This window comes from Meles meles, chromosome 16, assembly GCF_922984935.1.
Source record: "Meles meles chromosome 16, mMelMel3.1 paternal haplotype, whole genome shotgun sequence".
In the NCBI taxonomy this organism is placed as follows: Eukaryota; Metazoa; Chordata; class Mammalia; order Carnivora; family Mustelidae; genus Meles; species Meles meles.
The window spans coordinates 27,675,494-27,919,286 of NC_060081.1; the positions used below are offsets into that span (position 1 = coordinate 27,675,494).

The 243,793-nt window shown below is 44.4% G+C and overlaps 2 protein-coding genes and 1 pseudogene across 9 annotated transcripts in view; all 3 read right to left on the bottom strand.

Annotated features, from left to right (window-relative positions):
- The window catches only part of MGAT4A (alpha-1,3-mannosyl-glycoprotein 4-beta-N-acetylglucosaminyltransferase A), a 164,502-nt gene extending 95,316 nt beyond the window's left edge, over positions 1-69,186 (bottom strand). The window contains exons 1-2 of one of the 4 annotated variants that reach the window (XM_045980144.1): positions 68,938-69,186; positions 25,479-25,807 (exon numbers count right to left, since the gene is read on the bottom strand). In XM_045980144.1, coding sequence (XP_045836100.1) covers positions 25,479-25,572 — 94 coding nt within the window. In that variant the 5' untranslated portion in view covers positions 25,573-25,807; positions 68,938-69,186. Of the gene's footprint in view, positions 1-25,478; positions 25,808-30,251; positions 30,387-68,937 lie in introns of those variants that run through there. The other 3 variants (XM_045980141.1, XM_045980142.1, XM_045980143.1) reach the window with 3 other exon arrangements.
- A 22,014-nt stretch (positions 69,187-91,200) lies between these two features.
- On the bottom strand, positions 91,201-225,165 carry CRACDL (CRACD like). Of its 5 annotated transcripts, none has more exons than XM_045980116.1 (10): positions 225,051-225,165; positions 148,709-148,788; positions 137,055-137,223; positions 129,711-129,846; positions 129,016-129,180; positions 123,010-123,237; positions 116,129-117,755; positions 94,047-94,219; positions 92,907-93,051; positions 91,201-92,039 (listed from the first exon to the last, which is right to left on the bottom strand). In XM_045980116.1, exons 2-10 carry the CDS (start codon positions 148,776-148,778, stop codon positions 91,897-91,899), a joined length of 2,856 nt encoding a protein of 951 aa, XP_045836072.1. In that variant the 5' UTR covers positions 148,779-148,788; positions 225,051-225,165; the 3' UTR covers positions 91,201-91,896. The 5 variants fall into 5 exon arrangements, with proteins under 5 accessions (XP_045836072.1, XP_045836076.1, XP_045836071.1 ...); XM_045980120.1 differs by lacking the exon at positions 225,051-225,165 and adding an exon at positions 224,475-224,737 and having other exon boundaries at positions 91,201-92,036; XM_045980115.1 differs by lacking the exon at positions 225,051-225,165 and adding an exon at positions 224,475-224,737.
- Positions 157,645-158,282, bottom strand: LOC123926548 (annotated as a pseudogene).
- Positions 225,166-243,793: the final 18,628 nt, after the last annotated feature.

Consider the following 243,793-nt stretch of genomic DNA (forward strand, 5'->3'; position numbering starts at 1 on the left):
GGATAAAATTTTAAAAGAATCTATGTTGCATCAATATATTACCTAAAATATACAGTAGTCAACAAATATTTACAAGATGTACAAAGAAAAAAGAAAGTGTGACCTGTACTCAGGGGGAAAAAAATTAAAAGCAGTCCACAGAAATGTTCTCTGAGTGTTCCCAGATGTTGGATTTAATAGTTGAAGACTTCAAAACAGCTACTAGAAAAGAACTAAATAAAACCACACTTACAGAATTAAAGGCAAGTGTGATAAAACTGATGTAATGAGTAGAGAAAATAAAGGGGTAGAAATTATAAAACAAAACGGAAATTCTGGAGTTGAGGCTCAACCCCACATTTCTGATGACAGAAGAATCCGTGACCTTGAAGTTAGATCATTAGAAATTATCCAGTCTGAAGAAGAGAGAAAGAAGACTAAAGAAAGCTGAGCTATCACTCAGGAGAGCACACTCAGGAAAGGAGAGAGAAAATGTGATAGAAAAAATATATGGAAAAAGTAATGGCTTTCCACAAACTAGAAATAGAGGGGAACTTCCTTAACGTGAGAAAGAATATCAACAAAAATCTCCAGCTAATACCACACTTAATGAGAAAACTAGATGCTCTCCTACTTAGAACAGAAGCAAGGCAAGGATGTCTGCTCGTACCACTCCTATTCAACATCATATGGGAAGTCCTGAATGATGCAATAAAGCAAGACAAGGAAATAAAAAGTATATAGTTTGGGAAGAAAAACAAAACTTTGTTTGCAAAGGACATTGTCTACACGGCACATCCCAAAGGTTGACCAAAAAACCCTCCTGGAACTAATAAGCAATTATAGCAAGGTTTCAAGATACAAGGTTAATATACAAAACCCAAGTGCCTTCTTATACACCGGTAATAAACAACAGACTTGAAATTAAAGACAATATCATTTACATTAGAATCCCCCCAAATTAAATACTAGGCTATACATCTAACAGAATATGTATAGGATCTACGTGCAGAAAACCACAAAACTCTGCTGAAAGAAATTAAAGAAGATCTGAGTAGATATTTCATGAGGTCTTTTCCTCCCAATTTAATCTAGAGGGGGAAAAAAATCAATAAAGCCAACAGTTAGTTCTTTGTAAAAACCTTCCTCCTCCAAAACAAGCAAACAAACAAAAAACCCAGGTTCAGATGGTAGTATCCATGGTTGGTCCATCAGAAATTAGCATTATTCCAGGAGCTCCTGGCTGGCTCAGTCAGTAGAGAATGCAACTCTTGATCTCAGGGGTGTGAATTTAAGCCCCATCTTGGCCATAGAGATTACTTATAAAAAAATAAATAAAATCTTTAAAAAATTAATTAATACACCATGTTAGCAGAATAAAAGGCAAAAAAACATAAATATTAACAGATGCATTAAAAGCATTTGACAAATCCAGCACTTGTTTATGATTAGAAAAAAACCTGTAATTCACACCGTATCTAATAGGAACAGGGCAAGGACGTCCATTCATATCACCCTTTTATTTTTAATAAGCTCCATGGCCAACATGGAGTCCAACGCAAGGCTTGAACTTGCAACCTCCACGATTAAGACCTGAACTAAAATCAAGAGTCAGATGCCTAACCAACTGAAACACCTAGGCAACCCCATTCATATCACTTTTATTCAATGTTGCCCTGGAGTTCCTAGCCAGTACAATAAAGAAAAGGGGAAGAGGATGGAGGGAAGTGGGGAAAGGAGACAGAAGAAGGAATATAAATTTTTCAAGTTTCTAAAGGGGAAGGGCAAACAGGTATACCAAAAACAGGAGAACTTATCTCAACCACACTGACTGTGACAATACAATACAGGCCTGTCTTAAAAATTCAAAGAAAACATTTTTCAAATTAAATTCCTTTACCCAGCCATCAATTTAGTGTGAAACTAGAACTTTAAAATATTCAAAAGCATGTAACTAGTCAGGAAGCTACTAGCAAAGGTGTTCCAGCAAAGGAAAAAGTCAAGAAAGAGAAAAAACTCAGGATCTGAACATGGAAGCTCAAAAGGGAGGCAAAGGGAACTCCCAGGATAATAAAGGACAGAGTTTCAGGAAGAAACTAACTGGAAAGAAAATAAAACAAAATGACAATCAAAACAGACGATCAAAATTGACATGCAGAAAATTATACAAAAGAAGAATGAGACAACTATTAACACCAGGAAAAACAGAAAGTTGTACAATGAAGGAAAGGTCCAATACCTGCTCAAAAGTAAGATATGTTTACTTGATCCCAATAATGTAAACATGGAGTAATGATTTAGTTAAAAATTGCCATGTAACCACACTGGAAGAATGAGAATGAAAAGGGGAGTAAGAGCTAAACATTCACCTGTAATAGGAAGTCCACAAATGGTATCTAAAAAAAAAAAAAAATCAGAAATAACAGATATATATAATTTATAAATCTGGAAGTATCAAAAAGAACAGCCAAAAGTACCAAAAATAGCTCCTTCTAGGAACGGAGACTGGAAGAGTACAGAGAAATGAAGCTGGACCCCATCCTTTCAATACACCCTTTTAGTGGTATCTGATATTTAACTATAAGCATATCACATTTTCATAAAAATGATACTTAATTTAAATGCACAAAACACACAAACAGATAGTAATATCATGGTTTTAACTGAAGATCCTAGAAAACAGAACCAGACAATCCACCCTGTTTAATAAGAATACAATGAGAGAGATGCCTGGGTGGCTCAGTTGGTTAAGCAGCTGCCTTCGGCTCGGGTCATGATCCCAGCGTCCTGGGATAGAGTCCCACATCAGGCTCCGTGCTCCGCAGGGAGCCTGCTTCTCTCTCTGCCTCTGCCTGCCACTCTGCCTGTGCTTGCTCTTGCTCTCCCTCTCTCTGACAAATAAATAAATAAAAATCTTTAAAAAAAAAAAAAAAAAAGAATACAATGAGAAACAACCACAGAAGAGTCACGATCACAGAACTCAGCGAACAGGGAATGGACCTGGAAAGAGAGTGGAGAGGAAATACTGGCAGGAGGCTGAGGGTATTTCTGTCCTGACTTCCAAGACCAGTTCGTGGCCATCACGGAGCACAGGAGAAATGCTGGAAAGGAGGTGCCAGGAAGGGTCAAAAGGACAGCTGAAGCTCATGGGAGTGCTAAGGCATTTAAGCCAGAATCTGTGGGATAGGCAAGGCTGTGGCAAAGAGGGTGAGGAGAGGAACATTTGCAAAAGTAAAAAAAAAAAAAAGGCAACACTTTTGGGTTCACATCAGGTGCTCAGGATGGTGATAACGTAGGAGATGAAGACGAGCTAAATCCTGGAGAGCACAGAGACGCCAGGATTAGAAATGAGAGCTGTACATAAAATTGGTCTGTCCTCATCTCACACAACCTCTCAGCAGCATTCTACATGACTGACCGCTTTTCTCCTTCTTGAAACACTTCCCTCCTTTGATTTCTTTGGTATCACGATTTTCTAAAATTCCTCCTACTTCACCAACCGCTTCTCCTCCTCTACTTGACCTCAGAGATGGAGTCTGACAGGGCTCAATCCTGTAAGTTCTCTCATGCATTCCTGTGACTTTAAATTTCACCTGCATGCCAATAATACCAAAATGCATATCTCCAGCTCCAGCATCTCAAATTAATCACAGAATTCTTGATGCCCATCTCTGCCCCGCACTCCCTCTTACTGGGCTTTACCTACACTGACTTTGTGTTCTCTCGAAATGCCAAGCTTTCTTCTTCTTCTTCTTTTTTTAATTCTTCTTTTTAAAAAGACGTTATTTATTTATTTGACAGAGAGAGAGCACAAGTAGGGGGAGCAGCAGGTAGAGGGAGAGGGAGAAGTAGGCTCCCCACCGAGCAGAGTCCAATGTGGGGCTCCATCCCAGGACCCTGGGATCATGACCTGAGCTGAAGGCAGATGTTTAACTGACTGAGCCACTCAGGTGCCCCAATGCTAAGCTCCTTCCTTCTTTAGGACTTTCATACCTGCTATTCCTACTGCCTAGACTTCTCTTCACTCTACTTCTCTGGTCTCAATTAAACTGTCACCCCTCAGAAAGGCCCTCATTCCCACCTCTGGTATTCTCACATTAGCCTGTCTTACTGTCAGTATTCATTGCTATTCAAAATAATCTAGCCTGTTCAGTTGCTCAGTTGTTACTGGGTAACTCCCTCCCCACACCCCTAGCATCTCTAAATAGGCGAAATCCTTGCTGTCACAGAGCCTATCTCATTCACAACTATATCGCAGGTGCCCAGTGAAACAGGACCTTATATATGCTCAATAAACACTCAGTAAATGAATGATTTGATAAAGCTAAAGAGAGTGAAAGGACCCAGTATGAAGAAAGCTACTTACAAATCCACTAGCATTATGCCCATAAACTCCTATTAGCCTATAACTAAAAAGATTAGTGTTTTTCCCTCAAGTGTATTTACATCTAATTCATTACTATAGCAGCTGAAGCACTGAGAGTTTAGCATATTAACTTCTAGACAGTCCACCAAAAAGAGCAGGGAAATACAACACACATGCGAGGAGAAATTTTCTTCAAGGAAGGTGAACGGAGGACATCTTAGAGTGTCTTATTTCTACTTTGTCTCTAATCTTAGTTTTCTGATAAGGAAGCCCAGGTTATCTTACCTCCTTGCATCCAGCTGGTTCAGAAAGGGCAAAACTCATTTCCCCTGAGAAGAGGGTTTATTAACCTTCTAGATTTTAATCAGCACCCTCAGAGATAACTTCCTTCCATGACCGCTTCAGCAAATGCTTGTTACCACCTCAGGAAATGCTTCCCTTCTCCTCACGGTTTATACTCCCTTCTTAAGGCATTCATTGCAATCCTGTGCGGGTTCCACGTGTTTGACTAATACAACAGAACGTGCATTCCCTCTCAGGCAGGCAGGCTCACAATGATTCTGAATGATGCTTCTAGATCACGGAACTTCACTTCCCAGCACTACTGAATCACTTTCCCTGTTTTGCCCAAACACGGCCAGTCACTTATCACAGTCTTTCACTTCACTAATAGGGTGACTACATATTTATTTACCTTTGCTCGGGGCTGTTGAAATTTACAGCTATTACCCCAGCATAACTGTTAATTGCACTTGCTTTACTCTCAAGTGGCTCACATTGGACACAGTATCACTCTAACTGCAGAGGAAATAAATAATGTCCAATGAACTTATCTACAGTCACGCAATGATGATGTGATCATAGAACAGTCTGAATTTAATGAAAATCAACTAACATTCCCATTAGTAGATATCAAGAACCAAGTGCACCCAAACATTGAAAATGAGAACTACAATGTGGATGTTGAAGAGACTGATCATAACACAGAGGTTTTGAAGTTATGTCCTAACCATTATCTACCATGTATATAGGGACAAAAAAGTCACATCTGCTGTGCCATGACCTGAACTCTAAAAGGCAAACTTCTGAAGGAACAAGGACAAAAATGTTATATATCTAGTTTAGAAGAACTTGGACCAGAATCTTGCTGGGAGCTACAGAACAGAAAGGTATAAGAAGCTGCTATAGTGTGACATCAGTGAAAATGATGGAGTAGGGCTTTCCAGGGTGCCCTCCCGCCCCCCCGGCAACAGTAAATTAATGTGAGTAAAAAAAAATCCAAAATGTCTTTATGCATACAGAATAATGCCTGCATAATACTATTTCATATATAGCATAATGGTATCTGTGTAAACTTTTTTTTTTAAAGATTTTATTTATTTATTTGACAGAGAGAGATCACAAGTAGACAGGCAGGCAGAGAGAGAGAGAGAGAGAGAGGGAAGCAGGCTCGCCGCTGAGCAGAGAGCCCGATGCGGGACTCGATCCCAGGACCCTGAGATCATGACCCGAGCCGAAGGCTGCGGCTTAACCCACTGAGCCACCCAGGCGCCCCTGTGTAAACATTCTAAAACACACACATATACATATATGCATACACAATTATGGGGTTGGCAAATATAAATCCATGTATTAAAAAATGGATTAGAAGAATACAAAAACAGGGGCACTTGGGGTGGCTCAGTAGACCAAGCATCTGACTCTTGGTTTCCGCTCAGGTCATGATCTCAGGGTCATGAGACTGAGCCCACATCATGCTCCACAGGGAGTCTGCCTGAGATTTTCTCCCTCTCCCTCTGCCCTTCCCCCAACTCAGGCATGCACCTGTGTTTGTTCTCTCTCTCTATAAATAAATAGATCTTAAAAAAAAAAAAAAAAAAGAAGAAGTTCATGATCTAGGCTAAATCCTAGTTCATTTTTGCTGGCTACTAGCAATCACTGCTTCTTCTTACAAGTATTCACGGTGGAGAGCCTGGGTGGCTCAGACAGTTGGGAGGCCGACTCTTGATTCTCTCTCAAGACATGATCTCAGGGTCCTGGGATTGAGACCCCCTTTGGGCTCTGCACTCAGTAGGGAGTCTGCTTCAGGATTCTCCCTTCTCTCTGACCCTCCTCCCCCACTCACTCATGCTCTCTCTCTCTAAAATAAATAAATCTTTAAGAAAACAAAAGGAACCGAAAATAAATAAATAAATAAGTAAGCAAGCAAGCAAGCATTCATGGTCATGAAGCATACTGCCACAAATGCCAACCTCTGTAATTAGCAATACCCACCTTCTTTTCCTTTAAAATAAAAAAAGAAAGAAAGAAAAGAAACAAACAACCCTGTTGGCCTATACTTTGCCTTGTAGCATTTTTCCCAATCTTTAAAATTGCCCCGTGATCATTACCAGTAGAATGAAAATTAAAATTAAAAACATAAACAAAAAAAGCCTCCACAGAGCTCAAGTGACTCTTCCAAGATTAAGAAGGAAGCTACAAGGGAACCAAGGAAGGTCTCTAGACTCATTTCTCCCAAACGATAACACTGTCATTATTCCTCAGGAAAAGAAAACCATGAGCAGCATCTTTTTAATAACCTCTACACCCACACTGTCTTTCACTTCTGGAAAGAGATCAAATCCTATTAATTCCTGAGTAACACTGGTCATTTACAATCACTGGAGTTCTTACTGGATCTTCTCTATGACTTCCCAATAGTTAAAACATCTGCTACAAGTCAAAAATTCTACACATTTGATGTTGTATCTGACCCGCAATAGAACCCACTCCTAGAAAATGGTTTCAAAGTAACTTAAGTTTCATACTACAAAACTACATTTTCTGACTACCAATAAAAATGTTGCCTTAGGTTTACCTTAATCGTTAACTCTATTATAGATCAAAATATATAGTAGTCAAGCCTATCTCTTCTTCTATGATTTACTCAATGTCAAGGTTATTTCAGTGAGCACAACTGACAATGGTCTGATTTTTCATTCATAATATACCAAATTTGTGATAGTCATTGATAGTGTGTTTTATTTTAACCAAAGCCACCAGATTTATAACTATCTTTCTCTACATCAAAGCAATAAACCTAAATTCCTAAAGACTAATATTCTACATATTTCTGAGCCCCCCCAAAAAGATTATGCCATTCTAAACTATTACACACATTTAGGAAGACACTTTAACAGCTGTACTCAACAACAAAACAAAAATCCATCATGACTCAAGTTAACCCAGACTTCTTCCAGAAATACTAGCAACCAATAATATAGACATTTCAATTTCAAGGTAACTTTGCTAGCGTATACAACAGATCATTTGATGACTTAAGCATCCTCTAACTAATGGCAGGGTGAACTAACTTTTTAACCTAGAAACAATCGAGGTAAAATAGATTTCTGCTAACTTTACTGAAAACTGAAACCTCATACTTAAAAAAATAAAAAGGTAATATCAACAGATAGGGCTAGAATATGATTAAATCCTAGCAAAGGAAATATTGTTTTAGAAAAAGCACATGAAAACGTCACATTTAGGTGACCAACAACACAAGACTTGCCAAAGCTCCTATGGAGACTCCATTTGGGTAAGACACTCTACTGCGCAGGAGGAGCAGTGTGTCTCTGAGATCTGCTTCCAACAGTACCAGCCCTGGGACCAGATACACCTGCGCTCACATCCTTTATCCTATCATTCTCCAGTCATGTAACAGGGTGGGATTAAATAATTCACTGGTTGCCTAAGTGTCTCCATGTCAAACAGGGATTTTTTTAAAAAGATTTTTAAAAATTTGTCGGAGAGCGAGCGAGCACAACCGGGGGAGCGGCAGGTAGAAGGAGAAGCAGGCTTCCTGCTGAGGAAGGAGCCTGATGCAAGACTCGATCCCAGAACTCTGGGATCATGAACTAAGCCAAAGGCAAATGCTTAACTGACTGAGCCACCCAGGTGTCCCTCAAATAGGGATTTAATAGTCACCTACTTCCCTCAAGCTGTTGTGAGAACTAAATGAAACCACGGATGCAAACATAGCCAACAATGGTATTCTTCATTGTTCCCAAGTACCAACCCTATGCTTATGTTCGGTCATGAAACTACATGCTTATTTCTCTTGAAATGACACCAGTATACAGCAGTAACAGAGTTCTAATCAGTCTTATTATTTTTTTGCAAAATCATTTGCAAATAAATAGGACCTTACCAATGATTAAAAGTAAAAAGGGGGGAATATGAATGGATAAGACATTTGGGGAAATGGTACAGAGCTACAAAAGAGACAACTTGAGATAAATTCAAATTATTACAGGACGCAACAAATAGGAAACAAGTCTTGAAGGTCAACTTTTTAAGCTCAACTTCCACTGACATAATGAAAGAACAAGGTACCAGGGGAAAAGTCCATCATGACAGCAAGCCACCAGACATACAGTTTAGGATTATGATAGTTCCTGGAACATTTACCTCTTTTTTTCCATAATTCACACACAGGATTTGTGAAGAATTTTTTAAATTTTTGGTACTCTGAAATAGCAATCCAGGTGCCAACAGAAATTTCTGTGCACAGAGGCTTGCCAGGACTCAGAAAAAGTAAATTAAGAAACAACTGATTGTTTGCCACAGAGAAGAAAGAGATAAACTAGCTGGCAAGCTCTTATCCTGTGTAACTTTCCACATTCTAAGCAACAAGTCCAAGACTGCTGAGTTTCCCTGCAAAACTCCAATCCCATTGGAAATTTCTCTTTATAGAGAGCTGGAGTTCATTGATATACAACAAAATTGTAGTGATTGATGAAACCTCACCCAGAAGGGAAAGTAGAACACGACAATGTGGTTAGTTAAATCAGAAAAACTAACCAATGACCATTTCCTACAAACAAGAGCAACACTTTGGTCCATCATTAAGTCTTATGGACATTCAAATTTTGGTCTCTAATACAATTCCTTCTGAAAGGAACTAGGACTCTTCAGGCATAGCTAACTCCACATCTACTGATGGAGGGGAAAAATTAGGATGTGTCTGGGAGTGTGGAATAGGACAGCAAAGCAAGGACGCTTTCAGAGATGTCAGGGAGAGTTCTTAAGAGATAAAGAAACAGCCTAAAAGGATCTTCAGTAGGCAAGTGGTGACTACCTGGACATTTCAAGAAAAAAATTACATTAAGTGGATACAAACTTACTCTGTAAATAGAAAAAAAAAAATCAAAAATAGGCTGAAATGTGAAAAAGATAAAGAACAGAAAATGGTTAATTTTCTATTAATTTAAACAAAGAGAAGACTGGTCAATATACTTGAGTATTTTTTTCCTCTAATAAGCATGTCTGCTTATAAAGTGTAGACATAAATTTTTATCTCTGTCTACCAAGATGTGGGGGGTGGGAAGATTCTATGCAAGCTCAAAACTTTGGAAAAAAATAAGAAAGGTAACAAGAACAAGGGGGTGGAGAAAATGATCAGAGTAATGGTCACACAAAGAAATTTGGTTTAAAAAAAAGAAAGAAGGAAAATAGTCCATGATCTGTCCTAAAATGATCAAACTCCTAGACTAATCCTTTATCTTAGAAGAAGAAAACTCAGGTGGCCTTCTAATCACAAGATTCTAATAAGGCATGCTTAAGTTTGCAATATCTCTATCAGGTCAGGGTAATGATAAGAGGACAATTAAAAATCAGATTCCAGAGGGAAAATGCCAGCAGGGAAATACCAGCATGGAAAAAACCAAAAATCTAAATCAGCAATAGGAGCTTAAATGCCCTTATTAACCTAACAATTAGGTTTAATTGCAGAAAAGGAGGCAACTAGATAATAAAAGATTTAAATCATCTTGGGAAAAGCAACCGGGTCCCCTCCCCAACTCAAGACTCCGTCAATAACCCAGGGCATGTTTAGCATGTGCCCGTCTCAGTAGACATTCACTTCTTCTCCCCCCAGGCTGGTGAGATTCCTAAAACCTCAGAAAGGTATAAAAATAAGAATTCCATAACCTTACGAAGGTTCGGAAATAAGGAAATGAATGAAGCCCATGCTATTGATAGTTTTTAAAAGTTTAAATATAAATATGGGTGTAAGTTTTGCAATATTTGTACTTGTCTGCTGACTGAGGTGTTTGAAATTCAAATCCAACAGCTGTACTGGGACGCCTGGGTGGCTCAGACGGTTAAGTGTGTGCCTTGGGCTCAGTTAATGATTCCAGGATCCTGGGATCCAGTCCTGCGCTGGGCTCCCTGCTCAGAGGGGAGTCTGCTTCTCCCTTTGCCTTTCACCTGTTCATGCATGTTCATGCAAACATCTCTCTCTCTCATTCCCTCATGACAGAGAGAGATCACAAGTAGGCAGAGAGGCAGGCAGAGAGAGAGGAGGAAGCAGAGAGCCCAATGCGGGGCTCCATCCCAGGACCCTGAGACCATGACCTGAGCCGAAGGCAGAGGCTTTAACCTACTGAGCCACCCAGGCGCCCCTAGCTGTACTTTAAAACAAAACTATGAGAAAAAAGATGTGTACTCACCCATGCTAAGTGCCATGTCGTCACCTACTCAAAAACGTACCCAAGTCTAAAGAAATAAGGTATCTTATTGGAAGGACAAGTCACAAGACAAACCCTCTTCATCATGACCTCTTGCCTTGCTCTTCAGATCTCTCACCTCCTCCAGAGCCATCATATGTGCTTCTGATCGAACAGAAGCTGCCAGTCCCTAGACCCTTCTGATTCCCCCAGTCTCTTCCCACTTTCCTGCCACCCTTTATGCGTGAAGTCAACACTTCTGGTCACTCAGGTCAAATGCTTCTGCCATTCAAGTGTTCTGCCACTTGGACGCACCGTGGTTCAAGCCAACATCTACCCTCTCCGTTATCCCAGGGAGCACCTTTCTCCTATCAAATCCCGCTAATCCTTCAGACCAACTCACGTGTCCCTTCTTATAAGGAGCTTCTCTAGGACCCCTTAATCAGAATGAACTGTTTTTACCTTGATGCTAATCACAGCACTGTGTCCACAGCTCTGGGAGAGCAGAAAGAACAATGGTTACTTGGAGTGCTGGTAGGGCCACTAAAGTAACATCCCCCCTACCACAGGTCTTGCGTCTCAATCACCCCTGCGTTCCCACAGCTTAGTACAAGATGGGCAAACAGAGCATTCGGTAAATCCTGGGCAAGCAGAAAGGCTAAATGCAAACAGCAGCATAGAGATGAAATCCAAGACTTGGTTCCTTCAGAGAAGTACCATGAGAGATGCTGCATGGGCACCTTCTAGGTCAAACACCAACAAAATCAGGTGCCAACACACAAAGACACATAGTGCCACAATGTTCTCTTTCCAGGGTTTGTCACACAGATGGTGCCCACTTGGTGACAGCTCACAGAGCTAAACTCCTACAATTGTACACTGATTATATATGTTACACTTCAATTAAAACATCTACTTGAAGAAATAAAATTGCTCTGAAGATAGTAAGTATCGAAACCTGTTGAAATGAAGAGGCACAGGCCAACTCAGCGTCCCCCTGTCCAGAAAATTGTATCACCTCAACTGTGAGGAGAGTAAAAAGCCTGGCATGTGAATATTTACTACTTTTTAAATTGGAAAAGTAAGAATACTGACTGTAATCTGCTTTAAGTTACTTTCTAGCTTCCCGTCAAAAAGGTATAAATAGGGGAACCTGGGTGGCTCAGTCAGTTAAGCGTCTGAACCTCGACTTGATGTCGGTCATGATGTCAGGGTTGTGAGATCAAGCCCTATGTCCGGCTCTGCACAGAGCATGGAGCCTGCCGAAGATTCTCTCTCTCACTCTCCCTCTACTTCTCTCCGTTTTGTACACATATATAAATACATGTGTACATACACATATATAAATACATGTGTACATACACATATATATACACATACATACCTATAAAAATAAAATAGAAATTAAAGCTTCTTAAAAATTGGCCTACCTTTTATCCTTAGGTTTTGAAAATTATATACTAAGTTTAGGATGCAAACAAAAATATACTTCAACAAGAGAGACAAAATCTCCTTTTCCTGAATAAGTTATTTAAATCTAAATGGTAATCAAATCAACTTGACCTCCAGACTTGCCACATAGGTGGCAACTACAGTTTTCTTCCAAAACATTAAGTCCTTGATTTCCCATGGTATGAAAAAAAAAAAAATTAAGGCTAAAATTAAACTTAAAAAAAAAAAAACACGTATAAACTAGATTTCCATTATTCAAGACCCAGCACAATGCCAGACAGAAAATATGTACTTAACATACTGAATACATGCATTAAAAACCTAAATGCCCCTAAAGAGGAGAGTGGTTGGATGAATTACGGTACATTCAACACAATGGAGTATGAAGTTGTTAAAAAGAAAAAAAAATCGAGGAAGACCTCCATGAACTGCTAAGAAGCAGTTTCCAGGCCATACTGCTGAGTGGGAAGAGCAAAGCACAGAGAAGTATCTGTAGTTTGCCACCTATCACTTAAGAAACGGAGAGAAGGAAATGTTCGTGCCTCTGCTCAATTTGTGCAACAAGAAATACAGAAAGAATAGAACAGGAAGCGAGACTGAATACCTACAAGGGAGAGATAGAAACTGGGTAGAAAGAAGGGAGAAATGAAAATGGCATAGAAGGAATGAGGAGGGGCATTTCTCTTAGGCTATCTTTTCTTACAGTTGAGTCTCAGAACCAAGATAATGTTTCACATATCCAAAATGTAAATGAAGGCAGTAAACAGGACATGGAGGGGAGCCCAAAAATAGAGTGCAAGCATTAATAAATGAGCTTATGTATGGGCTTACGTGTATTATAACTGAATGGGAAAGCCACACTGAAAAGGAAGTGGATAAGAAATAAGCTAAGTAACTTTGGGAGACAGCATTTCACTACATAATTTTAAGACAAAAAGACCTGTACACAGATATTATACCCTAAGAAATTTATTTTTCACCTAGATACTGGTTAACAAGTCTGAAACTATTTTCTGTACATACAGTAATTGAGTAAATAAATAACAATATTGGGATACTAACAGCCTTTTTATTTTTTAAACTGCGGATACAAGAAAAAAGTTACAAAAAAAAAAAAAAAAAGAAAGGCAGAAACCAGAATGAACTCAGCTATACTGGATTAAAATGAGAGGGATCAGTATGAACTTTTGTTTTTTTTAATATATGTGTTTAATATACTTTCTTGCACTATCTACTGAGAAGCTAAGTGGTGATGCCATGGTAGGAATGAGCACACCAAGACTCCATTCTTTAAAGGAACTGGAGGGGGGCGCCTGGGTGGCTCAGTGGGTTGAACTGCTGCCTTCGGCTCAGGTCATGATCTCTGGGTCCTGGGATCGAGTCCCGCATCGGGCTCTCTGCTCAGCAGGGTGCCTGCTTCCCTCTCTCTCCCTTTGCCTGCCTCTCTATCTACTTGTGATCTCTCTCTGTCAAATAAACAAGTAAAATCTTAAAAAAAAAAAAAAAAAAAATTTAAAGGAACTGGAGGGTCCCTGAAGAGAGGACTACTTCCAGGACTGAGCCAGAGAAAATGCAAGATGAACCTGGAGCATGTTACAGCACCAGAAAATAAAAAACAGCTCAAGAAATGAGTGATAACTAGATCGAGGCGCTGGTTGTACAACACTGTGAAGGTACCAAATGCCAATGAACTGTTCACTTTAATAGACTTTCCATTTTGTTCTGTGAATTTCCACCTCAATAAATTTGAAAAATATGAGAGGGGCATGTGGAAGGCACAGAAGCCAAGGTGAAGAAGCTCCCAATGGCTACCTCTGGGACAATGCAAACACCAAAATCATTAAGGGTAATAGAGGATTATAAACCACAGAACAATATAAATACCCTTGAGTCCATACTCCTATCAAGACATGAGAAAAACAGAAGGAAGAAGAGACACCTCTTCCTTTCAGCAGAGTTCCAACTACTAAATGTAGAAGAAATGGCAGAAATGGAAAATCACATTGGGCAAACACCACAGTAATAAATTGTTGCAGACAAAAATAATCGATAAATGTTAAAATTTATAGGCAAGAGTATGATAAGAAACAAGATATCCACTTAATTTTCAAGAAGCCTCCACAAAATGCTTATTACTTACAAAGAAGAACATAGTAGCTTTACAGTGGAGAAGCTAGGCAGATACCGGTTTAAGCAAGTGATCCGTGTTCTCATAACCAACGGTGACACACTTCAATATCACGAAGCTGGTGAGACGGTGTACTGAGAAGGACACAATGTCATGTCCGTGGTATTCTTGCCAAAATGCATTACCTCAATCTAATCATGAGAAGTCATCAGACAAATGCAAATTAAGGGACGTTCTACAAATTAACTGGCCAAAGGCTTTAAAAGTGCCAAGAACATAAGGGAAAATATTAAGGAAATTTCCCATAATGGAAGAGACTAGAAAACATAACTAAATGCAATGTGGGATCCTGGACTGGATCCTAGAACAGAAGGACATTAGTGGAACAACTGGTGAAATTCAAATAAGGTTTGAAGATGAGTGAATAGTACTGGATCAAAGGCAATGTGAGGGTTTAGAATATTATATTCTGTGGTACTGTCAGTTGTTCATATTAGGGGGCATAGGGGAATTCTGTGTACTGTGCCTCAGATTTGTTGTAAACCTAAAATTATTTCAAAATAAAAAGCTTAAAAAAACACATTCATTATTCATCAGCTTACTAATTGTTTTTTTATTTTGTTTTATTTTTTTTGGCTATCTCCTTTCTTTCTCCCCCACATTAACATAGGGATTTTTCTGACACATTCAGTAATATAACCCAAACTTCACAGTGCCTGGCACACACAGTGCCTCGACAAACACAATGATACAACTTTGGTTAGCCAGAACTATGACGGTATACCCCAAACCCTAGATTTAGTATTAATTTCCCTTACATCCTGTTTGAAGGGAGCATTCCTATTTTATAAAGAAAAACTTAAAAAAATCTAAAAGCTTTTTATTTACTGTTTTTATTTGTAAATAAGTGGTTTATTTGGCTTCCACATTTCTTATATCTAACAGGTTATGATATCAATCTCTTCATGCACCCAAGGCTCCATCTCGGTTGCAGCATACTGAAAAGTCATTCTACTGGCCAGTGAGGCGGTGGTTCCACACCAGGAGAGGCAGAGCCAAGACCTCCTCATGCTACTGGCCCCCTCCACTCACCCAGTGCTCAGCTCCTCAAGTGGGAGTACCACGCAAAGAGAAGCTAGCCACTGTCCTCACCCCAAACTCCAGAGCCCTGGCTCAGAAATTCTGCTTGGTGGAAAAGCAGGCCATAAAACCCATAAAACAGACAGCTCCTAATCTCTTCCCAAAGGAACTAGCCTCACTGCAACAGAGTTTAACAGCAGAAGTCACAGTGAAGGGAACTGGGAGAATTGTAGATCGACTGAAGATACAATCTAGATTGGAGGAGTTGGTGACTAGTTTGCAAGAAAAAAAACGAGGAAAAGGGACAGCTAGGAGGAGCCTTCCTGTGGTCAGAACAAATAGCAAAAACACCAAACACAGAAACATTTCTTCAAAGGGACCACAATTTAATTAGATTCATTTGTAGCAGAGTTTATGCTCCCGTGCACTGTTGTAAACAACAGAACAATCAGCCAGCAATTAGTGTAGTGGTCACTGAAAGAGTGGAAGAGAGTCCTACCAGTACTAATAGTCACCCTAGGAAGATTGTGGGCAAACCCAAAACTGTGTCTCCCTGAGGACCAATACTCAACCTTGTGGAGGGGAGAGGGAAAACAGACTAAAATAATCCAGCCAGTCACTAAACAAATAAATAAGCAAATAAACAAGCAAAGATAACAAGCCCTGGGGGTAGCAGTGGGAGAGTATCCAGAGTTACTAAATTATATTATCTAAGATGTCCAGTTTTCAACCAAAAATTATAGGCATACAAAGAAATAAGTAAATATGACCCATACACCAGGAAAAAAGCAGGCAGCATAAAACACTCCCTGTAAATATGACTAGATGTAGGATTAGCAGGTAAATATTTCAAGGAAGCCACTATAAATACATTCACAAAAGTAAAGAAAACTCCCCTGTAAAAGTAAAGGAAATCATAACAACAAAAGAGAGTATCAATAAAGAGACAGAAATTTTGAGAAAGAACCAAATGCCAATTCTGGAGTTGAAAAGTACGATAATAGAAATTAAAAATACACTAGAGGACCTCAACAGTAGATATGAACTGGCAAAAGAAAGAATCAGCCAACATGAAGACAGATCAGTAGAGATTATATAAACTGAAAAAAGAAAGAAAAAGATGAAGAAAAATGAATAGAATCTCATAGAAATTTGGGATACCATTAAGAATAACATCATAAATGTACAGGGAATACAAGAAGAAGAGAGAAAGGTAAAAACAACAACAACCACAAAAGCAATACAAAAAAAAAAATTAAAAAAAAAAAAGACTGAACACTTCCCAAAGTTACTGAAAACCAGTAACCTACACATCTAGGAAGCAAAGCCCATCAACAGACACATCACGATAAAAATGATAAAAGCCAAATACAAAACAATCTTGAAAACCACAAAAGAAAAATGACACATCACTGACAAGGGAACCCTAACCCAAGGAGAACAACAGCTAACTTTCCAGAAGAAATACTGGAGGCCAGAGGTGGTAAGATAACACAAAGTCCTTCAAAACAAAACAAAAACCCTGTCAACCAGGAATCCTAAGTCCAGCGGAGCTGTATTTCAAAAATGAAGGTTAAAATACACATATCGCAAGACAAACAAAAATCGAAAGGATTCATTGCTTAGCAGACGTTTGTTCCTTACAAGAAATACTTAAGGAAATCATTAAGCTGAAAGCAAGTAATCCTAGACAGCAATTTAAATCCACACAACGAGCACCAGTGATTATGTAACTATAATAGACACTATTAATGCACACTTTTTCTTTCTCTTCAATTATTTAAAAATAGTATAAAACTATATGCATATAAGTATCACCGAGTCTGTAACACATGGAAATGTAATATATATGCCAATAACAGAACAAAGGAGGTAGGTGAGACTAAAGCTGCAATGTGCTAAGGAAGTAACAGATGGTAAAATAATAACAATGTATTATTGGGTTTATAATATTGACAGACGTAAAGCATAAAACAATAACAACACAAAAAGAGGGCGGGACAGCACTAAACAGAGGTAACATTTCTATATCTTATTGCAATTAATGTAGCATAAATCTGAAGCTGATTCTGATAGGCTGCGATGTAAATGATAAACCCTGGAACAACCACTAAAATATGCTCCAAAAAATAGTGAAAAAAGTCATTAATGAAATTAAAATGCTACATTAGAAAATATTCAATCAATGCAAAAAAAAGTATAGAAGAGAAGAAAAAAGATATGAGACATAGGAAAAACAAAATGATGGCAGATATTAATCAAACTATATCAGTAACAGGAAGAATGGATGGCTAACAGTCTGAGCAAAAGGTAGACATCTTCAGACTAGATCCAGAAAATCATGATCAAACTATAGATTGTTGACAGGAGTCAAACTGTAGATTTAAAGACAAACAGATTGAAATCAAAGAACAGAATAAAGCATAAGATACAAGTAGAAGCCACAGAAAAGCTGGAACGGCTATATACTGATACACTAACAACAGACAAAACAGATGTTTAAACAAAAATGTTACTAGAAATAAACAGGGAATATTCAATAATAATTAACAGAAAATAAAAATAAAAATATTTTAAAATAAAAAATACAGGTACCCAATAACAGAACACCAAAATACATGAAGCAAAAAAGACCAAAAGGAAGACAGAAATAGATAATTCTATAGCAATAGTTGAAGTCTTCAATTCTCTACTTTCAATAATGGATAGAACAACTAGAGAGAAGGTCAACAAGGAACAGAAGGCTTGAAGAGCACTATTACTCCAGCAGGACCTGACAGACATCTACAGGACACTCCACTCTACAACAACAGCATATGGAGACTCAAGTGCACATGCAACATTCTAGAGGATAGAACATATGCTAGATTATTTTTAAAAATCTAAATAAATTTAAAAGGATAGAAATAATATAAAGTATGTCTTCTGACCACAATGAAATGGAATTAGGAACGAATAACAGAAAATCTCACAAATCTGAGAAAATTAACACTCTCCTAAACAACCAACCAGTAAAAGAAAAAAGTAAGAAATCAGAATACACTTTGAAATGCTTGAAAATCAAGACAGAACATACTAAAATATGGGATGCAACTAAAGCAGTGCCTAGAGGGAAGTTTACAGCTGTAAATACCCGTATTATGAAAGAAAAGAGATCTCGAATCAATGACTTTGCCTTCTAGAGAAATCTTACCTGCACCAAAAAAAGAAGAGCAAACTAAGCCTAAAAGAAAGAGAAGTAAGGAAAGGATCAAGATTAGAGTAGAAAGTAATGAAATATATGATCTCTCTGATGTGAGAAATTTGAGAGGCAGGGTGGAGGGTTGTGGGGGTAGGGAAGGAAAAAATGAAAAAAGATGGCATCAGAGGGAGACAAACCAAAAGAGACTCTTAATCTCACCAAACAAACTGAGAGTTGCTGGGGGGTAGAGGGATGGAGATAGGGTGGCTGGATTGTGGACATTGGGGAGGGTGTGTGCTATGGCGAGTGCTGTGAAGTGTGTAACCCTGACGACTCACAGACCTGTACCCCGGGGGCAAATAATACAATATATGTTAATAAAAATATTTTTTAAAAAGCAATGAAATAGAGAGTAGAGGGAGAAAATCAAGAAAACAAAAGCTGGTTCTTTGAAAGGTCAACAAAATCAACAAACTTCTAGCTAGTCTGACCAAGGGGAAAAAAACCCCTAAAACTATGAGAATACTAAAAGAGGCAGCATTGCTACGGATCTCACAATAGGAAGGACTACAAAGAAACATGATGAACAACTATACACCAGTACACTACATACCTTAAATGAAATGGACAAATTAGTAGAATACAACCTACAGAAATTCACTGGAGAAGAAATAGAGAATCTGAAAAGAACCATAACAAGAAATAAGATTCTATCAGTCATCAAAAAACTGACAGAATCTTATTACTTGTTACGGGTCTTTTCACAAAGAAAAGCCCAGGCCCAGATGATGTCAGCGCTGATTCCACCAAACATTTAAAGAACAATTATTTTCCACAAATTCTTCCAAATAGAAAAGAACACTTCCCAAATCTTTCTATGAAATGAGTATCACCCTAATATCAAAAACTGACAAACACAAAATAAGAAAACTACAGGCCAATAACCCTTCGGACTATGGATCCAAAATCCCCAACAAATACTAGCAAACCAAATCCAGCAACATCTAAAAAGAATTATACACCATGCCAAGTGTTACTTTTCCTAAGGATGCAAGGTTAGTTGAACACCTACAAATCATTTAATGTAATATATTTTATCAACAGAATACAGAACAACAACAACAAAATCACTCAATAGACACAGGAAATTCATTTGACAAAATTCAACATATTTTCATGATAAAAACACTCAGCAAGCCAGAACTAAAAGGCAACTTCCTTTACCTGAAAAAAAGACATCTACTTAAAAACCACAAATAATATTCCACTTAAATAAATGTAAAGATTGGCTGCTTTCCCCTTAAGATCAAGACAAGGAGGTAAGCTCTCACATTACTTCTATTTAACACTGAAATGAAGGTTCTAGCCAGAAAAATTAAAGAAAAAGAATTCAGACTAGAAAGGAAGAAATAAAATTATTTGTATTCACAGATGGCATGATCTGGTACACAGAAGATCCTAAGGAATCCACTATAAGAATAAATAAACTCAGAAAGGTTGTAGGATACAAAATCAATATACAGAAATCAATTGTGTTTCTATATACTTGCAATGAAAACTGACAAAGTTAAGAAAACAACTCCATTCAAAATTATCAGAAAGTATAAAATACTTGGGTATAAATTTTTAAAAAGAAGCATAAATCTTAAACTCTGTGTAAATGTATGCAAAAATTGTTGAAAAAAAGTAAAGACCTAAATAAATGAAATCCTGTGTTTTATGGATATGAAGACCGAACACTATTAAGATGGTAATGGTACTTAATCTGATCTACAGGTTCAAAGCAATCCCTATCATAATCCCAATTGACTTCTTTATACACATTGACAAGCTGTTAAAATTCACATGGAACTGCAAGGGGCCCAAAATAACCAAACAATCCTGAAAAAGTATAAACTAACAGAATTTATACTTCCAAATTTCAGAAGTCACTACAATGTAATAATCAAGATGGTGCTGTACTAGAAGGAAAGAATATCAATGGACTAGAATTGAGTCCAGAAATAAATCCATACATTTATGATCAACTGATTTTCAATAACAGTGTCTAGACCATTCAATGGGGGAAAAACAAATGGCTAGGACCACTGGATAGCCAGATGCAAAAGAATTAAGTTGGACCTTTACTTCATACCACACACAAAAGCTGACCTAAAAATGGATTAAAGGGGGGCGCCTGGGTGGCTCAGTGGGTTAAAGCCTCTGCCTTCGGCTCGGGTCATGATCCTGGGGTCCTGGGATCAAGTCCCACATCAGGCTCTCTGCTCCGCGGGGAGCCTGCTTCCTCCTCTCTCTCTGCCTGCCTCCTTGCCTAGTTGTGATTTCTCTCTGTCAAATAAATAAAATATTTAAAAAAAAAATTGGATTAAAGGCCAAGACTCTTAGAAGCAAACACAGAATTTTCATTATTTCAGGTTTGACAATGAACTCTTGGATATGATACCAAAAGCACAAGCAACAACAAAAACAACAAAAATTGACTGAACTTCACCAAAATTAAAACTCTTGTGCTTCATAGGGCATGATCCAAGAATGTGAAAGGCAACCCACAGAATGGGAGAAAATATTTGCCAATCATGTATCTGCTAAGTAAATTATATCCAGAATATATAAAGAACTCTTACGACTTAATAAACAGACTTTAAAAAAAATTTTTTTTAAAATAAGCAAAGGATCCAAATTGACAATTTCCCAAAGAATATATGCAAATTGCTTAAAGTATATAAAAAGATGCTAGATATCATTAGTCATCAGAGAAATTCCACTCAAAATCACAATAAAACACTATATCACAATAAAACACTATATTCCGACCACTAGAATGAGAATTGAAAGCTTGATAATACGGGTTGTCAAGAATGTGAAGAAACTGGAACTCTCATATGCTACTATGCGTAATAGTCCAGCTGCTATGAAAAACAGTCTGGGGGCGCCTGGGTGGCTCAGTGGGTTAAAAAGTCTCTCCCTTCGGCTCAGGTCATGATCCTAGGGCCCCCATATTGGGCGGGCTCTCTGCTCAGCAGGGAGCCTGCTTCCTCCTCTCTCTTTGCCTGCCTCTCTGCCTACTCGTGATATCTGTCTGTCAAATAAATATATAAAATCTTAAAAAAAAAAAAAAAGAAAGAAAGAAAACCAGTCTGGGGCTCTTCAAATGATTAAATATAGAGTGACTAAATGATCCGGCAATTCCACTCCTAGGCAAATACCCAAGAGAAATGAAAAGACATGTCCACACACAAACATGTACATGAATGTTGTATGTTCCTATGAACAGACGGATTGTTTGCTCGGTCTTCCCCAATTTCTAGATTGTGCCTGAGCAAAGTAGGAAGTTCTTTAGAAGAACCCCATCTACAACTGAGACATGTAACGAATGACTCCTCCCACTCTCACAATGTCCGCGTACAACTTTCCCAACCTATCTATTCCACATAATTGGAATTCTGCCTCTTTAATTCTGCATGCCCTGCTAAAACTGGTATCCCCAACCCCAAACTCCATCTTCCCTGGCTGGGCTCCTAACATCCTCCCAAACTTATGCCAATCCCATGGGCCAGCTCATGTATTCTTCCAAGTGTTAGATGAAGACCTATGAAGAAAAACAGGTTAAGAACTGCACTGTGATTACCAACTAAATGAACCTTGAGAGTCTAGGAGTCTTACATGCCTATGAAACTGAGTGTCTCCTAATTCCAAGGCACAAATATGCTACACCATTTCAGAGCTTTGTGGCTGCACAAGGACCTCTCTACCTGACACGCCCCGTATCTACTGCTCTGCATCACCTCCCTATTTATTCTTCCACTGTGAAGTGATTCAAGAATTAGTAGCTTCAGTCTCTGCTCTTCTGGGAAGTAGACCAATAGCTAAGAGCATATCTGGAACCAGCATGACTGAGCTCAAACTTCGCTTTACCACTTAAATGTATCACCTTGTCAAGTTTCTCAACCACTCTGCCTCAGTTTTCTCATCTAGTGAAAGGGGGTAATTCTTCTTCCCAGCGTTGTTACAAGGATTAAACGAAATCATATATAACATGTAATATGCTTCCCCAGCACTGGGTTATTACTTCTACCTCAGTCTATTGATGGTATCATATTTGTTTACCTGAATCTTCCCCTACCAGTCCCTGAGCCTCTCAAAAGTGTTAAGTTTATTATTTCTTTCATATTCATAGCATTTAATGCAATGCTAGGCAGTACATTAAGGGGTCAATGAGTGAATGAAAAATAAAATCTACTAGCCCAGCAAAGTCAATGATTATGGAAACCATGCTTTCAATATAAAAATCAGACCACATGGTTGATGAGTGTACTAGACCTGACTATCTAAGAGCAGCCCTGCTCTGGGAAATCCAGACTATCTGACTGCCAGAATGATCTAGAAAGAATCCAAATGCTCAGCAGTTAAATCAGTTACATAAATGATAGCATTAAAACACAGAGGACTGGGGCGCCTGAGTGGCTCAGTCCATCAAGCATCCGCCTTTGACTCAGGTCATGATCCCAGGGGTCCTGGGACTGAGCCCCACATCAGGTTTCCTGCTCAGCAGAGAGCCTGCTTCTCCCTCTCCTTCTCTCTCTCTCTCAAATAAATAAAATCTAAAAAACAAAACAAACAAACAAACAAAAAAACAAACAACAAGAAAACCAACCAGGATCTTATATAACCATAGTCATCTGCTGACACCTGAAAAAGTCTGGACAAAACACTAAGCAGAGAAACAGAGCAGAAGAATATGCATGAAAGGATTACAGAGCTGGTCAAAGAACGATAATCAAAGAGAACACACTTTATGTGTATCTAATATCACAGAAAGAAAGAATATTTCTATGTTTTAAATTTTGATTCTAAAGACAACTTTTTTAAAGATTTTATTTGTGGGGCGCCTGGGTGGCTCAGTGGGTTAAGCCTCTGCCTTCAGCTGAGGTCATGATCTCAGGGTCCTGGGATGGAGTCCCGCATCGGGCTCTCTGCTTGGCAAGGAGCCTGCTTCCTGCTCTCTCGCTCGCTCTCTCTCTCTGCCTGCCTCTCTGCCTGCTTGTGATCTCTGTCTGTCAAATGGATAATAAAATCTTTAAAAAAAAATTTTTTTTTGTTTATTTGACAGAGAGAAAGCACGTGCCCACAAGCAGGTGGAGCAGCAGGCAGAGGGAGAGGGACAGGGAGAAGCAGGCTCCCCACTGAGCAGAGTGACATGGGGCTCAATCCCAGGACACTGGGATCACGACCAGAGCCCAAGACAGGTGATCAGCGGACTGAGCCACCCAGGGGCCCCTAAAGACAACTTAATCCTAAAAGAAAATAATGCTTATAATGCCTTTACACAAGAAACAAGGTAAGTGGAATAGAGATTACAAAAGTTTTAATCCCTTACATAAGACTCAGTGAAAAGGATCACATTTCTCCATTACTATAACTCTGAATAGATAAGTTTCCTGATAAGAAAAAAAATCCAGATATGTCCCTTATTGTAATTCTCTTATTTCATAAGTAAACTTTTAAGGCCAGGCATCTGTTTTGGTCATGTCTGGGACAATCAACAGTTTGATTAAATTAACCTGTCAAAGTTCTTCCTAAGTATGTCTTCTCCTTTTGATACAATTAAAAAACAAAATCCAAATTGTATATATTTGTCCACAAAGAATAAAGGTCTTCAGCAAGTTTTTCATTCATTTCTCCCTGAAACAGTTCCTCTAGATAGTATACTTACTCAAAGAACAGATCCTATGCTTTTCACTTTAATCAGCTTATTTTATACATATGTACTCACACAGATAAATACACATCTACATATACACACCTATATACAAGCCAGAGGAAAATTAAGTAATGAACGCATCTTTTCAGTTATCTTCATATAAGTTAATAAAACAGGACCCCAATAATCTGGAGATGATGACTACTCTAACTTGATTCTCAAAAACCAAATATGTACTTCCATCCTTCTATGCCATCAACTTTCCCTAGATTAACATAGGAATGGGGGCACCTAGTTGGCTCAGTAGACTGACCATCCAATTCTTGATTTTGGCTCAGGTCATGATCTCAGGGTTGTGAGACTGAGCTCGAGTCGGGCTCCGTGCTGGGCATGGAGACTGCTTTAGATTTTCTCTCTCTAACGTCTCCCTCTGCCCTTCCCCCTGTTGTCTCTGAGCTCTCAAATAAATTAAAAAAAAAAAAAAGGAAAAAAAAGCAAAGGCATTATCCCTGAATATCACTTAACAAATAACTTTCCTTAAAAACACAATTCAACAGTCTAAACACAGTAAACTTAAAACCGGTTTCCAATTTTGAGTAAGAATTTATCCTCACCCACTTCATAAATACTCTTGCCCAAAGAGCAATCTGTCAACACACGTAGTTTAAATCATTAACTACAACAGCACCAAATCATTACTATAATCAGCATGTAAATTTCATGAAGGCGCTGATTGTGTCCTTTTAAGCACTTTAAACAACATCCAGTACAAGGAAGCTTATTAAACATTTATGATGTTTAATAAAAATAAAATGCCAAAACAAAAGTCTTTGTTATTCAGCTTGGCTGCCATGTATAATATAACCACTGATCAGTATCTATTTCTCCAAGAGCAATTATAAGAAATCGAAAACAAACCCCATTCAGATTAGAAATTCTGTCTCCTCTGTCCAAGAATACAGTTTCATTTTTGCATCAGAAAGAAACCAGCAGGCCTCCAGCAGAGAGCATGCAAAATGCAGATTGTTGTGGTGCCTAACCTAAGTATTTATGCATTGTTTATTACTATATTTCATGCACATTTTTGGAGATATTTGCCTTACCTTTCCCATTTTGCCACGTGGTATACCAAGATAAAGTCAGGAACGAAGTGATAAATGCTAAAACAGTAGCTACAGTTCCATTTCGGAGCCTCATCTCATTTCACCATCACACTGGTTCATATGTTTACGATGATAACCAAACTGTTCTCTTTCTAATCCTGAAGTCAACTGAATCCAGTACTCCTGGCTCTGGGCCAATAAAAACAATCAGTAAGAGAGGTTCATTTCAGATGCTCTGCAGAAGGAGCCCAGCAGCAACACCATTCATAATTGCAATTCTGGATTGTCTTCGCAGTCTTCATAGGCTGCTGTCTCAGGGTTCTTTCTTCCTGTTCAGGGGAAAAAGAGAAAGGAAAACTTGTTCAATGATGCAAAATACAACTTTCTTCATTTATCACTCACCATTATGAACAAACTTTTGGCTGGGCTAACCCCCAGCTACCAAGATTATACCCGCATCTAAACAATTCAAACATTCATATACTAGAATCATACAATGTTTCTCCTCCAGAAAAAGAGCTTCAAACTCTATTCCCTCCTCCTTGATTCGGTTTTGTTTGCAAAAGAAGAAAGTGATGGTTCATTATTTGAAGGGAGAGGTTGTGGTGCTCATTAAACAAATAGGAAGCCACAGATTTGAAGCTGATTAACTCTGAGGATCACACAACGGTTCCCACGTAACATAATCGTCATACTCCTCCCTTTTCCTCTTGCAGAATAATAGTCAATGTTTTGAAAACTTTAAGAAAAACTGGCAGACTACAACATACGAGCATCAAAAAACCTGGGCTCTAGCTCCAGCAACATCATTATATATAGGACTTCAGGTGTGCCCCCGATTTGGGCCTTGCAGTTTCGTCCATAAAACAAGCAAACCACCTGGCCTGGCTCCACTTCTAGGACACAAATAATGTTTATAAACAATAGAAAAGTCACAGTGATTATTGCCATTTATCATTATCATAAAAGAAATGTAGTTTTTCAGGTGAGTAACCTGCTCCCAAGGTGTCAACTGGAATACGAAAAGGCATTTAGGAAACGCAGCAACCCAACCAGAACACTGCAGGACCTAGGACCTCGCACTGCTTTCACTCAGAAAAACTGAACATCGAATTCAATCAAATCCTTATGGGTACTTAAGTATAGTCACCTAGCACTTAATAGGTTCTCCATAAATGTTAACTGTGTTAAAAAATAAAAGCAAACCAACCAACCAAACAAACAAAACTGCAGCCAGCCACGGGTTTGGTCTGCACTATGCATAGCCAGTCTTGTTCCCTGGGGGTATATCAGGCACTCCAAGATGTTCACGGATTCCCAGTGGCCTCAAAGGGACCACAAGAAGCACTTGGCAACATACCGAGACACACTCTACCGGGGTAAGTTAATGCACCTCCAAAAATGCCTCACAAGCCCCAGGGACAATTCCCTTGGCTACAAAGTATGGCTGACTAAAGTAGCCATTGGTAGGCAATTCAGAAACCACCCTGTCAGCTACAGTTGTAAAACTGAACACAGTGACTAGAAATCCCCTCTAGACCAAGGGATAGTACTGATGGTAACAATGACAGACTCTGCAAGACACTGAGTGTTTCCTATGCAACCACCTAATGCTTTAAATCTTCAACAAAACCCTAAGAGGCAGGCCTTTTCTTTAACTGAAGTATAATTGATACACAATGTCACATTAGTTTCAGGTAATGAGACAGGCATTATTAAACCAGAGAGGGAACACTGATCTGTAGGACTTCAAAGTTCAAGCGCTTACCTACTGCCCTTTGCCTTTCAAACTAGGCCACCTGTACCTTGTAAGTATGAAGAGAAGGGCAAGGGCCACTCCCAGTCTAGAAAACCTTCCTGAAGTATTAACTTCACCCAACAGTGTGTGAATTTCAAAAATTTTCTCTTCTATAATGAATATGTATTTATTAGGAAAAAAGCTGCAAAATTCATAGGAAATTTCTGAGTTTACGCCTAAGACTTTTAAAAAATTTTTTATTTTTTAAAGATTTTATTTATTTGACACAGAGATCACAAGTAGGCAGAAAGGCAGGCAGAGAGAGGGGGAAGCACTCCCTTCTGAGCAGAGAGCCAGATGTGGGGCTCGATCCCAGGACCCTGGGATGATGACCTGAGCCAAAGGCAGAGGCTTAACCCACTGAACCACCCAGGCACCCCATAAACCTAAGACTTTAAACAAATTTCTCACTTCCTGTAACCTCTGGCTAAGCACCCCTCCCCCACCACACACACACATCCAAGCATGCCTTCTAACTCTCCTTGGCCAACAGCTCTCACTATGGTATAATATTCTGGAATATTCTACTTCCTTGCTTCCTCTTACTATCTGAAAACAAGGAACTCCAAAGGTATTCTCAAAAGTTATCACTATTTTCTATAACCAAAGTTATTAATCTTCTATAGTTAAGACAAGTAAACATCAAACATGATGGTTTAGATTTTAAAATCTTTGTGGTGAAATCCTACAATTTGTACTAAATTCCTTAAAGTGCCTAATATATTGTCTTATATTAATAAGCACCCTAATAATGAGTTCTGATTATAAAAAGAGATGTGATAACTCAGTGAATTATATAATACAGAATTACAATCCTGGTGCAACATTATATAAAAATGCATATAACTTTCTGTTGCTACATACTTAGCTGCACCCTACTTCAGGAAGAATTTTGACCTAGTAAAAGATCTAAAAGTATACAGGTTATTAGAGTAAACATCCAATTAATAATTATGGGGAAGTAAAGAAGAAATCATAAAGGATATTTTAAAATAGTTTTATTAAATACAAAAAACGCCCATATGATAAAATTCAGTATTAATACGTAGAGACAATAAAAGTGAATGACTTCTAAAATCAAAGTAAGCTATAGATAGGCTATTAATAATATGTAAAGAATATACCAAATATGAAAAATTAGATCTAGGAAGCCATTAAGCTCTGGTTTGAAGAAGATACTTATCAATTCACTAACAAATAAGACCTGAAATTCTGCAGGAAAAATGAAGAGCATTTTACTCAGTAAGAATGAAGTTGTACATTTTAATTAGGGTTTCCAAACTAATCAAGTTTAACCACACAGTACAGCTGAAGACTCCAGACTAAAGCAAAACTAATGATCTCCATGCTCTTCAACCAGGGGAGGCAGTCAGGCTGGACAGCCAAGAGCCCTCTGGACTGACTGACTACCTAAAGCAAGAAACAAATTGTGTCATTATTTTTATCGGTATCCACATTTGCAAAAATTTCAACCTAACACCTTAATATTCTCAGATTATCAATTAATGTATCTAATGTATCTGAATCTTTAACAATAAAAAATGTGATAGCTAAAACTTTCAATCATCTTCTTCACCCTCCCAAAGACATACGGAACTTCAACTCAAGACCGCAGATTGAAAAACCTGTTTTATTTGACTGCCCTATTGTTTTATTATTGGATACAAAAACCTTTATTTAAAGTGTTTTCTGAAATACTCAATACATTTTATGGCTGAGAACACTTTGCTGAACACTTGGGATGTTCCCTCATTATCCCACAGACAGGACAGAGGTGCCTCAAGATTGAAAGGCAGAAGCATGAAATCCATGACGTAAGCTATATAACTTTATACAAATTATGTAAAAATTCATTTTAAATTTATCAAAGGATTAATACTTTTCATTAACACAGCTTACATAATTTCATCGTCCAGCACGTTTTTGGATTTACAAGTGTGGACTAAAGAAACCCATGCCACGATAAGCTGTTAATAAAACTATTTTTTTTAACATTCAGAAAACGAAAGATAAACCACAAAAGGCATTATCTGATTCTAAATTTAGGTTCTATATTCCACCAAACGACGCTATCATTATCTTTTATGAGAATTCGTCCGAGAGCGAAAGCAGAACAGCAAAATACATGGAAAGCATTAAAAACATACATTATGTCTGCTTATATTTCGCAATTCGGACTGTAAGCAAATAAACGGGCTCAGGAGAAACACACGCTGCGAGAAATAAAAGCGGGCGCGCAAGTGGTATGACTGCCAGGTCGTAAAACACGCCTCAGAGGTGTCACCTGGTACACTTTGTGTGCAATCACCCAGACCCAATCTAAGGGTCCCACTTGCAGCTTCTCCTTCAAGGCAACTGGGGCCTGGGGGGGATGGCGGTGCTCTTTCACACCGGACCCGCACACCTTCACTTTGTAAAAATATTCGCTACGACGGCTGCACACCGCCTCCGCCACGGCGGGAGCACCCCCTACCTCCATGCCCCGGACCTCCTGGCCCCCGCCCCACCTGCCCCCGGCCCCGTAAAGGCGCCCACCCTCGGGTCGGTGAGGGCCCTGGGGCGGCCCGGTCCCGCGGACAACTCTCTCTTCCTCCCAGTACCCCCTAAGCCCGCACTTTCCTCCACTTTGCCCCGAAGTCGACGAGCCCCGCCGCGCCGGGGAGCGCCGGGAAACGCACCAGGCGCCCTGCCGGCCACCGCGAGAGCGCGCGGCACCGAGGGGCTGTAGCGGCGGCGGCGGTGGCGCGGGGCTGACCCCACGACCAGGGCGCCCCGGCCCGCGCCCCGCCCCGAGGCCCAGCCAGCGCCCCGAGCCGGCCCCGCAGCAGCCGGAGGCGCGAGCTCCCGGTCGGGCCGCGGCGCGGGCGGCTCCGTTACCAGCAGGTGGATCTCCCGCGACCCCGGTGCCTCGGAGCCCAGCAGCCGGCACCGCCCCTCCATCCCGCGCCCTCCGCGCAGCCGCCCTGCGCCCCCACCTCGAGGCCGCCCGCGCGCCGCCGCCGGCTGCTAGCAGCGAGCCCCTCACCCGCCGCTGGCGCTGCCAGTTCTGCCGCGGCCGCCGCCGAGGCTGCTGTGGCTGCCGCTGCAGCCGCTGCCGAGGCCGGGTGCCCCGCCTCCCCAGCGCGACTCCGCCCCCGCCGCTGGAGCGCCGCGGCCGCCCCGCCCCCCGGCCCCGCCCGCGACCCCGCCAGCCATTGGCCGCCGGTGCTGCGCGCCCTCCACCGGGCGCCCCCGCGCGGCAGAGCCGCTCGCGTCAGTGGCCTGCCCGGCTGTCATTTAGGGGCGCCGACTCGCAGCCTACCTAACTCTCCTGAGATCCCATTCCTCCCCCCTGCATTTAATGTCACCGCGAGGTCTGGCTCTGCGTCTTGGTCTCCGGCCCCAGGTTCCGAGAGCTTGGCTTCTCCGCGCAGCCGCCCCTCCACCCCCCGCGCCCCGCCAAGCCACATCTGGCTTTAATCCTCCCCGGCGTGTGCAGAGGCAGCTCAGACTGCCAACGGAAGGCCCCAGGGAACCCTCGGCCTCAGCCTGGGCGCACGACCCGACCACCCTGGGCTTCCTCAATCGGAGCCCCTGGCCCCAGCTGCAAGTCCCATTCCTCAGTCATCCGGCCTGGGCAGCATTCCTGGCGACAGGTCCCGGGGGCAGGTCCCAGCGGCAGGTCAGGCTCTAAACCAACAATAGCTTCCGAGGCCCAGCAGTTCCAGGACCTCAGCGACTGTCTCTGACCTTCGCAGGATCCCCAGCGATAGGCATCCCTATCCCCAATTTACAGGGGCTCAGAAGGAAGGACTAGCATAAACATACGAAGAAAAAATACAAGGTTTAAAGGCAGATCGTTTGGGTGCCAAAGCCTTTGATTTTACCATTTCATCACATATCCTGCCCCTTTCTCCTGGGCCCCATGTTCTAAACTTTCACCATGTCAAGTTAACCAACGAGGTAATCATCTATAGAAAGCCTGAGTGGTCCACCTCTCTTTTGCTTAGTGTTCATATGTATTATGACTTGTGTTAATAGTAACTACCATTGAGCACATCATCTTTTGGTGATACCAAAGATGTCTTATTTTAACCATTACCATAATCCTCACAACAGCCCTCCAAGTTAATATTTACAGGGAACTACCGGCCAAAGATCAAGGGGACATCTTTCTTCCTGCCAAGCTCCCAAAGTAATAAATAGGTTCTTTTTAGAAATCCATAATCCAAAAATTCAAAACCCTTAAAGAGACAAACCTCAATCAGAATAGTTTCCCCCCCAGCGAAATTCCTTTCTTTTGTCTCAAGATAGCAGTAATTAATAATCAGCTATGACATGCATGGGTTTCTTAGTTCTTCCATGGTGATATTTCACTCCATGACTGTTGAGCTGTTTTTAAAGTCCAGGAAGACATACATGATTCTTTCCTCCCATGGTCCTCCCTCAATTCAGGAGGAGTAGACAAAAAGGCTCCTCCGTTACCCAGCACCATGAACATAACTTAGGCATGACAGCCACGACATCAAATGACAACTTTTCTCTCTGCCTTGGGGGCCAGAGAACCAGATTTCCTGTGTTCTATGACAAAGACATTTCCTTGTAGCAAGGTGACAATAAGATTTCCAGATGTAAGCATTAAAGACTGAAGCCATTCTAGGATACAGCCTTTGAGACACTGCTTGATACATGTTGCTGAAAATATCTTTTGGGAATGGAAAATCCTAGACCCTATTATACATTGCTCTTAATGACAGACAAGCCTTTTGCAAACAAAGAAAGCTCTGCTATTTGACAGATGATGGAGAAAGCCACCAAGCCATGCCCACAAGATTGGCCAAAAGACCAAGTACCTGGGTGGCTACTATTCTTATTTTACAGAGGAAGAAACTGAGGCTCTGAGAGATTAATTTAGCGCTGCAAATAGTAATTTAGGCAATGGGTAAATAACAGAACCACAATTCACATCCAGGTCTGTTTGATTCCAGAGCCCCTACATCATTCCGCCACACCAACTCTCTGCTTGAGTCTTCAGCAACTAACAAAATTTTGTTGAATGGATGAATATCAAAAAGATAGGTTTCACTCCACTTTCTCCATCTTTTTCCCTCTCACTAAGAGACAGAAATGAAAGCATTCACAAACATTCTGTAGAGGAATATGTCAGAGGAGAAAGAAAAGCCTGGAAGGCCAAGTTTCAATTGCAGACTCAATAGTCTTATTCAGGAAGATGGCAGGAACTCCCCCTGGACACTGGTTAGTGGCAAAACCTATAGCAAAAGATGGAAAGCAAGCAGAAAAAAACAACTGCCTCCTTTTGGGGCCTTTCTGATGATGTGTTGCTTCTCTGTCAGCAGAAGGGTAGGTTTGGGAAGAAATTTTGCCCTACAGTTAAAGTCATCACAAACCATTCACATTTTAGTTCAGGAAAATCTGGATTTCAGTTCATTGTCCTAAAAACCGGAATGGCATGGAATATGGGCCTCCAAAGCATAGGTCATAATTGGTTGCTCATTTGTTCTAACTTTGCAGAGCACAAGATCCTGGATTTTCCAACTACATCTGTGATATCTGTTTAATAAAGGCAGTCATACCAAGCCCCACTGAGTCCTTTTTTTTTTTTTTAAGATTTTATTTATTTATTTGACAGACAAAGATCACAAGTAGGCAGAGAAGCAGGCAGAGAGAGAGAGGGGAAGCAGGCTCCCCGCCAAGCAGAGAGCCCGATGCGGGGCTCGATCTCAGGACCCTGAGATCATGACCTGAGCTGAAGGCAAAGGCTTTAACCACTGAGCCACCCAGGCGCCCCCCCACTGAGTCCTCTTTTTTCTTATCTTTTCCATGATGATTCCCTCTTTTATTCCCTCTTTGTTGCTTCTCTACTGTGCACTTTCTTTTTGCCTTCTCCAGGCCTTTAGTTCAGAGTCAGTGGAAATAAGAGAAATGTTTAGGCAAGAAGTTCTGCCTGTAACTTCACCAACCTGGATTCTGTCCCTAGCATCTTTCCACATTTTCTGAGGGCCTAGGAGGTGCAGAGGCAGCCAGCATCTAACCACAGGGCCATCACACACTACTGGGAGAGGTAAGTAAGGAATTAAACCCCAAGATACTGCTACAAGTTCAAGGTACTAGGACAGAAGATAGGATGGGGCCACCAGTCAGATTCTCAGGACAGGGAAGGCTTCCTGGAGCCCGACATGGGAGCTAAAAGCAGAGTCCACACCAATAGTTAATCTTTTCCCTTTATTGCTTTGATAGGGCATAGTTATTGGTGGGGCCACACCTACAGTAATCAACTTCTAAGAAATGAAGCAAGTCATCTTTAGTTCTTTACAACTCTGGTCCCCTCCAATTGCATCATATATGAACGTTAATAATTGTTGTGGTTCTGGGGCACCTGGGTGGCTCAGATGGTTAAGCCTCTGCCTTTGGCTCAAATCACCATCCCAGCATCCTGGGACTGAGTCTGCCTTCTTCTGCCTGCCACTCCCCCTGCTTGTGCACTCTTGCACTTTCTCTCTCAAATAAATAAATAAAATCTTTTAAAAATAAATAAAAGTTGTGATTCTGGTTTGTTGGTGACTCGCTTAAATGGGATCATTTTTCAATTATAAAGACTTCAAGAGGAATAGCCCCAGGAGGTCCGACCTGGCAGGAACCCTCTCATTTCTCTTGGTAAACAGTGTGCTCCAGCACTTTTAGTCTAGAAGCTACAGGAGAACTAGGACCAGGATGGGCAGTAAAAGTTTATGTGTTTTCAGACACAGTGTCCAAACTGTTTCTGCTGTGTAATGAGACAGGGCATGCAAGGACCAAGAAATTAATGAGACAATTCAAATAGAACCAGCCTATTTAATATTCAACTCTAGGTGGGCACGAAGGTTCAGCCAGATGGACAACAGAGAGCTAAATGATTTTTACTATTCCTCCTCACACCTTTGCTTATCCTGATGTGAGAGAAACCTTGAAAGAGGCCTTTCCATTTCATTCACATTCACATTGTTGGGGTAGAGGGGTCTATCCCATTATTCAGACCAAAACCGATCTGGGCAGCTATGTAATTTTGGAATTGTGGGTCCTCACCATACATAAATGCTGTGGTCGCTGCCACTTGTGTATGTGTACAAGCCATTGCTAAAATTGTTCAAGAAAACCCCAAAGGAGGATCCTACCACCTTACTGGGAAAGGGCTCCCTTCCAGGCATTGTTAGAACAATCGGCAATGCCCCGTGGCAGGGAAAGTCTCTGCCAAGAGTGTTTAGGAGGATTGGAGGGATCACTTCCTTTTTAGCCACACCATTAAAGCTGACTCACCGGTTTTATTTTATTTGATGTATACTCTGAAGGCATGAAGGAAGAGAATGGTGAGCCAGAGACTTACAGAGCTTTGGGGATTTTTTTTTTTTTTCCCTTTCTCTTTCTTCCTCTGTGAATTTGGTAGTTGTAAAAGATGTTGGGTCAATGGCCCTGTGTCTGAAATCCATGCATGCATAACACCAATTCCAGCAGTTCAACTGTGCTCCTCTATCCGTTCCTTTCAAGCAGGATAAAAACCTCTACTCAAAAAATACACGCAGGACCATCACTGCCCAGTATCAGGCCATTTGGAGCTATGGATAGCTGGACAACATAATCGTTGTCGCCTTTTTCATAACAACCAGTATTTCTTGGCCCTCTCTTAACAGTGTGGCTTACCGCCCTACAAGTTGGTGGGTGTATCAGCCAGGCACCAATCAGAAAAGAAAAAAGAAACAATTCTAGGTATTTTGCACAGAGGAACTAATACTCAGGAGATGGGTTGCAAAGGTGTTAGAAGGACAGAATGAAGAAAGAAGAGGGTCAAGAGCAGAAAGAAAGCTGGATGGTTACCCAAGGATCCCGGGTTGCTGGTGCCTCCGGGGTGGACACTGGGAGATTGCATCTGCGGCTGCACTATTTGTTCTAGAACCCTAAAAACATACTGTCTCCGCATGGGGGGCTGGAGACAGGAATCACCCCACCCCTTCAGCTCATGCAGCTGTTGCCAACAACCTCCAGCAACCCTTGGTCTCAGAAGCAGGAGGCTTCTCGCTCATCTATGCCTTCTCATCTCCAACCACTGCCTCCTGTTGGCAGACGCTAATGGGAAGCCTCAGGGAGCCTTGGGAACAGCTGCTGGCTCCCTCCCAGCTCCAGCCTCTCAGGGCAGAGGACACAAAGGCTGCACAGGTGAGGCTAGAGACCAGGGGTAGATAACCAACCCAGGGTCAGAACAAAAAGCCATGTCAGGCATTCTGTAAAGCGAAACCAGAGCTTGTCTGGAAACTTGAAGGACTGGAGAACTGTACGCCTGTCAGATCTTTCCGCTCCAGTGGGGTTCACACAAACTCTAGAAAACACAGTTCACATTCACGTTGCTCTGAAGAGAGACCGTTCACGGGTCTCATGGCAGCCATTAAGACCTGTCACTAGTAAAGAGAGACTCTGCTATCAAACAAGGCCATATTCAGCCCTTACGTGAGTAAAAGTTCGGAAGATGCTGAATTGTAAAATGCGGTCTCACCCCTCCGGGTGTTCAGATTCTGGCTGGGAGAACACCCACAGCTCTCCTAGTCTAACACCCACTTGCCACAAGAGCCACATTCCCCCTGCCCCCCCTCAAGCTGAGCCACGCCATCCTGAACGGCTCCCTGCCTTCCACAAAGGGGCACGGGCGGTCTCCTCTGGAGACTCACTCCTGTCCCCATTCCACCACCCTCGGAGGCCAGCTAACATCCTTCAGCAAGATTCAGCTTGCTGCCACTTCCTGGGAAGCCCTCCGTTACCTCCGAGCCTGGGAGACAGACCCACGGCACTCCCGTCCCCACTCCTACATACGGATTCATCGCTCTGTAGCATTATCCTGAGTTTCAAAGCTGGTGTTCGTTGGAGAAAGGGAAAGCTTTGGCCCTTCTTGGCCTTCAGAGTGATTGGGTCAGATCTGACGCAGCTAGAACCCTCCAGCTACAAACAACCCTGGGGCCATGAAGAATGTTATCATTTTCTCTGTGTTTTCTTAAGTGAAAAAAGGTGGTCTGTGCCAATATCATAGTCTGCTGACTCATTCACTCATTCACTCAGCTGTTATGCTCTTCAGGGCTGGAACCATCTCACTAAGCAATGCAGGACGGGCTGGAGGGAGTTACTCTGCACGTGTTTGTTGGTGGAATGGAGGGTTTTGTGGAACAAGACACACTTGCTCTGAGTCTTTAAGAATAGGTATAGGAATTGGGCAGGTGTAGGGAAAAAAGAAGCATTACAAGAGAAGGAACACACACAAACACACACACACACACACACACACACACACACACACACACACACACGGCAGTGCACACTGGTCGTTCATGGCACCTGGGCAGAAGGGGGTGAACAGAGGCATTGGGGAAAATATGGTAGGTTACGGAGGAGAGTGCAGGAGAGTCCCAGCCTCAGACTTGGGTAAGAGGAAAGCACGGAGGATTTCTGAATTGAAAAGCAACGTTACAAAGCAAATATTCAAGGGTAGAGGATCAGACCATTGACACCAGCAAGAGAATTGCTGTAGTATTTTTAACCGAATTTCAGAAAATGAATCTTAGGATTATCAAACAGGTATTTACTGAACTGCTATGCTAGGGTCCATCTGTGTACCTCTGGTAGAGGCACTTAGTAAATATTTACTCATTGCTTTGGTTGTGCTTCCTACTTTAAATTTTACATTGGTCTAGGTTCAAAATCACAAGGTTTATGAAATGCTGAAGGAGAAGGAAGAAAGAAGTTTCTCTTCAGTAAGTAAACATTCTAATATTGGTGTCTCAGACACAACCAAAAATACAATATCACTTCAGAAATGAACTATCGTGACAACTAAGGCATCTCTTCAGAGGAAAGATTCTTCCAGAATTCTGAACACTCCATTTAATAGACTTCTTCATAGTCGTGCTCATAATAAGGACTTTGGGGAGGTAGAAACATTGTAAGCCATCAAGAATATCTTCTGAATACAAAATCTTGGTACACAGAGGTACCAGTAAGACATTCCAAGACAATCACAACAGAGTGCTTTGTAAAACTAATTTTTAAAAAATTTTCTACAAAACTTTTGGATAGCCACTGTTTTGTGTCCTTAACGCATGCTGATTGAGGGTATATACTTTAAGAGTGAACTGCCTCTGGTTCTCTGTATGGGAAGGAAATGGAGGAGCAAGTTTCCACTCATACCCTGGAGGTAAGAGGGGTATCAGTAAGTGCTTCCCAGTTTAGGGGACAAGAGAACAGTTCGAACAGGTACAAAAACCCGAACACAGTTGAGTTAGGAGCACAGAGGCCTCCCCCTAGGGGAACTCAAGTCTGGGGCAAGCTGGGCCCTGTTCCTTTTCCTCTGGGCCCCCAGGGCTGGTTCATTGCCTTGTGCTATGGTCCAGCCAGCTGGCCTGGCTTTTCCTCAGATGTTGACTTGTTTCACCATCTGAATAATTGCCATATCTTTTCATGGCAGAGAACATTTTATTCCTGTCCATTATCCTCATAAGGGCTCCAAAAGTTAAATGTATTGAGTAACCATTTCCCTAGTTTGTCCAGTGATACACAGACATACATATAGACAGAGGCATACACAGTCAAAAGTTCTGACTCACAACAATGCGATGGCCAACTCAGAGATGGCTAGCCATTAACTGACAAGCTGGTGTCCCAGGGTACAGGGCCCTAACACATGGACCCTCCCGTATTTTTAAACTGGCTGGAGACCAACAGAACTCATCAAATCTCTTCTCTGAAGGGCTCTGAAACAAAGACGTGCAGCATCAGGGCAGAAACAGAAAGACAGAGGATGGAGTACACAGAAGCCATGAGCAAAGAGGAAGCCAGAGGTAGAGATGAAAGCAGAGAGAACAGAAACAAGTCCACGAAAGGGTAAGAAGCAGCAGCCTGACCGGGAAGCAGACTGAGCAGTGAGGTTTAGTCTAGAGCTGGACCAGCCAGTCAGGCCAAGCCGCTGTGGGACAGGAGTGCCTACTGTGGGCAGGACAAGGACAGTCAGACTTGAACTTGCCCAGGAGGCTGAAGGCTTGCTTCCTGCTCTTCTCAAAACTTCCCCTCACAGGACTTTTTAGGGAGGGCAGAGCAGAGGGTCAGGGGTTTGAGGAAGACTGCCTGGTCTTCATAAGTAGGATTTGACTGTTTTTGTAAAGGACCATGAGCTCTTACAAGATCACCTATCCAGATGCAAATACAAAACCTCAAACATTCTGGAATCAAAGTCATATTTTAGATTATCCACAGTTCAGTCATGTGCTCCACTATTCCATTCCCCTGTCACCTGTGAGTTGAAAAAAGTAGGTAACTATACTTATTTCCATTTTGAAATTTGAATTTAAGACAGTTGGGCATGGATTGAAAAGGGAGAGAGGCCAAGCTGCTGAAGCTCATCAAGGCAGCCAAAGATTCAACGAGGCCAAGTTTGGATAAATGTGTGACTTATAGATGTCCTCATATAGAGGACAAAAATGATCTCTTTCTGATAATGGTGATCATAATTTCCACATTTCCATTCTTTTCCCCAAAACCCAAAACATGAGATCACTCAGATAAATCCTTTTGCATTTTGGAATTCATTAGAACTGCCTGTGTGGTATTTTTTTTTTAAATCAGCCTTCTAATTTTCCAACCTGAATCCTATCTCACTGGCCACATTTATGTTGCCATTCAACGGTGACAGAGGTGATATTCAGAAGTACCAGAGAGTTGGACTCAAACTTCTAGCAGGATGTGGATTTGGCACCGTGGGCTTCTAATGAAAAAAATATAAGAACTGCTCCCAGCTAATGGAAAAATAAATTGGAATTGTATTGGGAAGGTGCCCAAAGGAACTTGCCTCAAATGAGAATTGAGTTTTTATTAGAAAAATCTGATAAGAGTAAAAAAAAAAATCCTCTGATCCCTCTGATTATCAAATGGTCCTTACAATTTAGTGTTTCGTTGCCCTCTATAAAGGGATATTACACATGAGTGTCTGTCAAATGTTCTGTAATTATGAAAGTCCCCTCTGTCCAGTAATGTGAAATAATTTCCCCTTTCAAATGAAAGCTTCAACCTTGCAGTGAAAAGTACGTGTGCCAATTTCTGTAACGTCCAAGTGCTAAAAGAAAAGTCATCATCTTGGCCTCTGCAGAGAACAAATATTTAGGAAGCTTCTTCCTCATTTTAGCGTTTGCCGTAGTTGCTATTTGGCTACATATCATATTTCTTTCCTCTTCAACAAATATTTACTGAGGGCTTACTGTGTTCTGGGCACCAAACACCGTGTGGCACACCAACTGAACACAGTTCTTCATTTTGTCTGGTGTGGGGTAAGAGCAGGAAGATAGCAAGAAACGAGGCTGCCCTGAAAGACTGGTGTCTGGGGTCGGTTTCAGGGGGAGGAAACTGGGGGAGAACTTTGGGGCTAGCCTAGGGAGTATGGACTTCTTTCAGTAGATAACGGGAAGTCACCAGATGTGTTTGAGAATGGTGGATCGGAGCTGTGGTCAGGACGTGGGTCCTGATCCTCCTGGTGGCAGCCTGCACTGTGGGGTGGAGGGGAGGGAGGGTGGATCGTCTGGGCAAGCACAAGAGAACAAGAGAGAAGAGATGGCAAAAGTGGCATGGAGATTTTGAGCCCAGTGACAGGGCTGACAGCAGCCTCCCAAACCAAAGCGGAAATTACAGGGATGGAAATGTTTGGGAGGAAGACGACTTCCATTCTGGCGCTGCTGAATCAGACTGTTAAGAGATAACAGAGATGGAGCTCTTTGGCGGGAGTGGGAAATGAACATCGGACCTTAGGAGAAAGATCAAGTGATGCCAGCAAGACGGAGAGACACAGGGCTGAGCAGGAGCCATGGGGTTTACCGGTTAGCTCATGGGCCACCTTCGCTAGAGCCATTTCATTGGAGCGGTGTCCACAAGAGGCTCAGGATGAGTGGGTGGTCAGGAAGTGACGGCAGTGAGGGTGAGCTACGCTTGACAGGGTGAAGAAAAGCCTTTCTGGTTTTCTTGAGCAGATACATTTGAAGATGAAGAAAAAGGGAATCTAGCTGATGCATCATAATTCACCACTGGCTACATCCTACTGAGCCTTCCCTTTTAGATTTGCCAGCTCCATATTCCTAATCATTCCTTAGGTCTCTGCTATTTTTCTATAGTTGCAAATAAGAATGAAGTAGTCATAAATAGAGCTAGCATTCCCAGAACATTTACCCTCTGCCAGACATCACACTAAGAACTCTTGAAGTATTAATTAATCTTCACAACAGCTATAAGGTTGAAACTCTCATTCTGCCTGTTACACACACAAGGAAACTGAGGCACGAGACATTAAACAACTTGTGTAAATTCACCCAACTAGGAAGTCACTGAGCTGGGATTCAGCCTGGGTGTCCTGCTGAAGTCTGTGGTCTTTAGTTGAGATGCTGGCCTCCCCCCACCACTGCAAAGGTGTAAAGGAGTCCTAGGAACTTTATAGAAACTAAACACAATCATAGAAAGCTTTCAAGTACATATTGTATTTTGAGAGTGACTTGGGCTAAGGTCATCATCCCTGTTTCAGGGCCAAGAGTTATACAGGGAACTTGAAAAATCTGCCAACATCCTAAGCCTAGCGTTGATGACCCTAGGAGGGAGGAGGAACCCAGAAGCTCCTCTGGTCAAGTGCTTTCTTCACTTAAAAACAAACCACCATCTGGGGTTTCTGGGTGGCTCAGTTGGTTAAGTGTCTGACTCTTGATTTTGGCTCAGGTTGTGATCTCAGGGTCCTGGATTGGAGCCCCACATCCAGTTCTAGGCTCAGCTGGGAGTCTGCCTCAGAATTCTCTCTCTTTCCCTCTGCCCCTCCCCCACTTGCACCCACCCTCACGCATGCTCTCTCTCTCTCTCCAAAATAAATAAATATTTAAAAAAAAAAAAAAAAAAGAGGGACTCTGGGCAGCTCAGCCAGTTAAGCATCACCTTTGGCTCAGGTCATGATCCCAGGGTCCTGGGATCAAGTTCTGTGTCAGGCTTTCTGCTCAGTGGGGAGCCTGCTTCTCCCTCGCCTGGTTCTCCCCCTACTTGTGCTCTCTCTCTCCCCCTCCCTCCTTCTCTCTCTCTGACAGAAAGCAAACAAGCAAGAAAGAAAGAAGGAAGGAAACCACCATCCAGAGAAGCAGGGTGGCTTGGCCGAAGTCACATGATCAGCTTAGGGTCAGCTGAGTCCAGAACTCAATATCCTGCACCCAAAGGAGCTGGAGGTGGAGGGGACAGGAGAGGGTGTAGGGGGGGTGGGGGATGGTGAGAGAGGACAGAAGCCACTGGGGCAAGGCTATGCCCTAGAACCCAGTTCAGGGTGAGGGTGAGCAGTACCAACCTGTCTCCAGACCTTTCCTGGAGAGAGCTCCCTGAGGTTGTGTGTTCCCATCAGCCATTTGGTGCCACTCTGATTTCCTAATTTCGCCCCATCTCCACCCACCCCCACACCCTCACGCTGTCTGTGCCCAAAAGAAAGGGTGGATGTGGATGAGGCCTGGCATGCAAGTGCTTTATGAATGTTTTAAAATTCATTAATTGACCCACCAAGGAGTGAATAATTAAGGGAGACACATGCAAAGGAAGAGCATCTCCATGGGTCTCCCCTTGATCCACTGGGGAAGCAAGGACATAACCTGGAGCAGAAGCTTCTGGAATCCTGCAGAGTGTACACTCGTGGTCTGGACCAGTGACCGGAGCTGTGCAGTACTGGTACCGGTCCATTTCTTCTTAAAATGGAGGCTCCCACCGTATAAGCAGCAGTTGGTAACTTTCACCTTTTATTGGCATTTCATTCTGCTGCCAACAGGGACATGAGAATGTGAAAACACTAAATGAGTGTCTCTCGCAAAAACAACTTTCCACAGAAAAACTCACTGTGCAAACACGGCTGCTCCCTAAATGGCCCTACACATACGGCCAAGAGACAGAAAGCACATTTTGCAGAATAACGGCCTCTCCCAAAACTGTTAGAGATTTCGGGGTGGTGTTAAATCTCATAGGCAGGAGAAGGCGAAGTCATGATGATCTGGGGATGGTCTTTTGTGTTCAGCTTGGAGATTCATGACGTTTTGAGGCCATTCTATTTGTATGATTAAAGCAAATGACTTCAGGAAAATACAAAACACTGTTCGTCCTCATGACAAGGAAAACTTTTTTTCTGACGATGTATGGTGATGGATGTTAACTAGACTTGTTGTAGTGATCATTTCACAATGTGTTCAAATAGCAAATCTTTCTGCAGTACCCCTGAAACTGATACAGTGTTACACGTCAATTACACCTCCATTAAAAAAAAAAAAGAGATACGAGATCAAAACAAACACACAACCCTCTTCTTACAGAAAAAATGTAGCAAATTTCAATCTTGAATTTGAGAGTATGCAGAATTGGAAGTTATGTATATGGGCTTCATTTCAGGAATAGTGGGACAACCCCAGACAAAAAATATTTTTCTTGGTGATTCTCTGCTGCCTGAACATTAATACTTTGTTATGACTTATCACCTAAGTGTAAGGATTTTCTCTTTGATCATTATCTGGATCTTGGTAATCGTTCTATAATACATGTTTCTCAAATCATGTCATACACTTTAAATATATACAATTATAGCTGTCAAGTTATTCTATAATAAAGTTTTTCGGTTTGGGTTTTGGTTTGTTTTTTTTTAAGAGCAAATGCCCCTGGAAAGGACACTGCATTACCCCAAGGCTGCTCCAGGCCTGTGCGTCCAGACAGGTCATCACAGCCAGTGACCAGAGCTGGAAGGGAATGTTTTCTGCCCCAGGGGCCACAGCTACACAGCTCAGCTTATTATCACCTCCTGTGGACAGAGGACCAGAGGAGCCCGATCTGCTTTTTCAGAAGAAAGTGAAATTTTTGTTCTAATGTTAATTTTTCCTATATTAAAGTAACAGGTGGACCAAACAAGACACATTTTCTAGCCATAGATGAATGGCAGATCTCAGCTTCCAACCTTGCAAGATATTCTTGGTAAATAACATCTTGACGTGAACCGATGGATCTGATCTTAGACTTCATTTGAACCCCAGATCTTCCATTCGATAAACGTGTTATATATCGGGATGCCTGGGTGGCTCGGGTGGTTAACTGTCCACCTTCATGTCAGGTCATGATCCTAGGGTTCTGGGATCAAGTCCCACATCGGGCTCCTTGCTCAGCAGGGAGCCTGCTTTTCCCTCTGCCTCCTGCTCCCCCTGCTTGTGCTCACATTCTCTCTCTCTCTGATTAAAAAAAAAATGTGTTATATATGAATACATGATGTATATATTTTTTAAAAGATTTTAGTCATTTGAGAGAGAGAGAGAGGATGAGTAGGGGCATGGAAAGGGGACAAGCAGACTCCATGCTGGGCATGGAGCCTGATTCTGACAGATCCCACCACCCTGAGATCAGGACCTGAGCTGAAACCAAGAGTTAGACGCCAACCAACTGAGCCACCCAAGGGCCCCTATGATATATATTTTAATAATGTATGTGCTGCATATTAGTATAGATATTATACATTATATCATGCATATTATATTAACATATCAAGTAATTAGGCCTCCTTATACTTAACGCTTAGAAGCCCAGTTTTCACACCTATGAAATAAGTATGACATTGGCCACCTTGCAGAGATGTCGTGAGGATTTACTGAATACATCCTTTCCCATTCTGAATGGCCATCTTGGAGGAGCTGCCTGACACCGGAGGACTCCTACATTCGTTACTGTGTTCATAGTTTGTGCTTAGCGTCAGCAGAAAGCAGTCAGGGATGGGATCAGGGGCCTGGTGAACACGGGGAAAGTCTGCAGCAGCCACAGAAAGGATTGCTGGAGACTGGACACATTTTCTCCTCTTCAGTTCTCCTATTTTCATGACTGGTTGAGCCTTGATGAAGTTTAATACTTCATCCAGTCCTCTGGATGAAGGACTCTGGATGACTTCATACAGTCCTCTCCAGGAGCATTCACCCTTCGAGATGGGTGAAGGATAAACAGAGAGAGCGCTCTGGCGGGTTGGGGCTGGGGAAGCCTCACCCCAGGGCAGGAAGTGGCCTGTTTCAGACCCAGGGAGTGGCTTCTCCCACCATACTTTGCACCTGAGGCCCCAGCAGCTCGTGTATCCTCAAGTCTGCCCTAGCCCAGCCCTGCCCAGACAGTGGTAGTTACATTACGTTGTTTAATAAAAGCGACTTACACTCAGTGTGTAAAATACAATTCTAACATCACAAAAGGAAACGTATACTCTGATACACAAGTATGGAAACCAACGTGGAGAGAACCCGGGAAGTGTGGTGGTGGTGGGCGGGTTTGGGGCGGGGTTTAAGCTTGCAGAATGGCCAGGGCAGAGTCCTCAGTCTGGATTTTTCCCCTTTCCCAGCAGTGTTCAGATCTGCTGGGGTAGCTCTGAATTCCTTCCGCGGTACCATGCACAGTGCTTTACTGTTCTGTGCTCTCTCTAGCTTTGAGTTTATGCCTTCTTCCCACCCTGCCATGTAAAGGGGTACAAGTTCTGGCGCTCACTGGAGGCCTCTCGTCCTCTTTCTCCCTCTGCTTTGTACCAGTGCGTCCCCCGACCCCCATCTCTGCCCCCAGCACGCCTCTCAGGAAGCCAGCATTCTACATCATGGCCACTCCTGCCTCTTTGTCTGATCATCTCCCGCCCCTAGACTGTCCAACAAAGCATCACCCGAGAGGGGACTCTCTCCTCAGATGTTAGTGATCAACTCCCCTCCTTCTTCCCTTGTCAAACCAAACTCATCTTTCTCCAAAATACATCTTCTCCTGCCCCTGCCCCCATCTGAGGGATTAGTATCCCCTTGCTCACAGCAGCTGAGGCAGAAATCTCAGACTGAGCCTTGCTCCTCTCCCTTTCTCCTCTTGCACATGGGGTCAGCTGCCAATGCCCATCTGTATGCCTTTCATAAATGGTACAGGCTTCTGATCTTGTTTCTCATGTCTCCTCTTTAGGACAAGCCCTCATGACATCAGCCTTCCTGAAAAGTGTTACAGAAACCCTGGCCAGCTAGCTTAAATGCAAAAAAGGGATGCAACTGGGCTTCATGAGGGATGGAGCCAAAAACTAGAACCAAAAACTGGGGCACACCTGGTGATAAGTTAGTAGAATGACTGGGGAGTGGTAGGGGGGAGAGGAGAATTCCAATTACTGCAAAGGGTGAACCCCAAACTCTGGGCACTGGCCCTCGAAGCTTGCCTCAGATGTGCTGTTTCCTGCCCAGCCAACAGTACCTCATTGTATTTTGTTCTCAGAAACACATGACCATTTTTGCTTCTCTTTCCTGATACTTTTCAGAAAAATATGATTTTAAATCACAAGGGGCCTTATGCAATATAAAAATGACTGAGAAAAGAAATATGTCTCCTTAAGATGAAGCCCTCTTTTTCAATACAACATATGTAAAAATGAGATTTAATATGTCTTGCTCTTTTTAGAAAGTACACTTTTATTTCACTTATAATTATGGCATCGGTGTTTCTTCTGCTATTTACTGAAGGAGTCCCATGGGTATGAAGAGAACTCTCTCTACTGGGTGTCTGTTGGCTTGGCTTCTGGTTAACAAACATCTTTGTGACAGAGACAAATAGTTGCCTTTCCAATATCAATTTTCCCCTTGTCTTTACTAACTGAACCCTGATTTTTCTGGGAATGGCAATGTATCCAACTGAACAAATACATTTCTCAGTCACCCAGCAGATACGGGTGACAATAGGATGAGGTTTCTGCCATTGGCAGTAATGCAGAAATCATTACCCTTGCCCTTTATCATTCCTGTTGTGTGGAATAGGGACCCAACGGCTGAGGCTTTAGCAGTTATTTTGTGACCACACCCCAAGGGACAGTAAAGCTCAAATTTAAGAGGAGTCTGGTTCCCTAATTCTTTGGGAAGCTGCCACACCAGCCTTGAAGGGCCTAATTTTAGATTTCTCACATAAAAGAAAACCAAACCTCAATCCATGGCTTTGCGCTTGAGCTGTCCACAGGACTCATCAGAGGATTTTTAAAAATTATTGTTGCTTGGGTCTCACCTCAAAAGATTGTTATGTGATTGACATGGGGTGTGGTCTGGACATACAGTTTTTTTAAAACTTCCAGATGATTCAGTGCGCCAAAAGTTGAGGTCTGCTGTCCTACTCTGTGTAACCCATTGCTTTCCCAATTTTTGTTACTTGCAGCCCAATGCAATGACTCACACATATGATCTCTATTCTCAATGACTCAGTGTGTTTCTAGTTAGAATGACAGTCAAGAGCACACAAGCTACTACATAAAATCAGACCCAAGGGTGGATGGATAACCTAATCAGGACCGGTAAAATAAAAACCGGAAGCAAACCAGGAGAATAACTTCATGACCTCTTGGCAAAGATTTCTTCAATAGAATATAAAAAGCACTAACCATGAAAGAAAAAAACAGAAGGGTTTTCTTTTCATTTTGATTAAAATGAAAAACTCGTGTTCACCGAAAGATACTAATAAGAGAATGAAGAGGAAAGCCATGAGTGGGAGAAGATATTTGCACTACATACATCCAACAAAGGACTTATGTCCAGAGTATACAGTGAACTTCAATCAGTCAATAAGAGGCAGTCAACCCAACAGAAAATGGGCTAAGACTTGAACAGACACTTCATGAAATACAATATCCACATGGCCATAATATATAAAAAGGTTCTCCATCTTCTTAGTCATTAGGAAAATGCAAAGAAAAACTATAATGTGATACCATTGTATACCCATTGTACAATGGGGTAAAACGGCTCAAGTGGAGAAGACTGGCCATACCAAGTGTGGCTGAAAATACGGAGTAACTGGCAATCTTCCATACTGCTAAGGGGAGGGTAATTAATACCACTGCTTTGGGAAACTTTGTTTAGAAGTAGCTCTAAAGTCTTTTTTTTTTTTTAAAGATTTTATTTATTTATTTGACAGAGAGAGAGATCACAAGTAGGCAGAGAGTCAGGCAGAGAGAGAGGAGGAAGCAGGCTCCCCGCGGAGCAGAGAGCCCGATGCGGGGCTCGATCCCAGGACCCTGAGATCATGACCCGAGCCGAAGGCAGCGGCTTAATCCACTGAGCCACCCAGGCGCCCCTCTAAAGTCTTTTGAAGGGAGAAATGTAATAGAATTTTTTAGACGTCTTTTATAAGCACCAAAAATCCCACGCCAACACCAAATTCTGAACACTTTAACAAAGAATAAAGAAATACAACCCTTCAAACTTTGATGCAAATCACATCCGGAGGACCAAGTAAATTGCATGTTGTTTATAGTAATGATACATGGCAGGGCCGTATTGGCTGGAGAACAGAAATACCATCCAGTATAAAGTTGTAAAAAGTCTTTAGGAACATAACCCTGAGGTAAAATGCAATTAATGTGTACTGGTCTATATTGATAGCATATGATCTAACATCACTATAATGATTAGGATAACTTTGAATGTAAGTGCTAGAAGCCAATTAGAACAAAAATTAGCAAAAAAAAAAAAAAAGGATTTTTATGGATGAATGCTAGGTTAAGAGCTGTAGAAGAGACAGCCTCAGGAACCGCCGGACCTAAACAGCCCTAGAATGCCCTTGTCCCCTCAGCTCTGCAATCTTCCCCATGTGTGGCTTCCTTCTTCTTGCTGACTACATACTTGCCTCTCTCTACATAGTCTTGTGTACAATTTCATCCCTGGAAAGACACCCATTTTATTCTCATTTCCAGTCTTAAAATTCCAGGGAAGGAAGGTGATTAGCTCCATAGGCCAAGACCCCACCCCTAGACCCCTCAGCTGTGGCTTGGGGATGGAACTGACAAAGACACTATGAATGTCCAGCCCCAGCCAGGTGCCCAGTCTGAACTCTGGCCAGAAGGCATGTTTTCAAAATGCCTACTCCGGAGTTCTCATGAAAATAAAGTGAACATGGTGGGAACCAATACCAAGAAACGTGGGACACCAGATAACTGGGGAGAAGCACATTCACTTTAGGGAAACTTTGATTTTCCTGTTGAACTCCAGGTTATGTGATTGTGTTTTCCTGTATGATCATTTCCCTCATGCAGCCTCTATGGGGACTGGAATTGGAAGAAAATCGGCCACAGCTCCTACTCACTATCTACTTGGACATATATCCACAGGGAGCCTGACATACCTAAAACAAGACTGCCACACTCCATCAGCCATAAACTGTACTTCCAATTATGGAATTGGGAAGCAACGTGTACTCAGAACACAAAATGTCAAGCATGTCCTGCATCAGAAAATGCAGACCATGTAGTATGCCCCAAAATAGAACTCACGGGTTGCTAGCTGAAGCCCAGTTAGAAAGTGTGGGGCAACAAAAGTGTTCCCTGATCTCCTAGAGCTTGCAGAAGGCACACTCAAAGCATGGAATCTATTCTCTGAAGATAGACTGCTTGGGAGATCCCAAACATCAAGGGCAAGTCAGTGTGTGTTGCTCAAAACAGAACATGGAGGTGCCTGGGTGGCTAAGTGGTTAAAGCCTCTGCCTTCAGCTCAGATCATGATCCCAGGGTCCTGGGATTGAGCCCCACATCGGGCTCTCTGCTCGTCAGGGAGCCTGCTTCCTCATCTCTCTCTGTCTGCCTCTCTGCTACTTGTGCTCTCTGTCAAATAAATAAATAAAAATATTAAAACAAAACAAAACAAAGCAAAAAACCAGAACATGGATGCAAAGGTATATGCCCGCCCTCCCATACAAAATCTAGTCTCTGAATGCCCCCTAGCCTCAAAAGTGGGGATCAGGCTGTTCCCCTGCTCACTACAGAGAATTTTGGAAGGTCTGTGTTCATGTCATTAGCCGCAGAAATCCAAGAAAGTCCCATGAACTCCAAGACTGGGTAGACCAGAGTCTTCCGGAACTAATTCTGTGTGTGCGTTGGATTTCTCTGAACAATAGTAAAACTTTGTACTTTGTATCACATGTTTCATCTACCAACTTAGAGTATTTCACAGGAAGTTGTTCTTCCTGTATTTTTACCAGTCAAGTAGATGTACTGTGGCAGAACTCAGTCTGCTCCCCGCACCATCAGCACTCTATCTACTCATGGTGTGGCCCCTGAGTACACACACATGGCAGACTTCCTGCTCTGCGTCTGTCTGGGTTTTTGCATAGGTGGAAGCAAATACTGCTTCACGGAGTGTTTCTCAATTCATTTCCTGAAAATACAGCTGTCTTCTTTCAATTCCCTAAAACGTGCTTTAATATCTTTTGTATTTTTTTATTTTTTTAAGCTTCTATTTTTAAGTAGTCTCTATACCCAATGCGGGGCTTGAACCCACAACCCAGAGATCAAGAGTTGCACACTCTACCAATGGATCCAGGCAGATGCCCCCGTGCTTTATCATCTTTTGTAGCTATAGTGTAGTTCTCAAAATTTTGACTTCATGGCATCAGGAAGAAAGTGGTCTGGATCTGCTTCGTAGGGACAGAACTCAATTTGGACTTTCTCAATGCTACAAAAACAAACACACAAAAACCAAACACACTGCCTGTTAGGCTCAAAAGAGCCAGTTCCCTAACTGAATTTTCCTTAAGGTTTTGGTGACTTACACAGACAAAGCCTAGGTTTCTTGGGGACCCCAGGGCAGGTCATCAAAGACAAAGTATCTGGTAGAATGCGGGGGAGCATTAGGAGGCAGGAGGCCTTCATCATGAAATAAACCCCAGAAAAGGGAGCAAGTTCCCAGAGATGGTGGGCACGTGGGAAGCTGGGAGCCAGGTGGGATGAATGGTGATGGGTCGGACATGCCTCTTAGTGCTCTAGCACTGCCTTAAATCAAAGGAGAGGCCTTCTGAGTCCTGACCTGGAATTCCTCCCTTCCCTCCTGAGCCCCTGCCTCCTTGGTCATGCCTTGGCAATGTGATACATAAACCACGGAAAGGGACATTTGCCCACACTGTCTTATAGATGAGGGCATGTGACCAGGAAGGAGCCATTAGAACTCCTGTTTGTGCTTCCTCCTCTCTCCCTGTGTCTGGAGAACCTTGGGTAACAAAAAAGAGGGACTCCAAAACATTGATTAAGGTGGCAGGTAAGAGTTTAGTTCTGGAAATCACATTTACTGTAAGTGCTATGCAACATGCGTGGTGGGCTGAGGGGGAGAGAGAGCAAAAAAAGAACGTGGGAGAATAAGAGGGAGTGTCCCTTCCCACAAAGAGCCCATTTATATAGACAGACAAGGTCAGAAATTAGAAACAGCCTGGTTGAATTTGACCAAGAGAAGGGTTCATTTAGCCCCCAAATTTCAAAAACAGGAGATTTCCACAATAAGATCCGGTAATTGACTTCTTGTGAAAATGGAAAATCACAACCCCAGATGTGCGTCCTCACAAGGCAACAAGCTGCTGAGGTCCGGAGGGCCAGGCATTCTCCACCTGGGAACAGACGGCACCACTCTCTGTTGCCTCACTCCTGAGCACTGTAACTGCGTGAGTGCCATATCATATCACAGAGGAATTTGTCATTCTTGGCTGGGACACCAGAAACATGAAATTAGAGGATGATTGTATAAATTCAACAAAAGGCCACTTCGAGAACCATCACGAATTCTTGTGGAAAGAGGAACACCGAAACTCAATTCCATAAGTTATCTCAAGCTCTACACTCAGGAGTACCGGGTTGGTGCTGGAGGAATCCATCCAGCTTCTGGCAGTTGGACAAGGCAGCCTAATTGTAGTGGCCGACCTCCTAGTTTCTGGGCCCACTTGGAGGAGAACCAACTGTAGGATGGGGCATTCTGTACCCAGCTGCTCAGCACGGGGTCAGAGAGGGAGTGCAGGTCCTGCCTTGACATCAACCTTCAACAGAAGAGTGCCAAGGGGGAATCCATGAATAATTCAGATCACCACCAGATAGATGCCCAGTCAGCGTCAATGGCCATGAATTACCTTGTGTGTATTTCCTGCCTACATGTCAGTCCATCTTTTCACTGGCGTCCGTGGCAAGTTTATGAATGAGCACATTCTCTAACGCCTCTGCTGTAGGCAAGGCCGTTTCAGGATCTTGGCCCAAGTTTCCAAATTTCTGACTTGTTATTTACCAACCGTACACCATAAGAGATCGAATAACTCATGACTAAAAACATGCCCTCACTGGGGCGCCTGGGTGGCTCAGTGGGTTAAGCCTCTGCCTTCGGCTCAGGTCATGATCTCAGAGCCTGGGATTGAGCCCCACATCGGGCTCTCGGCTCAGCAGGGAGCCTGTTTCCCCCCTCTCTCTGCCTTCTGCTCTGCCTACTTGTGATCTCTCTCTCTCTGTCAAATAAATAAATAAAATCTTTTAAAAAATAAAAATAAACAAAAACATGCCCTTGCTAAAGAGGAATCTGGGTGGAAATAGAACAATATTTCTTATAAAGCCTCTGGAAATTTGCGTATGTCCAAGTCATGAGACTTGGGTGATCTGGTGAGAAAATGTGGTAGGGAAGGAGCAAAACCATTTATGGAACACTTACTCCTTGGGCACCTGACATGTGGTCTGTTAACTTCATTTTCCAGGTGGAGAGACAGAGGTTCTGTGACACCCCTGTCTAACTGAAATCTAACGTGGATCATGTTCCTAATGAAAGACTAATAACCACATTTTTAAAAGGTAAAAATAAAAGGGGGAAATGAGTTTGAATAATGTATTTTACTTAACTCAATGTGTCCCAAATAATTGCTAAAATATGTCATCTATATAAGTTACCAGTGAGATGTTTTATCTTCTTTTTTCAGACCAAGTCTTTGAAGCCCAAGACAGAGTTGACACTTAGAGCTCATCTCAGTTTGGACCAGCCCGACTGCATGTCAACCTCTGCGTGCAGCAGGGGCACAATGCTGTCCTGGTGAACAGTAGGTCACTTGAGGCAGCATGACCTTGGGCAGATTGCTGAACATTTCTGGTCCCTCATTTCCTTATCATGAAATGTGAAGAGTAACAGTTGGACAAAGCATGAATGCACAGTTCCTCGAGGTCTTCACGATAACAGATTAGCCGGACACAGAGGCCATTGTTACATGAAGACAAGAAAACTGTGGGTGCAGAAAAATGGCAACATGACCCTATGTGATGTAATTACAAGTTGTATCTCAAATCTAGGGGGTGCAGCTCATTAAAGGCAGTTTTCACCACCATCTGGACTTTGGGGTGACACCTGGGACTTCCTCCAACCTGTCAGGCCTTCGCCTGGACAGGAAAATTCAAATGCCCACAGCCACAAGCATCTTCTTTGAGGAGCTGGGGAGATGACAACCTTCCTTAACCTTATCACAATGAACTGTAACTTGTCTAAGATTTGCATGTCGGATATTCGTTTACAATTATTACTGTCCCAGAATAACAAAACACATGCAAAAATTCTGTATCTAATTATTGAACATTCGTTTGTTCAATTTTATTCAGACCAATCAGATGGTCTTTTTTTTTTTTTACCATTTTTTAAAAGTTTTTATTTAAATTCCAGTTAGTTAACATACAGCATGATATTAGTTTCAGGTGTACAATTTAGTGATTCAACACTGCCATACAACATCTGGTGCTCATCACAACAATGCAACAAATCCCCATCACCTGTTTCACCACCCCCCGCCGCCCCCACATCCCCTCTGGGAACCATCAGTTCTCTACGTTAGGAGTCTGTTTCTTGGTTTGTGTCTCTCTCTTTTTGTTGTCTGATCGCTGTGGCTAGGACTTCCAGTTCTGTGTTAAGCAACAGTGGTGAGAGTGGAAATCCCTGTCTTGTTCCTGACCACAGAGGAAAAGCTTGCAGTTTCCCCATCGAGGGTGAAATTAGCTGTGGGTTTTTCCTATATGGCCTTTATTATGTTGCAATATACTCCTTCTAAACCTACTTTTTGAGGGCTTTTATCATGAAAAGATGCTGTACTTTGTCAGATGTTTTTTCTGCATCTATTGAAATGATCAGATGGTTCTTATCCTTTTACTAATGTGGTGTATCACATCGATTGATTAGCAAATATTAAACCACCCTTAAACCCAGGAATAAATCCCACTTGCTTGTGGTGAATGATTTTTTTTTAATGTATTGTTGGATTTGGTTTGCTAGTATTTTATCAAGAATTTTTGCATCCACATTCATCAAGGCTATTTTTAGCAAAGTTTTTACCTGGTTTTGGTATCAGGGTAATGTTGGCCTCAGAGAATGAATTTGGAAGTCTTCCATCCTTTTCTACTTTTTGGAATAGTTTGAGAAGAATAGGTACTAACTCTTCTTTAAATGATTGGTTAAGGGGCGCCTGGGTAGCTGGGTGGGTTGGTTAAGCCTCTGCCTTCCGCCCAGGTCATGATCTCAGGGTCCTGGGATCGAGCCCCGCATCGGGCTCTCTGCTCAGCAGGGAGCCTGCTTCCCCCTCTCTCTCTGCCTGCCTCTCTGCCTACTTGTGGTCTCTCTCTGTCCAATAAAAATAAATAAAATCTTTTAAAAAAATAAAATAAATGTTTGATTAATTCCCTGCAAAGCCATCTGACCCTGGACTTCTTGGGAAATTTTTAATTACTGACTCAGTTTCTTTGCTGGTTATTGGCTCTGTTCAAATTTTCTATTTCTTCCTGTTTCAGTTTTGGTAGTTCATATGTTTCTAGGAATCAGGTTGCCTTTTTAATATAATTATTCAAAGAACTAACACTCTTAAGGTAAAATCTTAGTTAAAGAAAGTCAGGTAGAATGAGAATTTTATATAAAGGAGAATATCTTTGTTATCAAAGGGGAAGTTTATTCTGATAATAGAAAGCTCCAGTATAGAATAAGATGCAAGTTAAAAATATCAGAAATAGGGATGGGACAGAGCAGGGACTGGATCCCCTCAACCCTGAAGGCAAAAGCCAGCATTCTTTGGCTGCCGCCATAAGGAAAAAAAAGAAAAGTTCAAACTCCATACCTCTTCAGTGTGCCATCTTGCAGGAATGAGGAGAGAGGATGCTAACTGAAAGGAGGATGCTTGCTCCCAAGACTGGACTTTGGGGTGAAGACAAGACCAAACTAGTCGGCGCCAAGGTGGACCCTAGGGCTGACCTTTCACTGACTTTCCCCCTCATTATACTAAAAAACACTCCCGGGGCGGAGATTTAACGTGTTAATTAGACATGGGGCACAAGAAGCATGACCTTTAATTGCACAGGTGCTGATAATAAATCCCGCCTCTACTTGCTTAGATGTCATTCATAACCAACCTAGGGTCTTTAAAAACTTTCCCTGACCTCTCCTCGGGAGTCAGCCTGAGGACCCTCTCCTCTGTGCTGTCTCCCTCCCTTGTGCAGAGCATAAGCCTGGATAAAGCCTTGCCTGAAACTCACATTTTTCCTCTTGTCAGTTTCTACTGTTTAGGGAGCCCAAGGGCCCTGTTTGGTATCATCTTTGGGGGACACTGCTAGGACCCCAGAAGTTCTTTTTCTCCCATCCAGGAGGGAGCATAGGACCCATGGGGGCAGCCAGAGGCAACCTCTTGGCAGCTGACTAGCCATCTCAGAACATTTGTTTCTGTGTCATTGCGGGACATAAGGCTACCTCCTGTGTCACGGGGTTCCCACTACTCTCATTCAGGCAATATTTTCCCCTTTTCCCTTCTTTCCCAATTTCCTTCCTTCCTGAACTCCTAACCTCCCTCTACTTTTCCATGCTCTTTCCCCTCCTTCTCATACTGTGGGCTGGCTATAAGACAGCCACCACTTTACTCCACTCAGGCTGGGAGGACAGGTTCCCAGTGCCATAACTGGCCAGTGGAGGTGGAAGCGGCCACCATGTACCCACAGACCAGGGTCTCCAAGCTTTCCCCAACGCCAGACTCGTGGGACCAGTGGATGTGTAACCCTCACATCATGTAGTGCCTGGAAATCTGATAGTCACAGGAAACTCTCTTTCTCTACTCTCTGAATTGCCTGCATACTTGCCGGAAGTATTCAACTTCCTGGAAGTATTCAACTTGCGGGAAGGTGAGTTGAGAGTGGCTCCCTGGGCCTGATCACCACAGTGGGCAGTGGACAGAGTGTCTCCCTCCACTGGCCACCGTTTGGTTCCTTTGCCTAAGTAGACATCTGTGTGGGATGGGCTGAAAGGTATTTCTTTCTTTCTCTCTCCTCCTCTTTTTCCCTCTTGCAGCTCCTTCCACTTGCCCACTGCCCACTTCCAACCTGGAGATTCCGTGTTTTGTTACCCTCTCTGAAATGCTGGGTACTTCTCCATCTTCTGTTCCCATCTGTGGGGAGAAGAGTGTGTGGACTGCCCCGTGTCTTCTCTAGTCAGGCTGATCACCCGGTTAGATCTCTCTGTTGTCTCTGTGAAGACCCCCTAAATAGTACCTGGGCTCCCAGGGAAGCTATACTTTAACATTTACCAAGGTCAAAATTACTGGACAAATCCTTAGAGCATGGCTTCTATTTCTGCCCCCAGCACATGTTGTACATCTGCTTCATTAAAAAAAAATAATAATAACCAAAATGGGGCACCTGGGTGGCTCAGTGGGTTGAACCTCTGCCTTTGGCTCAGGTCATAATCTCAGGGTCCTGGGATAGAGCCCCATTGGGCTCTCTGCTCAGCAGGGCACCTGCTTCCCCCACTCTCTTTGCCTGCAGCTCTGCCTACTTGTGATATCTCTGTCAAATAAATAAATAAAATCTTAAAAAAATAACCAAAATGAAACATTAACATAAGGAGTAATACCTCCCCAAGTTCTCATGAGGCTGAAGCCAAACAGCCTTGCATAAGACTAGAACATTAAGATACGTTAAGATAAGGTCTGCAACTTTCTGAAATGTCCTTTATCTAATGATTTGTAACTTTTTATGTTAACCCTGAACCAAATGTTCCTTTCTTCTTTGTGAAGACTGTGTACCCCAAGCAGCTGTCCTAACTTGGGCTGGAATGGAAATCTTTTCCTTTAAAATTTTTTAAAAAATGTTCATGTTGCATCAACATTTCTTAGCATAGTCAGCAGGATAACAGAGCAACTTGCCTGAGAACACCTGGGAGTCCTCTGGAACTTAGCATTTGGTGCCAACACAAACCATTTGTGCCCATCTAGCTTCTCAGCACCCCACCAATGTAGGGATGAGTTCTTCTGATACCTGGACCTGCTCAGTTTGAGGTGACGGTCCTGACTTTCATTCAAGCTGCTGTGGGTTACCGGTAATGTTCTGTAGGTGGGAAGAACCTAGAGGTGCTAAACCTGATGGGTTGTTTTCATTTGGCATTATACTAATTGATGTTATGGATACAAGGCTTGAGTAAATGTTCTGGCTAGAAAGATGAGTGACTACGTCATTCAGCTCCAAAGAGAAATTACTCAGAAGTGACTCTGTACCAGTCTGTCTTGAAGGAGGGGAATCTATCTGGCTGAGAGGTACCACATCTGTCTGTTTCTGAAATCTGTATAAGGATAGGAGAACTTCACTCCATCTCATCTCAGAGCCGGCTGGGGTGAATTGTGTCTGATAGGCATTATACTTATAGTTAGGATCCTATATCCAAAAGGAAATGATTGTTTCATTTTAACACTGCCTGGCCTATGTACATGTTAAGCTAAGAGAAAAGATGGCTCCTAACTGGCTCTCTTGCATTTCTTGCTCCCATTTCGTTGCCTTCAAATAGGGAGTTTGAGTTTGATTCTCTTAGCTTATCCATTTGGTTTAGTAGCTGAAGCTTCAACTTTTGGGCAGGAACACATGCTAACAGGGGTACTCTGGGCTTCATTTATTGTTCTTTCTGAACTTTTGTCTAGGAAGATGGGGAGTACGCCTGTTCCCCCCACCACCACCACTAAAAAAAGTCCATTAGGACATATTTTAAATAAATGGTGCAGAGGAAAAACCTGTTTTGCAGGAGGGAGAGATAAGAGGCAGAGAATAAGGAATGTTAGTACAGACTTTAAATCTGCCTCAGAGGCACCCCATCTCTGCACCTCCCCCCACCCTGTTTCTGCATCACCACCAGCATGCATTAGGTAGCCAGCTCCTAGACCATCATCCCTGATGCCCCCAGAACCATGGCTCTTGTTCCTCCCACCCTCACTATCAAGGAGCAAAAAACACCCCAAGCTGTTGGGCCACTTCCTTCTGAGGTTCAAACTAAAGCACTTCCCAGATCAACATGAACGGGTCCAGAGGGCTCCCCTGGACTTACTCCGCCCACTTCAGATTCCCCAGCACCAGATCTCCCAGGAGTTCCCAGTGGGGAACAAACTGATGACTTTTCAGTGGACACAGGCTTGTGTGGACACATTTGGTATTAAAACTAATTTAAGTTTTGTGCCTTAATTGAAAGAGGCATGGCTTAAGAGTTATCAGCATTAAATAGAACACTTGTAATCTACCAAGGTTTACAAAAGGTCAATCAAATAAGCTCCCGTTATCTCTGTTGCAATTTGTCAACAAAAAGATGGTTTTCCACGATGGTTCATTTTTGTCTGTCTCTCCAAGTTTTCATAGGTAATTGTTAAGAACAAGTAGGTTGAAGAAGCAAAAGGGTGTATGGTTTTCACGATCTTTGGTAACCTAAAACTCTGAAGTTTTTCTAAGTTAGATAATAAACTGGGTCAAGTTCTTTAGATATCTAAGTCTTTTCCAAATAAGACAGATTGCTAGAGCATTGATTACTGAACATAGCTTTATCTACTTAGGCTTTTTTTTTTCTTTTTCTTTTTCCTTTTTTTTTTTTGGCTTATTATAGAGAAACTAAAGATAAATTTAGGTCAGCTAGTAAGCATGTCTTATGCTTTATTGAAAGTTGTACTATAAAAAACCCCACATTTCTAAAAATTATGAACAGTATGCATAAATTTCCCATCTAAAGAATTCTGATGTAACAATAGCTTACTGCTTAGTTTTTACTAGAAACTGAGGTTTCTAAGAATTAAAATTCTGATAAATGTAATTGATACTAGGAGAAATGATAAAGAAAACAACTTTGTATGCAAGAAAGTGAGATATGTTTTTAATAAGAAAGGTATGAGAAATGAAAATATATTTCTGTTGAGGGAAGAGAAAATAATTTTGTCCTAAAATGAAGACTTGTTATTTAGAGTGAGAAGGCTTAGGACAAAATCTAAATTAAAAAAAGAAAAAAATTTGGAAAACTTGTGAAAAGAGAATCTTTAGAAAAGAACTTTATGCATGGTATAAGGACAAAGACTGAGACAATGAGTTTTTTAAAAGCACCCTACTGGGGGTGCCTGGGTGGCTAAGTCAGTTAAGCACCTGACCCTTGATTTCAGCTCAGGTCATGATCTCAAAGTCCCGGGATTGAGCCCCAGGTTAGGCCCCCCCACTCAGTGGAGAGTCTTCTTTTCCCTCTGCTCCTCCCCCTCCTCGTGCTATCTCTCTCTCTCTCATAAATAAAATCTTTTTTTTAGATTTTTAAAAATTTATTTATTTGACAGAGATCACAAGTAGGCAGAGAGGCAGGCAGAAACAGAGGGGGAGGCAGGCTCCCTGCTGAGCAGAGAGCCTGATGTGGGGCTCAATCCCAGGACCTTGGGATCATGACCTGAGCAGAAGGCAGAGGCTTTAACCCACTGAGTCACCCAGGTGCCCCTAAATAAAATCTTTTTAAAAAATAAAAATAAATTTTAAAAGTACCCTGGTGTAAGATTGAAAGTTGGCTTTTCTCTGTTAAAAACAAAAACAAAGTTTTCTTAGCTTGTTGTTCTACTCTTTGTTAGAAATTGTAAACAAAGATTTTCTTTATCTGTGAAAAAACAAAGCTTCTATGTTTTGTCTTTATCAGGTCTTTGGTTACTTAATAAGGTTAAATCCTCAATTTTAAGCGCTAAGTTTTGCTAACAACTAAGTAACATCTAGCAATTGCATTACTAGGTATTCACCCAGAGAATACAAAAATACTAATTCAAAGAGATACATGCACCCCAATGCTTATGGCAGCATTATCTACAATAGCCAAACAATGGAAATAGCCGAAGCGTTCATTGGCTGATGAATGGATAAAGAAGATGTGGTATATATATACAATGTGATATTACTCAGTCATAAAAAGGGAATATATTTGCTTTTAGAATCTTTTATTGCCACCTTGGTTAAATAAGATTTGAGTTTTATAATGATCTGTGATCCTATTTAGGCATTTGCCTTAAAACATTTTTTTTTTAAACAAACTTCCCAAGACTAAAATTCTAAATAAAGTCCTTTTGACTAATTAGACTTACTAACTGTTCCAGAAAGTATATTAAATTCTTAAAGTTTTAATATGTCCTTTTATAATGTCATCAAGTATAATTCTAACTATTAAAATGTGTGTTGCAGAAATAACTAGATTTCCTTGTCAACTGTGTTAAAATGAGCTCTTATCAGATTTTTAACCTGTCCATGTTTGAGTCTTTGTTATTTATAATTATTGCTCTGATGCTCTCGAAAATGTGTCTCATTTTCAAGGAGATACAGATTTCTGTTATCTTTAAGATTATAAAACTAAACTGGGTAAGAATCTCCAGAACAAAGGGGAAAACTACATTCAAACAGAATAAGAATTTATAACTAAATAAAGAAAGGACTATAGTTTTTATGACTCTTGTGTAAAACATTTCTGGTTCTTTAATGTTTGCTCTTCTAGATTTAAGAAAACTTTTTCTCTTGAGGTATCTATGACTTGCAGAAATACGTTAAAATATTCCTTTGTGAGCAGATTGAAGCATTTATCTTTTCTCCCTACCTGAACCCTCCAGAATGCAGAAACTCTCAGGGAGTATTCTTTCTTTCACGGTAGTTATAATTGCTTGCATGAAGTTCAACAAGAATCAGCTTTCCTTGTAACAGGACACCATTGGAAACATGGGTTATTTTCCCAAGGCTTTGACTAGAATGCCAAATTTGCGAGAGACATACATAATGTAGATAGGACCAGACAGCTTTAAGGAATTAAGATTGACTTTATGGAGTCAATAGAGACCCCTCGAAATGTTGGCCTGATACCTTGCTTACAGAGTTCCCAGCAGTAAAGAATGTCACTTTCTGGGAGGTGCAGGAAACCTTAGGATATTTGGGGGATCATGAGAAGAGGAATACACCCAAATCTATGGGTATTGCAGGCAAATCTGAAGGCAATTTTTGCCTTGGCATCTAGCCTTCAGACGCTGTTAAAAGTTCAATCTAAAATTCCTTATAAAAAGTCCCAGCGAATCAGATTTAAAAACAAATAAACAAGGGATGCCTGGGTGACTCAGTGAGTTACACACCTGACTCCTGATTTCAGCTCAGGTCATGATCTCTGGGTCCTGAGATTGAGCCCCGCACTGGGCTCCATGCTGGGTGTGGAATTTCCTTAAGATCCTCTCTCTCCCTCTCCCTCTGCCCACCCCCCTTAAAAAAACAACAAAACATACAAACTAAAACCTATATGGTCAGTCACTATTCTAGCTGTGCTTACATAAATAAGCAGGCCAAGTTTGTTAAAACTATACATTTTTGGGATTACCTGGGCAGCTCAGGTCATGATCCTGGAGTCCCAGGATCGAGTCCTGCCTGGGGCTCCCTGCTCAGCAGGGAGTCTTCTTCTCCCTCCCTCCTCTCATGCTCTCTCTCTCAAATAAATAAAAATCTTTAAAAAAAATGAGTCTTCCTTTACAAACAAATGACTCTTAATTTGACTCTCTTTGACAAAAGTGAGGGTAGCTTTACAGAGAAAGATTACGTTTCAACAGCACACCTTTATGAACATTAGATTCTGGTTCTGATTGTCTTTAAATGTTTATTGTTTGCCTATAAAACTGGGCTGGATCCTAAATTGTTTTGGAACATCATCCTCGAATATCTGGCTATGACTCACCAAACTACAGCCTCCAATTTTCTTTCATTGTCTTGACTTGGGATTGTTCAGAACTAGAACTAAAACTGTCTTTTACCTTCAAGCCCTGCAAACCGGCGCTACTGGACAACTTGAGGTAAACTTCAGAGAAAAATGGCCACAATGACCCATGTTTACACCATCTTCGTGCTTGTGACTCAGTGGGGATAATAAAAATCTTCCGTGGACATATGATTATTTAAACAGCTAGACAACGGGACAGACTCCCCGACTATTGTGTGAGTCTGCTATCTCCAAGATCCAGACCAGCGATGTCTGCTGATTGCCAAAACAGTCCACTTGGTTGGTTTGTTTCCTTGAGAGGTCTAGCCGGGGAAATAATTCACAACAATGCTGTCACACAAAATATCACAGCCACATTGTCTATGGTGGTGGCTGAAATGGGACAAGATTTTAAACTCATAACAAAAATCATTGGATTCTCTGCTTCAATGGTCTTAGACCCCTGATTTGCCTTGGATTATATACTAGCTAAACAAAGAAGAATATGTGCTATTACAAATACATCTGGCTGTTCTGGACAGGTGGAACAATGGAACAAAGGACTGCCATCATTCCCCAAAAGGCCACATGGCTACATAATTTTAACAATGTCACAACTCAGACCACCTGGGACTCGATTAATGGTACCCAAAAAATGCTACTTGTTTCTTGCCTTTCTTTGGGCTCTTAGTTGGCCATTTTTTTTTTGCTGTTACTCTTGGGGCTCTTTTTCATGTCCTGGTAATCTTGGTGTCTTCTTGGCCTCAGCATTTCCAAGTTAAGCTAATGGTGATGCAAGGATTCCAACCTCTATCAGGATGGAAGGATCTGAATCCCTATAAATCATCAGAGCAGTCAGGGAGAGATTTTTATACCTCTAGGGTAGGACGGGGATGCAGCCCCAGCTCAGCAGGAAGCAGCTTCAGATGAGAACTTTGGCCCCTTTTCCTTAGGAATAAAGATAGTAATTCATTCAGAGGGGAATGAGACAGAGCAGGGACTGGACTCAGATCCCCTCAACACTGCCTACAAAACCCAGCATTCCTTGGCTGCCTCCATAAGGAAGAAAAAGAAAAGCTCAAACTCCATCCATACCTCTTAAGTGTTCTATCTTGGAGGAATGCGGAGAGAGGATGCTTACTGAAAGGAGGATGCTTACTCCCAAGACTGGACTTTGGGGTGAAGACAAGACCAAACCAGTCTGCGTCAAGGTGGACCCTAGGGCTGACCTTTCACCGACTTTCCCCCTCATTATAATAAAAAACACCCCAGGGGTGGAGATTTAACGTGTTAATTAGACATGGGGCACAAGAAGCATGACCTTTAATTGCACAGGTGCTGATAATAAATTCCTGCCTCTACTTGCTTAGATGTCATCCTTGCCCCACCTAGGGTCTTTAAAAACTCTCCCTGACCTCTCTTAGGGAGTCAGTCTGAGGACCCTCTCCTCTGTGCTGTCTCCCTTGTGCAGAGCATAAGCCTGGATAAAGCCTTGCCTGAAATTCACATTTGGCCTCTTGTCAATTTCTTCTGGGCCCCCCTGGGATGAGGGACAGCAGACACACCTTTGGAGCTGATGGACCTGTGCTCACCTCTTGGTTTTTCCATACGTTTCTTTGTGACTTTGTTTAAATTTAAAATGAGAAAAATTTTAAATGGGAAAATTATGTCCCTTCCAGAGCTGCAGGATTAAATTAGTTTCTCAGCAGGATAAATGTTAGTACCCCTTTTTATCTACATTAGTGAGAAAGAATGGGGTAAAACAGTAAAGAAAAACATCAGGCAAAGACCTTTTTATGTTTTGTTTTTGCCTTTTTTGTGTCCTAATTTCTTTTTAACAAATAACAATAATCTCTTTGATTAGGAAAATAGCACATTTGTTGCAGAAGATTTGGAAAATACAGCAAAATATATTTTTTGAGTTGTGAGCAATTCTACCACCCAGAGATAAACACTATTAATGTTTTTGTGTTTGTCCTAAGCATGGCTGCATGGAAACATTTTTCTTTCTTTTTGCAAAATTGGGATAATATTATTATATAAAATGTTATAGCCCATTTTCACTTTATGTGTAGTCTTATTTTTTTAAAGTTTCTTAAGAAGTTTTGGAATTTCTCTTATTTTAAAAATATTGTTCAAAAACATAACTTAATGGTTATATAATATTTCACTATATTGATGTACCACATTTTACTTAGTCCTATTTTGGGGTAGTTAGACTGTTTCCAAGTTTTCTCAAAATAGAAATTCTGCATGGTAATCTTGCATACAAATTTTGGTGCACATCTGTTGATGTCTTTAGGATAAATTTCTAGGAGTGGAATGAGTAATTCTAAGGGTTTTTAAGTGGTCCTGACACATTACTAAATCACCCTTCTGAAAGATTGTAACAATTGATGAATGATAATTTTTGTACCATCTGGTCTCAGAACTGAATGATCAACTACATTTTGAAAGTAATAGATTGAGAATTGATGGATTATACTTACATATGGGGGGTTCTATTTATCTTTCTATGAAGCTTTCTATGTGATTTTCCACATCTTGTAATTAGGAAGCAGAGCTGCAGAAATATGGAAGTGAGCCAGATGATTTCCGGAGAAGAGACTGGCATGGGCATAGATAACGGGAAACATTTGTCAGTTCTGTAGATCAAACACAATCAAGTACTAAGGCTGAGGAAGGTCCATACAATTGGGAAGATGCTGGGTCAGCCCCAAGTTTTAAAGGGGAACTTGCACTAGACTTGACTTCCGCACTTGGTGAATGAGGCTTCTGGCTGCCTGCCAATTAGGAGCAGCTAGGAACAGAATGGCACGAGAAACAGTAAGCCAAAGTGGGGGCTGGGAGACTCTGGCAAGGGGCTGGAGGAGAGGGACCACAGAAGAGGAAAAGGTGCAAGAAGGACGGTCTGGGTCTGTGATGCTCCTGGGGCAGCTGCGGCCATAGCAGCAGCTTGCTGGAGACAAATCACAGAACTTTCCAGAAAAGGCCAGGGTTCTCTGGTGCAGTCTAGGAGGATAGTTATGCAGGTACCTGGAACTGTCAGGAGGATGTCCCTGACCAGTGTGGGGAACACCCAGGAGGCAGTGTCACAACCTAAGCTTGGCCTAAGCCAGCAGCTGCTATGGCCAACAGCGGGCTCTAGGTTGTGTGAAGATTTAACAGTAGTATTAGCAGTTTGGAGATGATATGGAAGTAAAGAATTAATTTACATTTATTTAAACTAGAGATGTGCACAAAACACAAGTCCTGGTGATTTAGAGTGCCTAAAAGTTGCCAGGATTTTGATAACTTTAGGAGAATTAGCAAGGTAACTAAATAAGAAACTGATAAAAATCATTCTCGGGTGGAGGGGGTGGTGAAACAGGTGAAGGGGATTAAGAGGTACCAGCTTCCGATTATGAAATAAGCAAGTCATAGGGATGAAAAGTTCAGCATAGGGAATATAGTCGATAATATTGTAATAACTTGGTGCAGTGACTGATGGTAACTACACTTAGATTGTGCTGTTCATTTCCTACATAATTGTCGAATCATTATGATGTACACCTGAAACTAATACTGTATGCCAACTATACTTCAATTAAAAAGAAAAAAGAAAATGATGCTCAGAGTTGTCACAAAGGAAAATACCTAATCCTAATAATAATGGATCCCCTGGCTTTGGGCTCAGGAGCTAGAGCAGGCTGACTGGGGGTTTACACAGAGCTTGGGCAGGAAGGTGGCTGGCCAACTCCCAACAAGTGTCCTTTGGGAGACCCCAGTGGAGGAGTTTGGGTGCTCTGAAACACCCTCCCTCTGGCCTCCAGACCCACAGTCTCAGCAGGCACATTCTTGCTGGGCACAGACCCCTCCACGCTTCTCTTTGGAGACCTGGCCCTAACTGTTTTCCAAATAATTATGAATCCCATACTTAACCCACCCCAGGACTAAACACAAAATGCTCTTCACTGGCTTTGGGAATAACAAATCCTACCAGAGTGGTAAAACTCAATTGGTTCTAAGTTTGGTAAGTCAAAGGTTATCATTTACATGATGTATGTTAACTTCAGCAAGGGGTTTAAACTCCTCCCACATAAACCACTCAACACGCAGAAAAATATGGTCAAAGTGTTGGTATTAGAAAACACACAATGTTTTCAAAGGCTGGTCTTGGACCAGTATATCCTAAATTTTCACTGGCAATGGTACAAGAGGGCACATTTGAATAAATCAATCAAAGAGATGACCCAGTATGGGGTTAGAAGCTACTGTCACATTAACTCTCTATCTAAGGTGGGAGACAAAGACTTGGAAATATATGGAATGGGGTTTGATAGCATCAGGCACAATAAAGAACAGAATAAGCAAACAAAAAATGGGGTGAATCCATAGTGTAGTAAAACTTCCACCTTCTGGAGTCTGCAAGAACAAGTCCCTCCAGAAAGCCAAGTTTCCAGTGACTGAGATACCTTTAAGCATAGATTTTAGGTTTTTATCTATTTTTAATGGAAAATTTTTAAAAAGCTATCATTCACTGTTTTTTTAAAAGATGAGTATAATGTAGCTTTTTCCTTATGACACAGGGCAATCATTTATGATCAATTTCAATTCAGTAAATATTTCCTGAGCATCTTTGCTTTGTGCCAAGTACCGTATATTGAACTTTAACCATTTTTTATTTACTTTAAAACTAGATTTTTGGGAAAGAAGCCAGCCAGAAAGGACCACATAGTGTGTGACCCCATTCATATGAAATGCTCAGAAGAGGCAAATCTGCAAAGAAAGAAAGTAGATGGGTATTTGCTTAAAGCCTAGAGGGAGTGAGTGGGGGAGGGGGGTACTGGGGTATGGTGGCTCAGGGGCACAGGTTTCTTTTGGAGACAGTGATGATGTTCTAATGATTCACATCTCTGTGGATATACTAAAAAAGCCATTGCATTGTACATTTTAAATGGGAAAATTCTATAGTATGTGAAGTATGTCTCAATAAGGCCATTAAAAAAACAACAGGTTGTCAATATTCAGAGAACAGGAAGAGACCCCTGAGCAAGGATGGGGAGGAACCAAGATATTAAACTCCTACTCAGTCTCTGCCCCGGATGACTGTGCTCTCTCCTCGCCCTCCTGTCCTCATGCCTGCCGGTGACACGTTCTGTGGCATCAGCTGCTTAGCCATCAGCTCTGCCTCTGGAAACCACAGAGCTTCAAGGCCAGGCTCCGTAGTCAGAAAGACCTGGGTTTAAGGACCGATGGTGTGATTGTGGTCAAGTTCTTTACCTTCCCCACGCCCCAGTTCCCTTATCTGCAAAACAGGGTCGATAATATCTACCTCATAGTGTTGTTTTAAGGATTAAATAAGATAAAGCTCGGAATGTGGCGGCTTTGTGTCTGACTCACCCTCAGTGTTCAAAAGAAGTTTGTGTCTGGAAAGTGAAAGTGTCATTACCAAGAAACCAGTCTTCAGAGTGTGACTTTGGTGATACTCATTCTGACTATTGGGCTGTTGAGCGGGGTGAGGACATCTGTGTTAATCAATGTTACTCCCAGATGAGGTGTTACCGAATTACCAGCTTTCCCTAACATAGTACGAAAGGAATAAACATTCGTTGAGCCAGGTACTTGACATTCACGATCTCGTTGAATCCTTATAATAATAGGTCCATGCTGTAGATGGGGAAACTGAGGCTCACACAGCTCACCCGGACGATGATACCACTGAATGCTTTTACGGTGTGCTATGGTCGAGTACTCATTCATTTAATCCTCACCAACCCTGTGAGGGCACGTGATATGGTGATTTATACGAAATAGATCTGGGGTCTGTGTCCCCGCCTCTAACAGAGTGACCCAAACCCTCAGAACTTTCTGAGGAGAGCAACGTGGGTCTTTTGTTATGTTAATGAGGTGAATTCCAGGCCACACCCAAGGACAGGAGACCCAATCAGATTAAAGGGGTGGATCGGTTAGTCCCTGCCTCCTGACTTCCGGATGGAGGCGGGGCCAAGAGGGTCGGAGGTTGAATTGGTGGTGTGGCCCATCAGTTAATCAGTCGTGCTTATGCAGTGAAGCCTCCATAAAACCCTAATGGAACAGGTTTAGCGAGGTTTCAGTTAGTTTGGTGAACATTGGAGGCTGCCAGAGAGCTGCACCGTTGGGCAGGGAAGCTCTGCCCTTTCCCTGCCCTCTCCCCATCCCTCGCCCTCGGCATCTCTTCCACATGCCTGTTCCTTTTATAATAAACCAGTGATCAAGTGAGGAAAATGTTCCTGAGTTTTGTGAACTGCTCTAGCAAAATAATCGAACACGAGGAGGAGGTCATGGGAACCTTTCATTTAGAGCCAGTGGGTAAGAAGAAAAGGTAACAACCTGGACTTGGAACTGGCACTCAGGTGGGGGTGGGAAGTCTCCCAGGACTGCACCCTTAACCTGTGGGACCCGAGGCTCTCTCCAGGGACACTGTGTCACGATTGAGTTGAGTTGTAGGACACCCAGCTGGTGTCAGAGCATTACCTGTTGTAGGTGTGGGGACAGCCCTACACACACACACACACACACACCCCAAAAGAGGTAGTTAACCATCATTATCGCATTTTACATATGAGGAAACTGATGCACAGAAACAATGAACTTTCCCAGGGTCACGTATATTAAATTGCAGATCTGGGACACAAACAGAAATAAATCTGATTCCAAAGTCTGTGTCTCTTCCACATCTGTGCTGTCCACTAAAACACAGCAGAAGGTCCTAGTGGTCCCCATATCTTAACAGGAAGGCAGGCTTCAAAAGGCACAGTGGGTGGGATGTTGTACAAATTAAAAAGAGGACAGTCCCTAGCTTCAATCAGGGAATTGTCTCTTTGGGGGGCATGAGGAGGCTTCATTAGGCTCTTCTAGACCTTCCTACCTGAGAATACATACAGAGTACAATTTTCTCTTTTAGCTGATGGCTACTTGTGGTTTTGGGTTTGTCAAAGGGCTTTTGACAGCCGTTGGCCATTGCAAGGCTGCTGGGTGGCTGAGTTTCTGACATCCTTCTAGCATGTTTGTTGTTGTTGTTTTCCACATGGTTTTGATAGCAGAGAGGAAATTCCTGGGGGGCTGGAGAGGCTAGGAGACCTCTGAGGCCTCACCTACCTCCCCATCCTGCACTTGACAGCCCACGTTAGTCTTTTTTTTTCTTTTTTTTTTAAGATTTTACTTATTTACTTGACAGAGATCACAAGTAGGCAGAGAGACAGAGAGAGAGAGAGAGAGAGAAAGAGGAAGCAGGATCCCTGCTGAACAGAGAGCCCAAGAGCCCAGGTGAGTCTTAAAAGTTTGTGTAGAGAATGAGGAAAGCAGTCTGGACTGGGGAAGTTTTCTTACCTGTAGACAACCCATGAGAAGACAGATAGTGGCCAGCTGTTCCCAGTCTCTGCGGAGCCGGCAATCGAGGAAAAAGGTTCGTACCCTCCATCGGCTCCTTAAACCATCCGGACTCAACTCCCTTACCCGTCCCTGCTTTTAAGTGAGGCCCACTTGACAAGGTTGTCCATAGCCTAATGATAACTGCATTTAATCGGTTTACCTTTGCAGGGGAAGGGGTAGGTGTGATGGAATATATTTTAAAATGTTTTTTTCATGGCTCAGATAGCTAGATAAATACAATTGTAATATTCAGATCCCTTCCCAAAATGTGTTTTCTCCAGACTGAGGGTCGTTTTGCTCGGGGTCAGTGACCCATGCTAGAGGAAGAAATCCCCACAAAGCAAATTGCTCTTAGATCTTCTTTTCCTTGTGCTCTTTCCAGCTACAGATGTGTACTGTTAAGAAAAAAAATCACTGTACTTACTCATGGGAAGAGAAGTATCCCAGCGGATCCCAGCACTGGCAGCGGTGGGGGGGAGGGGGGCTGGTCCTCCTAAACTTCTCTCTCACCCTCCATCAGAGGCATGTCAAGGTCTCCCACTGCAAGAAGAGACTCCAGTCCCTTTCATTAGGATGGGCTAGCCCACACAACGGGAGGTGGCCTGAGGAAACACCTGGCAGCAGTTAATATTTGACTCCTACAGGACTGCCATTCAAAGGGCTTCCAGAGAAGAACAGTGACCACCTGGGGATGGCTGTTGCAAACAGGCCTTAGGAATGAGGCAGGTGCAAGGCATGGCCTTGGGTGGGGTGGGGACAAGACAGATGGGCCCCTCCACTCCCCTGCATTTCCTGTCTGCTCAAAGGTAGTTGTTGAGGTTCAAAGTACCGCTCAACTTGTCTTCTCCTTTCCTGGGCTGGGTCACTGCCATGATCAGGGTAATATATGAAGCTGTTCACAGTTCCTTACACTTTAATAATATCCAACATGCAGCTGCCAAGATCAGGTTTTAAGAGAGAGAGAGGGAGATCTCCATGAGGGCTAGCCTGGGTGGGGACCCCTTAGAAGCAGAGTTGAATGGGAGACACACAGTGAGGACACTGAGGATGGTCCAAGTGATGAGGGAGCAGGAGGCTGGCTGAGGACAAAGCAAAAGCTGGCACCTTGCACCCCATTTCCACCCGCTCCCCTCAGTAATAAGTGTGACATTTCTCAGGCACCCCTGACTGCCATAAACGAGAAACAAATAGTTAATTTGCAGAGATCACAATCTTGCAAGACTGAGTCTCCCTTGGCTTACAAATGTCCTAGAGATCTACAAACAAAGAAGTTACCTTGTGCTACTGATAATTTCCAGAGGCAAATAACTCAGTTTCTCAAGCCCTAATGTCACCCTCCCCTCCATAAACAAAACTGAACAGGGCTGAGGTAGAAGGAAATGTAAATATAGTTAAATCTCTTCTGAACCTAAATCTCACTAACAAAGATGCTTGATAGCAGGATTGTGACATCCCACCAGGAATCTCCCAACTATCTTGATGTTAATGGCTACCAAAAGACAACATAGATCAAGCCGCCACCGCGAGGCCTCTGGTATCCCTGCACCTGGTAGGCCCTCTTTAGCATATGAAAGCTCCATTGAAACCTCCCTTTCCCTCACCTTCCCCCAACCACAGGGTACAGAACCCGCCATCCCTCACAACCGGGGCAGCAGCTCTTCCTGCCCACGGGTCCTGTCCCCGTGCTTTAATAAACCACCATTTTGCACCAAAGATGTCTCAAGAATTCTTTCTTGGTCATCGGCTCCGGACCTCACCCCACCGAACCTCACCTAGGTTCTAGAAATTCATCACAAGGACTGGGGCACAGATGGCGTATTAGCCTGCTCAGGCTGCCCTCACAGAGACCACAGAGAGGGGCTTCCATGACAGAAATCCATTTTCTCACAATTCTGGAGGCTAGAAGTCCAAGGTCAATGTGCTGGCAGGTTTGCTTTCTCCTGTGGCCGGCCTCTCCTTGGCTCGCACACTGTCGTCTCTCTGTCTGGGATGTTTGCTTGCTAATCTCCTCGCAAATACTACATCGGGCTCTTCATGCAATCTCCAACTCCATCATGGGGCCAAGATTCAAAGGGTTTCGAGGGAAGAACAGTGTCCACCTGGGATTGGGGACAGCTGTTGTAAACAGGCCCTGGGAACAGGGCAGGTGCTTAACAATCCCATTTTCAACTAATTGTCTCTCTAACAGAAGGCCTCTCTTTGGAGGCCTTTTCTTCAAAGTCAGTCACTTTCCGAGGCCCTGAGAATGGAAACTTCAACATACGAATTTTGAGGGGGGATGCCATTCGACCCTTAGAAGATGAAGAAAAGGACAAACTCCCAACACAGCCTCCTTCTCCAGCTTGTGGCAAACATCAGGGTCACATGGCCCTGCTAAGCATTTCCTGAGAGACGGGTCTATTCTTCCATCCAAGAAGATGTCCTGAGGGGCCCCACAGACCAGGGGCAGTCGCTCTACGCTCAGGGCCTGGCCTACACCCTGAGGGCCAGGCTGCTGGGAGGGGTTCGGTTTTGTCTGAGCAGGAGACCCGGGTGGGAACAGAGGCCCTTGCCCTGCTCCACAGTTATGAAGCATACTTGGGGGAGAATCAAACTCTGTGCTAATTTAATAGTTATTAATAATTAATAACATTCATTCCTCAAGGATTGTTTGCACAGTGCACGGAGGCTTGAGAATTAGCGATAATAAAATTTTAGCGTTAAGATAAAACTGGGTTAACAGTTTCCCTGCCTTCGTTTTAAATGTGCGTATATATCAAATATTCATTTTGAGTTATAAACTAATAAACAAAGATGTCCCCCCTAGGCTCCAATGTGTGAAAATCTAATGTGATACTGTCAATCAAGAAAGAGTAATAAAGAAATGATAAGAGAATGATCATTTGGTACACAAAGAATAACTTATTAGAGTAACAGGTCAACACAACGAAGAGGACGGGCAGGGGCGGGGCGGGGCGGGCATTTTCTTCTGCTCCGTGATTTGTGTTGATACGGGATGGGCAGGTTTCACCTTTACCTTCATAGACCTCTACTGGGCCCCTACGATTTGACAGATGCTGAGCTGGTCTCCCCACAGCTGGGAGATGGGTTCCACACGTGGTCCTCACTCACCTTCCTGCTCTTCTTTTTACTTCCAGGGTAATTCCATGAATGCCAGATGAAAAAGAGAAGTAAAACACAGATGCTTTGGGTTCTTAGGCCAATGGCGGTGGTTGTGTGCAGTCTCCCTGTCTCGCTTCTGGTGGCTCTTTCTACCCAGTCGCTAAATGTTGGTGTCTCCAGGGGTTTTTCCTAGAGCGTCTGCTCTATCTACTTCCTTCTCTAGTTGGCTTCTTCCCTTCTCGTGGCCTTACAAAAAGTTGACACGGACAACTCCCAATTTATACGTCAAGCCGAGAGCTTCCTCGGAGCCCCAGACTCACAGATGTATCTCCTGGACAACTCCCCTTCAATTCCCTCAATTCTCAAGGCTTCCAAAACCCCCACCCTCACCCCCGCCGTCACCAGGTCTCCTTCCGTCTCAATAAATGGCAACACAGTCACTACCCTGCTCAAGACCAGACCCCAAGAGGCGTCCTTAATTTCTCTCCTTCCCTCACTCCCCATATCCAACTCATTAAGGAGTTCTTTTCGTTCTGTCTTCAAACCCAGTGGTTTCCTTCAAACTTCAGTGGTTTCCTGTTGCGCTTAGAATAATATCCAAGCTTCTTACTGAATCCCCTAAGCCTTAACTAAGCATGCCCCACTCTCTTCTCCAGCCCCATCTTGAGCCATTCTCACGTCTCTCACGACATTCTGGCCAGATTGCCCTCCAAAGTTCCCCTAGGATTTTCCTACGGTAACTGAAATTTCTGGATCAGCAGTCTCAGAAACTTGTTAGAAATCTCAAGATCTACTCCAGACATCCTGAGCCAGAGTCAGGATTTCTACAAGATATCCAAGTGACTTGTATGCAAATTAAAGTTTGAGAAGTGCTGCTGTAGACTAGAATACAACAAACTCTTTCTACCTCAGGGCCTTTGCACATAGTGGTCTTCAAATGACTCATTCCTGAAATATCTCTGGAAATGGATATAACAAACTATAGCTGCTTCTAGGGAGAGAAACTTGAAGTCTGGCATCAAGGACGGGAGGGAGAGTTACTTTTTATAAGATAATTTTACTCACTTTCCAACTTTATAAAGGCATTTAAATGGATTTCTCCTTTCCAATCTTCAATTTTGTTTCTGTCCATCACTCTATAAAAAGCAAACTTCCGATTACTTGGTGTCACAGCATCCTTTTATTTCCTTCATAGTGCCTGCCACTATTCTGTAATTATGTGTCTTCACCTATCACTCGTCTTGCTCCCCAGAATGCAGGGAGGACTGTGTCTGTCTCAATCACCACTGTATGTTCACTGTCTTCGGTTCCATGCCTGCACATGGGCAGCTCTCAGATTCTTTCAAAAGTGGCTGCTCTGAAGTCTTACATTCAGATACTCTCCCTGCCCCTGACACCTCTCCCATGCAGTGGGCGTTCTTATTTTCTGCCAGCAGTCCCACGTCATTCCTTCTGACAGCCTTGGGTCCCTTGCCTGCTGTCTGTCTGCCTCCCACCTCTTGTCTCGCAGCCTCTTGGGTTTGGATCACTGGTTGCATGCCTCTCTCTTCTTCTCCTCCCTCATACCCAGCTCTTGACTGTAGTCCCAGTGACACGCAAGAATGGAAGTCACCAGGAAGAAGTCCTCACTTCTCAGCCCTGAATCCACAAAGCCGTCTCTGTTTGCTGCCACCTGTTTGTCTTCCTGTTTGCCAAGATAACACCCACCGCGACTGTCCATTAAGAGCTCTTGTCTCAGGGCCCTGTGGTGTGCTGATGAATGCCTAACACCAGGCTCTCTGGGAATAGAGAAAGCTCTGGTTTATATAGTCCACTGATTTCTGTGGTGTAAATACTCCCACCACAGCCAATTACAAGCTACCAATGTGGTATCACTAAGCGCAGTTTTAAGACATGCACGGAAGTGCGTTGTCATCTAGAGCACTTTTCTTTTTTAAAAGATTTTATTTATTTCTTTGACAGGACAGAGAGCACAAGTGGGCGGAGTGGCAGGCAGAGGGAGAAGGAGAAGCAGGCTCCCCGCCGAGCAGGGAGCCTATGGATGACAGTCACATCACGTAGATTGAAACAAAAACTTTGCAGTGATTCTTCATGGGTTTTAAAATAAACTCTAAACTCCTGAACATTCTGTCCACAGGGACCCTTCACCCTCAGCCAATTCCTACTCCTGGTTTGGGTCTTCATGCAATCTTCTCAGACATGGTGTTGCCTCCTCCACCCTCTCCTGAGTGGGGGTCAGGGAGGCCTGCTCCCATGGGGTCCTCTGTCTCTACAGCAGTCGTTACATGCGTCCCTGCATGGGAGGGCCACGCTGTCTCTGCCGTGGGACCTGACTCTTCCCCTCCTGTCTCCCCTAGTGCATATCCAACTCCCTGGCTCATGATGGATGGTCAGTACATATTGTCCCGAGAAGCTGTTAAGACATGAGCCTTCTGAGACCATGAGCCAGCCCCAAGAATGCAAATCCCAGTGTTGTTGGTGTTGGAAGCATCTGCTCCCTGGAGTCCCGCCAGTCTTTCCTGGGTGCTGTAGACTGTGTACTCGGGAGGCCTGAGGTCATTCAGACATGCCAGGCTCCAAGAGATACCAGGAACATGTGATTATTTGCTCCCTCACAGTCCACCTCGTCTTTTACAGCCACATTCTGAATGTGTCTCGAATGCCTGACCACTCTGTGAAACTTTCCCTGCCGTCTTGGGGAAATACACAGCTCCCACCGCCGGCCTCTCACTCAGTGCTCGCACGCGCATTTTCTTTCGAGCTCAAGATCTAATTACTTTTTTAAAAAAGATTTTATTTAGTTGAGGGAGGGAGAGAGAGCACATGCAGAGGGAGAAGCAGGCTCTCCGCCAGACATGGGACTCGATCCCGGAACGGTACTCTGGGATCACAACCTGAGCCGAAGGCAGACGCTTAACCCACTGAGCCACCCAGTTGCCCCTCAAGATCTAATTTCTGATTTCTGTGTGGTGTCTCCATTTACAACTTGGTTACGCACAACAAAGGGATGCTGTGCCTTGTCGTCGAAGCGTTCAGGCAGTTGGACTGTGAACTGCTCTGGCAAGAAGGCCAAACAGTGACTCTGAGGTGTAGCCGTCGGCATGAGGCCTCCGTGGGTACCTCAAGGATTCCTCGGGGTAGTTACAACAGTGCCGACAGAATGTCCCTTCATTCTCGATTTACTCTCCGGGGCTGTGCTAGATGCCAAGCAGAACACAACTCCCTGGGTTCCTGGAACCTTGGACCAGCTATTCAAGTCCAGCAGGAAACATCTGGACTTGTTCTTTCCCTAACTGGATTCCTAGCTCAGGGTCCAGGGGCCTGCAGAGTGCCCTGGGAGGAGAATGGCCTGGAGAGACCAGGAAAGGTCTACGTCCCCTGAAGCCCCCTTGGGCCCGAACTGAGGCCCATGCTGGGCCCCTCACCTGCGGTTGGCTTGCTGGCAACAATCAGAGGAAGCAAGCGTAGACTGCGTCCCTGCGAGGCTGGCTCTCAGAGCAAACCTGCTGGGCTGTGGCTTAGCTGGAAGGAAGGTGTAAGAAGCCCAAAGCGTGTCAGGAGAAGGCCCATGAGCCCCTGTGTCTTATAGATTGCGTCACTTCAGGGACCTTGGGGTACAATCTCAGAGAACCACAGTGAGCCGCATGTGGGAGGGAGGGGGCGGGGAGGACAGTCCCAAGCTCTCCTTTTGAGCTGGAGGAAAACCTTCGCAGGGGCAGGGGGGAACCCTCACCTTTCTCCAAGCTGGCTGACAACCAGAGGAGATTCCCCAATCAAATGAAACACAGAGCCTTGTTCCTGCCCCTGGTTTTAAAAGTGGAAATTATCCTAACGTTCTCCCGGGGACCCTCCTGCCCCACAGCCCCAACTTCGTGTGTGAATGGGGGGTGACGTCACACACTTTCTTGTCCACCAGGTTTCACCAAACTGTTTCCAAAGTGGGGGGATATTGTAGCAGGTCAATTACCAGTCTGAACAAGCCCTCCCCAATGTCATTCTGGAGTGAAAGGTGTGAGGACAGACAACATAGTTATTGTCCTTGAAATACAACAATGGAAGTAAGTGTTAGGTGGTGTATTAGCAGGGGTTTCTCCGGAGAGATGGAACCAATAGCAATAGTTTATTTACCTTTTTATTTATTCTAAGGTATTGGCTCACAGGATTCTGGAGGCAGAGAAGTCCAGTCTGCTGTCCGATGTGGGAAACAAAGACAAAGGAAAAATGTAAGTTTCTTTACTACTCACAGCCCATTAACGAGACCTTGAAACAGGCCAGTGACCGCCCTCTAGGGACTCTGCTTCCTTGACGTTAATACTTTGTAAGGGCAAAAGGCAATCTTAGCCCAACCCCCCACCCTGCCAGTCTACTTTAACATATAAAAGTTCCTTTGGAAACTTCCTTTATCTCCACCCGCCAAGATGCACGTTGGTAATCATCCCCCAAGCATATGACCCACCGATATACATCTTAAAAGTTCATGTCTGAGTTTTTACTTAACGGTAATAAATGACGTTTTCTTAATCCCATACCCTCCAGGTCCAGGAAACCTTGCTTCCAAAAAACCTAGGATGCTTACCTTATCCCTAATCCCCACCCAGTTTGAAAGCATATAATGTTCCACTCCTAGTGCACACTACTCTTTTTGCCCACAGGTCCCGTCCCCTTTAATAAAACCACCTTTTGCACCCAAGATGTCTCAAGCATTTCTTCGTGGCCATCGGCTTCGAACCGTAACATCTTCCCTGCGTCTCTGTGGGCAAGCTGTAGGCCTAGGAAAGCTGGAGGTGTAGTTTCAAAGCCTGAGAGCCAGAACGTAGATTCCAGTCCAGGTATGAAAGCCCGAGACCCAAGAGCCCCGCGGGCGGAAGACGACAGAGATGCCAGCTCTGAAATGAGGCAGAGACCCGACTGACCCAACCCCTCCTCTGCCTTTTTGTCCGCGTCAGGCCCTCAACAGATTGGAAGGTGCCCACACTGCGGCTGCTTTACTTAGCCTACCGATTCAAATGCTAATCTCTCCTGGAAACACCCCGACAGACACACCCAAAGATAATGTTTAACCAGATAGGGCAGCATCTGGAGATCTAGGGAAGCTCACAGGCAAAACCAACCGTCACAGGTCTTGGTGGTTTTTTTCCCTCGAAGTGGCTAAAAGAACAGTTAGGCAGTGTCCATTTCACATGGTTACAAAATGCAAACTAGTGAACACCTACATGCTTTGGCATTTTCAAAACAAAGTCCCTAGTCTGGTGTGTCCCTGGATCAGTACTAGACACTGCTTTTCATTCCGAAGGCCGAACAGGTTCGTAAACGTGCCTGCAGAGGGGTTCCAATTTACAGTTGAATATTAAAGTGGTGTAGTATAGAATTAGAAAAAAAAAAAAAGACCTTTGTTTTCTCCCCTATTTTACGTAACCTTCTTGGCAACATGATTGTGCTTTTTGTACCGAGGACGTAAGTGAATGTTGTGGCAAACACACCTGCATACCTCGCGGGGGACGCAGGTGTGTGGGTAACACATACCATACCGTGCGTGGCCTTAATAATCATGGCATTTATCAAAGGCTCAAAAAGGCACCAGCACTAAATCATGGAGCTTCAGAAATGCAAAAATAAATCTGCAGTTGAGTCTTCGCCGAAGAAATATAAACTGCAAATCAGCTGACCTCAGACAATTCATTTATTTAATTTATCCTTTGGATTTATGAAGGAGTCCAATTAATTTAAAGATGCCTTCATTACTGCTGGCTGCTACGGATGGTCCTTCATCAAGAATGTTACGTTCCTGGAACCAATGACTCACATCTTACATTTCTGTGCATCCTGCTCAGCCCCTTGAACACACACAGGCTTCTCTGTCTCAGAAGGTCAAGGGATTAACCCTTTCAACATCTTAAAGGGAATGCACCATTTGGATGGAGGTGCTAGAAGGACTCTTCTCCCAAGGGAGAATCCTTGAAGCAAACAGACCCATCCGATCACCAAATGCCGCCTGAGGGTTCCCCTGAGCACCAGGATGGCAGGAGCCAGTGTGTGAGCTCAAAGCTCCTAGAGAAGCAATCAACTCACTCCTTACTTTGTGCAGTTTAGGCTGCTGACTTCGTTCGCTTTTAGCTTTCCAGGCTGGTAATATGATCAAGGATATCAATATTCAGAGAGGAAGGAGAAAACAGTTCTGCCTAATGGATTAATAATATTCTTTCAAATACCCCTAAAATATGAAGAACTCTGGCCAAGAACTTACTCTTTAGAGAAGGGGAAATCTGGGTTGAAATTCTGTCTTAAAGGTGTTTAGGCACTGGCAAATCTCTTTTTTAGCAGTATTTATTCCTTATATTTATTTATTTATGTTTAAGATTTTATTTATTTATTTGACAGAGAGAGGGAGATCACAAGTAGGCAGAGAGGCAAGCGGGGGGGTGGGGAAGCAGGCTCCCTGCTGAGCAGAGAGCCCAATGGGGGGCTCGATCCCAGGACCCTGAGATCATGACCTGAGTGGAAGGCAGAGGCTTAACCCACTGGGCCACCCAGGCGCCCCTGTTCCTTATATTTAAATATGGAAAAATCTAAGCAATTGTTTTATTTATTATTTATTTATTTTTAAATTTAAATTCTAATTAGTTCAATATTAATTCAGGAGTAGAGTTCAGTGATTCATCATTTACATACAACACGCAGTGCTCATCATAACAAGTGTCTTCCTTAATCCTGATCACCCATCTAGCCCATTCCCCACCCACCTCCCTCCATCTCTATTTGTTTGTTCTCTATTGTTAAGAGTCTCTCATGATTTGTTTCCCCCTTTCCCTCTTTTTTTCCATCCTGAATGTTCATCCCTTTTGTTTCTTAAATTCCACATACAAGTGAAATCTTTCTCTGATTGACTTATTTCACTTAGCATAATATACTCTAGCTCCATTCATGTCGTTGCAAGTGCTAAGATTTCATTCCTTTTGACGGTTGAGTAATATTCCATTGTGTGATACATAAACCGCCTCTTCTTTATCCTTTCATCAGTTGACAGGCATTTGGGCTCTTTCCATAGCTTGGCTATTGCTGATAGCGCTGCTATAAACACCAGGGTGCATATACTCTTTTGAGTGCGCATTTTTGTATCCTTTGGGAAAATACCTAGTAGTAGGCATTTTTTCCCCCAAAGGTAAATCTATCTTGTGTATTTCAACCAGTGGGCAATTGTACCCCATGGCTTCAGTTTTTCTAGGTTCCTGCTGATGGTTTAAAAAGCAAAAGAAGGATAAGATCGAAGGCAAATGCACACACATTTACCTTGTCTTCTTCTCACAGTTTCACTGAGAAGCCTATACAATCAGGTATGAAATGGAGTAATCTTATAAGACAGCGAAGAACAGAAGGGGATTGGATAGAACAGACTTGGATAGAATTCTGGAAGGTGGAAAGTGGATATAATGACATAGCAGAGCGAGCCACAGCTCAGAAGATACAAACGAGAAAACTGCCTGACAACAGAGGCTTTGTCTTAGCTCCCAACCTCTGTGTTCAGAATTCAGTTTTGTGCCTGGGCACAATTAAGCCTACCAGACGACCTTCGCTGTCTGTGGACTTGGTCTTCCTATTCCAGAAGATCTCTGGAGAAAAGGGCTACACAAGTACAGAAGAAACCACAATAAACTCCCCAGATCAACCAGTCTGGCTTTCATACATAGACACAAATGGACAATGAAGATAGCCTCGAGGATAACCAACCATTTCAGAGAGAAGAACTAAGACAAGAAACACAAGGATGGTTCCCAGGGAAAAGACAGAGAGAATTAAAAAAACAGCAGTGTTGGTGAGACTCTCGGTGAGAGCACTGCATCCATGAAACAAGAATAGGTCAACATGGAAAAGGAGCAGAGAACCAAAGTTCTTCAGGATTAACGATGGGGTTTTTAGGATAAAACTGCAAACTAATACATGATACAATTATGAATATTTGCTGGAGTATAAGAAAAAAACAATCCACATGGCTTCAATGCTTGGAACATTCTCTATAGAGAGATGGATTTAGTACCAGAGGATTATATTTCTTCTTCCAATCATACTACTTGGTTCTATAGTGATTAATATTTATATAAGTAAAATGTTGTGAATGCTATTTCTTAGTTTGCATTTTTAGAATTAACTTCTGGCAGAGCACCAAAGACCTAGTCAATATACAAAATGGAATGCAACTCTTTTACCATGGGCACTGGAAAGTTAGCAGGAGTTGACAACAGTAAGGCAAGGATAGGAAAGAGTATAAGGTGGAGAAGGAATAACCCAATCTTCACATCATGGAGAATCAAGAGGAATGGTGTCCTGTTAACAGAAAAAGAAATAACAAAGTAATAAAGGTAAACAAAACAAAAACTACAAATATGTACGTTTATAAAAGTTGAGTCTTGGGGAGTGGCAGAGGGAAGAGATAATATGAGTCACACAATTTTCTCATATTTCATAAGGGGCTCAGAGGATGTCATGTAAGATTAGTAAATCAGGAAATAAAGTTATAAGCATATTACCTAGAATTATGGGTGTAATCACCCAAAGAATACAAAACTGGGTAAATGTGGTTATTCTGGTGAGTGGGACTGCCTCTGGGAATGGAAGGCTTTGGTTTTTCATTTCATATTATCTTGCAGCTCAACTGTCAGCAAAATATGGCCCCAGACAGGCTGCCTATTTCTGTAAATAAAGTTTTATTGGAACACAGTCACACTCATTTATATTATCTATGGCTGATTTTGTGTTAACAATAGCAGAACTGATTAATTATGGCAGATACTCTATGGCCTGCAAGCCTAAGATATTTACTATTTAGCCTTTTACAGAAGTTTGCTGGAATTACTAAACAGGTTATGGTTTTTAAACCATTAAACTATTAAACATTTTAAACTATTAAACTATATAAACTATTAAACATATTAAACTATTAAACATAAAACATTAAACCATTAAACCATTATCCTTTTAAAAGAAAAATCTCTACACCAGATGTGGTACTCAAACTCACGTCCCCAAGATCAAGAGTCACATGCTCTAATGACTAAGTCCACCAGGTGCCCTGCACACATATCTTGATTCTTTTCTTCCTTCCTTCCTTCCCCTCTCCTTCCCCTCTCCTTCCCCACCTCCTTCCTCCCTTCCTTCCTCCCTTCTTTCCTTCTTTCAGGTAGGCTCTATGCCCAGCATGGAGCCCAAGGTGAGGTTTGAACTCACAACCCTGAGATCAAGATCTGAGCTGAGATCACAAGTTGGAGGCTTAACCTACTGAGCCTCCTAAGCGCCCCATGTATTATCGTGATTCTTAAAAAAGAAAATTAAAGTGGGGTGAAAAGTACACTTGCCACTTTTCAATACTTAATTTCAAACCACTGTAAACTTAACTCTAAACCCTAAATACAGACCACACTAGACTTGTGTATTAGTTTGCTAGGGCTGCCATAACAAAGTACCACAGAAATTTATTTTCAGTTAACTCTGGAGAATAAAAGTCCAAGATCAACATATCGGCAGGATTAGTTTCTTCCGAGGCCTCGCTCCTTAGTTTTTAGATGGCCATCTTCTCCTTGTGTTGTCACATGGTCTTTCTTCCCTCTGTGTGTATGTGTGTGTGTGTGCATGCACGTGTGTGTGCCCTGATCTCTTATTAGGACACCAGTTATATTGGATATGCACTCACCCTAAGTGACCTCATTTATTAATTACCTCTTTAAATGTCTCCAAGTACAGCCACATTTTGAGGTCTTGGTGGTTAAGACTTTGACCAATGAATTTGGGGGGATACCATGAAGCCTATAATAGCTTGCAAGCCCAGTGCCCTGTGGGAAGAGTTCACAATAGAAGAAAATGTCTGGAAACCTACTACAGTCAGTGCATGCACAGAACCACAGCCTGTAAGGGCACAAGCTGCTGGGACCTCACTGCCAAGAAAGCTGGCTCCCAACTGGCCACTTTGAGGTTAGTACTTGACCCCACCTCCTTTGTAAACTCTTGCTATGCTTGGAGCTCTGAGAGAATAGGGCAATGTGAGGCAGGGGCTCTGAAGTTTGCCTCACACTCATCATGACCTCCTTGGAGCTGGGGCAGCCCACGTGGCAGTAGTGCCTGATCCTTACAGACAAGATGGTAGATGAGGGCACCTGTGTGGGTGATAAGGAAAACAATCTGATCCATTCCCTCTTCCCCTACCTTAGGGAAGAAAGATGGGGCATCTACATTTAAAGGTTTCAGCTTCTGAAAGATTGGGTTTATTTTGTCTAAAGGACTCCCTAGTGATTTGCCTCTATTTTCCTTTTTCTCTGTAGCATTTTGCATTTTTCTAAATTTGATACCAGAATTCTTATCCTTGTGGGGAATCTTTCAGATGCAAGTTGTTCTTTATTAGATCGTGGGCTAAATGTTGAATTTCTGTTTTTCTGCAAATGTAATAGCAATTGTCAAACCAGGCGCTGGGCAGGGAGGGCTGCTCTTACTCACAGTGATGTGAGTCTGGAGGCTTCTGGCTTCTCTGCAAATACTTCAGGCTGCTCTTAGGGGAGGTTAATGAGCAAACCTCAACCATCAGCCTGACTGCTGTTCTTTTTAATAATCTTCTGGGCATCACAAACATATCTCTCCTTTATTTCCATGCTAATAAGGATAATTTCCCTATGGAGAAGGCAGGAAGGATGCTAGACAATGCATATAAAGCAAATGTCAACCATTGCCTGAACACCTGTGCTATTACCCCAAATGCATGCATTCAGCCTCCATTATTTCTGCTATTTGGTCTTAAATATTTCCCTACACTTAGGAGTTAAATAGACTGACGGGACAATTGAGGGGGTGCAGCTGGGGAAGCAGATCTGCATAGCTGCCCCCAGCACGTTCACCCATAGAGAGGAAACATGAAGTCCCATCTTCTGACTGGTTAGTTCTGCGTGGCTTCCTTCTTCTGGTAATAAAAAGCTTTCAAAGCACTCTGGACAACATTCCACATAAAAGCCCATTTGGATCATTTTCTGGATGATTACTTCTTGATAATAATTAGGATTAAGAGGAATGCAATGTAATTACATTATAAAACTAATGTAGGAGGCCCTGCCTCAGACTACTCCATGTTGCAGACAGAGAGTAACTCTAGTCCCGGGGAGGCCACCGGGTCCAAACTCCTTGCCAAGGTGAAGTTCTGGACAGCCTCCTCAGCTTGCTCACTTTGAGTGTCAGGGAGCTTTCACTCCTGGCTGGGCATCTTGTTCCATGATGGACAACAGTAACGGTTAGAACATTCTTTGTCCTTCTCTTGAACTTTTATTTCTAGTCCTGGTTTGTACCCTGTAGAATTGCACAGAATAAGTTGATTCCTCTTCTTTCTTCAAACATCTGAAGTTGCCTCTCCTGCCTCCCCTTGGTCTTTCTGAGCTTAATATCGTATCTCCTTTCTCTGAAGTTTCTTGCACAGGATACTTCCTTGTCATCTTGTTTGTCCTCTCCTGAGCTCTCTCTAGAAACTTAGGGCTTTGTATGTGGGATGCACATCACTGTGCTCACAGTCCCTTAGCCAGAACTCAATGACAGGGTCCTACATATAGGTGGATGTGCTGGGTGGGAGAGGCCTGCAGCTGGACATGTAGTCACTGGCTAGACTCTGCTTCTAGAAACAACTTCATATTACACAAAGGGATCACAGGTCTTTGGTGATCCTCCCCCCACCCCCACCAGTTATCTCTGCTGCAGTCCCTAAGACAGACTGAAGTTTGGGAGGTATTAAGTAAAATTCTCTCACACTGTGCTTATGGTTACATTCTTAACCTCAAGTAAAATACCAACTTTAAAACAAGGGAATTTTCACTTTAAGATCCGGAAAAAGTATATGAAACTACTGTATTAGGTACCAGTTTCTATGCAACTCCAAACCTTAGTAGCTTAAAACAACATTAAACATTTATGACCTAACAATTTCAGTGGGCATGATCGGGAGCAGGCTCGCTGGACAGTCGGGCCTGGGATCTCTCGTGAGATTGCAGTCAATACATTAGCTGGGTTGCAGTCATCCGGAGGCTTGACTGGGGCTGGAGGGGCTGATTCTAGGGTGGCTCCTTCACATGGCTTGCAAGCTGGTGATTGGCAGGGGGTGTATTAATTTGTTGTGCTGCCATAACAAAGCACCACACACTTGGTGGTTTAAATAAGAGAAATGTGTTTTCTCACTGTTCTGGAGGGTAGATGTCTGAGATCAAGGGGTTGGCAGGGTTGATTTATTTGGAGACTTATAGATGACCATCTTCTCCTTATATCATCCCATGGTCTTCCTTTTGTGTATATCTGTGTCCAAACTTCCCCTTCTTATAAGGACACTAGTCATATTGGATTAGGACACACCCTGATTACCTTGGTTAAACTTCTAGTCCTCTTTAAAGGTCTTCTCTCCAAAAACAGTCAGTCTAGGTACTGGGAGTGGAGTTAGGGCTTCCAAGTCCTGGGGCCAGAGTTAGGAGTTTAACATATGAATTTTGGGAGACATAACTCAGCCCATAACAGGAGGTCTTGGTTCTTTCTGCATGGGCCTCTCCACAGGCTGTTTGAGTGTTCTCCAGACATGGTGACTGGCTTCTCTCAGAGAGAACACTCCAGAAGGTAAAGGCAGCAATGCCTACCATTACCTTGCTTTTGGAAGCCTCACATGGTCGCTTCTGCTACATTCTAGAGTTTGAAATGGGAATAAAGTCTGCCTCATACTCAAGGGAAGGAGAATTAGTCTCCACTTTTGAAGGCAGGATTGTTAGAGAATTCATAGATATATTTTAAAACCACTGCAGCTGCCATAGGAATATTTCTCTATTCTTTTCTCTCAGGATCCAGTATAAAGATTTCAGGTTTTCCATCTTTTTTACTCCTCCATCTTCCACTTAAAGCTGTTGCAAATCTAGAACCAACTCACCAATTGCATTTTTCCTAAAATTTCACAGGCACATGCACTTACTCAGTGTTTTTTATCTTCTTGATGACTTCTGTCCTATGAAACAGATGAGCAGCCTCTCCTCGGTGTGGTTGAGGGAGCCTTGGTTATCCTGCAATTGGCAGCCTTGCTCAAGCTAGAGACAGTGACTGTAGTCTTAGGGAGAGACTTATTCAAGCCTGCATGAAGTCTGGAGGGAGAGAATCTCCAGGGTTTTATATGGAGTCCTATAAAATGGATGCTTTGAGGAAAGAAGCATGACAACTCAGGATGGATGGAGTCACAAGAACTTCCCAGGAGCCACAGATCCTGCTGCTGGTGGTTTTAAACATTAATCAGAGGATAGGCTTGAATGAAGTGGAGACAATTTTATTCATCAAAATTTCCCTCAGCGAAATGACTCCATTTGTTTTGAAGAAATTTTGATAAGCCTCTTAGTGTGGTATATGAATGTGAGAGATGGAAGGCAGGCCTGAGGTGCTCAAGAGCAATTTGTCCTGATGGTGGGGGTGGGCTGTGGGACTGGGAAGCTAGAAAGGGATATGGCTTCTGGGATAGGTCTCTGCTGTGTGACTCTACCCTCAAATATTTAGTAGACCTGACCAAAGAATGTCAGGTGTGTATGGATTTCTTTTTCTTTTTAAATTTTTTTTAAAGATTTTATTTATTTATTTGAGAGAGAATGAGTGAGAGAGAGCATGAGAGAGGAGAAGGTCAGAGGGAGAAGCAGACTCCCCAAGGAGCTGGGAGCCCGATGCGGGACTTGATCCTCGAAGTCCGGGATCATGACCTGAGCTGAAGGCAATCGTTCAACCAACTGAGCCATCCAGGCGCCCTGTGCATGGGTTTCTTCTGCAGACTGCCAAGAGCCAAGTTCTGGAGAAGGACAGCAATAAAATTGCATGAGTCCCAAGAAAGAAGGCAGCTGTGGGAATGAAAGACCCAGGACAAGCAGGGAAAAGATATAACCAGGACAATGTCATCACAGTTGGGCCTCCGTTGACAGCTGGATCAAAACCTGGAGCTCCTATCTCTAGGAATAAGAGCAGCCCATAAGTGCAGGCATTCATCCTTGTGGGAAGTTCTGAAAGGCAAGGTGTATTTCAGAAAGATCTACCTCAGCCGTTTTTTCTTCTCTCCTCCTACACATTAATTCCCTTCTGTGCATGAACACACTCTTGTCTTTTCTAACAATTGAACAAACCCTCTGTTGGCCACACACCCCTTCTCCCTTTCTAGTGCCACTTCTCCCATTCACAGTAAAATTTTGAAAATTAAATACAGTTGATGTCTCAACAGGCTGGCTGACCCTGACTCACTCTACTTGTGCTTCTGTCCCCAGCATTCCACTGAAATTGCTCTTGTCAAGGTCACCTATAACTTCCATGTTCCCCAAGCCCGTGGTCATTCTTGTTCCCATCTGGCTGGATCTCTTAGATCCCAGCCGACACAGCTGATTCCTCCCTCTTCCTTCCAACACTTTCTTCTCTTGCCTGCTTTCCCTCCTCTTTCATAGACAGTTCCAGTCTCTTTTCTGGCTCTGCTTTCTTTAGATCCTGAAGCGTTGGTATATCCTAGGGTTAATCCTGAGAGCCTTCTCTTCCTTTTCCAGACCCTAAAATCCCTATCCAATCTAAATGCTGATGATTTCCAGCTATATGACTTTATTTTGTATTTCCACTTAGCCGTTTAATAGAAATCTGAAAACTAAGATGTCCAAAATCGTACAAAAAAGGAGAAACTGGACAGCTACAAGCAAAAGAATGAAACTGGACCACTTTCTAACACTACAAACAAAAACGAACTCAAAATGGATTAAACACCCAAATGTGACACCTGAAACCATAAAACTCCTAGAAGAAAACATAGGCAAGAATCTCTGACATCAGCTGTAGAAACATTTTTCTAACTATGTCTCCTTTGGTAAGGGAAACAAAAGAAAAATTAAACTATTGAGCTATATCAAAATAAAAAGCTTTTGCACAGTGGAGGAAACCATCAACAAAACAAAAAGAAAACTTACTAAATGGAAGAAGATATTTGCAAACGACATAAGTGATGAGGTGTTAATATTCAAAAATATAAAGAACTTCTATAACTCAACACCAAGAAAACAAATGATCCAATTTAAAAATGGGTAGAAGACATGATAGACATTTTCCCAAAAAAGACATACAGATGGCCAACAGACACATGAAAAGATGCTCAACATCACTCAGCATCAGGGAAATGCAAATCAAAATCATAATGAGATACCATTTCATACCTGTCAGGATGGCTAGTATTAAAAAGACAAGAAATAGCAAACGTTGGTGAGGATGTGGAGAAAAAAGAACTCCAGTGCAGTTGGTGGGAATGCAAGCTAGTGTAGCCACTGTGGAAAACAGTATGGATATTCCTCAAAAAATTAAAAACAGAATTACCATATCATCTAGTAATTCCACTTCTGGGTATTTACCTTCGGAATTTGGAAACACGAATTCAAGAGATATATACACACCTATGTTTATTGCAGCATTATTTGCAAGAACCAAGGTATGGAAACAATCCAAGTCTCCATTCATAGATGAATGGATAGGGAATATGTGGTATATATACACAATGGAATACTACTCAGCCATAAGAAAAAATGAAATCTTGCCATTTGCAACAACACTGATGGATCTAGATGGTATAATGCTAAGTGAAATAAGTCAGTCACAGAAAGACAAATACCATATGATTTCATTCATATGTGGAATTTAAGAAACAAAACAAATGAACACAGAAAAGAAGAGACAAGCAGAAAAACAGACTCTTAACTATAGAGAACAAACTGGTGGTTACCAGAGGGGAGGTGGGTGGGAGGATGGGTGAGCTAGATGAAGGGGATCAAGAACACACTTATCTTGGGGCGCCTGGATGGCTCAGTGGGTTAAAGCCTCTGCCTTTGGCTCAGGTCATGATCCCAGGGTCCTGGGACTGAGCCCCGCATCGGGCTCTCCGCTCAGCAAGGAGCTTGCTTCCCTTCCTCTCTCTCTCTGCCTGCCTCTCTGCCACCTTGTGATCTCTGTCAAATAAATATATAAATAAATTTTTTTTTAAAAAAAGCACACTTATCTTGATGAGCAACTAGTAATGTATATTTAAGGGGAAATATGAAATATGAAAGAATGAATGAATGAATAAAAAATACAGCAAAGAATTATCCAAATAAAAAGAACTATAGAAGGAAAAACCTGAGCAACAAGAAAATGCCCATATTTGTTATTTTAAAATAACTCTTAAACTTTCATAATTTTCTGTTTACTTTAATTTTGGAAGGTAGTTGGTGACAGTCCCAGATGTCTCAGAAGGCCATTCTGAATCTAAACTTCCAGTCTCCATGACAGAATAAGAAGCATGATTTAAATTAATCTTCACCTAAATCTGGATGATTGTTCTATAGGGGGAGAATTGTTGAATAGAATTGCTGAATCATAATGTACACCTAATATTAACATAACAATCTATGTTAATTACAGTTGAATTTTTAAAAAATGCCCAAGAGTGAACTCCTTTTTGTGGCATATACTCCCTCGACTCCATTTCTGTAAATGATATTACTACTCATCTCGAGCTCCAGCCAAAAATTTGACTGTCATCTCTATCTACTTCTATCTTTTCCTTTTCACACTAAAACCCACCAGCATGATGGATTTTATCCTCCCTTCAAAAAGTATTTTGAGGGACGCCTGGGTGGCTCAGTTGGTTAAGTGGCTGCCTTTGGCTCGGGTCATGATCCCAGTGTCCTGGGATCGAGTCCCATATCCGGTTCCTTGTTCAGCAGGGAGCCTGCTTCTCCCTCTGCCTCTGCCTGCCACTCTGTCTGCCTGTGCTCACTCTCTCTGACAAGTAAATAAATCTTTTTAAAAAATGTATTTTGAATCATCCACTTCTCTCTGCCTCCATCATTACACCTAAACCAGACCACCATGATCCCACATGGACTATGGAACAGGCTTCTAGCTTTGTTTCTGTGCCCCCATACAATACATTTTCACCTAGAAGCTACAGCCATCTTCTTAGAACGTAAAGCACATCACCTCCCATCACTTTTCGTCATTGACTTCCCAAAGAACTTAGAACAAATCCATCTCCCTATATGGCCTGCCAGGCCCCTCACAACTGGTCCAGCCTTCTTCCTGGTATCTGCACCTGCTCCTCCCCCTTGTCCCGTATACACCGGCTACGCTGCTTCCTGAACATGCCAGGTCTGAGGGCCTGGGACTTTAGAGAGCCATCACCTCTGCCCAGAGTGCTCTCCCCTTGATCTCTGCACGGCTGGTTCATTTTTATAACTAGGTCGCCTCTTCAGCAAATTCTTTCCTATCTACCCACTTTCTGCCAAATAACCCTTTCTGCCACAACAAAGTCCCTTGTTTTAGGCTACTTCAGGTATTGCTGTTTTCCCCATGTTTCATACCTATTTATTTAGTGCCCCCTCCCCAACTAGGATGCATATTATCTATTTGTTCACCGGTGTGCTGCCCTGGTCAAGTAACTGCACAGAACTGTCAACTGAATGAAAGAATGAATCACGGTTCGTGTAGGTACTCATGATGAAAAATTACGAAAGAACCCTCACATTTTCTCCAGTCCTTCTTGGAAACTGAAGGATAAGGGTGAACACAGTCACCCAGGGAAGCATCATGAGGTCCGTGCTTGTCTCTAAAACACGTTGTGTCTTAGTCTGTTAGGGCTGCCATAAACTGGATAGTTTATAAACAACAAACATTTCTTTCTCACTGTTCTTTATGGAGGCTGGGAAGTCCGAGACCAAGTCGCAGGCAGATCCAGGGTCTGATGAGAGCCCTCTTCTTGGTTCATAGAGAGTTGTCTTACTGCTGTGTCCTCACATACTGGAAAGAGCAGGGAGATCTCTGGGAACTCTTTTATCAGGGCACACTAATCCCATTCATGAAGGATCCACTCTGAAGACTTAATCACCTCCCAAAAGGCCCCACCTCCTGATACCATCACACTGAGTGTTAGGATTTAACATGAATTTTGGAGAGACACAAACATTCAGTCTACAGCCACAGAAGAGCCCTTAAAGTCAAATTCAGGGCTCCCTTGCCTATATTATGTTTTCGAGGACATAGATTCACCTCCATGCTAAGGGTTTTTAAAAATGGGGTTGTCGCTGAAGGGTAGTGTTGAAAGGCTGGAGTCAATTACCGGGTACTCACCTGTTGTGCGATCTTGTGAGATCTTAACCTTAATGTGCTTCAGTTTCCTCATGTGCAAAGTGGAGATAAGTACTTACTCCCAAACGATTGTGGAGCGAATTAAAAGTTATACTTCGGATGCACTCAGAGCAGGGCCTGGCACACAGGAGGTGCTCAGTAATTGTTCGCTCTTTCTTGTCAGGAAAACCAAGCGTGGCAATTCCCTGCAGACTTGGACCATCTCCGCTGCAACTCTAGACTTCGTTCAGCGTCTCAAAATTTCGGCCACTGTCTCAGCTTCTCCTGTGATGGCAGAAGATCACAACCTTCACGCACAGGGCTGGCAGATACAGGGCTAACCTCCCGCCACCCTCTGCCCCTGCCTTGAATTCTCCCAGTGTCTTAAAAATCTGTACCCTTCTAACTTACCAGGTGCCAAAGAGTATGAAACCAAGTCCTGAGACACACAGAGAATACCAATCTCTACTTGAATAAACTGAACCAATAACTTTTGATCTTACAGTCAAACCTACTGCCTCAAAATTATTCATCTAAAACATTCTGTTAATAAGGGAAATGGTGATTTGGGATAGTAATGGCCAACACATTTTTTTTTTTTCCTAGTTAAACTTATTTATGTCTAAGCTGTTGGAGCAATTCTAGATGGGCAGAGTTCTTGTTTAGAGCACATTTACCATGGCACTCAATATTGATGTTCTCTATGAGACTGAAATTAATAAATCAATCTGGTTAGGAAAAGAAAGAGCTCTCCAGGGACTTTTTCAATAAGGGAAGTCTTGATCAAGTTCTAGTGTAGTTGATCAAGATCAAGTGTAGTTCTAACAGCTAGAAAAATAATTATTCAGGAGGATACAAAGTACAATAAAAGTAGAACTCAGGATATATAAAATCAAATTATAATATCTATAAAGTCTTACTGATTTTGGAGGCTACACACTCCCAGCTATACATATTGTTATGAAGATTAGCTTGTTCAAAGGAACAAATTGGAGATATTTTTAAAAATAGAGATATTACATAACTGAGACACAATTCTGAGATCCTAAATATATATTCTTCCTCTGCTGGCTTCTCCACATTCTACATTCATGGGTCATCCTGGCTAATACACTGATAACCTAGTTTTCAACAGAAATGTGCAGGTTAGAGTAATTTGATACTCAAGAATTACAACTTTTTAGAAATTTTATACTTTTAAATGTTGTACCAAGTAGATGAAAACAGGAAAAAACACCCCACATTATCTTCCAAAAATAACACTGAAATTTTATAGAAAAAAAGAATCTCAAAAAACCCCACATCAGTCCAGCTGAGATTCTACAGTACGCACACACTGAGTTACACACACACACACACTGAAATTTTATACACTGCATTTCACTTGTTGCTGGAGGACATTCTCCAAGTGTCAGCAGAAAGAACATTTACACGTATGACAGACGCATGTTTGAAATCTTTTATTGAACAGGCAATACATTGTGCAATGGTTAAGGACACAGATGCCTTGTGGAAAAGTTTAAAAATTATTTTTGGAAACAGTCTGTGAATTGATGAACCCGGCTATTTCCTTCCACTCCTTCGTAGAGTGACTATCTTCAGGAAGACGGTTTTATAGCTGCTCTTGGAAACGGCATCCCTGTTTTACCAAAAATGTCATGCCTAATAGTGAACATGAAAGGAGAAGACGGGATCCACAGGCAAGACGAGAACCGGAGACACAGGTTGATCTCAGGTGGAAGCACAGACACACGTTCCCCTGGAAGACCTTCTCCTCTGACCTTGCAGGCGCTCCTGACTTAGGCATTCATGGTTCACTGCCACTTTCTTCCTGTCCAAGCCCTCTTTATGAAGGCGATTCTCAAAGCCTCACATTCATACCTTTGGGCACAGGACCTTGTTCCTGGCCCTTTTCAATGGTGTTCTTGTTTTAGGGCACAATCCTGACCCAGGATTGTGGCTGTGTGTCTGTCTTTGTTGGCCCGGTTCCTTCCTCTTCCCCAAGCTCACTCTCCCCTAACTTGATGATAAAATCATTCTTCAGTTTCACAGTTTGTTTGCCTTGATTTACCGGCAGTTTTTGACTCAATGACCTGTCAAGGAAGTGGACATTCTTTAGCAGCAGGCCGTCAGCCTATTTTATAATTTGGGGCATGTCACTCCAAGCTTGAGATTTCTTTCTGGCAAGTTCCATCCAGGATGGCTGGTCTGCACTGGCATAACTGGCTCTCTTCAGCTGATGCAATTCCTTCTCCATCATCACTGCAGACTGAGCTGCTGGAAAGAAGACAAAACAAACAGAAACACGAGAAATGAGTTTGGGTTTCCACTTAAGCCTCTTGTGTTTCTTTAAAATATACGTCAAGGTCTTAACTGCGGTCTCAAACGTAAAATCCATTAATGTGCAAACATGTAAAGAAGATTTAGGCATAGAATAATTTATATAATAAAAAGTCTTAAGAACAGCGGGCTCAAAAACAGTTCCAGCAACGCAGTGAGGTGAGAGAAACATCCAGAATAAAACTGTAGGAACTCTGAAGATTGGTTTGCACCACAGTGTGTATATTCTTAACACTGACAAACTGTATACTGACAAATGGCTAGGATGGTAAATTTCGTCGTATGTTTCTTACCACAGTGAAAAATAATTTTAAAGATACAGATGCATGTGACAAGAGATGAATCTTAAAGACACTATGCTTGGTCAAAGAAGCCATTACAAAAGAATACATATTTTATGACTCCATTTATGAGAAATGTCCCCAAAAGACAAGTCATAGAGACAGAAAGTAGATTAGTGGTTGCCCAGCCCTGGGGCTGGGGACAGTGAATGACTGTAAATGGGCATGAGGTTTCTTTTTAGGGTGAGAGAAGTGTTCTAAAATTGGATTGTGATGGTTGTACACGTCAGTAAATATATTCTCATTGTCAATATATACTTGCTGAACTACATTTAAAAGATTTAAAATTTACATTTAAAACAGGTGAGTTTTATAGCACCTAAATGACATGTCAGTAAAAGCTGTTTAAAAAGTCAATGTGGCGAAGTGATTTGGAAAAAGAACATAAAACAAACAAACAAAAAGAGCAGGACCAATCCTGGAAAAGCATCTCAGTGTCTGGTACTGCTTGCAGGCTTCTTACCCAAGTTCTGATGGGACAACGAGATTCCTCTTTGCAGCCCCTCCTGGAGGCAGAGCTTTGTCCCCTGCCTCCGGTCCCCAGAAGGCTTGGCAGGAGCCACCAGGAAAGACTTGCTGCGGATGAAGTCGGCTGGCTTAATGGGCTCCTATTAAGACACAGAGAGACACACACTGTTTGGTCACTTGAGAGTCCCACAGGGGGCAAACATAGCCAAAGGCAATAGGCTACGGCATTTCTAGACAAAGATGAGTCGTGCCCCTGGTACTCTCTTGGCAGAGCTCCGACTTGTGCCCTTGCTGAGAGGGGCCTTTAGAATGGTGGACTCTGACTGGCATGTGGGGCCCTGTGTTCAGCCCACACAGACATCATGGCTTCTGCTCTGTCCCCCACCTGGCCTCAGCCCCACATGTCAGATGGCAGGGGTTCCATTTAAAAGTCGGAGTGAACTGTGTCAAAGTGAAATAGTTTTGAGATATGTGATACCTGGTATGAACGTGGATGCCCCAAACCAAGATGATGGGTTAACTGGCTTTATAAATTCCCTTAGCCTGCAGGAAGGTTTTCAAGTTAGGTATGATGGAGGTTTTGTTCCAATGAAGGGAAACAGGTCCTACTGCAGGTTCAGGCTCATTTTCTCACATGGCTGAAACACCCTTATGGGTTTATCATGGTGGCTATTCGGGGGAATACAAAAGCTGTGGGTCTCATCCTGCTTCTTAGTGTAGTTGCTTGGGTTTGAGAACACTGTTTCCATCCAGAGTGCGAAGCAGAAACCCAGGTCCCAGCCCTCCGGCTCAAGGTGAGGAACAAGGAGCCCCAGCAGGCAGCCAGCAGAGCAGTAAAAAGAAGGAGCTGCTGACATGGTCTCCAAGCTTCTAACTGAGAAGTTCTTTTACCCCGTTCCATGTCTCCTGATGCTGAGCTGTGTTGCCTAGGAGGCAGGGAGAAGAGAGCTGTGTCCACTGCCTCAGCAATCCAGCCACTTCTAACAGCGCAGCACACAGAGGGGGCAGACATCAGCAATCATCACAGGCAAGGGTCCCGATGATACCAAACAGAATGTGTGGGGTGCCAGGCCCCAGCTCCAGCTGCCTGGTCCCTCCTGTACCTACAGAGACAGAAGGTATTTGCTCTAAGCACCTGGGCTCTCTCGGGCGCCTTGGCTTGCTTTCCTATTTCAGACTTCAAGGTGCGGGCCCCGGGCTTGTCTTCCTGGTTTGGGGGCTGGTCTGAGGGCCCTCGTCGCTTCTGCCGAGCGATGGTGATCCAGGGTGGTGCAGGCTGACCCTCAGCTGCAGCAAGAGGACCCTTCTCTGTGGGTAAAGACACAAGGTTATGCAAAACATCGCAGCCCCTGTCGCATCTCACCTTCAGCTTCTCCCACACAGAGAACACTGCACAGAGGGGCCGCAGGCTGGGATAGGTGAGGCAGGAGGAAAGAGAACCCGGGAGCCTTTCTGGAGAGACTATTACTTTTCTTTAGGGGACTTGGTTTTCTCATTTAAAGATGCATCAAAGAGATGATGCTCCTCTAGTCTGAGTCACAAAATATTAAACACAGCTGTTCCTATATGCACATTTTAAAGCCACCTTCCTCCCACGAATACTTCCTGGAATGAGATAAAAGTAAGTACATAAATAGATAAGATTTCTTTAATATAAGCCTGTCATTTTGGGCTAGTACATACTACGTGATTCCTGATTCGCTTGGAAGTTTTGCAGATACACGGTTATTCTTTTTTTAAAAAACTGTAAACATAGCCTTCCTTTTGCAGAGAGTCACATCACAAGTTTTCCTTAATGTTCTGGAGAGGAGAGAAATGGTGCCTTTAAAACTTTCTTCAAGGAAACCTACGGATTAAATAGTGGCTTCTCACAGGTAAATCTAAAGTGTACTGAATCTGAGGGTTCACCATGACCTGCCTCTCAGAATGTTTGCCTGTCACCACACAAAACAAAGATAGAAGTGCACCCCCCACCGACAGCGTAAGAGGGGGAGATGCAGCAAGATGTTGGGAATAGAGCTACCCTATGACCCAGCAATTGCACTGCTGGGTATTTACCCCAAAGATATAGACATAGTGAAAAGAAGGGGCACATGCACCCTAATGTTCATAGAAGCAATGCCCACAATAGCCAAACTGTGGAAGAAGCCGAGATGCCCTTCAACAGATGAATGGATAAGAAGAAGTGGTCCATATACACAAGGGACTATTACTCAGTCATCACAAGGGATGAATACCTACCATTTGCATTGACATGGATGGGACTGGGGGGGGGGGGTTATACAAAGTGAAGTAAGCCAAGCAGAGAAAGACGATTATCATATGGTTTCACTCATACATGGAACATAAGCAATAGCATGGAGGACCGCAGGGGAAGGGAGGGAAGTCCAGACGGGGAGAAATCAGAGAGGGAGATGAACCATGAGAGACTATGGACCCTGAGAAACAATCTAGGAGTTTCAGAGGGGAGGGGGTAGCTGGGTGATGGGTATTGAGGAGGGCACGTGCTGTAATGAGCACTGGGAGTTATATGTAACTAATGAATCATTGAACACTACATCAAAAACTAATGATATACTATACAGTGGCTAACTGAACAAAAGGAAGGAAGGTGAAAGAAAGAAAGAAAGAAAGAAAGAAAAGGAAAGAAAAGAAAAAAGGAAAAGGAAAAGGAAAGGAAAGAAAAGGCATCCCCATATGCCTGGCCCTTGCCCTTTACACTTCCCCTTCAACGTCTTGGTTGGCAAGGGGAAGGCAGGATCCATGTCACAGCAATGCATGCAGAAGTCTGGGATGAGTTAGTGTTGTTGTTCTTGGTGGCCTGATATTCGCCACCCCTTGCTCTGCTTGTTCCTGCCTCCAGTTCAGCCTTTCTTTCTGTCTACCCAGGGACCGCAGGCGGGGATGGGTGAGGCAGGAGGAAAGAGAACCTGGGAGCCTTTATGGCAAGACTTTTACTTTTCTTTAGAGGACTTGGTTTTCTCATTTAACGATGCAAAGAGATAATGCTCCTCTAGTCTGAGCCACAAAATATTAAATGCAGCTGCCCCAAAGAGGGGACAGCAGCCACAGCTTGGCAAGCTTCAGTCTCATGTCAGAGTTGGGAAGGGCCTCTGGCTTCACACACTGACCTCTCCCTGGCCTGGACAGCTGGGAATGGCTCCTGCTCTCCTGGCTGATCCCTGGGGCCTCCACCCTACTGGACTGGTCCCCAGGGAATCCCGCTCCATCTCTTCCATTCGCCCCTTGACCCTTCCTGCCTCTTCAGCCTCTCCCTGGCTCTCCTCTCTTCCTTGCTGCTTTGCGAAGTCCCAGGCTCTCCCTGGCTCGAAAGGAACTGTCTCCACTGAGCCTCACCATCCTCTGTACTTCTCCACCCTCCGCTCCAGTGGCCTCGGCCTGTGTCTCTTCAGCTAATTCCTGACAGGGCCACACCAGAATGCTGCTCTCTCCATCCACCTGACCGCTAAACCATAAATCCTGAGGTCTCCCCATTCTCCCCCTGCTCTCCCCCTCACAGTACTGATGGAGCTGTGTAACCTTGCTTGGGAGGCCTGCCCTCCGTGGGCATGCCCTCTCCACGTCCTTGTCCAGGACTCTTGCTCCTAAACCTGGGAATTCCTCCTTCCTCCTGATCCTTAACTTTCATCTCTTCTTCCCCCAAATGTTCTCGGTTCCATGCTTGATTTCAACACTCAGATCTTCTCAGACTACTTCTAAGTGTACAATCCTTTCTGTTAGCCAGAGCCCAACATTTCTGCTCTCTTGCTCCTCCTGCCTACCCCCCTGCTCCTTCCATCCTTCCTGCCCTCCCTCCTTCCAGGGTTAATGTGTAAGGGCTGTGTTAAATGCTAAGGTGGAAAAATAAACCACCAACTGTCTGTTCTGTCAAAATCTCAGTCTATTGGGGAGACAAAATACAAATAAGAAGCTGTGGTGGAAACTGGAAGATGCTAGAGTTTACTAAGTGCTGGGTGAGGAAGGGCCTGACACTGGTACATGGCAGGTGAAGTGGTGTCTGGGTTGGGACCTAGAGAAGGAACCTTCCAGGCTGAGCAGAGGGGTAAGGAAAGGTTTCCCAGGTGAGGAGGGCAGAAGGCAGAGTTGTGGGCAGGCTGGCCACGAGGGGCTGAATGATCAGGCAAGAGGCAACTGAGAAGGGTCTTCTTGGTCTTTTTCCTGTCCATCATGGGGAGCCATGGGGTTTGAGCCAAGGGGACACCCTGGAGGCTGTGTGGAGAAGGAGCCTGACTGGAAAGGGATGGGAGGCTGGGAGGAGAGGAGGGAGGCTGTGGCCACAGTCTAGGAGGTGATGAGGGACTGGACACCCTGTTCCAGAATCATCCCTGTTTGCCCATGAAGTGTCTGTCCAGATGCTGCCTCCTCCATGAAGGCTGCTCTGTTCAGCCTAGCTGAACATGCTCTCCTTTTCTTAATCCTTCTGTGACTCTCAAGAGATTTTCCTCACGGCTTGGTGCTAAATATATCTGCTCATTCACTGTCTACCTCACCGATCTACGCTTTTGGTCATTAGAACTTATTTATTCAACAGACACACTCCAGAGACTATGCACCCTGTAGTGTTTTAATATTAGCTCATTTATGAGGTTCTTTTATGTTTTGTCTCTTGTCCAGAGAACCCAATGATTGTCAGGCACACAGAAGGTGGTTCCATGTTTTACAGAAAGTCTCCATTTCTCATCCCTTAATCTCAATCCCTCATTCCAGGGAGTCCTCATGGTCTTTCTGGACTTTAATTTTTTTCTTAAACAGGTTTCTTTCCACTTCTCCTTTGATTTCTTCCTCACGCTCAGTGACAGTTGTGCTCTGCTCCCTCCTGGCCCAAGGCAGATGTCTGGTGGTGCTGTTCTCCCCAAGACTTTGCCACAACACAGGCCTACCGGAGAGAAGGCTTTCACTATGGGTTCAAAGTCATTACCTCAGCCAACAAAATATTCTGAATAGTTCTGTCAAGACAAAGTGTGCACAGAGAGAAAATTCCCATCCTGAGTTTTAAACTGGAGGCTGAGCAGCATCTCTGAGTGCTCTGGCTGGCTGCCCAGACCCTCGGATCTGTGTGTAGCCATGGACACACATATTACTCTCGTCGCAAGGGCACAAGACAGCTCTGATGAACTCCCAAACACTATCTGAGCCAAAATGAGTATTTAAAAAATCACTGGCAAAGGTTCTGTAGAACAGGGGCTCTGTGGCCCTCCTACGGACTGTGCTGGTGGGAGGTCTACAGCAAGGCGGGGGATTCCAAGGTCAGACTGAGGCTGGGGGCCCTTGGGGACCAGGGGCATATCCTGTTCTCCTGTCTAGTGTGCTCATGGAAACAGCAATCTTGTAAACAGTGCAACCAGGTCAGGCTAGGCAAGAGGTGGTTTTTCCTTCCTCACACTGAGAGAATGCTGGCAGATTTCATCCCAAGCAGGGAAGGGGCACGGGCCTCTGCTCTGCCTGTCAGTGGCAGCCACGCTTCTGGGGTCCTCTGTGTGTAAGCGTGGGCACACGCCTCCAGCGTTCACGGGCAGATGCATGGGAGTGAGTGCGTGCTGCACCTGTGCTGGACCAGTGTGGGATCAAGTGACCTACAATGGCAGCCTCCCCAAACCTGGGCCAGGCATAAGGCCAAGATCTTTCACCAATCACTTCTCTTTTGGAAGTAAATGGCTTTTCCTTGTATTCTGTACTATGTCCTTGGCCACTTTGCTCCTTGTCAGGAATGCAAGCAGGCCACAGGGACCCTGACAGCCTCTACCTTTCACGGACGGTCCAGGGGCAGCCTCCTGGATGGAGGGCACAGGGAGGAGGGGGGGGTGAGATTCCAGACCCCGGGGTAGGAGGGAGAAAAGCCATGAAGCATCCTGCCATTGTGCCAGGGTTCAAAGAGGCCTGCGATTCCACCTGGAGGTTCATGTAACCCACATAAGTACCTGCCCCAGGTCAGCCCAGGCAGAGCATCTGGAAGAGACTCTGTTCTGATCTGTGGTAGAAGGCTCTGGTGGTCTGCACACCCTTCCCTGCACTTGGCACCACAGAGGGGCAATGGTTGAGGGAGGGTGCATGTGCCATACTCCACAAGGAAAGGGAGGAGAAGGGCATCGAAGACACAGGTAGTGTTCAGGATAACACAGGTTTCAGATGCCAAAAAACTTCCTAGGTGATAGCTCTACAGCACGAATACTGTAGGGTCAAGGTTCAACCATAAAATAGCTTCTGAGATTAAGCATGTTCAAAATGTCATTAATCCCAGGATAATATAGATGTAGCAGTAGATTAAATAAAAGGAGATGAAAACACTCCTTTGTTTACTTCTTTCTGCCTCAACACAGACAACCTTAATCTTCTGGGGATTTGGCTAAAGGGCTCTGACATCTCAATTTCTCCTCCCCAAGGGACAAGAGGTTTCGCAAGCTGTCAGTTATGCCTGGGTTTACAATGAACAGCCCAGGAACGGTTCTCATGCACAGGGAACTATCAGTTCATGTCTGTATCTGTGGGATCTCCTTTACTGAGAGCCCAAAGGAGAGGGACTCCCCCAAACACATCTCCCCTGGAAAGAAAGACCACAAACTTGACCTGTCGTACAGCATACGTAGAGTAAAATTTCCGGAAGACAGAATACTCTAGATGCAGGAAGCTGTGACAGCCACAGAGCTTGCCCTAAATAACTTAATTTTATAGGAGGGCAACTTTTGGTAGGGGAAACTAACTTTTTGTTGTTGTTATTTTGAGGATATGTTCTGTCAAAGAGGGAGGCTATGAGGAGTTTATACATTAGCTTTTCTCCAGATTCCTTTTTCTTAATCCGTTCTCCCACCTCAAGAGTTTAGTCTGAAAAGTATATTTATTGTTCTAGCATTCATTTCCAAGAGTTCTTGTTCTTGAGGTTGGTTCAGTAGGCTGTGGTAATGAGGACTGCTTCCTCCCTGGGTCCAGGAAACAGCAACTACTGATGTGGCCCTGGGGCCTCCATGTCTAGAAATAAGGTTTCAGGCTAGCAAGGTACTTTTGGGCAAATTCCAGAATCTCTCTGTGACTCAATTTCAGTGTAAAATGAGGGAAGGAGCAGTGTGTACCCCTCTTAGCAGGACTGAAGATTGCACGAGATCATCTACTATCCCTGCCTCCTACGTGACGGTGAATATGGGATGGGACGACCCACAGGAAGCACTCGACATAGCGTCTGGCTCCGTGTGAGCTAGAGAGGGTGAGCTGCCCCGTGGCCGGTGCTGTTGTTACTCTGTTGTTGTTATTGCTGCTTGAGGAGAGAGGCAGCCTTTGGTCAAATTCCAGCCAGGACAGGATGGCGGCCAGGAAGCCTTTTGCCAGTGTCCTCTCCTGTGATAAAACAAAACAAAAGAAAACCCAAAGCAAGCACTGGGTGTCCTTTAGCCTTTTGCCTGGCCAGGGGGCCAGGCTGACTCTTGGTTCCCAAGGACACGGTCCGCAACGGTTCAAGCAGACGTCAACCTGATGCTGTGCATGTCCTTCCTTGTCTCCTCAAATGTCTTCCTTGTTGGCGCCTGGGTGGCTCAGTGGGTTAAAGCCTCTGCCTTCAGCTCAGGTCATGATCTCAGAGTCCTGGGATGGAGCCCCACATTAGGCTCTTTGCTCCGCGGGGAGCCTGCTTCCTCCTCTCTCTCTCTGCCTGCCTCTCTGCCTACTTGTTATCTCTGTCAAATAAATAAATAAAAATCTTAAAAAAAAAAGTCTTCCTTGTTTATAAAAGTACACATGCACATCATACAAATTCAGAAAGCAGATAAAAGTATATAGAAGGAGAAGCAAGTTTCCCATAAATCAATAACCCGGGAGAGTTGTGCTAAATAACATTTTGGCACGTTCCTTCGAATCCTTTTCCGTTATGGTGTCATCTTAAAAATACATATCAATAGCTCATTCCCAGCTTTTCAAAACACTCTTTGCAGAAGGAGAGGCCCGAGTTTAGGCTCTAAAGTTTCTGTTCTAAAGTGCATGCATCATTAACATCTGTCACAGCCAGAAGAAGCCAGGACCGTGCCGTGGTGCTCCAGTAACAGCAAACATCCTCCGGCTCAGTCTCCCCTCCAGGTCCTCTGCCACCACTCTGGTTTACGTGGGGGAGATGAGGTGTATAAATACACACCACGGGGACTGCTGGAGTGGGGTGGCATCCTGGACTCTGGGGACACGTGGAGCCTCATCTATGCTGAGGATTTATGCCAGGCTTCCTACATGGAAGGTGAGGGGTTTTTTTTGTTTTTGTTTGTTTTTTTTAAAGCATTTATTGATTGACTGTTGGTCTCAGCTTACACAGACAGTGCCTGATCAATACATGCTGGCTAAGTCTGCAGTCGCTCCTCACCAGTTCTGCCCGTGAGCCAGGCTGGGCGGTCTTATGGTAGAACTTGGGCTTGTAATTCTCATGTCAGCATCTGTCTCAACACTGCGCTGAGCATTCGGGAAGTAAGGGCTTTTCATGGAATGATGTGTGCTAGGGCTGTGCTCTAGTTCTACCTCCAAATTAAATGAATTGCCATTCCTTCCTTTTCTCATTCAACCAATACAGTCAGTCCTCTCTGCTTGTGGATTCTGTATTTGTGAATTTGCCTACTCGCTAAAATGTATTTGCAATGCCCAGATGGGTTCTTGTGACCCTTCATGGTCATCTGCAGACATGGGCAGAGCAGTGAAAAATTTGAATATCTGGGCGAGAATGGTCCCAGCTGACATCAAACAAGGGGACTCTGTTTCTTTCCTGTTTCTCCTTTCATACTATAAACAAATGTCCTTTTCGCGGTAAACTTAGTGCCACATTTTTTGCATTTTTGTGGGGTTTTTTTGGGTAATTTTGCTGTCTAAAATACCCCCCACATCTACTGACAATGTGCTAAGAAGACTGTGAGGAGCCTTATGAAGAAAATACGTTCGTCAGATGAAGTTCATCTCATCAGGGCTGAGTTTTTGGTTTTGTTGGCTGTGAGTTGGATGGTAATTGATGAATAATACATACAGTACGGTGTCTTTAAACAGAGACACACATAAATCAAGGTTATGTGCTGATCAGTTGACAAAATGTAATTAGAGGCTCACTAACTCTGATTTCTACTCTATTTCTTCTAGGAGCAGTGGTTTGGTGTTCACTAATTCAGTAGTCACAGCAACTTTATGGAGCATAACTACTCTAAATAATGAGAATCAGCTGTACCTGATTAATGCCCACAAGGCACCAGGCCATGGCAAGTGCTGAGTCTATAGACAGGAAGGCTGTTTCTAAGCTAATACTTCTCTCCAGGGCCCCGCACACAGGCTCTTCTGAAAGAGTAGTCAGGAATAGAAGGATCCTTCAACAGCTAACATGTGGTCCGTGGTCTGTGGTCCATGGTCCAGGAATGAGTTCCAGAGTCTGGGGGCAGGGGGTACGAGGGGCCTCTGGGGCACTGGTCTCATTCTGTTTCTTGTCTGGTGTGTTGGATGTGTGAAAATTCATTGAGCTGCACACATATCTATGCCTTTCTTTGCACGTATATCATTCTTAGTAAAAAGCAAACAAAACCACCCACAAAAACTATCTAAAATCATCAGGACTCACATGGTGACTGGATAGCAAGAAGGAAGGGTCCAGCTGCCTGTCCAGATACAGAAACAAGGCAAGGCTGCAAAATGGAGCTGTTTCTACACTGCAATTAGGCAAGGCTACTGGCAAAGGGGCCAGTGTTCTCCCAAGGATGTCCCCCTCCCTCGTCAGCCGAACCTTTCCATCCTCTTCATATCCCCCTCAGCCCTCAGAAGCACCAGGAGGTCTTTGGATCACTTGCCTTTCCTATTGCTGTCCCCCCTCACCCAGCCCACCTCCTTAGCTCCAGCGAAGGTTTATCCTGAATCCCCCTTCCTCCATTTCCTCTCCAAAATAAGACTCCACAGCTCAGCAAGACAGAGAACAGATCTCTCTAAACACTTAGCTCACAGCCTGATGGCAAAATGGAGCGCTCAAGAAGAGAGCAACTGTGTCTGGGAACCTCCTTCCGGGCCACCAGGGCCAAACTCTCCTCACGGCTTTTCCCTCCTCCAAGTCAGGAGGCACTGCGGGAATCTCCTCACCCCAGCTCCTGAGACCCACCTTCAGACCTACAGATTTTCTTTCTCACAATCTTCACAATCTCTTTCCCACATGACAGGGGGAAAAAAATGCCACTGCTGTTTTAAATGGTCCTGGTAGCTTGTTTATATCATAAGCTGTGAGAGCCTATGAAGGCCAGGACTGCCCCTCTTTTCCTGGTGTCATAGTCAGTCTCCACAGAGCATGTCCCGCTTGCTCACTGACGTGGGGCACACTCGGTCAAACAATACTGCTAACTCTCAGGGTGTCACGGTTTTACAAGTGATTAGGCCTAGGAAAAGGGCCAGTGGAGTCAGAAGGCTTCCAGGGCGCCTAGGTAGGCTCAGTGGGCTAAGCCTCTGCCTTCAGCTCAGGTCATGATCTCAGAATCCTGGTATCGAGCCCCGCATTAGGCTCTCTGTTCAGCAGGGAGCCTGCTTCCTCCTCTTTGCCTGCCTCTCTGCCTACTTGTGATCTCTCTGTCAAATAAATAAAATCTTAAAAAAAAAAAAAGGCTTCCCAATGCCAGCATTCATGAGGGTCTGATAATATAGCATATTCCCCGGGGGGAGTGGTCAGTCCTTGCCTAAGGGCAGGGGTGTATGCAGGCCTCCACAGTGGCAATTTATGTGAGTCTTTCCCCCACTGGGGGCCTGGGGTCTGCTTTGCTTTTCTTCTTCTTGTTGCTATGGCACTAGTTATAACTGCTTTAGGGCTCTATTGCTTCCAGGTAAAAAATCTGTGAAAAAAACATTTAGAAACAAAAACCAATGCGTGAGTCACATCTGGATTCGGATGTGTGAGGTCAGGAACCTGGTCACGTGCAGGCACATTTATTGGGGCACCCCAGGCATCAGATGCTTTGCCAGACCCTTTGCTTAACTTCAGGTCCAGCTGCCCAGTGTGCAAGGGCAAGGTTGGCAGACATTCCCAAGCTGTCCAGCCCCATCCCCTCATCTCAAAGTGGAGACCCCAGAAGCCAGAGACAAAGCTCAAGGACAAAGAGTTGTGATGTACAAGCTTGGACTCAAAGTTAATTTGCTCACCTGTCGCTGTGCAATTAAAACAGCCTCTGGGCAGAAGGCAGTGACCGAAGTCCATCTCTGGCCATAGAGACAGCTGCTCTCTGTTACCTGCCAGGTAATATAACTGAGACCTTATAAAGATATGGGGATAGAAAGGCACTGCTGATCTGAAAATAATTTTGAGCTACAGCAGATGAAGTGGAAGAAGTAGTGAAACTCTACTACATGGCACTCCCTTATAATTCAGCATGTCCACCAACAACCCACTTTGGATTCCTTGTGGCTCTCCAGGGACAGCTGGAATTCTCCAAGATCTGTCTCAAGTGGCCACTGGAGAACAAGTGATTAGTTTTAGGGATGGCCCTTGTCCACAGGGCTTAGATTTTCCTTCTTCTGTTATCCCTTGGCCCTCCCTCACTTGCCCTGGACAGGTAGGGAAATCTCTCCCCATCCAAGAAATGTTCACGGCTAAGGTTTATTCAGTCTTGATTTTCAGAGCAATATCATATTCCTAATGACCCTCGCAAGCCTCGTTATGTAAGAACCTTTTCAAGCCCCATTTCAGAGACAGGAGCACAGAATCTCATGGAATAAAAAGGACTTGTCCAAGATCATATGGCTGATATGTAACAAAGCTGGGACGTGAACACAGGCTTTGTCTTTATCCTTCATTCACTATATCTCAGACCATCTCCTATTAAGGAGTATAAACCCCCGCCTTTCCTATACACCATTCTCTCCCCATGGTAACTTATTCACTGAGTGGCAAACAATAGTTACTCAGCCTTGGCACTACCGAGACTTGGGGCTGGATGATTCTCTGGTATTGGGGGCTGTCCTGTGCATTGCAAAATGTTCAACCCCGCACACTAGATGCTGGTAGTGTCTCCCTCCCGCCACAGCTGTGACAATCAAGTAGTCTCCAGACACTGCCAAATGTCTGCTGGGGAACAACGTCGCCCCCAGTTGAGAATCACCACAGTATGGCATAACAGTGAAGATCGCAGCGGCAGGGGAGGTCTACGTGGCACCAAACTCCCCTCCCCAGGTCACCCGCTATGTTCCTTTGGGCAAGTTCTTTTGCTACGTTCCTGCTTTCCCATTTATAAAATAGGATTGTTGGTAGAAATTAAAATGGAAAGCATATAGAATGATTTTTGGCACTTAGTGACTGCTTAATACACATTAACAATTACTGTCATTCTTTACCTGTATACTGAGTCTAAGTGGTGGGTAAATCCAGGGCAGACCCTGACTTTGGGAAGCTGACACACAGAGAAACAGGTGAAAGTATTATGGGAAGAGCACAACCCTTACAGACTGCTACTTGCCCCAAATCAGGGCCATCTAATGGAACTTTCTGCAGCGGTGGAAATGATCTCTGTGCTGCCGGCTAGTCACGAGATACGGGGCTGCTGAGTCCTTGAGATGTGGCCAGTGTGACTGAGGAACTGATTTTTTTCAAATTTAATTGCAATTCATTTAAGTTTACATTTAAAGAGTCACACGTGGGGTGCCTGGCTGGCTCAAGTTGGTAAAGCGTGCAACTGATCTTGGGTCCTGAGTTCGAGCCCCACGTTGAGTTTATTAAAACAAAAACAAAAACAAAACAAAAAACAGCTTCATGAAGCTAACAGTTCCATGTTGGATAACGAATTTGGATCCTTGCTACTCAAATGTTGGTCTGTAGACTATAGTACTGTCCTCATCAGAATCAGAATCTTCATTTAAAGGAGATTCACAAACATTTGTAAGTTTGAGAAGGGCTTCCCTAGAATAGGTGTTCTCACCCCTGGCCTCACATCAGGATCACCTATAGGGCCTTTACCACTCCCTTGTCTGGGCTGCCCCTGCACCCATCAACCTGAACCCGTGGAGGTGAGGACCCCAATTTGCGGCGAGAACTGGGAACCAATGATCTCAATGATCTCAATGCTGCTCTAAGGGAGGCTTGGAGAGCCCACGATGCTTTCTGGATGACACAGAGGGCCTGACTGACCAGGTGGCCCAATTCTGAAATTGGGCTGATGCCCCTGTTCCAGGCGAATCCTCCCAGAAATCAGCCAGTGTCCCCTGCCTTGTATCTGCACATCCACTCCAAGGGCATCCCCGCTGGTGTCTCTGCAATCCTGGACTGGCCTCACCCCTCTGGCTTTTGGCGCCCTCTGCCCAGGACACTTGCCCCCTCCTGTCATGAAGATGCTGCCTTCTCTCTTCAAGCCCACCTCTCTCCCACTGTACTGAGCCCTGGGCTAAGCGCATAGAGGGCTTCAGTTCCTACATGATGTTCACGGCTGCCCTGGAGAAAAGTGCTTCATGCACTCGAAAGTGGGACTTTAGTGCGGCAGATGGACAGTGGGGGGCACTGCCCCTCCACACCCGAAGGGCTGGGCTGCCAGGTTTTAGAGCATGGCATAACCCTGATGTCCTACAGTCCATCACACTGCCCCCAGATGGTTACCAGAAGATTCTCAGTATCTTCCTGGTATCCACATTAGGATGGCCAGGGCCTGCTGACCGAAGAGGACATTTTCATCCACTGGATTGAAAAAAAAAAAAATGATAGATTGACAATACCTCATGCTGATAACAGCAGGGAGTAACAGTTGCTATTGTGCTATATTCTGCACACACATTCTCTTTGGGGTCTTGTATTCCCATGTTGGCGCCTTCATTGGTTTAAACCGGACAGAGAGAATCCCATTCCCACAACTGTTCTATGCAGCTCAGATGAGGATATTTTAGTACATCCTTAGGAAATCATGACTGTGCTGCTGGAAACTGCAGCACATTTTGTAGTTACAATGCTTTTGCTGCCCCATGTATTACTATTAGTAATAACTTCATTTTACAAAGGAGGAAATGAAGACTCAGAGGTTAAGAAAGTCACTTGCTCAGAAATACCACAGCCCCCCGGGGGGGGATCTTGGAGTAAAACCTCCATATCCACACTCTTCAATCTTACCACCCAGCCCCGTGCCTTGCCCTTGTTGTCCTGCAAACCATGGCACTGTACACCACTGCAGGCCAGGAGACCCTCGGGCACAGATACTCCACAGAGAAAAACAAAACCGTGGATGTGCTCAGGGGGCTAAAGATCAAGTTCAAGAATGCAGACTGCACTGGGGGCAAGCAGGGGTGTGTGCAGAGTGGGGAGGGAAGCTGGTGGCAGGGTTGGGTTGGAGATGTCAGAGGAAGTGAAGGAGTTAGCAGGCAGACTTAAGAAGGCAGAAATGTTGACCTTGGCCAGAATCTACAAAGCCTTAAATGCCTCCCCCAGGCATCTAACTTTTATTCCCATATACAGTGGGAAGGCATCGAGAGGGTTAAAGAAGAAAGCTCCATGGTTAGACCGACACTGGGGAAGAGAGAGTTGTAGGGAGGTGCTGCAGCGGGTTAAGTACCAGGAGGGCTGACTTGGGGGCAGGATAAAGGCACTCCACGTTAGCATGGCCAGGACCTGCTGACCAAAGAGGACATTTTCATCCATCGGACTGAAAAAAAAAAGTGACAGATAGACTGACAACACCTCGTGCTGATGAGAGCAGGGAGAAACTCTCTATTCTGTGTCAAGAGGTGTAAACTGGTACCACCTTAATGGGGGGCGGGGCAATCTGAAGCTGTCTGTTAAAACTGTGTATGTCCTTGAGTCAGAAAGCCCACTTTTAAGAATCTATCCTAGAGAAGCAAAAGTGTGACTCCACTGAGATAAAAAAAGATAAGGATGTTTATTGCTGCAAGAGGAAAAAAAAAAAAAACCCCACAAAACTCAACACACTCAGAATACCCTTCAGTTTGGAATTGTTAAATAAAATACGGTACGTGTACTCCGCAGTCCTTAAAGGGAAAGAGATTCAGTGACTCATTCTGATCAGAAAAGAGGCCCATGTCTTATTGTGGAGTAAAAATACAAATTGTGAGCCAACACATGTAGCATTTTTGTGATTAAAAAAAAGTTTCGGGGCGCCTGGGTGGCTCAGTGGGTTAGGCCTCTGCCTTCGGCTTGGGTCCTGATCCCAGGGTTGTGGGATTGAGTCCCGCATCAGGCTTTATGCTCGGCGGGGAGCTTGCTTCCCCCCTGTCTCTGCCTGCCTCTCTGCCTACTTGTGATCTCTCTGTGTCAAATGAATAAATAAAATCTTTAAAAAAAAAGTTTCGTGTGCCTCTATATGTATGTTGATAATGATGTAGCTCGGACTGCAACAGGCATGGGAAGGAGCTGGTGGTGGTTCTTTCTGTGGGTGGGATTTCTGAGGTTCAGAGAGTGGTGGAGAAGAGACAATGGTCATTTTTTTGTGCCATTTAAAAGATTATTTTAAAATTTACATAGAGTAAAACTCACCTTTTTTGTTAGAGTTCTAGGAGTTTTAACAGACTTAGATTCTTGTATAAAGTCACAAATAGGTTACAGAATGTCAACACCCCAGAGAGTTCTCTAATGCTAACCCCTTTGTAGGGACCTTACCTCTACCCCTAACCCCTGACATCTACTTGTCTGTTCTGTCTCTATATTTTTGCCTCATCCAGATGTCATACAAATGGACTAATACAATTTGTAATCTTTCAAGATGGGTTCCTTTCACTTAGCATATACATTTAAGATGTTATTGTGTGTACTGACAGTTCATTCTTTTTTATTGCTGAGTAATATTCCATTGTTTGGTTGACTGAAGGATATGTGGGGTGCATCCAGTTTTGGGTGATTATGAATAATGCTGCTATAAACATTCACGTGGCAGGCTTTTGTGTGCACCTAAGTTTTCATTTACCTGGGATACTTAGATGTGGAATTGCTAGGTCACAAGGTAAGTGTATTTTTAATTTTGTAAGCAGCTGCCAAACTGTTTTCCAAAGTGACTGCATCATTTTGCATTTCCATGGGCAGTGTATGAGAGCTCCAGTTGCTCTGCATTCTTTCCAGTATCTGGTCATTCTAGCTTTTTTATTTCAGCCATTCTAATATGTAAGGATATCTCATTATAGTCTTAACTGGTGTTCCTCTAATGGCTAATGATTTTATTTTAAAGATTTTATTTATTTATTTATTTATTTGACAGACAGAGGTCACAGTAGGCAGAGAGAGAGAGGAGGAAGCAGGCTCCCCACTGAGCAGAGAGCCCGATGCGGGGCTGGATCCCAGGACTCTGGGATCATGACCTGAGCCGAAGGCAGAGGCTTTAACCCACTGAGCCACCCAGGCGCCCCTGGCTAATGATTTTGAGCATCTTTTCATGTGATAATTTGCTGTTGGTATATTTCCATTGGTGAAATATCTGCTCCCAATTCTGCCCATTTTCTAATTGTATTTTTTTGGCTTTGTACTGTTGACTTTTGGGAATGCTTTGTATATTTTAGATAAGAGTCCTTTACTGGATATGTGGTTTGCAGATATTTTCCCACATTTTGTAGCTTTTCTTTTCATCCTCTTAATGGGTTCTTTGGCAGAGCGCAAGTTTTTGGTTCTGGTGAAGTCCGATTTATCCATTTTTCCTCTTATGGATCATGTTTTGTTATCAAGTCTAAGAACTCTTTGCCTGGTCCTATGTTCCAAAGATTTTCTCCTAAAGTTCCTGAAAATTTTAGAGTCTCACTTTATATTTAACTCATTGACCCTCTTTTGAGTTAATCATGGTACATGATGTGAGACTTAAGTCAAGGTTCCTATTTTTGCTTATGGATGTTCATATGTTCCAGAACCATTTGTTGAGAAGATGAAATAAACCCATGCAAATACAGCTTTTTTAAAACAAAGGCAAAAATAATTTGCCTGAGTTTCTTGGATCTGCAAATTCATGTTTTTCAAAAATCTAGGAAGTTTCCAGTCACTATTCCTTCAGATATTTTTTTCTGCTCAAATCTTTCTCTTCTCCTTCTGAACTCCTGTGATATGAATGCTAGACGTTTTAATATTGTTCCAAAGTCTCTGAGGTTTTTTTTTTTCTTTTCACACTCAAGCTAGATATTTCCTATTTATGTGTTTTAAAGTTCAAGGGCTCATCTGTGATCCCTATTCTACTGGCTTCTTTTATTATTATTTTTTTTAAAGATTTTATTTATTTATTTGACAGACAGAGATCACAAGTAGGCAGAGAGGCAGGCAGAGAGAGAGGAGGAAGCAGGCTCCCCGCGGAGCAGAGAGCCCCATATGGGGCTCTATCCCAGGACCCTGGGATCATGACCTGGGCCGAAGGCAGAGGCTTTAACCCACTGAGCCACCCAGGCGCCCCCTCTACTGGCTTCTTTTAATGACTCTTTTATTTTTGTTACTATGTTTTCCTTTTCTAAGATGCTTTTTTTTTTTTTTATAATAGCTTCTACTTCTTTGCAGAGAATTTCTCTCTTTCCATTCATTTCAAGAGTCCTCACTCTTATTTCACAGAACATGGTATACTTTGTGCTTTCAAGTCTTTGTCTAACTTTAATTCCAGTTTCTGCGGCTAAAACAGAACACAGCAAAGCTTTGAGCCTAAAAACAGATGGTTAATAATAAATTTCATATGGTGGCTCTTACTAATATTCACAGAGAGCTTTATATTCAGGCATAAGAAGGCACAAAACAAGCAGTTTTTTTTAAAACCACAAAATCATGATTTTTTTTAAATGAACACCATTGTTAAAAATAAAAACAAATAAAAAATAACGTGTCTAATAATGCTAACGTTTGGATCACTTCAAGGTTGGCATTTGCTGATCACTTTTTTCTTAGAAAATTTTTTATGTTCTCCTGATTTCTTTTGAATTTTGAATACTTTTGGTTTGTATCCTAGATATTTTGAGTGTTATGTTGAGACCCAGTCCTGTTAAATTTTTCAAAGGTTTTGCTCTGCTGATTCTCGTGGTCTCATTCAGGTGCAACACAGAGATGAGTCCTGGGCTTCATACACATAGGTAAAGAACCCTTTCTCAGGTGTCTCCCTTCTGCGATTTCCACCCCCAAAGTTCTCTGGCTGGAAACCAGGGTTTAGCCTCTGTACTGCAGTGTGCTCTCATGACTGGGAACCCTCGGGGCAGAGTAGCAAGAGAAAGAAGCCTTTGGGACCGCCACCAGCACATCTGCCACTATGGCCACTGCTGTGGAGGGGCTGTAGCTTCATGACTGGATCTCTGCCAGGGAGCTTTCTGGAGAGCTAAAGGGCTCTAACCGTTAGGTGCTGCTATGGGTGGAGGTGGCTGCCTTTCTGCTGAGTAGGGTTGGAAGAATTAAAAGAGCTCTTCCCTAAAAGATGCCTTTAACACAGCAACCAGGATGACAGCTTCCAGTCTGCTGCTGCCACCTGCCCAGTGCAGGGATGAGAAAACCCGAGGTGTTCCACCCTGCAGGGACTGCTTTCATATATAGGGGCTTGCTGCTTAGCTGCTGGCGCTCATAGGGAGTAGGGCTAAGACCATCCAACAAACTCTGTCCTGTGGAGCTGGTACTGGGCCTGGTGGCAGTTGGGAGCAGGAGGAACGGGACTGGAGAATCACCAAGCTGGGGTCTGCTGATACCATGGTGGTAGGGCAGGGAGGTCTCCTGCAGGGAGGTCTTCAGAGTCCTATCTATCTCTCTACCCAGCACACCCACTCTTAGCCGCCTTCTAGAATTCTGACATTCACTTCCTGCATTTTGTCCAGGGTTTTAAATTTTATCAGTGGGAGATGTAGGGTGGTTTACTCCATTTTGGTCAGAAATGCAAGTTCCTTTTTACGTAGCTGTAGAAAAGCAGAATTAACAAGGTGATTTTTCTTACAATTTTTAGGCCTTTCGGTATTTTCCATATTAAAATCTTTTTTGATGGCTTGGAGATCTCTAGCTTATCTGGATAGTTGGGGGAACGGAGGAGGAAAATGATCTGGGGTGGGGGAGGTGTGGATAAACTGATTTATGAATGTTGAGATGTCAAGTCAGGTGTGCCCACAGATAGCCAGGGGCTGGATGCTATGGGTGAGGGAGTCAAGAGAAGAGAGAACTTGAGGAAACAGGTGGGAACCTGAGATGTGTTCTGTTTCAGGGCATCAAGGAGAGGCTGGAGCACTGGGAGGCAACCAAGGACGAGAAAATATATGTGGTCTGAGGGGCACAGGAATAGTGGAGAAGCAGAGGCGCATAGTGTTGACCATACTTGCTCAGGAAGGGGCTGTGAAGGGAACGATAGACCAAAAAGAAAGGCAGGCATGAATAGAGTTGGTTTTCTTTAAGAATTCAAGATATATGAACACAGTTGACCCTTGAACAACAAAGGTGTAAAGTGCTAGGGTCCATTTATTATTTTAATTAAAAAAATTTTTAGTTTTTTTAAAAGATTTTATTTATTTGACAGAAAGACAGAGATAGTGAGAGAGAGAGAGAGCAGGAACGGAGAGGAGGGGGAGAAGCAGTCTCCCCACTGAGCAGGGAGCCCCACCCGGGCTTAATCCCAGGACCCTGAGATCATGACCAGAGCCAAAGGTGGATGCTTAACTGACTGAGCCACCCAGGTGCCCTAGGGTCCATTTATATGTGAATTTTTTCAATAAATATAGTACAGTACTATAAACACACTTTCTTTCATGATTTTCTTAATAATATTTTCTTTTTGCTAGTTTACTTAATAGTAAGAAGACAGTATACAATACCTGTAACATACAAAATAATATGTTAGTTGACTGTGTTATTGATAAAGGGTCAAGAGTAGGCTATTTGTAGTTAAATTTTGGGGATTATATGTGGATATTTTCACTGCATGGGGGGCTGGTGCTCTTAACCCCCACACTGTTCAATGGTCGACTGTATTTTTTTAGCATAGTAACTCAAATGAACTTGAATTTGAGTTCCTGTCCTCCACAAAATGCCCCCAGCAGCCAAAGACAAGATGGGCATCTATCTACACTCCCCTGTGGCATCCAGCTGCCACCTGCCTCCTCAGACCGGTAAGCTCCTTGAGGATGAGGTTCACATGTTTTTCCTGACTGCCTTTTGGGAGCCAGCACAGTGCTATGTGTATGGCAGAAATACATGACATATTTGTTGCAAGAATGAATGCATAATGAGTGACCACTAGAGTCTAGAGAAAGAGGTTCAGAGACCTGGGTGTGCCACTGTTATCACCAGCCCCATGTGGACATAATGAGCTTGGACTGGAGGCTCATTATCAAATGAGGCCCCTAGGTGACAATGGCAATTTGTCCAACTATTCTCCAAAATATCCCACGTGACTGCAACTACATGAAATATGAATTACACACAGAGAAAGAAGAATGACCAGAAAGAAAAGCCAGCAGGGATAACATCTAGAAAGCAGACTCCTAAGTGGCTGTTCTTTTCTATATACTTTCTGTATTTTACCATTTTTCCACACGAAAGTCTTGAACGTCTCTAACTCTTTTGCTTAACTCATCTTGTGCTCAGAAGGGTGCTTTCTGATCTGCCATTTAGATTCTGATATGGACTATCCTACCAGGAAGATGGTAATGTCCTGCACAGATGAATAAAGTTGGTAAGCCTGGGCCATTCGCCTCCTATTAACGGTCTCCTTTGCATTGATGAGCACAAATATGGTACACCCCAACGTGGCCCCGTGAGGTCCAGCACTTAGCAAAGCTGGGCTCCTCTGTTTACTGCAACAGCTGGGGAATTCTCCCTGCCTCTCCTACTGAAGGGTTCTTCCATGTCTTCAGAGAAAGAACACAGTTTCAGAGGAAAGATAAGCAGGGGTGCTGAAGACAAAGTGCTTGGGACCCTAAGGCAGAACTGTGCACCCATCTGGGACACCTCAGTAACTAGCTTTAAGGTGCGTGCCCCTGAAAGGTGTGGCAGCCCATCTGGGAGCTCTGGGTAAAGTACCTGCTACCACAAGATAATTAACAGCAGTAATAAGGCCTCTCTGGAAAACTGAATAATACTGTTATTAAAACTTTTATTATCTGTTTTATATGAATTTAATTGCCTCCGGCAGCTATATTTTGGGAGCAATGAGGATGGCAGAAATAATAAGAATGAATTAAACCACAAGCAGATCCAGTATCTGGGAAGATACAGAGCCCGCTTTCACTAATGGGATTGACAGCACTGACTCTGCAATTCTGCTCTGGTCTACATGAGGCAGCCCCAAAACCCCAAGGTCCCAGGCAGCAGCCAAGGCCTGTCCTGATATTTGCCCCTCAAATACCAACCATACTTTGGGAGAGTTGGTGTCAAGCAGAATGAGAGTAATTCTTCCCTTCCTCTCTCTGCACTGAAATGAAAATCACTACCCCTGCCCTCAAGTAACCGGGATTCTTTCATTCTGGAATTCATCTGGATCAGTTATTTCTGTGGCTTAGAGAATGTTAATAAATAGACAAGGCAATTCTTGTACGCTATACTTTTAAGTAAAGCTGTTAACATATACTATATTGTATTTTATAAGTTAAAGAAAAAAAAATAAGGTCTTTATAGACCATTCCAGGCATTTGACAATAAACAATCCTAACTCTCACAGTCTGGGCTGAGGAAGTTATAAATTATTAATGTGTCAAGCACTGCCCTCTGAAGCTTCTTTTCCATGAACCCAAGTATCCTGTATTTTAAGTTCCATTCAGGCAGCAAGCCCCTGAGACTCATTTCAATTTCAGGCCATAAAGGTGGACGGTGCTGATGTCAGGGTTTCATCTGCACAGAGCAAACCCCCTCCTCCCTTGATATTTCAATAGGTTTTTGAAACACTCTACAATAGCTTCAATAACCTCGCTGGCAATTTGTGGAGTGGATCATCAGCTCCAGCTTGAACCTCTCCCAAAGCTCCCTCACTGATTATCCTAATGTAGCGGGGGTAGCAGCAGCAGCAGCAGCAGCAGCAAAAAATCACCACTGAGCCAAGAGGCCTTGGATCAGGAAGGCTCTTGGAGGGTGTTTTCTCGGCACTTCTGCCTAGAGCTGTCACCTTCACAACTTAAAGTACTATATATGTATATATGTATATGTATGTATACACACACACACACACACACACACACACACACACACTGCATTTTCACTCACTTCCCAGGAAGGAGGCAGAAAAGATAAGAATTTCTTTGAGCCTGTCCTTGCATTGCTTTCTGTGAGCTTACTTCCCCCTCATATGTATGCACTTTCAGGGTGTGGGGTCCCTAGAAGAACGGGATCCTACTTCCTCTGTCCCACAATGTGGTGTTTCAGTGGAGTCCTAGACTTACAGTAGCCACTTAAAACATCCTGAAAGTTTTTTTTGTTTTTTTTGTTTTTTTTTTCAAATAAAATTTGCCATGGAAAACTTCTCCTCAGGGCCTTCATCACACGCACATGTGACTCGTTTGCATAGTTTTGTTTCTGGCACACTGATTTCCATTAATAAAAGAACCCAGCAACAAAACAGTCTTCAGTTCTGCCACAAATACCCATTTCCAACAGACTGCTTGTTTCATCTCAAACACCAAAAATAAAAAGTGACAAATGTCAAAGACCTAGGAAAGTCATCTATTTTGTCTCTGCTCATTTTAAAGGACAGTTGCTTTAGAAGATTCTTACATACTGCCCCAACCTTCACACCATCTCTTTTTTGGGACAGGAAGTTAACGCCCACCCCGAGGGGGCTCCCCTTTTACCAAAGGCTTGTGACTCCAATAAATGGGATGCTTCCCCCATGAGGCTGGGCCACGTGAGTCTGATTACTAAACAGGGAAAAAAAAAAAATCCTCCTGGGGGCAAGGAAGGGGGTGGTAGGTCATAAGGACACTCAGTGACAGAGAAGCCAGAAGCTTCATTTCTCACCAAGAAGTGGTATAGGCCTGGGGGTACCTCCATCTGTCAGAGTACCCATATCCCAGGATTCTGGAGCTCACTGAGTTTCTGAGGGAAGAAACGGAAGGGGCATCTGAGTGATTCCCTGGAGGGCCCACCTCCTCTCAGGGAGTAGCTGTGACATGTTTTTCCATCTTCCTGACTTCTCTGAACTGCTGCAGAATCCTATTTGCTCCCCCCTTCTTCAGTTTCTAACTCTTGACCAAACGTGTTAGTGGTACCATGAGGAATTCTGATTTTTAATCTCAGTTCCCCTGCAAGGTTTTCACCCCAAGCGCTGACATACTCCGTGGACGTGGGATTTGCCCAGGGCCCTGCCCCTACCCCACCTCGACTTCGGCTCTTACCAGCTGCCCTGTGCGTCGACCGCGTCTCGGCCATCCGGCTGTCCCGCCTGGAGTCCGGGGGCGGCACGACCTTCGCAAGCTCGCTGGGACCGGTGTCCGGGGGCGGCAGGGGGCGACTGTGCAGCAGCGGCTTCCTGGGCAGGGGAGGCTTGGCGCTGAGCGGCTCCGAGGGTCGGGCCTTCCCCTTTCCCGGCTCGTGCGGGGACCGTGCCCCTCGAGGGGAGGGGGCCTTCGCGGCCGGACATTTCTCGTCTTTGGGGAGCAAAGCCAACCCCCCTTTTTCTAACCGGATTTCAGCGCTGTATCTCTTTACCCCTCTGACTTCGACAGAGGACGCCTCCCGGTGCTTGAAGGACAGAGAGGTGGAGCGCAGCTTGACGGGGAAGGGGCCTCTGTCGTCGCCCGAGGGCGGCTCGCGGGCGGCCGGGCAGGGGTCTCCAGGGGCGTCCCGAGGGGTCCGGCCCGGCCCGGCCGCCGTGTCCCCCGAGTCCCGAGAGGCGCCGCTGCCGCCTGCCATCGCGGGTTTCCCGCCGTGGGGCTCGGGGGCCGAGCGCAGGTCGTCGAGCGCAGCCTCGCTCCTCCACACCAGGCTGCTCTTCAGAAGCGGCAGACGGCCGGCCGAGGGGCCCGCGGGGCCGCCGCGCTCCAGCACGCGGGCGCCGCCCGATCGCGGCCACGCGCGGCCCGACGACACCGAGAACTTCACGGCCCGCAACTCGCTGCCTCCCCGCTCCACCTTCCGCTCCGGCGCCAGTCTCTCGGGACCCCCCTGTGGCTCCGCGGGTTCGACCCTGGGCTGCTCGGCGGGGGCGGCCTCTCCGTCCAGGGGACGCGGAGCGGGCTCCTCTGCGGGCGACTCGCAGGCGGGCGGCGCGCTGGGGCCCGCGCTGACCGCGGGGGCCTTGTGCTTCAAGCAGCTCTTGGGGGCCGGCGGGCTTGGGGCGGGGGCCTCGGGAGATCCCTTCCCTGCTCCCTCGGGCTCGGGCTCAGGCTCGGGCTGGGGCTGGGGCTGGGGCTCGGGCACTTCCAGCGTCAGCTCCCCCTCCTTCTGGACACTTGGGTCTGGCCCCTCTGAACCAGCGGGAGTCTCCGAGGTGGTCGCAGCGTCAGTCTCGGGAGGTGTCGTGTCCTCCTCAGGGATACAGGGAGATAACCGAATCTCCACGTCTGCGGAAGCGCAGACCACCTCCTCAGCCGGTTCCCTGGCTAGGAGACACGTGCTTTCCAGAGACACTTCGTCCCTCTGGTTTTCACTGTCGGGAGTATGGTGTGGGGAACCTTCCGGCAGAGAGAGAGACTCGGGGCAGGGGGCCGGGCCTGACACGGGCTCGGTGACCTCGGGGGTGGCCGGGCGGCTTGAGGGGTTATCCCCAAGAAAGCTCTCCTCCTCCTCCTCAGCGCTGGCACTGAGGGCTGGGCAGTGCTGCAGGCGCGCCCGCCTAGCGCGCGGTCCCCCAGGCTGCAGCGTGCCGGCTGGCGCCCCGGGCTCTGGGCTTCTGTCCAGTACCGCATCCTGCTGTGCTGAACTGGGGCTCTCTTCTGTGTTGACTCTGGGTAATGACTTCTCCTCGTATTCCTCTTCCTCTGGGGTACAGGTCAGATCACTAAGGGATTCAGACTGTGCTCGCTTGCAGGAATAAAGAGGACAAAAAGACAGCATTATTATGTCGAATATTAGGAAGCCTATGACCTTTCCATTTTGCACAAGATTTAATATGGTTTAAAGGAAGCAGTGTGTCTCTTAAGCTGGCACCTAAGCAGACATTCACACATGGTGTCTCTTCTTAATCCTCCCCTTACCCATCTCTTTGGAAACTTGCCTTCCAAGTTCAGCTTTCAGCAGAACAGTGGTGGCTATGCCCTGAAAGTAGATACTGCTTAAGACTCTAGTGACTGGGAGCGCCTGGGTGGCTCAGTGGATTAAGCCTCTGCCTTTGGCTCAGAGAGAGCCAAAATGTGGGATAGAGCCCCACATAGGGCTCTCTGCTCAACAGAGAGCCCGCTCCCACCCCCCCACTTGTGATCTCTCTCTGTCAAAAAAAAAGATTCTAGTGACTGAACTACAAAACCGGCGGACACTACTCTAAAATATGAAGCAAAGGGGATCAAATAAGCTGGGGGTCTGCCATGCTTTGCACTCTACACCTATTATTTTACTTACTCTTGATTCATCACAGTAAGGAAGGATTATTTCCTTTTTGCACTTGAAGAACTGGGAGCTCAGAGAGGGCCACACCTTGGTCAAGATTGAGCTTATTAGCTCAGCTGAAAAGCTGGTGCTCTCTCCATGACCCTGTGGTGCCAAGAGCTTGTTTCCCAGCTCAATGCTCTCTCTCCAGGGATGGGCCCCATGGTAAAGGGAGACTGGTTTGCCTAAAGGATGATTCTTATCACCTCAAACACAGTCAAGGGCAAACCACATCTTGTAAGGTAACATCCCCAACCATAGCTGATGGATAAAGTCCAAACTTTTCAGCTTAATTAAAAGTCTTATATTCTCCGGTCTTAAATTATTTCTCCCAATCCCTGCTCAGGTCAAGCCGGGTCCGCACTACTTAATATGCCAGCCTCTGGGCCAAGTGAGTGGACAGTCCTCTGTCCCCGCACCTCCAGGGTGTTCCACCAGGAGCCCCCCAAGAACAGTCTCAGATTCCACTCCTATAAGAAGGAGTCTTGCCTCCTTCCCTGCAGCTTATGGTGTCCCTCTTTTCCTGAAGCCCTATTGGCTTGACAATTAAATACTGCCTTGTATTTTTCTTCTGAAAAGTGTCTGTAATTTAAATTTAGTCCAACTTCCTCCTTGCTGTACCAAAGTCAGTCACTGCTCACTCAGGAAGGAGAAGAGACCAAGATAGTCATGAATTATTCAAAAATACTATGAGAAAATGACCAAAAGCTTGAGGGTGTTGAGGTCACTCTTTTTAAAAAAAAGTTCAGGACATTAGAAACACTTCGATCTTCTTGGGAAAAAAAAAAAAAAAAAAAAAAAACTTCAGGACAGCAGACCTCCTTTCCTTTATGTTAAGAAATGTGCAGGAGTGTTTGTGTTAGGTTTTTGTTGTTTGCTGGTGCTATTTTAACATTTGTTGTTTGCCGGTGCTATTTTAACATCTTCCAGCTGGCCTCTGCTTGCTAACAGAACACAGGATAACTAGGGTGTTTGCGACAATACCTTAGCTAATTCTTGCCAAGGTGCACAGCCCTATGCCCCTGGATTGGAAAAAACGAAGATGTGCAAAGAAATCTACAGAAGAATTTTCAAAAGCCGCAGGTTCAAAAGGTGTCACTGGCCTTCTGCTACTACAGGAGATCACCTATGTTGAAACCTGTTTAGGATGTGGGTCGCGTTTTAAAACTGTCACAACCCTCGCAAAAGGAGCGGAAAGCTGAGAAGCAGGCCCAGCTGGGCATATCCCACCTTGAGCCACCAGAAGCTACAAGGAGGTGACAGTCAAGGGCTGGGCAGGATGAAGGCAGCATGGAGTGTGGACTTGGGACACTGAACAGAGGCTCTGCAGGGAGCAAAGGGGCTTCTGACTCAGCCTGGGCTCAAGTCCTGGGTCCAGCAGGAAGGCTGCACACACCTGCTCCATCTCCACCGCGGCTGCCCCTCCCCTCCCCCTCTGGGCCCTCACAGCAGCTTCACACCCTGCAACCGTCTGGAGGAAGCGAGAGTGGAGGACCCACTGCTCAGCCGGCACCAAAATGGAGACGGTCATGGCTGCCTGCTCATCAACCTCCTCTCACCAGAAAGAGTGAGTTTCGGGGCAGCAACTGTGTCATCTCTGGGCAGAGGACACTGCTGAGAAGTAGCGTCAGTCTCTGAGACCCAGAATTCGTAGTTGGTAGCTTTGTCAGCCACAGCCTGGCGCTACTCATATCATCGTGCTGCTCCCACTAAAAGAGAATTAATATTCCCTGCTCCTGGCACTGCTGGGGCGGGGATGAGGACTGGCCAGGGGCAAGGTGCTGGAGTAAACGTTCAGTTCACAGGCATCTGCTTCAGGCACGTCAGAGCCCCACACAGGCCCTGCTCCTGAGAGCAGGATAAAATGCTGAGATAACAGCCAGCTTTTGTCTTTTGTGTGTTTCTCTTTCCCGACCTCTGCTCTGGTGGGGCAGAAGGATGCAGCCAAATGCACTCTTGGAAGTGTTTTTCCAACTGGTAATAAATATCATGGTCTTAATAGCCAAGGTTGGTTTGTTTTTTAACTGTGTCAAGATGGAGTTTTTAAGGCAAGAAAAGCCTGGCCCGCCCCCTTTTTTCTCTAGAGCTCCAAAGATTCAGAGCCTGGATGGTGTCAGGTAGAGGGTTCGCCCCCCCACCCCCATGACAGAGCTGGAAGGTTGGAAGGTGCCTGGCCAGGCTGGACAGCTGTTCTGCCCAAAGGGAGGACAGAATATGGACGGCGGCAGGAAGAGTCTAAGGGGGAGACTCAGAGAGAGATGCCTGAGTGGGAGCAGCAGTGAAAATGGGGAGGCATAAAGAAACCTCAGATGTTATGGGGGATCAGAAAAGCGGGGGAAACTTGAACCTCACTGTTCAGTGAAATCGGAAGGAACCCTGACCTCTGCAGAAGTCTCCAGGGTTCCAGGGGGCCAGTGTGGCAGCTCAGTCTCACGCTGGGAGCAGAACAGGAATGCAGGAAAGCACCCTGATCCCCAAGAGGGGCCAGAGTACCAGGAAAATCTTCATGGTTGGGAGGAAGGACCTCACAACCAAAGGGCAAAGGGTGCTATGAACACTGAAGGACAGAGGCCTCCACCTTAGGGCCCAACAGTGACAATGGTGACCACTAGCCAGACACCTCTGCCCAGTCAAAAACTGAAGGGTTTTAATCCCTACCAAGAAGGGAAAGCAAAGGAGAAGGGAGGATATGTAAATGACAGTGTTTAAATCAAGAAATGTTTACCCAGAATGCCTAAATCAGAATTTCTGTTATTCTAAAAAAAAAAAAAAAAAAAAAAAATGGGGTTTGAGGACTAAGTCAAGCTGAAACATGGCAAGGTACAGCGCTGTCCAATGGAGAGCAAGAGAGGATGCTGCATTTCCACCTGGAGTATGAGTCGAGCTTCCCTCTGCCACAAAGTCCTGGCCAGGCTGTGGCTGGCCCTTTGGTTGTGAGGTCCCTCCTTCCAACCATGAAGATTTTCCTGGTACTCTGACCCCTCTTGGGGATCAGGGTGTTTTTTGCCATGGCAAAAGACATCCCCATGGGAATAAAGCCCAGACTTGAGACCAGAGGGAGCTGGCTCTGTCCCTGCCCTGTGGCTCCACTCAGCATGAGGACAGGCAGGTTGGTTACTGGTCCCAGCCAAGTCCCACAGCATCAAGCCTTTAAATGTAAATGTGTTGGGTGTGCGAGCATTTACACAAGTACCCTAGTGACCAGCTTGCACAAGAACACATTAGCCTGGGTAACCACAGCCAGGTTCTCTTCTCGTGTTAGTCTCCTCTAAAGTCACCCCTGCTGGCAGGTGTTTAAAAAGCACCTTCCACATGCCCAAAGGAAAACCTACTATCCCTAGCTGAGCACCTAGCTTGTCCGGGGCCTTTCATCACCCTACAATCTGGTCTCCAGGGAAGGAAGGAGAGAATGTTGGTCTGTGGGCAAGTCTTTCTCAGCACTGTCATTTTCTGTGGCCAGGCTGGCCCCACACCCTGCTCTCAGCTCCTCCAGGGCGGAGACATTGTGGTAACCACTGGGCAGCAGAGAAGGCAAGGATCTTATGTGGACCTTTAACACACTATGAATCCAAAGCACTCCATGAATGAGTTCTTGGCTCTTAGAACTATGAGTCGATGACTACACAGGCAGCATGCCTGGGGGTGTGGGGGGGGGAACTTCTGTCCTCACAGGGGCACAAACCCCACACTACTAAGTAGATCCTTGCCCAAGGCAGGCATTTGAGCTAGTGTGTCAGCTTATCTGTCATTGTTCATTCCCTCATTCATTCATCCGTTCAACAAATGTACACTAAATGCCAGCTGTGCAGCTAGCACTGCTCTAGAGGCCGGAGAGGGCTGGGGTGAGGGCTCAGGAAGACTGGTAACAGGAACACCTGGGTGGCTCAGTCGGTTAAGTGTCTATCTTTGGCTCAGATCATGATCCCGGGCTTCTGGGATCGAGTCTCACATTGGGCTCCTTGCTCCAGGGGAGCCTGCTTCTCCCTTTGCTTCTGTTCCCCCTGCTTGTGCTCTCTCTCTGACATATAAATAAAATCTTTAAAAACAAAAAACAAAAATACTGGCAGTAAACAAGTGAGCACACACACACACATTTACTAACATCACTTCTGCGTGTGGCCAGGGCTATGAAGAAAGGGACTGTGCTGGTCGGAAGGTGGGGCTGCTTTCCAGAGGGTGGTCAGGTGAGCCTTTCTGGGGAGAGGACCTCTGAGCTGAGACCCAAAGACAGAAGGAGCCAAACAGGAGGAGAGTGTCTCAAGCCGTGGATACAGCAGGCATCAGGCCTGAGGCCAGAGACAGCTCTGGAGGCTACAGCGTGTTGAGAGAGAGGGAGAATAAGAGGAAGTCTAAGAGGTAGGTAGGGCCTGGTTGTTCCAGGCCTGGAGTGCGGACCTTATGCTGACCTTACCCTGCCATGGGAAGGCAGGGGCCCCACAGTGCATGGTGGCTTCACAGGCGATGTTGCAGAACCAATGAACAGATGGCATGTTTATGCAGGGAAGAGACCTACGTGATGTACATTGAAAAAGAGGAGCAACTCCAGCTCCTGCAGATGGTCCCACTGATCATGGGGGTTTCTTACAAGGGGCATGTGACCCTGAGAAGAGAGAGGCCACGGTGGGAGGGTGTGGGGGTGGGGGCGACCAGGCCTGTGCAGCCTGCCTCTGCATGTAGGAAGAAGCCCCATTACCGAAGACAGCCGCCTCATTTTGCTGGACCGTTGGTTGCGAGGCTTAACCAGGAGCTTGTGCTTAGCTGCAGAGTTGTCCAGGCAGGAGGAGAATTCTGGAGGGTAATCGAAATCAGCCACGGGAGCCGTGCTGCTGTCCGAGGTGCGGGGGGAGATGCCGGCATCGCTTGCCTGCCTGGAGAAGAGCTGGTCCGGAGACTGTGGCCGGGATGAGGAAACTAAAGACACCTTCATGGGACAAGGAGCAAGCAGGCCAGGCATTAACTTTTCAGTATGAAATGGGTCCAGCCAACATATCAGCTCCCTTCTTTTATCGTGCTCAGTCTTCCCACGCCATCTCTGGGCTTTACATGGAGGGACAGACCTACACCTTGACTCTCAACAGGGAGGACTCTAGGGGACTTCCTTAGAAAGGAGTTTTAAATGTTGGGCCAACCCCTACAAACTTCTCACTCATTTCCATGGCCATGCAGAGAGCCTGCATTCCGGGCAGCCTCGGTGAGACAACTCTGCCTTCACCCTTCCAAGCAGGTACAGGCACTTCTGTCAAGAGCCTCTTTCTCTGCTGAGACAGACCCACCTGATCTAAGAGCAGGCGTGCTCCTGCCTCTGGAAGCCGAGAGTGTGGCCCAGAGGTGGTTTTACAGGCTGGAGCAGAGGATGGGCAGAGCCCATCAACCCAGCAGCCCATCGCTGCAGCTGCATTTGTTCTTTCCAGAAGGTTTCTGTATCTTCATGTGTTCTCCTGCAGAAATCTGGTGTGACAGATAGTTTGCTAGCTTACACCTCAGCAGCGAGGCACTGACAGTCAGTCAAGGGCAAAAGCGCTGCCAGAGAGAAAGGGGACTTTGGTAGTCACCCAGAAGAATGACGGTAGCATGCTCTTGCCCGCCCACTGAACTTGGCCATCCCTTCACTGAGTGAGGTCTCAGTGGGTTCTACTGCAAAGAGGTTTATCAGCATGAAGAGGCGGAGGAGGGTACCCAGTGGGCACCCATGAGCAAATGTAACGTGCACAGAAGCAGGGTGCAGAGAGAGAATCCGAGAGGTGCTGGGCTTTAGTTATAACCCTGCCCCCTGCTTCTATTCTGTATGGTGCTCAGCATTCGTGTCAAGTTTACCTTTTTCTCCCAGTGTTGTTCATCTTCCATTTTGTATGTACACACACAACAAATGTTACCACTGTAACCGCTTCTAGCCATACGGTTCAGTGGCAGTAACGACATCCTGTTGCTGGGCAACCATCTATAGAACTTTTTCTCTCATAAAACTGAAAGTCTGTGCCCACTAAACAACTCCCCATTGCCCTCTGCCCCCCAGACGCTGCAACCACCATTCTACTACCTTCTATCTCTATGACTCTGACTACTCTAGGTACCTCACATTAAGGGGAATCATACAGGATTTGCCTGTTTTTGTCTCGCTTGTTTCACTTAACATAACGTTCACCCATGTTGTAGCCTGGGTCAGACTCCCCTCCCTTTACAAGGCTGAAATATATTCCACTGTATGTAGATACCACACTTTGTTTATCCGTTCACCCATCAATGAATGATGCAATAAAGCAATGTGGTTGCTTCACATTCTAGCTAGCATGAATAACGCTGCTGTGGACATGCGTGTACAAACACCTCTCCAACAACTGGCTTTCAGTTCTTTCAGTTATATATCCAGAAGCGGAACTGCTGGATCATACAGGGGTTCTATTTTTAATTTTTTGAGAACCTCCATACTGTTTTTTCCACAGTGGCTGCACCATTTTGCATTCCCACCAACAGTGCACAGCAGCTCCAATCTCTCCACATCCTTGCCAACACTTGTAATTTTCTACTTCTTCGATAGGAACCATCCTGGTGGGTGCAATGTGGTGTCAAGCTTACATTTTAACCTAAGCCCACAATTTTAGGCATTTCACAATGATTTAGTAAGCCCCCGTGAAGATGGTCTCCTCGGGAAGGAGGCAGCAAACAAGACGTGGGTAGTGGGCAGACTCCCAGCGGCCTGGGTACATGTTGCTCAGTTTCTTTTCCACAACCCTGGAGCCCCACACAGAGCAGGTTGCAATAGCTTCTGCTAAACTAGGGGACCCTAGAAGAATGTCACTGTTAGGGAGACAAGCTGATGCAGGGACTGTCCCTGCAAGGGAACTTCCTCAGAGAAATGTATTTTCCCTCTTAACAGAAAGGTGTCTCATATATTCTCCTGCAAGTATGAAGTTTATTTCTGCCAAATGGGGGAAGACTATTACTACAATGAGGGGAAAAGGGTAATAAGTGGACATAATCTATTTTAATTCTCTTGTTTCAGCTACATGGGTTCTTACGGGAATAAAGCAAGACAAATTATTAAAAAAAAATAAATAAACCACAGGACAAGACTCCCGGCTTCCTCTGTGCCTGTGGCTTTGGCTTCTACTGTTGTAGCTGATGACTCAGTAAGTCACCCAAGATTGGACAGGTGACGCCTCTCCCAGGTGTCCTCCCTGAGGGTCACCATTAGAATGGGTGCATTCCAAAGGTCATAAAGAATCCATCATTTCCACCCTTGTCCAGAGGAACTATATGTATATACACATGGTAAAATTTGGGGCTTTGTTTTCCTGACTGTGTGGGACTTAAGAGAACAGAAGAACAGGCCAGATGAGCTGCTTCTGCAAATGCAGTGACTCCCAGGTGAGAATGATTATGCCTTCTGTGAGGACATGGGCTTTGGTCACCTTTCTATAAACGCAAAGAATGAACCTTCCCTGCCTCCTCTCCACTCAGGTGCCCGGCTCGTGCACCACCTGAGCAGCTGATCCTGGGCTCAGGCCCATTCCAGCCCTGAGAGGGTCGCGGGTGCAATCTGGCAATGGGCTTAACTTCACAGAAACTCTGACCACAGTGACTTCTGTCCCTGCAAAATGCCTGCACTGGCTGTCACGGCTGGTCTTTCCTGCTAAGGCACCCAACTCTCACTTCTCAGTCTTTGTGGTCATTCCGAGAGCTCTTGGGGCCTGAAAAGACCAACGCCTTTCTGACTCAGGAGAATTACGCATCCTGTCTTTGATCAGTGCAGCAACTCTGTGAGGTAAGATAGGACAGGGCAGGAAAGCTGACCTGTGTTTTTAATCTGTGGGCTGGAACCATTCCCATTTGCACTGCTTGCTCCCAATCACCTGGTTTGTCCTGAAATCTGTGCTTCTGGATGATTCTGGAAGTGAATGATTTAAAAAGTCTAGCAGGTGGCCAGCCTTTCATTGGAGGAATGGGACTCAAACAGGAAAATGGCCTGCGGTTCACGGGCTTTTCCAGGGGTGGCCCTGGGTGACAGCTGCTTTACAGTGTTTGTCCTCAAATAGAGGGGCTCAGCCAACAAGGTGTGGGCTGAGGCTTGTGCACATGAAGCAGGGCCGGTGGGTCCTTTCTGGGAAGGAGGAGCCTGTTGGCTTCGCATCCCCAGCTGAGGGCAGGGGAGGCACTGACCTACCAGATCTCACATAATCCTCTCTAAAACCCTCTGAGGACATGGATACATTTCTGCTAGAGCCTATGCTGTGTCTCCCCATGTGACACCTGCCCTCATCTCCCGGGACAGCTTGCCAGCTGGCCACCTCTACCCGGTGCTTTCTACTTAATGGCAGGACACTTAGCAGATGGCTAGTTGGATGTCATTTTACCTTAAAACTCGCCAAATAAAGTTTTATTCATTGTCACTTCATGTTTGGTAATGAGATTTTAAAAATAATTCTAGGCATTTCCTGAAAAACTCATTCCATCAGAAAATACAACCTTGGCAGTACCATGAGATACTTGTTACTGGAAACATTTTACCACAATAATCTTCATTAAGTTTCTCTATCATATATGTGGGCCTGGGCCTGCTTCAGGAGTCACAACAGGAAAAAATGAAATAGCCCACAATCCCATCCTTTGGGGATTTAGGGTACCATTATATCAAATATCACATGTTATATGAAGACATTTTAAAGGGTGCCCTGTTTCCCCCAGTCCACTGTGCCCAAGAAACTTTCAGGGCATTAAATATGATCGCTGTGTCTTCAAAACCATTATAACAAAGATTACACAATTTTTTTTTTAAGTCTTAAAGGCTCCAATTTTAGTTTCCTATTACCCAATTAATGAAATTACCTAGTTAATGAAATCTCAGAACCTTGTTTTTTCAGCAACATGACCAGGGATGCTGAGAAGGATGAGGCTAGCCCTGCCCGGTGAGAGGAGCCCCCACGCAGCTAACTATGTATTCTGTGCACTGTGGTGCTTTGCAGGTTCAGCGTTGGGCTCATGCCTTAATGAATGGAACTAAAACCTACTTGTTCTCCTGTACGGTCCCAGCTAAAGGCAGAGAGAGCCAGAGAACTGTGGGATGGAGTGAGGGCAAACCAGTCCACTATGGCTTCTAAGAGTTGTCTCTCCAGGGGTGCCTGGGTGGCTCAGTGGGTTAAGTCTCTGCCTTCGGCTCAGGTCATGATCTCAGGGTCCTGGGATTGAGCCCCACATCGGGCTCTCTGCTCAGGGGAGCCTGCTTCTCTCTCTCTCTCTGCCTGCCTCTCTGCCTACTTGTGATCTCTGTCTGGTTTGTCTGTCAAATAAATAAATAAAATCTTTAAAAAAAAAAAAAGAGTTATCTCTCTAGCACGTGGCCCTGAAACTTTCAACATCCCATCTGCCCCTGAGGCTGGAGAGGCGGACGCTGCACATCTCAGACTACGAGATGGGTCTGCCACGTGACAATGGAGTTCGCCATTGCCTGCTGACCTTCCCCTCCAGGAGTTTAAGGGTTGGCTTGAAACCCATCAAACAGGCCAAATAATCCTCCTTGTCTTCTCCTCCTTCTCTTCAACATGGGAGAACAGCTCACTGCCTTCAGACCCTGCTCACGGAACAAGCAGGGACAGGTTCACCTTAGAGCAGAATTCTGGAGAGAACAATTCTCCAGCCAGCTCTGAGCGAACTCCCAAGCCTGGGGCCTACTTAGGTGTAGTTACACCACAGTCCTTCCTCTGGCTTTCATTAGTGATGCTCGGGGGACCCACAACTGCACCCGAGTTAGAGAAATATTCTTTCCCCTGCCTTTGCCTGGGGGCTTCTGTTGTCCAAGCTGAAGTGACTGCTGACGTATTACAGAGTGGCTCAGAATCTACAAGATGGTGGTTCAAGATGAATCTGCGAGATTCCCAGTGAACAGGCCTTCACTAGGGCACAAGCCAGAGCTCCAAGAATGCACCGGGCAGGGGAGTGGCTATAAAGCATGGACTCTGGCCTTGGTTTTTCAAGTGTGAGCAAAACACATGTAACTCCAATTCTATCCACCCCTCAGCAGGGCTGGTCTAAAGGGAAAATGATCATTTATGTACAAGCACAGCCTATGGGCTTAAGATGGCAGCACCACGAGCAGGGTGACTTCCTCAGGGCGCAATTCTTCATCCTGTTTCCTAATGGGGAAGGCTGTTATCCACAATCAGCTCCCCTGCCCTGCTGAGGTCATAGATACCCCTCCTGCTTGTCAAACTTCCCCCGTTGCCCTTTTTTCCAGCAGCACACTACCGCATTCTAGCCCTAGACCAACAGGTTCTCATGGTCCTAAACTAAGATCAGAGAGTCCAGATTTAAGTCACGTATGTTCACCACTCCCTCTCCCTCCAGCCAGATATCATGACAACAGAAAATAGACATAAAGGTGTTTCCCTTCTTTCAGATGGGATGCCTGGTCTGGTCATCTGCTCAGGCAGGAAAAACCAGGTAGAGGACTGATTGTATCAGATTTGTAACCATTACAAAAAAAGTTACCAAAAACGTATCTCCTGACAAGATGGACATCTCTGCTCAAATAATGGAAACAGCCCAAGACTGTGCACTCCACTGACCTGGTCTGGAATACCACCTGGCCATACAGACCATGGGACTCTTACAGGAGCACACGGGGGCCACCAGAGCGCACCCCCACCCTCAGTGCCCTCTGAAGTGGGTGCACGCCAAGCCATGAGGTGGCCCAGGTTTCACTTGCCTTTATGGTTGTGCCAGGACCGATGTCAGGTAGCAGGGACATCTCTGGGGGGCTCCTGGGTAGACCGTCGTCCTCAGAACTCATGCCCGTGTCATCTCCCCGCTTGGCAGGAAGGCTCCCCGGAGGAGGTGGCGGCCCCATTTTCACATTACACTGTATTTTTAGCTAGATTGTAATAAAGAACATTTGCTCTTATTTTCATCTGCAACTTTTTAATCAACAAATCTTCCTGCTCCGATTCATTTATTCAGGGTCTATTTTCAATGCCCCTGCCTGGTGTAGTGGACTGAACTGAAAAGCGTTGTCTGCCACCAACCCTCCTGCTCTTGAAAATGAGTGGTGAGGGCGCCTGGGTGGCTCAGTGGTTTAAGCCGCTGCCTTCAGCTCAGGTCATGATCTCGGGGTCCTGGGATCGAGTCCCACATCGGGCTCTCTGCTCTGCAGGGAGCCTGCTTCCCTCTCACTCTCTCTGCCTGCCTCTCTGCCTACTTGTGATCTCTCTCTGTCAAATAAATTAAAAAAAAAATGAGTGGTGACAATTCAGGATGAGTCAGGATCTGGCTGTAAGTAATTCAGAGTGTCCTGCATGCAATTATACTTCAGGATATGTCAAATAACAGGCAGAAAATAACTTGAAAACGTCTTGACTCGTATTTGACATACATACCAAGTGTCACTGCCAAGGAGAAGTTTACCTGCAGGGCTTTAATCCGGTCGCACACATTTTCTTGGGAAAACACCCGCACAGGTCGAGGGGGGTCCTGTCCCGACTCAGGAATGAAAATACTGTCATGCGACAGGGCCCGGCTACCCAGTGTGCTCCTCGACTCCCTAGGACAAAAGAGGCACGGTGAGAGTCTGCACTCCTCCCTGTCTCATGCTGGGCGCTCAGGATGGACAGGAGGGCCAGGGCCTAGCGGCACAGCCACAGTAAGCCCTCACTTGTATTTATTTTTTAATGGCTTTTGACTCCAGTTTATCTCCACCCGGTCAAATACCACAGCCCACGATGAGGAGCCCTGCAGCGGTAGGAATTTTCCTGACGGCTCTGAAGGTTGTGTGAATTCTTTTTATTAATGGGAAAACCCGGGTTTGATGTGGTGTGAGGTCCAAGACAGCAGGCCTGCAAGAGGAAGGGCTGACTGGGCGGGGTGGGGGTGTGTGCAGAAGACTGTGGTGGATGCCTGAGGAAGCTGAAATCATTCCTGTGGGCAAACAAGCCGGTCCTCGGTAGGCTAGAGGTCATGTCTGCATAGCAGCTGAGGACCTGCCTGATGGAGGCATCCTGGCAAGGCGGTCCAAAACACATATCCACGGACTGGGTTTGAAATGGGAACTGCCGATCGCAAAGCTGTGCCCTCTTTTCATTACCTGCTGTGAATGATCTGTCTAATCCAGCTTGTGTGCCTCGCCCTGAAGCACAGATGGGCCCTTCCATCATCCCCATCCTGGCCTCGGCCCCAGCCCCGAGCTCGAGACTCCATTTAGGAACTGAACGCACAGGACATTCACACAGTGTTTGTCCTAAGAGGATGTGGGAGTTAGCTGTCTGAACAATAGGTGGAAGGAGATGATTGAGACCCGCTGATGAAGGAAGGAAAACCTGCCCCCACCGGCACTGGGCATCTGTGCTCCATGCTCCCCCACCCGCAGGGCGCCCCAGGCATCCTGTTCTCTGTGTGGCATTAGGAACTCTTGGGGGTGGTCCCACTCCACTGTAGATCATGTTGTGTTGGTTAATGGTGCTTGCCAACTTCTTTCGAGCTCACGGTAGTGAGTCTGCAGCAGGGGAACCTACAGGCTCCCAGAAGGATGTATCCTCAGTCTTCTGGGAGGGCATGAAGCCTAGTGAAAGAACCCGGCAGGCCCTCCCTGCCAGTGGCATCTCCTGTTACAAAGATCACACGCACACCTGCCTTTCCCTCCTATTGTGGGTAGCCCATGGCCATGCCCCTTGAGAACCATAACCACTGCTCCAACGCCTCTACTCTGGGTATAAGTAGGAGTTGAGACAGCATGAAAAGGCCTCTGCAAAGATACACTGGCAAAAACACAGAAGGTCATACGTTCAGGGCCATTCATTACAATTACAGAAGGAAGAGACCACCAACATCCCAAATGGCCCTCAGCAGGTATCTGCATAAACCAAGGCACATCGTCTAATGAAGACTCCCTCCCACCCTGCAGGCGACCATGTGGTAGGGCAGCACCAGACTGCACCGAGTGGAAAATGAAGCAGAATGCATGACAAGGTTTGTGGTATGTCAGCTCTATGTGGGGAAGGGGTGTCTGAATATAGGTGAACACAGGTGAAGAGGTGTGTTGTTTGCTTACATTTTAAAACATAAAAATAGAAGGATAAGTAATAGCTTCCGTTGGGGAGAGGGACAAGACAAGATCAGGAGACAGGGTGCCAAGGCACTTGTACATGTATAATTTTGCCTTTAGAATTATGTAAATATTTTATATAGTTAAATGACAAAATCAGACAAAAAGAGAAATAAGATAATCTCTGAAACTAGAAAACAAACAGAAACAAACGAGCCTAATTTTATATCATATTGTTGGCATAACTGCACAGAGGACAGAATGATTTCAGGTGATTTTAACTCAACATCCAAGTGACTTTTTTTTTTTTTTTTTTTTTGAGAGAGAGAGAGAGAGAGAGGGTGAAGGAGAACTGAGGGGAAGGAGGGAGAGGGAGAGAGATAATCTGAATCAGGATCCACAGCCAGCATGGAGCCCAACAAGAGGTTTGATCTCACAACCCTGAGATCATGACCTGAGCTGAAACCAAGAGCTGGACATTTAACTGAATGAGTCACCCAGGTGCCCCCCAGATGACTTTTGACTCTACATTCATAACAGGATAAATTCTAAGAACAAAAGAGCCCACAAAGTTATAAAATTACACTTGGTAGTCTTTTTGGTAGCAATACTGATTTTAAAAAATGGTACAGAACAATCTTAATAGACGTAACCTCTATGTGGGAAAGCAGGGTAATGAGATTATTATATTATATGAAGGAAAAAAATGAATAATTTTGTTAATATCACTAGGAACCAAGAGAACAGCGAATTCAAATAATTAAAGTAAAAAAATTTGTCTTAAGTTTGAACTGGAAACATCAGTGAGTTATTTTCTCTTAAAAAATAGAGTTTATTTTCTAGTATCTAATCTACTGAAGAAGTCTAGAAGCAATGAGAGCCAGCTAGTAATCATCACCTCTGGCAGCTAGACTGTGGTCTCTAAAAATCATTTCATACTAAGAGGAATGAGGACCATATGAAGAGGTGGCTGATCGTAGGTCTAGGCCAGGAAATGTACCAAATAAAGCAGGGATTTCTCATTGTATAAGGAAGTAAGGAAGGTTTCAAAGACAAATGGAGTCATGTCCAAAGAACCCAGGAGCTAATCTGAAGTGACTCCCAATAGTGTAAGATGAGGCACTGTGAGCATAAAAATGAATACTGTCATGTGCTAAAGCAAATAAAATATATAAAAATCCATGCATTCACAATGATACATATTTAAAAAACAAACAAACAGAAAAAAAACCCCAAAACTCATTGGTCAGTGCTGGAAGTTAGGGTACCAGCTAGAGCACCAGAGCGTTACTCTGAAGGTAGATTGGTGAAAGGTGAACCAGGCATTATTCTGCCTTTCACGGACAACTTGCATGTTAAAGAAACCAAGGAGTTGATGAAAAAAAGGTCTCCTCCATGTAAGAATTCCAGCTAACATATGCAGAATGAGTGATACAATTAGGAAAACCACCATTTTGCAATAAAATAATGGGTCCAGGCAATGATCATCAGCAGGTGTTGAAACCATTAGGTGAAGGTTTGTGGGGCTATCACACTGAGAGACCCCTGAACCCACTGTTCTGTCTCAGTGTCATGAGAAGTGGGACAACCAGATGGCATGTGCCTCATGAGGTGATGTGACAGTAAGTACCCAGTACCATCTTGAACCTCAATCGAATTAAATCCAGATCCATCTAACACTTTACAAGAGATTCAGAGACTATAAAAATGAGTTAAATCACACCAAGAGAAAGCAAATCCAGAATGTGGGATATTTGGCAGAGAAAATTACCCTGCTTCTCCATCAGATCAATGGCATGAAACAAAGTGGGGTGGGTAGAGAGGGAGAAGGAAAATCATTACAGATTAAGAGCCTTAAAAAGCGTAACAACACAGACACAATAAATGGGTGTCAGCCTTTTAAACCCACAGGGTCCCACGTGGTTTGCCAGCATTAATGCACCTTGGCAAATGGAACTCTTTGCCCATGGTATTGGATGAGAAGTTGCTACAGAATCTAGAAAGCTCAGAGACTCTCAAAGGGGCTAAAAAAGTGCCTCTAAGATTTTGTCCCTTATATAGTCAATTAATTTATAACAAAGAAGCCAAGAATATACAATAAGGAAAGGACAGTCACTTCAATAAATGCTGCTGGAAAAACTGAATAACCACAAGTGAAAGAACGACACTGAACCCTATCTTATACCACAGAAAAAATCAAGTAAAGACTTAGATATTAAGTTATTTATTATATTCATTTATTAGATATTTATTAGATAGATTTATTAGATATATAGATTTATTAGATAGATATTTATTAGATAGATTAGATTTATTAGATATTAAGACCCCAAACCATAATACTCCTAGAAGAAAACAGGTAGTAAGTGACCTTGACATGGGTCATGGCAATAATTTCTTAAAAGCAAAGGCAACAAAAGAAAAATAAAGAATGAGACTATATCAAATATAAAATCTTCTACGTAGCAAAGGAAACCATCAACAAAATGAAAAGACAACCTACAGAATGGGAGAAAATATTTGGAAATCATGTTATCTGATAAGGGGTTAATATTAAAATATATAAAGGACTCATATAAATCAATAGCAAGAAAAAAAATCTGATCCAAGATAGGCAGAGGAATTAAATAAGACATTTTCCCAAAGACACACAAATGGCTAACAGACACATGAAAAGATGCTCAATATCACCCATTGTTGGGGAAATGCAAATCTCACACTTGTTAGAATGGCTATCACCAAAATGATAAGAGATAAATGTTGGTGAGGATGTGGAGAAAAACTTTTTTGTAGTGTTGGTGGGAACGTAAGTTGGTGCAGTCACTGCGGAGAACAGCACGGAGGCTCCTCAAAAAATTTAAAATAGAACTACCATAGGATCCAGCAATTCTACTTCTGGGTATTTATCCAAAGGAAATGAAAACAGGATCTTGAAGAGATATCTGCCTTCCTATATTCACTGCATTATTCACAACAGCCAAAATATGGAAATAATCCAGTGTCTATCAATATGAAGAAAATGAATAATTTTGTTAATATCACTAGAAACCAAGTGTATAAGAGAACAGTGAGTTCAAATAATCAAAGTAAAAAAAATTTGTCTTAAGTTTGAACTGGAAATACCAGTGAGTTATTTCCATCCACATGGATGGATACAGAAAATGTAGTGTGTGTGTATACATATACACGTGGTATGTTACTAAGTCACGAGGAACGGGGACATCCCTTGGTTTGTGACAACATGGATGAGCCCCAAGGGCGTTACACTAGTGAAACAAGACAGAGAAAGATAAAGGCTGTATGATTTCACTTATATGCAGAATCGAAACTCACAGAACACATAGTAGATGGTGGTTACTAGGGGCTGCAGGGTGGGGGAAGCAGCACAAACTTCCAGTTCTAAGATGAGGAAGTAAGGAGATTGACGGCACAGTTTTGTATGGCACAGTCATTATCGTTAATACTCTTGTATTATACACTTGGAAATTGTCAAGAGACTAGATCTTAAATACTCTCACCTTAAAAAATAACTAGTAATTAGGTGACATGATGCAGTTGTTAGCTCTACGGTGGTAATCTGTTTTTAATATATATGTGTATTAAATCAACATGTTATATGCCTTAAAATTCCACAAAGTTATGTATTAATTTTCTTCCAGTAAAGTTGGAGGAGGAAAAGATCTTGTCTTATCCTCTGTATAGCTCCCTAAAAGCAGTGCACTTCCTGGGCCTCATCAGACCCCACCCCTAGCCTAGCATCACTCCTGCAAACTCCTCCCCACCTCCATCAAGGAGCCAGATGCAGGGCGTGGTCCCAGGACCTCGAGTTCATGACCTGAGCCAAAGGCAGATGCTTAACTCACTGAGCCACCATGGCGCCCCTTCAGCAAATTTTTACCAGTAATTGAGGACCTAGCCCCTGCCAGGTGCTGGGAACATAAAGATAAAAAGGAAATTGTCCCCATTGCCTGGGCTCCAGGGACAATGAGGAGACACACAAGTAGAGAGGTCATTTCTCACAAATGCACAGACACACACACCCTGCTCCCCGCTCTGCTGTGGTCCTGTTCTCTGGTTGGAAGGGCCACTGTGTTCGGGTCAAGAAACAGGGCATGGGTGGTGAGTGAGTGTTATAATTTCCCTGGGGCTGGTCCAGTGAAGACATTTACTTATCAGCAGGATTATCATGATAATGTCTTGTTCCCCCAGAATTTGGAGCACACTGCCTTAAAACAATGCGTGTACCGCCCGTCCTCCACGCTCTTGATGCAGTGTAATGTGGGTCCTTCCTGCTGCCTGCCAACACCAGGAAAGACAAAAAACCCATCAAAAACCCCAAAAGAAAAAACTTGAATCTTTCCACTTCAGTCATTTGGTGCCACCAAGTGGTCAACACAATTTCTACTCTTCTAAAGAGGCAAGGAGACTGGGGGAGAAGAAGGAGACTGGGGGAGAAGAAGGGGACCGGTCAGCATCACCGGGATCCTGAAACTTATGGCCCTGTCCTAGTGGGATCTGTTCCCCCATCCCAAGGGTCATTATACCTTCTGTGGAGTTTTATTCTCAAACTAAAACAAACTATGTTTGTTGCATGGCAACAAATCTGTTTTCTCCCCCCTTTTATTCACAGAAGTGACTTCTGGAATCACTGAAGCATGCTTACTGTAACTATATTTTGGTGAGGTACCAGTTCTAGAAATAAGGATTACTTCACTAGATTTCCCCCAAGTTTTCATACCTATTGGTTCTATTGTATCCAACAAGATTTTTGGATGATTTTTCCAAGACTTAACAGCAAGAAGCCTTTCCCCCACCCCTCTCTCCTTCTAATGGAAAATTTTCTTATTAGACAGTTCAAAGTTCAGGATTAGGGAGATGTATTTTCCTGGTATGTTCTATGCCTTCAAAAGAGTGTTAAGTCAAATAAAATCATGGCTTGTGTCCTAATCTTACAGCTTTCAGTTGCAGGGCAATGGGCAAGTTCTCCAAAACTTCTCTAGAGCTTAGTTTGCTCACTGATAAGATGGTAGTTCTGGCCTCCCCTCCCACAGTGATTGGAGACTTTTATTAAACAAAGCACTTGGGAGCGCCTGGGTGGCTCAGTGGGTTAAATCCTCTGCCTTGGCTCAGGTCATGATCCCAGGGTCCTGGGGTGAAGCCCCACATCCGGCTCTCTGCTTGGCGGGGAGTCTGCTTCCTCCTCTCTCTGCCTACTTGTGATCTCTGTCAAATAAATAAATAAAATCTTAAAAAAAAAAAAAAGGCCAGCACCCTTTTTGGGGCGCCTGGGTGGCTCAGTGGGTTAAAGCCTCTGCCTTCGGCTCAGGTCATGATCCCAGGGTCCTGGGATCGAGCCCCGCATCGGGCTCTCTGCTCTGCAGGGAGCCTGCTTCCTCCACTCTCTCTGCCTGCCTCTCTGCCTGGTTGTGATTTCTCTCTGTCAAATAAATAAAATATATAAAAAAAAATAAACAAAGCACTTGGCACATAGGTACGTGATAATGTTTTCCCTCAACCTTCTCCATCCCTATGTATGAAAAGACAGAAAATACAACTTCCCTGGAAGAACCTCCAGTGGAATTCCCTAGAAGAGAAAGAGACTCAGAAATCCAGACAGTTACCAGGACACCAAGACAGAGTATCTGGGTCCTCCCGCACTCCCACCGACTTTTTGGGGCACAGGAGCCTGAAGGATGGACGGGGCAACTTACTCGAGCTCATCCTCTGAGTCATAACCCACTGGCCCTGACTCGATGGCAATCACCTCACTCTTCGCCTGACTTTGTTTCCAGGTGCTATTTCCGGTGGAAGACGGCGATTCCTTTCTCTTCTTTTTCCCGAAGAACTTCTTAAATGTCTTGAACTTGGACTTTTTCTTTCCTATGCAGAAAGAATGCATGTGGTTACTTGCTGAGCACGTGTGGGGTGTGCCCCATGCACCCATTACTCACTCCTGGGAAGTCCTTTTTCCACACAGAAGCACGTGAAGTACACAGACAACTGCTTTTGCACATCTGAAAAAATCGATCCCATGACCCTGTGATCCGACCTGAGCCGAGATCAGGAGCAGGATGCTTAACCAACTGAGCCACCCGGACACCCCCACATGCTTCTTTTTTTAATTGCTGAGTAACAGTCCACTGTACAAACGAGAGCAAGTTTTAATATCTAAAATATACAGAGCCGAAAGCCAAAAGACCTGGTGACGTAAAGGCCATGTGTTAGCTCAGATTAGTGTTCTGAATAATCCTTAACTGCTTCATTTCTCATGAATGTGTGTACCAAGGACAATCAGAGGAGGCCCGGCCTCACGGTGCTCACTGGAATGCCAGACGCCAGGAGGCGCTAACAACTTTTGGTGGAAAAGAAAGCGTCAAATGGTGGTGGCAGCTTTGTGATCTCTTCTCTGATGCTTCCTTTATTCTCACCCACAAATCCCATCATGTTCAGGATCCTGTGACGTCACATGACCAGTTCAGGGAACTTCATTCCTTTCCTTCTGAGTATTTATGGTAACAAACAACAGAAGGAGGTAACATCAGAGATCACCAGGATATGTTGAACATATCTTGAACATTTTCTAAAACAATTTATTGGTTTTATAGGTAAACAATTTTGTAAGCTTCCTTAAAAAAAAAAATGTTATTTGAGAGAAACAGAGCAGGGGAGGGGCATGAGCATTGGGGAAGGGAGGGGGAGAAGCTGACTCCTTGCTGAGCAGGGAAACCGATGCAGGGCTCAATCCTGGGCCTCTGGCATCATGACCTGAGCTGAAGGCAACCGCTTAATGGACTGAGCCACCCAGCTGCCCTGAGCTGACTTCCTTTTTTAAAAAACCCAGTATTGAGGGGGGTAGGGTGAGGGTGGTGGGGTGATGGACATTGGGGGAGGTATGTACTATGGTGAGTGCTGTGAAGTGTGTAAACCTGGCAATTCACAGACTTATACCCCTGGGGCTAATAATACATTATATGTTAATAAAAAACAAAACAAAACCCAGTATCTTTATATTTATATGAATGGACCCTTGGAAAGTTCACATGATCTTTCCTTAATGTGGAGAATTACTTAGGATTACTCTAGCTGGAGGTCCTTATATTATCTTAGGTGGGGCAGATCCCTGCACAAAGGGATATAAGTCCTATAGCTCAGTTTTCTTAGGTTCTAGTTGAAGTTTCCTTACCTTAACAATCACAAAATGTTTATGTTGTTAATTGATGGTTCTCAATGAGAGTTTATTTATTTACTTTAAAGATTTTTATTTGTTTGACAGAGAGAGAGAGCACAAGTAGGCAGAGAGGCAGGCAGAGAGGAGGAAGCGCAGAGAGCTTGATGCGGGGCTCCATCCCAGGACCCTGAGATCACAACCCGAGCCGAAAGCAGAGGCTTTAACCCACTGAGCCACCCAGGTGCCCCCAATGAGAATTTATTATTTGGAAAGTCTTAAGAACTTTCTGCATTTGCCAGAACACCATCTGGCCTTTGCCTAGCTGACACACAGGTTTGCATCTCTGAAGGTCTGAACACACGTGCAGCCTCGCTACCCTCTGCAGTCAGAGACACTGTTTCTGGGTCCACGAGTGTGGCTGTGAAGACCTGGTGGGTAACTGCAGACCACTCCTGTCTGAACTGGAAGTGCCTGGTCAGCCAGCCACTTGGGCTCGTGTTAGATCTGTTCACCTGCTAGGCTGTTAAATTCAATTTCTTTAATGGTCACAGGAACTATTTGGATCTTTTACTTCTCAAAATTGGCTTATGAGGTTATGTTTTTCTGGGAATTTGCCTATTTTTCCAAATATTCAAATTTACTGGCATACAGTTATTAATCCTCGTATTGTTTTAGTATCCACACTACCTGTAATAAAGGCCCCTTCCTCAGCTCTGATATTCATTCTTTGTGCCTCCTCATTTTCCCTTGATCAGTGGTACCAGAGATCAATTTTATTTGCCTTTAAAAAATGTTGGCTTTGTTAATTCTCTCTGTTGAATGTTTATCTTTTTGTTCTATTAATTTCTGTTCTTATCGTTATTCTTCCTTTTCTTCTACTTTCTTCAGATTTACTGTGCTATCTTTTTAAACAACTTAGCTAATTAATTTTTAGGCTTGTTTTTATAGTATATACATTTAAGGCAATACACTTCCCCCTAAATCCCTTTTAGCTGCATCCACATTTTTTTAACAGCATGGAAGATGTTTATTTCTTTATTATTTTTTTTATTATTATGATCAATTAGCCAGAATAGAGTACATCATTAGTTTTTGATGTAGTATTCAATGATTGATTCATTAGTACCAAGTTTTGATATATTTTCATTATTACTGACATATTGTTGAAATATTTTCCAATTTCCATTATAAAACCTTCTTAGACCTAAAGGTTATTTAGATAAGTGGATCTTAATTTCCAAGCATTTGGAGATTTTCTTAGTATCTTTCTGTTACTGATTTCCAGCTTAAGTGCTCTGTGGTAAGAGAGTATCTGGGTAATTTGAAACCATTCAAATGTGTTGAGATTTGCTTTACAGCTTACCATAAATTTGTAAATGTCCCCAGTGTGCTCGACAATAATGTATGTTTGCCAATGTTCTATATGTGTCCATTAGGACAAAACTTTTTTCTTTTTAATTATGTTGTGTAGATATGTTGTACCTTTACTAATTTTTAAAAAATTTTTAAGATTTTTTATTTATTTCACAGAGAGAGAGAGAGAGATTGCAAGTAGGCAGAGCGGCAGGCAGAGAGAGAGGGGGGAGCAGAATTCCCACTGAGCAGAGAGCCTGATGCGGGGCTTGATCCCAGGACCCTGAAATCATGACCTGAGCCAAAGGCAGAGGCTTAACCCACTGAGCCACCCAGGCGCCCCACCTTTACTAATTTTTAATACATTTGTTCTATCAGTTCCTGATGGAGATGTATTAAAAATAACCCACTCTGCATATTTTTTTAACTGTCAATTTTTCCTCTACAAATTTTAATATTACAATGGTACAAAGAAAGGTACAATTCTTATCTTGCTGGGGAATTGAACCTTTTGTGATATGGCCCTCTTTACCTTTAGTGATGCTTTTTGCCTTAAATTTTATTTTGACTGCTCTTTATGTATCTACTAAGCTTTCTTTCTCCTAGTGTTTACAAGATGCATGTTTTTCTATCCTTTTACTTTCAGCTTTTCTGAATCCTTCTACCTAGGACTTAAGTTTTAGAAATCCAGTCTGATGATCTTTAACTTCTAACTGGAACAATTATTGTAATAAGTCTACTTACACTTACTGTAACTACTGCTATGTTAATAAAAACAAGTCTACATCTTAATACTTTTCCTTAATCTTTTCTTGTTGTCTTTTGGATTAGCTGACTTTTAAAAGTTATTCCACTCTTCCCACCACAAATTTGTAAGCTATGCCTTTAATGTTTGTTTTCTCCAGTAATTACCTTAGAAACTATGCTATGCATTCTATTATAGGACAAAACAAGGAACATAGAATACTTCAATTCTATTTATATGCCCTATTGTTTTCATTCTTTGAAAAACCCAGAAGATATTCTTCTACGTTCATTTAGATGTGTCTGCTTGTTTCTCATTTTCCTTGCTTGTCATTCTTCCTGTGTTCCAGGCCTTCCATCTAGGCCAGTTTTCCTTTGGAATCTGCTTTGGGAGGGTCTGCTGAGGACAAATTCAGCTTCTGTTTGAAAATGCCTTTATACGTCCTTCATGCCTAAAATATATTTTTCGTAGGTATAACTTTCTAGGTTGGCAGTTATTTTTTTCTAAGTTATTTTTTCAATAATACTGAAAGATTATTTCACTGTTTGGCGGTTTCCATTGTGCAATCGAGAAGTCAGTTGTCAGCTTCTGCTCCTTTGAAGGTCATCTTTTTTTCTCAGAATGATTTTTCATTTTGTCTTTGATTTTCTATATTTTTACTGTATATGGATTTCCTTTTATTTATCCCTCTTGGGGTTCATTTGATTTCTTAAATCTGTGGGTAGGGTCATCATTTTAAAAAATCTGTTCCAGGGGCACCTGGGTGGCTCCATGGTTACAGCCTCTGCCTTCAGCTCGGGTCATGATCTCAGGGTCCTGGGATCGAGCCCCACATCGGACTCTCTGCTCAGCAGGGAGCCTGCTTCCTCCTCTCTCTCCGCCTGCCTCTCTGCCTGCTTGTGATCTCTCTCTCTGTCAAATAAATAAATAAATAAAAATCTAAAAAAAAAAAAATTAAAAAAAAAATCTGTTCCAGAAAATTCCCTGCTACTCTCTCCTCCCTTGAGACTATGCTCATGTGTATGTTCTACCCTTTCACTTATTTTTGTGCCTCTTATACTCTTCTCTTCCTCCCATCATTTTACCATTCAGTGCTACATTCTGTACACCTTCTTGTGATTGGCCTATGCTGAGCTGATAGATTCTGCTGTTAAACTCATCCATTGAATTTCTAATTGTAACAGTTTTAAAAAAGCCATTTGATGGTTTTCAAATCTGGTATGTCATTTTTTAAAAAGTTATTTTAGAAATTATACAGTAAAACCAGAGTGCCTGGGTGGCTCAGTCAGTTGAGCATCTCTTGATTTCGGCTCAGGTCATGATCTCAGGTTTGTGAGTTTGAGCCCCGTGTTGGGCAATGTGCTAGGTGTGGAGCCTGCTTGGGATTCTTTCTCTTCCTCTCCCTCTTTCGGTCTCTTAAAAAAAATTACATAGTAAAATTCACTTTTTGGGGGGGACATATAGAGCTGCATAATTACCTCAAGATAGAAAACTTTACCACAACTCTTCATACTGTCCTTTTGTAGCCAAACCCATCCCCTAGCTTTAACCCCTAGAAACCACTGATAGCTTTTCTGTTCTTATAGTTGTACCTTTTCCAGAATGTCATATTGGATTCATATAGTATGTGTCCTTTTGATTCTGGGTTCTTCTTCTCAGCACTACACATTAGAGACTCACCCATGTGGTTACATCCATCAGTAGTTTGTTCCTTATTACTGCCAAGTACATTGTAGGGAAAGACCACTTTATTTAAACATTGAGCAAACTGAAGGACATCTGGATTCATTTCAGTTTTTGGCAATTATGAATAAAGTTGTTATAGGTTTCCTTTTTTTATTTTTTAAGAGAGAAAAGAGAGACTGCGAGTGAGGGGATGGGGAGAGGGGAAGAAGGAGAGGGAGAGAGAGAATCTCAAGCAAACTCCACCCTGAGCCAAGCCGGACACTGGGGCTCGTTCTCACCACTCTGGATCATGACTGGAGCTGAAATCAAGACTCGGAGGTTTAACCAACTGAGCCACCCAGGCGCCTCTTGTTAATTTTCTGTGCAGACGTAAGTTTTCATTTCTCTTAGGTAAATACCTAGGAGCAGGACTGCTGGGTCGCAGACTAAAGGTATATTTAGTTTGACAAGAAACTGCTGAAATATTTTCGAAAGCGGCTGTACCATTCTGCATTCCCAACAGCAATACGAGGATTCCAATTGCCCTGCATCCTCCCAGCACCTGCTGCTGTCAGCTGCGGTGTTGTTTCTGTTCTGCTATTCTAACAGGTGTACAGTAACATCTCGTAGTAGTTTCAACTTGCATTAACCAGAAGTTGAGCACTTTTTCATGAGCTCATTTGCCATCTGTGTATCTTCTGGGGTAAAGCATCTTTTAGAACCTTTGCCTATTTTTTATTTGAGTTGTTTGTTGTCCTACTATTGAATTTTGAGAGTTCTAAACACAAGTCCCTTGTCAAGGATGACTTACAAATATCGCCTCCCAGGCTGTGACTTGTCTTTTCATTTTCTTAACAGGGTCTTTCACAGAGAAAAAATTTTAAATTTTAATGAAGTCCAAGTTAGGGATGGAGGTGTCCTATCTAAGAATTCTATGTAATTCTAGGTCACATACATTTTCTATCAAAGGTTTTGTAGTGTTACATTGATGCCTATGATATATTTTAAGTTCACTTGTATGTCATCTGTGACGTGTAGGTCAAAGTTCTTTTTTTTTTTTCCATCGGGATGTTCAATTTCTTCTAGCACCCTTTGTTGAAAAGACAACCCTCTCTCCACTGAATCAGTGCTCCATCTTTGTCAAAGACCACTCGACCATATTTGCACGGATGGGTCTGTTTTTGGCCTGTGCTCTATCTGTACGTATCCATCGTTTTGTCAGTACTGCACTTGGCTTTATTATCGCAGCGTTACAGTAAGTCTTGAAATCAGGTAATAGGAGTTCTCCAGTTTTGTTCGTTGTCCGAATTGTTCCCACTCTTCTAGTTCTCTGGCTGTTTCATGTAAATTTTGGGACCAGCTTGTCAATGCTGGAAAAATATCCCGCTGGGATTCTGATTGTTTCATTTTATTCCTCCTCCTCCTTCCCTTCCCTGTCAGGTTATTTCAAAGCAAATCCTCCCAGATACTATGATCACTTCATCCAATGGATCTGGCTTCTTCCTAAATAAAAAAAAATCTTTGACTCGTCATGGAAATCAAATAAATGATCCCTGGTCAACACTCTTGCTACAGGATACTGAACTGTGTCCAGCCTTCCCCAGCAGATGTATAAACAGTCTCCTCTCCCCCACAGGTATGAACGCACCATTCTGAAGCTCAGTTTGGGGGAGAACTGACATTGTAGCAACACTGAGTCTTCCAATCCGTAAATGCAGTTTTAGTCCATTCAGACTTCTATAATAAAGTACCATGGACTGGGTAGCTTATGAGTAACAGAAATTCATTTCTCGCTGCTCTGGAGATGAGAAGCTTGCAATCAGGGAACCAGCACGGTGGGGCTCTGTTGGGAGCCCCCTCATGGGCTGCTGACTGCAAATTCTTGCTGTGCCCTTGTGTGGCAGAAAGCAAGCAAGCAGCTCTCCCGCCTCTTCTGATAAAGGCACTAATTCCATTCCTGAGAGCTCCAGGCTCATGACCTTCCTGCCAGAGGCTCTACCTCCTAATATCATCACATGGAGGGGTTAGGACTTTAACATATGAGCTTTGGGGGGAAATCAGATATTCAGTCCATAATGCTTAATATGCCACTCCATGTATTTAGGTCTTTGCTGATCTAGTACTTTCTTTAAGCAACTCGTTTTTGTATTTTTTAGTATATAGAGCCTGCATATATTTGGTTAGATATATACCAAAGTATTTTATTTGTGCTATTGTAAATGATACTTTTGAAAATTTAGTTTTTCAATTGTTCATTGCTAGTTACAGAGAAATACAATTGATATTTGTATTTTGACCTTGCATCTAACAGTCTTGCTAAACTTGAGGGATCTAAGTACTTTTTTGACATTTTATATAATCATGTCATCTGCAAATAAAGATAGTTTTATTTCTTCCTTTCACGTGTATCCCTTTTATTTCTCTCTCTTGCCTTTGAGCACTGGCTATGACACCTTTTACAGTTTCTGGTTCCTTCCAGATACTTTCAAACTTTTTTAAAATTGTCTTTGAACAGACTATGCACAATTGTTTTATAGCATATACTTGACAGTTCTGATATTTGATGCCTTTGAGTGTCTGCTTCTCTTGTTTCTGCTGTATATGAGTTTGCTAGGGCTGCTGGAACAGTACCATGAACCAAGCAGCTTCAACAGCAGAATTGTTTTGGAGTCTCAGTTCTGGAGGCTAGAAGTCTGAGGTCAAGGTGTTGTTGGCAGTTTACTTCCTTCAAGTCACCGTGACAGGGAAATCTGTTCCATCTCCTCTGACTTCTGGTGGTTTGCTGGCAACTGCTGGCATTCCTTGGTGTGTAGATGCCAGCACCCTGATCGGACTTCGTCTTCACACGGTGTTCTCCCTGTGTGTGTCTGTGTCCATATTTTCCCTTTTTATAAGGGCATCAGTCATAGTAGATTAGGGGCCCACCATCTTCCAGTATGACCTTCTCTTAACTAACTACATCTTCAATGACCCAATAATGGCATTTTTTGAGACACTAGGGGTTAGGACTTCAAACTATGACTTCTGGGGAGACATAATTGAACCCATAATGTGTCAGTTCTCATTCATGGTGCCACTGCTTTATATGCTTGATCATCACTGACTGTGTGTTTGTTATGGAGTTGAGAACATTTTCTTTAAAATTTGAAGTCTAGATAGAAGGCACCTTTCTTCAGAGAAGATTGCTTGATTCTATAATGTACCTATGGTCATATCCAGCCCAAGAATACTATTAGCCAAGTTCAAGGGCCGAGATTCTCTAAATTACCCAAGTGACACAAACTCAAGCTACAAATCTATAAAGGGTTGACTTACCCCTGGTTCACACTTACTCAGATTTTATTGCTCCTTGGGCTCCCAACTTATTTTCAGGAGGGTTATCTCTTAGACAGCCCAACTGGAAGGGACCTGTACTTTGATATCTGACCCATTGCCTCATCTACCACTCCATGAAAACGTGAAAATGAAATTTCAAAACTTCGAAGATTGGTAAATGATCTGAGGGCAAAAGTGGCTTCTATGCTCATTTATCTCTCTGGATTACCATTTCTTTTTCAATTCTGGCCTTCTTATTTCTTACTTTTAAAAAGATTTTTCTTATCTAGAATTTTAAAATCATTTTATTTTTCTTCATCATGATAAGTGTACTTTTTCATCCCCATCCCCTATTTCCCCCACCCCCCAGCCACCTCCCCTCTGATACCCATCAGTTTATTCTCTATAGTTGAGTCTGTTTCTTGGTTTGTTTCCCTCTCTTGCCCCCCCCCCATCTTGTTTGTTTGTTTTGTTTCTTTAAGAAATGAGTGAGATCGTATGGTATTTGTCTTTCTCTGACTGATTTATTTTGCTTAGCATTATACTTTCTAGCTCTATCCATGTTGTTGCAAATGGCAAAATTTCATTCTTTTTTATGACTAATATTCCAGTGTTTGTGTGTGTGTATGTGTGTGCACGCACACACACGCATGTGTGTGTGCATTTATGTATACCACATCTTCTTTTTTTTTTTAAAGATTTTATTTATTTATTTGACAGAGAGAGATCACAAGTAGATAGAGAGGCAGGCAGAGAGAGAGGGAAGCAGGCTCCCTGCTGAGCAGAGAGCCCGATGCGGGACTCGATCCCAGGACCCTGAGATCATGACCTGAGCCGAAGGCAGCGGCTTAACCCACTGAGCCACCCAGGCGCCCTACCACATCTTCTTTATCCATTCATCAACTGATGGACACTTGGGCTGTTTCCAAAGTTTGGCTATTGCAAATAATGCTACAATAAACACAGGGGTGCATGTATCCCTTTGAGTTAATGTTTTTGTATTTTTGGGATAAATACCAGTAGTGTGATTCCTGGATCACAGGGAAGTTCTATTTTCAATTTTTTGAGGAACCTCTATACTGTTTTCCACAGTGGCTATACTAGTTTGCATTCCTACTAACAGAGCACAAGGGCTCCTCTTTCTCTAAATCCTCACCAACACTTGTTGTTTCTTATGGTTTTGATTTTAGCCATTCTGACAGGTATGAGGTGATATTTCACTATAGTTTTGCATTATAGTTTCTGCATTTCCCGATGATAAGTTATGTTTAGCATCTTTTAATGTTTCTGTTGGCCATCTCGATGTCTTCCTTGAACAGGAGTGCAAAATCAGATATCACGTCTTCTGCCCATTTTTAACTGGATTATTTGTTTTTGGGGGGGTAATGAGTTGTATTAGTTCTTTATATATTTTAGATACTAACCCCTTACTGGATATAGCATTTACAAATATCTTCTCCCATTCAGTAGGTTATCTTTTAGTTTTGTTGATTGTTTCCTTTGCTGTGCAAAAGCTTTTTGTTTTGATGAAGTCCCAACAGTTTATTTTTGCTTTTATTTCCCTTGCCCATGTATCTAGAAAAATGTTGCTATGGCCAATGTCAAAGAGATTACTGCCTGTGCTCTGTTTCAGGATTTTTATGGTTTCAGGTCTCACATTTTCTTCATTTCGAGTTTATTTTTGTATATGGTAAAAGAAAGTAGTCCATGAGAGACTATGGACTCTGAAAAACAACCTGAGGGTTTTGAAGGGGCGGGGGGTGGGTGGTTGGGGAACCAGGTGGTGGGTAATAGGGAGGGCACGTACTGCATGGAGCACTGGGTGTGGTGCAAAAACAATGAATACTGTTACGCTGAAAATAAAAAAAAAAAAAGTAGTCCAGTTTCATTCTTTTGCATGTGGCTGTCCACTTTTCCCAACACCATTTGTTGAAGCTTATCTAGAATTTTAATTTTAGCGAAGGGGTTAATGTGAATAATTTAGTTCACTTATTCGGAAAAAAGAATACTTAGTTTTTCTTTTCCTTTTAAAAAACTGATTCCTCATGATAACCTCTGTAAATATCCAAAACTAGTGATTATGGAGGCTGTTTCATACTAAGGAAATACTTCTTCAAAGAATATTTTCTTGTTTAAGTAATAATTCAATATCCTGGAATACGAGAAGTTTTGAATTCCATTTTCTCTTACATTTAATTTTTAAAACCTTGCCTTGTATTTAGGCCTATTTGGTGTCTATCAATATGTGACAGAGGAAAAGTAGTTCTAATATGGGATAATAAGGAAAATCTGTCTATAATATATGAAATAGAATCTTTAATGAAATTTTAATTTGAAGCTAAAGGTTAGCATGTAGGATTCAGTACTAATGGAAGTTGTTCCTCCCAGACTGTATCAAAGAAAATCATTACTAGCATTTTTACCTTAAACAAGAGAGTGATGGAGACCTTTGTTACTGAAATAAGGGGAGTATAAATGGCTAATCTAGGAAAAAGATATGTTGTCCAGGGATCGGTGTTTTTTAATGCCAATTTTACAACTCTATCAAGACACAAATAATAATCGACAGATAACAGAGAACCAATCACATAACTGGGTAACTCTAAGAACATGTAATGAGATGATGAGTCATGGGCCTGGAATTTAGCTCAGTAAGGCGTATAATAAAGGTCTCTAAAGGAGAATAAAAGCCATAAAAGAGAGAGATCAAAGGCTCTTTCTTGATAATATTTCTTCTGCATGATCCGGCCATCTCATACTTTTTCCAACCACCAGTAGATCCTCTGGATGTTCTTAGGTGATAAATGATTCCATTGCTTTCAAGTCAACCAAACATAGGGACAGATTCAGCTCCAGGAACGAGTAAAGTGACTGTAAAAGCCCCTGTATTTGACAGGTATGAGTTGATACTCAGGGGTACTGCCCTGAGTGGCCTGAAATCATCTGGATGTGCTTTCTCATCACCGTAGGAAGGGCATGAGGGTATTTGAACTCACTATGAACTGAACCCCCCCTCCAACCCCACCACACAATCTCAAAGGCTTGGCTCCATCAGCCTCTCTCCCTGGCCAGCAACCAGACATGGGCTCTTCCCAGAGAAGGAGAAATGAGGGCCTTACCTGTGCTGTCCTCTCCAAGGCCTTCTGCAGTTTCCCGAAGCTTAATATCCATCACCCTTGTGGAAATCATGTCCAGCTCACTAAAATCAGATGGAAATTCTTGTTAAAAGGGACATGCTTAACGGAAGGTAACAATGAGTGAAACGGCTTTGCTGACTGATTTTTGCCCACTACTTCACCTGCACACACCCCAACAAAGAGAGACTCCAGGGCAGAGTACAGGGCAGCAAAGGCCAAACACATGTCCACAGCTCAAGATTAGTAGCCTCATAGGCGTTTATCTAATCACCGACCAGAGCAATTTCATAGAAATCAATTAATTGGAACGAATGCTACACTAATTTACACAACATTAGATTGGTTTCCTTTCTTTCAAAAATGTTTTTTTCAGAGAGTATGTTTTCCTCATGGGTGAAATAAAGGGGATTAAGAGAACACTTGTCACAATGAGCACTGAGCAGTGTACAGAAATGCTGAATCATTACATTGTACGCCAAAACTGCTATCACACTGATTGTTATACCTTGAGAAAGAAAAGGAAATTATATTTTTCTCTTATTCACTATAGAAAGCTTAGAAGGTAGATAGAATGAAAATTACCCCAAATCCCACCTTAACCAAGGGTAACCACAATTATTGTTTTGACTTCCTTCCGATATATTTGTGTGTATATGCATGCCCACATCTTATTAGGAAGACTGACTTCTTGATTTTCTTGTATCACATCATTAAAATTCTTTATAAGTGTTACTGTAATGGCTAAATAATATTTTGATATATAGCTGTAACATCATTAATATATATATTATATATAATAATATTAATATATATAAATATATTATTGAATTTTTATTATGAAAAATCTCAGAGAGATACAGAAATACAGAGAATGTATAATGAACTTAACATATCGTCACTCTTGTTTCATTTTTACGCCTTCTTCCCCCCACTCCCACAAGGTTATTTCAAAGCAAATCATCCCAGATATTATTATCATTTCATCCATACAATCCCATGGTTTCTTCCTGAATTAAAAAGCCCTGACTCTTTGTGGAAGTCAGTTCAAGCTGTGTCCCTGCCTTCCATGGTTGACTTTAAAACAGTGGCTTCTACTCCATACATACTAACTCACCATTTATATGGAAAGCTGTTTATTACTGGCACTTACTATGAATCCTCAGACTTCATAAGCGGCTCAAACATCTAATTAGCCAACTAATATTTACCACTTGTACACAGCACATAATGGGAAATAATGGGAGAATTACAAAGAAAATATTTAAAGGAGGAAAGGAGTTGTTGGTCTTTGCCAGAGTTGGGTCTAACATTTAGGTTTTTAATATTAATGTCAAAATGTCCATCTTCTAGTTAGCCAATTCCCGAAAAGGTGAACAAAGTTTTACTGATTTTGTTTCTCTAATTTGCATATAATTTGGCTCATAAAAATGTTTGGTCAAGGGGAAAAAACCCACATGATCATCTCAAATGATGTGGGGAAAAAAATGGCTGACAAAATTCAATACACTTACATGGTAAAAACACTAAGTAAGAATAGGAATAGAAGGAAACTCAACATAATAAAGGCCACATCTGACAAACCCAGAGCAAACATCATCCTCAACAGAGAGAAACTGAAAGCTTTTCCTCTAAGATCAGGAACAAGACAAGGGGGACTGATTTCACCACTTCTATTCAATAGAGTATTAGAAGTCCTAGTCAGAGAAAATTAGGCAAGAAAAGGAAGTAGAAGGCACCCAAACTGAAAAGGAAGAAGTCAAGGTATTTCTGTTTGCAGATGACATGATCTTATATGTAGAAAACTATAAAGATCTCCCCCAACACAAAAAACTCTTAGAACAAATCAATGAATTCAGCAAAGTTGCAGGACACAAAATGAACACATGAAGATCAGTTGTTTCTATACACGGACAATGAACAATCTGAAAAGGAAAATAAGAAAAACACTTCCATTTATAACAGCATCAAAAAGAATAAAATACTGAGAAATAAATTTTACCAAGGAGGTAAAAGACATGTATACTGAAAACTATAAAATGTTGCTGAAAAAAATTAAAGAAGATACCAAAAAATGGAAAGAGATCTCATATTCATGGACTGAAAAAGGCTTATCGTGATTTTCCCAAAGTAACGTACAGACGCAATCCCTATCAAACTCCCTGAGCAATAGTGTCCTGATATTCTATGAAACTGTGGTGTGGGCAGGGGGATGTGGTACCAGGACATTTATATGGAAATGAAGAGGGAGGAAAAAAGGAAAAGTGGGAAAATGTAAGAAGCAAAGAGAATCAAAATCGTAAGGATTGGTTAAAAGTAACCAACTATTTCCCTGGGTATCATCCTTAAGGCTGCCGCTGAACTAGAAAGTCCAAGGGCAAGAGCTTTCTACTGCTTGAGCCACAACTGCAATGAACTCTTAAGCACGCAGTGTATCATCTGAACTACCTCATTTAATCCCCAGGAATCTTTAGTATTCACATTTTGGGACCGAGAATATATATCAAATAAGTATATTAACTGGCTCAAAGTAGCAAAGCAGAGACACCAACCTGCATATTCATGTCGACTATATATCTAACAAGGGGGGCACTTCTTTGGCCTGGGACACAGTGTGGATGAGACTGACATGCTCCCTGCCTCTTGCAGGTACTGAGCCAGTGAAGGCGAGAGTCCTGAGCTATCATCAGAGGGGCTTCAGGGAAGCTAGGAAATCCAAAGGATATGCACCTCCTACTGAAATGACTCTGTCTGTCAAATAGCCCTGTGCAGAAACATGCCTGCACCCAGAGGCCAGAGGCCCCAGGAGGCCAGTCCCTGGGTTTGCCAGAGCATCTCAGTTTAGGGTGAAGGGGTTTGAGGCTGTCATTCTATATCTGTTATCACCCTTGAGGAGTCATGATCATGCAGATCTATGTGGGAGAGTGCGTGCACAAGCCCCAGGGGTTGGGGTATAGAAGGGCACTGCCTCCCACCAAGGGTGGAGCAGATCTGGTTGCTCACACTGGCTTCCTCCTGGCATGAATGATGCAGCTGTGGTGAAGTCATACACGGCAGCAGGTTCAGGAGCTGGTGGAAGGCCCAAGAGAACGGCCCAGTCTTCAACTTGCTGTAAGGCACATCCTGGTGGGGCTGGATGCAGGGAGCACCACCAGATGCCAAGGCTGTTAATGGACTCACACACAGAGGCAAAGATCACCCCACAGATGAAGAGATTATATGGGAATCAGGCTCAGCCTACATGGGAAGTTTTAGAACCTGCTTATATTTTCTGTTCCAAGCATCTTTATACCAAGAAGAGTGTAATATGGTGCAGAGGAAAAGGGCAAAGACTGGGACATCAGGCAGTCCAGGGGTTGAAACCTCATCCCACCACACACCAGTGCTGAGCCTAGTTTCTCCATATATAAAATGGGGATAAAAGAAAACTTGAATTAAATGGACTGCAAACACAGCACGCACAAGCACTTGCTGAGAACAGCTGTCAGTTTCTGCAGCTTGTTGCCCACCTCATACTAATGCATGTTTTTGCCTAAACGTCAACAAAAGCATGCACAACCAGCATGTCCTGGTAGCGGGGGAGTTTGAATCTATCTCATGAAGACAGTCTGCTTGTGCGAGAGGCTCACGTTAGAGCCGATGTTACCCAAGATCAAGACATCTGGATTCCCAGAGGACCCCTGTGCTTTCCAATGCCCTGCAGCCTGAAGGACCCTGTCGAGCAAGGAGAACCAAACCACTGCCAGGTAACTGGTGAGAACACACTCCAGGCCACAGCGTAATGTCCACCCCTTGGGACTGTGGCGTGTGCACATGGAGGACCTTCCTCTTCACTCAGACACCCCAAGGGGTAATACTCCAGAGCTGTTATGACGGAATGTCTTCTCTACGGGGCCCAAGGGCTTGACTTTCTAAACACATGTTCTCCCCACTCCTAGTAAAATTCAAGGACATGCCAGAAGAAAGAAAACCATAATGAGAAAGGTAATGTGGCAAACACCCTATAATTTCCAGCACCCCTTTTGCTTGAACTCCAAGTTCACCTCAGGCCACCTCAATGTCCCCTACCAGCTTTCTGCCCTCTAGCACCATGCCCAACCCCTGTTGTTCTGACAGCTCTACTCCAGGGAAAGGAAAACTTATTCTTCAAACCTAGAGCTGAATGGATCTCTTTAGGGGTTCTCACTGATTTAGGGGACTGAGCCTCCAGCCCCCTCTGTAGTTCACAGCACTCATCAGTGTGATGAGTAGTAGGGGTACCTACAGAATCCAGGGGAGTCCTGCATCTAATGAAGCCTCCCTGGGTGGCGGGCTGCCCCACTCCCTCTCTCTGAACCCTAACTGTAATCACAGGCTCATGGCAAAATTTCATCATTAGTGGCAGCTTATATTGAAAAATTCTACAAAACGTCATTCATGTGAAGAATGAGAATAGTTTTAATAAGATATTTTACAGGTTCTAATCCGTTATATTTACCTACACAAGGAAAAGAAAAATATCTGTAAACTGACTGCATAACCTGAGCACATAATTACGTACGAAAGCCTTGGTGTTCATCCCTACAGACCCGCCAATCCCACCACACCCTCCAGGCCATGTTCAGATCCCTGTGGTATTCGTTCTCAGCCCTTGTACCTTCTTTCACAATGCCCACCAATGCTGTTAGCAAACTTGTTTATACGATGTCTGCCTAACATTCCCCTCCCTTTCAAGACGGCGAGCTTGGCAGGATGAGCTCTGTGCCAGTTACATCCATTGCTCTCCTACCAGCACCTAGGACAGTGCCTGCAGCAAGGAATGGAGCACAACACAGGACCAAGACAGCTGACAGAATGAGAAACGTTTCTGCAGATGACTGACAGGTGTACCAAGAGAATGAAAAACGGTAAATCATCCAGCTCCAGAAATGGATCTATTCTTACAATCTGATTTAAGACTGGGGAAATCCTCCAGGAAACTGATACCTGACTTTGTAAAAAATACATAGTCCTTATCATGACCCTTCTCAATGGAAACTGAGGGAGGACTGAAGGAAGCTATATTTTCTTTACAAAGCAACACAACTTCGAAAAGATTAAAAACAGAGGTAAATTTGGCCCAGGTGAAGGTATTTCAGTGAGGCCAAATCTAGGTGTGCTTCTCTTGTGCTTTTTCCAGTGCCTGTAGCTACTTGGTATAGCCATGTCCTGGAGAAAGCTGACTCTACCTTTGCCTGTGTGGCTATACCTGAGAGTCTCAGGGTGAGTGATGACAATTACAATTAACTTTTAAGAAAATTACAAACCAGTGATCACAGAACCACAAATGCAGTTTATGTTTAAAAACAAGTCAAGAAGAAAAAAAAAACAAACAAGTCAAGGACACCTGGGTGGCTCAGTCAGTTAAGCGTCTGACTTCGGCTCAGGTCACGGTCTTGGGGTCCTGGGATCAAATCCCACGGCAGGCTCTCTGCTCAGTGGGGAGTCTGCTTCTTCCTCTCACTCTTCTTCTGTGCTCTCTACCCCACCTCAAATAAATAAATAAAATCTTTAAAAAAATAAAAGTAAATCAAAATGAATCTGAATACCAATGCTCATGTGCCAGATCATCTGAAAAATCTTAGAACCATTCCTAAATACCTGTCTTGAAACGTCATCTGATCACTGAGGTCGTTTGCTTTCCAGTGTCCTGCAAATGGGAGAACATGGACAGAGAATTCAGAGTCTCAGAGCTAGTGCTTCTTCCCAGATGACGTAAAAACTGACAAATATAAAATTCAACAATAGCTGAAGATTTCAACACCCTACTCTCAATAAGTGATAGAACTAAGCAGAGTATTAACAATGATACAAAAGATTTGAAGAACACCGTTAACCAACTGGATCTAATAGAAATCTACAGAATACTCCATCCAACAGAACGAATAGCCTTCTCAAGTGCACATAAGAGATTCTACAAAATAGACCACAATTAGGCCATAAAACAAGCCCAGATAGATTTAAAAGGCTTGAAATTATAGAAAGTATGTTTTCTGACAACCATGGAAGGAAATTAGAAATAAATAAGGGAAGGAGATTTGGGAAAGTCACAAATATGTGGAAATTAAATACTATGCTCCTAAATAACCAATGAAATGGCTGTATTAATGTCAGAGAAAAACAGATTTTAAGAGAAAACTGTTACCAGAGAAAAACAGAGTCTTTCTGTAATGATAAATTGGTAAATCCATCAGGAAGATAGAACACTTATAAACAGGTATGTACCTAAAATCAGAGCCTCAATATACATGAAGCAAAAATTGATAAAATGGAGAAAGGCAATTCAATAATAATTCTGGCAACTTCAATAATTGGGGACCTTACTTTCAAAAATGGATAGAACAAACAGGCAGAAACTCAACAATGATGTAAAGGACTTAAGCAAGTGTATAAATCAATTATAATATATTTATATATGTACCACTCCATTCAACAACAAAATACATAGTTGCCTTCCCTGCTATAGACCATTATTCATGACACCATATGGTAGGCCATAAAATAAGACTCAATAAATTTAGAATGAGTTAATTCAAATAAAATGCACTTTTTTTTTTAAAAGATTTTTATTTATTTATTTGACAGCGAGAGAGAGAGATCACAAGTAGGCAGAGAGGCAGGCAGAGAGAGAGAGAGAGAGGGAAGCAGGCTCCCTGCCGAGCAGAGAGCCTGATATGGGACTCGATCCCAGGACCCTGAGATCATGACCTGAGCCGAAGGCAGCGGCTTAACCCACTGAGCCACCCAGGTGCCCCTAAAATGCACTCTTTAATCACAATGGAAATTAAAAATCAAAAGTAGAAAGAATTTGGGGAAATTCACAAATACATAGAAATTATACAATGCACCGCTAAATAACCAATCTAGTCAAAGAAGAAATAACAAGTGATAACATACTTTGAGATGAATAACAAAACACAACCTACCAAGACATGTGAGATACAATTAAAACACTGCCTAAAAGAACTTACACCTATAAACACCCACATAAAGAAGCTCTTAAACCAATATCATAGCTTTCCACTATATGAAACTAGAAAAAGAGAAAACTAAAGAAAACAGAAGAAGGAACATAATAAATATTAGAGCAAAAATTAATGAAATATAGAATAGGAAAACATTTTGAAAATCAATGAAACAAAAGCTGATTCTTTAAAAAAGATCAACAAAATTGACAGACCTTCAGCTAAACTTAATAAAAGGAGAGAAGATCCAAATTATTAAAATAAAAAATGAAAGAGCATTACTACCAGTCTTAGAGAAATAAAAAGGATAAAAAAGAATATTATGAATAATTATATTTCAAAAAATAGATAACTTAGATGAAATGGACAAATTCCTAGAAAGACCAAAACCACTGAATTTAAATCAACAAGACATAGAAAATCTGACTACATTTACAATAAATAAAGGGATTGAATTAGTCACTTAAAACTTCCCACAAATCAAAGTCCAGGCCCAGATATATTTACTGTTGCATCCTATCAAACATTTACAAAAGAATTAATAGCAAAATTTCCCTTTCCAAATTGTTCTTCAAAAAATAAAAAATGGTAACAACTCCCAACTCAGTCCATGAGGCCAATATTATCCTGAAAGTCAAACCAGACAAAGACTCACAATAGAAGAAAACTATAGACTGATATCACTTACGAATATAAGCACAAAAATTCCCGAGACAATACTAGCTAATCATATCCAGAAAATGTAAAAGTGAGATAGATTTATGCAAGGAATGTGGGTTGGTTTACTATATGAAAATCAACTAATTTAATGGCTGATCCCTTGGCACAGAGAGAGCCTACAGCAATTGAAAAAATAAAAACAAACACCAGCAAATCCTGAGGAAGAGAGAAAGTCTGATTTCCGGAGTTACCACATTATTAGAATCAAATGTCCAGTTTTGAATCTATCCCTAAAAAAAGGCCCAAGGCAGATGTACTGGACAAAGATCTCAAAACAAGTATCTAAAGAACTAAAGGAAGATGTGGAGAAAGTCAATAAAGCAATGTATGAACAAAGTGGAAATGTTAATAAAGGAGAAACCTAAAAAGAAACAAAAATAAATTCTGGAGCTGAGAAGTACAGTAATTGAAAGAGTCACTAGGATTCAAAGGCAGGATTAGCAGGCAGAAGAAAGAAATGGAAAACCTGAAGGCAGGTCAATGGAAATTATTGAGTCTGAGGAATAGAAAGAGAAAAGACTGAAGTAAAATGAACAGAGCATACGGGCACCATCAAGTAAACAAACCTAGGCATTGTGGGAGTCCCAGAAGGAGAGAGAAAAAAAGAAGCAGAAAGAATATCTGAAGAGTGACTCTAAAGTTTCCAAATTTGATGAAAGACATGAATATAAACATTGAAGGAGCTAATGAACTCCAAACAGGATGAAATACACATTGAGATACGTTATAATCAAACTGTTGAAGTCGGAAGCTAAAAAGAATCATGGAAGCAGCAAGTCATCACATGCAAGAGATCCCCAATAAAGCAGATTTCTCTCAGAGAGTCTAGAAGGCAGAAGGCAGTGGGCTGATATAGTCAATGTGCTAAAAAGAAAAATGTCAACCAACAACACTATATGTGGCAAAGTTGCCCTTCAAAAGGGAAGGATAAATTAAGATATCTCCAGATAAACAAAACCTGAGTTCATTACCACCAGATCTGCCCTGCAAGAAATATTTGTTCAAGGGTGTCCTGCAGGGTGAATGAAAGGGCGCTAGACAGTAATTTGAAGCCATATGAAGAAATATCTTAGTAAAGGTAAACACATGGGCACATGGGTTTATAACTCCACTTTTTATTTGCTACGTGACTTAAGAGACTAATATCTTTCTTTTTTTTTTTTTTGGAGATAAAGGTTTGTTTTATTGAATGACTGATCTATGTAAATGCTGAGGCCACTATGTACAGACAAAAGAGAGGGAACTTTGGTTCTTGGCCTCTTCTTCCCTGGACAGAGTCATAATTTCCTCCTTCTTGGCCTGGAGCCACTCTTCAAGGCACTTAGGTGCTTTCTTAGTCTTAGGCCTCAGCTCAGTCCCAGAAGCTTCCTGTCAGCCTTGTATGACTTCAGCCTATGGATGTATTCAATGAGAATCTGTTTTTCAACGTGTTACCTCCACTTTCAAGTAAGGCTGTGACACATGGGGCAGTCAATCTTCCTAGGTTCACAGTATCTTCTAAGCAGCCAGCACTTAATTCTCATCCTCCTCATCTAGGTAACATTCCTGGTCATCTGAGTGCTGGCAGTAGCCTTTCACTCCCCCGTGCCCATGTGCCTGCTTTTCAGCGGGGCCAAAGTGTTTTTCTGCCATGGACTCCAGGAATGGATAGTCACATGCTCCCAGATGATCAGCCCATCTTTGATCAGCTTCCAGATCTGCTGATGGGAGTTGGCCCTAGCAATTATGTTGGTCTCACTGAGATCCAACTAGACCTTCTTTTTGCTACAATGGAGGACTCCAGAGGTAAGCCTCTTCCAAAGCCGAGCACGGTTGCGGCCATGGTGGTGGAAAGAACAAACTCCAGCCCAATACATTTTTAATTTATTTTTATTTTTTGAGAAGAATTAATCTACTTCTTTGCTTTTTTAAAAATTCTTTTTAAATAGGCATCCACACCCAGCATGGGGCTTGAACTCATGACCCTAAGATCAAAAGTTGCATGCTCTACTGACTTAGTGAGGTGCTATTTTTTTTTTTTTTAAAGATTTTATGTTTTTATTTGAGAGAGAGTGTGTGTGCACAAGCAGGGGGAGAGGGGAAGAGAGAGGGAGAAGTAAACTCTTCATGGAGCAGGGAGCCCAATTCAGGGCTCAATCTAGGACCTGGGATCATGACCTGAGCTGAGGGCAGACTCTTAACCGACTGAGTCATCCAGGTGCCCCACTCTAAAATGTTTCGTAAAAAGGAATTGATAGTCGAAGAACTTGCAATGTTGTAGCTTTGGTTTGTAATTCCTCATTTTGTTTTCTACATTGTATAACAGAATGATGTATTTTTTAATTATTAGTTTATGTTTCTGGACACACAATGCATAAAGATGTTATTCCGTGACATACACAACTGAAACAGATGAAGATGGACTTGCAAGGGGACTGGGGTTTTGTGTGTTACTAAAGCTAAAATGGTATAAATCCAAATTAAAGTGTTATAACTTTAGGATGTCAAATGTTATTCCCATGGGAACCACAAAGGATGTGGCTACAGAATATGTACAAAGGGAAAGAAGAAAGGAACTGAAACATTTCACTACCAAAAAAAAAAATCAACTAAACACAAAAGAAGACTGTAATGCATGAAATTAGTGATAAAAAAATCTGTAAGATATAGAAAAAAACAGCAAAATAACAGAAGAAAGTTCTTCCTTGTCATCCTTAAAAGGAAGGCAATTCTTAAATAAGCTACAGTGTGGGGGCGCCTGGGTGGCTCAGTTGGTTAAAGTCTCTGCCTTCCGCTCAGGTCATGATCCCAGGGTCCTGGGATCGAGCCCCGCATCGGGCTCTCTGCTCAGCAGGGAACCTGCTTCCCCGTCTCTCTCTCTCTCTGCCTGCGTCTCTGCCTACTTGTGATCTCTGTCTGTGAAATAGATGAATAAAGTCTTTAAAAAAAAAAAAATAAGCTACAGTGTGGAGGAACCTTGACATTTTGCTACGTGAAATAAGCCAATCATGAAAAGATAAATGCTCTATGATTCCACTACTCAGAAGAGTCAAAATCATAGAGACAGAAAGTAGAATGGTGGTTTCTAGAGGCTGGGGAGACCTGTAATGGGGAGTGACTGTTTAACAGGAACAGACTTTTTGTTTTGCATGGTGAAAAGCATTCTGGAGACAGACAGTGGGGATGGTTGCACGACAATATGAATGTACTTAATCCCACTGAACTGCACACTTAAAAATGGTTAAGATGGGGGCGCCTGGGTGGCTCAGTTGGTTAAGTGACTGCTTTTGGCTCAGGTCATGATCCTGGAGTCCCAGGATCGAATCCCACATCAGGCTCCCTGCTCGGCAGGGAGTCTGCTCCCTATGACCCTCCCCCTTCTCATGTTCTCCCCCTCTCTCATTTTTACTCTCTTTCAAATAAATAAATAAATAAAATCTTTAAAAAAATGGTTAAGATGATAAATTTTCTGTTGTATTTTATAACCAAAAAAATGAAAAAGAGGGCACACAAAAACTTGTCCACCAATGTTCATAGCAGCGTTATTTCTAATAACCAAAAAGTAGAAATATCCCAAATGTTCATCAGTTGATGAGCAAAAAAAAAAAAAAAAAAAAAAAACCACGGCGACACCTGGGTGGCTCAGTGGGTTAAAGCCTCTGCCTTTGGCTCAGGTCATGATCTCAGGGTCCTGGGATCGAGCCCCGCATCACTCTCTCTGCTCAGCAGGGAGCCTGCTGCCCTTCTGCCTGCCATTCCCCATGCTAGTGCTTGCTCTCTGTCTCTCTCTCTCACACTCACTTTAATAAATAAATAAAATCCTTTTTAAAAATGTGGTATGTACAGGGGCGCCTGGGTGGCTCAGTGGGTTAGGCCTCTGCCTTCAGCTCAGGTCTTGATCTCAGGGTCATGGGATCAAGCCCCACATCAGGCTCAGCAGGGAGCCTGCTTCCCCGACCCCCACCTCTGTCTGCCTGCCTCTCTGCCTACTTGTGATCTCTCTCTGTCAAATAAATAAATAAAATCTTTAAAAAAATGTGGTATGTACATATGATAAAATATTATTCAGCCATAAAAAGGAATGAAGTACTGATTCATGCTACAATTTGGATCACCTGTGAACACTACGTTGGGTGAAAGAAGCTGACACAAAAGACCACAACCTCAATGAAATACCCAGAACGGGGAAATCCCTAGAGATGGAAAGTAGATTAGTGTTTGCCGAGGGCTTGGGGGTGGGGACCTGGGGGAAGAGAGCTAGAGTGGGAAGAGACTGCTAGTGGGCACAAGGTTTCTTTTGGATGAGATGAGTATGTTCTAAAGTTAGATTATGTTCATAGTTGCACACTCTATAAATACTCCAACACCTGTTGACAGTGCACTTTAAACAGGTGAAGTTTATGGTACATAAATTATATGTCAACAGAGCTCTTGGATAAAAAAAAAAGTGTTACCAGAAATTAAAAAAAAAGGGGGGGGGTGAGATAGCTTTTTGGAACAGAAGACATGATACAATTTGTCTCCAGCAATCCCACACTAAAGAAATGCTAAAGGAAGAAGGATATGATCTCAGATGGAAGCTGAAGATGTGGACAGGAATGGAGAGCAATACACAGGTGGGGAAATCTGAGTATGGATAAGGGGGGTGAGGAGTCTGGATTGCAGCCAGAGGCCCTGTGCACAGATGGCACAAATGTGTGCCCTGTCCCTGCTCTCTTTTCACACAACGCTCCATTTCCTTCCAGCCCAGGGCCTTTGCAGATGCTGTTCCTCTGCTCGAACATGCTCTTCCCTACCCTCACACTCTACTTTTTTTTCCTTATTAACTCCTACTTATCCTTAATTTCGTTTCCTCACAAAGACCGATGTGTCCCTTCAGGATGACCCAGGACCTCCCACAGCATACCTCCTGGTGACAGCATTTGCCAATTTTAATCATTATCTGTGTTTGCATGATTCTTTGATCCAGTTCTGTTTTTATAGATTCAAGCCTGCTTACATTCCCTATACATTTAATCAATTTTTCCTTTTCTTGGGAAAAAAGATAAAAATAAACTGTGACTTAACTATTGTTCTCTAGTGAGTCACACCAGGATCCGCCTGTACCTTTTTTAGAAAAATAAGTTTCACATTACTGAGGCAAATGGAATGTGTAATGCTTGCAAAGCTCCTGTGAGAAATCTTTCTTCAAAAATTGTGGCAGCTCCGTGATTCATGATAGATATTATTATCCTCCAGAGCAGCCTTGACCGCTGCATCCACCCCAAAGTGACAGAGCTGTCAAGGTTGGCTTTACCACAGCCATATCTCTGACACCTAGATGTGTGTGCACAAAACCGTCTCTGTCCACCGTTCAGAAAGGAACTGGGGGTGGGTAGTGGCGGACAGATCCATTTTGACATTTGGGAGAAAAGAAAGCCAAGAAGTCTTATGAGCAAAGGGCTGAAACCAAAGAACTCAGACACTGAGTCACAGTGCTTTGAGTGGAGTAAGAGGGGAAAGAGAGAGAGTAAAGGAACATACTGGGTGGTCAGTTTTGAAGTTTCCAGTATCCTGTAATTGTTTATCTTATGAAACACTAAAATTAGGCTTGGCCTAGGGAAGCGAGTCATCCTGTATCAAAACTTGAAGACTAACTCAGCATTGGGAATGTACAACAGGTGGTCAGTAAACACTGCTGAATGGAGGAAGGAGGGGGGGAAGGAACCAGATGCACCTATGACACTTGCTAGATAAAAGAATGACCTCCTGATAAAAATGAGACAATCTCAATTACCCAGTCAATTCCCAAGGCCACTTCTCACTCTGCTTAGCTAAACTATGTCACACTTCTTCAGTCCGAGTTCTGCCTGTCCACTGTCTTCCTTTAGACATTACTGAGGGACAATCATGCAAAGCTGAAGTTCGATGGCCTTCAGGAGTAAAGGAATATGGATGCAGAGGACGGCCCTGCTCCAGATGCCTTGGCCCCATCCTCAGGCTTCCCTTTGGCTATGGGCTGGACAGAAACAGCAAGGAATTGCAGAAAGAATGAGGCACTGGCCACATTTCACTGGCCTGTTTCTTTGCAAAGAAACGATGAGTTTCTTGATGAAGTCCGGGAAGTTCATTTTCGCTTTTGTTCCCTTTGCCTTTGGAGACGTTTTGCTTTGAAAGAAGTCGCTGTGGCCAGTGTTGAAAAGGTTACTGCCTATGTTCTCCTCTAGGATTTTGATGGACTCCTGTCTCACATTGAGGTCTTTCATCCATTTAGAGTTTATCTTTGTGTATGGTGCAAGAGAATGATTGAGTTTCATTCTTCTATATATATGTATATACTTCATCAAGATAAAAAGCTTCTGCACAACAAAGGAAACAGTTAACAAAACAAAAAGACAACCCACTGAATGGGAAAAAGATATTTGCAAATGACACTACAGATAAAGGGCTGGTATCCAAGATCTATAAAGAACATCTCAAACTCAACACCATCAAACAAATAAGTCAAAAAATGGGCAAAAGACATGAATAGACACTTCTCCAAAGAAGAAATACAAATAGCTAACAGACACATGAAAAATGTTCAACGTCATCAGCCATCAGGGAAATTCAAATTAAAACCACAGTGAGATATCACCTTACACCAGTTAGAATGGCAAAAATCAACAAGACAAGAAACAACAAATGTTGGAGAGGTTGTGGCAAAAGGGGAACCCTCTTAAACTGTTGGTGGGAATGCAAGCTGGTGCACCCACTTAGGAAGACAGTGGGGAGCTTCGTCAATGGGGGGCTTTGTCAAAAAGTTAAAAATAGAGCTACCTTATGACCCAGCAATTGCACTACTGGGTATTTACCCCAAACATACAGATACAGTAAAAAGAAGGAGCACACGCACCCCAATGTGTATCACAGCAGTGCCCACAATAGCCAAACTGTGGAAAGAGCTGAGATGCTCTTCAACAGATGACTGGATAAAGAAGATATGGTGCATATATACAAAGGCATATTATTCAGCCATCAGAAAGGATGAATACTCAACATTTGCATTCGACATGGATGGGACTGGAGGAGACTATGCTGAGTGAAAGAAGTCAAACGGAGAAGACAATTATCATATGGTTTCACTTATTTGCGGAACATAAGGAATAGCATGGGGGACGGTAGGGGAAGGAAGGGAAAAATGAAGGGGGGGAAATCGGAGCGGGCGACGAACCATGAGAGACTATGAACTCCGGGAAACAAACTGAGGGTTTTAGAGGGGTGTGGGGTGAGGGGATGGGTTAGCCTGGTGATGGATATCAAGGAGGGCAGGTACTGCATGGAGCGCTGGGTGTTATACACAATGAATCATGGAACACTCCATCAAAAACTACTGATGTACTGTATAAAATAGAATAAAAAATTATTAAAAATTGTTGAATCACTGCTTTACCCCTGAAACTAATATAATGCTGTATGTTAATTATACTGGAATTAAAATTTTTTAAAAAGAAAAAAAAAAGAAAGAAGTTTCATTCAAACAAACTCGGTCATCCACAAGATAAACAGCACAGTTTATGAGCATATAAACAAGTATCTTATGTTGGATAACTTATGCCATTTTTTTTGAAATTTACATAACAGTTGATTTCATGGTATTAGGAATCCTTGTAAATAGGCAAACTGATAAGCTACTTAGCTGGGAATGCATACGGTGCAGTGTGTACATGGAGACAGGCACACATGAACCTGTGTTCACAATGAAGCCTAAGCCTCCGTGAATATTCCTCAATAAAACTTACGTCTCAGACTGTGGTACATGCCAGTTCTCACAGGAGAAACCTGCTCTTACACATCCAGGAGTGAAAGTTTGCATACGAAATTTGAAGAACGCTAGTTTAGACATTCTCGGGTTATTAAAGTGAAAAAAATTCTGTTAGAGACTTCTACGAAACTATTATTTCAAAAAGAGGTGAGCAGAAGACCTTCCAGCTTTGCAACCTTAATGTAGATACTGTATTTGCACAAGTTCTTGGGAAAACAGCATGTAGATTCACTCTAATGCTGGGGATGTCTTGCCAAGATGCTGCGTGACTTAGAAGCTTTCCGTCTTGAAGGGAGAGCTGTACCTTGTGCAGACGGCCGCACACACATCTGACCATGGGCACACTGGAACCCAAGGCACAGGGAAGCTTTCCCAGGGCTGGATCACATTTAACTTCATCAGTTTACTGAGATAATAAACTCCCCATTTTCCAGAAAGATCTTATTTATTTGACAGAGAGAGAGAGAGAGAGGGAGGGAATGCACGCCTGTGCATGAGCAGGAGGAAGGGCAGAAGAGAGGGAGAAGCAGGCTCCCCGCTGAGCAGGGAGCCCAAGATGGAGCCCAGTCCCAGGACCCTGAGATCATGACCTGAGCTGACGTCAGATGCTTAACCAACTGAGCCATCCAGGTTCCCCAATAAGCTTGCTTTTAAAATGACGTATACCAAAAATATTGACACCAAGAGAGTTCTCACAGCTTCATATATCTGGGAAGTTACATCTGTGATTGGCATTTCAGCAGCACGACAGATGCAGAGCTGAGATTTTTTTTGTTTGTTTTTGGTAGGAAGTCATGCTCCAAGGGCTATTAATAAGGAGACATAACACCACCTCTCATTCTGGCCCACTCAAAATAGGCAGACTCAGACACTGAGGTTGAATAATGATCGGTAGAAAGATTTTTCTGAAATAAGAACAATGATGAGGAGGACTCCTACGCATAGGGCTTTACACGGCACAAAGGCCCGGCTTCACAGGGAATCCTAAATTGCTGGGTGGCTGCCCCTTTGTAACAGAAGAAAAGAGTGAGGCTCGGTGGGGTGGACCATCTGCCCCCAAGTCCCTGAACGCCCCCCACATTGCCAAGGGGTGCGCTGCCGAAGGCACACCACCTACATCCCAAGACCATCCAGCCAGCCCAGGTGACGCGCCGATGCGGCAACCACCTGACTGACAGAGGCTGCCACAGTGAGAAATCTCCATCTGGGGAACAAGACCTATGACTCATTTCTCCTGAGCAAGTGAAGGTCAGGCAGGCCACGGCTCTGCTTCCTCTACGCCACCGTGACAGAACCCACTGCACCAAGAACGACACAGCTTTAGAGGGTGCGCTCGTGGGTCACAGGGCAGCTCCCACAGCCCCGTCTGTCGGCTGGGGACAAGCCCCCGGAGATGGGTCCTGAAGGGCAGGAATAATTCTAACCGTCTCTTACTGTGGCCTCTGCTACATTCTCACCCCTTCCACCCCCCCCCCCCCCGCAGTGTACAGACGGTGCCACGGGGATCCAAGTGTCAGGCGTGGCACATGAAGAGAAAATGCTCCCAGTCCTCTTTCCCTCTCCCTTCCTTTCACCCTCTTTCCCTCTCCCTTCCTTTCACCCCCCGCTTCTGCTCCCTGCTTCTCCTCTCTCTGTATATGCACGTGCACAAAGAAAAATAGTTCGTACACGCCAAGGAGACAAATTAACGTCTGTAATGGAGGAGGGCCTAAACATAGTAGAAAACATGACAAGAGATGCGGAAGGTCTATTCTTTTGCCCCAGGGGATGGCAGTTGTGACCTCCCACCCCCTGCCTCCCATCTCTCTGTGCTCAGAAGCCCACCTGGGCTCAGGCCTGAGGCACTGTTCACAGGAAGCCACCCTCTGGGTGCTGAGTAAGCCCCCTGCACTTTCGCCCTGCTGAAAACCAGCAGCAGGGCAGGAGAGAGGGGCCTTCCCGGTCCCATCCCCCACATCCCACAGTGGCCGGGGCCCTTGGGACACCGTCGGGTGCTGATCCAGAGCCTTCTTCCTTGTGTCCCCAGGCAGCCTCACTGGGTGTGGCAACACCGTCACCTCCCCCGCCACGAGAAGTGGGGCCTCTGTCAAGCACAGCCACTCCTGAGGCCCTGCAAGCCCCCCAGGCAGGGCTGAAACACACAGCACTAAAAGCTAAGAACACATTCACTCGCTTCTTTCACTCCGAGTTGGGAAGGTCGGTGGGGGTGGCCTGGCACCGCAGGAAGCTGGTCCGGAGCCGGCACCTGCCTCCTTCTGAGTCGCTGCCAAATGGCTGAGGATGAAAAATAATCAACTTTGTTTCACTAGGCTTGCCACAGGGGCAAGCAGAGGGCACCGATGGGGTAAGGCTGCCTTTTCCATCTGGGTAGGCGCTGACCCTGGGAAGAAGTAAGATCCAATGCTGAAAAAAATCCCAAGCGGATTCTGAGCCTAACACAGTCAAGTCCTATGCCTCCTTCCCGTTCCAGCCCCTGGAACACACAGCACGGCCCGCCCTCCTTTAAGTGTGCCTGCCACCTGCGGAGCGAGGGGCCACTGCTGCGGACACCTTTGTCTCTGCCACTGAACACACACTCCTTAGCTTTGCTTTCTTGTCTTTTATTTTTAAAGAACCATCATGTTATCCTGGGTCCATAATAGGATTTCTGGTCTGTTTTCCTGGGACCCTCCAAATGCTTGTGCTACTGGGGCACTAGGTCATCCCACTCCCTGGCAGGGGCCCCACCTGGCAGGGGCACAGACCATACCACTGGAGAAAGCACCAGTTGCTGCCTGCTTGGCGAGGCTCCCAAGCTTCTCCCCAGCACAACACCACCCTCCCTGGCGATGTCCTCTCTGATACCTGCAGCTGGGCCACTTAGGAGTGATAGACTCCCAAAATCCAGCTTCGCAATGCCACCTGCCTCCTGTTTGCCCAATGTCTCAAGGCTGCTTAACCAGGACAGTCAGCAGTTTCCAGGCAACGTCTGGAGGGTTGGCAGAAGGCTCTAGATGACAAGTGTGATTCTGTATTATCACTGAAACCAAGGAGCAGGCAGCAGGGGGTGGGGCTGCCTTCGGAAGATGGTTCTAAGAAAGTCCTAGCTTGCTTTTCTGTTTTCCAAAATGCATCTATATAAAGTTCTTGTCAGACGGTTCACAACTTAAACAATAAAGCATGAGCTGTGTATGTGATGGTGACAAAAGCAAGCAGTGAATTGAGAGAACTTGGGAAACAATCACCAAGAGCTTTGAAGGTTTTTATATATACTCGCCTTTGTGTGCTTTAGACCTGAAGGCCTCCTGCCTCGATGCTGGCAGGAGTCAGCTGCTAAGGGTTCAGCCTTGTCCCAGAAGAGGGACAACAGGCTGGCAGGGTCTCTCATTTCTTGTAGATGTTTCAGGGGCCCACGAGGGAGAACGAACTACTGAAGGGCCAGGGATAGCCTCAGGGCTCATGTCTCTGAGGTCCCAGGTAGCGGCCCTCCCCCAGAGGCACGAGGTGGTCAAACCCAGCAAGACCCAGGCAGCAACCCACTCCTGCTCAAGGCCGGCCTTGCCAGCCACACTAAGCTCTGAGCCCACCCTGCTGCCACCTGCTATGGCCTGCCCCATCTTGGGGTCACAGTGCCGATGTCCCTGGGCCCGAGAGTTATAGGAGGGGAAGATGGGCTCCAGGCGGCTCACACAGGCACTCCTCTGTACCACGTCCCAATGGGTGCTCTGCGGCACAGTTTGGATCTTAAACCTCTGCTCAATTTCAAGAAAAATGTTCAGGAATTTCCTTTCTTTGCTTTCTTTGCCCATCTTTGCAGTGCCAAAGCCATACATCCCTTGGGACATGGGAGAACCAAACCAAAAGGCCAGTAATGCCCCTGGTGCACTACTATTCTAATGGAGTCTATAAAACCCCAACAGGAAATCTTAATGCAAAGACATCAAAGGGCTTTGTGTCAGGGCCCTGGGCTCATTTTATTCAGAGGAAAGAGACTAAAGCAGGTCCCAGGTCTCAGATGGCTTATACCTTCTCTCATGGAATGCTCACGAACCTCTCTGAATTAAACAGCACATCTCATCTCCTTTTTGTAGGTGAGAAAAGAGGATAAGAGAAGTTAAGCAACTTGTCCAAGATCACCCAGCCAGGAAGTGGAAAATCTGATCCTCAAATTAAAGCCTGTACCTCACCCAGGTATGGTACCAGCCACCTACCCGCGCACCAATTCTGCTTGAGCCCACCTGGGCTGGGGCTAACAGGCTTGTATTTCTAGCAGGTCCCCGGGGGATGCTGGGGACGCTGTCCATGGGCTCTCCTTAGATGAGCACTGTGCTCTAAAAGAGTGCGTGCAGCAAAACCCACTATTTTTTGAAAGTCTCTGGATGTATATGAGGAATACAGGCAGGACAACAAAGAGATGTGACCTGCAGTTATTTCTGGGTCATGTAATTGTAGGTATTTTAAGCTCTCCTTTTTGTGCTTTTCTAGGTTTTGCAATTTTTCTGATTCAAACTGTATTTTATTCATAATTAGGAGAAGCTCCAATAGTTTCTTTTGAAGATAAGGAAGGGGCTGTCAGGTGACCAGGACTTGGGGTCTTCCCTCCCTGAGTCTGGGTCTCCTGACCTGGCAGCCTGAGAAGGGGCTAGAGCTGCGGCAGCTCCGGAGTGCAAGTTCCTGCCCAGGGCCGGGCACACCGAGGGCTCTCATTCACTGGAACCAAGAGCTCCTTTGGGAGACGCCGTGCCTGTCATTTCCAAGGTACTTGTTCTCTGTGTCTCCACATCATATCCGTCAGAGCTAGAGGAGAAAGTACCACTACAAGGCAGGCAATCCTCTCAGCCACAGCTGCCAGGCACGTCCGTGCAGGCTGGCCCACAGTGAGCATCTGTCACAGGACGTAGCTTCCCTTCTGGTCCCACTGCGTCTCCCGTCCCACTGGTGGGCCCTTCCCACTGTGTTCTGTGCCCCCCCTGCCCCGAACGGCCCTGGAACAGGGATGCAGACCTGGGGTCCCCGAGGGCCTGCCAAGAAGCCGACTGGGAGAGACTCTACGGGACATATGGCACTTAGCCTCTCTGTGCCTCTAGAACAGCCCCCACACACTCTTGGGACTTTAAAGATATCATAGTGTGGTAACCAGCTCTCCCAAGTGCAAGCTTACCAGGGCAAATGTGTCATTTCCTTGGCTGCCTCATTCCTGTTATGTTTATTTTTTAATATTTTTATATAAATGCAGATACTTGTACCTCTTTACTTCCATCAGCATGAGCAAAGCCCATTCTCTGTGTTGTTTCCCAAATCCCTTGATGCCCCATGCTGAGGTAGCTGGAGCTGCCAAGGATTGCCAAGGATTGGCCCTTGTGGGCATGTGTGACACCTTTGGTCACCGCACAAATGTGGCCTGCTGGCCCATCCAGTTGCCTCTGGGTCATTTCTCAGATTTTCCATTAGCCAGCTTGATCCCAGGTTAAGCCATGAGCCCCCGAATTAGCTTCCTGTTATTGAGTGCAAAAGCCAGAATGCTCCAGTGATCTGTCCGAACTGGAGAACATTCAGGTTTGGAGTCAGATGCGAAGCTTTGAGGAAAGTGTGAAATCCCTGAAAACAAATTCTAGATCTGGACTTGTTTGCCTTTGTTTTTTTGAACTGTGTAAGGATACAGGTAATCTTATTTTAATGCGTTAATAGGTCTAACATTGCCTTGCTGATTTAGCTATTAAAACGTTATTCACTTAGTTTTTAAGTTGACTTAGAAGAAAACAGCTGATTTAGACAACCAGTACAATGCACTGCAGAGCGTAAATCTGTTAAATTACTTTTCAGAGTTTTCCCATTCTGTCACAGGCTGCTCACATTCCTTACTGAACACTGCATTGGCCCTGAGGCTGAGCTTAGTAAGGGCCAAGCTACAGGAGACGACTTTGTGTCCCCAGCACCGAGAGCTGTGTTGGAGCCCAATATGTGGTTACTGACTTACATGAATATCTTGGAAGCCTCATTTTTAAAGTGACCACAAACCACAGTTTCTGCTTTTTGTACTACTTTGTTTTTATCATCACAAGGAAAGGTAAGGTGGAATGGCAACACGGGCCACGCCCATGGCTGTTCTCCCATGGCTTGCCCCTGGCACACATCAGTAACCAAGCCCAGCATCATTATCAGAAGGTCTCCTACACAGGACTCCGGGAAGCTACTGACTGTTCCTTGGGGCAGCAACACTGTTGGCAGAAATGGAGACGTATCTATGGAACGCTTCTAGCCTTGGCTCCACTGCTAAAGAGCTACTCACCGGCTGAATGACTTGGAATGAATCATTTCCCTCTCTGGGCCTCAGTCTCCATTACGATAGGAGTGGCTTGGACTTGTATCTGATCTCGGAAGAGACCATTAAGGTACTTCGGAAAAATAAAGGTCTGTGAAATTAGCACACATTTCTCTTTCTGCGAAGATGTGTGAGTCAGCCAACATATAAAACATGTTGGAGCTGAGGAGAACGTATAGTGAAAATACATCTTGTTTTCTTTTAAAGATTTTATTTATTTATTTTTCAGAGAGAGAGAGCACTAGCAAGGGGAAGGGAAGAGGCAGAGGGAGAAGCGGGCTCCCTGCTAAGCCAGGAGCTCCACGTGCGGCTCGATCCTAGGACCCTGAGATCCAAGACCCGAGCAGAAAGCAGATGCTTAACTGACTGAGCCATCCAGGCACCCCCAAAAGACATTTTCCACATCAGGTTCTCAAAGTACTGCTTGTTTGTGATCCACAAATGGAAGTACAATGGTAATCCCACCCTCCCGTCTGGCCCCATCCCCCCCTCCCGTCTGGCCCCATCCCCCCCTTACTTCTCCTCTTCTCCCCCACAAAACCACAGGCAGCCATGCCCAAGATGCAGCACACCTGCCGGGAATTCCTGCTCTTCACCTCCCACACTCGTCAGCAACTCCCACCACCAACCCAGGCCCTGGGAAAACTCTGCGCTTGTCTGGCGCCCTGTGTCCTTCCTGGGAACCTCTGGCCAGTCACATTTCTTTCTTTCTTTTTTTTTTTTTAAGATTTTATTTATTTATTTGTCAGAGAGAGAGAGACAGAGAGAGAGAGATCACAAGTAGGCAGAGAGGCGGGCAGAGGCAGAGGGAGAAGCAGGCTCCCTGCCGAGCAAGGAGCCCGATATGGGACTCGATCCCAGGACGCTGGGATCATGACCTGAGCCGAAGGCAGCCGCTTAACCAACTGAGCCACCCAGGCGTCCGTCCCACCACATTTCTTTCTTACACATCTCTGCTCCTGGACTTTGTGTTCCTTAAGAGCAGAGACGAGCTCTTTTCATCTCTATAGCCTTCACCTACACACAGTAGGTGCTTCATAAATGTGTTCTCAGTGAGTGAGCCTCACCACTGATGCAGCTAAAATCCAAGGACAGCTTGCGTTAGGTAACAAATCCATAATCACTTTAAAGGAGGTCTTCCACTTTGTTAACTTTCTTTGGAATGTCTAAGAAAAAAAATCTCAAATCGTTGATTTTATTTCAGCCATTTGGTAAGATTCCCTGACAAAGTGCTCCTGTGTGATTCAAATGTGGGGGCTGGCCGGGTTTGACATAAATATCTTCCTGTGCTATAATCTAGAGACACCACGCTTGGAGAGTAAGGACATGGAGCAATGTGAACTTACATTTGGCTGGTTACGTGAAGATATTTAATGTTCCAAATTATTCCAGCCTCTCTGGATTTTAAAGAGCTTTAAAAAGCAGCAAAATCCCCATTCCCTGAAATATTTCCATGGGATTTGGGTGTAGTACACAGAGCCCCCACAACACTTAGCAATTAATGACTTTTGCGGTCTCATGGGTCATAGCTGGCTTCTTCGATTAGACTGTGAATTCTTTGAGGACAATACTAATAAATCTGGTTATTTCTTTCTATCCCAAGGTGCCAAGTGTGCAGCAGGTGCTTAATAAATGCACAGTGATGAACACAGTGGAACATATAAATCATGTTCTCCTCCCACTGGCCAGGGTCATTTGCAGACACAGGACTAAGCACGGTACTCGAGTCTTGCAGGGAGAATGGCACGCATTCTCTACTTGGCTGATGCACAGGAAAGTGACCACAGAGAGGCAGGTGTGTCAATCTGGCAAGACCTCGTGAACATGTGAGAACACTGGGGATTTCTCAGATTCTGCCTTCTAGTGAGCCAAAGCCTGAGGGTGATGGCAGTTCACCACGTGCCAAGAATTGCTGTAAATATTTCATATATGTTTACTCTTTAAATGTTGGCTGAACTGAGTACTATGGGTGTCTTGTCCATGCCAGGCAACTCTGAGTCGTTAATCAGGGAAAGAGTCACCAGGTGGTAGTGGGCAAAGCAGGAAGCAGTAGCCCAGGCACGGGGAGGAGGTGGAGTGCTGAGACCATGGGGCTGCTGTTTCTGAGCGTGTTTGCCCGGTGCCTGCTCCTAAGGCAGAACAGGATTTCCAGGTCTCCGGCAGCAGATCAGGTAGCCGCACAGCTCAGAGGCTTGCTTCCTTCTCCACCTAATTACTCTCCAATGGCAAGGGCGTTGCAGCAAGAGGTGACCCAGAATACCTGATAGTCACACTGGGCTCCGAGGGAGGACAGAGGTGCTGGGGAGCCCCCTTCCCGGAGCTCTCTCTGGGAGCTGCATCAGCTAACCTTGTGGCCAAATCTGACACCCCCACTGCCATCCAAGGGAGGGACCCGCCTGCCCCTACTGACTGCCCCCAGGGACCAACCGCCTCAGCACTGCCTGGGAGCTGGTGAGTGGTGGAGACTGTCAGGCCCCGCCCAGACTGACGGACACAGAATCCCCACTGGAACAAGATCCCTGAGGTCATTCCTCTGCATGTCCAAGTTTGAGAACCATTGCTTTAGGGTGGTTGTTCCCAACCCTTGTTGCACATCAGAATCACCTGGGGAGGTTTTGAAACTCCTGATACTCAGGTGATGCCCCAGCCCAATTGCTGGCCATCGGACCCAGGTGTCAGTATTTTCTTAGTGGTTTCACTGGCAGCCAGGGAAGAGAACCACTATCCCACAGGTGCGTCAAGACCTGTGAGTGTGGCCCTCACGTCATTAGGTGAGCCTTCTGGTGAGACACAAAGGACACATGTAAGGACACAGTGCTCGCCCATAAGGATAAGAAGCGGACGCAAGACTGGTGCCTGCACCACCCAGGCAATGCTAGTGTCCATGACCTCGTGGTGGGAGCTGGGCACACAGCATCACTGGATGGGGGAGGAGGGCTCTTCACACTGACGAGCCCCCTTCTGAGATGCTGCTTACAATACAGGCTTAGGGTAGCCCCGAGAGATCTACCTGCCTACTCGTGGCTAGACTGCACTCAGAAGAGCTAGAAAACTAGACTTCCTGGGGAAGGGACAGAATGCTTCCCAGCCCCCAGGGGAGCGCCAGGCAACAGTAGGGCTGATGGAGCTAAAGCACAAACTGGGAGTGGAGTGGTGAGCACGTGGGTCTGTGTCCGGCGCTGCAGCCTCCACTAACAAAAGGTTTTCCTTTAAGTCACTGAAGTTCAAACTAAGCAAACTGAGGACCGCAGCCTCTTAGGAACAGAAACCCATGCAGCAGGGGAAGGTTAAGACTGTCCAGGCTGCATGCTACTTCAACTGGCTGGAAGGGGCAGCAACTCCATTCCCGGGCACTGCTGAACAGGGAGGGTGCAGGAGGGGTGGAAACCGTGTGAGCTCATGGACTCAGTAAGAGCCTGCCAAGGTCTGATTCTCAGGCCACCGTGTGGCCCAAGACAGGAGCTACAGCGATCGGCCAGGTCAATGTAGTTCCAGCCCCTAGCAAGAGTGGCTGCTGCAGGGTCAGACACACGACTTGTTTCAGGCCAAAGAGAGAGTCAGAGCTTTTCTGGAACTGTTGAAAATAATTCTTTCCTGTTGAGTCTGGGAAGATGTGAATCTAGAGAGGAAAGCGGCACCAAGACACGACGAGAGAACCGCAAATGCACCCGGGCACTTTCTTTAGAGTCCTGGATCCAGCTGTTCATAAAGCCAACTATCCATGATGTTCTAGCCACAAAGTTTGTCTCCCTGGTTTTTTAAATGCCAAACAAGGCTTTGCAAGCCTTATGTATAAAAGAAAGTGTCCCAACTAATTCTCTGAGCAAACAGGGGCTGGATAAACAAGGTCAAACTATCTGGACCCTCTGAAGTCACAGACAAGCTTTGTTTGGCTCCACTTTTTAAGATCTGCAGGACAAGGGCGTTTGGTGTACTTTCAGGACAGCTGCAGACAGGACAGGCTGGAACGCATGATAAAGCAGGTATCGGTGAGTGAAGGCAGGGTTCACTGCAGATTTGTATGGCAGCAAACGCATAACCCCTGTGTCAGAGTTGCTGACGTACAGCTCAGAGGTGGGCAGAATAAGCAAACTCTATGCCCTGTGGCATTCCCTGCATATGCCCATGGGGTCATGGGGGCCTCACCTCTTCCCTCTGGTGGGAAACAGCCTGGCAAAGGATGAAGGGCAAGGGCCTTAGAATGACACAAACCCAGGTGGACGCAGGCAGCAAGATTCTTGGGCGGAAACAGCCATGAGGGGTGCTCAGGAGAGCAAGGTTTACTTTGTCCAGGGGCCTTCTAAGCCCCAGAAGAAGCAGGAGGCAGAAGAACCCCCATGCCTCAGGGGTGGCCTAGAGTAAGGCAGGTCCCCAAACTCCAAGAGACGATGGCAAGGGAAGCCTCAATGCCAGCCCAGAGCAACTGGCCCAGAAGAGGGAGGACAGGGGTCTTGATGGGTTAGGGCACCAAGCACCAGAAGCATTTCTCCCATCTGGATACCAAGCACCACAGGCCACCTCCCAGAACACGGGTGCTACTCCCTAGGTGCCGAGGGCTAGGAGAAACACCACACTGGCTGAGGTCAAGATTGGAGCCTATGCACCTCTGGGAGCTCAAAGCAGAAAAGAAGTGGAGCTGCAGGAAAACCACGCTGTTTCTCAGGCACCTACACTGGCGGCCAGAGACCTGCCCCTTGGGAGCCCAGCCTGGGGCAGAAACAACCACACCTGGCTCCCCGGGGCCTCACATCACCTTGAGGAGATTGCGTTTGGCCAATGCTAACACAAAGTGCAACTTGAACAAAGAGCCAGAGGCAATAAAATTCCAACTCAAATAGCGGGGAGAACTTGTGATGAGCACAGGTGATGTATGGAAGTGGCGAATCACTCTATTGTATGCCTGAAACGAATACCACACTGCATGCTAACTGAAATTTAAATAAAAACTTTTAAAAACCACAAAGAAAGACAGGGGAAAGCTGGGCCTGAGTAGAACAGAAAGAGCACCAAGCTGCTGTCCGCACTGGAGTCCTGGCTGTCACTTTCCAGTCTGGCCTCAGTTTCTCACTTCTCACCAGCAGTCACATGGGCTGCTGTGCAGGACGGAAGGAGGTGATGTAATGCCTAAGAGAAGGATGGAGCTAATGGGAGGGATCATTGCTCACTGTTATTTTTGGCATCTCTCAGGATGCAGCACATGGGTGCCCACCCACACCACCTCCACACGAGGCCTGCTCTGGCTGTCCCGTCCCTAACTCACGGGGATGTGGAAATAGTGCCGCCCACAGGAGATGCTCTGTGGCTGGGGAGCGGCCTGCACAGGATGGGTGGGCGGGAGGGAGGGGTGGCAGACCCACAGGGGCAGGGTCCACATGGAGACAGAGGCTGGCAGAGGGTGCAAGGGGCCTGGTGCCGGTCAGCAAGCACCTGCTCCCTGCTGCCTGGGGACTGAGCCACACTGAGGAGGGTGAGCAGGGATCAGCAGCAAATTCCCTGCATGGGCCAGATGACTCAGGGGCCTGCAGAGCTCACAGAGCTAGGAGTGGGGCTCAGGACAGACGGACAGGACATGGCAGGGGCCCCACGGAGCCACGGATCCATCACAGGCTCATGTGCTGGCCTTCTGCAAACAAACGCAGGGGCTGGAAGCCGGTGAAAAGGGATGTAAGATGGGGCAGAGGGGTTGATCAGAAGGCCACTCTCTCCCACAATGACTGAGGGCCAGCTCGCCTGGCCACACCACCAGGACATCCATGACTCATTCGTGCCAGCCAGCCCCACTTCGGTGGGGAGAGAAAAGTAGGGAAAATGCTCTGGCCACCCCCTCACCACCACCTGTAGTCTCCTGAAAAACGGGAGGATGAACCCGAGAGGGGTGGCCTGACCTCAAACCCTAGAAACAAGAGACCACGGGGTTGGCTTCACCTCACAAGAGGGGAGTGAGAGGGCACCTGGAACAAAAATGCACAAGAGTGTGGGGAGGGGGTCTCTGTCCATGTCCATTGGTCATCTGTACTACAGAACCACCAGAAGGAAGCTGGAACCCAAGAACAGGGGCTGCACTTCATGGAGATGATTCCATCAAGATGGTGACTGAAATCCAAGACTGGACAGTGAATTCAGTGACTGAGTTGTCCGGCAGCCTCAAGAAAGGGCTCAGGGAACACGGCGTCTTGCCTCCAGACTTGGAGATCATCCCCCTGCACACCAGGGCTGATTTAAAGGCCTCTCCTTCCACTTCATGCGAAGGAGCTGCTAACCCATGATGTTGGTGGGAAGAACAACTGCATTTTTTTTATTATGGTAAAACACACAGTAGCTGCATTTTTAATTTCTCAGCAAGAATAAAAAACCAAAAGCCACAGTGATGCTACTGGAAGAATATTTACAGTTCAGAAAAAAATAATTATTACAAAAGTATGATTGACAGAGTGTGATAAGAGGTTAAAAAAAGTTAACTAATAAAGCTGCATTAGGAAGAACTGAGAATGCAGATGAAGATACAGCCATCAGAAGCTCAGAATTTAGGAGGTGGGAAACACTGTGTCTTCACTTGACAACTAACCAATTTGCAAGCAATGGAACTGAAGCTGAAAGGTTCTATAGTATAACTTTCCCAGGATACAGTGAATTAATGATGAAACTGAGTTCTCTTAGCTAATCAAATATGATGATGCTAAGTATTCAATGTGATTTAAAATATTTTTATTTGTTTAAAGATTTTATTTATTTGAGAGAGCACAAGCCGGTGGGGGGGCAGAGAGAGAAGCAGGCTCCCTGCTGAGCAGGGAACCCCCTCGTCACCACCCCCATGCAGGGCTTGCTTGATCCCAAGACCCTGGGATCATGACCTGAGTGGAAGGCAGACACTTAACGAATGAGCCACCCAGGTGCCCCTCAAAATACTTTTAATAATAAAACCGTTAGCAGGTGATATCAATAAAAATGGTAGACTAAGGACCTCCAAAAAATCTCTCCTCCAAAAAAGCAATGAGAAAACTGGGGAAAATGTTAGGATCAACTTTGTTACAACACTGGAAATTAACCAAAGGCTTGCAGTACTCCATGGAGCATTAATCAAGAGACAAGGCTGAATCTTGGTATGAAGTGAGCTTTGTAGCATTTTAACTTGACTTATTCCAACCCCCTGCTCTCCAGCTCCATGGTAGCCTTGAAAGCCAACAGCTTCACAATTACTCTGCAAATCAGCAGTCTAGCAGCCACTAGAGGGGGAAGAACCAAGCTGGAACTTCTTCAAATCTCCATTCCCAGAGAACTATCATTCTGCCTTTCTGGTGGTTCCCTGGCAAACCCTAATCTGACCTAAGTCAGAGCTCCCTCAGTGTGAAAGCCTCTCCCCACCACCACCCACTGAGGTTTTTGTTGAAAACAATTAAAGGCAAATGTTTACATTAAATGGAAATGGGTTAAATACTTCAAATAGAATACAGAGACTGACAGGATGAATTTTTAAATGATCCAAAAATATGCTGTCTATAAATGACACATTTTAAATTCAAAGAAACAAATAAGCTGAAAGTGAAAGGATGGAAAAAAGATACACCATGCAAAGAATAACTAAAACAGAACTGGGATAGCTATACTAGTATCAGACAAAACAGACTCCAAGACAAAATTACTGGAGACAATGTGGAAAATTATACAATAATAGGGTCAATTCATCAAGATTTAACAATTATATACATATATGTACCTAATAATAGAGCTCCAAAATACACAAAGCAAAACTGACAGCATTGAAGGAAGAAATAGACAATTAGGCAGTAATAGCTGGAGTCTTCAATGTCCCATTTTAGTAATTATAGAACAACCAGACATAGCATCATCAAGGAAACAGAAAACTTGAATACATGATGAAGGAACTAGATCTAACAGATCAGAACACTCACTCAGTAACAATAGCATGCACATTCTTCTCAAGGGCACACGGAATATTCTCCAAGATAGGACATTTTTTAGGCCATAAAACAAGTTTCAATATATTTTAAAGATTAAAATTATACAAAGTATGTTCTCCAACACAAAAGAATTAAAAATTAATAACTGAAGGAAATCTGGAAAATTCGGAATGTCTGGAATAAGTTAACACACTCAGCAATAGGTCAAAGAAAAAAAAATCATCAGACTTTAGAAAATACTTTGAGATAAACTAAAAAAAAAACTTACTGAATACAGCTAAAGCAGTACCTAAAAGGAAATTTACAGCTGTAAATACCTATATTTAAAAAAAAGAAAGATCTCAATCAATAGCCTAATAACCCACCTTAAGAAATTTAAAAGGGGGCAAACTCAACAAGAGGAAAAAAAAAACAATAAAGATGAGAGAAGAAATTAATGAAATTGAGAAGACAAAAACAATACAGAAAATCAACAAAAGCAAAAGTTGGTTCTTTGAAAACATCAACAAAATGGACAAACCTTTAGCTAGACTGAGCAAGAAAAAAGGAAAAAAGGCTCAACTTACTAAAATCAAGAATGAAGAAGGGGCCATCAGTACTGACCTTTCAGAAATAAAAATGTCTATAAGGAAATACTATGAACAACCTTATGCCAACAAACTAGATAAACCAGATGAAAAGGACACAATCTGAGAAAGACTCATACTACCAAAACTAACTCAAGAAGAAATTCGGACTTGACATATTACAACTAAGAAGACAAAAGGAAATTTTGAAACCTTCCACAAAAAAAAATCCCAGGCTCAGGCTTTCCTGGTGAATTCCACCAAGTGTTTAAAGAAGACTGTTAATGGATATGTACTTTTTTCTGGGAGATGATGATGTTCTGGACTCTGGTGGGATCTGTGAATTATATCTCAACAATTTAGAAAAGGTTGGAATACAAAAGCAATCTATTACAGTTGTAACAGTGTAATTCTTGGACCTTTTTTTTCCTTATTTAATAAAGTTGAACATTGTTTGGATCGTTGTATGTGAATCACACGCCCCTATCTTTTTTTTTTTATCTTAAAAGTAGGTGACTTTCTATTTCATCTCTTCCAAACCTTTCCTACACTGTTAAAGTGTTTGATAATACTGAAAGACATGAGTCAGGTGAGGAGGAAATATATACAATATCTATGAGAAAGTGAGCATATATTTCTGATTTATAAAGAAATCTTATAAAGCAATATGGAAAATATAAACAACTCCATTGAAAAGTGGGCAAAGAATATGTAAAAGTATTCACATGATAGGGAATAGCCAGTAAGTGTATAAAAAATGGCCAACTCCACTAACCAAATGTAACAAGACGATCAGAAATTTTAAAAAAGGTAGATACTATTCACCACCAGTAGTGAGAAACGGTACTCCCGTATGCTCCTGTTAGGAGTTAAAAAAACTATGTACCTTTTTTCAACAGCCATTTGGCAGTTTTTATCAAAATATTAAATGTAGCATAGCAATTCCACTTCTGGAAATTCATTCTATAGAAATATTCAGAAGCACATAGGGATAAATGAGCAAATATGTTCCTCACAGCCAGATTTGTATTAAAATTTAGAGATATCGTAAATATTCCTTCATATGGGAATGGTTAACCGAATTATTTAGAATACTAAGGTGTGGCTAAAAGAAATGAAGTAGATCTACTTACTGACAGGGAAGTATTTATAAAATACACTGTGAAGTTTAAATAAGGATCTGTAGGAAAATGTGCAAACATAGTATTTCATTTTTATAAAAAATGTGAACCCCAATATATGTGTGTGTGTATAAAAATAACCAGCTATAGACCAAGCTCGACTCCTCAGAGTAAAAGCAGAACCTACAGCGTCCTTCCTCACACTCTTACTAAACTCACTCTGCAGACCTGTTCCTGCCACCTCCACACATCTCAGCCAGAGCTTTTCCAGGCTTTCTGAAATAGATGAATAGACCATCTATTTTTGGCACCAAGCACTTCCAGTTCCAGTCGACTGGAAGGCAGAGTCCTTCCCACAAGAAAGTGTCTTTACTCCCTGGCTAACAGAGGCCCATGGGGGAAAATGTGGGCACCTCCCTGCCTGGCCCACCACCTGACTTGGACTTGGACAAAGGGTCCCAAAGGCAGGCCCAGTCCAGGGCCAGGGTTCTCTAGGTGGTCTGAAATCCCCCTCTCTATTCCTATTTCCACCTTTGTCCAGCATTATTGCCCCTGATCTGGGCCCACCTCCCCTCTGCTGGCTCCCAAACTGTCCAGGAATCCCTTTGGCCAAGTCCCTCTTGGGAAGCCCTCACCATGGCCACACCCCTGGCAGGGCTGCCGTCAGTCCAGAGACTTTCCCAAGAGCTTTCCACAACCTCTGGGCACAAAATACCAGGAAGGCACCTTCTCCTTCCAATGGGAAGTTTCAGGGAAGGAAATGGGCTCACTTGATAATGTCTCCAAAGAAATTATCTCCCCCAAGATTCTAGGTCTTCAGCAGGCTGGAGACAGGTGGGGCCAATGTCCCCACCACTTCACCATACTGTAGAAATAATAAGGGCTGTGTGGTACCACACAAGCATCCTCAGTCAAGAATGCAGAAGGAAATGCTGCTTCACAATCTGTTGTGTCAAAGTACAGAAAAAAATCGAAAAGATACACAATGGCTTATCTCTGGAAAAGGCATTATAATTTTTTACTCTATATGCTTCTGTAGTGTTTGATTTTATTTTTAATTACTCATGTAATTAAAAGATAAATAAAGATCCCCCCCCAATGTCTCCTGAGTCTATTTTCTGACCTTCTCAGCCTAAGCACATTGTCTTTTGCTGACAACACCCATGCCATCAGAAAGAGCCTGGCCAAGGGTCTAAATCTTCATGTCCACCCAAATACCCCTGAGCTCTCAGAGAGTCACTGGGGCACCCCCCCCCCCACCCTGAGATTCTGATGTCATTGGTGAGGAAGAGGTTTGGGCATGAGGATGGGTTAGGAACTCCCCAGGGGATTCTCATGTGCAGCCAGGGTTAAGAAGTAACAGGCTTGCTCCTTTCAACAGGGCCCAAACGCGCCTAGCCATCCCTGTACCCACCTCATGCTCCCCTACCTGGGTCAGTACCACCTCCTCCTCACCCAGGGGAGCTAGAGAGACAATGCAGAGGTAGAAGTAGCATTTGGTAAGAGGAATCTATGGGAGCCCACAGCCAGGGGTGGGAGGGTTGACGTTCAGCCCCAGTGTCACTCACTTTCCAGCGAATGCTATGGCCAGTCCACTGGAAAGGAGACCCTTTTCATGGGACCTCAGAACCTTCAAGAGTCAGGATCTGTTAAAGCATTCCCATTTTTCTTCAGCTTTCTTCACTTGTTCTGGATCATCAGCTGCCACTGTTTCATATACATCATGTAATCCTTGTATGTGTTTTTTTGGTGTTTTTGTTTTGTTTTGCTTTTTCCTTTGTCTGGAGGGTCTCTTTGATTACCCCTCCCCACCCCCCCCCCCCAAATGGCATGTAAAGGTGAATTTTTGAGCTCCTGCAGACACAAAAATGTCTTTATTGGTCCTTGCACCTGATTAACAGTTTAGTAGAGACAGTTTAGTGTGTTAGGCTGGAGACCATCTCCCCTAGACCTTGGCAGACGTCATGCCACTGTGGCTTCCAATGGTGCTGACCAGAAGTCTGCGGTCTGAGTCTGCTCTTGCTGGCAACCCACTTGTTCTCTCCAGAAGTTTTAACACTTTTTCTTCACCCTTACAATCTTGAAGTTTTGCTGGAATGTATTTCCCTCAGGCCTCTCCTTTGAATGGGAAGCAAGCTGTGGTGCTGGCTGGGTCAGTGGGACTCTCTCACAACTGCCCAAAAGAAAACAGCTTTAGTTCTGGGTGGAAAGGGTGTGATGTCTTTTACTCCTGGACAGCACCATCTTTCCTTTTTCATTCTCCTCAAGCTCTGAGGTCACCTCAGGGTGTGCAGTAATTCTTTCTCAGACCCTAACACCACCATCAGGACTTGCCCGGTCTCTTCAGCAATCTGAAGAGAAAGCTCTCAGGGTTCTGTCTTGGGGGCAAGCTCTGCCCTGGGCTACTCAGTAGTCCTCTTGGCGGAGGGCTCCTTTTTTTTTTTTTTTTAAACATTTATTTGAGAGAGCACTAGAGAGAGACAGCAAGCATAAGTGGGGGGCGGGAGCAGAAGAAGAGAAAAAAATAGGCTCCCCACTGAGCAGGGAGCCTGCTATGGGGTTTGATCCCAGGACCCTGGGATCATGACCTTAGCTGAAGGGAGACGCTTAATTGACTGAGCCACCCACGTGCCCCAGTAGAGGACTCTTCTAAATTATTCAACTGACTGGTGCTTGGGGCATCTCCAGGGCTCCCATGAAAGACTCATGTCTAGGGTGTTGGGCTGTAGTGTCTTCTGCTCTGGTTTCCTTGTCATTCCAATCTGTTTTTACCTTCTAGAGATTCCTCTGCATTCCCAGTTTGCTGAGGCTATTAGGACATCACTTCTTTTGGCCTCACACTGTTCATCCTTTCATTGGGACCAGGGAGGGAAGAAAGTGGATGTGCCTAGTCTACCATCCCAAACCTGTAACTCCCAGGAACAGTAAGTTTATTAAATCAAACTTTTGAAGAGAATCACAGTGACCACACCTCATCTGAACTGCTCATTGGAGAGGCAAGGAAACAGAGACCCAGAGATGTGTCCCATCAGCTGGTCATTGGGAAGTCAGAACAAATTAAGGGTCCTGCCACACAGGCAATACTCTTAAGCCAAGACCACGGGACTTCCCAGTTCCTGGAGGTCTGTTTGTCATCAGGAAGTCAGACAAGGCTTCAAACAAGGACACGTCTATGCCCCCGGGCCCTGGCAGAACACTGAAGCCAGCAGAAATTCTCAGTTCTCTGTGGAAATCTTGATGGCTGTGAAAGCAAAGCAAAACTTTCCAAAAGGAATGCTAAGACCAAGAAGGCAGGCAGGCTCAGCCCAGCACTGGACCCAACTTCAGAGATGGCTGATCCAGGTCTATTCACAAAGCACGCCCCCTTTCCTGCCCTGGAGTCCAGCAGTGGGGATGGTCTGAGCAGCGTGCTCACCCCACCTAGCACCCTGCAATCACCTGGGTCATGGGCCGGAGCACAGGAGCCAGAGACTCAACATCAGAGCTTCTAGAAATCCCCTACAAACAGAGCTGGACACAGGCAATTCTGACAACAGCTCCCGGGCAGACCACAAGATAGAGACTGCTTTTGGAACCCCTCCTGGGTTCTAATCAGAAGTCCATGTGCTCAAACTTTGATTGAAGTCACTGTGCTTTCCAAGCAGAAAGCCATCTTTTAAGGTGTAGGAGGAGCACACAGGAGCAGGAAGAGGGAAGGAGGGAGAGGAAGCCCTTGTCCCACATCTCTATGGACATTTGGCTGAGGACCACTCTTCAGGAGGAGGATAGCTCCCCAGAGGCTGATTTGGAAAGTGTTTCCAGGTTGATGAGGGCAGAGAAGCAACAGCACAAACACGCCATGTAAACACTGTGCGAAGGAGAGAGAGGTGCTGGGTCCAGGGGCCACATAACAAATTCCCCCTGTGATGTGACAAGAAAACCCCTGAAGCCACCCACAGAGGGCGAGGGGCTGGCCCTCGTGGCTCACTGCAGGTGAGTGTTTGTGTGTGTGTGGGGGGGGGGGGTGTCAGTCCATGGTGAGAGGCAGACACAACAGGCAGAGAGTTGTGGGGAAAGCAGCTCTGGGAAGGTTCATGGCAGCCTCAACCCCAGATGCCACTTTAGCCCCCAGGCTCTTCTGCGGGGACCCTGGGTCCGTGTCACATGGATTAAGAGTTACTCTCTCTCCCACCAGACCATAAGCAATTCCGAAGGCGGGCACTGCTCCTCAAAGTCATTAGATTCCTGCTGGCCTGCTGGTTCTGGGGTTTTGCGGGTGACTGTCTGTCACTGCAGAATTTTTCATGGCCAGGCACCTGAGACACAAGAGTGACAACACAGGGAGGACCCAAAGATCCTGGAACAATTATGATACAGCATGGCAGATGCCAGGATGGAGAAACAGGTGACTCTGATGCAGGAAGGAGGGCTGCTCAGCATGGAAGAAAGAGGGACCTAGCCTGAGGATGGGTAAATGAATAGAAAATCTGTCAGACGAATACTAAGTGAACAAAACCTGTTCAAGCCACTCTAAGAAGCATGAGTACTGGACGGGGGGAGGGTAAAGACATTGAGCTAGAGAAATAAGCAGGAGAAAGCTAGATGATTCTAGAATATTAAGCAATGTAAGGTATTTGGGCTCTATACTGACAAGATTTTCAGCAGGAGAATGATATCTGAGTGTCAGAAAAATCCCCTTGGCTGAAGGGTTGAGTCAGGGGCATGTAGGGATGAGGGCGGCAGCACGGGATGGAGACGAATGGGCCGATCTGAGGGCTGTTTGGGAAACAGAATATACAAGACATGGAGTGTAAAATAGGGCTGCTCAAGAATAACAGGGAGCAACTCTGGGTTTCAAAATCAGACATGTGGGTGGGTGGCGGATCCCTCGCTCAGACAGGGGCCTCAGCAGTGCTGGACAGAGACAAACGAAGATGCATGTTTTCAGAGAAGAAAGAAACTAACAACCGACAGAGTAAATGTTCTAAATCTATCAATTTCATATGAGCACATTCCCGTACATTATAGGAATATTTACAAAAGGACATCCTGGGAGTGGCCAAGAAGTTCCCTCAAACTTGCACCCCATGTCTATCTGGAGAGGCAAGTCTGGAACGGAGGGGTGAACGCCACAATCTTTTTACACAACAGAGAAACCCAGATCACAACCCTGGATACATCCCAACAATGGTCTGCCGAACAGCACTGGCAACCTTGACCCGAGCCAGGGGTTGGATGCCTTTCTAAAGCTCTCGGCACAGAGGTGGTTACTTCTGGGAGAGGCGTGGGGGCCCGAACCTGCTGTCCGTGACCATACAATTCAGGCACCGATCACCCTTCTGGCATTATTTTATTTGTCAGTGATCATATAGGCCATCTGACTTTTCTGTGGCACACAGTTCCAGGAATCCCAATGCATGTATAGATTCACAAAGCCACCACCGCACCGGGACACAAAACAGTTCCATCACCACCACCCCCCAAACACCCCCAGCCTGCTCCTTTTCACTCACACGCTCTCCCTCCCCCGCTCCCTGGCAACACCGATCTGTTCTCTACCACTGCAGTCCTGCCTTTTCGAGAATGTCACAAAAATGGAATCGTACAGTGCGTAACGTTTTGGGACTGGCTTCTTTTACTAGGCATGATGCTTTCGAGATCCGTCCAAGCCAATGCAGAAATCAATAGCTGTTCCTTTCACCCTTCTGGAATTAAATGCAAAAGAACCAACAGCATTGCAAATCTATATTTGCTTGGCTCCTTTTATCAACGACATTGTCTCCTTCATGGATGCCAGAGAAATCGTCTCTCTGCCACAGGTGCCCCAAGAGAAGCAAACCAGATTTCTAGTAACGAGTACACAGAAAATCAGTGACTTCTGCTAAATTAGTAAAACACAAACGCCCTGCAGGTTCTATTAGGTATAACTTTTTTGATCATTTTTAACTCCTAAACTTAAGGATACTCCATGTAACCCAATGAAAAGAAAAATTAGCCTTTAATTCTTTACAAACCTAACTTGGGAGACACAGTTAAGTCTTAGTTATTGGTTTTCCTACCCATTCTTACACTATCAGAGAGGAGAAGGAGCACAGGGCACTCATGTATTCAGCAACTGCTAGTGGTCTGAGCTACAAGGCAACTCTGGAGGGCATGCTCGTCAGGCCATTTCTTCCGCAGACATTAATGAGTGCCCGCGTATGCACAGCACAGTGCTGGGAACAGAGAGGTGGTGTATCCCTCTGCCCTCAAGGGACAGGGTTCCCGATGGTCCCCAAACCCTGAGCCCACTGTGAGGTTTCCTGCAGCCAGTAGACTTCCCTCACTGCAACTTGCTTAGGTTCAATTTAAATCATGGTGTGGGGTGCCTGGGTGGCTCAGTCGATTAAGCTTCTGCCTTCCGCTCAGGTCATGATCCCAGGGTCCTTGCACAGCAGGGAGCCTGCTTCTCCCTCTGCCTGTCTGCCGCTCCCCCTGCTTGTGTGTGTGTGCTTTCTCTCTGACAAATACATAAAAGCTTTAAAAATAAATAAATAAATCACAATGCTCCTCACACTATCAGTAAGGTGGGTCACAGGGCCCCAAAGCTTGCTGAATAATGGGGGAAGTTAATAGGGGAATTTACAGTTTGTCATATATAAACCCCACATAGTGACCTCATACATAACAGTGAAGAGTTAACTGCATTAGGGTTTAACTACTCCAAAGAGCAAGCTGCAAAGGTTGTGGGGTAGGCTGAAGGGAAATCCTCTACGGGTCACTTGCCTGGAAAGTGGAGTGTTACTGCTGGCTATCTTAGAGAGTTTTACTGTGTTTTTTCACACAAAAAAGAAAAATGTCAATAATGAATACTCAGTAAAAGGGCCATGTGCAAGTCAACTTGGTAAGCAATATGGGGGTCTTGAAGAGATTGGAGAATTGAGTCCTTACTCCCCTAAGATTATGGGGGAAAGAAGATGGGCCCACAAGAAAAACATCAAAGCACGGCATCATGTGCCGGGCACCAATACAAGGCTCCGATGCTAAATGCCACGAAGTTTACAAGAATGGCCGGTCAGTTCCTCCAGGATCTCCACCAGGCAGGGGACAGCTGGAGTCCTCGTCGGCAGCCACCATGAGCATTCTCTGGGTCTAGGGCACATGCCCCTGGCTCAAAGGGGCTTGTTGCCGCTGAGAGTCTGACCTCCTGGGGCCAGACACAGCACCTGCCTGTAGCTCCCATGCTGTCCAGAGCTCAGCAGAACCCTCCAGACACCCTCTGCTGCCTCCTCCACCCCAGTAGCACAGCATGGAGCCTCCACAGATGTGCGGAAGGGAGGCCCTCCCTGTATCCCGTCACTGCGAACCATAACCCGTGATGGCCAAAAGATACAGAAATGTTGCTGTGCTCAGACAGCACGAGGGCAGACTGTTTTCCTTCACAGGACAGCAAAAGTCTAGGTCACACACCTTTTTTTTCCTTCTTTTTCTTAAATAGAAGAACGCACTAACTTCTGCCAGAAAGGGTGCTTCTTTCCAACAGAAGGAAGACAGAGGAGTCATAATCCAGGCCTGCACACCCTAAACATACCCTCTGCCTCACGGAACCTAAGAGGGACTGTGAGGACAGAAGGAGTGACCCGCGCTGCAGGCAGAGCGGTGGCAGAGGACGTGCAATGCGCCTGCTGCCCTGCGAGCCAGGTCGTCCAGCCCAGGCTCCACTTCCAGCAAAAGTCCATGCGGCCGTTCTGCTTCACACAGCCCGTCTGTCCACTGACCAGAGACGGCCCTGGGCCCGGCACCAGCCACTTGGTAACGTGAAGGGGTAAGACGAGGTCTCTTAACCTCAAGGTGTTGATCCTTTCTCTCAAAGTGAAAACTGTTTCGTACGCGCCGCAGGATGACAAAAATTACCAAACGTTGAGTCCAATACAACCTTGTAGATTTTGTGGGGATGACAGATGTGAAAAGTGCAATGAGGTCCCGGGATAAAGGAAAAATGTCCTGAAGGCAGTCCGGGAGCAGGTGCTAGGTGGATGGGCGAGGACGGAGGTGGCTCTAGGTCTGGAGCCGAGGGGAGGGCCTCTGACACGGACAGCAGCCACGCTCCAAAGAACAGGCAAGGCCATGTCCAGGTGAAGAAGCAGGGGTGAGGGTTGCAGGTAGCCCCGGGGAAGCGCCTGAGAGCAAAGGGCAAGATGTGGTCGGCAGATGGACTAGCCCCATCAGACAGGAGAAAAAAGTGGCTCAGGAGGACGTGAAAGAATAAAGGCTGGAAAGCGGATGCGGCCCAATGACAGAGCTCTGGAGACTGACACCCACCCTCTCCCCATGCCGTGTGTTTGGGAAATCCTGGCCCAACAGGAAAGCGAGCGCTGGACAGGTGGCTCGGTGTGTGGCTTGCCCTGGTCTCCCCTGTGGCCCCAGCCAGGCCACAAAACCCACGCGGCAACACTCTTCCAGGTATCACAGGGAGCCAGGGCCCAAAAAGAGCAGAGGTGGGACTCAGGGCCTGGCTGTCAACCGTGCCCCCGGGGAGCCGTGGGATGGTGGGCTGTTTTATACACGGCAGAGGAGGGCAACCACACGCACTCGTCCCATCCTGACTGGTGCCCCGAAAATGACTCAAGGGCCCCAGCCCAAGCAAGGAGGGATCCGCACCTCCTCCCAAAGCCTCACAGGGCAGAGCTCATCAGCCACAGGAAACAATCAGGGATGGTTTCAGTTCCCCTCTGGTGGTGGCTGCCAAGAAGAAGCCCTGTCTCAGAAGGAGCCTGGCATCCAGCTCCACGTTCTATGACCGGAGCAATGGCTGGGGAAAGGAAGAAGAAGAACCACAGGAAGAAGATCCCGGCCCTCTCCTTGCTTAGGAAAGGAAGTGGTTCAACAAGGAAAGGGGCTGGGGTGGGGGGGGGCTGCAGTGGGCCCAGGGCTTAGAGCTTTAAAAACACAGGGTTTTGCAGGTCCTGGGTTTCGATCTTGGCTCTGCCTTAGAGAAAGGTGGCCTCTCCTTCGTTCTCTTCTGTGAAATGGGACCATGCCTCCTCACAGGGTTGCTGAGAATTCAGTGAAGATGTGTTGGCTTAGGGCCTGGGCCTGGTCTTAGGATAGGCTCAATAAAAGGGGACCCTTTCGACCATCAGGAAGCCTTGGAGCCCCTGCAGCAGTGGGAAAGTTGCCAACATTGCACAGTTTTCTGGCTCTGGTTCCCACGTGGCAGAGACAGCAGTCTCCCCAGAAAGGGTCTGTCCATCCCTGGTACACAGGGCATCTACAAAAGCATCGTCCCAGGGCTCCCTTTCTCCAGAGAGTTCAGGGGCCTGGAGGACGGAGTGGACATCCCAGGTGCCCTGGGGGTCCTGACACAGAACAGCACCGGCACCTCAGCCAGGGGGCTGCAGGCTGATGTCACATCCACTGAGCACCCAGGCCACGGGGCTTCCCCGTATGTGACGCACCACACACCAGAGCACAGGGCCCACGCTGCACAAGGAATCCTTCCGTCTTTCCTTAAAGTCCTGAATCGCAAAAATGACCCAGTCTATGGAGATTCTAGACTCAGGGATGAGATCTCTATTAGAGTCCAGGATGGGTAGAACTGGTGAGCCTCGTCTGGGCGTGTGTCACCCGCAAGTGGAGTCCAGCGTCAGCAAGTGCGAATGACAGTTGGCTGAGAATGTGCTGTGCCCAGCAGCCCCAGGAAGAATCAAATACAGCCTTTCCTCACAAGGAGCCCGAGAACGAGCTGAAGTAGTAAGACACAAACAGCAGAAAAGCCCAGGAACAGATCCCAGCAGAACGTCTGATGACTGGACAGCAAGACAGAACGTTACGGGCGTCTGCAAGTAGAAGGAGCCATTTGGAGGCTCATGAACCCTAAAACGTGACTTGGAAACACAGACAAAGGAGATTTAGATGTCAGACCCCATGGAATCACTGAAAGGGGTCGGGACAGATGTAGTCACAGACATGGGAGCGGACTCACCTCTCTGAATGTCACCAGAGGTATGGTGAGGGGGTCCCTGGAAGCCTTCACCCATGCTCTGGCCTGCAAGGCCCCAGTGAGGCCCCCTCTCCCACAGCCAGAAAAAAAGCCCCTCTCCTTGCCTAAGACTATGAACAGCTCTCACTGGAGACTCTGTGCACAGCGTACCTCCGGCGTATTGAGTGCCCTCCCTGAGCGTGCGGGTCCCAGGAACGTGTCCTCAGAGCGGCAGGCAGAGGGGCGCCGCACTTCAGCACAGACACAGGTGCTGTCCTGAATTTGCCAACCAGGCTGTCAGCTTTCAGAGCAGTTCTGACCGAGCTCGGTGAGGGATAGATCCCTGGTCACGGCCAAGGCCCGATCAACCCTCAAGTTGGAGGGAAAGTTCAGTAGGACCTAGGGTCCTGCCCTAGATAGGGGTCTCCCCACTGGGTGGAAACACCCTGAGAAGGCCAACTCTAGGGACTTGCCATGGCCTGCCTCCCTAAACTCTGCAACCCTGTATCATCCGCTGACCTATGGGTTCAGTATTTCTGGGCAACTGTCATCTCTTCATTCAGAGGACACATGCTGATCTACATGTCATCTCTCTAAGACGAGCCAAGAAGCCCCAAGTTTATCAGACCTATTAAGGAAAATTTACTAACTGTCCCAGTACCCACAACCAGCTTTACCAGTGTCTCTTCTGGAGAGCTCAGCATCCTGAAATGACAAAACCCTTCCCCCTGGGGCGCACCTCTGTGGGGGCCCACGCTGGCACCTTCACCTGCCTCTGGTACACGGGGGAAGGGGACCATACTCACAGACCAGGCGCTTGCTCCCATCTGCTACGCGGTGGGTTCAGCCTCCCTCCCTTTGGAAACCTAATCTCCAGGACAGCACAGAGGCAGGCAAGAGCTCCCTGAGGCTTCCTGCAAACCAGCAGAGCCAGCACCCTGAATCCAAACAGCCTGAAGCAGAAGCAGCTCACTCCCACCCATTCCCCTGAACTGTGCACATTAACACAAGGACAGGCCTGCCAGTGAGTGCCTGGCAACAACTAGGCAGAGGGACTGGCTTTCCTCAACCCCCCACGTGCACACATGACCTTCCAGAATTCCCTGATTTGGAAACACACTTTATTTTCCCCCTCCTGACCAAAAATCTCGCCAAAGGAAAAAATAATGGAGTCTTCTTATGATTTCTCAGTGAACTATAAGAGAGGACGTCATGCTTCACTGTGTTATATGATTCCGCCTGTGGGAATAAGCCACATCTCAGTGGGCACTGGGACCCAGGAGGAGATTTAAACTACTACAGACACTTAAATCAAGGAATAGATTTTTTTTTCTTCCTAAAGCAACAATATAGCAACGACAAAAACACATTTGGGCTTTGATTATATCCAGACTCTGAGAGTGAGCTAAGCCTTCTTAACATGCCTCACCTGACAACTGCTCTGCAAGTTTACCCTAGTAGTAATTTTTATTTGACGTATCACTACATCACGAGTGCAAAACCATTCTTTTCAGCATTACACACACACACACACACACACACACACACACACACACAGGTATGTGGTCTTGCACTCAGAAATGGTACTGGGGTGCCTCTGTGGCTTAGCTGGTTAAGCGTCTTCCTTTGGCTCAGGTCATAATCCCAGGGTCCTAGGACTGAGCCCTGCATTGGACTCCTTGCTCAGCAGGGAGCCTGCTTCTCCCTCTGTCTCTGCCTGCCACTCCCCATGCTTGTGTGCACACTGCCTCTGTCAAATGAATAAAATCTTAAAAAAAAAAAAAAAAAGGAAAGGAAAGGAAAGAAATGCTGCTGCAGTCAGAAGTGTTGTTTTTGTGGCCCTCAGTCGGGGTGGCATTCTCCGGTCTGGCCTCACACCCAGAGTGACATCTGCAAAGCACGGCCCACAGGCTCATCTAAGAGAGCCGGAGCCAAGCTCATCAGGCTGTGGGCAATACTCCGAGCTCCCATTAGCTCCATGCAGACCAGAGCCTCAGATTGGTGACGACAAGATAAAGTGATCCCAACAGAGTTTTTAAAAAGTGGGAAGATATGGCCCATATATGAAATGGAGTACTATGCCTCCATCAGAAAGGATGAATATCCAACTTTTGTATCAACATGAACAGGACTGGAGGAGATTATACTGAGTGAAATAAGTCAACAGAGAGTCAGTTATCATACGGTTTCACTTACTTGTGGAGCATAAGGAATAACACGGAGGACACTGGGAGAAGGAGAGGAGAAGTGAGTTGGGGGAAATTGGAGGGGGAGACGAACCTTGAGAGACTGTGAACACTGAGAAATAAACCAAGGGCTTTGGAGGGGAGGAGGGTGTGGGGTTGGTTGAGTTTGGTAGTGGGGATTAAAGAGGGCATGTATTGCATGGAGCACTGGGTGTGGTGCATAAACAATGAATCTTGGAACACTGAGAAAATAAAATTAAAATAAAAAATAACATATACAATCAAAAAAAGTATGAGAAAAGTTGACACCGAATATACAGGTAGGCATCAAAGTACCCTCCTTACACACGCCTCATGAGAGTTCATTTTAATTCCTTTGCTTACTTTGGGTGCATGCTCTCATCCTTTCCTACAGAACAATCTTTGGGAAGCCTCCCCACTATGGTTATCATGGTTTTAGTCATGATATGATACCTTTATCCCCGTCACTCTTGGTGATCTGCCCAATGTATGAGGCCTCTCGGGTGGAGCCCTTCCAAGGAGCACTTGACTTGGAGTTCCAAGACTTGGTCCTTGTCCCAGATGTGCTACCTAATATGGAAATACTCTTGGGAAATCCATATGATTGCTCCCTGCCTATTTCTTCATCTGAGACTGAGAAGGTATTTTTCTTGTCTATTTCGAGGATCCGATGAGATACCATGCACACAAACGCCAATCCCCTTTCATTTGGCAAAGGTCCCAAGAGTGTTTATTGACACGAATTTCAATCAGAGAAGAAAGAGGCCACCTTTATTTCTTCCCCTGGGTTCCCACAGGGCTCAAGGGAGCATATATTACAAAAGCCAGGGCCTAGCGGAATTGCTCACACCCATGGACCGCTCCACAGTCTCCCCGGGCTTCCACCTATAGCTGAAGCCAGCCCATTGTTCTAGAACCCTTAGGACTTGGATCTCGGGGGCCCTCATTCAACCCCGGGCCAGCAGGACCTGCTGGACCCTTCCTGTGCATCTTCACACTATGAAAACATCTGCTGGGCTGACCCCAGCCTCCATTCCCGTAGAGCCTGTCTTCAAAGCAGACCTCGAAAATCAGCAACATTCTCTTCCTCCACCTGCTGCCTCACCTTCAGCACAGGTGCACAAAGCAGTGATACCAGAACATTTAACCTCATGAAAATCAGACCTCGGGCCTGCCTGCCCACAAGTGACCATGCAAGAACTTGGTTCCAGGAGCTGTTTCCCAGCACAGGACACAGAGGAAAGGGACATGGGATGGAAACGCCAGACTCCTGGCTTTAGCAGCTCTGTACAGCCCTGAATGGGTAACAGAATCTCTCTGACTCACCATCTGACCCATTGCATCACCGGGCGCTGTGCGGATTCAGTGTGGCAATGCCCAGGAAAGCACTTTGCAAATGATGGCCTGCCATGCAAATAACACGTGCCCTACAGAGGCGCCTGTCCCACTGTCCCACCTCAGGACTTGATAAGACATCACTGTTTTTAACGGAAAATTTTCTTTCACACTAAAATACATGGATTTTTCAAAAAAGAAAACGGCAGATTCAAGGGCCTACCACACCAAAGACTTGCCTGTCAGGGTTTACCCCCAAGCTCCATCCTTATTAGCACAACATTTTGTTCTGAATCGTCCATAAACAAATATTTATTGACTGCTGTTAAGGTCCAGGCCATGCTGGGCACTACAGATTGGGCAACAAACAACCACAAAAGACAAAATCTTTGTTTTAATGTTCCAAGGGGAAGAGAAAAGGAACAAATGTATCCAATATGCCAGGTGGTGATGAGGGAAAGACTTAAAAAACAAAGCAAGGTTGGGAGGTGCTACTTTATTTTATTTTTAAGATTTTATTTCAGAGAGAGAGAGAGAGCTGCAGAGGGAGATGCAGAGAGAGAAGATGCTGTAGAGGGAGAAGGAGAAGCAGGTTCCCCACTGAGCAAGGAACCCGACACAGGGCTCAATCCTCAGACCCCAAGATCATGACATGAGCCCAAGGCAGACACTTAACCCTCTGAGCCACCCAGGAGCCCCAGGGGGTGCTTTTTTTTCACATCTTAATTTAATTTTTTTTTTCAGTGTTCCATGGAGGTACTATTTTAAATAAGGTGATCAGGAAGGCCATCTCTGAGAAGGTGACAGCTGAGCAGAGACTTGACTGGAATGAGGTAGTAAGCCAAGGCTGTTTGTGGGGGATGGGTGTGCAGGCATAGGGGAGAGCCAAGTCCCTCTGAACACAGCAGAGGGAGCCAAGGGGACAATAGGGACAGATCAGAGACATGGTGGGAGCCTGGGGAGAGGAGCCTACCCAGCAAGCAGGTCATTTAGCTCACAGGCAAGACTCTAATTTCATTCTGAATGAAGTTAAGATGTCATCAGAAGGTTCCAAGTGGAATGCTGGCACCACTGAGACACAGTGCAATTGCATTTTCCAGTTACTCTTGCTAGTGTACAGGAACACAATAAATTTTTGCATGTTGCCCATCGATCCTATGACGTTGTTAAATTCACTTATTTGTTTAATTAAGTGCAATTAGCCAGCATGTTTGGAACTGGAGGGTATTATGCTACGTGAAATAAATCAAGCTAAATTCACTTGCTAGTCAAGATTATTTAGAATTCTGCCTTCCACAAACAAAGATAATTTTCCTTCTTCCTTTCCAACCCTTATGGCTTTTATTTCGTTCTGTTGCCTGATTACACGGACTGGGACTTCCAGTCCTGTGCTGTACAGAGTGGAGCACGCAGGCTTCCTTGCCTTACTCCTGATCGAGGAGGAGAGAATTCAATGTGTCACAGTTTAGAATGATTTCAGCTATGGATTTTTGAAAGCTGTCCTCTAACACATGGTGGAATTTCCCTTTTATTCTGAGTTTGCTGAGAATTTCTGATCATAGGCTGTGAGTTTTGTCACATGCTTTTTTCCTGCATCTACTCCACAGATCATAAAATTTTCCTTTTTTATTCAATTAATGTGGTGTATTACAGTCATTGAATTTTCACGTTTTTTTTTTTTAAAGATTTTATTTATTTATTTGACAGAGAGAGAGATCACAAGTAGGCAGAGAGGCAGGCAGAGACAGAGGAGGAAGCAGGCTCCCGCAGAGCAGAGAGCCTGATGCGGGGCTCGATCCCAGGACCCTGAGATCATGACCCGAGCCGAAGGCAGCGGCTTAATCCACTGAGCCACCCAGGCGCCCCGAATTTTCACATGTTAAAGCAACCTTGTGTTCCTGGGGAACCCCACTTGGGTATGAGGTATCATGATTACTGTATGCAATATGCTAGGGGTTTTGTTATTTTTGGAAGAAATATTGGTTGTAACTTCTTTCATTTTTTTAACATGGTTATGCTGGCCTCATGAAATTATATGCGAAATGTTTCTCTAATTATTTGGAAAATGTTTCCTTGTTCATACTGGCAATGTGGTTTCCTTTCCTTTTTCCTTCATTAGTCTTCTTGGGGGGGGATCAATTTTATTCATCTTTTTAAGAGCCAACTTCTGTTTTTATTCATTATTCCCTATCACACATCTATGTTTTTCATTTACCCTCATCTCATCCCTTGTCATATATCTTACTGTTACATATATTATAAATTCCTAAATAAATTGCTTTAAACAATCAATTGTCTTTTAATGAAGTTTAAAAATAAGAAAATTAATTATTTTATATTTACAACACATTTCCTTTTTTATGGCAGCACTTTGTATTCCTACATACGGATCCATTCTATCTGGTGGCATTTCCCTTCAGGCTGAAGACTTTCCTTTAATGGTCCTTATTCTGCAAGTCCACAGCAAACACCTTCTCTTAACTTTTGTCAATCTGAAAATGTCTTTGTTTCACATTTATTTTATTTTTTTTTTAAGTTTTTATTTATTTACTTGACAGGCAGAGATCACAAGGAGGCAGAGAGGGAAGCAGAGAGAGAGAGGGAAGCAGGCTCCCTGTTGAGCAGAGAGCCCGATGCAGGGCTCGATCCCAGGATCCTGAGATCATGACCTGAGCTGAAGGCAGAGGTTTAACCCACTGAGCCACCCAGGTGCCCCAGTTTCACATTTATTTTTGAAAGATTTTTTTTTCAGAACACTAATGACAATGTCCTACTGTCTTCTGCTTTGCATTGTTTTGATAAGAAGTCAGCCGTATTTTTACTTTTGTTTTCTTATATGTAATAGATCTTCTTTCCTCTGGATGCTTTAAAATTTTATTTTTCTCTTTTGTTTTCAGCAATTTAATTCTGGTGTGCCTAGGTGTGGTTTTCTCCCAGTCAGCTCTGCTTGGAATTCCTTGAAATTTGGAAACCTGCAGATTGAAATTCTTTTCCTATCAAATTTGAGGGAATTTCCTCAAATATTTCTCTGCCCCAGCCTCTCTCCTTATAGCATTCCAACTGTACTAGACTACTTGATATTATCTCTCACATGTCATTGAGGTTCTGCTTTTTTTTTTTTTTTTTTTTTTTCCACTCCATGCTTCAGTCTAAATTGTTTGTATTGATCTGTTTTCAAGTTCATGGGTATTTTCTTCTATAGTGCCCAAACTGCTGTTAGATCCATCCAATCCAATCTTTTATTTCAGGTATTACATTTTTCAGTTCTGGAATTTCTATTTGGTTGTTTCTTAAATTTTCATTTCTCTACTGAAATTCCTGTTTGCTCATTATGCTTGGATGGGATTTTAATCTATTGATCTTTTCCTCTTCGTTATCACTCATACTACCTTGCATGCCTAGTTTTTTTTTTTTTTTATTTTATGCTGGATGTTGCAGATAATACTTTGTTTAAATAGTGTTGAGTTTTATTCTGCCAGATAGTTGGCTAGCGCATCATCTGATCCTAACAGGGCTTTCTTCTAGGTTTTGCTATAGTGGGTTTAGCGGGGTGCTTAGCCCAGGCTAGAGTAGACCTACTTTTAAGGCGGTGGCCTTTTTGTGGCCTCAGGTAAAAAAGACTGAGGTGCTCATAAAGTCTCCCCAGTCTGGCAGGTTATAACGCTACCCCTCCCAGCACCATGTGATCCCCAGAAACTCTGCTCAGCTCACTACCCAGCCCTCAGGAGAGCCTTGTCCTATGTAAACAAAGATTAGTATTAGGTAAGAATCTAGGGGACCACTTGGAAGATTTCTGAAATCCTTGCTCTGCTCAGAACTCTCCTCTCCAACACCCCGCCCCCCAAATGCCAGCCACCTCAGCACCCCAGGATTCTGATTCCCATTCCCTCCAATGAGCTCTGTGCCTGAGTCCACCTCCCTGTGCCTTGGTTGCAGAGACACTCCCTAACCCCCTGCCCAGCCAACAGCAAGCCAGGATGAACACACAGCTTGCCTGCGTCAGCATCGCACACTGGCAGGGAGTGACATCCCAGTCTTAATAACAGTTGCTTCATCTGTTTTGTCCAATGTCATAATTGTTTAGGAAAGGAGAATAAATCCAACATTTATTAATCCATCATGGCTGGAATCAGAAGTCTGATTATATTCTAAATGGTGGCTCTGGCTGCTGCACAGAAGAGGCTATAACACAGATGACCTACCATGAGAGACCCCACAAAAAGGACTGACGATGAAGCTTCTCTCAACACAGAATATGCAAATGATGTGATACTGACTAAACATCTGTGCAAGTCCCGCAAGGCATCGGGAGTCAAATGCGTACCTGTAGATAAACCCACGGGAACATTAGGCCAGTTCTCGTCTCTGACGCCAGATACAGACCTGTGGTTTGGAGGTCTGGAGAGACAGGACCCCCTCTCCTAGCCCAGCTGCAGAGGAAGCAGGAGGAGGCAGTCCCTGAAGCTCCTTCTCTGTTCAGAGCTGACTGGCCACAATCTGCAAGACTGGCCATCTCATCTGGAAGACCAGCCACAAGGGCAGAGGAATCCAAAAGTATGGCCTGGAGAGCTCTGAGGTCACCCTCAAGTATCAGGCCTCTTCAGGATGACTCCAAGTCCTCAGCTGCGGGGCAGGAGTTGGTCACACATGCTCTCTCTCTCCTACTGCAGGACCAAGTTAATCCTCCAACAAAAGTCATCTTCCTTGTAAATGTCGGGCCGTGGCACTGCAAATAGGGGTATGGGTGGCTGACAGGCCAGCAGTCCTTCCTGACCACCTAGCTAGAGGATTCTGTGGCTTCTCCTGTCCAAAGCCTATGGATGGTTTGTCAACCAAAGAGTTTAAACGTGTATAGGAAGATTTTATCAGCCCAAATAAAAATGCAAACTCAAACCTGCCCTATCGCTGTGGATGTCTCTCAGCAGATAAATAGCTGAAGGAGCCATCCCCTCCCTTCCCTGGTACAAGCTGCTGCTTGCCCGGGACAACAGACCAAGGCTCCGGTTTCCAAGGTGGCTTACGGATCCAATGACCTTCCCCCGCCACTCCCCCCGTGGCACTGCTTCCAACAGAGAAGGCGCAGAATGAAGCATTTGCCATCTATGAAAGGCCAAGGTCTGCCCTTGAGATGTCGACCACACCTCACCATTTCCACTAAATGCCCTTACATATAGAAATTAATTTCATTTATACCTGGCCTATTTTCTCTCATTGGGGTCTGGGTCCCTATTCTCTTTGGTACAATTAGCCAGAATAGTCTCAAAGGTTCAGAGGTCAACACAGTAAAAGCCCAGACCTGAAACTTGACTTCCCCGACCCCATGTTTAAAGGCTGAATCTGAACTCGAAGTATAGAGGTTGTATTAATGCGTCCTGGTTTTTAGCCTCACAGAGGCCTGGGAGGACTTTCCAGAGAAGATTAAGGACAGACTGGCAGAGAGTCATCAGGCAAGTTCTGTGGAAGGCCTCTGAGCACACCATGAAATTCATATTTTCCAGAGCCCTAGACAGCAGTAGCAAATTCTTAAATTTCCCTGATGATATTTGCATCAGATTTCCTGTGCTTCTCAAGGGATACTTATTTGTTCATAAAATCATTTTCTTTATTTGGTCCAATTTTCTTCTGATTTAAGTGTAGCAGCCGTGCCATGTAATTGCTGTAACTTATAAGGGGTAGACAGGGACGGGAAAGCCCCCATGAAATGTCTGCGAAAACATTCATGATTCTTGGGTGAAGGACGCCAGAGGACGTTTTGAGTGTTTCCAAGTAATCTGGACCCAAGCAACTGTCATCAAACTCAAGTTCATAAAAACTGCAAATGCAAACGAAATGAGCTGTCAGGAGCAAACCCTGGCCATGCAAAATGGAACTTCCTCCTTCCCATGCATTCCTGCTGCTGACCTGCTCAGGCCCATTGAAATCTGATGCCCAGGCTGAGGCTGATAGGCCTCCCAGGGGAGCAGGGCCCTGGCATGGAGCCCTCTATCTGGTCGCGCACCCCAAGCCACCTGGCTAGCTGCTCCTTTACCCTCGTTCCCTTTTGGCCAAAGGAATCCTGTTCCTGTGCCACCTGTAATCTCAGGGAGCCTTGCCCCAGGTCTGCAGCCCGTCAGTGGGCCTGGCAAAGGGCTAGCAAAAGGGCTGAGGGAAGACCAGAGCGAAAGGCCTAGGTAGCAGGGCTCTGGCGGCTTTTGTAAAGGGGTCCTTTCACCCTGAAGGGGGAAACTGCTACATGTTGGACAGATCTCAACACTCCAGCTTCACAAAACATCGAGCAGTCTTCCTCACTGTGTCCTTTGTCTCCAACTATCACACTTGGGGGAATTCTACTCCCTGCCCCCCCCCCCCCCCCACCTGCCCCAACTCGGCCCCTGCAGGCAGCAGATTTCAAAGACCTCTCAGCAAGAGGGGTTGTGGGCCGGACCCAAGCTCAGGCAGGAGACTCCACATACCTTTTGAGAAAAGCAGTCAGCACATCTTCTCTAAAAATGTACTCTGAGAAGTTCTTTATTTCCCAAACTGTTACTCTCAGGATGACCTCTCCAGACTGGATCAGCTCCGGCTCACGATGAAAACCATTCCCCTCCGACAAGGAGCCTCAAAGAGGAGGGCGTCCAACATCCACCCCGTGCTAGGGTGTGGGCTTCGGAGCACACCAGGTCTAGGTCTGCTTACGTGGGTGACCCTGGCAAGGGCATGTTTCCTTTTCTACAAAGCGGAGCTAGGAACTGCACCTTCTCTCGGGGGATACAGGGGGTTCAATATGGTGATACAGATCAACTGGTTAGCTCAAGTCTGTACACAACTCCCTTTGGGTGAAAGGGGCAGCTCGGGACTCAGGTGCCAACAAGCTTGGCACAGAGAACCAGAACCTAAGAAACCTTCTATTTTTTGAGAAAGGTTGAGAAGTTGTCCTCAAACCCAGGTGACTGTCAGGCAGTGGGGTATACAGCTAGGCTCCCCGGCCTGAGGCGTCTCAGTGTTAAGAGTAGATGTTACACAAGGATCATACCAATGTCACTGGCAAAGAATTAGAAACCCTGACTGGGATTTTCTTTTTTAATTTCTCCCCAGAGAATTCTTTCCAACATTCAACGTACTGCAAATTACTTCACTCTTCTTGGCTTCAGTGCTCATACTCGGAAAATACAGAAATTGTCCAATCTCTGGATCTATTCTTGTCCCAAGATGCCCCAGTTTGAGGCTCAACAGTGGGGTCATGACACCCAGAGTTCTGGGTGCAGCCTGGAGGGACAGCCTGATGGGATAATGCCAGGCAGCAGGTGAGCAGCAGGCCCTTGGGCAAGGTGCTAAAGTGAGGGGCCAGGGAGCCTCTGTACCTGTCATTCTGCCCCCAACATAGGCACATCCTTTCTACCATCTGGCCCTCAGGTACCTTGTCCTTCAAAGGGGAATGTTAATTCCAGCCCTGCCCACCTCACAGTTGATGTGGGGCCCAAACAAGACAGCTGAGTACACGGTGCGCCTTGAAAAAACCAGATGGCTCTAACAACAGGAAAGTTTCTTCAGACTTGTGGGACCCTTAACACAAATGTCCGCAGGGACTGGCCCCAGGTACCAGCAGAGGGAGCCCGCGGGTATAGCGTTAAGGGTCCTGGACCTCTGTGTGAAGAGCACTGGATCAGGCACTAAAGGGACAGAGCTGGTGGAAGCGTGGTCCCTGGTCTCCAACTGTCCCAGCAGGGGACTCCGTGTGTTACGTCTAGTTGTGGCCCAACGTTAGGTCTAGGTCTGGCCCAACACATCCCTTCTGAGATCCCGTGTTCAGAGCTGATGAGGCCGGCCAGATCAACACTGCAGAGGCAGTGTTAGGGCAAGACGGAAAGGCAGCTGCAAAATGGGAGCGCTGGTCCTCTGTGGGACCGGACACCGGTGGCAGGCTCACTGTGTGCAGAGCCAGCCCGTGGTGGCTTCCGGGGCACAAATGCAGGTGATCACGTGCAGGCCCGGGCTGTAAGGCGGAAGTCAGTTGCTGAGCTTCAAAGCTGGGCCACCCTGAAAACCTTCGGATGCTTTGTTTTCTTCCCCAAATTGTTCTACTCACGCGATTCCACCCACAGCAACCCCCAGCACACCAATCACTCAGACTGTGAGTGTTTCATGCGGCAATGGGGAAGCCACAGCAGCAACCTCGGGTACCCAGACCGCATGCTGGAATCTCTGCAAATGTTTTTTCTAGAACAATGCTGACACACATGTGATTCAACACCCCCGTTCCACCTAGCTGATTCATTCGGCGGCACCACAAGTGCCAGGCCCCTCCCCGCTCCTGGGAAGCTTAAAGCCTGCCCCTTGGTTTTGCACCAACGAGCAGCAGCAGCGGTACTGCTGCCCTGTTGTCTCCGGTGACAACCGCGGGCATCCTGGGCAACACACCAATGCCAGAGGTTGGAGAGAGCAGGGAAAGAAGCAAAGGAAAACAAAGCATTTTGCAATCTGTTAAAATACCCATGCTCACCAATCCCTCCCTGGGAATAGAAAGGCAGCTTACAAAGAGAGAACGCCAGGCAGAGGAGGAGGCCGTGCTGCCTAGGGGTGGGGTCAGCTCAGGGGCAGCTGGACTCTGCCTGGCTCAGTGTGCAGCGGGGCAGGTAAAGGCAGGGAGCCACCAGAAGGGAAGCAGGGAGCACGGTGGTGCCCACACCTGTCTGCCACTCACTCCTGGGGAGTGACCTGACTGTGCCCTCTCGGCACCCACGTCTGTCTCAGGTGTGCTGAGGCTACACCAGCTGCGCTGGCACAGGCCTGCTTCTCGGACCCCGTGCTCATCTATAACTGGGTGTGTGCCAGGCACAGAGCAGGCCTTCCCCTAACGCCCTGGGGCCAGGGCTGGCTCCTGAGAGCCAACCCCCATGCCACTCAGGACTGCTGCCTCTGGGCTCCACCCCCACCACGCCTGGCACAGCCACCTCCTCCCTGCTGCAACCCTGCTAAAACACAGCTGAGCTAATTCTGGGCTCCCTGCCACCCGCACAAGCCCACGCCGCACATGTTCTGACTCATTTCTGAGGCTCCCAGAAGCTAGGGCCAGGAGAAAGGCTGCAAGGGACCCTCTGGGCACCCCATCAGCCTAGGCCCAGGGTCTTTAGGCCTGGCAATGGAACCAGAGGCAGATCTGAGACCTCTAACCACCGCGACCCCATCACACTGGTAGGAGACGAGCCCAAATTTTAAACTCCATGAATATCTTGAGATTCATATATTCATAGACATAGACTCAAAGTACACATAGCATGGAGTTAAAATCTAGAGTTAAAAATTAAACCTATGCTACTCTTACCACCAGGACCCATTCTGACACATGGAAAATTCTCACCCTATTAAAGCTCTCAAACATAAAAAGCATGAGATCAGAAAACGAGAATATTTACATCGAGCAGCTCAATTCTACCTAATTCAAAAACCATTTGCTGGGGTGCCGGGGTGGCTCAGTGGGTTGGAGCCTCTGCCTTTGGCTCAGGTCATGATCCCAGGGTCCTGGGATCGAGTCCCGCATCAGGCTCTCTGCTCGGTGGAGAGCCAGCTTCCCCCTCTCTCTCTGCCTGCCTCTCTGCCTAGTTGTGATCTCTGTCAAATAAATAAATAAAATCTAAACAAACAAACAAACAAACAAAATTTGCTGAACACCTATTATGCATTATTCTTTCTTGTGTTTCCAGAACCTAAGGCACAGTCTCTACCCTCAAGAAATCTCAGTCTGTGGAGGAAACAGACAGTCATTTCTACAGTCTGCTTATAATGGAAGGACATATAATGTGACAGGGGGAAGCCACAGGGAACAGTCGCCTCTGCCCAGGAGGTGAGGGAGCTGAAAGAGTGACCTGTGGCCAGGCTGCTGGGTGGACCCAGTGGGCAGCTTGTGGGCAGCAAGGACACAGGTCTGACGTCTGGAGAGCAAGGAGTATAAAGGTTGCAACATTTGGGCAATGAGGGGAGGGGTTGGTGTCAGAAGTGGTTACACGGCCAGACACCAAGCCCCTTTGTAAAGACGTCCCTTCCAGCAGAATGCAGGTCTGGGCATCAAAGGTGTGAGGGAAGGTGTGGGCTGCAGAAGCACAGAGACACCCCCCCCACCCCCGATGCCTAACAGCAGGCAAGCAGTTCACATGCTCTGAGCCTCACAATGATCAGAATAAACAATCAGAACAAAACCTACCTTTCAGGGCTGCTCTGAGGATTAAATAAGCTATGGAGAAGCCCCTGGCAAAGCTTCTGGCCTGTGGCCAGTGATCCTGCAGCGACCCACTAAGACATGATGGGGACAATACACAGTTTAGAGCCAGACAGGCTGGCAGTCAAACCCCAGCTCCATCGTCAAGAACCAGTACAACCTGGGGAACATTACTTCATACCTCCAAGCCCCAGCCTCATCAACAAGAATGGCAAAAACAAGTGACCTGTTACTAGGCTTAGAAATTATCTCTGCATTACAGGCTTTTATTATCATTCTGTCATTGCCCAGGACCCGCCAGCCAGAGTGGGGCGAGCAGGCTGACGCACATGCCCCACTTGTGGTCAGAGGCCAGGATTCAAAGTCGAGCGCAGACCGAAGCCTGGGTAACTGTGCTCCTGGAATTCCTCTACGGAACCTGCCACTCAGTCACCTCCTCCTGCCTCCTCCAGCACCACATGGCAACCCAGCCAGCTCCAAGCAGCATGGAAATTTACTCAAGGTGGCCTCTGCCCCTCCACCCTAGACAGGAAGTGCCATGGAGCCGGGTTTCCAGGGGGCAGGTTCCCCTCTCTAATGCAGGCTGTGGCACCCATGTGTGTGAATGCTGATGCTATGAACATGCAGAGAAAGTACACGAGGGCAGCTCAGACACAAGAGAGGGCCTCCTGAGAAACCTAGCAGGGTTCTGCCCACCCTTAGGCTGAGGACGGCCCCCAGCCCACCAGGCTGGCGTGCTCCCCCACAGGCTCCCTGAACATCCTGCCCCACCGAGCTCCTGCGTGGAGAGGCAGGCAGGTGGCATCCCCGCTTGGTGTGGGCTACAGCGACACGCGTACCCACGGGAGCCTGGCGGAGCTTCCCTGAAAAACTGCCCCCGCGCTGCTCCAGGCTTGGGTTACAGAGGCTGGCTCCTGTCACTGCCGCCCACGGTGGCTCTGAGATTACACGAGCTGGACATCGTCCAGGCAAACCTACTGTTTGTTTTCATCCTCTTTGAAGGAGACTTAAAAAAAAAACAAACAAACAACCCCCCCCCCAAAAAAAACAGGAGTCTGGTCTGGGGAGAGAGGAGCCTTGCTCCCGTCCCCTCCTCCACCTTCTGGGGAGAAGGGCCTAGCTCACAAGGGTGACTGTTCACTGGCAGGAGACCTGGGCCCTCACCACCAACAGGCCGCTGTTGTCTCCAAACAGGAGGGCCCTGTGCAAGGAGGCAGGGGTGGCCTTGGGTGCAAGTGCCCATCAGCCAGCACCCATCCAGGGAGAGCCAGCCACCCAACCTCTTGCTTCTGTTTTTGACAGTCTCATCCTGGAACCTAAGACCCCTGAGAGAGAAGGAAGGCTGATGTGACTCTCAGCTCCCTCATGCTGTTCCCAGAGCGGGGCCCCAGCCCCTTGAGACAATGTCTGGCAGTCAGCAGGTGCACAATGGGCAAAGGGGTGCAGCCCAGAGCAGGAGACCCAGGCACCTGGGTATCAGCTCCCTTGTCAGTCTTGGGTCTCTTCCAGTATGGGCGGTTTTGGTGTAGGAGTTGGCATGGGGCCCTCAGGGTAAAGATATAATGGAGGGAGGGAAGGCAGCAGGCTGGGAGTGTCCATTTCCTGGCCTGGCCCAGGGACTGGGTCTAACCCCTACTCAGAGTGATAAAAAAAGAAAAGGACATCACATAACAGACCTTAGGATACTGGGGCCCGGGGACAAGGAGGTATCCAGAGTGTGGGAGAGGGGCTGCCCCTCACTGTCTCCTTTCTGCAAGGAAACAGGGGTAGCTGAGTCCTTCCTTTGGGCCTAGGATTATCTAGAGGAGGCAAGAGCAGAATGTCACAGTGCACTGGCTTCTGAGCACACTGGAGACACCTTCTGGTACCCCCAGTGATGAGGACAACAACAAATGGGGGCAAGAGCATGCTAATGCCTGTCCCTGTGCCCATGAGGACAAGTGAGGTCTGAGAACATGACTCTCCTGAGACCTCAGGAATCTGGAGTCCTGCGGGAGCTGCGTAGGTTTGTGCTAAACCAGGAGATGGGGAGACCTCGTGAAAATCACCTGAGAGCAGAGGGAGGAGGGCTGTCAATTTTGTTCAAGGGAAGGACGGGAGCTGCAGGGACGGGGTAGGGGCTGCACTGGGCAGGTGAAGAGGGGGCTGCTGGGGCACACTGGGGAGAGTGGTCAGCTGAGGAAGCCAGGCAGGCAGGCTGGTCATCGTTGGGCAGGCACAGTCAGGGTCCATGTGATAGGTCCAAGTTACACACTCAATGCCAATTTGTGACAAGAGGTCAAGTTCCTTCAACACAGCTTTCTCTGACTCTAGAACTGAGGAGAAGCACAAAGGCAGGTCTTGAAAATGTCTGCTAACCAGCACTTCATCTCATAGAACCAAAACCAAAACTCCGACCATATAGAGCACAAGTGTTCAAAGGCTTAGCTAAGCCTTTGTTTGGCAAATGATAGCACCTGGTTCTTCTGGGCTTTCCAGATTGCTGCCTTTTAAAGCCACTGTGTCAGGCTTGGAAAACTGCCCCAAACTTCTAGAAGGGGATGGACAGTAGGAACCCCAACAACACTGTATAATCTCAGGGTACACTTACAAAAATGAGGATTTTCCTAATTATAAAAGTAATTCACAGGGCTGTAAGAAACCCACAGCATGCACACAATGGAACACTACTTGGCAATAAGAAGGACTAAATCACTGAAACCCACATCTCCATGGATGAACTACAAAATAAGAGGCTCAAAGAAGCCAGACAAAGAGATTCCATACTGCAAGATGGCACTGACATAAAATTTTAGGGAATATATACTGAATAACAGCGACAGAGAGTGGGTCGGTGGTCACCTTATCGGGATAAAGGGAGGGGATTATGAAGGGCATGATGGATATGTTCATTATCTTGACAGTGTGTGTCAGTTTCATGGATATGTACATGTGTCAAAACTTATCAGATTAAACTGCAGGGTATGTGTCAATTAAATCCCAGTAAAGCTGTTTTTTTTTTTTTTTTAAACTCATCCATCCTGATTGTAAGAGAAAATACAAAAAAATATTATATCTCCCATAATTCTATCAGAGCTGACTGGAGACATTGTGATAATGTTTTCCTTCCAGTATTTTCTCTATACACAGACATAAACAATATCTGGAATTTGTTTTTATGTAGAAGGAAATCTCTTTTTTTAGAAAGTTTTATGTTCTGAAAAAAAAAAGTTTTATGTCCTGAAGTATTTTTTTTTAAATTTTAAAATGGTCCTTCCTGAATATTTTTTGTTTGGGTTTTAAGCACCAATCCCTCAGGCATGCTGAGAAGAGGAGGTGAATAAGCAGCTCCCAGGAAGGGAAGACCATCAAGGCAAGGGGTAGAGCCCTTGCAGCGAGCCTGTCCAGAGGATCTGGGTGGACACACAGCAGGGCACAGGTCCCTGACCCTGAGTGACAGCCTGCCTGAGCTTCTGGGAATGTCCACACCCCTTCCTTTGGTTCAGTCCACCCAAACCCTCTTGAGCTCTAGATCAAGCTGAAATGACAGTGCCATGTACCCAGTACCCATTCCATCAATATTTGCTAAAGGGAGCCTAAAATAATGTGATAACCAGCTTATTCACCCAGCATCTCTCCCATTCTCACTCTGGCCCCCAGCTCTTTCCCTCCGGTCCTGCACTCCCTTCATTTCCCTTCCAGCTCTAGTTGCCATCCTTCCTGTCTTCTCCATTTAGCCTTAGACCATGAAGCTCCCTTCACTAAGCATCCTGAGTAACGCTCTCAAGGGCTCGACCACACTCTGGCATGAGAATGACTCATTCCTCGTTATTGGATGCTTCCAAATTTTCATCTTTATAAATAACATCATGAGGAACATCCTTGCACAGAAACTTTTTGACTGCAGAGTTCATTGTTTCCTGGGGAAAAATTCCTAAAAGCAGAATCACCAGGATAAAGGGATGAATTCTTTTAAGGGTTTTGGGACATTCTGCCAAAGCCGCTTGGCCGAGAGCTCTTACCGTCCCTTCCTAAAGGCACAAGGGAGTCCTTGCCACACATGTCTACTTGTGTGGAGCATTGTCATTCACAAAAACAAACAAAAACAATATACACCAAAAACTTGCTAATTTGATAGCAAAAATTAGTACCTAATTTTCACATGCACCTATTTGATTACTGTAAGACTGACCTTTCTCACATTTGCTGCCACAGGGGGCACCTGGGTGGCTCAGCTCATTGAGCATGTGACTCTTGATTTCAGTTCAGGTCATGATTTCAAGGTCCTGGGATGGAGCCCCGCTCAGCAGGGAGTCTGCTTCTCTCCCTCTTCTTCTGCCCGTCCCCCTTGCTCCTGTGTGCACACACGCTCTCGCTGTCTCTCTCAAATACATAAATCTTAAAAAAAAAAAAAAAACACCAACAAATTCATATCCTTTACCCACTTTCCTACCAGTAAGTTCATTTGTAATAAGACTTCTTCATATCAATTACTAGATTTGTTTCCATAAAAGAGTATGTGTCAGACACATTGCAGGAGTTTTTTCTTAGTTTATCAACTGACCTTTGACTTTATTTTTGGGTTTCTTCTCTGGCATACTGAAATTTTTATTTCCCCTGATGAACAAACAAAACAATTGTGGCATTGTGGCTTCTGCCTCTGGCATCATATATCGAAAGATTTTTCTCATCCGATAATTTCTCATATACTTAAAGTGAATTTAATAATTTCATTTATAAATTTAATATATTTGGAGAATATATTTTGGGGTTTGATGACTGAGGGAACTGATGGTTTCCCCATGTGGTTAAATAACTGTATGTGTTAACTTCTATTTTCCGGACTTTCTAGTCTGTTCCACAGACATGTTTTCTATTACTATCTCAATATCAAAATGTTTAAATTATGACAAACTTATAATGTTTTACTATCTGGTGGGTCATCCTCCCAGATCCTGGCTGGGAGCTGCGTTAAATCCATAATTTGGGAACTTAAATATGTAAAGTATTGATCCCTCCCTTCCAGAAGCACATTGAACATTTTTATTTACACAATGTCCTTTTTGTGTCTCCAGCGCCATCTGACTGTGTTCTGCATACAGCTTCTACACAGTTCCTCAGACGTGCCCTCCCTAAGTCTGCCATCTTTGATTCTGTCAGGAGAGGAACAGCTTCCCCGTGCACACACTTCCACATGGAGGCGCTGTCTCTGCGCTGTCCCCCAAGCCAAGCATGGCTGGTTCCAAGCCCTTACTGAGGGATCGCCCTAACCGCCAGGGCCATGACCCCTGCAAGGAGCCCACCTTCCCTGTTCAGCTACAGCCTACTTCTGTAAACTCCTTAGCCCACCTCATCCCTCCACACCATTCATGCCCTGTCCCATCAGACTTGGCTTGTTCCACACGTCACAACCCTAGTCCCCCCGTGCTTCCCTGACTGTGGAAGTGTCATTCATGCCTCCGGATCCACAGTGCTGCCTCTGTAATCGAACTCATTAAGCCCCACGGGGTGGGCATCTTGTGGAGGAACCCCTATTTCCATCTCCTTTATGATAAGGGGTGTTCACATGTTTCCGTTCTATCAGGTGATGCCACGGAGGCCTGACCCACATCTAAGCTCCCCTGCCTCAAATCACAGCGCCGAGCACTTGGCTGCAGCAAACGTGTGTTGACAAACTAAATGAGGGAAACTGGAAACGTGAGTGTGCAGAAGCTGCTCATCCCTGCCCATTCCCTAAGCCAAAAGGAAGTACTACTCCAGGAAGACAGGGAGGCCCATGGGGCTGAGGACAAAGGAGCTCCTGTGCCTTCCCAGAGTGGATGGGATGCAGGCCAGCCCAGTCTTGCCCTCTTGGACTCTCCCCAGAAGGTCTGGGGCTCCTCCCTCCCTCAAGAAGGTAAGGGCCTCCATCTTGGAAGTCAAATCTGCCAAGCCATGGCCCAGACATGCTCCAGTGAAGGCCAAAGGCCTCAACCCCAGCCACACAGAAGATTCACCTGTAAATCTTCTTAAACACAAACTATGGTCCCACCCAGACCTCCTGAGTCAGCCTGGTAGGGGAGGCTGGGGCAGCTGCAAGTGGTGCTGGTACCAGGCCAAGGCACAGCCCAGGGAAAGGCACCTCTACCTTGTTGGCCTGCCCCGAACAAGGCAAAGCCGACAAGTGAAGGAGAAGGAAACCAACATTTGACAATGCCCAGAGGTGAGACATTGGGCTAGGAAGGCACTTGGGATGAATCAGCTCATTCCCTCAGCAAACCTGTATAGGTTACTGCCCAACTTATAGATGAGGAAACACATTCCAAGGCATGTGTCTCACCCCAAGGGACCAGGTTGGGACTAAAACCAAACAAAAAAATACCCCACATTTGAGAAAGCCAACCTTTTTGGGTTTAGCTAATACTCTGAAGTCCTAAAATTCCCCAGCATCTACCTCCCAGGGACATCTGAGCCCGAGGTACCCAAGCACCTGGATGCAAACCCAAGGGCTATCTGCCTTTGATGAACAGGTTGTGGCCAAGGGGGAGCCAGGGTTCTTGCTTTCCTCCAGCCCCAGTCCACACGCATGAATTGCTGACTCAGGCCACTGAGTGGTCCTTATCCTACCCTGGTCATCCCCGCTTATGTGACTCTGCTCAGGCAGTTCCCTGAATCAGGAGGTCCCTCTGTCATACTTGCTGCCCAGGTCAGTCACTCTGCCACCCAGGGCCGCATTATGGCTTCTCTGGGCTCTTGGCACCTTTGCCTATATAGGTCCTCTCCTCTATTAAAGAGCAATTAGGAAATATATGTTACAATTGCCTCAGCATAAAGACGATTATGTATTAAAACAACTTGTCAAACCTAAAGTTCATCTTTCCCTTCTGATTTTAAAAGAAATTAAAACATTTCTGTGGGCCCCTGCAACTATTACAGACCCTCAGCATCACACCTCCCATATCTAGTGGGCCAGTCAGCCCCATCCGACCATGAGCCCAGTGGAGTTCCCTCGAAACTCCCCATGGCAGACCCCACTCAAGCCTGGCTGGGGTCTCCACCACCCAGACCCCACAGACCCTGCCCCAGGGGAATCCACTGTCCTCATCTGTCACCTCCGCTGCACTTACACGGATATATCCAGAGCTACTGTACAGAGTACAGGCTGGGAGCTCACAGGGGCCCTGAGAAGTGTGTACTGAAAGAACACTGAATAATATAAACAGACTGAACTTTAACCAGATGAACTGAGTTTCTTGTGGCTGTGTATTTCATATTCAAACTAGCTCAACACCCAGCTCTCTCTCACAGGTGAAGAGGAGGCCAAGGTACCCTTCGAGACTGAGTTACTAGGGGAAAGACATGGCCACAAGAGTCCCAGAGCCTTCTGCTGGGGTCCAGGGGAAAGACAGGCGTCTGAGGTGCCTCATGGTCCCCAAGTGGCTAAGGCAATCTGTATAATTTTAATACGAAAGCTATACTGGGCTGTGACAACTTAAACACTTTGGAAGTAGTGCAGGGGCCAATGGTTTGGATTGTTTTTAATGCCTGTGAGGTAAGAAAAAAGTAAATATGGAATTAGAAAAAACTAAGCTCTATTAGAAAACTATTAGAAAAAAATAATCACTGGAAATTTGGTGTTATTCAGCCTGCTACATCTTTTAAATTTGTCTTCCTGTTTGGTTACTTCTTCTAGACCATATTCTCTTAATTTATGTATTTTTTGCAACTAAAGTATTTTTGTCCTAAAAAGAAGACATTCGGGAAGAGAAAACTACACTTGGTCCCATCACTGCAGTGAATCCCAGGCACCCCCTGGTGGAACATACTGAAATTGCAAGCAAAGTACCAGGAAAAAGTAAACTGCAAAAGGGTACAACCACTTTTTTTTTTTTTAATGGCTACAGATATGCAATTTCCAAACATATATCCTTAGTTCTTTACATGTGACTCCCTGTTCTATAAGCTTTATCTGGAAAGGGCATCGATATTACATCACATATATATACAGATCATTTTTTTTCAATATGTGTAGATGTGATTAATAAAATACAAAGTTATCAAGATGACCTTCAAAATTCATTGTGTGTTTTTGTTTACATATGTTTCCCTATTGGTGGCTCACAAAAATATAGTTACTGTCATTTGAGTTTTCCCAAACTGTTCGATGTTACAAAGGGACCCTCATTCTCAGAAAAACCAGGCACTCTGTCTTTAGGGGAGAAGCTACAGGCTTTATAAAACCAAATACCACGGTAGGCCATTCTGGATCTTGCTCACTGATGTGAGGTCAGATGGGAATTCCAGTGTGGCTGGCAGTAAGGGGCTTAAACCGTAACTTTGTACAAAAGACTCTATGTCCACCAGAAGAAAAAAAGATCTGGTAGAATACCAGCACGATGTCACAACAGAAGTGTTTATTTGGGAATGGGGGAGAAACATGAACAGATGATGTTTGGGAACTGTTTGCTCCTACAGCTAATCATGCTGGTACATGGTGAACAGTTCCCTTAGGATGGTCCCCTGGAGCCAGAAAGACTTGGGACCCAGTCCCCTAGGTCTCCTCGGAGCGGGGCAGGCTTATCACTTTCACCTCCCTGAGCTTTAGTTTCCTCACCTCAAGACAGGGATAATCATTTCTGCTTTTCAAGGTTATTCCCAGAATTAGTGGGGTAATAGATTCCTTACGTGCCTAATTGTGCCTACAGAACAGTACATGCTCAGCCAGTGGTGGCTCCAACCCAGGCTCCCTCACTGTGCCTCTTCAGTTTTTATTCTCACAGATGGTAATGATGTGAAATATTGGGGTTCAGAGAGAGAATTCTTAAGACACCTTAAGTGCAAAAAACGGTGGTTTTATTAAAGCACGAGGTTAGGATTCATGGACAGAAAGAGCCTCACTGGGGTTGTATATACTTACAAGTTGGGAGGGGGTTAGGGATAGCGTTGAGTCTCTAAGGAATTTGGAAGCAATTGCAGGCTAGCTGTTATTAGGAAAATGTCATTTATTACTGTCCAGTAAAACCCTTCATCATGAGACCCTTCAGAAGTATATCATGGGCCATATGCCTGGAGGATAATTGCCAACATATATCTTGGGGGTGGGGAGGTCAAGATAAAGGGAAGTTTGCAAAGGGATATTCATATATTAAAGTAGACTTACAGGATCCTGGAGGTCAGGCTAACGTCAAGCTAAGGTTGCCTTTTGCCTCTAGGAAAGTTTTTTTTTTTTTTTTTTTTAAGATTTTATTCATTTATTTGACAGAGAGCGAGAGAGGGGCACAAGCAGGGTATTAACATCAAGGCAGATGAATTCCTGGAGTCACTCCACCAATCTCGAGGACTTGTCAATGGGCTGTAAGTTGTAAGGAAGTTTAATTTTTTTTCTGTATTTCTCTGGCCTTTGACCACTTCAGTGTCAGCCATTTAGCTTTTACTCCTTCAGGTGGCAGGGGGCTAAGTATGTGCTCACCGTGGGCCAGGTACATTACCGACATTAGCACTCCAGCCAGTCCACACAACTACCCTCTGAGGTGGGTACAGTCCCATCCACAGTTCCAAGGGGGGGAACAGAGGCACTGAGAGACCACATGGCTGGAGAATGGGAGAGTCAGCCTTTTTGCCCAGAGCCCCCAGTCACAAGGCCTTATTCTAACTAGAAATAAAAAGGGCTTAATTATTAGAAAATGTCATTTCTAACTCACTCTTGTCCACTGGTTACAGTGTATCTGCCATTTCCACATGAACTATTGCCCTCAATTCTCGCAACACCCCTGGGAGGTATGTATCTCAATCTCCCAGTGTGCGCAGGAGGAAAAGGGGCCCAAGGCTGTGCTCAAGGTGACCCAAACAGCCAGGGACCTTCCAGGGTGTGGTCAGCCCAGGCCCGGGCTGTCCCCTTCCACCTGCCACCTTCACCTGTGACCTTCCTCTCCTCTCCTTTCCTGCCAAAGCTGCTGCAGGCTGGCCAGGAGAGGTGGGAGGGAAGAAGGGTCTCCATGTAGACTCCAGTTGTGGGTGGGAAGTCAGGGAGGTTGCTCAGCGGGAAGTTGACCAGGGAATAAGGAGCCCCTCCCATGCCCCAGGCCCTGTGCACACCCAAGGGAATAATTTGGCAAGAGTGTTCACTCAATAAGTAAAACCTGTGGGGTGGTGTTTATGAAGACAATTCTCTGCCATTGCCAAGTTAACCGTTCAAGACAGGTTTTTAAAAAGGCAAGAAAAGACACTGGATTCAAATTCCTGCTCCACTGTGTACTGGTGATTTAGGTAAGTCCTATAACCGGTCTGTGCCTCAGTTTGCTCCTCTGTAAAATGGGGATAAGAACAGCGAGGGGTGAAGCAACCATGACAGCACCTGGGTGTCTTTGCTAACTGGTGTGAGCTTGAGCTAACAGCAATAGAGCCAACAAGCACACAGCACTTGTGCAAGTGGAAGGGTGCGTGCCTGGGTGGTTTTCAAGGGGAAATCATCTTCTGAGAGAAATGGGGTGGGTGGTGAAGCTGAGTTCACAACTCTTTCACTCACTAGCTGAGGGACCTTGGCCAGGTTACTTCACTTCTCTGGGCCCTAGCTTCCTTATTTATAAGAGGCACAGGGTGACTGTAAGTCTTCTGTGAGAGAAGGTGAAACACCGGCCTTCAACAGGTAGTAAATCTAGTGACCGGCTCTGACATCACTGACTCTGGGCTGGAAAGGGACTCTTCTTATACATCCACACTCACACTTTACTACTTTATAAGATCGGTGACGGAGTGGAGGGGTGTGTGGGCTTATGCAACAGGCAGCCTGGATCATCCAGTGTTTACATGCCCGCCCCACCCCTCAGAATCTCATTTTACATGGTTGGAGGAACTGAAAGAAAAACATCTGTTGCTGGTAAAATTATTATTCTGGTTTACTTCATTATATACAGTCAGGGTACACCCCCCAAAATTAAAGAAAGAGAAACAGGATTAAATATAAGTTAAGTCCTATTTTTAATTCCTAGAAGGAAGGTGCTGTAAAAATCCGAGGTGAATCACTTGGGATACATGGAGTGGCTATTACTTTCCCCTTTTCAAAAGATACGGATTTTTTTGATGGGTTTCTAACACCTGATCCACTAGGCCCTCCCCCGGGCAGTCCCAAAGGCTGTCACACTCAAGAGCCCACCCTTGAGTTGGAGGGTAGGCTCTTCTCTCCTCGTGCCCAGCATCCACTGTGGGGCTTGGGGCCACCAGCTTGCTTTAAATAGTCCCTCTCTGACTGTAAGTGGGAGAGGGACTGTTTAGGGCCAGAAAGATGTGCACCATCAGTCACCAGAACACCCAGGCCCACCAAGGGGCTCGGAGTCCCTAAAGACACAGTCTTTCCTGGAACCACGCCTTAGCAATGCTTTTCTTGAACAACTGAAAATACAGAAATCCACTCAAGAGGGGGGCCCTGGCACCCTACAAACACCTGAATTCATAGTGATTATGCAAAAAAGCCTGTTTGAAGAGGCAAAGAGAAATACAGTTCAACAACTGGCTGCTAATCAGTTATGGCTCATGAAAAAACAAACAAACAAACCAACCTGGCTCTTAACTTAGCAGCATGTTAACTCGTATTTCCTCCCCACGCCTAAGAACTGAAGGCTGTTGAGCGTGAACGTGACACCGCCAGGAAAGGAGTGGAGAGAGTGAAGAGTCTCCAGTGCCGAAAGAAACACCCAGACAGCCCATGCCCCTCCTACTGAGGCAGGTCTCTGGGGATCCGATTCTGAACTACGTGGTCTATGGACCAGACAAGTGCACAGGAACTATTTGTATGTGGCTTCATGCTGTTTTGCCACCTATTTTGAACAAAGCTTAGGCTGGGGAAGCTTCTAATCTGGTTTCTGAGAGAGAGCAGGAAGGAGGCTGGGGTTCATCAAAGATTCTGGGCCTTCTGTGAGAGCAGAATGACGGATTCCATGAGACAGGGGCCAGGCCCACTGTACCTATGGCTAAAGTCTATGAATCTCTCACCTCTGCCTGCATCAAATACAATATTAAAAGCTCAACATTAGAAAAACAAATAAAGCCTGAGATGCCATGGACACCGTCCGGCTTGTAATATAGCCTGCTGGAGGCTAGAAAACCAAGGACCACACTTCCTAGCCTCCCCGCCTGCCAGGCCCCCCATACGGAGGAGTTTACTGTGCATCTCTGCTAACATAGAGGCATCAGGTTTTCCCATGGGAGAATTGGCGGGGGAGGTGGTAGAAGTCCCAGAGCCTCTTCCCCCCGCTTCATGGATATCCACGGAGTAGAAAGAGGAACCTCTGTGGAACAGGTCTGGGATAGGAGAGGTTCTGGGGGTCACTCTTGCTGGTCTGGCCAAGGGCCAAGCTTCCAACAATTCTGTCAGCCCTGAATTTCCTGCATTCAATCTTCTTCTGCCTAAACTAACTAGAGCCAGTCCTGAATAATACAGATGCTAAAGCCACTTTTGACCAAGATGCAAGAAATCTCATCCAAAAATAAATCAATCAATAAATAAACCTTTAGAGTGAAGATCATTCCAGGCAGGACATATCAAAGGAAGAGATAGGTACCTACACAGGACATCTGCCTATGAGCTAGTACTTGGAAGGACCCAACCAGACAAATGTGCTAAAGAGCGTGGACAAGGACATTCATTGTCCTGCTGTTACGAAGAGAAAAAAGGTTGAAAATGACCCAAGTAAACATCCATCCAACAGAGGACTTGGATAAGTAAGCTGGAGCTACCCATGCAATGGGACTTCCTCACAGATGATGTGAAGGAAGAACATCTAACAATGTGAGAAAGAGACTCAACACATACTACTCATTCTGAAAAAGCAGCACAAAACAATACAGACATTACTTCTTTGTATCAAAGATATACTTTTGTGCACACACACACACACACACACACTCAGTATAGCACAGACAGAAGTTTGGAGGGATACGCGCTCAAACCTATCAAGACGCCCCCTCATGTTCCACCTCTGGGGTTCACTGGGTGGTGGAGACAGCGTGTTGGGTAGCACCTGGCCTCATGCCACCTGAGCGAGCAGCCAAAGAGCAGCCTGACTGTGACGAGCCAAATCACAAGTCTGGTCGGCACTCCAGACGGCTGGCAGGCCTGCTCCGCGCCAAGTTTGCTGCCTTCTAGGCCTTCCCTGCTTGCGGACCTGGCCGAGTCCTGTGTGCGGTTATTCCTTCACCACCAAGAGATGCCCCTGGGATGCCTCTGGACCCACAAAACATACCCAGTGATTTCGGTTCTAAACGTGGTACCAGGGAAGCCTCACTTACCTGAACACCTCAACTGAAAGAACCATCTTTGCTCATGAAGCCATGAGGGAAACAAGACGGTACGGGCCAAGCCTCAGAAAACAGTGACTCAAATCTGCAAAACATTCTGTGTTCACACTTCAAGCACCTGTCTGACCCAGAGAGCATACTGGAGATGCTGCTACACAGTGGTTTAGAGATCTGTTTCCAATGGAGCGTGCAGCTGACACCCAGCAACCATCCAAACATTCGTGACCGCTTCAGATTACTGTGGAAGTAATCCCAGTTCGCAGAGTGAGTCACCAGGTGAAGCGGCCTGACCGAGTGATTCAGACGTCAAGTGTGTGGGTCTGACCCGTCAACAATCCCCATCCTCCTCCTCCTCGCTTCCATTAGCGGAGTTAGCACTTGCGGCTTCTAAGTCCTAAACCCTCCACACAGAAAAGGACCCACAGAAACATTCTGGTTGCCACTTCTTGGGGAGAGGAAGCAAGAAAGATGAGTAATTAAGGTATTAAAGCAAGATGATGGAACACATGTCAGGACAAGGAGTGGGGTACTAAACCCAGGTGGGAACAGCAGGTGCAGAGAGGGGATGGAGCTTCCGAGCAGCTCATGGCATGACCCACACCACCAGCAGCAGAACAGTAAGGAGAAGTCAAGAACCCAGCTCTGAGCCTAGGCCCTGGGACCACAGGGGCCCCATGCCCAAGGCCCTGTCCCCGCACCTGCTGTGTGCAGATGTTGTGCCTAGCCACACAGCTGCCACCAACCAAAAAGAGCTAACCTGCCCAAAGTTCAGAGCAGCATGTACAGCCTCACAGGTGGGCACTGGCCCATGGGCACTTATCTTCCAAGGAGCCAAGGACAGAAAGCAGCCCTGAGCGTGCAGTTCAGCATCGGTCTACAAACCTGAAGTGGGTATGAGCAGGCTGTCTGAGCCTATACAGACCTACACCTGGTCCCAGAGGTCCCCACGCACTTTGGACTCACCCGTCTTGACGGGACAGTGGCTTCACAAAGATATATTCAACCTGGAACCTGATTTTAAGAGACTAAGTTAGTGTAATAGATATTATTTGAGAATATTCAATTCTAAAAAAAAGACAGCAGAGGGGACGGATGACTTGTAAGGTATGTTTAGTACAGATGAAACTCAGTAAGGGGCGGGAGCACGTGTGCATTGAACAAAATAGAAAGGTGTGGAAAGACAAGAGATACCTAATATTCATGAGGCACTAAATATACCCAAGGCAGCTCGGCAGTAAATATTCATGATACACTCAATGGGATAAAGGTAGTAAATATTCATGATATATTCATATGCATGAGACTAAATGCGTAAGAGGAACCTAATATTGGTTGCGATTGGTTACCCGTCAGTGATGCCCATTCTGATCCTCTAAGCCATGGCAGTTCATCAGGCTCACTGGGGAGCCACAGATGTGGCAGGGCAGAATCGTCCCTATGTCTTGCCACTAGAACAAGCATGTGTGTGTGTGTGTGAGAGAGAGAGAGACAGACAGACAGACAGACAACTGGCCCAGGGCACCTGGGTTCGTCAACCTGCTGCTAGTACCTAAACTCTGCTTCTTGTAACCACACATGAGCAGGGCAAGCTAAGGCTGCAGAGAGGGATGGAACACGTGAACATGGCGTACCCTAGGACTCGAGTGCTGAGGCTCCACCAGCTCGCACCCTCTCCTACCTGTGCTACCTTCTGCGTCCCTTTCCCCTTCCTCCTCACTGCATGCTTCCCACATGCCCTCTACCACCAGCTCTGCTCAGATGCACTCTGCAGCAGATTTCCCCATCTTCCTTCAATGCCATCAGGTCTCGGATACCGAAGGACCCTTTATTGCTTCAGGGTACTTATTAGGGGGTTCTAACTGGGAATTACAATAAGTGCCCTTGCACCTTCTTAAAAAAGGATAATGGAGGGGTGCCTGGGTGGCTCAGTGGGTTAAGCCACTGCCTTCAGCTCAGGTCATGATCTCAGGGTCCTGGGATCGAGTCCCACATCAGGCTCTCTGCTCAGCGGAGACCCTGCTTCCCTTCCTCTCTCTCTGCCTGCCTCTCTTGTGATTTCTCTCTGTCAAATAAATAAATAAAATCTTAAAAAAAAGGATAATGGAAGAATAAGAGTCATAAATAATTTATGAAACATTTCTTCTGCTGATACAGTGCCTCAAGTGATGCTTGTGTGTGTGTATGTGTGTGTACCACCCCCCAACCCATTCTTGGGGGGCTCGAGGTTGCAGGGGCTCTGAGTGGCATAGCGGAGACCAGAGCCCTGACTGTGACCCTTGTCTGGACCGTGTGCTTTGAGAAAGCAATACCCCTCTGACATTTTCATATCCCACATTCAGGACGGCTGTTCTGAGAGCAGTTTTTTTGGGAAACTCGCACACCACAGTTAAAGCTTCTATTGTCTCCCACAGACCTGAGAATTTGTGGGGGGTGAGGGGGGCAGAAACCAGAGACTGGTGTATGGACCTCAGAGGTGAGGCCAAGTATTCTGGAAGTTCTCGAACTTCATATATTTACATATGAGCCTCACTCACCAGGGCCAGGAAGAGACTTGAGAAAATAAATAACTTTCTACTCCTCACCTTTCAAAAGGAGCTTTGGTAATTTCTTTTCACAGATACCTTAATCAGAAGGAAAATACATGAAAGTGCTTCTCCCCAGGAATGTGCACAGGAACAGTGCAAAGTTCTGCATGGAGTCAGGGGTTGACACCAGTGAGGAGGGTCTCTTGGCTGCATATGCTTACACCTGTCTCGTGTCAATTAGCCACTAAATTCCTATGGCATCTTCTGGTTCATGATCTGCTGAGCTCAGAATTCTAGGCGATAGCCTGTTAAAGCAATACAAAGAATTCTCAGGTAATTCCTCAGAATTACAGATGGGTCTCGAGGACCACTGACCTGACCTAAAAGTTTTAAAGTATTTTCTACATATAAATATCTATCTAAGAAAACAGGGTTAGTTGGAAACTCCTCTGATTTCCACTGTGTAGAAAAAACACACAGAACTTTGAATGCCACCCTTTCCTGTTGTCCTAACTACAGATGACAGTAACTATGCCAGTGTTTACAGGTACCTAGACAACAAAAGGGATAAGCATGAACCCAGGAAGGGTCAAGCCACAAGTGGATCCCAGGGGTGGGAAGCCTTTCTGTCTCTAGGTACTCAAGAACTTCTCTTTCATCTCATATCCATGTAGCTAAATCTTTTTTTTTAAGATTTTATTTATTTATTTGAGATGGGAAAAGGGAGAAAGACAGCATGAGTGGGGTGAGGGGCAGAGGGAGAAGTAGACACTGCTGATCAGGGAGCCTGATGCAGAGCTTAATCTAGGGACTCCAGGATCATGACCTGAGTCGAAGGCAGCCACTTAACTGACTGAGACACCTAGGGGCCCCAGGTGTGGCTAAGTCTTTTTTTTTAAGATTTTATTTGTTTATTTGACAGAGATCACAAGTAGGCAGAGAGGCAGACAGAGAGGGAGGAGGAAGCAGGCTCTCTGCCGAGCAGAGAGCCCGATGTGGGGCTCGATCCCAGGACCCTGGGATCATGACCTGGGCCGAAGGCAGAGGCTTTAACCCACTGATGTTACTTAAGGTCACCTCCTCCAAGAAGCCTTTCCTGACTACTTCACCTTCCACCAAACTTGAACAAAACCCAGAGCTTAGCTTTATAGGTATAGGCTTCCTAAAGGCCAATCTTATTCTCCAAATAATTTCTGAAGAAGCAACTAATTTTAACTTGGATTTTACTGTATTTCTCCTATGCTTTTAGTAAATGCCAAGTACACGGCACATCATTCTGATGACGAAGAAACAGCAACATAAATGGGGTGATAGTTTGAAAGACATTAACCCACAGGAAACTGGTTTACTGGGCTGGACTAGGTAATGTGCAAGCCAAAAGCTAGTCTCTTCTCCCACCCACCACCAAATCTTCAAAGCTGCTCTTTTCCCATTTCCTCCCAGCCTGTCACTGGCATCTCCAGTGGGTCCTACAGCTTTCACATATTAGGAAGTCCAGCACACATAACCCAGGTCAGCCTGCCAGAAAGATGGAGAAGGGGGAGAGGAAGGGAACTTCTTTTCTATTTTCCCAGTTCCTCCCTGACTCCCTCCCACACCCACCAGGATGCATCTGATTTTCCCCAGGGAACGGGGTGTGTGTGTGGGGGGGGGGATATTAGAAAAAGATATTTTAATTCCCTCTGCATATCAAGAGGAGAGCTTGGGAGGGTTGATCCCAAAGTTTTATTCTAAGTCATAATGGGGAGAGGACAGAAGGTATGACCTAATGAAAACTGGCCCCGCCAGTTAAAAAAAAAAGAAAGAAAAGGAAAGGAAAGGAAAGGAAAGGAAAGGAAAGAAAAAGCTCTAGGGGAACCTGGCTGGCTCCGTCAGTGGAGGAGCATGTAATTCTTGATCTCAGGGTGGTAAGTTTGAGCCCCACATTGCATGCAGCGATTACTTAAAAACAAAATCTTTAAAATATTTTTTGAAAAAGCTCTACTGGTACTGAGAAAAGAGGAACCTGGAGGGACAGAGTCCCCTCTCCCCTCTTCCTGCGCACCTTGCCCAGAGGAGAAGGGGTAGGAAGGGAAGAAAAATCCCTTGTAGGTTGAGGGGGACACAGAAAGCATAGGAAATTCTCATCTTGCTTTCTACTGGGAACACCGGGGACAGCTTGGGACAGTGGAAATGGAAGACTAGCATAAAGTACCACCCAACTTGGGCAGGTTCTCATGTGCCCAGGAGAGACCTCGAAGAGACTCAGTGTGTGCAGAGCTCTAGGCCAGATGCAGGAACCAGGTCCCAGCTGTGGCTTAGCCCAGGGAAACCCAGCCGGACCATCCTCTACAAACAGGGAAAGGAGGGGCGCCTGGGTGGCTCAGTGGGTTAAAGCCTCTGCCTTCGCCTTGGGTCATGATCCCGGGGTCCTGGGATCAAGCCCTGAGTCGGGCTCTCTGCGTGCCAGGGAGCCTGCTTCCCCATCTCTCTCTCTGTCTGCCTCTCTGCCCACCTGTGATCTCTGTCTGCCAAATAAATAAGTAAAAATAGTAAAAAAAAAAAAAAAAAAAAAAAAAAAGAACAAAAACCTCCCAAAAAACAGGGAAAGGAGGCCCAGTCGTGAGGAGGGGAAACTCCTCAGAGGACAGCAAGAGGACCAGATGACTGGCAAGAGGCCACTCTCCCACACACCCTGATGTGACTACAACCTTCTCCTGGTGACCAGAGAACACCTGTGGGGAGAAGGGGGCCCCCAAGGGGAACCAATACAGACTGAGACACTGACTCCCAAGGGACAAGCTGCTTTAAGCGAGATAGTGACTGAGATAATACTACTTGACTTGGGCTCAGGAAAATCACAACCATGAATGAGGACTAAATATACCAAAAGGGAACCAAAGTCATTTTGTTTGCAGTAGCAAAATTAAGTTCACTTATAAAATTTTGCATAGTATGACCTGTGGCTGGTGAACTTCACCACTCCAAAATAAACCCTCAACAGGAAACATCTCTACTTTGGTTCAGCTGCTTCTGAAGGGTCTTCGTGCAACACAAGCAGAATTTAAGAGTGTCTGTGTATGGCAAGGCACAACCTCCAGAGGAAAAGCAAGTGGTTGCAAGCTTGCAAGGCAAATTTAGGCCCCAAGCCATCACAGAAAACTTACCCTCCAGGAGGGCCAGTGCCTTCACACACATTCTCTCATTGAACCCCGCCAGCATCCCTGTGAGCTGGCTATTATTATTCCCATTTTGCAGAATGGAAACTGAGACTCAGCAGGATTCGGTGACTAGCTCAGATGACCAGGCTGAGGGGCCATACCAATAGGACAGCCACCCTCACTGTCCCTACAAGGCTAGTCCTATGTAACAGCCCCACGCTGTGCATAAGCTATGCATCATCTATGGAAGGTCCACTTTTTTTTTAAATTTTATAAATGAGGAAACTGATGCTTACAGAGGTTAAGAAACTGGACTCACAGGCAAGTCTAGAACTAGAGTGAGGAAAGTGAGGCATGCACTTCAGGCATAATATTTAGGGGGATACCAAAAAACTCCCTAAGGCGAAACATTTTAATGCAATGTTTTAAAACATCAAATGAACACAAAATCTACATTGCTCACAATTTTGAATAAAGACAGGATTCATATTAGTGATTTTTCCTTTTGCCTCAGGCTCCAACACGGCTCAGCACAGCACTAGGGCAGAGCCAGGAAATCAGCCACTTCAACCCTTCTCCACCAGCCCCCAAAGACAGGGATCCCAGATACCACTGCAGGGGCTGTCTTCAGATGCTTCCCCTAACAATTTTATAACCTCAAAGGGCTCTTAGGAGTGACCATCATGCTCCATAAATCCAGGTGAGGGGTGGTGGCTGAGTTCCAGGTTGAAGACCAGAGGTCTGAAGAGATTTATTCCATGGTCCCCAGCGTGTGTTATGTAAATGAGGGAAGCTTGCAGGCTTGAATAAGGGAGTAGGATATCTTAAGATACCAGCTTGAGAAGGTATGGGGTGGGCTCTGAAAGATCACACAGCTGCTTGTCTCCCACTTGATAAATTTCCTGGCTCAAAATTAAGTGTTCGACAGTGACAGGATTCCAGCTGTCAGCCTGTACCTACACAAGTCCAATTCAAACGGTGGCATTCCTTTTTCCTTGCATTTCAAAAGCCAAATGTTAGCTCCTTTGAGTAACTACCTATGCTCTGATCACTTGTTAACCTCAAATTAAAGCCCTACCTGATATGAAGCATCTGTTCAAGATCTATTTTGTCGATTAAAATTTGGACACCGTGGTGAGCATTGCATAACATATAGAACTGTCGAATCACTATGTTGTACACTGGAAACTAATATAATATTGCATGTCAACTATAATTTTTTAAAAAATCAGACCCCCTAATTTGAATATTTCTTAGATCAAACCCCAAATCACTTACTGGTAGCTTGTAATAGAAGCCTAAAACCTATTTACAAACAAACCATTAACTAGAGCATAAGAAAGACACTTAATGAATTTGTCCACTAATCTCTCCTGCAATGGCCTTTAGAGACAGCAGGCACAAATACTTCGTACACTAACAGTTCAAACCCGGCAAGACCGTCTTCCTGTTCCTGTATTTTCTTAAAGCTTGAAAAGCTTCACCTCACAATTCAAAGTTAAGTCCAGCAAAGTGAGCAAAGGAAAACTTCGGGCACTTGGGTGAGCGCGTCTGCTCCCCTCGGCCAGTGCCCGCGCTGCCCCAAGAGGCGGCCGCGGGGATCGCGCCCCCAACCCCCGGTCCGAGGGGCACCTGGCCGAGTGGGCTCCGTCCTGGCTGTCCCACACCTGGCCCGACATCGGGGCGCGCGCGACTCGGTCTGCGCCGCTCCCGCCCGGGTCTCCCCGCGCCACCCGGTCGTCGGCCCACGCGCGCTTCGCCGCCAACCCGCTTCGAACCACCCCGGTACCTGGCGCAGGGGCTTGGCGTGGGCTCGGCGAAGCGCAGGAGGGACACCGTCCGCAGGGTGCGGGGTAGGCTTCTGCCGTGAACGCGCGCGCCCGGCGGCCCCCGCCCGAAACCTCTCAGCCGCCCGCGCGGGTAAGCTGAGGCCCGCGGCGCGACGCAGCAGGTGGCCGCTGGCCTCGCCACAGTCCGGGTCGGAGCCGGAGAGCGGGGCGCGGGCGCGACCCTCGCGCGGACGGCCCTCTGCCTGCTCGGCGCGCGCTCCCAGCGCCGGGCGCGCCGGCTCGGCTCGGCTCGGCTCGGCTCGGCGGGGGCGGACGCCGCGCCGCTCCGCTCCGCTCGCCCGTGGCCGCCGCGCGCACCTCCCCCGCGGCGCGCCGCTTCTGCAGCCGCCGCCACCGCCGAGTCGCCCCGCCGGCCGAGTCACAGCCAACAGCTAGTGGGGAAAGACGCCGGCTGGCCCTCGCTGTCCCTGAGCGCCCGGCCGGGACCACTCCCCACCCTGAGGCTGCTCCCGCCGCCCTCCTTCCGCCGGCCGGCGCGGAGGCGCTGTCGGGGCTCCCCGCCAGGCCACCCCTACCTTGGCGAGGTCGGGGTCCACCAGCGACCCCGACGGGTCTGGAGGACGAGGAATCCACGTCCCTGCGGCCCGGCCCTCCCTGGAGGGGAGAGATTCAGCCCGACTCCAGCCTCAACCTTCCAGGTCACCAGGGGGTTGGCGGGCGACCGTGCGGGGCCTGGGGCGCTCCGGATCCGCCTCGCAAAGCAGGCGGCCCGCGAGCCCGGGGGCAGAAGGGAGTGGGCGCAGTGGGTGGGAAGTGTGCGTTTGAATAAAGGTAAAAGTTTTTTGTTTTTTTTTTTTTGTTTTTTATAACCGTGTGGGTCCGGAGCGTCTCCAGGCTAATTAGGGAAGCTGCCGCCCTGTGTTGAGGTGAATCATTGTTGTGATACCACAAGTGTGGGAAGAAAGGCTGCCGAAGACTTCTCCGGCTCGCTGCTCCCACCCCCCACCCCTTTTATTTTCTTTTAAAGACAGTCTGGTCCATTTAAGAAAATCGTCTTAGGAAACTTACTGGCCTCAGGTGGTCGCTCAGCTCATCAGCTGGAGAGCCCTCAGGGAAGCCTTGGTCGGCTGATTGCACAGCCCAGGACTATGTGCCCCCAAGAGCAAGGAGTTTTCCGGCAGGGAGGGAAGATGAACGTGAGCTGTGTCCCCGCAGAGACAGAAGCCACGACAGCTTACACGCGAGAAAATTTCACGCTCAGCTAGAAGAGATAAAGCTAATGTCAGAGAGTGTTACCCGACGTCCGGATTATCAGCGACATCGGCGGTGTTATGTGGGGACGACCCAGAATCTGCACCACATTCTAGGATGGTGGGTCTGATGATTTCTCCATGCAGAGAACTGAGGACGGAGAGAAGCCAACATTTGCATAACTATCTGCCCCAGAACCTGGGTAGAACCATGGTAGGGGCTTTCTCCACCTCTGGCTTCAGGCAGGATCAAAATCCTGAATAGAATAATCTGAGGCAGGGGGAAAAAAGACTAAAGACAGATCCCATTTACTTGAGCATACAAACAGAAGTTTCCTTAAAAAAAATTTTTTTTTAAGATTTTATTTATTTATCTGACAGAGAGAAATGGCAAGTAGGCAAAGAGAGAGAGAGAGAGAGAGGAGGAGGAAGCAGGCTCCCCGCTGAGCAGAGCGCCGGATGGGGGCTGGATCCCAGGACCCTGGGATCATGACCCGAGCCGAAGGCAGAGGTTTTAACCCACTGAGCCACCCAGGTGCCCCTCCTTTAAAATTTTTAAATACCCATTTGGCACAGGCTGTTCACTTAAAAGCCCCCTTTGATGGTTAAGAGCTTTATAAATTCCTTTCATGAAAGGAATAAATTTATATTGGGAATCAGTCTACAGCCCCCAAGTTAATAACCTGCATTTGAAATGGACAGGTGACTCATCATTCTTAGAGACAATGACTTTGTTAGTTGTGTTTTCTCTTTTCAAAATCCTCAAACTAAACTGAACAACTACAAGCAAATCTACACACCCTTCTCTCACCTTGAGCCCCCGCTTCTTGCTATTCAGAAATCACATTTTGTGTTGTTGTTGTAACTATTAAATATTTATTGACTCTATAAGTCACCTTTTCACCTAAGAATTTTATTTGTTCCAGAAAATCTTAAGCCTCTGGCTTTATTTGTGTGTGCTGTGGGTGGCTTTTAAATTACTGGCGGTTTTGAGAGAACAAAAACCAAAGTTCTTGGTGATTAGCTAAGGCTGAGAAAGAACATAGTGTCAATACCCAAAATAGAAAGTGGTAGGGAACTATGTGAATACATTAGGAAAATGGGAATTATCTGGCACCTGGTAGAGCAGGTCCATTTAAAAATGGCCTCCTCCCACTTCCCAGTCACTTCCACCTTCTTACTGAGTCCTCCAGTCCCCGGAGCCCTGCCATGTGGCTCAAGAGAGCTCTTTCCCTTCTTAATGTTTCTTGGACCAAACCTTGAAGCTAGATTGAGAAAAGGATAAAAGGTTAGCAAGGCTTTGCTAAAGGTTCAAAGGAAACAGAGAACCACGTAGTTTCTGGAAGCCTGCACTGACAACCATAAAGAGCAGGGGTTTCTTTTTTCCACCCCTCCCTCCCCCGGGCTCCAGAAAACCTCACAGCTATCCCCGAGAACCTCACTGATACAGCAAAAGAAAGAAGACTCTGCTGTTTCTAAGTATATTGCACTTCATCTGGGAACACATTTTTATCAAATGCTAGGCACTATTCTAAGCCATTTACAATTAATCACTCATTTAAATCATTCAGTCCCTAGAAGAATGCTGAGCTAAGATCAGGCATTATCCCTGTTCTCCAGATGAGGTTCTGTTATTATCTCCATGTTGTGGATGAGAAAACTCAGGCATGAAAATGGCAAGTAATGTGTGCATAGTCATGCAGGAAGTAGTGGCAGAACCCCCAGTCTGCACGCTTCGGCACTGAACAGGCTGCCTTTCTAAAAGTGGCAACTGATTCCGCAAACTCAAACCTGCCTTTCAGCTTAGAAAAGAAAGGAGAAGTGGCTCTTCCCACACTCAGGAAGAGGAATCCTTTGGGATATCAGAAAACCAGAGTGTTTAAGTTCAGTGTTTTTAATCCAAGGATTCTGCTCTTGGGTCCTCATTAGACACACAAACTGCCTGTCTCTCTCTGGGTTCCAAAAATAGACCCCGTAGGCACAGGCATCCCTACCCAGGTTGAGAACTGAAATGAAGGATCAGCCAGGAACTATCTAGGAAAAAGCGAGGCCATCCTTCTTATGCCTAGGTGAGCCTTGGTGGGAGAGGTCAGATTGAAAAGTGTCACAGTCAGAAGGCACATGAACCATATTCCTGAGGGACTTTTTCCATAAGCTGGCTATCCAACTGTATTCAGATCCAGCCACAGTCCCTCCCAACCTCCTCCAGTAATACTCACTGCACACCAGACTGGCCTTCTTCCAGTTACTAAATACTCCATCTTCTTTCCTGCCCTGGTGCCCTTGCCTGAGCAGCCCCCTCTCCTGGAATACTTTGTTTCTGCCCGTCGACTTATCCTCATCTGACTTCATCTTGCTAACTTCCTCTTATCCTCCAGGTTTTAGCTTAAATGTCACTTCCTTTGGTCTTTTTTCTTGACCTGTATTTCCCACTTGCACCTCCTCTTTAGAGTACATATCCTGCTTTGTAGGGGGTTATTTTTGGTTTCACACTGAGTGCTCCCATCAGAGCATGACTTCAAGAGGGCAGAGACTTTATCTGTGTTGAGCATGATTGTTGCATATCCAGCACTTAGCAGAGTGCTTCTGCATAGTAGTTGCTTGATAAATATCTCTTACTCCATCACTGTCACAACCTTGGATTGCTGGATCCACCCCAAATGTATTAGTCTATGGCGCCCACTCCCTCTTTCCAACTCTTCCCTACCCTGGTCTTGCTCTCCCAAACTTCTGCTCTTTCACCTTCTAGGGGCCTGCTGCTCCTTGCTCTCTTGTCCTAAAAGTCATCTCTCCATAGCATCCATCCTTTGCAGTCCTGACCCTCATGGACATCACCCCAACTGCTCCTCTGTACTCCCAGTGCCCTCATCGCTTGAATCACAGAACTATGCATACCAAAGCCACAAAAATTTACAGTCTCCAGCTTTACTTGGGCCTTATTTAAACTTTCTCTGAAAAACAAGTAGGACAATACATCAAGTCATCAAGTAAGAAAGAAAGAATAATTCCAATCCCAGAGGAATCACTATTGCCATTTGTTTTTCCTTTCAGTGTTTTTTCATAAAAAAGACAATGGAGTTAGCCTGCAAATTCATTTGTCTTCTACATAGTTGAGATGAAGCCAAATACATAACTTTGAGTTCTGTACTCAGTTCTGTACTTTGAGTTCAACTACATCGTACTACAAGTATATTCCATGGGATAACCAAGTCTCCATAAATATAAATCCTAATAACTGGCTAGGAGTCCATTATGTGGATATACCAATTGATTTTACCATTTCCCTATTGCATTGCTTTCAATTTGAAGGTATTCTAAAACATTCTTTCACAAATACCTGTGTACATTTGTCCGCATTTATTTATTTTAAAGATTTTATTTATTTGACAGACTGAGATTACAAGCAGGCAAAGAGGCAGGCAGAGAGAGAGAGAAAGGGAGAAGCAGGCTCCTTGCTGAGCAGAGAGCCCGATATGGGGCTCAATCCCGGGACCCTGGGATCATGACCTGAGCTGAAGGCAGAGGCTTTAACCCACTGAGCCACCCAGGCGCCCCACCTGTGTATATGATTTGTCTGCATTTATAATTATATCCTTAGAAGCAATCCAGAGGAGAATTCCTGAGTCAGTGGCTATGAATGAGTCTAGGAATCTGATTGAGTCAGAAGGTAGAAGAAGACCCAAGGACACAACTAGACACGATTTTCACTTGTCGCTGGGCAGCTTCTTCCCCCATTCCCCACAGCAACTAGTCCTAACTGCTCTCATGCAGCATGTGTTCTCAGTCTCCATCACACTCTTCTGAACAGATGATTTTGCTTCCTTCTTCAGAGAAAATTCAAGTTACCAGACATGAACTTTCTCAATGCCCCACCCCAACACCACGGATCTCTCTACCAAGATGTAAGATGCGATCTCCCTAACTTAAATTTTAGATAAGATTGGCTTGCACTCTTCCTCCAAGATTACCACCCAGGAAGATGGATCTAATATGTAAATATGATCATGATACCTATCATTTATTGAGTACCTATTACACATTGTACTATTCTAGCTGCTTTCAATGATTCCCATTTGAATTCCTGCTGTGCAATGTGCCAAAGCTCACACTGAGACTAAGTATACGACCCCCGGTATGACTCCAAAGCTCTTGACTTTTACAGAGTCTTTTAAAGCATTTCCTATATATAGGGCTGAATTTGAAAGGTGGTCTATCATAACCCATTTTTCATATGAGTCTGGAAATGTGGTCTAGAAATTATAGATTCTCATCTACATCATTTAATATTGATGCTTTTTCTAAGAAATTCTATTAACATTTAGGCAGGGGTTGAACATGTTTGATTTATTTTATATTTTCTACTTCCTTGCCTCTTATTTACATGGCATCATCTGCCACCACACATCTAGGCAGGTACATTTTTGTTCACACAATTAAGCAGCAGTGTGCATTTCAGCTCTAACTGGTGATTAACTCTTTTCAAGACAAGTCTAATAGTCATGAGTCTCTGCATTTAGATCACACCTTTATTTCAGTAGTTCTGAATGTTTTCTCATAAGTTTTTGTGACATTTTACTTATTTTTTTTTTTTTGGAAAATAGGTGGTAGATTATAAAGCCAAATGAGCTTATATTTTGAACAAGTTCAGGGCATTCTAGATTTTCCCTGGTGGAATGCATTTCCTTAGATACTTTTAATCCTTTTGGGCAAGTTTATTGATCTGTATGAAGGTAGTTCAGGTTTAGTGAGGTAATAATACTCAATAATTCTGGTTTAGTATTGGCTGGGGCTAGAAAGTTACAGTTGTTATAAATTTATCACAGATGCTAAGTTTCATGAAATATTATTGTTTCAGGGTGGGCTAAATTTTGGTAGTGGTTTTTGATGTTGTTTGGTTTGGTTTTTGTTTTCTGAGATACAAGTGAGCTAAAGGACACACTTCCTAGCCACCGAGCTTGAATTTTTAGTTACATCATCACTCCCATGCAACCACTATCCACAGTCAAGATCTAGAACATTCCCAGCTCTCAGAAATCTTTCTTGTATCTTTTCAGTTAGTTCACATCCCCAAGCTAACCACTATTCTAGACTTTATCATCATAGATAAGTGACCTATACTGTGAAGCCTCATAAAGAGGCATATATAGATGATACGGTGTCTCCTTTTTTGTGTCTGGCTTCTGTTATTCAGTATTACGTCTGTGATTGTTGTCTCATTATGTGTGTCAGTTCATTACTTTTCATTGTTGTGTGGCATTCCACTGTATGTATATACTGCATTTTGCCCATTCTACTCTTCTTGGGCATTTGGGTTGCTTCCAAGGTTGAGCTATTATGATAAATCTGCTGTGAATATCCCCATACCTGTTTTTGATAGGCATAAGCACTTAATTTTATTGGGTATTAGCCAAGGGTGGAATCCTGGGTAATAGGGCATATGCATGTTTAACTTTAGTTAGTACCACCAAACAATTTTCAATTGTTGGACCAATTTACATTACCATGATTAATGCAAAGTCTCAGTTGCTCATATCCTTTCAGTACCTCATCTGTGGTATTTTCAGTGTTTTAATTTTAGTCATTCCAGTGGTTGTTGTAGCAATAGCTCATTTTGGTTTTAATATTCATTTCTCTGATACCTAGTGATGAGCATCTTTCATTGGTTATTTTGATATCCTCTTATTTTGATATCATCTATTCATGGTCTTCACTCTTCTATTGAGCTTTTACTTCTTTGTTGGTAGGAACTCCTTATATAGTCTAGGTGTTATTCCTGTATTGGAAATATATGTATATTTGTGTGTGTGTGTATGTATGTGTGTGTGTGTATGTATCCACATATATGTGTGTACATATATAGTATATATGTATGTATAAGCATATATGTGTATATATATGTATTATGCATATTGTGTATGTTATGTATATTATGTATATATTATGTGTATGTGTATATGTACATATATTACGTATATACATTATGTATATTATGTATATATGTATGTATTATGTATATGTATTACATGCATGCGTATTACGTATACTTTATGTATTATGTATATATACATGTGCATATATATGTATATATAAGCATATGTGTGCGTAAATATATATATATAGAGAGAGAGAGAACACAAGAGTGAGGGAGTACAAATATCCGAATATCTTTACCTAATCTGTGGATTGTCTTGCCTTTTCAGCAACAACCTCCTCTGTTCCTACAGCCAGAACTTTCCATGCTGCTAAGTAAAATCACAGAACCATGTAGACCAAAGCCACAAAAATTTACAGTCTCCAGCTTTACTTGGGCCTTACTATCTTTAAACTTTCTCTGAAAAACAAGTAGGACAATACATAAAGAAAGAAAGAAGGAATAATTCCAACCTCAGAGGAATCACTGTTGCCATTTGATTGTTTTTCCTTCCAGTTTTTCTTTTATAAAAAAGGCAATGGAGTTAGCCTGCAAATTCATTTGTCTTCTACATAGTTGAGATGAAGCCAAATACATAACTTTGAGTTCTGATATTTTCAACTACATCGTACCACAAGTATATTCATGGGAAAACCAAGTCTCCATAAATATAAATCCTAATAACTGGCTAGGAGTCCATTATTTGGATATACCAATTGATTTTACCATTTCCCTATTGCATTGCTTTCAATTTGAAGGTATTCTAAAACATTCTTTCACAAATACCTGTGTACATGATTTGTCCACATTTATAATTATATCCTTAGAAGCAACCCAGAGGAGAATTCCTGAGTCAGTGGCTATGAATGAGTCTAGGAATCTGATTGAGTCAGAAGGTAGAAGAAGACCCAAGGACACAACTAGACACGATTTTCACTTGTCTCTGGGCAGCTTCTTCCCCCATTCCCCACAGCAACTAGTCCTAACTGCTCTCGTGCAGCATGTGTTCTCAGTCTCCATCACACTCTTCTGAACAGATGATTTTGCTTCCTTCTTCAGAGAAAATTCAAGTTACCAGGGATGGAAATAGTTTTGTTAATCAGCTGACTTTAAAATAGGGAGATTTTCCTGGATTATTCAGGTGGTCCCAATGTAACCACGGAGGTGCTTAAAAATGGAAGAGGGAGTAGAAAGACGATAGTATGAGAAGGACTCAAGTCAATATTGCTGATTCTGAAGGCACAGGGTGGGGCCACAAGTCAAGGAACGTGGGTAGATTTTAGAAGCTCAAAAGAACAATGAAATGGATTCACAAATCCTTCCGACACCTGGATTTTAGCTTAATGAGACACATATCAGAGTTCTGACCTCCAAAATTTTAATTAGTGTTGTTTTAAGCCACTAAATTTATGGTAATTTGTTACTGCAACAATAGGAAAGTAATACAAAATTTATCATGGAACTCCCTATCCTTATTCCTGGAAACTCCACTTCTCTATCCCTACTCAATGGCATCTACAGCAGAGTTCCCATTAAACATGCCTTGTCTGAATTCCATGTGAATAACTTTAATATTTTATTTATTCTGTTTTTAAAGATATATTATTTATTTATTTATTTATTTGAGAAAGAGAGAGAGAGAGAAAGAGCAGGAGCAGGAGGGGCAGAGGAAGAGGGAGAATCTCAAGCCGACTGCACTGAGCATAGAGCCCAATAGGGCTCAATCCCATGTTCCTGAGATCACGACCTGAGCCCAAACCAAGAGTCAGATCCTTGATTGACTGCTATCCTGGTGTCCCTAACTTTAATATTTTAAATGGAGGTTATTATTCAGACTGCTGTAATAGGATTCATTCAGACTCTTAGCTGAGACTCATCTAAGCATTCCTACTTTCTTTTCTTAAATTTTTTTTGAAGTGGATTTTTTTTTTAAGATTTCATTTATTTATTTGACAGAGAGAGATCACAAGTAGGCAGAGAGGCAGGCAGAGGCGGGGAAGCAGGCTCCCCACTGAGCAGAGAGCCCAATGTGGGGCTCCACCCCAGGACCCCAAGATCATGACCTGAGCCGAAGGCAGAGGCCCAACCCACTGAGCCACCCAGGCGCCCCTACTTTCTTTTTTGATAAATAGTCTGAAATTTTGGATCCTTGGGCAGCCATCTAAATACCTTTCAGGAACTTAAAGACCTTTCAGGATTGTTCATAACAATATCTTCTGGTAATTCAAAAACATTTTTGATTTTAACTTGGCCAAATTTTGTAAGATTTATTTTTAGTTCTTCCCTCTTAAAGTGTTCATTATGATATCTAAGAATCACAGTTTTGCTAGTTTTTAACACTAATAATGTAACTTTTCCATATAACTCTTATTTTAACCTGACAAATATTTGTTTGTCCAATGGTATCAGCTTCCTGGACTGGGTATGAATCTAAAAGGTTATTTTGGAAAAATGCCCACAACAGTCCCCATTTTATGTTTATATGGAAGAATATTTTAAATAAGAGACATGAGAACTTAAGCTTATGAAGAAAAAGTCTAAACTGCTACTTTTCTTTTGGGCAGAGAGATAAAACAAGCATATATCTGATTTATGTGCTGGCCCACATAGCTCCTTTTGCAAATATGGCTTTAAACCAGCTAATCTTTTAAAAGTCTTTACACTGACTAAATTAGAAGCAAGGAGAACAAATGTGGGAGTATAAATGTAAGGCACTGAATAAGAGTGATAATCTCTGCCAATGAACAAACTGCTGTGTTTCTGAGTACCCAATGTAGTTCATGATTTCATTTAGATGGAGCTTCCTGGAGCTTGTCTTGCCTCCCCAGCATGATTTGCTACGTGACTGAAATTCAGATTTGCAAGGTTAGATCTGTCCAGGATCTTACAGCTCATGTGCTTCAGCCTCATTGTTTGGGAGATCACGTAGGGCAACTAACCACATCGATGATGGAGCCACACCTCACACCTGCCTCTAAAGGAGGCTATATTATGCACCTGCCCACCCCTCACTCATTCTGTAGCTTCCTGAGTCTCTGGTAATCACCAGCAAAATTTGGACCGAAAGCTGATCATCTTAGTAGAACAAATTAGCAACATTATTCATTTGATAGATTATAAATAAAAAATATAATATAAACAAGTATAAAAATCCAAATGTAGGGTTTTTTTTCTAATTACGGAAAGTTGTCAGTATTTGGGCAACTTATTATTTCCTTATTTTTGATAGACTTATGAACAAAAACATGCTCATAAGGCAGTTGTTGGATACCTAAAACATATGCTCTCTTCTGGAAACTGCTGGAACAGCTCCCCCTTGTCTCTATCAGTGAAATGATATGACATCAAGGTGAAAGAACTAAGTGAATGTTTCCATAGCAAATGCTAACACTAAAAATAGTGTTTAGAATGAAAGTAGGATGAGGAATAATTTCTTCATTGTTTCCATGGAAAAACAGGAAAGTGGCAATGATGTATCCACTGACTGTGCCTATGATGCCTTAGGTAGATTTGGGGACTTCCTTAAAAAAAATAGAATGGCATCTACTGACATGATAACTCTCAAAAAAGCTTAATCATTTCACAGCCATCTCTATGATCTCTTCCCATTCTAAAAGTCTATTAGACTGACTTTTTTCATGTGTATATGGAAGTTTTTGTTGACTGTACTTTTATAGAAAAGTTTCTTATTGCCTGATCCACATTCATTCTATGCGAAATTGCACAGGGGGTGCCAACCCTATGCAAAGTTATGATGTAGGTGAAGCTTGTTCTTGATGCACTTAGAATCCTCTTGCAGTTCAGAGACTTATTCTGCAGTGTCCTACTGGTGCCTTAAACCAACATGGTAGTAAACCAATCCCTTCAAAGATGTAAATGGCAAGTACTGACATACTATTTTCCTGTCTATATCTTCATTTAATAAGAGTATGTTTTTTTAAATCTTTGGAATCTAAAGTTTTTTAAAATCTTTGGAAGAAGAAGTCCTAGAAAAGGCATGCCTATTGGTAAAAAACACAAGACAGGGCGTTGGGGAAGAAGATGCTGGGATGCAGGTCTCTGGTAACTTCCCACCACAACACCGAGCCCAATCTGCTTTTCCATGAGCTGGTCATACATCAAGCTTTAGTTTCAGACATATGTTGCCATTTAATACTCACAATCCACCTATAAAATAAATATCTCCATTTCAGGAGTTAGGAAACTCAGAGGATTGCTGAAGTTCACAGAGCTAGTCATTGAAGTCAGAATTCAGACCCAACCTGGTCTGAGTCTAAGGCACTTAGTATGGGTCCTGCCTCTCCTGCTCTCCATTACAAAGACTTTGAAGAAATTCTGATAATTGGGTTAAGATAATTTGGTTGTTCTGAACTCAAGTGCTTGGCAGAAACTTAAATGTGTTTCTTTCCAGCCTATGGGGCATAACTTCCAGTCAGCTGTGTGCGCTTCATATGGTGAAGCTGACCCCCAGGCTTCTCTCTCTGGGATTGCCTGAAGCCTATGTATGCCACCCCTTGTCTCCCATGGCTGGTCTTCCTCCTGTGGCCTGAGAACAGATTTAGCTAAACTAACACATTCCTGCTTACTCGTACACGAACAGGCTATGGCTGAGGGAAGATCTGTGATTAAAGTCACTAATGAGATTTTGTGAGCCTCTCAGGACATGGCTCTGCAGTCCTTTTAGTTAAGCCATGATGTGCAAATAGCACATTTCAGTATTCAGTGCTCCAAAGACATCTAAAAGTTGTGAATTTTATATCAACACAGATGACTTTATAGCTCAATTTTAAAACTTAAAGTTTTTAAAAGCTCACCCCAAATTTCTGCCCTTGAGCACAATGGTGTAAGAAGGACCAGACTTATTAACTAAAAAACTGGAACAAAGATATAAAATAATTAATTATTTAAATTTAAATAAACTAATTAAAAAATAATCACTCCTGTGAAGGACAGGCAGAAGAAATGTGGACTTTTCAGCAGAGTTCTTTAAAGATTTTGCAAACAAAATTTATACATTTGAAGACCATGCCTCATTTGGGAATTTTAACTAGATATTCTCCCAGTGGTTAAACTAATGATCTAAGAACCTACATGATCAATGGGCAGACCCCCAAAAGCAAATCTGGTTGTTCCCTTCCAGTGGGCTCAAATATTATGATTGGACTGGAAAAAAATTGGATGTAGTCACATGACAGTGTGCCTTTCCATGAACCGCTGGCTAGACAGCAGTTTATAATTAATAAGTGAATTAAAATTATCCTCCTTGGTCTGTTCAGGAAAAGGTATTAGATGACCAGCTTATTTTTAGACACTTTAAAAGCTGTAATCCAAGACTACTGCTTTGTTCTGCAGTTGAATTGGTATCTTATCTTTTCCTTCCCATTTCTGCAGACAGTTGGACTGTATATGACAGCTTTTACATTGGATTGAAAGAATATATCATTTTCCATCCCATCCTTGCATTTTAATTTTTAATATCAGATGAATTATTTTATTTTGATTTCCTCACACAATCTCCCTTATCTTTTATTTTATCTACAAATGTGTATATACTTTAAGATAGTAACCTCACAAAAAAGAAAAATAAAAAGAAGGAAAAAGTCTTGGGAGCAATATGAATGGCTTTACTCTTCATACTCTGAAGGACTTCAACCCAACCTTGTTATTCCTTATTAAAATGAGTCTTATTAAAGAATAAACCACCAATAATCCCAGGCCCCTTTGAAAGTATAAGACCATTTCTGAGCCCTTTAGTATTGAAGTAATTAGAGCAGAATGGGAATTCTCAAACAGATGACAATTTGTTTCTTTGTTTGTTTGTTTTTTGTGACTACAAATGTGTGGCCTTCAGTGAGACAACACAAGGAGATACATTATGCCTTCCTTCCAAAAATCTCTAAGATTCTCCCCTAAGAAAAGTAGGGGGAAATGTCCTTTCCATTGGATGAGTGGCACAACATAATAACCAAGGTCAAAAAGCATAAGAAGATGCTACCTACATAGTGAAGGATAAAATACATATAAGTGGTGTTAGTATTAGTAAAAAGAGCTCTGGTCTTAGACTTGGCTCAGCCTGAAGTAGTTGTCTATCTGTAGGCAAGTTTCTAAAACTTCTTAAATTTTATTTTTCTTATCGGTAAAATTAAAAGATGGAACCATTTAGAATGCACTTTATTTCACATTCAGATGCCAGTGTTCCTGGCAGAAGACTAATAGGCTAGCTTTCATTCCTTCTTGGTAGATGAGAGATTGATCTACCATCTTGTTATTTATTTTCTGTTTATCCCATCTGTTTGTCCATTCATTATAGGTGTGTGTATATAACTTTAATTTTTAATTTTTTAAATTTTTTAAGAATTTTATTTATTTGAGAGAGAATGAGAGAGAGAGAGTATAAGTGGAGAAATGTCAGCGGGAAAAGCAGATTCCTTGTCAAGCAGGGAGCCCGGTGCGGGGCTCCATCCCAGGACTCCAGGATCATGACCTGAGCCGAAGGCAGTCACCCAACCAACTGAGCCATCCAGGCGCCCCTGTATATTACCTACAAAAGTGAAAAACACAATATCTGAAATTAAAAGTTCACTAAATGGGCTTAAGAATGGATTAAACAATGTGGGAAAAAATGAGTGAATTTGAAGACCTATCTATAGAATTTATCTAAAATAAAGCCAGAGAAATTAGACTAAAAATAAAACTGAACAGAGCCTTAATGACCTGTTATATCAAGTATTTTAAGATATGTATTAGACTTCCAGTAGACAGTAGAGAGAAGAAAAGAAATTTTAAAATATTTGAAGGAATAATCACTGCAAAATTTCTAAATTTGATAAAAATTATAAACCAAAAGTTGGTTCTTTGAAAAGATATATGCAACTGACAAATCTTTAGCCAAACTGGCCAAGAGAAAACAGGTTATAATGATTAAAATCAAGATTGAAAAAGGCATCATGATCAACTTTACAGAAATAAAAAGCCTGCTTCTCCCTTTGCCTCTCCCACCCTGTTCCTGCGCGCCCTCTAACAAATAAGTAAATAAAATGTTAAAAAAGACAACCCAAACATTCACAAATTATATGTTGATAAGGTGTTGTATGCAGAATATATGCAGAACTCTTACTACTCAATAATAATAAGAAATAACCTCATTAAAAGTGGGCAAAATATTGAAAAGGCATCTCACTGAAGACATATGAAAGGCTAATAAATAAATTAAAAGATGTTCAACATCATTACTCATTAGAGAAATCCAAATCAAACCCACAACACACCCACAAGAATGGGGTAATGAAAAAAAATGATGTTTGGTAATTAAGAGATAATTTAAAAATAACCCATGGGTCAAGAGGAATTACAGTAGAGATTATAAAATTTCTTTTAAGATTTTATTTATTTATTGTCAGAGAGAGAGTACAAGCAGGGTGGGGGGTGGCAGGCAAAGGGAGAAGCAGGCTCCCCACTGAGAAAGGAGCCCTATGGGGACTCAATCCCAGGATCCTGGAATCATGACCTGGGCCAAAAGCAGATGCTTAACCAACTGAGTCACCCAGGCATCCTGAGATTATAAAATATTTTTGGCCAGTCATCAACGAAAATATAATCTCACAAAATTGTGAGATGTACCTAAATACTTTGTCTTAATGGAAAATTTATTCTGTTCAAAACACATATATTAGGAAAGAAGACTGAAAATCTGAAGTAAGAATCCATTCTCAAGAATTCAGACAAAATAACAACAAACTACCCTTAAAATGGAGAATAGAAGAGAGAAGAATTTGGTAAAATAGAAAATAAAAAGCAGGGCATCTGGGTGGCTCCATTGGTTAAGCAACTGCCTTCAGTTCAGGTCAAGATCCTAGAGTCCTGAGATCAAGTCCCACATTAGGCTCCCTGCTCAATGAGGAGCCTACTTCTTCTGACCCTCTCCCTTTTCATGCTCTCTCTCATATAAATAAAATAAAATCTTTTTAAAAAGCACAGTAAAAAAGATCAACAAAGTCAAAAATTAATTCTTTGAAAATTGATATATTCCTGTTGAGATTGTGAAAAAAATGAGAGAAGGAAGACAAAAGTAGTCAATATGAGGAATGAAAAAAGGAATATCATTACAGATCCTGCTACATTAAAGAGATAATTGCATGATTTTATTTATAATATTATGTCTAAAATTTTAAGTTAAATGGACAAATTCTTTTTAAAAATTCAAAATACTAAAGCTGACTTAAGAAGGATATTTGAATAGCTCTATTACCATTAAGGAAAATGAATTTGTAATTGTAAACCTTCCCACAATAAAAACTATAGGCCCAGGTGGCTTCACCACTCTTGTAATACTCTCTCAGTATATAAATATTTCTTAATTCATTTTTGGAGACTGGCTTAATCTTAATACCAAAACTTGATAAGATCATTTTAAGAATGAAAATTTACACAGCTCAATTTCGTTCATGATCAAAAATATCAAATACAATATTAGCAAATCAAATATACCAATATATAAGAAGGTTAACATGTAGGGGTGCCTGGGTGGCTCAATAAGTTAAGTGACTGACTCTTGATTTAGGCTCTCATCATTACCACAGGGTCGTGGGGTTGAGCCCCACATTGGGCTCTGCCCTCAGTGTGGAGCCTGCTTATGATTCTCTTTCTCACTCTGCCCCTTCCTGCTTGTGCCTACACAGACACACTCTCTGTCTCTCTCTCTCAAAAAAGGAAAAAAAAAGGTTAACATGTAAAAACTAAGTTGACTTTTTATTCTAGGAGTACAAGGTTAAACTAACATTTGAAAATAAATCAACACACATTAACTACATCAAGATAATAAAAGAGAAAGTAATGTGACCAAAATAGATGCAGAAAATGATTTGATAAATTTCAACATCCATTTAAGATTAAATCTCTTGAATTAGAAGTTAAAGTTAACTTTGTTAATCTGATAAATAGTACCTTAAAAAAGAACATTAGCCTATAGCAAATATAATACTTAATGGTGAAATGTTGAACTCTTTCCCTCTGTAATGATACAGAAGACAAGAGTGTCCATTATCATCATTTCTATTCAGCTTCGAGTGGGTGGTCCTAGCCAGTGCACTACATCAAGAAAAAATAAAAAGCATAAGAATTGTGACAAAATAAAGATATGATTTTTCATAGATGATATGACTAAATATGGAGGAAATCCAAAAGAATTTATCACTAAATTATTAGAATGAATCAACGACTTTTACCAAGGTTGCTGTATAGAGTAGAAGGTCAAAATACAAACCTCAAATGAATTTTATTTTTTTTTAAGATTTTATTTCTTTATTTGTCAGAGAGAGGGAGAGAGAGTGAGCGAACACAGGCAGATAGAGAGGCAGGCAGAGGCAGAAGGAGAAGCAGGCTCCCCGCCGAGCAAGAAGCCCGATGTGGGACTGGATCCCAAGCTCCTGGGATCATGACCTGAGCCGAAGGCAGCCGCTCAACCAACTGAGCCACCCAGGCATCCCTCAAATGAATTTTATACATCAGCAAGAATAAAAAAGTAAATGATTAAAGATAATATGTACTCATTTACAAAAGCATCAAAAATTTTAAATACCTAGTAACAAATATTTTAATATTTTAAAATATGTGGATCAATACCTTAATAAAGAAAACTATGAATATTACTGAAAAAAGTAAAATAAAGGGAAGAATATATGCTCATGGACTAGAAGACTCAATATTAGAATGATGTCAGTCCTCTCCAAATGTATCCATAGATTTCATTCAGTACATTAAAAACCATAACAGGTTTTAAATGGAATTTCAAACCATGGCTCAGTGGTTTTGAAAATAAATCACGCTGTGGTTCAGTCGTTAAGCATATGCCTTTGGCTCAGGTCATGATCCCAGGATCCTGGGATTGAGCCCCACATTGGGTTCCCTGCTCAGTGGGAAGCCTGCTTCTCCCTCTCCCACTTGCCCTGCATGTGTTCCCTCTCTCGCTGTGTCTCTCTCAGTCAAATTATTTAAATAAAATATTTTTTAAAAATTATATGGGAATGCAAAAGAAAAAACAGCCAAGATATTTTTGAAGAACAATAACATGAAGGATAGCAAAACTTCATGGTAAAGCCATAGCAATTAAAACAATGAGGTTTCTTTGTCAGATAGAAAAATAAAACAATGAAATAGTACGCAGTCCCAAAACAAAGCCACACATATCTGGACAGTTAATAGGACAAGTAGTGCATATCAGTGGGAAAAAGACAGTCTTTTTGACAAATGATACTGAGTTAGTTGGAAACCTTAAACAGAATTTTCAAAAATCTCAATGCCTGCCTCAACTCAACACAAAAATCAATTCCTGATTTCAATTCTGAAATTAATAAGAAAACCAAAAAAGTATATAGAAGAGAATATGAGACATCATTATCACCTTAAGGTTGAGAAAAACTTATTCAACTGTACAGAAAAAATGCTTATTCATACAGAAAATTACTGATAAATTGGATATTATTAAAATTAAGAATTTGTTTATTAAAAGACACCATGAAATGAGTGAAAAAGCAAGCCTCAGCAGAAGGTTTTGGGCTTGTAACTAGAATATAAAAAGAACTATAAATTAGTAAGAAAGTCCAACAAAAAATTAGGTAAAAGACTTGAATACAAACTTCACAGATACACCAATAGGGAAATAAGTATCTGAAAAGGTGTTCAACCACATTGAGACATCAAGGAAACACAAATCATAGCCATAGTGGGACACCATTTTACACATAACATCATGACAAAAAATGAAAAGACAAATCATACCAAGCTTGTGGGACTTTGTGAACTCACTTCGATTCCCATTGTGGTGGTAGGTATGTGTAAATTAACACAAGTACTTTGGAAAACAGTTTGGTATTATTTATGAAGGTGAACATATGCATACTCTCTAACAAGTAATTCCACTTCTAGACATATCATGTGTACCAAGAGAGATGCACACAAATGCTTATAGCAGCATCTCTCTTAAGACCCCAAATGCCCACTACCAGAAGAATGAGTAACTTATGTCATATTTGCACAATGGAGTAATACAGTAAAATGAAAATGAACAAACTGAAAATACAGCTATAGGGGTAAATTTAGCAATAGGGGTAAATTTGAGAAACAAAATATTCAATGAAAATAAAAAGAAAAGAAGACTATATACACTATGATTCCATTTATAAGTCTCCAGGTGGGAGACTAAATAATAAGAAAAGCTAAATTATTAGAAAATAAGTTATATAAGAAAATAAAATAATACGGATGCTGGTTATTTGGGGAGACAGGAGTAGAAATTGAGCTGGGGTGCCAAGATAACTGCTGAGATACTTCATGTGCTCCATATCTTCACCTGGTAGTTCTTTGGGGATTTGCGATAATTTAGTTCACTAAAACAATTGTATTATATAATCTTCTGTATGATTAAAATACTTGCTCTCCTCTAATAGAAGTAATCAGGCCTTATATTAATGCCTATAAAACCTAGAATTGGCTGCCATCTTCTAAACAGAAGTCCTAAAAATGTTCAATGTAACTTTTTCCTCATGGGTTAACTTCATTATTGAATTTTACAACCCTGTGCTGCTGAGGAAGTGCTCTTGAACTGTTTCCTGGTTGTGACCACCTTCTTCAGATTTGCCTTTACTCACTTGTGCAAAGACCAGCTATCTGCTTTATTCTGAAGAAATGATTATACAAACCATTCCAAAGACTTATTAAAGCAATGTTTTATTTAGTTAGAAACGTTTAGAAGGTGGAGATAAGTGGGCCACATTTCAGAAACTTAAATGCAATTGAAGAGAACCCCTCAGTAGTGCTAAGTCTATATTGCCAATCTATTTGGCAGATGTATGGGAAACATGTTGAGACAGGCTGCACGGGAGTGCAATTTCATTGATTTCCTAGAGTTACAGAAAAGTACTGAGAGAAACCCTTTGGTCCAATAAACGTGAAAAATAGGTTTCATTCATGTGTTCATTCAACAGATATTTATTGGCCATCTATTATATTAAAGTCACTGGTGTTTAAGGATAAATTGGTGAAAAATGTTCTGATAGTCCAATGAAAGAAAAATAGGAAGAATGATATGAAATTAAATACCAAATTAAGCTAGTACTTAAATACAGATAACATTTTCCTTTGCAATAGATAGAAATATCAA

Coding starts and splice junctions, on each gene's coding strand:
- CRACDL (XM_045980116.1), bottom strand. CDS start 148,778: ATGATTTCCACAAGGGTGATGGATATTAAGCTTCGGGAAACTGCAGAA. Junction 137,224..148,708: donor CCTTGGAGAGGACAGCACAG/GTAAGGCCCTCA, acceptor CTTTCTGCATAG/GAAAGAAAAAGTCCAAGTTC. Junction 123,238..129,015: donor GTCCTGGCACAACCATAAAG/GCAAGTGAAACC, acceptor TGTCCCATGAAG/GTGTCTTTAGTTTCCTCATC.